At 35.3% G+C, this 288,358-nt stretch overlaps 1 protein-coding gene and 1 pseudogene across 1 annotated transcript; one reads left to right on the forward strand and one right to left on the reverse strand.

Moving 5' to 3' along the window:
- Positions 1-20,578: 20,578 nt before the first annotated feature.
- On the forward strand, positions 20,579-198,787 carry BAM2 (beta-amylase 2). The gene is made up of 9 exons (XM_089797081.1): positions 20,579-21,028; positions 34,235-34,312; positions 34,449-34,652; positions 68,899-69,093; positions 69,687-69,851; positions 197,220-197,480; positions 197,580-197,798; positions 197,879-198,098; positions 198,410-198,787. The coding sequence occupies exons 1-9, from the start codon at positions 20,786-20,788 to the stop codon at positions 198,436-198,438; spliced, it is 1,614 nt and encodes a 537-aa protein (XP_089653207.1). The 5' UTR covers positions 20,579-20,785; the 3' UTR covers positions 198,439-198,787.
- Positions 171,297-181,099, reverse strand: LOC149542047 (uncharacterized; annotated as a pseudogene).
- Positions 198,788-288,358: the final 89,571 nt, after the last annotated feature.

Consider the following 288,358-nt stretch of genomic DNA (forward strand, 5'->3'; position numbering starts at 1 on the left):
TAACACAATATCTGATAGTCTCAAAAAAATGCTACTAACCATCAACATAAAACTAGTCTAACAGAGTTCACCCATGAGAGCAACAATTTATCTAGAAAAAATGTGAACGAGGGCAGGCACTACATCCACCCCCCCTAGGATTAGGCTTACTCCTGGAAGCCTGCAAACAAGTAGGGATATAACTCCTGTAATCTAGCTACATCCTCCCATGTAGCTGAAGAGTCATCAGTAGGGTCCCATTGAACCCTTACCTGCTCTATGGTTCGACCCTTGAGGGTCAATTCCCGCTGCTCTAGAATACGAACCGACTCCAAAGCCAGCTGCCCATCCTCTACCTACAACACATTCCAATCAAGAACATGTACAACATTAGAGATATACTGCCTAAGTACTGAAACATGAAAAACATCATGAATGCGAGCTAGGCTAGGCAGTAAAGCAAGGCAATAAGCAAGTAGGCTAATCCTCTCAAGAATCTCGAATGGTCCCACAAAGCGAGGTGCTTGCTTTGAACCCTTTTCGTAATGGATCGGACTCTTCCATGGACGTACTCTCAAGAATACCTAGCCACACAATCAGCAATGTCTTGCTTCATCCGGGACCAATAGAATAAGCGTTACAAATCAGCATGCATCTTCTTGACACCTAAATGTGACGAGTAAGGTGCACGATGGGCCTCTGCTAGAATCAAGGTGCGAAGCTCATCCTGTAGCGGTACATAAATCCTTCTTGAATGTCTCAAAAGACCATCTGACTCTAGGACATAGCCTGCAAACTTACCCTCCAAAGGTCTTCCTGAATCTATTTCTCTACACACCTCTTGATACCAAGAATCTGTAGGAAATGCCTAAAAAATCTGACTCCTCAAATCAACACTAAGAGTCATAGATGATATCACATGTCTCCTGTGACTCAAAGCATCTGCCACCACATTCTCCTTTCCTTGAATGTACTTTACCTCGAAGTCATACTCACATAGAAATTCCATCCATCGCCTTTGGCGAGCATTCAAATTAGGCTAAGTGAAAATGTACTGAAGACTACGATGATCACTATGTAGCTCAAATATATGCCCCAACAAGAAATGTCTCCACCTTGTTAAAGCATGAACTACTGTTGCTAACTCAAGATCATGTGTAGGATAATTTAGCTTGTGATTCTTGAGCTTGCGTGATTCATATGCAATCACCCATCCATTCTGCATCAAAACCACTCCAATCCCTTCAAGGGAAGCATCTGTACATACCATGAAATCACCTTCTAGATCGGGTACTGATAAGATTGGTGTACTAGTCAAAAGCTCCTTGAGCTTCCGAAATGCTTCCTCGCATTTCTCCATCCATATAAACTTCTTTCCTTTCCTCTAAAGGAAAGTGATAGGATGTGCTATTCTGGAGAATTTTTGGACAAATCTATGATAATAACCAGCTAGACCCATGAAACTATGAATCTCTGACACATTAGTCGGTGTAGGCCAATCTACGATTGCTTGGATCTTTGCAGGGTCTACAGAAATACCATCAACTAAAATGACATACCCTAAATACTCAATCTCTAATTTGAAGAATTCACACTTAACTGCATTGGCATAAAGTTGATTGTCTCTCAAGCACTGTAAAACCAATCGCAACTGTTCCTCATGCTCCTTCTAAGACTTAGAATATATCAATATATCATCAAGAAACACAAGTACAAACCTATCAAGATAAGATCGAAACACCCCATTCATCAAACTCATGAAAATTGATGGAGCATTTGTCAGCCCAAAAGGTACCACTGTGAACTCATAGTGCCCATTGTGAGTTCGAAAGGCGGTCTTGTGAATGTTGGCTTCCTTAATGCGAAGCTGGTGGTATCCTGACTTAAGGTCAATCTTGGAGAATACTGTAGCTCCCTTGATCTGATCAAATAAGTCATTGATCCTTGGTAGAGGATACCTGTTCTTTATTGTCACCTTATTCAACTGTCTATAATCAATACAAAGGCACAAAGAACCATCTTTCTTTTTCACAAAGAGCATTGGAGCTCCCCATGGTGACACACTAGGTTGAATGCTCCCTTTGGCCAAGAGTTCCTCTAGCTAAAGATGCAACTCACCCAATTCCTGTGTAGTCATATGATAAGGAGCTTTAGAGATAGGCTTCGCTCTTGGAATGAGGTCAATGCTGAAATCGATGTCCCTTTTCGGAGGCATGCCCAAAATCTCACTTGGAAAAACATCTGCATACTCCTGTAAAGTCAGGTGATCTAAAATCTTTTCACTAGGATCTTCCTCATCAATCTCATCTACCATGACAACAAATATCTGACATCCCTTATGGAAACTCTGCTTGAGTTGCATAGTAGAAATCATCCGTAGAGATATAGGCCTCGATATCCCAACATTCTTCACATTATTCCCTTGGTCATCCTGGCACATAATAATATTCTTCCTGTAGTGTATACTAGCTCTATGAGATCCAAGCCACTCCATACCCAAAACCACATCGTAGGAACCAAGAGGTATAACTCGAAGGTCAACTACAGTATCAAATCCTCCTATGCTAAGCCCACACTTATTTACTATAGAATTTGTGGAGACCTTAATGTTTGAGGCTAGTTGCACTTGCCAACCATGATCTTGCTTCACCGCATCTAGCTTACACTTAGCAACTAGAGATGGAGAAATAAATGAATCTATAGCACCTGAATCAAACAACATTGAAAGAGGTGTACCTCGAATAGCTTCTGTGGTTTCAAACACTATTCCTTGATGGTCTACTTGATAGTGATCTATCGCTGCAAACACTCTATGAGCTCTACGTACATCTCCAACTATAGGCTCTAATGTTGTTGGCCTAGGTATTGAATACTAAGGTGCTCGATGTGGACAGTGGGCTGCAAAATGTCCAACCTGCCGACATGTAAAACATCCTGTACTTCTACTAGATCCTCTCCCTATAGGTGGTGCATTTGACTGCTGACAACTATCCCTGCTAACAAAAGACTGACTACTTTGAGATGGTTTATTTTGTTTATTGCATCGAGCATTGCGGTTGTTCTTGGAATTAGAACCTCTGCCACCACCTTGAACCTGAGGGTACGATCCCTTCTGCTACTATGTCTGTTGAGACTGCTGCTAATATTGTTTCCCCTTAGAAAAAGGAGGCTTCCTGTTTCCACCTAAGTTGTAGTTGCCCTTAGATCCTGATGCTCTAGGCACTCCCACAAAACCTCCCTATCCAAGGTTGACACTTTGTTCTACAAGGATGGCTCATCGTACCGCATCCTTGAGGGTTTTAGGCTCAAATACCTTGACAACCCCAATTATACGGTTGTTCAACCCTCTAATAAAGTGTTGAGTTAACTAAGTTGAGTTGTCACTAAATCTTGAAAAGGACATGAGCTCGTAGAATTTGCAATCATACTCTGTCACAGTCATAGAATACTAACTGAGGTTATGGAACTCGTCTGCTCTTTGCTACTTCCATTCCTCTGGTAGGAATCGCTCGAGAAAACTCTCTAAGAATAGCTCCTAAGTGACACTATTCATATCTATGCCCAGCTTTTTTTCCTCAATTATCCACCAAGTGGCCCCAAAATTCTCTAGATTGGTAATGGAAAATCTTGCCTTAACATTACTATCAAAGTCCTACATGGAAAAAATCCTGTCAAGGGCAATAAGCCATTGTTCGGCCACATATCCAAAACCCTGCCCATTAAAGGGCTTGACCTTGGATCTTGAAAGGTCCTTCATTTGAGTAGATACAATGGATCTTTGACTATCCATCTAAGGGCTCCTAAACCTAGATCTATGCTCATGCTATGTCTGATGTGCTCTACGCTAATCATGAATAGGAGGTAGGTGATCAAGGATGGTCTGCATCATCTATCTCAAGTTAACCTCTTCAGACTCAGCTTGGTCCCCTCTACGGCTCTCTTCCTGCTACTCACTAATGTGCTCTCCCTCGCTCTCTTCTTGAGTAGGCCCTCCACAGACAGACTCATGGACACTGATAGCTCTGCCATGTCCACAGCCTCTAATAGAAGACCTTGTCCCAGATACCATCTTACAACAATATCCAAGATACAAAATACTATCACAAACATAATGCATGCTACTGTATAGCATAAAAGGCACATGTTCTACAAAAGACTAATTTCAATCTAAGTTTGCCTATGTTAAGGTTTAAGTAGAATTTTTTCAATTTTGAAAGCTAAGTGTTGCATATGCAAGTAACCGTTTAAGTTCTATTTTAGTTCACCTAGTTTCAGGTTTGAAAGAGTTACACATAATAGTTCAAAGTCCTAGTTTTGTTCCAAAATACCCAGAGCTTCCAATGTAGAAACTCGGGCTCTGATACCAAATTTAATGCCTCGCCAAGGGATCCAAAGAATTAACCTAAAGTTTCACTAAGTTTGGTAGCATATTTTTTTTTTTGAAACCTGAAAGTTAAACCATTCACAACATATACACAATAGCGGAAGTAATAACAAGAATTCAACTGAAAGTATACAAATCAGGTTACATTCCTTAAGGATCCCTTAACGTTGAATCACATCTAAATTAACTAATATTGATTCTATCTAATTCCATCTAACATCACATCCTCATGAAGTAATAATGATAAATCCAACATTCTCAAAATAATATGCTTTGTTCCAAATGTCCCTTTAGTAAATTACATTTCAGGATGGTCATTCATCCACTGTACATGCCACAGGGTATGAAAGACATAAAAGAATATACATATGTGAAATAAAGTACATCATCATCCTATTCTAATCCATGATGCAATAAAACCACATGTCATACATGATACATCATCATAGAAGATATAACCATCCATCATAAAAGATAACTAAAAATCACAACACATAATTATCTAAGTGCATGGTTCCTCCCAACCGTAAATAGCATCATTAGACCATCATGGGCCCTAGCCATCCCTCCGTGCATAACATTCCAAATCACCGAAGAGGTCATCGATATTATCATAGTAGGAATGTCACTCCTAAAAATACTACATCATATGCAAAAAGAAATCTTAACATGCTACAACATATACATAAGAAATCTAATCATGCAAAATAAAGCATAAGATAAGTAAACAACATCATCTATCATATGCTAATCATCAATATAAGGATACATGTCCACCATCATAATCCATGAACAGAATGAAGATAGATGCCAACAAAGAATGCTTCAGCCACGGTGTCCTAGATGGATCTCAAATGGTAAGAGTGAAAAAGCACTACCACTCGACTGTATGGAACCTAAACGGTCCACTCCCACCGTGGTGAGGAGATAATCTCAAGTCCCAAACAGGCTATCAAATCACATAGCACAAATACTCTCTCAGTCCAGGAATCCTAAAAGTATACTAACTCAAAGGTTCTAATCACAAACCGACATCTAATCCCAGAGGCACACAAAGACATGTAGGCAACCTACTATGCAAGCGAGAAAGTGTCATCACACGGATCACGCTAGAGTTACCCTAGTAGTCTCTCAACAGACCCTGGCCCCCTAGTGATCCCTATGCGGCCACTAGTATCCTCTCATACTGACGAGGCATACTACAGAATGCAAGATTGCAACCAAGCGTTCTCTCTACTCCCATCCTAGTCTGTACTAGCACTCAAGGCATGGGCGAGAACAAACAATTATCTTATTAGGTTCATTTAAGTCAGTATTAAGTGTAATGTTTTCACTTATTAAACAACTTACAATGAGTTACCTTGGCAACCACTTAGGGCCCCGACCCCCATTGCAAGCCACTTCTCGACACTACAAGTAGATAACCCACCCTAGGCTCATGAAATCATAAATAACAAAATCACCACAGTCCTATACAAGCGACTGTAAGAATACCAAAAGATAATCCACAATAAGAACATCAAATCTCCATGAGCAACTAAGATACATCCATAGATAATCATGACCACAACAGTTCTCTATTGGCAACTGAAGGTATCAATGAAAATCACAATATCCTTTGGTTCTCAACAAGCAACCAAAAGGCATATCAAGCAAATAATAATACTAATCAAAGACTCCAAAATGGTCGAGTCAAAACATGTCACAACATGACATCATCAAGATCAGATAAACAATTCAGTCCCATCAAGGTGACTGGAAAGTAATCCAAATACAATTGATCGATACTCATAAATGGTTACATATGTCACAGCTTACACAAGAAGACCAAAAACAATATCAATTAGTAACTCAATCAATAACACACACACCATAGAGCACGCCATCACATAACCATGGTTGGGTTTAAAAAGATCGAGATCAAATAACATCAACATGCCATCACATTCGCATAACTCCCAAGCCTCTGGTAGATGTCCTATAACTGGTCAACAAACTAGTCAACCCAAAAACCCAAAATAGATAGCATAGAGAAAAACACAAAATACAAGCACATGTTTGGGTTTGTTAGAATTACATAGTTGAATTAAGTATAGAGTTCCAGTTTTCATTTCAGATTTAGAAATCAAGTGAGGGAACATTTATACGTTTTTTCTCTAACTCATATATTCGTAAAAGTTTTCCTCCATAGCTCTTTAAAACAATTTTTCTAAAATGTCTTAAGAATATTTCTTTTTAAAAACATAACCACTTGTTGGAAATGACCCCTCCTCCCAAATTTTAAATCAATATCTCTATACTTCTTTGGAGAAAAAATTATTCTTTTTAAATCATATATATATATCCTTTTCAAATAACTCAATTTACAATTTTGTGAAACTCAAAATAATTGGTAACTTCAATATTTCAATTATAACATTTCATTAACCTTATTTAAACTCATTCTAATTAAATAAATTTATTAAAACATTATCACTTTTTAAGATTTTATTGACTTGAATAGTTACTTAAATAAAATTTTGTTATCATGTCCTTTGTGCCAATAATATGTCTTGTGTTTTGATAACATCTCTGGTATGACTTAACTATTTCTACTGCTAAATTAATGTGATTTTCCAGCAATGACAACCTTAACAAAATCTTCCTTAGTAACCTATAGAGGATTTTGTCAAGTAACAAATAATATGTATATGTATAGTTATCCATCTGTGTGTTTGTGTGTGTGTGTGTGTATACACAAACACACATGGATAACTATACATATACATATGTATGCATATATACATCTTTGATATGACTTAACTATTTCTCTAGCTAACTTAATGTTATTTGCCAACGATGACAACCTTAGCAAAATCTTCCTTAATAGCTTGTAGAGGATTTTGTAAATTAACAAACAATATGTATTTGTATAATTGTATCTATGTGTGTGTGTGTAGACACACACACACACAACTATTTCTCTAGCTAATTTAATGTGATTTGCAAGAAATAACAACCTTAGAAAAATCTTATTTAGTATCATGTATAGAATTTTTTCAAGTAACAAATAATATGTATTTGTATAACTATCCATGTGTGTGTATACACATACATATTCATTTTGTATAACATTTAAAATAAATCATTTGAATAAAGCCAATTTCACAATTGAATGAAACCAAATATATCTACATGTATGTATGTATCTATATCTATATCTATGCCACATACCCATTAAATATAATTATTATAAACCATGGGTAGAAAATAAAGGTGGAAATGTAAGAGGTAAAGAGGTAACTATAATATAGTTTAAAATATATATATTTATGTTGTTATTATATTTGATGTGTGAAGTTTGAAAGCTTGACATGAATGATAAGATATAGGTGATATAGATGTAATTGGGTGATACACATGCAACCAATATATAAGGCTATTATGAGTACATATGTACTTTTAAGCCACTTGCATAGAGTGGTAAATGGAAACATATCAGATTTTTAAAGATGATTAATTGACTCATCACATACAACTAGCTTTGTATGAAATTACATGAGTATCAATAGTGGTTCATTTATTTTTATTTCTTTGGTGGATAAGTACACATTCAGTAATGAACATGTATTGGCGGTCAAACAAATATTTTTTGGTTAAATTAGAAGTGTGTAATGGCTAAAATATAATTTGTCTTTGGAGAACCACTATGACAACAAGAGCTGCAGGGCAGCCAAGTTCCTGCCATAGATGGTAGAAGAAGGTTCATGATTCATGCTTGACTGCAAATTTTCCAGGACTAAGTATAGTTGAACTGGAATGATGGGTCAAGCCTCTATTTGACATTTCAAGTTTCAGCTTCTCCACCTGTATTTATGAGCTTGTTGAAGGCATGGGAGATGGGAGAAGGTCCAGAGCAAGATCCAAAGTGTTGGTGCTTTAAAAAATGAGTCTACCTCTCTATATCTATCTGGTTGAACCTGGAACACAATAGAAAACCCCCTGTGCTGCTACAAGGTTTTTCTTAAAAAAATGTCTAATAAAATAAAGACATTAAGATCTTTAATGAAGAAATGGTCTAATAAAACAAAGCCATTAAGATCTTAAATGATATTCTTCAGAATGGAATGGTAAATGAAGATGCTTTGAGTGAAACTCACAAACTTATACTACAGTGCTATTGGAATGAAAAAAAACAAAAAGAAAAGTCTGAGCCCGTCATTCCTTGCTTACTATTAGCCTGATTAATATTAGCAAACACATTATTCTATTCCTCATAGCTTAAAAAGCTATCAACTTCACGATACTATACATGATACTATATTTTAAGCTATCAACTTCACGATACTATATGTTCCTTTTACATTTTAATTGAAGCTCTTTATTTTAGAAGATAACTTAATACTATAGGTTTCTTTTTCAATTTAATTGAAGCTCTTTATTTTAGAAGAATGGAAGGATTCTATGGTGATTTAGTTCCTGAAAGAAAGGAGTTCAATCCAAATGTGTTTGAATTTGTAATTGAATTCATTAGTACAAATCAGCTTCTAGGGATTGATTTTGCAACTATTAACTATTAATGCCTACCCTGACTCACAGTACCCATCCTTCATACTCTCAATCTTATATTTTTTCTAACTTGGTATACTCTCAATCTTATATTTTTTCTAACTTGGTATTGTTTCTTCAAAGTTGACCTAGTGTTTACAATTTTAAACTACAATCCGGCTGGCTGGTTCAGATGACAAGTTACAACTCTTATTTTTTTAGGAAATGGATGAAAGTACATACAAAAGATGCAATCAAAGTGCTCAAGAAACCACCTATCAGATAAAAGTGCTCAAGAAACCAATAATGTTTGCTGAATTTGGAAAATCTCATAAAGACCCAAGGTATAGCATTTCTAAGACTATTTAACAGAACATTTACAAGGCTGCAAAAAATGAAAGGGTAGGTGGAGGTGGGTAATTCTGGCAATTGGTAGTAAAAAGGATGGAACACTTGCAGATGAGTATGAGATAGTCTTATCTCAAAGTCCATCAACAACAGCCTTTATTTCTTTTCAATCCCAACCCTTGATCTCTAATTTTTCTGTTTTAAATTCGTGCAATAGTATATTTGGATCACAAAATTTAGCAAAACCCATGACAGGACATTGAAGAACATGATACTCTATCTTTGGAAGATGCTTTCAATGTAAATGTAAGGAAAACTTGAAGACATGAAGAGGGAGAAATCTCTCACTAAGGGAAGTTAGTTAAAAGAATGTCTAAAACGGACTCGGAGGTTACCTTTCATGAGGGATCATGAAAGTATATTTTATTGCATCAAGAGGAAATATTTTTTGGCATATTTCTAAGGTACTAAAAATTGCAAGGGAATGTTGTTTGAGAAGATCACCATGTAATGTACAGTCAATGTTACCTTTTTGCCTTTGCAGGGAGCACAACAAAATGTGGTGGCATATAGGCTGGGCGGACTTGCTGCAATATGTGCAATCCACAGAGTTGATATCAATAGAAATATCAAACAGTTAGACAGATCCTGAAACTCAAGCTCATATTGAGTTGTTAGGAATGTTGGAAACCCGCCTTCCGTGTTACATGAACTTAATCCCAGAGTTTGCAAAGAGAATTTTGGAATCCATGTTGGACTCAACTTTACAGCTAAAAGGTTATTGGAAATGTCTAGAACGTGAAGTTGGGTGAGATTATGAAGGTAAGAAATTGAAAAATCCTCGCTTAACCAGCCAGCTGGAACTTATAGGTAAAGGCTGGCCAATCTAGAAAGACTAAAAATGTTGAGGAGGATGGAACCATCTAATATATTGTTTCTTAGATCAAGCACATATAGAGATGAGAGTTGAGCTCTGTTAGGTACTGAAGTTTAGTGGCAGTGGATGGAATGTTACCCCTTGAGTTGATTATTACTGAAATCAATATTTTGGAGATTTGGAAATGTAGTCAACAACAATGTGAGAATGGGACCATCCAAATTATTATGGGAAAGATCAATATAGACTTAAGGGAAAAGTCTTCCAACTAAACCTAGCGTATGAAAACTTGAAGCTGAGATCGAGGTGCTCCAGGTGTTTCAGATTAAGCAAACAAATGGGGGAAGAAAATCCCCAAATAGATTACTCAGAGACATACCATCAAAGGAACTGTGAAGATCGAGGAGAATGGCCTCAAGTGTGTGAGGATGGAATTGATTACATTCCACTCACAATAGTACAACTACTCCCATATTTTGGATGGGACTAGCAGCCAACGTATTTGGCCAGAAAAAACAGAGAGCAACAGGGTAAATGCCTAACTTGTCAAAAGCTTTTCTTTCCGTGTTCATGGCGTGCAGAAGGGGAATAGATTGTGTACACACCGCTTTATGAATGCATGATCCACTTATAAAATATTGTACCAAGAACACTTGCTTTCAGAATTACCAATTTTAGACCCTTCACCAATTTTAGACTCTGTTGAACCTGTTGATTAATATTTAAAATTATATTATTATTATTCGCATTAAATAATATAAAGATCAATGAAGCCAGAAACAAAATTAATTTCGTTAGGCCACACATGTTGTCTTAAAAAAAAAATTATAATAAGAATACTATCAAGTCACTATACATGCTTCTGCAATCCAGTAAATGATAAAAGATCAACATGTGGAAATTATTAATGTTTTTGACAATCTGGAAAGTTGTAATTACGCAAGGGCATCTTTCACAAAACCTAAGAAATCACATGAACCCCATATATCTTTTCTTCAGACAAATCATTTCAGTTCATGAAAAAGGAACAACATCAACAAATTGTTCTATTATACAATTTTTATGGGCAAAAGCCCTATCATCCAAAAGTAAACAGTCCTGAACATTGCCACTCAAATGGAAAAAACCAAACATACAATTTTCAAAATCAGAGTCCTATTGAACATTGCTGCTCAAATGGAAAAAAACCAAACATGAGATTTTCAAAATCAGTGTCCTATTATCTAAAGCTAAACACGCGTGAACATTATCACTCGAATGGAAAAGAAAACATACAATTTTCAGGATAAGAATCCCATCATATAAAATACATGACAGTAATGATGAAGACCCTAAAAGTACCCGTAAGAAGTTTGTTAGTCCAGTTAATTCAATTTTGTAAATTCAGTTTGATATGAAAGGTAAGGAGTTTTGTCCTATATTTCCAACTTATTTCCTAAAACACTGACGTTTTGCTCTTCCTTACCAGGAGATTTGTCTTCTTATTCTACAAATCATTGCTGGAGTACATTGATTCTCTAACAATATAAAGCCTCTGCATTAAAAACCATGCTTTTGCCACAACTTTCCCCACAATGAATTCTGGTGCAATGAAGCCAGCAACACATACATGTGCTTCCATGAAAAAGTAATTGATTTCACAATTGAAGAACAGATTGGTTTAGAACATTTTGATCTAGCCCCAAGTGTCTTCTCTGGTTCAATCATACTAAACCGTAAATGCCACGTCTCCTTTGCATACATGCAGATATGCTCTACACTTGTCAATCAAACTGACCACTAGATGTGATGGAATTACATAATAATTTGTCAACACAGCATATCTTTTTTTATTGGTTTCATCTATAAAAATTCTGCAGAACAAGGACTTCAACTATTTATTTGAGGAAGATCAAGTGAAGAGAACAACGGATTTGATTATCAAAATTCAGAGAAGAAGAGACAAGTTAACCAAAATTTTGCAACTGACTAGTTTGGCTCCTGACTCGAGAGGGCGATTGCATGGGTCCCATAGACTACTTTAGTCTCGTGAACGTCATTAAAATCTATCATATCATATCATATCCAATTCTGCCAACTACCTATAGGGTTAAAAAGCCACGTTCCAACCCATAAGCCTGATTTGTCCTAGGATGAAATAAAAAATTATAGTTAAATCTTTTTGACGGATATCAAACTTTGTAAAGTTGCTGATACCATTCATTTGAAATTTGGAAACTCAGGCCTTCTCTTGCATCGAAAGACTCCCACTTTCCTATACAAGCCAATAAATAGCAAACAGTTTTCGTTTCAGTTAATTAGTGAGCACCTTTATGTATCCAATCTTTGTAATTCGTATTAATTAAATGAAAACTAAGGTTTGATTGGAAAAAGAAATAGATTTTAATCACGCTTTAAGGCAGACCCCTCGGCCATTGTTCTCTGCCTTTGGCATGAACTAATAATTGAGTTGTTATTGAACTTTGGGCGATAATTGGTGCTTTCCCCCTATTGTCTATCAAATCTGCTTTGCCTTCTCATGCGATGCAAATTTCAGCATTTAGAAACTATGAGATGAGCACTAATTTGAATTCGTTCTAGTTTGTTTTTATTTTAATAGTATATGGCCATAAAATTAAAATTATTAGAATTTTTGTTTATGTGCAATCTTTCTACCATGGTATAGTTATAAGAACGTATCTCAGCGTAATTATAATTCAAGAAAGGTCCATACGTGTGCATGGTTGTATAATCGATGATGTGGGCGTTGATTGAAATATTTGATCTTTGTTGGAACATTAGTTATATTAGTTTGATGAAATTTGATATAAAGAGTGATGTCGATTTTTTTTATATATCATGATATCACAACACACTGTATGAAAATTATATTAGACTACTAAATTATGATTATTTAATTGTGGTGATAACACACTTGAAATAGTATTTTGATTATTACGATATGTCTTATACATCTAAATCTATATAGATGCTCTATAACTCTAATATGATTATAATAATAAATCTAGATTAGAATATAATAATTTTTTCACTTCCACCATATCTAGAAAGAAATTTCTTCTCATTTCTAAAATTCAAAATTCTACTATATAAGAATTCTAAACAATTAAATTATTAAATTTATCATTTTAAATGAAACTAATAGTAGTATGTTGAAAAATATAATAATAATCTTTAAAAAATTAGACATATTAAAATATAATAGTTAATAGGAAATAACTTACACCACAATAATAAATTGTGAGCCTCTTATCAAAGAGGTCTTGGGTTCAAATCTACTAAATTTTAATAAATGATAATAATAATCCATCACAACACATAATAATTAATCTTGGCTTCGGTCTCTTACAGATCAAAAAATAATAATTAGTTTCTCAAATAATTAATCTTGGCTTCGGCCTCTTACAGATCAAAAAATAAAATATGTGTCTCAACTTTATCTTTGTAATCTTTAACAATTATAATAAAGACATATAGAATAAACTAATTTACAAATTTTATCTTTCAATTGTTAATTTTTCTAAAAAAAAATTTAATCTTTCAATTGTTAATTATTATTATTATTATTTTTAAAATTTAGATCTTACCTAAAGTGACAAAATACCACTTTGGAATTATCATTTCATCTTCCAGACATAGGTGATTTACTTTAATTCCATTCAATGAAAATCGAATCACAAGTAGTCTCGATTCGAGTAATACAAACAAGATCACAATAGAACTGAAGAAAGTTTCTAAGAAAGTGTACGTAACTAAAATTATTCAAAGATAGTAATGGTATTGTCTAAGTTGGTGAGTTCAAAATATTACAGAAGGTTGGGGCAAAAACAATGTCTCAAGAATATGGATTTATTGCGCCCCTCCCTCTTATTTAATAAAGCTAATGTCCATTAATGGGGGGAAAGGTTGGTCTTCCCTATTAATCCTCAAGAGAATGTGGAATGGAAAAGTCAGAATATGGAAAGATAAAGATGAACTTTGGTGGGGCCTTAAGTGGAAACCTTGGACATGTAGAACTAGATGTCTAGCTAAACAAGCCAAAGATCATAATAGAAGAATTTTGTGTTAAAAAGTAGAACATGTAGGGATCGATACTAATAATGAAACTTTATTTCATGTGATAATACTATGTTGAAAATGTAAGATAGAGGAGGTGCAAAATAATCGCTTAGAAGGTGACTCTCTGCTCATAGTTAACATGTCGAGATAAAACTTCGTCCCAAATTGAAAGTCAAAAAAATGGTTAAGGCCATTTTAATTTTTCATCAAAAGATTTAAATATTTCAAAGTTTCTCTCATATTAGAAACACAACTAGGAAGTACATTTTCAAGTTCCAAGAAGGTTATTGACATGGATGGAGAATCTGGATGAGGTGGTATAGTTAATAATGTTCAGGATGAGGGGGTGAGGTCACCCTTCATCATTTACAATTAGGATCGATGCAATAGAAGACAATGCTTGAGGTGTTCATTAAGTAAAGTGGATGAATACAACAATGATCTCTTGGTGGTATTGGTAGGGTGGTGGACAATGGGGTGTTGGAAAGAGAAGTTGATAACAATTTTGGTTAAATGAGTTTCCTTCGCATTGGCCATGTCAAGTTGTTCTAAAAAGGAATTCTTTAGTTTATGAGGGTTGGCACTATACCATGTGTGTGATAACACACACTCCACAATTATGAAACATTCATGACCAAATGTGGGGAGCGACTTATTTTTTGCATTTATTTCTTATTGTTGGGCTTTCATGTATGGCTACCCCTATTAGATTGTGGTATAGAAAGAGGTAGATATTATTTCTAGGCAACATTTTAGAGAAGTGATTGAAGCAAGTCTTCAATTCTAAAGATGGTTTGGTGTTTCATGAGATTTGGAAGGTTTTAGATGAGAAGTTCAAGCTATATGGACATCTCTATAGAGTTAATAAATATATATGGACAAATTTTGTAGCAAGTTTGATAGACGTTGGTGAAGGGAAATATAGAATGAAAGCTCCATCCAGGAAGCTAGTGAAAAAGTGTATTTTTCAAGAACTAGAAGATGTGTTTGATAGCATTAATGAGAGCAGATCTTTAGTAGTGGCTTCATAAGATCTTCTGTGGTATATGGTCAACTATCTACTGTAAATACAAAGAAATCTCCCAGTACGGAGAATGGCGTCATTCCACCATTGAATCCACCCAACCTAGGTGTGGGGTTGAGGCTCGAGATTCCACACTCGAAGAATGTGGGCAATAGTTGGTGGATGGGACAACAAGGAGGTATTGAGATAAAACTGAGTTTTGCAAGGACAAGGCTAAGCAGTGTGCCAGGTGATAGAAAAGAGGATGGGGTAATGATCTGACAAGGTCACATCTTGCAAAGGGGTGACAGGTAAAGCATGCTTGTGTGAGAAGAAAAAAAGGATTGAGTTGAAAGCATAGCCCTATCAAGTCTCTTTAACACTCTGTCTGACCCATCTTGAAAGTTGGACCAAGTATGATAGCATTAATGCTTCTAGCAACAAGTTGCAGACGTCTATGCTACCAGGGGAGCTCAAATCAAAGCCCATCTCCATTGGCTGGAGGTTAGCAATCAGGCTTCCAAAGAATTTTTCAATGTCATGCGGGTTTGCCATTCTACGGTGGACATCAAACACATAAAGGAAGACCAATAGGTTCCTTCTAACCTGCCTAACATCCTTTAGGCTTTTGTGTGTCACTATGAGAAGGTCTTCACTGCTCAGGGACCCTCTACAACGCGTGACCAGGCACTTCAAGCTTGCCTTACTGTTACTTTGTGAGCAAAAGATCACGCTTGCTGACCTCAAGGAAGCTGTCATCTCCATGGTGGATATAAAGCCCTTGGGTTGTGATGGTTTCCCATGTGAATTTTACAAAATCCTATGGGACAATATTGGTTCGGATCTGCATTGAGTGTATCAAGAACCTTACAACTCTCATTTCCTAGGCAACATTGTTAATAAGGGTAATCAAATTCATGTCTAAAGCCAGTGATCTTGAGGAAATCTACAATTGGAGGCCTATCACTTTGTTGAATGTCTCTTACAAAATTATTGCCAAGGCTCTCTCCCTCAAAATTCAACATCTGCTCCCTTAGGTTGTTTGTCTTGAACAAACTGGTTTCATTAAATCCAAATACATTATGGACAATATTAGTGTTGTTTGGGAAGGTATGGAGTGGGCTTGACAGTTCAATCAGTAGACCTTATTTCTTAAGATTGATTTTGCTAAAGCTTATGACTGGATTGAATGGCCTTTCATTTTGGCCATGCATCAAGCATTGGGGTTTGGCCCAGTCCTCTTGCAATCAGTTCAGATGCTCTTTGGCAATGCCTCTACTTGTATTACCATAAATGGTTGGCAATATGAAGCCTTTGGGCTCTATAGATCTATCCATCAAGGCTTCCCTTTAATGCCTTTTCTTTATGTGTTGGCGGCTAAAGGATTTGGCTATCTTCTTGCTAACACTATCTCTCGGGGTATGGTGCATGGCATTGCTCTTCCAGATTCCACTAATGGCCATTTTGCTGATGACTCTTTTCTTACCCTTTTGGAGGATGAAGATAATATTGCCAACACCTTACAATTCTTGGATACTTTTTGCCTTGCCTTTGGGTTTACTATTCAATGGCACAAGACCCTTTGTTATAGACAATCCTTGCGAGGCCCTCAATGGTTGCAGTGCTATGGGTGGAAATCGTTTCAACATGACAAAATATTTAAGTTTTTGGGCATTCCATTTTCTTTTCAAGCTTCTCTTGCGGAGCTGCGGAATGTTGTCCTAGCACGTGGATTGAGAAGAAATTGGACTATTGGATCACCAAGCCCCTCTCCCTTGTAGACAAGTTTTAGATTTGTTCTAAAGTGCTGGCTGCTATACATGTCTACTACTCCTCATGTTGGGATCCTTCCAAGGCTTCATACCTTAAGCTTGAGCATCTCTTAAGGGATTTCCTTTGGGCATTTGATGTTGTGCATCATGACTTTCACAGAGCTGCCTGGGATTTTTGTTGTTTTCCCAAAGACTCTGGTGGTCTTGGATTGCTTTCCACTCGCAAAAAGAAGATTTCCCTTTATGCTAAGTGGGTCATTCGATCTCTCATTGGTGATGAAGCCTGGAAAATCTTATTTTGACATTGCATATCTTTAGGCTTTCTGATTAATCAGCTTGCCTAGAAGGGGATTGGCTTTCAAACCCTTCTTGTGACCACTAAACCTATGTAGATTCAGGGTACTTTTGTTGCCAAAAGAATTTGGAAAGCTTGTGAAGCCATCAAGCTGTGGCTTTGCTAGACTGACAATGGGTTCAGAGATGTGCTCTCTATGAACCAACAAAGCTTGTGCTGGTCTCCCTTGTTTGTTGTTCAATGCGTTCCACTAGTTAAAGTTCAAGGAGCTAGTGCACTGTGCTTATTTCGAAGGGAAATCAAGACACCCAAAGATTTGTTTTCCATGGTTACTATGAGCCTTCGCTCATGGGAGGACCTGCAGGTGCAATTCAAGCTTATCCATCTAGATCGACAGACAATTGATCTTCTAGTTTCTATGGTGCCTCCTCATCTGTTACACAAGTTTGGAATTCACCCATCTCACCCATGATGGAAAGGTTGGAAGTTGTATCCTGCCACTCTTATGACTAGTTACAAACCTTGGTTGGGCTATTGGTGGCTAGTTCCCCACCTTTAGATGTTTGATACTCTCAATCAGCATTGGCATTTGCAATCCTCTCACAAGACTTGGAGTCTTAGATTTGCCATAGTTTGGAACACCATCATGGAGCCAAAAATTGCTCGCTTTGCCTTGTGCCTCCTTTTCCAGGGGCTATCTTTGGGGCCTTGACTCCGACATCTAGGAATTTTAGACCCTAGATGTCCTTTTTGTGGTTAGCCAGAAAGCTTCCTACATATTTTTTGGTTATGTAGGCAAGCCCAAAAACTATTGGCTCTAGATCCATGATTTTTTAAAGCCTTTTTGCCTAGAGACTTTTACATGGCATATGGTTGTGCTGGGAGATTTGCCTAGGCTTCCTTTCAAGTACTCCTAGATATGGCATGCTTTCAAAATGGAGATTTTATTTACTGGTTAAAAGCATAAACTTGTGTCACCCTTTTGTGAAGGAAAAGATTAACAAAAGTATAACTGTTCACCTTCGGTGACATAAAATTGATATTATTATTTAGAATATGAAAATGAAGTAAACTAATAAAATGTGTAGAAATGAATTAAGTTTAGGATTATAATTTTTAATAATTATTTAGAATAAGAATTGATATATTTTCTTAATTTTTATATATAAATTTTTATTTATTGGAAAACACTAAAAATTAGGAGTCAAGTTCCCACCACAAAACTATATGGAAATAAACTTATTTCCCTTTGATCTTAGACTATGTTATAGATAACATATATAGGTAGAGTAATCAAAAATAAAAATTGTCTTAAGACCTATATTTTCTCTTTTATAATGATTCAAATTTCACCTCACCTTAAATTGATAGTTTTCATCTCCCACCACATTTTTCAAGACAAATCTATTATAACAAGAAGGAACATTATATGTTTTGGAAGAGGACTCTCTCCTCTAGAACGTCATATAATTTTAATTTTTTTTTTGATATAATTTAGTATTTTTTTCTTTGTGAGCAATGTTTCTGGATTAGATTGTGTGAGTTTTTTTAACATCAACGTTTCGGATCATACTACATGATCCATCATCAGGACGAGAGAACATCAGAATATGGAATGTAGTATGATGTTCTCTCGTCCTGATGATGGATCATGTAGTATGATCCGAAACGTTGATGCTAAAAAAACTCACACAATCTAATCCAGAAACATTGCTCACATACTAATGGATTGTGGAAATCTGATTATGTTAATTTTTTTCTTTCTCAAAATTGACATATTTTCGAGTGTTAAAATATGTGGTTGTAGAATTTTTTAATTACAATATACTATATCTAATTAAAATATTATAAACTCTATATGAGAATATTCTTGACTTTGAGCTCTATAAAATGGTGTTTATATGTTATTAAAACAATATCATAAAAACTAGTGAGAGTTATGGAAACGTCAATTTTCTGAAATAATTTTATTTCTTTAGTAATTGGATATAAACTAGTATAAAACATGCATTTAATAGACATTTTCAATTGAAAATTGTGAAACCTTATATAACTTAGCTAGAATTAATTTATCTAAAACATATGTTTGACCAAAATTGGTTTTTTGATAGAAATATTCAAATTCAGTCATTCTAATAAGTTAGCCTAAAAGTTGACACAACTTTGTACTTTTACCCTACTATTTGGAAGGACTATAATGCTATTTTATTCTCTCACAACTTTCTTGATATACATGTTGCTATGTACTCTAAAGCACACATTTGTAATATTGTCATGATGCAGATTCAGGTACAGACATATAAGGTCATTTTGGAGGTTGCTCACTTGTAGGAGGTTTTAGCACATTGGGGAAATGCCCCTTTACGGTTGTCTGGGTACCACCAGATGCCTTATCCAGTGATCGTACTCCTTGTGGTCGCTAGAGAGGTCGAAGCAGTTCTGGGCGCCGTTTGCATACTCCCAAGTTGCAACCTCATCGCCACTTTACTAGTGGCGGTTGAGGTGGTTGCCGCTGCTCGGCCTCACCTTCGTGGAGGTTAGGTTCAGGTTGGTCCCCTATGGCTCCTCCTGCTACCCCTGATGCGGGTTGGCCTTCTGCTCATAGAGACTCCAAGTGGGCTTTCGCTCGACTGGACTTAGTTATTTCTCTGCCCAAGTCGAAGGGATACAAAGAACTTGATGATGCTACTGCTGCCTTTGCTGATGGTTGGGCTCCCCCTAAGCCAACTTGCAACCCCAAGGACTGCTGAGGTTCTGATGATAAAGATCCTCCCTCGGTTGGCACTGCTCTTGTAGCTTGAGGGCTTTATATATTCTGTTAATATTTTTTTTTGTGATGAATACTTGTCTTTTCCGGCTTGGTGCCAAGTGAACTCACAGATTATCTTGTATCCCTTGATCACTTTTTTTGTGTGGATATGTATCTTTAATAATTAATTAATAGAAAATGTCTATTGATAAAAAAAAACTAATTAAAAAATTGAACTCCTACAAACTAATGATAAAAGCTTGAGTGCCAAAATATTTAAAAATATCTATGTTAATTATATTTTATAAACATATGGAAATCTTTAACTCAACATAATCTATATTAAAATTAATTTCTTTGTTTCTCAATAAAGGTATTAGCCAGCTGTTGGTAACACTTTATTAATTAATATGAAAGGTCTATTGATAAAAAATAAACTAATTAAAAAATTAAACTCCTTCAAATTAATGATAAAAGCTTGAGCCAAAAATATTAAAAAATATCTATGTTAATTATATTTTATAAACGAATGAAAATTTTAACCCAACATAATCTATATAAAAAAAATTAGTTTCTCTCTTCCTCAATGAAGGTATTTGCCAGCTGTTGGTAACACTTTACCCGCGGGGGTAAAGCAGAGTCACATGCGCGCGCTTCACGAAGACGGCAGAGGAGTTTAAAAAAGTAACCGTGGATTGCCATACCAGTTGAGTCACACCTGAGAATTCGATCCCGATATCTCCTTCCACACTAACAAATACGATGATCTGTTGAGAGCTCCTCTTTGTCACAATGGCTGCTTCCTACTCCTTAAATCTAATTGGGTCTCTACATTCTGTTCCTTCACTCAGTAAATACAATAAAGCTTTCCCTGAACTAAAATTTGGTTCAATCAACAATCCAGCCAGGTTGAAGTTGAGGCCACAAAATGAGCGCTCAATTTGGAGATGCAAATCAATTGTTTCCGTGTTGGGGGGCGAGAACAAGGAAGATGAGAACAAGGAGGATGATCCAAGTTTGGAAGAGCCTGATAAGGTAATAGTTCATTGTTAATTTTGCGTACTAAAGCACTAGTTATCTATGCCCAGGGCACCTGCCCTGCTTCTAATTACACTTAACTTCTTGCAAGAAGCCACTTCGCAACTAAAGCTAGCCAGTGCCTTTGTACAATTACAGGAATCTGGTTTCACTTGATTTCTTAAGTAGGTTGCACATACCACTATAACATATTGGTTGACTATGGGCTGTAAACTTTTATTCTCCGGTAGCATGTACAATTTCAGCTGACGTACAAACAGTGGATCTATCTAGAAAGAAAGAACTCGTATATGAATAAAGAAAAATTTCAGAACAAGAATGAGATGAAAGAAATATTTCTTAATCATTACTATATATTCTTCCTCAAAGAAAAAAAAGGAGGAAAAATATGAATAAAATTTTAAAAATTATAAACATTTCTTAGCTTAAAAACTAAGCAACAACAACTTTTTGTAAATCAAGGATAAAACAAGATGCAAAAGCAACTTTTCTTCAAAGTAGGGATAAAACAAAAAAAGCTTACTAATTGTAATGCGCTAACTCCCCCTCTTAAGCCTAAGGAGACAAAAGCATAAGAAAAGAGGAAAGAGGGAAAACCCACTACCCCCCACCCTCAAAATATGCATTGGGAAAACATCTTGTGAGACATACGAAAAGTATGGACAACTATTGAATGATAATTGCCATAGTGTTGAATGAAGTGTTAGAGTAAAAGTTAATTATGTTAATCTACACTTAAGGTTTCACTAATTAGATCACTATTCAGTCACTATTGAAGTTTGACTTTTGTCTCTTCATGTGGATGATATTCAAAGTGAATCATGTGGGTGACATTGAATTAATAAAAGTTTCATTTTATTAAATGTCATATTATCCCTTTAGGGTTAGGTCAACTTTAAGGTTTCCTAAAGTGGTTTGGTTGATTTCCTTTATAAGGAGATCACTCCTCTTCTTTTTGTAACTTGCATTCCAACATCTTGAGATGCTTTATCTCTCACTCTGAGAGGTTTGTTTCAATTGGTTGATTAATGTGAATACTTTCTTTTAGTTGCAAAGTTCCCTTCTCTTCTTTTGGTTCTCTCTTCCTTGTGATAGGTTATTTGCTTGCAAGTGTTTCCATGGCTCCTGTGAAGTAGGGTTTTGCATATATCTTGCACACCAACTCCTATATGGTATCAGAGCTTTTCCTACAACTTCTTGTTCTTGTTTGAAGTGCATTTTTGAAGCTTTCAATTTGAAGGGTTTCAGATACCCTTTTTCTGGGTTCTGAAGGGGGTCATTTTTTTTGGCACTTTGAGTCCAAACGAACCTCACCATTGGATTCATAGAGCCCAAAAATCCCCATTTCTCATATAAAGTTTGTCCATTTTGGACAAAATTGTAGTTGGAGGCCTTTTTTTCTTTCTCGTTTTGCATGTTTTTTGTGGATCGCGGGGGTCATATTTTCAGAGCACTTTGAGCCCAAATAGACCTCATCGTTGGATTCAAAGTGCCCAAAAACTCCCATTTTCATATAAAATACGTTTGGTTGGCTTCGGAGGCCTCAACACACCTTACGAGGCAAGGAAAAAAACCAAAAAAGAAATAATTTTTTTTGGGTAGACCATCGACATGCCGCCAAGTGGTAGCTTGAGAGTGGCTTGCACGTGCCACCAACAGATAGCCATGACACTAGCCGCGCCGCCAACAGTAGTGCAACCTGTGCTGACCACCACTCCGTGGCCCCATCAACTCTCGACAGTGGTGCCCCCACCGCCTGGCCAGCCCATCACCTTCGTCGCTTGCGACCACTTGCTCTGCCGACCACGTGGCCGCTCCTGGTGCCGCCACGTGGCACCCTTGGGTTCCAGCCACATGGCTTTAGCTACTACGTCCCCTGCACGCATGGCATCTCCATATTAGCCTGCCACGTGGCATCGCCACGTCATCTGCATACATGGCACTGCTACGTCAGCCTGCCACGTGACATTGCCACATCAACCTACCATGTAGCACTGCCATGTCAACCTGCCACGTGGCATTGCCACATCAACACTGACGTGACAGTCTTTTTTTTCTTGATGGGACGACTGTCAAATTTAATGGAATAGAATGCTGATGTCAGTATTGCATCACCCTCTTGCATGCCCTTCAAGCCCTTTTTGAGCAGTGTTCGGTTTTTTGCTCATAACTTGAGCATACGGACTCCGTTTTTGGCGAACGAGATATCGCCAGAAAGCTAGTTTCGAGCCGGTTTTAATCATGCAGGAATTTTGGGATTTTGATGCAGTTTAGTTGCCTATTTTGGCAGTCAAATATCGAGGTTCTGTTTTTCACTCCGGAGGACGTATCTTGAGCATCCGAACTTCGTTTTTTCGAAAACTTTATATTTCTGGAAAGATCGTTCAATTCTCTTTCCAATAATGCTGGTTTTTCTTCCAGATTTTGCTCCAAACTCTTTCTATTCTATTTTTTGCTCTGTTGCACTATGGTGGATATCTTGGTTGTTTCAGGTCCAGGGATCATTTTCGTGGCATGGGATGTCTTCTTTTGGGCTGTACTATCTGTTGTAATAGCTCTCTACCTCTTCCGATCATTGTTGATATCATTTGTAAGCATTTTTATGCAAATGCACTGAGATAACGTGCCACTCTATTGTATTCTTGGGATTTCTCTTCTTGTGCCTTATTGTACATGCACTGATGATAAAGTGCCGTGGGGGGGTAGTTGTTTGCCTTTTAGTGTCATCTACTTATGTCAAGTGAGTGTTCCTTCCACGACATTATTCTCATGTTTCATGTCCAAAGCATGCACTTCTCGACACTTTTATGTATGTTCTGTGCATCTTGATTGGTCTTGGTTCCTTGATCCATAGTCCTATTGGCCCACTTTTTCAGTTGTTTGTCACCTCACCCTTGTCTACATTAGGGGGGGGATTTCACTGTTGGCTTCTTATGCTTCCTTGGTTCGTTTGAGTGAACTATGTATTTAGTATTTGTTTCTATGTACTAGGCGGATGCAGTGGCTGGGTACCTATGCATTCCAATGAGATGGATCACTTACCATATGGACACTCTTTTTTTCGTTCCTATTTTGGATTCAGCCTTTCATGTTCAATTGATCAACTCTTCAGGCTTTGGTGTTTTATGCCATCTATATCTTCAAGTTCAGTTGTTTGCCTTTGTATGTCTCTTGATTCAAGTAGTGTCTTTAGAGAGCACTCATGCAGATTATAGTCTTCTCTACTTGGTTAGGTTTTATTGCTATGGAGGTCCTTCACATCAGTAGTTGTTTTGACAATGTTTGTGCCTTCTTCATGCTTCAGTGATCACTCATTGTTCCTATTTTCTGGAGTAATTCTCTAGTTTGGAGGCTTTTGCAGTCCTTCACTAGTTTCTTTTCAGCTATCTCTTTTTGAAGTAGAGTTTTTCCCATGAAGTTTCCTCTATTTCTCCGCTTTACAAAGATTTGGTTGTGATTGGGTACCTAATCAGGCCTTGTTGCCAGGACCCAAGTTTGCATTGTAGTTGCCTTGCTTTTTCTGCATTGTCACTCATCTTAAGGGGGGGTGTTAGAGTAAAGGTTAATTACCTTAATCTACACTTAAGATTTCACTAGTTAGATCACTATTCAGTCACTATTGAAGTTTGACTTTTGTCTCTTCATGTGGATGACATTCAAAGTGAATCACGTGGGTGACATTTAATAAAAGTTTCCTTTTATTAAATGTCATATTATCCCTTTAGGGTTAGGTCAACTTTAAGGTTTCCTAAAGTGGTTTGGTTGATTTCCTTTATAAGGAGATCACTCCTCTTCCTTTTGTAACTTGCATTCCAACATCTTGAGATGCTTGATCTCTCACTCTGAGAGGTTTGCTCTCTTGTTTCAGTTGGCTAATTAATGTGAATACTTTCTTTCACTTGCAAAGTTCCCTTCTCTTCTTTTGCTTCTCTCTTCCTTGTGATAGGTTATTTGCTTGCAAGTGTTTCTAGTGGCTCCTGTGAAGTTGGGTTTTGCATATATCTTGCACACCAACGCCTACATGAAGAATCTCCTTAGAAGCTCATCACATCAATCTGCACGAGTGCCCCAAACAACACTACTCGAGTAATGAGCAAATGACAAACAAAGACAAAACATCTGTCAATCAAAGATACAGAGAATAATCTACATAGACACCCCCAAACAATGAAGAGATGACAATCAAAAGCAAAACATCTATTAGTCAAGGATGCAGGTAACACATGAATCTCTATAAGTGACCCTAATATCACTACTCAACCATGCAAGAACAAATTGCTAGTTGAAAGACAGGTGCCAAGTGTCTATAAAAGTGATCAACTGTGGAACCAAGGAAGCATCAACATGAATAGTAGAAACCCCTCCATAATGTTGAAAGATAGGTATGACAGGTCTACTAAAATGGTGTGTCACTAAGAAGAAGATGAAGGCAAGACACATGCAAAAAGAGCATGGTCTTGGCCTATTTGTGATGTACCAACAGAATTTGGATCAACCTTTGTTATCATTACTATTCAGTGCGAGCTTCTACTCCTGAGTTGAAGTAGTATCTCTGGCTTCTATTTGAAATAGTAATACAACATCATATTTGTAGAGGCTGGAAACTTAATTCGTTATAAACTCTAAATTTTTTCAATGCCTGCAATTTTTTTAAGTCTTTTTTCTAGCAGCTATGTACTCCGATACCGTGAAAATTTTTGTGCATTGGCAGCATGTAAATTTTTAGCTAGCATACAAACATTGGATCTAGCTTAAAAAAAGAACTTGTAGACACAAAAAAAATTCAGAACAAGAATGAGATGAAAAAAGTTTTTCTCATTCATTACAAATAGATAGAATTACAATATATAAATTTCCTCAAAGCAAGAAGTGAAGGAAAAAGAGAAATAAAACTGGGAAAAATAGAGATATTCCTTAGTTACCTTAAAAACTAAGCAACATCAACTTTATCCATAAATCAATGATATAACAAGATACAAAAGCAACCATACTTGAAAGTAGGAATAAAAAACAAAGCTTGCTAATTTTTTTGCAGTAACATGGGCAAGAGATTGTTCTAGAAGCCTCGGGTTTTGATTTAAATAATTGGACTTACCTTAAAATAGCATATAGACTCTGAGTATTTATCCTTTGTTGATCTAAATCCAATGATGAACCCATGAATTGTTGCTTATTATTAGTCCTTTTTGAACTATCTTATATCCCTGCTTACTCTCGTTGCCCCTGAGTAGTTTGTATTGTTTTATTCTGAGGAAGTTTTGAACTAGGAGGAGTTCCTTTTCAGTTGTTGGTCTTAGATGCAATTTAATTAATGTATAAATCTGCATTGAAACCCCAAAATACAACATGTGAATGAGTTATGAAGACCTTTGGAAAGTATTTCAACTTTGCAAGTCGTCTCCTAATAATGAAAGGAATTTGTCCTTCACAACAGATCTGAAAATTTCCTCTCCAAACAGTTTCTGCTGTCCAACTTTGACAACACAAAATGAATCAAAAGAATGCTCAATATGCTTTTTAAATTCCCTTTAAACTCTACACGTCTACTTTTAGGGTTTCTCTCTATTTCCTTAGATTGAAATGAAACTTTTTATTTATTTATTAAATCCCTTACATTGGACATCCATTTTATGCCTCTTTTAATTTATTTATTAAGTTATTTTATAAACAGCTCGAGTCTCCTAGGTATCATGTAAGAATATTAAAGCCATTACTTTAATAGGCTTTTTTATTCCTAAAACTCATCACCTGAACTTTGCTTAGAAAACTAAATGTTGCTATGAGTCGAAGTGTGATGTCTAAATTGTATCAAGGCCACTGTCAACCCACTCCTAAAAAATAGGAACCCTCCTAAGATTTCGGAAATTGTGTCAAACCATGTGAAATGTCTGAGAATGCATCATTGGCCATCTCCTAGACTCCTAAAATATAGGAGACTACCTCAGAATGTTTAGAATGACTTGCAAAGTCCCCTGCTAGTCTTGACAACCCTTGGTTGGGACCCCTAATCACAATCTTGACCTATGGAAACCCCTAATTGTAGGGTAACCTCTATTGTAGTTTGAATTGCCTAAGAAGGGGACATTAGATAGAGCATAGGTGAAATGAGGCCTATAGCTTTTTAAGGGTGGCAATTGATCCTATATCGCTCTAGAAGAGTTTGGTAGGTGTGTGTAGAGCCAACAACAAAAAAATATAAAAATCTAATTTTTTGGTATTTTTTTTGTTTTGGTAAATTGCATTTTCGGAGGCCTAAGGATTGTCATCAATCCTTTGGAATGGATTTTAAGGCATTCTTTTCAAGGAACTGAAACTGGTTCTCTTGGACCGCTTTCTAGTGAGTGGGCTAGAAGTTTTGACTTGGTCAAGTTGGGGTGACCAAAACAAACAAGTTTTTTTAATATTTTATTCAGTTAGTTTGTTTTCCACATTCGCCTTATTTCAAATACCAAATTGATGCAAGAGCATCTTGGGTTCTTTGGCAATCTTGCACTAACCAAAAATATTTCCTGTTTTCCTATGCCCGTTTGTTGTTTGTGGGACAGCCCTTGCTGTTTGTGTTCCATGCAGCTGGTTACTTGATGTAGACCTATCGTGGATCCTTTCCCTGTGATCGCAGAACTTAATTCCATCTCGCTGAAGAGTTATCCTTCTTCCTTGATCGAGGTGTGTTCCTTCTTGGCATATCGAGTAACATGTGTTAATTGGGCTTCTGTGTGGTTTTTGTGATTTCAAGGCTTTCTGTGGCCTTGGGTACATCTTCTTAGGTCACGCATGGACCTATATTTGTTCTTAGTTTTCTTAATTGTGTGGTTGGTTATTTTCCCTTTAGGGCAGGACTTATATTTTGTAATAATTATATCTGTCAGGCCATCTTGTAGTCTTGATGGCTACATATTTGAGATCTTGGATGAGATTAGGTAGTAGCAAGATAGTAAGAAGAAAGATAGAAGTCTCTTGGATCTGTAAGCACTAGCTTCTAAGCTTGCTGATTGTAATTCAGTTGTATATGGCTGCAACTAGGTAGGCCTTATGCCTGGCACATTGTAATAATTGTCTTAGCATATCTGCATTGGAATAAAGATATTTGTTTGCTCTTCCATCATTTGGTTGTGCTTCCGTGTGTGACTCTAGCAGGGTGGTTGGTAAGTGCTTCCTTGGAATCATTCTATCCATCATCCCTTGTGTCACAAGTGATGTGGTGACTATTGGAATTCTCTACAAATGTTTAAACTTTTAGGTAGTTTTTGAACATCATACATGACTTTATGAGTTTGCAGTTCTGTGTTCTTTTGCAAAAGTCTATACAATATTGAAGGTTGTACGATAGATATTGCCCATGAATTGTAAATTAGGATGAGTGGGCAAGCTGGTTGAGGTTAGCCCTTAGACGGTTTCTTTGATCCTTTCTTGGAAAGAGAATGGACTTTTTCTTTTAGTCTGTTACCCACCATATTGGCATGCTCTTAATTTATGATAAAATCCCATTATTTGTTGTTTTGACAATCTTTTTTATTTGGCTTTTAGAAAAACTCTTATTCTGAAGCTGGTTATAGTTCATAAGTGAGCTTTCCCTTGACTATATAAAGTCTTATACTCATTCCTACATTGACAAATGTGTGGTAAACCAAGAAGGCATTGGCTTGACATTTTATTTTGCTACTTGATTGATCCCTATCATTTGTTGATGTTTGGTAGCTTTTGTCAGATAAACCTATATAAAATTATATATGAGATATAATTTATATATACAAGTTTATTGTTATACGAGAGAAATTAATATATATATATATATATATATATATATATATATATATATATATAACAATGATTGATTTTTTTATTATATTAATTATCTAATTAACGAATAGACATATACCATGTCTCTTCATGGCTTATTCTCAATTTAAATAAGAGGTCACTGCCATTTGGAAAACACATACCAAATATAATGGCAGTGCTTACTACATTTGCAGCAGATCCAGGAAAACTAACATAGTATTAGAGCCATGTTCAAATGTAAGAAAACAACAAATATAGATACCACAGGACCCTTGTCATCGGTACTTTATCCACAAGAAACATCAATCCTTGCCATGCTTGCAATCTGTGATCAAGTTGACAAAGGTGAAAAGAATGGACTAAGGTGTTTAAGACAAAATACATACATGCTGGAAATGCACTTGGGGATGTCATCTACTTCTTCTGTGAAATGAGACGTTCAATCTATTATTCCAATGCTTTTCTTTTGAGAGTTTGTGGAATGATCAAAAAGTATTATCTGATGGCTCTTTGTGAAATCATGTTAGGAAAAAGTAATAGATACAATCAAAAGGATCTTCAAATAAGCTTCAAGGCAATATCAAAGATTTGTGATTCTTGTTATTAGACATTGTGAAGTTGGCCAGGAAGGATTGATTGGAAATAAGAGTGAGTGACTGAAGCTAAAATTTGTACGTACTGAACTATTGGTAATAATCTGCAATTTCTATAAGTCTGGGACTGTTGGATCTACTAGGAACCTTTGTGTGAAGTGTGGAACCTGTTTGGAGGAGCTGTGCAGACCTAGGGCAGGCCATTCAAGATAAAGAGGATCAAATGCACTTAGAACAACTTTGTTACATGCCTGAGATTATCTAGAACTTAGCCATACTATATAAAGAGTGATTAAGAAGGGTGTTGCTCTCATTTTTAGTGGATATTAGCTGCCAGGCTTGACATGTCACATATCAAACTGTGAGTTAACAGAAGCAACTTAAATCAACTCATATATCTCTTAATGTGCGTTAGAAGAAATACAGAGGTCCTATTTGATGAGATGCATGAGGTTGAAGAGATTGATGATGCCGGGAATGCATTAGTGAACAGTATTGAAGTTGGAGCAATGAAATCATTGATTATTTATAATTGTATTTGAAGAATAACAGTCAGTTAGATTGGTTGGTATACTTACATCTTGAGGTGCTAATGATGATAATTATTGACACTACCCAACATGGCACACATAGATATATTATGGGGAGAATAATGTGATTTGGTGCAAGGAGTAAAAGGAAACGATTATGTGGGAGATATGTACGTTGTTTAATGACCCACATTCCACGTGGGTAAAGGTGGACACACTATAGAGTAATAAAGGTGGGGTATGGTGATGTTAGCTAGCTAGGTAAGTAAACTTACACGAGTATAATTTCGTAGGTATATGTGTGTGTGTGTGTGTATATATATATATATTCATTATACTATTATTGAGACGAGGAAATGAAATCTTAGTAATATTCATATATATTTTCTCTCAATTTATAATTATAAATATTGGGGATTGTAAATGTTAGTCTCTCTTATTATTATTTATTTCAATAAGAATTATTTGCCTTGATCTTTTCCGAGGATGTTTCTTGTAGGAAAAGGAAGATTGATATTAGACTCAGAGGGAGATTGAGATTGAGAGGGAGTCTGACACTTTGCTAAAGGCATGTTTAGATAAGAAGCTTAGAAGATTGATGTTCAGAGGGAGTTTGACACATTCGTCTGAAGGAGGTGATAGAGGATATGTTTTAGTTGATCCTTGAAGATCTTGATCATATCAGAATTAGAGGGAGTTTTGACTTCATGTAAACATTTTGGTATCACATGTATGACTGCATGACTTTATGGGCCTACCCCCTGTGTACATCACGAGGAAGTGGTGACTTCCAAATGATCCTCACTCGTATTTGCAGAAGTTATTGAAAGATGTCGATCTTACAATAACTTAATTTTCTTTTATGATGGATATCTTACGATGTCTATGCAGATCATGATAGATTATACTTTGCATGGTAGATGTTTATATGGTAAGCATTATGAGAATGTGTGTGCACATACCTTATAAACATTTTTTTTTGAGTACATGGTGAATGTAATGCAAATTGATGTTCCATAGGCCATTACACGGAGTACTTGGTGAATATCATCCAACTTGATGTTCAGGAGATCATTATTCACACTACTTGGTGAATATCTTGCATCTCGACATGTTGGAGGCCATTACTCAAGAGTATTTGGTGAATATTATATGCTGATATTCTGTAGACCAATACTCAAATGTGATATCAAAATGGTGAATATCATATGTTGATATTCTACAAACCATTATCTTATTGAGTACATGGTGAATATCAAGTGTTGATATTCTAGAGACCATTACTCAAAGTATTCGGTGAACATCATATGTTGATATTTTGAAGGCCAATGCTCATGATATCAAAATGGTGGATATCTTTGATCAAAGATATCTTTAAAATTGTCATTCCTAATATTACCAATGGTGTAATATATGTCTTGTGTTTATCCTCCTTAGCTAAGAGGTAGTGAACCTATATAAAACTATATATGAGATATAATTTATATATACAAGTTTATTGTTATATGAGAGAAATTAATATAATGATGTATAAATATATGTAACAATGATTAATTTTTTTATTATATTAATTATCTAATTAACGAATAGACATGTCCCATTCATGGGGCATGTCTCTTTATGGCTTATTCTTAATTTAAATAAGAGGTCGCTGCCATTTGGAAAACACATACCAAATATAATGGCAGTGCTTAGTACATTTGCAGCAGATCCGGGAAAACTAACATCATCGTGTGATCTAATGCTTTATCACCATGTTAATTTAGTTGTGTGTCTAAAAAAAGTTCAACATGTACTCTTGTTATTAAAAGCAGTTCAATTTTAGTTGTTTGCATCTTTGTACATGATGCTATTTATTTGATTTTTTTAGAATCAATTTATAATGAAGTATGCAAATATATTTTGTTATAGACCCAGGCATGCAAAGATTTTTAATAACTTTAGTTGGAGGAGAAAGTACTAGAGACAATGCTAGAAGATGGCGATTTTTGGAATGACCATAACAACATGGTTATCGCACGTTCATGTGACTTAATAAACATCCTCATTATCTACTTACTTTGCATAAACAAGGCCTGTACAAAACTTTTGTGTTTGTACAAAAAATGTAGGAAGATAATTACAACTATAAATGAATTCATAAAGATGAGAGATACTAATAAGAACACATGCACATACAAGGAGAAAGTGACAAAAGTCTCCTTCCAAAATTCAACCATTTATGTACATATGTGCCAATAAATTCAGAACAAAGATTTTAAAATTTGCTCTGAAGAAAAAATTACTGATCCATGTCAAGTCAATATATTTGGTCTATTGGGATGGTGGCCCTGGCTAAATGAAGTGAACTATGATGAAATAAAAGAATGAGCGAATAAAATGAAACAAATTTATGTTATGACTTATTTTTCTATTATTATTTGATATGTTTTTGATTAAGGAAAACAGGTTTTAATGGGGCCCTGAAACCTTACACTTCTAAAAGTAAAACATAGATAAAATGCTTAAAGTATCAGACAAACTAAAAGCAACATTCTAAAACAGCCCCCCACAGGGAAACAAGATATAAACTAGACAAAAAACAGGGGGCAGAACAAAAAACTAGGAGAGGCCCAAAAGCCAGGAAGGCTGCTCAGGTTATTTCTCTGAGTATTTCTGCAACACGAATTTCCAGCTCTGACATTCTTCTAGCTGCCTCTTTCATGTTAGACAAATCTTTATCAGGTTCCTGGATATCTTTCTTCTTTGTGCTAGATCTGGTTCTCTCCCTCGATCCATCCTCAGGAGACCTATCTTTGGTGTTGTTAGGATAATGATCATCCTCTTTGCTCACCGTGTGTTCTTCAGTTTTGTTGATGAGCACCTTTATGTTCTCATTAGCCTCTTTGAGGATGTTGTAGCTTTGCTCAGCAATATTTTGCATAGAGCTCTCCATGGTTTGAACCCTACTCTTCACTTCCTCCACTCTATTATCCATGACCTTTTCCTCCTCTATTTTCCTGTTCTACAAGCTGTAATTTTCCCTCTCCAAACTGCCCACTTTTTATTTGAGCTCCTAAATTTCATGGAAAATCCATTTAGTGGTTCGATAGCTATCCACCGCATTGTTTTTTGCGTTGTTGAGCACGTCCATTTGAGGGTTTCCCTTTGTGATATCACTTAAAATCACAAGGGCCGGGTCGATCAGCTCCTCCATTTGAATTTCATCCTCTTTATTCTCCTTGACCATAATTCTAATCATTTCTCTATTGATCCCCATCTTTGCAGAAACAATATCAAAATTCCTCCACATCACATTCCTATCTTTGCCCGTAAATTGTAATCATGCATTTGTAATGGCTGGATCCCAATTCCTCATAATCCTACTCGTGCTCTTCCCCACACCCCTGTTTCTTATCATCCTCATCATTATCCTTCCCCACCTCCTAGTTTTCCTGATTATTATTTGATATGTTAACTGGTTGGGTCTATAAGAATAAGCTGGAATGATTTCTAAATTCATTATGGCAATGTGTGATAAATGTCAAGAGATGCTTGTCTACTAGATATGACTTGATGTTGGTTGCTGCCAATGGCAGAATTAATGTCTCTTCCAGAGTTGTGGTGACTATATGAACATTTACTCTAGTTGTTTGCCTTGTCTCTTGTTGGATGCAGGTGTAAGTGGGATGAATGTTAACATAGATAAGCACCGCAATCAATGTCTTTAGTTTATATCCAAAACATAAAACTAATTGTGTCGATAACCGAAATGATATCCTTAGTGGTAGAGTTTAAATATGCACACAGTTTACAATGCCCTTTCTATCTACCCGTCTCTTCAATATTTGTATGAAAGTTTCAGCCCGAGGCTCATAAATATTTGCAGACAACTATAAATCCTCTCATATATCACAATCTTCAAATAGTTTTTATTTGTATTCTTGGGTAGGGCTTGTTAATGAGAGCATTAAACATCACTCATTCATGAAGCACATACTCATGGAGACTTGTGTGCATACGTATGATCCTTAAAAGACTTTTGATTTTATGATGTTCAACAAGATCCATTTGTATTTAGATCTAGCTCAAAGTTGGTTGTCTAAGGTATACATTTTATTTGCAGTTGGTAGCATTTAATGATTATACATGGGCCTAATTCACAGTATTTGAAGTAAAAAGGTACATGTTTTAAATAAAGTATTTAGTTTGAGCCTTTTGACGTGTAAATTGGAGTTAAGTTCAATAGGAGTATTTGAATTTTTTATGACCTATTGGTGTGCATACATTAATGCTTCTAATGGAATACCACATTATAGGTGCAAAAAATAATCCCAAAAGAGCCAGAAAGGGATTTTGCTGGAACACCATATATTCCAGTATATGTAATGCTCCCTGTAAGTTTCTTAACTCACTTTGATATAAAATTAATAGTCGGCCTAGCAAAAGTCATGTTGATTTTGTGATTTGTTTGTGGTTTTTTGGAAACGACGATCATGGCAATATATTTATTTGTCAATCTTTTCATAACAGCTTGGGACTATCAATCAACAATGTCAATTGGAAGACCCACAGAGTTTGCGAAAACACTTGGCGACTTTGAAATCTGCCAATGTTGATGGTGTTATGGTGGATTGTTGGTGGGGTATAGTGGAGGGTGAGAATCCGCGAAATTATAACTGGTCTGGCTATAGAGAACTTTTTAATATTGTATGCGAACTAAAGCTCAAGTTGCAGGTGAACATTAATATTTTCTCAACATAAGCTTCTTGTCCTATATTTCATTAGGTTCAAGTAAATACTTTGTTATATGACATCACAATCTTGTTAGTTAATGCTGTATATTGAAGTGGATAGTTAAAGAAAATTTGAGTGGAATCTAAGCTCAGGAATCATCTTAAATGTTGACACAGAAGATTGTTTCTTGCAAGTTGTTCAGTAGAAATCTGTAAAAGATTATACTGTTTTTTCAAAAGTTCTGTCTGCAATGCATTTACTCTTTCATTGAATTTGAATACATTGCTTGTTTACAACTACAGGGGCTCTGTAGCATCCACATACTATCAGGCTTAACTGCCTTTTGTGGTAGTTTTGCTTATACCTTCTTATGACAGTTTGTTTGCCACAAGCATGCAATGAATCACATGTAGTTATTGACTATGTGACTTATTATTGAATTTAGTAGTGAATTTGTAGCTATATTATTTTACATCATGAGTTAGGCGGAAAATAGTACTTTGAAGCATGCCGTCAAAAACGTTTCATGGAATTGACTCACTAACCAAACTATTAATTAGAATTCAATTAACTGGAAATAAAAAATGCTGAGAAATTCATAAAAAAATTATTTGTCAAGTAAATGACATAGAGACAGTGAAACTGTGAAACAAAAGAAGTGAAAAGTGGTTTTTGCTTAGTAATTTTGAGGTTGCTTATTTCAATGTATATTTGAGGTTCAAATCTAGAAATCAGTTATAAATTACAAAATACAGAGCAACAAAATGTAGAGTGAGCCTATGAAGCTATGGTCCACTAAAGGGCTGTAAATTGTTGTGTTGAAGATCTAGTGTCCAAGATCACATGCAATTTATTGTGCTCATGTTCAACATATAGCTCATTCAAGATGGCTAGGTTCTCATCATCAAACAATGTTTCTTATCTTTTGCAATCCATTTTGAATTTGGATCAATCTTCTTAAGGTCATGATGTGGGATCCTCTCCCTTTAAGAATTGACACAAAACTGATTTTGCAACAGAAAATGCATTGCTAAAAGCTCACAACAATATGCAAGAAAAATAGAGATATTTCTATTCAAATTTGGGAATATAAACTGAATACAATGCAATAAGTCTATTGGCTTTCCCTGATAGATCCCTTTCCAATGCTGTTCTGATTTTTCTGAGTTACAACTTGTTGCTTGGAGGGTTTTTGTGAAAGTTCTGATCGTTTTTTATTACATTTTTTGTTTTCCAAAGGTTATTTAGGGTTTATGCTTGTTTCAGTGCCAATGGAAACATGATTTGAATGCAATGCAATGACATGTTTGACTGAAACAATTTCAGAATTTTAATTTGTGACAGCAAAGCAATAATTTCAAATTTGAGAGATTTATTCCACCGAAATGGCAAGTAGCATACAAAGAGTCCAACACTAAGCCTGGAAGTGAGTGTTTCATTGATGGATCTGGTAAAATCACAATAAAGGTGCCTCTAGGAAGTTTTAACACACCAATGTGGCTGATTTCCATCTACTATAATGATCAAAAACACTGATTCCGAGAATAGGCTGAACTGCTAAATATTTTGCCTCATCTGCACGCAAGATTATTGAATTTGACCACTCTTCAACAATGAATTGTTAAAAAATGCATATGCCTGTGGTATCCTGATGAAAAGCTTTTATTCACTAATTACTACTTCTGACAATGGATTCTCTACAATTACCAAACACTACCTGCTTCTGTTTGAGGAAATTGGCACCACAGGTACCTCCAATGTGGTATGGCCAGGAAGGTGAAGCCACATGGGGGCTAGAGAAAGGTACAGATGCTTTAATTGCCTCCAAAAATCTCAAAAGTCTACTATTCAAAGTCTATACCTGCTGCTATAAGCTTGAAATTGATGCACAAACAGAAATCCTGAATGAATTCCTTAGTTCAGTGAGTTGGGCTCGTGTCCAGAGCCACCTGCCTTACATAGATTTCGTTTCTCAATAATACTGCTGATCTAAATTTGCAGACCTCAATTCCCAAGAAGCTGTGAAAAATGACTTGAATAATTGCAAAATGAAGCCCCATCTTTCTTTTTATTACTTTTCTACCTCCTTGAAATGGTTTGAATCCTACTTAGGCTTTCACAACTTTATTAATGAATTTTATTTTATTAAAATTCCTCTTCCTAGGAACTTGAACATCAAGGCCTTCTTATTCATTATTAAAATTGGCCCCTTTCACTAATAACTTATTATTTTGTTATGTAGAAAAATATCCAAGCCTTATTATATTTTATTATAATAATAAAGTGACTTTATAAATTCACTTTAATATTATTTTATTTAGTCCAACTTGAAAAATATTCTAATATTTTCTGATTTATTCATAATATGCAGATCTGGAGTCAGTTATGAGATGCAACTGAAGCCCTGTAATCAGTTACAATACTTGTATCCTGCAGGTCAATTAGGAGTTTATCTTAAAAAGTAGGGATCCACCCTAAAAAGTAGGAACTTGTATACAAACTAGAGTTCCCAAGCTCAGACTCAGCAAGGCTGACTCGACTCGTGACAAGGCTATAACTCAGCAACATGCAAAAAACCCTTGAAATTATATACTTTTATAATTATAATTATACACACATACATATACATATACACATATATATATTATATGATATTCCATAACCCGGTTTTAGTCAAAAACTCAACAAGGTCTACTCAGCTCGGCGACCTGGACTACCTGCATGACTTGCGAAGAGTCATTGATCTCTGCTGCAAACACCTAAAATTGTTCAAAAAGGATCCTGTTATGCTCCATGGTCTCCCAAGTGGTCATCTAGTCAGCTCCCAGTTATTTCTAAAAATAAGAGACCCCCCTAAAATATAGGAGCTACTCTCTGAAAGTCCGAAACAACTCACAAAACCCTTGCAAAACTTCATGATCCTCTTAATGAATCCCCTAACCATACTATTGATCTATGGGAACGCAAATGATAGGTCAACCTCTACACATATGCATGTCACCGAGGAAGGGGACATTGCAGTCCTCCCTTCTTAGAGATTGCTTGTTCACAAACAATGCATTGCTGCACCGCCACAATCACAAACAAATAGTATACAAAACACTGATTGCTTCCTTTGCTCCACTCTAATATAAATGCCATGTAGCCTCAAGATTTGAAAACCCACGTAGGCTTTGAAGTGCCAATGCAACATCGAAGCTATTTCCTGGACCCCACATTTATTATTATGCTTAAGGTTCTAGATGTAATGGCCCTCCTCAAATCTGCTCTCAAAAAATGCTGATGAAAGCTCAAGGAATTTCATCAAACAATTCACATGCAAGGGACGTATGACTGATATAGTTTTTCAGCTGGCTTTAAATGACTCTTTTTTTAAATTTGCATCAATGAGAATCTTGTGCTAGAAGACTCCAAATGGACTACACAATAGCCTAACATGAGTGTGCTACTAATTTTGACAATATTCAGTGCATATATATGATCTAAGCATGAGAAATGAACACCTACAGCCAACTGACATTTTTACAAACAGTTGGTATGCAACTAACTAGCTGATAAATAATGATATTGAATTGCTTAATGACACCAGCAACTATTATCTTCTTAATTTGCAATGAAATTTCTAATACAATGCTCATGAAATATGGCCAAGACTTTTGGCATTTACATGGATTACAAAATGATAATGCTAGTACAATGCACACTTACAGCTGAAACTTATAACACCTAAAAAAAACAATACTATAAAGGAACCTGGTTGTAGATGGCTGTAATAATTTTCTTCAATGCTGCCCCTTCTGCTTTGTTTTTCTGATTTTTCTTTTCGAACTGCTTTTTCAGATCTGCTTTTTGAACGGCTTTTTCGGACTGCTTTTTCAGCCTGCTTTTTCAGTTCTGCTTTTTCGGGCTGCTTTTTCGTATCTGCTTTTTTGAACTGCTACCCTGTTGAATCTCAAGACCATATCTTTCAATGGCGTCAAGATTTCCAGCTTGAAGGGATTTCGTCCTTCAAACTATTGAGACATAATCACCAGAAAATTTTCCAATTTCTTTGATATTTCCAACCATGAATAAATGAGAGCTATCCTCTTCCTTTCAATCCCTTCCTCACTTGCTCCACGCTTCTGTCTTGCCAATGTGGGATAATACATGAGTTTTAATATCACTTCTTTTTTTCTTTTTACAAAGTCCATGTATGTACTCAAAAGGGGGACTTGATTTTTTTATAAAGTGACTTTATGAAACATTATAATATTTAATTTAAATAGTCACTTTACCGTTGTAACTTCGAACATTAAAATAATATACCAAATAAACTCGAAATCCCACATATAATAGCTCATCAGAAAGAGCCCAACAAAACACATCTCATCCTGTCACTGAAAATTGAAGGCACTGCATCCCCCTATTGGCTTACTAAAAATAGTAAGTCTTTTCGAAAACCCAACAAACGAACTCCGTTTGGCCTGTAATTAAATTTGACTAGGCCAAATAATCTCAGGATCCCTTTTGAAGTCCTGGTTAGCCCTCGGGACCATACAAGAATGGGCTAACGACAACATACCTCCAAACTGGCTAAGTGGGGGACATTACACTAGATTACTTTGTGGGGGGGGGGGGGGGGGGGGGGGTGAATCAGTAATCAACTAGATTTAAACTTTAACGAAAACTTCACAATATTGATTAACCAATATCAGACATCCCAGAGTCTCCCATATCGATCACACCCTCCAACTGAACACACAAATCAACCGCACACTTGATTTGTCTCTTGCTTAGTATAGAATTAAGTTCCCCAGTAAACAGTTCATAACCAACCTTCAAGTTGACATCAATGACAACACAATAACTGATCCAATGATTATCAAACATGCATTGTGACATCTATACAACATAATCTGCATCAATTATGCCAAAAACATCAAAGTATAGTCCTACAGAAGAGCATCCAAATAATGTGAGAATGAACCCCTTTGTGCCAAGATATCCACACAAGTAGCCTCCTTGTCTTACTGTCATAACTCAGATCAGCAAATAACACGATAAAAAATGTGTCGTACCAATGCCAATCCAAGGAAACCACCCCATATTCAGTCACTATCGAAAAGATAAACCTCTCAATATTCCCATATTGCTCAATCAATAAAGTGTCAATGCCAACTCTTGGAATGCTATATGATTCTGAGTAGGCTAGCCACTAACCCAAATGGAGTCAAGGAATATGAAGTCACCAATCAACAAATATATGACTTCCTATCTAGGGAAACAAATGATACAACCAAAGATAAGCTATGGATATCTGTAACACCCATCGTAACAACTCATGTGTGGCTGGCCCACTAGGACTGTTATCAATAAATTCACCATTATCATCAAGAAAGTGATCAACAACTAAATTATCTGAATTGGCCCACTACGATCTTTGTGAATAAAATCACCATTATCATCAAGAAAGTGATCAACAACTAAATTATCTGAATTGGCCTACTACAATTTTTGTCAATAAAATCACCATCATCATCAAAAAGTGATCAACAACTAAATTATCTGAATTGGCCATTCTATGTTCAACATCTGCAATGATTGGCGGCTGTCCTGAATATGTTGAAGATGGAACTTATCTTGATGGGCCAATAAATTGGCTTCTTGCCCCAATTCTCATTAAGTGAGCCTTCTCTCTGTCAGCTGCTCCAAAGTTTTTAAAATAAGTCCTTTAATGAGATAAGGAATTTACTATACCCAGTGCTTGCATCTTGTGTACCAATAACAACATAACCTATATTACTCACCTCCATGTGATTAGAGGCTGCAATTTCATTAAAATTTAAGGATCTATTGCTGCTGTTAGAAATCAGAAATTTAGGATTTATTTATTCACCTTTGTCCATGTTTTTTAGAGCCTCAAAGTCAAGGAAAGAAAACGTACTCTTAGCTGCCCCACTCTTAGTTTCATTCGTTAAGGGGTCATGCCTTAAGCACAATTTGTTTATCCATGTTACTAAAGTCCAAATTAATTTTGTTGAATACTTGGACATACCTTCCAAGAGATATCAACATTGCACACCAAGTACCGCATTCACACCTCCATCAATACCAACAAAAAAATGATCATCTGTGAAGGAATAATCACCCAAGTTAATAAATAATGATGGTATCCTTCTTTTGCAACCTATTTTGGAACCATCTTCTAGCATGACAAGGAATCCATCAAATTTTTTTCTTTCCAGTCCCCTATTGACAACAACAGTGTCATTGATGAAACTATGAGTAGCACCACTATCCACCATGCATAAGAGCCGTTGTTCCTTGAGAATTCCTTCCAACACGAAAAGATGATATCAAGGAGCACCAAAAGCAGTAGCAATAGCACCACATGCAACATCACGCGCCTCATCATTGTAGAATATGCTCATCCTCCACATTTGAATGAACCCTAATGAGATGCGCTTTTCCTTTACCAAGGAATCTGTCTAGTCTCCCAAGGCTCCTTACACATGAAACACAATGTCTTACTTAACTCATTGCGTGTCTCCTGATTCATCTTGGGAGGTAGTGGTGTACTCTTGGCTTGTGTAAAGGGCCTTTGAGATGGCTCTGTGCTCATGGAAGGTTTCTTATCTTGCTGGAAAGAAGTGTGTACTGGTGTAGTGTCCAACTCAAGTGTGGTTTGAATAGCCTTCTACAGGATCATGGGCTTAAAAACCATCACCAAACCTTGTAATCTCTCATGTGACCCCTCTATGAATAGCATCACAATATGCTTAGGAAGAGATCTCTGGAATTATGAGTGCAATACACTGAAACTCATTGATGTAAATCTCAATATGGCTTGTTTGTCTCATCAAAGCTAGATATTTGTAGTATAACTGTGCATCCTTCCGATTGAATCTAGCAATAAATCACTCTATGAACTCTAGGAAATAAGTGTTAATGTTTGGTAGCTTCAGTCGGTTAAATCTATGAGACTAGTATAAATATACACATATATATGTGTGTGTGATATATATATGTATATGTATATTAATTAAATATATTTAATATATGAGATATTATATATATTTGTTATTTTATAATTATAATGAATAGACATATCTCATGAGGAGACATGTCTCTTCATGTGTCATTTGCAATACATATACTAGAGAAAGGGTGCAGATACGACCTATGCTTTTGAAGCATATGCTTTTATGGCTCACCAAAATAATTTTCAGCTTTAGAGAGCTCCTCTTTGAATGGTGTTTGGAGCCTCCATGTTGAGGAAGAGACGAAATCACCATGAATACACAACTAGATGAATGGTTTCATGATTGAGAGATTAGAAATGATGAATGGACTCCAAGTCTTGTAGAAGAGATGCCGCTTGCAAGTTGAGTCACCCATTCGGGCCATATTCTATTTGTGGGTACCAGAGCAGAATAAGTGGAGTGACATCAGGTTGCGATGGTGCACGTCAGAGTCTTCAGATCCACCGCTCATCGTAATACATCGTGCATGGAAATTGCTTAAAGGTGAGTTTGGAAGTTACAACGTGCTTAGGAACTTTGAATGGTTCACTTTCTTATGTAAGACTGGACATGATCCAAGTGGCCATGTAATGCTGCTTCTAAATTTCTTATCTACTACACCACTCAGCATGCTCATAGTGGCACCCTTCATAGTAGTTGGTTGCCTCAAAATTATCAAACCTCTCCTAAACCTTGGCAGATGAAATAAAGATAATAGAACTATCGCAGGAAGCAAAGGATTGGGTAAGTTAATTATCGCTACGACACACATCACCGATGGATATGAGAAAAATGAAGATGAATTGTGCCTCACCTTGATCGCAATAAACTAATTCCACAAAAGATTGTTTGTTGCTTACTTGGATAAATAAGGAGATTAGTACATGGATAGTACAAGACCATATAATAAACACTCAAGTATGGGGCGGATCACCAAGATTTGAGCAAGAGGAACAATATGACAAATGGTGATTTCCTCAAGGACGCCAATCTTAGTCAACCCAAAAAGATAGGCTTACCTCGTACATATTAGGGTGCTCGATTTGCACATGATCCAAGATATATCCTTATCGTTAAAGTATGAGTAATATATATATATATATATATATATATATAGGGTTAAAATTAATTATGAATTAAGTATAGTATTGAGTTTTAATGTTCTTATTATCATTGGGAATAATTATTAAAGGTATTTTATTATAATTATAAGAATTATGTGCCTTGATCTTTTCCTCTGAGAATGTTATTGTAGAAAAATAAAGATTGATTCAAATTGAGAGGGAGATTGAGATTCAAAAGGAATTTGACTTTTCAATAGATGCAACCTTGAAAGAGAGGGAGCAGATAGAGGAGATGGTTTCATCAAACTTTAGTGATCTCAAACGTATTGATTAAGAGGGAGTAGGCCATGTTGAAGATGGATTCCCTAGTAATCAATACACTGTAGCAGAACTACAATTCATGAATATAACTTGTGACTATGTGTTTTTAATGGGCCTGCCCCCTGTGTACATCATGATGAAGTGACAACTTCCAAATGATTATCACTTGTATTTGCAGAAGTTATTGAAAGGTAACAATCTTTTAATAACTTAGTCTATTATGATGGATATCTTACGATGTTTATGTAGATCATGATAGATTATACTTTGCATGTGGATGTTCATAATATAAACATTATGAGAATGCATGTACACATACTTTATGAACATTTTGAGTACATGGTGAATGTTATGCAAATTGATGTTTAGGAGGCCATTACATAGAGTACTTGGTGAATATCATAGAGTACTTGGTGAATATCAAATGAGTTGACATTCTTGAGGCCATTACTCATAGTACTTGGTGAATATCTTGCTACTCAACATTCAGGAGGCCATTGCTCAAAGAGCACGTGGTGAATGTCAAACGAGTTGACATTCAGGAGGCCATTACTCCCAATATCTATATATAACATTGAGGTAATATATTTATTCTCTCTAGCTAAGAGGGAGTGTTGATGTTTGGTAGCTTCAGTTGGTTAAATCTATGAGACTAGTTTAAATATACATATATATGTGTGTGTGTGTGTGTGTGTGATATATATGTATATGTATATTAATTATATATATTTAATATATGAGATATTATATATATTTGTTGTTTTATAATTATAATGGATAGACATTTCTCATGAGGAGACATGTCTCTTCATGTGTCATTTGCAATACATATAAGAGGAGATTGATGCATTTGAAAAGCATATACCAATATGGCAATGCAATTACATCTGCAATCAATCCTTGAAAATCAACAATAAGTAGTTATTAAATATGAATACAAGCAGATTATTTGGCACCTGTATCATACCTTATAATGCAAGACACATAATATTGTTACAAGAAAATGATTATTCAACAATTAATAGAAGATACCAGTTGACATACCTTAGTGATGCCAAGAGAATAATGATTGTTCATAAAATCAAATACTAAGCATAAATAAAAGAACATGATAATCGATATGAAGTAGACATCTTATAACGCATAGGATGCGATTCACTTTAATGTACCCAATGTAATAGGTTTTAGGAGCATGGGTATGTCAGTTCATCATCGCGACCCTCGTGAGTTGACACTTAGATTTGAGGTTCTCAGTTTGTGTGACTTGCTATTTATAAAAGTCAGGTGAGCTTAATTTCTATTTTTGGCAGTGCAGTTGTGACACCCTCAATCTAGATTCTGTTAGTATTTTATTGGGATTTAATAATGAGTTGCATATTGAAAGTTGTTTATCGAGTCTAGCTTAATAGATGACTCAATAAGTTTCATGTTCTAATTTGATGGTGTGTTAAAGAAGTCTCCTTAGTGAAAAGTGTGCACAAGAAGACTGTAGCTATTGAATTATAAAATAGTTATTATATTTAAAAGTTGAATATGCTTCCAAATGTGAAATCATAATTTAAGTGAAAAGTGTGAGCATTAAGCCTTTTAAGTGAAAAGTGTGAGCATGAAGCCTTTTAAGTGAAAGGTGTGAAGGAGAAGCTTTTTGGATTGAAATGTTATAAAAGCAATGCTTTGTGAGAAAGCAATTCATTCCTTGATTGCTTTCTATTTTGTTTGAGTTTCTCTCCAAGGGTTTGGATGCAGGGTTTGAAGAAATGTTGTTGCATCCCAATTTTTGACCTAGCTTGGAATATAGACGTTGAGGTTCACATGAAGCCAGTTGGAAGTTTAGTTTGATATAATATGGCGAAATGGTAAGTTAGTTGGTCGTTATGATTTCAAGTGCAGATGACATGTTAGTTGATCCTTAATCTCAAATTCATGGAATTAGGATGAAAGGTTAATTGTTATGATTATTAATGGTTGTATAATTTATAATTTAATTACAGAGAAAATTCTTGCAGGGAGCATGCCGAAGAGGTGGAAGCATTGTTAGAAAAGAATTAGGCAGGGCATCACCATCACTGGGCAGACAAGTAGAGGACCTAGCGACTTGGAACAGAATACATCTTTAGAATCACATGAGCTATTTTAATAAATAGTTTAATTAAAATAATTGAGTTATATAATAAATAATTTAATTATTTATAAAACGTATCTTAAAGGATTTTAAATTATCTTCTGTCATAGTATTTTTAATAATTGTTTATAAATATTCATTTAAATATAATCAAATGATTTGGCACCATTATTATTTAATAATTTGATAGTTGTACATTATAATAATGTTCGGATTATAATAATTGTATTATTAATTTATTATAACCTTTGAACTTTAATCTTCCTATTCTATTCTCTTCCTTCTATTATTCTTTCTTTTAACCGATTATTGTTGGCATGTTTAATAGTATTCATGTTTTAAATTCATTTAGACTTTTGGGGAATTTGAAATGAGTCTTGTAACTGTAGGGAGTTGATGAGTCAAGTTAAAATTTTATATTAGAGTCTCACGAGTTTTTGGAATTCATTCACACATTCCTCTCTGCAAATCCATGGATTTTCTTTCACCTGTTTAACGTACTAGGAAGAAACTAAAATTGATTCATCTTCTATGATTTATCTCTTTTCGTATCCATCTAACCTTTTTGACTTCTTTAACCACGGGATCAGTTCAAGGAGAATGGAGATTATTTCCTCTAGCCACAGGAGGCTGCGTTTTCACCTGTAGTAGCATTCTGGTGTTTATAGATACCTGCAATTATTTTCTTTTGGTGGCCCACGAATGGCTTTGAAAGGCATGTGTTTCTTTTATAGAAGCCTGTGAAATGTTCAAGAGCCCTGTGTGAGAGTTTTTGACCTTTGTGATCAAGGTAGGAGGCCTTGCGTACAAATTGGGATGTGCTGGAATGGATTGGGAAGGTTGCTGAACCATTATCTTTCTTGCCCGAGTTTGTCTTTGTTCCAATAAACTTTTATTTTATGTCTTCTTCCTGATTACTTTTGGATTCCAGGTTCGTACCTTAAGCCATCTTTTTCCTTTTCAAGTTGACATTTCCTTGAGATAAGGTAACAATTATTAAATACATAAGTTTGTCATAATCCTGGTAAAGATTGTCGTCTACTTAGTAGAATCAGTTGTCTGTTTTCCTTAATGGTTACACATATAAGTCTAATGTTTTCTTTTATTTATATAAACATCCAAATTTGTTCATAACGTTGATTGTCCCTTAAACCATAAACTGTCTCAAATGATGAATGGAAAAGCTTTGAAGTTTAGAATCTAAATTCCTCCATTTATACTTAATCTGGAATGAATAAGAAATCATAAAAAAATCCAACGTTCTGGAATTAATATAATCACAGACTGAATCATATTGGACAGTAATAGATTTCTAGATAATGGAAATTGTTCTTTATCATAGATGTATCTTAATTCTTAAGAGTGTATCGAACCGTGCTTACAAGAGATTGAAATGCAATGAAAGCTGAGAGCAATTAAATCTAGTTTAGGGAGTTTACATTCTTTCATGCCATGCAAAGATGAAAATATTACCATAAAACCAAACACCAAGTAATTCACCAGGCGAAGATGCCAGAATGTGGTGAAGAAGTTGTAAAATATATTTGTGATCATCAATCTGAATATACTTGAGAATCATCGGCTTGGAGGTGTGAATAGGGTGAGGAGGTGAAGAGGTTGACATCAGTATTCATATAGTGATACATAAAACATTTCTATAGCTTTTGCATGATTCACTCAGTTAGAATGTTATCAATTTTGAGATCTTTAAAGAATTTAGTCACAAAATGTAAAATAATGAATGTATGTAATCTTCTTGAATAAATGTTAAAGCCGCCTGTTTTTGAGAATTCTGGATACTTAGGACTCACTCGACTGTGTAGCCGAGAAGATGGGTGACGCGGTGTGAGAAATGAATCATCATTAATATGAATCAGTATCAGTTATGACATTTTAATATTTATCATTTAATATGAATTAATTAATAGCTCATGCATATTCCCGTTATGATGATTTTTTGCTGCCAAGTCGTATGGCGTGTTTATATCTTGAAGTTCAATGGATGGTAAGATGTTCCTTGTCAATTCCGGGTAGGGAGGGCCTTTCTCGTTAGAGATCGTGTGGGGATAAGAATTGGTCCGAGGTTGGGTGGTTAAGCCCCTGACAATGATTCACCTCTCTCAAGATGACGGACATGCGTCAGACAGAGATAAGCTATGCATTCATTTGTTATTGGAAACAGGTAATATCACTTTATTTATGAGAAGGTAAGATTAAATTGAGTTAATTTCATTGTTACCATCATTTTACACCTAGATGTAAGGGATAGATTCATAAATTACTTTTCATTTATATGAATATCGAATATAAGTATATTTCTAATCTTGAGTTACTGTCACAGAGAAGTAATTGGAAGGAAAAGAAATCCGAAGCCCTAATTGATTGTGTGATAGCTGGAACCTTAAATGATATAGTGGTATTGGAAACCCTAACTGAATCCATGGTATTGAAAGCCCTAGTTGAATGTGGTCGCGGAAGCTCTAAGTGGTAAAACAATATCAAAAGCCCTAAATAAACCGATGGTAATTGATACCCTAATTGGTAAAATGATATGTGATGCCCTAATTTAAATTATAGTGGTATTTAGTTGTAATCACCAAATGATATTTGAGATAGCAGTTTTTAGATGATAGTCGACTTGAGAAATTGTTATAGTGTATTTGTGGACTAATCCGGGTGGTTGCAGAAGCATCCTTTGTTGATATTCAGTTTCAGTTTTTTCCGAGGTATGTGATTTTTAATTTCAGAAGTAATTTCATTTAATGGTTTTTCAAGTATTTAGTTAAGAAATTTTGTATAACTGTTTTTAATGGTAAATCTTATTCACATGAACATGAATGATGTAACTGCCTTCCTATGAAATCGAAGTTATAACTGTATTCTATGCTTATGTTGAATGATAAATTAGACCTGGAAAACCGGATGTTACAAATGTGAGTTCCTCCTTTGCACTTTGAGCTGGTAATTGATCCAATGAATTGTGTATACTGCTGAAGGTGTATGAGATCGTTTGGTGTTGAGGTATACCAATCATCTAGCATTTTCATTTTTATGAATTTGGTGAAGACTTTAAGGGATTCAATGTGGGAGATGGAGAAATCTGTTTTTTCTGCAATTGGTTGGCACTTTGAGCTGGTGAATATACAGTGAATTGTGTCTTTGTTTCTGAGATTTAATTCTGCAAATCTGTTTGATAATTTGGTGCTGAGGTATACCAAATTAATCTTCATAACTGTTGCGATTTATATCATGAAAGTGATTGGTTTGGATGTGATACCTTTGCCCTCATTTCTGTTATAAATATTGTTGCTGTGAGGCGTTTTGTGGAGCTGCAATCAAGTATTTAATTCTGCAAATGAATTTTGCCTTGGGGGGCAACCTGTTTGGAGAGGGTGACTTTAGGTTTCTTTGGAGCATCTGGGGCTGCGTTTGATCTGCTACAGCAGCGTCCATTCCTTGGGCTGCGTTTCATGGTTATTAGTCTTGGTGTGATATTTTTACTATTCAGCTGCAACACATCCAATGCCAAAGACATTCCAGGTTCTTTAATAAATTGCTATTTCTTTGAGTTTATGACTTTAATAATTGGATTGGTCAAAATTTGCAATTGAAGATTATGCTGGCAAGCTATAGTAGCTTTAATAATTGTTTCCAATAATTGTTGTTGTTTCTCAAGCATTTCTATATATTTTGAAAATTACAAAATAACATATATTCCCCCAAAACACAAAATTATAAAACTTCAAAAAATAAAAAAGATGAATTCTTTAGCATAGATTCAGAGTGAGCCAACAGGATAGATTACAGTGGTTTCAGAGCTTGCATGATAAGTGTTTCACAAAATGTCAAACTACTAGAATTGAAGTCAGAACCGGTTGGGTTAATTACAGTGGTATCAAAGCGGTTTCTTGCCATCCTATGGAGTAAGGAAGTTAAATTTATTGTGTGTATATCAGAATTATGGCCACTAATCAGAAACATGGGATGGTATTGTGAAACAGTTGAACATGTTGGTTAAAGAGTTGAATCAAAACCACAAATGAATGACAAAAATGATTTCAAATCCTAAATTTGAGCAGAACATGATATTATTTTTTCAAAGGAAGAAACGTGATGCTACAATGGACACCATTAGAGAGCAAGAAATGTTTTTAGTCAAAATTCTAATTCTGATTTTTATATCAGTAGAGGCCCACGCAAGATTACAGCTATCGACTTTGTGTAATGAACCCTACTGGCTCACTATGAACCTGCTCACTCTAAATCTAGAAGGAGGTCATTATATATTTTAAAGTTATCAACATATGCATATGTGATGATGGATATGCATACTGTAGGTATCCATAAGGCCCGGGAAGATATAAAGTCTCTCCCAAGGATTGTAAGGATGGATATACCAAGTAAAGGATATCCATAAGGCCTTAGGAGGAGAAAGTTATAATGAGATGGCAACATACTTGGAGGACCATTCTAGAATGACCATATGGCAACTTTGGCCCTAGGATGTCCTCCTCAAAGAGCTAAAGATCCTAATTACATTTTCTTGAAGTTATTGACATATGCATATGTGAGGATGGATATGCCTCGTGTGGGTATCCATAAGGCTTGGAAAGGTATAAAGTCTCTCCCCAGGATTATAAGGATGGATATACCAAGTAAAGGATATCCATAAGGTCTTAGGAGGAGAAAGTCGTAATGAGATGGCAACCTAGCTGCAGGATCATTCTAGAATGATCATACGACAACCAAAGTCCTAGGAGGTCCTCCCTAGAGAGCTAAAAGGCCTAAGCACATTCTCTCCCTAAGGATTAGGCTCAACATAGAACAAGGCAATAGTCAACATAGGATAAGGAGAGTTGCGGCAATTAAATCAAGATAAATTCTTTCTTCAGAATTGTTCTTAGAATTTTAAGTTGAATATTATAATGAAATATCTTTAAATTTGATAAATTTATGCTGTAAATATATTACAAATTCTTACCTCAATTTAAAATTATAGTTTCAGGACATAATAAAGGGAGATACCAAGAAGGGACATTTGAGCATGTCGCGCTTCATCCTTACCCTGCACATGCATCTCAAGCCATGAGCTTGTGAAGCTCAGCAGTTCGAGGAGATCATTAGTTCTTTCATTTCAGACATTTAATTAAATTCTTGTATTTTAGTATCTTAGTTTCATTCGTTTACTTTCTTCATCATATTAGTTGTCTTGTTCTCTTTCCACACTAGAGCACTAGTTGAAGTGAGGTGGCACAAGGGGTAGTTCATTGCTTGAGACTTTAACGGGTCTTTAGGTTGGTGAATCCCTTCTCCACACTTCTATTACCTCATTTTTTAGGACAATTGTTGAATCAGGAGTCTTTTTTACGTTGTCAAGTTCCTCAATCACCTCCTTGATCACCTTAGTCTATCCTTTGGTCTCCTACTCCCTATGATGATTAGTGCAACAATCTGATTTTTTTTCTTCTATAAATTTAGACTTTATTTTTTTGTATTAATTCATGGCCTCATCTACAATCTACATAGCTAAATCTTGTCATGCATCACAAGCAAATAGGATGTCTTGAATTCTTCACAACGTTCTTCATTGTTTGCAGATCAGCAAGACAAATGTTAAGCCCATCTTGACATCTTGGCACATTTAGAACTATATTTTCCATATGCCAAAATGAGCTATCCATGCTACATAAATAAAGTCATTTCAGGTTCAAGAGATACTAAGAAATGACTTTTCCAATCTTTGATCAATCGAAGATGATGACTTGTTGTTATTTTGCAAGTAGAACTGAGATTTAGTTTCCTACCTATCGATGTGAGTTTTATACCCTTACAACATAGAAGATTGAACACTTAAAGTTTTAGGATGAAACACCGAATATTGAATTCTCTCTTGAATAAAGACACAACTTATGCTAAAGATTGCAATGAGAGATTACAAAGGCGACTTCAAGGTTTCTTCTTAATGGTGGATTTCACTTAGTGATAATAATGTGATATGCTAGTATCGTGAGGGGATTTATGCTTGTTCCTTAGGACTCCGTCATCTGGACTTTGACTGAGATGGCTTCACAATGTGCAATGAAAATATATTCCAACTTCCAGCTTATGAAATAAAGTGCAATGAATTTAAAGTTACGAAGCTAAGCTACTCCTATTCCTACTTAAGGATGCTAGAAAGAGCGAATATCCTTGGACTCTATTAGATTCAGTCTTGTCATTGACTCCACCCACTTAGTGCAATCTTCTAAGATGTATTCAAATGATGTTCAAAAATACCATTTCATTAATCTCATCTATGGATGCCGATCAAAGAGCAAGTAAGGATTGAAGTTAAGTTCATAAAAGTCATTTGACCATGTATGCCATGAATTACAATCAATAAGTGATCAATGATTTGGTCTATGATCGAACCAAGCAAGGATGCATTCACAATTACTCTTATCACATTAAATTAATCGAAGCAACTTCTTATTAAATACTTGACATCAAATCTATTCAAGTGAGTATCGTAGATCACCATGAAATATTCCGAAAAAGATCACAATTATTCACTATGCAAACAACAATGAATAGTAGAGAAAACTTGGCAATATATTAGCTATAATTCTCTAACAATTTCCATTTACAATGAGAGAAGTGGGTTTATATAGGAGCCCTAATTACAATGAACAACCAAGATTAAAATAGAATCAATGACCTAGATTAATCTATTAGAAACCCTAATTAGGGCAAACAAAAATTAGCAAATGAGAATGAAGCTCCACAAAATGAACCAATGTGAAAATTCAATGGCTTGAGGACCAATAAGAAAAACGAGGCTTCTTAGTCATCGTACAACTCATCATCCAAGAGATGCACTCCCTTTTCCTTATCCCTTCTAGTAAATTCAATGAAATTAACCATAATTGCGCTAAGTTCATCCATGGTGATACTGGGAAGATTGCTATGTTGTAACTCAATGACCTCTAATTTCTCCATGCAAGTATCCAACATGCTATCCCAATCTGAAGTATGCCTATGTAAATCACTCATGGAAATCATAGAGAGAAATCCATTCAACTGACTCTTCTCAATAGAGTCTCTATCTACCAAGTAGACTGATTCCAACTTTTCTTTCAATTTCTCCTAATCCAACTCACTAAAAGCATCAAAACCAAGAGCAAGTAATTCCTTGATTGCAACAAGGATTTTTAATGTATCTCTAGGAAAGAACCCTCAATAACAAGGAAATCAGCCTATGCATGCTCAAATGCAGACTTCCTCAAGGCTAGTGAAAGATACCAATGACTAAAGTAGTATGTGCCTCCTCTATACATTACTCCTCCTTGAACTAGAACTGATGCAGGGACACTCTTCAATTCCTTAAAACAAGGAATCATCGTAGCTTTGATTGGCTGGAATTCCTTCCAAGCATCTTCCAATTCTTGGAACTTATTCATCAATACTGTGATCTTCTCATATGTTTGAACCATCCTAGCAAGAAAATCTTCAGCTTGTTTCTTGATATCACTTGCCCAGTTCTTTACCTCTCAATAAGTGTTTCTCATTACATCATAAGTACCATGTAACTTCTAAGAAGTGGGATCATATGGAACAAGTGTTGCACTCTCATGTCCTGATGGATTCATATGTCTATTTATGTATTCCTTTAACATCATATTTTTCAATTTTAGCTCATTTTTCTTCTTTTTCAGCTTATCCATTCTTTCCTCAATTACATTTGTAGTACCACTTGATTTCTAAAATTCTTTCTTCTTAGTAGCTTGCCCAGTGTCGAATGAGGTGATACGGTAGTCATTTAGAGTGATCTAACTAAAGTCTTGTCTTCAACTGGAACAACCATATACAATATGCGAGGCCCAAATGCCTCTATAGTAATATTATGGATTTTCTTTGCTTGTTTATATTTCTTAACCTTACCAATTTTGTTCAAGAATGTGTCAATGTCATCCTTTGTGAGTACTTCCTCCACTCTACTTCTTTTCTTCATACTCTCCTTTAGCCGATTAGGAACTGTTGATCAATCCATGCCATCATTTGGCTACTCATCCTCATTAAATCCCTTCAATGCCAAAATGATCTCATCATCTTCCTATGTGTTGAGACTAGTTGTCTTGTTTCATCTCCCAAATCAACTACCAATTATATAATAGGAGATGTTGGCAATATCTCTGTCCCTTGTTGGAGTGATTGTGTGTATGAAGTTGTCCCATGATCCTCTTGAGCTAAACTCTTTGTATCTCCTTCCTACTCATAACTTTGTCCCCTATTATGCATTTCCACTTCCCTTATCGATGAAGAACTAGTATCGGGAGTAGGTGTGGTGAGCTTATGCCTTTTACTTTCGAATTCCTTACAAATAGTTCTCTCACTTTTTGCTTGTGACGCCTTTGCTACATTGCCCCTTTTCTTTGAGATTTGTCCTTCATGGTGATTGCTTAATCCTGATGTATTGAGGTTTCTTTTATCTTCTTTTGAGGAATACTCCTCACTCGACATCCTTCCATAAGTGGGGGTAACAGCATGCTCCCTTAACCTATATATCTTCTTGTCAACCTATGTAAATGATTTGTTTGCCACCTCCCTCATCAAGATGCCCAAATCTATAAGCTCATCAATCTATGACCAATTAGGTGGATGGGTTGACTTGTCTTTCTCATGATCATAGTGGGGATCAATGTGGTTTCCATCATCTCTTACCTAATTATGAATAAGGAAAATGTTACACTTTTACACGAAGTCTAATGACATCCTAGACCACATCTTTCTCCTTATAGCATATTTGTCCACTAAATTTTCCTAATAGTCCTCAATATCTATCTTATGTCTACATCTCCTTATAAGTATGGATTTTCCGGAATGGATCAAACTCCTTCCTTGCCTTGTATGCTCCAAGCTGATAGAATTGTAACTCTACATTGACTCTTTTTTCTGCTTGTAGTGAAGGGCATGTTTCAAGCATCTTTCCCAATGTGATAGAGGAAGGCATTCCTTGTTTATGCTTATTCTTCTGTATATAATTAAACTCTAAGAACTGTTTGAACACCTCCAGCTTTGTAAGGTTTTGAAGCAAATCGCTTGATCCCGATGTAAGAAAAATTAGGGAACTAAATGTACCAATATCTATAATTTTTCTTGGATAACCTCATATCTAGACCGCTATGGAGTGCGTGTGTGATGTTCATAGTGAAATATCATTAACTTTCCTATAGCTAGCCTCTCAATGCAGTTGTAACTCAAGATAAAACCCATAAACCTTGAACTGCCCCTTATCATTTCCTATCCTACCCCTGCATCTAAGATCCGAGTACTTAATATTTCTTGCTAGCATATATATCACATAGGAACTCATATAAAATTTTCTTAATTTTTCTAAGTTCTTTAGTTAGATATCTAGATTGTCACTGATCATCCTGGCTCATTCATCATCATAGTTCTTGAAGCTATTACCTCAATGAAGTAAAACATCCAAGTGTCAAATAAAGCCCCTTGGAGTGTTCCCGTGATCCTATTCGACATGAAAATTATATCGCTATACTCATCTATGAAATCCTTGCTTACAAGCTTCTTAGGTGATTTGGAGTCGTGTTTTCTTGGTTCGCTAATCCAACTCTTGTTGACGATATCCATGTAAGCCTCAAGTTTTTTCTCATACAATGTTCAAGCCTCCTCCATAGTCCTTGTCTGCATCCTTGGGTAAAATGGAATCCGAAGGTCTCTCTTATAGCCTCCTCACTTAGGAATGCCAACACCCTTCCTTGAACTTTGAATGTCCTACTCTTTGAATCATAATACTTTGCACATTCCACTAGAAGTTCATTGCACATATGGGAATCCAGTTACATGGTAAAATCCACTCTTCATTATGTTAAATTTCATTTGTAGAGGTAAATAATTCTTTGCTCCAAACATCCTTTTCTTCATTCTCTCATGTATAGGATTTCCATGTCGGTATTCACAATCTTTTTCCACTTGGAGATCATCAAGGACTCAAGATAGAGCTACTTTGACAACTTCCTTATCAGTATTTTCCTCAGTGCTATCCCTCTACCTTCTGCCATATCCCTTCTCAATGCTTGAAGCCAGTATAGTTTAAGGGATTTATTGCGAGATTTTCACACCATCACCAATTGCAAATGGGGACTCCTTTTTTCTTTAGCAGCAGGATCATATGCTCTTAGGTGGTCTTAGTAGCAATTTTCAAGTTTTGAAGCCAAGGAATTGATTTTGAACAAGTTTATCCCATCGGAAAGTCAAGTCTATTGGGGATGTAATCGAAAGTTGGGCTAAGCTAGTCAAGGAGGTGGAGTTGAAGTCAAGTGGTTTGTGATAACATGAGTTAAGGCCTTTTGGAGATCATTGTCCCATCTCCAGTTTGGCCTTAGAAAACTAGGATAGGTTATGGGAGGTTAGAATGTCGAAGGAATCTTGAAATTTGACCAAGTCTATAAGTTTTTGAAAACCTTCAAATCCAGAATCTTTATTATAACTCCTATGAAGCTGAAACCTATCTTAAACATCTTGACATTATTTATATAGACATAAGTTAACGTATAAAAAGGAAATAAATGTAAATAAATAATGTGAAGTCTGAAAGAGTGTAGGAGGCAGCGGAATTCCTCTCAGCCCAAGAAATTCCACCCAAGAAATTCCTCTACTCCTATAACATCTGCCCAAGAGAAAACTCCAAATGATTGATGAGATTAAGAAATGGATGTTCAAGGCTATTGAAATGATGAATTTCTGGAGGTAAAAGAGAAGTTTTGAAGTATGACAAGGCACATGAAGTGTGGCGGGATTCTTCCAATCTTAGGAATTATGCCCTTAATCTTCCATAACTTCAAAAAACTCCGCCAATGAAAAACTTGCTTTCTTTCATGAAATCAAACACCCAAGTTAGAATGAAAGATTGAAGTTCAAAGGGGACAAAACAATGAGTTCGAGGCTATGCAAGATGAAGGTTTTGGGCATGGTAAGGTCATGTCAGAATTCCTCTGATCAGAGGAATTCTTCCTTGAGAAATCTCCTCAAATCATGAAAGTTCTATCTAGCCTAAGGCACTAAAGTTTGATGAAGATCAAAATTCCTTAGTGAAGGAGAGTAAAGATTGAGGTTCAACATGATAAAATGGAAAGATCAAGAGTGAATTTTGAGGTTATGAAAGGAAGAGTTTGAGCATTTGTAATGTTCCCGTCATAAAATAAATAATTATTTAACCCTTGTTTATGGGCCAATTGATTTAGCATATCTGGTGCAGGGCACCCTAGCAAAGGGTATGAGGAGAGGGTCATTTGGTTTAATGATCTAGGAAGATCAAATTTTGAATGTAACTGGACCAATGTTCCATTTTTGTAATTGATGTTTTGAAGATTAAAACTATAAAGGCATGTATTGAAGTTAAAGGCATATATGATTGTAAGTTGTCAAAGACAACAAATTTTCAGTTTATAACTAACTGGTAACAGTCAGATAAATGACTGTTATAGTTAGCTAGTGGTTGTTATTGTTATTTGGGTTATTTAATAAGGAGTGTGTCGAGTTTTGAGGGGGGTAGAGTTGGTGTGGTGTCAAGAAGCCCATGTAAAAATCTGAATCAATAAAACTACAAAGTTCTCTTCAAAATTTATTTCCCTGTTTTCTCAGTACAGTCTGGAGCAGTGAGTTCCTGTGATTAATTAAAACACATTTTTTTTGATTGGTTCTTAATGTGAGGATGTTATATTAGTCATTTCTTACTTTTCCCACGCATTCTTGTTACTTTCATTGTGTTTTGAATCAAGAATAATAGGCTGGTAACTTCGAGACGGTGACTGGTTAAGAATAGTCAAGAACTTTTGTTTTGAAACCCTAATGATGACAGACCTCTCCCACCCTCTGTAATCATTGTGATTGGTGGGAGAGGATACAAATGAATGATGTACTTGTATCATAACCATTTTATGCAGATAAATGCAGGTTGGAGGGAAGAACCACAACAGTTGACGGTTTGCTGTTGGGATTAAGCCCGGTTTGGGACACCAGTGTTTATGAAACTGATCTAATCCATGGAAGAGGTGATTTGGTGATGCAATGTGAAGGGGGAGATCATTTATGAAGTGTTTGTACTATTGGTTTAAGTTGGGTAAGAGATTAGTGGTCCAGAATGAAGGGATGGATGGAACATGGTTGTTAAGCCATAAGAAGATGTTTCATGAAGGTTGAGGCCTTGGAAGAAGTTATGGTGTTTGGGAAGCATTAAGTGCACTTGGTTAGCCTAGAAGGAAGGTCTTGAGGGGACATTGGAAGTGAGGAGTGTTGCAAATTTGATTAGATGTTGCTGTCTGATATGAAGAAGATGGATACCACTCACCAGCTCTGCATCAAATGGTATCAGAGCACAGAAGATTCTTTGGGAGAAGAGGAGAAGGCAAACTAAGGTTTTTTGAAGACTTAGAATCCCTTGTTGAACCTTGAAGTTGAATTATCCTTTAAGAGTATTCCAAGGTGGTGATTCAAAGTTGGATGGATCTTAGTTTGTAGAGGAAGTCGGATTGAAGGGTAAAATAAGTTGAAGCCATCATGAATACAGATTTTGAGACTCATGGATACTCACAATTCAGAACACAATGCAGATGTATGGGTAAGGTTTGCAAAATGGTCATTTCTAGCGGTTCATTTTTCAATTTTGTTTCAGTTGATATGGTTGAGAAGTTGAACCTCCAACAACTAGTGCATAGAAGACCTTACATGGTACAAGGATTGCATGATAGACACCAAGTTGAGGTTAGAAGGCAAGTATATGTTCCTTTCAGCATTGGAACCTATGAGGATTTTGTTTTATGTGATGTTATTCCATTGGTAGGATGCCATTTGATCCTTGGGAGGGCATGGCAAGTAGAGAGACATACATTATATGATGGGGCATTGAATAGTTACACCTTCAAGCATGGTGGAAGACAAGTGATCTTGAGATCCTTGAAGAAAGATGCAGATGAAGCATCATGGAGTATGCCAACTAGTTTCTTGTTTGAAAGAGTGGGGTTCCTAGGACAAAGGGAACAAGAAGAAGATAAGGTGGACAACAAGATAGCAATTGATTTGGTACATCAGGCCTATGATAAGGCACAAGCAGGTGTGGATCAGATAAAGATCCTAGAGGAGAGAGTAGTGGATGAGCAAGGTTCATGCGAAGAGCCAAGAAAGCAAGCAGAGAAGCCTATGAAGGTGAACCAAGAGCAATCGGGGTATGAAGATGATAGGACAGTGAAGATGGTGATAGGTGGGCCACAAAAGGAAGAGGCTTTGATGGATCTAGATCCATATCTACCTAGGCTTGGGTAATGACAATCGATACCTACTTTCAGCTCAACCCGATGCCAAAAGAGGAAGCAATTAAATTTCTAGCACTCCACTTGGAGGGAGTGGCACATGAATGGTGGCATCATGGTACCATTATGCTTGGACATGAGCAAGTAAATACTTATGCATAATTCATTGAAAGATTGATAGATCTGTTTGATGGTAAAGATCCAAAACTTAATTTTAAAGAGCTGGCCCAGTTAAGGCAAATAGGATTGGTTGACTAGAACATCACGAAATTTCAGAAACTCTCTGTTTTGGTTACAGACATTTATGAAAGGAGACAGATAGTACTACTCATGGACAGACTGACAAAACCATTGAGGGGTTGGGTAAGAGTTTCAATCGTACTATTATGAAGTAATTGTTAAAGTACTTGCTTGTTATTAACATAGACCGAGAGGTCTATATATACTAAAGAATAAAGCGATGTTTCCTTGGGAAAACGATCGTAAAGAATAGAAACATTCTATTTTAGCTAAAAGAAAGCTAAAAAAGCTAACAGATAACTACAACTAACTAAATATTAGAAACATTCTAATATTTACAATAGATTATCTTTAACTAATAATAGATGTTTATCTATTATTGTGATACCCTCCCTTAATGGTTAATCTATCTACAACACCAAGCTATCCTCTGAATTTGACAAACTAATGATAGGCTTGGTGAGAATGTTTGCAGTCTGATTTGTGGTAGGAACATATTGCAAATCTATTGTCCCGTCTTCAACTAGCTGTTGTATGTAGTGACAGTGAACATCCACATGCTTGGTTCGTCCATGGAAAACTAGATTTTGGGCTAACTTGATAATGCCCTCGTTATGAACAGAGTAATTGGTCCTACTAGAGACATTTGCATATCCCCAAGCATTCGACGAAGCCAAACAACTTCACATCCTTCCTTAACAGTCCCTCTGTATTTGGCCTCTATAGAGGAGAGAGAAACTACTTGCTGCGTCTTATTGGTCCATGTGACTACACCGGATCCCAAACTGAACACATATCCATAAGTTGACTTTTTATTGTCAACAGAGCCTGCCCAATCTGAATCTGTTAATCCATTGAGTCTAGGATTAGAACTTTGAGAGTAAAGAAGTCCATACTCTGAAGTACCCTTCACATAACGAAGCACACGCTTTGCTCCCATCCTATGATCAACCTTAGGAGCTGTCATAAAGTGTGAGATGTAGTTGACTTTGAAGTTGATGTTAGGCCTAGTAGCAGACAGGTAGATGATGCTACCTACTAGTTGCCTGTATGTAGTATCATCAATGGGAGGAGAATCGGACTTGGCTGATAACTTGAGACCTTTTTCCATTGGTGTAGATGTAGGCTTGCAATCCTGCATATGGAATTCGTCTAACAGAGCCTTGGCATATTTGGACTGAGAGATGAATATACTAGAAGATTGTTACCAAACCTCAACACCTGGGCAATAATGCATGAGCCCAAGATCAGTCATATCAAAAGACTGGCATAAATTCTATTTGATTCCCTGAATCAAAGATGTCGAACTGCTAGTGATGATCAAATCATCCACATAAATAACTAGAAGGATGATGTCACTGTCAGTAGTCTTGATGTACAAATTTGAGTTTGAAGAACTCCTCTTGAGGCCTTGATCACTGAGGTACTTATCAATTTTTATGTACCATGCCCGAGGGGCCTGCTTCAAGCCATAGAAAGCTTTTACCAATCTGAGAACTTGATGGTCTTTACCAGCAACCTTGAAATTAGGAGGCTGCATCATGTAGACCTCTTCATGGAGATTACAATTCAGGAAATCACTCTTGACGTCCATTTGATGGACCTTCCAGCCAAACAGTCCTCCCATGGTTAGGACTAATATGATGGTGCTCATCTTTGTAGTAGGAGAAAAGGTCTCCTCATAATCAATGCTTTGACACTGAGAAAAACCCTTTGTAACTAAACAAGCTTTGTACTTATCCAAAGTACCATCTGATTTGTATTTGATTTTGTAAACCCATTTGCAGCCAATGGGTCTCTTCCCTAGTGGAAGATCAAAAAGGACCTAGGTGTTATTCTTTAGCAAGCTCTGGTGTTCAAATGTCATGGTTTGTTGCCACTCTAGAATTCCTTTAGCCTCTGAATATGTTTAAGGTTCAAACACACTATGAATGTTGGCCATGAGAGCAAAGTCAACAGACTCTGTAGGTTTGCTCTTTTTCCGAGTAGTTCTCCCATCAATGAGCTCATCATCATGAAGAACAAGAAGTGTCTTAGCCCACCACTTAGGCCGAAGAGGAGAACGACTAACATTAGTATCAGGAGATGCTTGGTGATCAGGTTCCTCATTAGAAGAATTTGGATCAAACTTAGGTGAAGCATCTACAAATCGAGGTGATCTTGCAAGAGAAGTTGGATGTGTCTATACAAGGATCACTGGTATTACTGGAGTTGCAGGAGCTACTGAAGCCCTTCCATCAAGTGGACCTAATGGAAGCCTAACTCCCTAATCATGAGCCTTCATAGGCTGGTCTGCTAGATCAAGAAGAGAAACATGTATGAAAGGTTCTCGTTGCTCATCAAAGACTACATCATGATTGTACAGGAGACCAGATGTCTTAGTGTCGATCAAGTGGTAGGATTTGTGAAAACTACTGCATCTAGCAAGCATGAGTTTCTGACTCTTAGCATCCAACTTGGTGCGTGACGCATCAGGGATCCAAACAAAAGCAACAGAGCCAAAAACTTTTGAGTGACTGATTCTGGGCTTGTGAACTAACCAGGTCTCTTTCGGAGTTCTACCTTTGACTACCACTGTGGGTGACCGGTTCAAATGATAAATTGTAGTGTTGACTGCTTTTGCCCAGAACTTCTTCGGAACATGTCTGTGTTCAAGCATAGATCGAGCCATTTTGGTGATTGTTTTGTTCTGTCATTCAACTACACTGTTACGTTGTGGTGTGTAGGGTGTGGTTAACTAGCGTTTGTTGCCATGAGTATCCAAGAAGCTAGAGAAATCATTAGAACAAAATTCCCCCCATTGTTTGATCTAAGAGTAATAATAGATTTCCCAGACTCTTTTTCAACTTAAGGTTTTGAAATTTAGGAAATGCATCTGATTTCTTTATAAGGAAATACACTCACATGTTTCTACTGAAATCATCAACAAACAATAGAAAATACCTGGATCCAAGATCAGGAGTGGCCATAGGGTTGCAGATATCAGCATGGACAAGCTGAAGTACCTGAGAAGCTTGCCATGAATTGCCACTTGTGAAAGGTGTACGATGTTGCTTCCCAGCTTGGCATGCATTACAAACTCCAAGTTGTTGAGTCTGAATATTTGGCAATCCAAGGACAAGCTCATCCTGAGCAAGCTGAGAGATAATGCATAATTAAGTGCCCATATCGCTGATGCTAAAGTGTGCTAACAGAAGACCGCCAAATAGACCTTGCTAAGTCCTGAGAATCACTTGAATCAGTAAGTCGGAAAAGACCATGATCCTCAAGACCCGCTGCAACAGTAGATTGAGTCGCCTAATCAGAGATGGTACACTGATGTGAATTGAAGGTGACATCCAAGTGTGGAGAATGTCGCAGTAATTGACTGACAGAGAGTAGATTTAGTTCCATCCCTGGAACATAGTACACATTGAGGAAAATGAGATTCATCCCAGTAGATTGAATCTGAATGTTGCCTTTGCCGACAACAGTTTACTCTTCTCCACCACCAAAAATAACAAAATTAGAATAAGGCTGGTAGTTAGTATACCAGTCTCTGCGGTGAGTGAAATGACAAGAGGCACTTGAATCAATGTACTAGGCAGGTGACTTCACATCTTCTGCAGGTTTTTTAGCCATGAAGGCGTAAAAGGCAGATTTCATCTGCTCAATGTGTTTTGCACTGTTCTCTTTGGGTTGCGAACCTGATTCATGTGCTCAAATTTGTGGCAATAGTTGCATTGAATTTTTTTCTTCCGGAAACCGTTTGAAGCTGGAGTAGAAGACTTTTGCTGAGACGACTACTAAAACTTGCCTTTATCCTTCTCAAAGGATTTAGCAGCAAAGGCTTGCTCTGTGGAGGTGGAGCTGGAACTGCTACCGAACTGTTGTTTCCACCAATTTTGTTGAAGCAGAAGCGTGCAAAGATCAGTGAACTTCAAATCAACACCAGAAGACGTGATGTTGAGAGTCTCGATAAAATGCTTATAGGACTTTGGTAAACTCCAAAGAGTGATAACCACAATGTCTTCTTCCTCCATCTTGTGACCGATGGCAAGCAACTGATCACGGATTTCCTGAATCCTATTCAGGTGTGCCTAGAGTGAGGTTTGCTCATCCATGATAATAGAAAACAAAGTGTTCTTCAAGAAGAAAGCTTTGCTTTTGTCATAAGTCTCATGAAGACCTTTGAGATGTGTCCATATCTCGATAGTTGTCTTGCCAGATGGAATGTGAGAGAGCTGATCATCAGCCACGGATAATTTGAGAAGCATCACCACCTCTCGATTATTAAGATCCCATGTATCCTAATTAGTACTAGGAGCAGTTGGATGCTTTGTGACACCCAAAACAATTTGGTTGGTATTCCAATATTAAAAAATTGCTATGATCTGCTGCTTCCAAGTGCCATAATTTCGACCATTGAAGTTTGAGTTATGTTTGAGCAGAATGTTTGTTAGAGATGCCATGACAGGTTTTTCAATGAAAAAAGGTGAATCTGTGAAGGCATGTTCTATGAGGCAAACAAATGAAAGACCCAGAAAATCTGAAGGATAACCCAAAAGAGAGCTCGGAAAACCTAGAAAAAATATGTTGTCGGTTTTTGGATTTGTTTGCTCAAAAATTGAGGCACCTAGAAAAAAAAGACGACAACCTAATTGAGCTCTCAAAATACCCACCAACAATCTGTAATAATTTTTTTCGAGGTAAAAAATCAAGGTTTTAAAAAAAACTAGGCGGCAACCATGAAAGCTTGGATTTGCTAAAAAAGTTAATAGATAACTACAACTAAATATTAGAAACATTCTAATATTTACAATAGATTACAAATAGATTACCGTTAACTAATAATAGACGTTTATCTATTATCGCAATACGTACCACCATTTCAATGGCTATCAAAAAGGCGCGACATCTGGCATCGTCATTGACATCATTCTCTCGAGGTTACTCCCACTCCAAACTGCTATTGGTTCCAAGGGACAAAGATAACATACCTTTTCCAAAGAAGCCTTCGTTGGACGAAGCTACCAGGCAGGAATTCTGAATGAAGAAATTATGTTCACTTGGAAGGAGTTGTGGGAACCTCGGCACAAATGCCTTGGTAAAAGAAAAATACATTACATTGAGGTCGTGTCTAATGATGAGGATGATCTGGAAAATCTACCCACAGAGGACGGTCACCCACAAGAGGACTCCAAAATGGTCATCTTAAACTGTACATAGAAGATTGCTACATTGATACAACATGGAGGAAGCATTGCCTTGGCCGAGAGCTCGAGATGTATAGTGTTTTGGGTACAGGAATCCTTAAAGGACAAATGGTCATTGTGATGCTCGATTGCGGAGCCACTCTAAACTTTATATACTCATCATTGGTAAAACGAAGAGGCCTATCTACAGAGGTACACACAGGATTCCAAGTCAAGGTCGCCGAAGGAACACTCTTACCCTGTATGTACCTTGTTCCCTAATTAAGCATCACCATTGCTAATCACATAGTGACGAAAGGTTTCTTTATAGAAGACCCGGATGAAATGGTGGTCATTCTTGGCATACAATGGATGGAGTTGCTTGATGAATACACACAGAGTTTCAAACAGATGGACTTCACTTTTGTGGTCGATGGGAAGAAGGTTGTTCTTAGAGGGATGGCCAAAGAGGGACTGAAGGAAGTTTTCGCACAACGAATGGAAGTCGTTTTTCGGCATGATGACATTGCTTGGGCTGCACACTACTTTGTTTTGGTAGAACTAATAAAAGGGCAATAGGTGTCCCAACAAGATGATGAGCTACAAGCCATCTTGAATACACATGATATAGTTTTTATAGACATTCCTCCTGCCATACCTCCTCATCCTGGTTTAAAGCACACCATCGAATCGGAAGCCGATGCCAAGCCATACGCCTAGCCAGTTATCACTACACCGTACCACCATCCTAGAAAATTTGAAGATAAAATTGAGAACACAATTCAGGAGCTACTCAAGAAGGGATGGATTCGACCCAACTCTAGCCCTTTTGCATCATCAGTGGTGTTGGTTAAAAAGGACATAATGTTACACATGTGTGTGGACTTTTGTGTGTTAAACAAGAAAACAATAAAAAATAGATACCCTATTCCTAGGATTGATGAATTGTTGGATGAGTTGCATGGTGCAGTTTATTTCTCTAAAATAGATCTCCGTTCTAGATACCATCAAATCTGCATTTGGGAAAAAGATGTGGAAAAGACGACTTTCTATTGTCACTACGGGCACACTGAGTTCCTGGTCATGCCATTCGGATTGATGAATGCACCAGCTACTTTCCAGTCCTGCATGAATCACACCTTCAACAAACAGTTGCACAAGTACTTGTTGGTATTCTTTGATGATACCCTTATTTACAGTAAAACATGGGAAGAACACTTGAGGCTTTTGGATGAAGTCCTCGAGATCATGGAGGCTTAGTCCTTGTTCGTAGAGCAATCCAAATGTGAATTCAGAATGATGAAGATTATACTTAGGACATGTTAGTTAATTTGGAGTATAGGTCCACTAGGAGAAGATTCAGGCTATCCTTGATTGGCCTCTGCAAAATCACTCTCCGAGTTGCGAGGTTTTTTTTTGGGTTGTACAGTTACTGCCGAAGGTTTGTGAAAGGATTCTCTCAACTTAGTGCTCCATGAACAGATCTAACTAAGAAGGGCTCCTTCCGGTGGAATGAAGAGGCACAACACACTTTTGATAAGTTGAAAGAAGCCATGAGCATCTGCCTGGTTCTTGCCTTACCTAACTTCACTCAACCATCCATTCTGGAATGTGATGCGTTCAGAGAGGGCATTGCCACTGTATTGTTGCAGGGAAGACACCCTATAGCCTATGAGAGTTAGGAATTTACACAAGCTGAGTGTCTATATTCCATCTATGATAAATTAATCATGTTTTTTGTTTTGAGGCTAAATTTTGAAGTCTTTTTTCAACTACAAACAGAGGTTTATTGCTTGCAAATAGTGCCTAGATCTTTTTTAAGCCGAATCTCGGAAAGAGTTTTAAAGTTGTTTTTCAACAACCTTTGTAGAATGCTTGCACTATATTTGGTCAACTTAGTGAATGTTTAACTTCGTTGTGGCTTTGTTGAAAGTTAATTCCTCTCCAAGGGTTGTGGAAGTGCCATGACACAAGCCACAGTCTTGTTCTTTTGGGAAACACTAGAGGAAGATGTTCCTTCATAGGCATTCAAGAGAGTCCCTAAATTGAGCCTTGGTGTGTTGATAATATGTCAAAGCACTACAAAGACTTGCCAAATTAGGATACTAGGTCAATGAAAGTTTGTCTCTCAATGCCGACTGTAGATTCCCGGTGAACATCTGCTTGACATTACCATCAAGCAAGGACAGGGAACTTTCGTGGAGATGGACTGTTATCTTGAGATGAAATCAATTATCTTTTTGTTCGGCTTCTACTTGCAATAAACAAGATATGTGATAGTAACCTTGCAGCCCATGTTAGCTTGGAACTGAGTAAGAAAAACATCCATCAACTGATAAAAAATATTGATAGATTAGTTTGGAAGGTCCATTTTAACTAAGTTGTTGGCTATCATAGTTCCACACTTTTTCTCTTATTAATCTCAGTAGGTATTAATGTCAAGATTGTTGTTTATATATTATATGAATAGGGTATATATTACTAGTTGTATTAAATTGTTGCTTTCAAAAATAAGTTTAAATCTTTAATTAAAACTTGTTCAAATCATATATTTTTTAGGTCCTTAATTTGGGGACATTACAAGTATACACACAATTTAATTAATTCATGAAGCCTTTATGTGAATACATGTAGCATACAAAGTATCAAGTATACAACTAAATGCACTTAAATCATAAAGCATACATTTGAGTACACATACCGCACAAAACATGAAATATACACACGAATACATGTATGAATCATATCTAGAAATACATGAATACAAGGCATGAATCTTATGCATGAATACAAGCGAGAGGTGTAACAAGAATATGCCTAGGCCATGAATCGTACACATGAGTACATATGATTACATGTAAAACATGAAGCATGGAAATGCATGAAGCCATGAACATGCATGTAAGGCATGAAGTATACATACACGCCTTAGGGTTAGGGTTACATCATACCATTTAAATATCAAGCACGCATATCAATTAAAATCATACACTTAAGGCATGCATGTATATGTGTTAGGCATGAAGCGACAATTGCAACAAATTAGGGCTAGAGTTTTCATATAAATTAAATATCGCTATAATAACATACTCCATGGCCTGAACTCTCCAATCACAAACAATATATACAAATATACACATACACATCCAATCAAGGTTAGGCGAACCACATGATATTCATAGATTATCAATTAGGGTTTGGAGAGGAGATTTGATGGGTTTGCTTAAAGCCATTTCTGCAGTATGCCCCAGTGGGATGTCTACCAGAGCTCTCTTACTTGGCTGCTTGTACGTGCATTCCCCATCTCGCTTCATCTTTTGCAAGCACATACCATGTTGTAGAGTTTGTGTTGAGGTCGTAATTGGGTTCCTCGATGATTCTGCTTAAGGTCCCTCTAGTCCTAGGAGCCATTATGGTCAACTCTAGGAGGACCTACTTACTTAGCCTCTTAACCCCTTTTGTTTACACCTTAGGCCCTTTTTTTGAAGATGGGTTTCAGATAATCAGACATTTCACATATTTGACATCATTCGCAACACAATCATCAGCATTAATATTGATATATGACAATCAACATTTCTTATGTAAACTTGCATTATTCGTGCTATATAAAGACAGCATATGAGTATCTAATAATTATGATGGACAAGGATGTTCACATATTAGATATGCCAATGAATATGATTTTGATGATAGGATTTGAGATGTCTTGAGTTCTTGTTGGCTGATGTACTTCTGTATGATTTCGTTGCTGAATGCAATATCTCAGTTATAAGTTGTATTGGAAGTCTATTCAGATGCTTCTCACAAATTGATGTTCTCTTTTGCTATTTCATCAATGCTATTGTTGAGTGTTTGGGTATTGATAGAACCAGTGAAGACCGTGATGGTTGATTGGGACCTTAGACATTGATGAGAAGTTAAAATCCATGAAGGCCCATGATAGTGATAGTGAGTTTATGGAAACTCACAAGAGTTGGGTGATTTAGTATTGATTAGAATCCAGTTAGTCCTACGATAGTATTGATTGGGTATTGCTGAAATCTAATGGATGGTCCATAATAAATAAGTGAGCTTACAGTAATCAAAGCTTGTGAGAGTTGGGTTACTGGACATTGGTATAAGATCAAAGAAGGTCACAAAGGTTAAGTAACTGGCCAATGAAAAGACAAAGGCCCAAGAGATGGGTAGTTGGGTATTCGTGAAGATGTATAAAAACCAATGTTTCTTGAGTGGTTGAGTAGCTCACCATTTCATAGGGAATAGTGATCAAATCAAGTGAATTGTGATGGAATGAAAAGAATTAGAATAAAATTTAATTCTGGCATATTAATTTAGCCGCATCAACTTAGTTGGATAATGGAGAGAGTTAGTAGGCTTCCCAATTTAGTGATGCTTAATATCAATGAACTTCCAAGGATGGGCATCCATGAACATGATGGTGCTGTGGTCTACTTATACCAAATCTCCTGTTAATGATTCTAAGTTTTCCCCCTGGCTATAAGTTTATGTGCCAGTCTTTGCCCTTCTATATTGTTGTCGGATACAGGCACAGTTGTGATAGTCCATAACAGTTGTGTAGAATTAATTTGCTTTCCTTCTGCTAGTCATTTCCTTACGCTTGGTAACTAGGAGCATAAACACACTTTAGAACTCGATATTTGTTGTATGCTTGTTTTCAGTAGCAGGAGTAGTATTTTTACACTTAAAACTTGTGAAACACCAGGTTATTTAAATTGCTACTTCAAGTGCCAACCCTAAAGTTTTTCCTGCGATATTTAATGCTCTTTCATTTCTACATTCGCTGATTCTTAACTATCTAATGTAATTCAACTGATTTAGTGAATTATTCCATAGCATGACTGGTTACACATGCATTTCCCATTACTATATTTTCTTGGAACATGAATTTCCCATTACTGTATTTTCTTGGAGCAATAGTGTGAGACTGATTTCAAAATACATATGTTTGGGTTTCTCCATCTTTTTTTAACTTCATAGTTTTTGTCACCAGGTAGTAATGTCACTTCATGCATGTGGAGGAAATGTGGGTGATGATGTAAATATCAATCTACCCAAATGGATATTGGAGATTGGACAAGCTAATCCTGATATATATTTCACAGATCGAGAAGGTAGGCGAAATATGGAATGCCTTTCTTGGGGCATTGATAAGGAACGGGTCTTGAGAGGTCGAACAGGTCTTGAGGTATTAATGTAGTTTGGTCATTTTTCTTGCTATATAATTTTTCCATGCATGGTTAAGTAGCTTAATGTTCTAGACTCTTCTTGAAATTGTGATTAACAATAAGAACTCTGAACAATAATAAATCCAACAAGTAGAGATTGACAATTTAAACAATATTGCAGTTTGTCTCAGCTTTGTGCAATGCAGAAGCACGAGTTTTATGACAACGATTTACCATCCTAAGAATTTCTTTTCATGTAACTTAATTATCACATATTTCTGGATAATGATATATTTTTGTTAAATGTTGATTTTTCTTCTAATCAAGGTTTCCAAAATTGCTGAGTACCATGGGCAGTTCTATTTGTGGTTGTCCAGGAAAATGAAAAATCAAATTATCCAGATATATTGTACTAACTAATATCTATGTTTTCTCCAGATTTCTAATAACCAAATATATTATATCTTCTTTTAAAATGAATTATCCTTTAATTCTTAGACCTGGTATTTGCTTCAGTAGATTAGCATCTTCATGTTTTTTTTTTCTGACAAACAACATTCATGTTTGATTTTTTCCAAAAAGCAATATTCATTGTTTTTTCCTTTCTTTGTAGGTTTGTTTTGATTTTATGAGAAGCTTCCGAATGGAATTTGATGATTTCTTTGAAAAGGGTCTTATATCCGAGATAGAAATTGGATTGGGCCCTTGTGGAGAACTGAGGTATCCCTCCTATCCAGAAAGGCATGGTTGGAAGTATCCTGGAATTGGCCAGTTTCAGGTATCTTGTTGCTTCTTCGAATTTCTCTTTTATGTTTTTCCTTCTAGTCTCTATTAACATCTTTCATTATCTTTGTGAATTGCTAAAAGGATTTTCTGGACAGCACCTTGTACCAATTCTGAACTTGAGAAACATGAAAGCAGGGAATCTTCTAAATTTCACTTATTGTATATATTTGGCCTTATTTTTTATTACCTTTGCATGATCTTATTTTAATGTCTTCATCTTAGAGGTGAAGGAGAAAAAACAACATAGATATATAATCTTCGTAACTTGCATAAAGATTACAGCTTAGTTGGGAAGGAACAGTAAGCAATGTAATTGCAATAACACACATTAGAATATAACAGAACATATATATTCAGGTATGTCCATGAAAAATGGAAATGAATAACAGATGAATTGTTAATGTTTTCAGAACCAAAATAGTATTGACACAAATATAAGATATCTAAGAACACAACTACAAATTGACACAATTTTTTACCTGAGAAAGCCCTCCTACTTGAGGGAAAAACCCAGCCACACCCACAAAAGATTCCCTTTATTGAATATTCAGAACTGAATACAAAGCTCTCAAGATTAATTAGAGGAACAATCTACCCAGTGATTGTTAACTCTTAAACAATCTACAAATGAATGTTCTTTTTACAAATTGAGCAGTGCCTGCTCTGCATCTATAATATATATGAACTTCTTGTATCCCAGATACAATAGATAACACACTAAGAATTGATCAAGCATTGAGCATATACAAAGAATATATCAGATACAGAGATCGCTTCACTTCAATAATATCATTACATGTTAATCATATCTCAATTAGCCAAAAGAAAAACAGTGAGTAATATATCTGTGAGCATCTCCTGGTAAAGAACAATTAACAACTTTTCATATTCCATCACAGCAGTTCCCTTTCTCTTTCTGTGAGCAAATAAAGACAAGGCTTCCCATAAACTGAAAAGACACCGATGGTGACACAAAGAGTCACCCGATATACATAATGACAATTGTAAATAAAGAAACATGATGCCACCTCAACACACAATGCCACCTCAACATATGATGCCACCTCGTATCACAACCCACACGATAATAAGTCACAGTGTGAACATGATGTGAAGCTGCAGGAACATAATAAAGTTACAGCTTGAACATTCAATGAAGAAGACATACGAAGACTCTGCCTGAGCAGAATCAAAACTGAAAAAAGCCATTTTACTTCTGATAAAATACACAGCCTCTCTCAATATGAACAATAACATCTCTGAAGAAACAAATCAGCTTCTGAGAATACACAGCAGAGAACCATCCACACAAATACACTTTGGGAAAAGAGATCTCTTGCAGCTATCTAAACATTAACATGAATGTTGGTGTTTTCGGTGCTGAAATGGGTGAACATTAGCTCACAAATGGTAGGTCTGTAAACCTGACTAGTCTAAACAGAAACCTTCCTCTTTTGTCATTTCTCTTGGTATGGTCTCGAGGTTTTGCAGATTTCTTATTTGCTGTAATCTCACAGATGAATTTGTGTTTGGTAATGTTACGAAAAATGAATGCATAGGGCATGGAAAAATTTGGATGGCACACACTACATTGTATGTATGTGGCTATATGCATATATTTAGTATCATAGTGTTAAAATTTCAGGGATCACTGCAAATGTAATAGCACTGCCATTATTGTGGTATTTGTTTTCCAAATAGTAGTGTCTTTGTATTTGTATGAGGAATAAACCAAGAGAATAGACATATCTCTTCGGGACATGTCTATTCAAATATATTATAAATATAATGACACACACACACACACACACACACATATCATTGTGATTATATTAATTTCTTTTGACCTCATAGGTTTATCCTACCAAAGCTATCAAAACATCAACACATAGGAGGATACAATGTTGGTTGTTGTAAATTACATTGTAAGTTATCTTATAGCTTTTGAGGAGATTTGGATGGCACACACTTTATTGTATGTATGGAGCTATATGCCTATGTTTAGTATTATCGGAGGATGCTATGTTGGTTGTTGTAAATTACATTGTAAGTTATAACAATAACTGATCTGATGTGATGTCATTATTGACATGAACAGTGAATGCTTGTGTGAAGTACAGTTAGCATTATGTTTAAACATTTAAGCTACCCAATCCCCCCGCCACTCCTAAATCACTAAAAGAAACTCTAATTTTATCTTGAAATTTAGAAAAATAAATGTTACCAAGAGGTTTGGTCAATATCACCTATGTCAACCAAATGTAAAATGTGGTGATGATGAACCGTAGTCTGCCTTGTGCAAGCATAATAGAGTTCTTTACTAATTTCAAGACTCTTTTAGATTGTCATCGACAAGTGGAGTCTCTGTACTTTGAGGAAGTTGCTGATCAATCTAAAAGCAGCATAGCCATAGTGCCTCACAACTGGCACTAGCAGTTACATTGTACTTTGTCTTCCTAGAAGATAAAGCTACAGTTTTTTGAAGCTTAATCTGCTGGAAAAAAACTTCTAACTCAGAGAGAAAACACGGTAGTTAATCTCCCATTTGGAGTTTGTATATTTTGCCAATATGAAATCATCTACTTTTTGATTCAGACTATCTTTGACATATTGTAACATGCATTTTGTTGGTCACCAAGATCTGTAATAACCCCAACAGGTTATAACTCCTTCAAACACCAAAAATCTTTATACTTCAGTTGTTTGACATTTCGTCAAACACTTTGCAAGCAAGCTCTGATACCATTGTAATGGTCCTGCTCAAATCCGACCTTAAAATGCTGATTGAAGACTCGAAGAATTTTGTCAAACACTTTGCATACAAGGGGTCATATGACTGATATAACTTTTCAGATTGCTGCAATGACTCTTGTTTTGATTTGCATCAAAGAGAATGCTTACAAAAAGACTCCAGATTGTCTAAACAATGACCTAATATGAATGTGCAACTAATTTTGGCAATATTCAATACATATATGTGACTTAAACTACTTGCAAAATGCAGCTACAACAACTAGTAATTATGACAAATACTTTGGATGCAACCTAGGATGGCATTAATGCACTTATAACCAAGTGTCATTAATATAAACACTTAGTATGCAAAATTATAACATTATTTATGCCAAAAAGAGAACTTACAACCAATTGATATTTTGTCAAACAATTCGAATGCAAACTAATAAGCTGATCATCAACTCTAGGGTTGCAATATAGATAGTCTAAAAATTACAACGCTCTTTCAATTGCAAAATCCTAGCCTTCCTTTGATACCAATAATGCCAAATGGCAAACAAAGACAAGTACAAGGTGAAATAATGAAGTGCTGAAGCTATATTTTGTACTCAGCTGAAAACCTACATTTCTCTAAAAATATGCCAAATGAGAAGTGAAGAACCTGATTGTGGATGGCTGTAATATTTTCCTTCAATGCTGCCCCTTCTGCTTGCTTTTTTTCCGATTTGCTTTTTCCACTTGCTTTTTCCGGATTTGCTTTTTCCGTTTTACTTTTTCGAACTGCTTTTTCGGATTGCTTTTTTCAGAGCTGCTTTTTCGGACTGCCTTTTCGGCTTGCTTTTTTTTTCGGTTTTGCTTTTTCGGCCTGCTTTTTTCGGACTGCTTTTTTTTTTCGGTTTTGCTTTTTTGGCCTACTTTTTTCGGACTGCTTTTTCAGCCTGTGAACCTGCTAGAAATGACCTCCAATAAGTTCGGCCCTGCTAAAAAAAATTCCTGAAATGCTGAAATGCTGAAAATGGCCTTAGGCCCAATGATGCCCTAGCTGAAGTGACTGAAGTATCACCTCCAAATGTGCAACCCTTCAGAAGATATTCACTTCCTCAATTATGCAAATCCAAGGGAGTTTTCGTTCCCAAAGATCAACTGACTATCTGAAACCACTTGGTTCCACAATAGATTATGTGACTGAATCACAATTTGATGTCAAGAGAGAAATAAACAACTGGATGATTAGAATGAAGCCCAGGGTGCCTATTTATTCTTTTTTCTCCACTTTCTCCAGAAGCTTCTAGAACATTATTTTATTTTATCTATTAAGTGACTTTATAAAATATTTTATAATTCAAGTCACTTTATTAAATTAATTAAATATAAAGTTACCTTTTAATATTTATTTATTTGATAACTTTATAAATAATTAATTTAATACCACTTATTTATTTAATTAAAATAATTAATTAGTCATCCTCATAAAATATTCATTATTTTGGACAACCTAATTAATTAAATTAATTAAATCAAATTGCCTCCAAAATGGGGACATGACAAGATCAAACTTCAATGGGGCTAAAAACCTAGAGAGATAATTAATAGTGTTCTGTGGATGTAAGATATGTCAAACTGCCAACAAAATCTTCTTATCCACACACTGTACAACTCCTGCAGTCAACACAACTCTGCAAATCACCAGCCACTGTCTCATAACCATAACTCCCATGCACTACTGATGGTGAAAAGACATCACAAGATAAACAACAAGAAATGGAACTCAAACCAAATTTGCTTGCCATCAACTCCTCAACACAAGGATCAAATGCTAACTGATGTACATACCCTGCAGTATAATGTTGATAAAAAGAACCAACCTCAATCAACAACTCACCATGAACAAGTGATACAACCCACTGTGACTGATCACCAGCTAAGTCAGGAGATGTCATAGCCAAAGGAGTAGAATCAATAACAACAACCGCTGAAGCATCACTCCCAAACTCCTTCTCTAAGTCATGTATTATCAAGTTGTCAACCACAGAACCTATCGCCATGTCATGCCCATCACAACTCTCATGTCGTGGCGTCAAACCGTACCATAACTGATGACAAGCACTAGGAACCAAAGTACATCTCTGTATCATCATCTCATCAACATGGTCATCAAAGGTAAATTGTTGAGCATACCTCATAGTGTAATGCCGATAGAATGCGCCAATCTCAGTCAGTGGCTCAGACTGCAATCCAGATGAAACTAACTGCAATCGATCACTAACCAAGCTGGAATTGACTACTACCTTCAAAGACATCGCCAAGGGAGTAGTATCACTAGCAAGAACCATGCCATCTGCCGGCTCACCAACATCACCCATGATCTTTGATACAACATCTCTAGTCTCCGTGCCATCAGTACTAGAGGCCACCACCATGTTAGGCATACCACAACAATCTGCTATAGCACCCAACTCAACTGAACCCGACTCTAGTGGGAACGGACCTGATTTGCCAATGCTAGTATCAAGGATGGATGCATCCCTATCTCCACTGTCTCTAACAATCTCGACCATGGACATCCTCGGATTACCAGACACCACAGCCTGTGACTGTACAGAATCTGGTAAAGACTGCAGTCGCTCTAACTCCATGGTCACCTTAGCCAAATGAAACTGTGACTCCTCGAAAGCCAACTGTGTACTCTCAAGAATCTCAGAAGTCACCTCGAGCTGCTGAGTAAGCTCACTCACCTCATCTTCCTTGGCCAATAATGCATCGTATGCTGTACTCCCCCACTCCATAAGATAATCTCTGTCGGCTACCAACTGTATATAATTCTATCTTAGGATCCGAATAGCCTCCCATAAAGAGTGGATCTCTGTCAAGGAAAGATAACTGCCTCTCTGCTCATCACTAGTAGGAGAACCCCATCCATAAATTGCTAACAACTGACGAGCAGCATCGAAATGCTGGCAAGCTATAGCAATGTCTCGCTCACTAACTCTCAACTGACTAGACACATGATGGCACTAGCTAGACTGTCTCCTACCAACCTCCTCTGATGCACTGTCTAAAGGAGTATCCTCAAAGTTACTGGTCTCTAGAGTATTACCATCCATATCTTGCAAATCAACTCCAAAGCTCATATCAACATACGGAGTATCAAAAACTGTAGCACCGCTATCCAACTCCTCTGTACCAAAAGAAACTGCCAAGGAAACTAAGTCTTCAAAATTGCCCACTGCATCCTCCTAGATGTCATCAATGCCAATATGATCCTGGAACTCATCTATACACACTGCCAAATATGAAAGATCATCAACACATTCTAGCAAGAATGGTCGACTGGATATATGAACAAAGCCCAACACTGGTGTATAAAAACTAATACCAACATCGGACAAGCTGCTGGCACAAGAAAAGACAACACCGTGCAATCTGCTAATCAAATCCATGATAGCACCCAAACAATCACTGCTACCAAAAAGTGTTAAAGATCTCCAGTCAACTGAATCCCAAATGCCAATGAAATAATCTCGAGTCCATATCCGTAAACTAGAATCAGCTAGTAACTCAAGCAAACTCCTCAGCTGAGTAATATGACCAATACCAACTACACATACCTGTCTGACATTGTCCCTGTATCCTGGATGTGAATGCAAGATGAACTCACAACATTATCAACGACCACATATGATTTACGTGCCGTAGAAAGATGAGTATCAGGAGTGCAAGGTGAAACTAAACTCAACTCCATGCCATGCTTATCCCCATGTCTCTCCCAGTCTTGTAATGCCAATGGAGTATTCACCAAAGAAGCTCGAGTGTCCTCAAGCTCGCGAGAAAGCCTGTCAACTTCCTCCTCCTTCCTCCTCAAGGCATCTGAATAGTCTCTGACAAGGCTAAGAAGATGGTCACGATCTGATAGAAGATGTAAATAACTCAACTTCATCGTTCCCATTCCTTCCCTACTCACCTGTAAGTCAACACAAGAAGACTTTGCCTGAACTCCCTTATGTCTACCCTGTAACTGAATCATCCGGATGTGATCCTCTATCATATCCTGCATTCTGTCATGATGATATAATGAAGTCACAATACTGTCTTCGCTCACCTTCAGCTGGCTGGACAAATCACGTGAAGTACTACCAGCCTCAACCTCATGTGACGAAGCATCTAACTGAGCCTGGTACTCTCTCTCAGCAAAGTCATGAATGCTCAATGTCTGCTCATCTCTACCAGGTATCTCACCATCATGCACAACAACATCCTCATAATCATCATCTGAACCCACTACGCTGTAGTCACTGCTTGTTGGAACCAAACCATCCTGAGTACCTGAGACATCACCCTTTGGCAACTTGTATACAACTGTCTCAACTTGAGTATCAAGTTGACAGTTACTATCCATCAGCGTAATATCCTTCACCACTTCTTCCTGTGGCTGAATTGAAACCTCTGCCTGGTTGCAAGCTTGTTTCTCGAACTCCTCATTAAGGTTCCTGGTAACATCTCTCACTGTATCAGTCGGTGCTTTGCGAGAAGATCTGCCAAATAGAAATCCAGTCAACTTATCCACCTTAGCTGGGTCGGACAGCATGTCATTCATTATACGGTGGTGCTTAACCAACAGTTCAGACATGTTATGGCTTATTTTCCTAAGTTCATCTCGAATGTCTAAATAACCATCCTTTCTACTATTCTGACTCTGGATATTGTGTCTTTCAATTGTCCAAGATCGTTCCCTCTAAGACTCTGTACTATACCTGTTCATTCTGGATAAAGTAGAGTGCTGATCACTCATGTAATTCGGTTCTCACCCAATAGGATGGCAAGAAAACCGCTCTGATACCACTGTAATAACCCCAACAGGTTATAACTCCTTCAAACACCAAAAATCTTTATACTTCAGTTGTTTGACATTTCGTCTAACACTTTGCAAGCAAGCTCTGATACCATTGTAATGGTCCTGCTCAAATCCGACCTTAAAATGCTGATTGAAGGCTTGAAGAATTTTGTCAAATACTTTGCATAGAAGGGGTCATATGACTGATATAACTTTTCAGATTGCTGCAATGACTTTTGTTTTGATTTGCATCAAAGAGAATGCTTACAAAAAGACTCCAGATTGTCTAAACAATGACCTAATATGAATGTGCAACTAATTTTGGCAATATTCAATACATATATGTGACTTAAACTACTTGCAAAATGCAGCTACAACAACTAGTAATTATGACAAATACTTTGGATGCAACCTAGGATGGCATTAATGCACTTATAACCAAGTGTCATTAATATAAACACTTAGTATGCAAAATTATAACATTATTTATGCCAAAAAGAGAACTTACAGCCAATTGATATTTTGTCAAACAATTGGAATGCAAACTAATAAGCTGATCATCAACTCTAGGGTTGCAATATAGATAGTCTAAAAATTACAACGCTCTTTCAATTGCAAAATCCTAGCCTTCCTTTGATACCAATAATGCCAAATGGCAAACAAAGACAAGTACAAGGTGAAATAATGAAGTGCTGAAGCTATATTTTGTACTCAGCTGAAAACCTACATTTCTCTAAAAATATGCCAAATGAGAAGTGAAGAACCTGATTGTGGATGGCTGTAATATTTTCCTTCAATGCTGCCCCTTCTGCTTGCTTTTTTTCCGATCTGCTTTTTCCACTTGCTTTTTCTGGATTTGCTTTTTCCATTTTACTTTTTCGAACTGCTTTTTCGGATTGCTTTTTTCGGAGCTGCTTTTTCGGACTGCCTTTTCGGCCTGCTTTTTTTTTCGGTTTTGCTTTTTCGGCCTGCTTTTTTCGGACTACTTTTTTTTTCGGTTTTGCTCTTTCGGCCTGCTTTTTCAGCTTGCGGACCTGCTAGAAATGACCTCCAATAACTTCGGCCCTGCTAAAAAAAACCTCTTGAAATGCTGAAATGCTGAAAATGGCCTTAGGCCCAATGATGCCCTAGCTGAAGTGACTGAAGTATCACCTCCAAATGTGCAACCCTTCAGAAGATATTTCACTTCCTCAGTTATGCAAATCCAAGGGAGTTTTCGTTCCCAAAGATCAACTGACTATCTGAAACCACTTGGTTCCACAATAGACTATGTGACTGAATCACAATTTGATGTCAAGAGAGAAATAAACAACTGGATGATTAGAATGAAGCCCGAGGTGCCTATTTATTCTTTTTTCTCCACTTTCTCCAGAAAATTCTAGAACATTATTTTATTTTATCTATTAAGTGACTTTATAAAATATTTTATAATTCAAGTCACTTTATTAAATTGATTAAATATAAAGTTACCTTTTAATATTTATTTATTTGATAACTTTATAAATAATTAACTTAATACCACTTATTTATTTAATTAAAATAATTAATTAGTCATCTTCATAAAATATTCATTATTTTGGACAACCTAATTAATTAAATTAATTAAATCAAATTGCCTCCAAAATGGGGACATGACAAGATCAAACTTCAATGGGGCTAAAAACCTAGAAAGATAATTAATAGTGTTTTGTGGATGTAAGATATGTCAAACTGCCAACAAAATCTTTTTAAAATGACTCAGAGATTGGTGATGAATAATGATACATTAATAATTTTTCAATTAACCTCCATAGCTGCAGGGTGTTGTTCCCAAAATTGCAGATTTTCCAAACCCTAAGATTATGCCAAGCTCTGTGATTAGGTCTGACAATTGAATTTGGCCAGCAGACGGGATTGATCAAAATGATCAAACTCCTCTGCAGTTCTGGCTCTTCTAGACCAAGGCAGGTATACCTGTATCTTATCTCCTAGAATGATTATGAACATATTACATGACAATATGAAGGATTCCTTTAAGTGCAGTAATTCAAACTATCCTTTCGATTTATCCCAAACTGGCATGAAGATTTGAGATAATAATCATTAATCTAAATCTGTTTCCTACTTCTACAATTAAAAATGAAATGTAATTGTTTTAAAAGTTTATTCTTTCAGTTGATCAGTGCCTTCTTTGCACTTTGCACCGAGTCAATCTTTTGCCTCTTCACTGGTTTTATAACTCCATCACGCAAATTTTACATTCACACCTTGTATGGATCAGTCAATTATTTTAGTCCTTGTATGTCCAATGAGTTATCTTATTACTATGACTTATGAACATAAATTGAATCTCTCCTCGAGAGAACCAGCCTGACAAATCATACAGAGATGCTACAAATTCTTTGACCAATCTGAGATATCCTTGACATTCAATTTAATATAATAAGAATTACACAGCAAACATGAATCCTCGAATAATCTTGACTACTTTAGCCAATATGACAGGTGAAACCAAATTTGAAAGCATTGAACTGTATTTGTTGCACCAAGAAGAAAATAGATATTTTACAGAAGTCTTTAATTTTTTATTTATGATGATTCTTACCCATTGCTTTAGCCTTAGTTTCCTTCTTAAACTTGAAGGAAGCAACAAGCTTCAGGCCATGGCTTTACAAAAATTGGCTAACTACACTAAACGTGAAAAGAGTCAAAGACAGCCTTTCACTCATAAGGTATTGTTATCCTTTAATTTATCATTACAATTAATTGTAAACATTAATTTGTAGTTTTGTGAATAATATTTTATGATTAAGTATTTTGTAATACTTGATCCCGATGATGATTACCACTCCTCTTTTGTCAGCAATTTCTCCTTTCTACCTTCATATTCACTCATATGTCACCTCATGTAAAACCACTTACCATTGAATAAAATTCACTGCAAAACATGCTAATTTTAGAACCAGAATATAGATGTGAAACAAATGAAATCAAAGAATACGAAAAATAACAAGTGACACTGCACAGTTATCCTGGGAAAAACCCTCCTGCTCGAAGGAAACAACCCAACCCACAAAAGATGATACTTTTATTTAGAATCTCAAAATAATTACAAAAGCTCCTGCTTATGATTGAACTCTTCAAGGTTAGTCAATCAATAAGCCTAGTTATTCTTTTCAAAAGGCTAACTAAAATAGTAGTAATTTGAATATAAAGGTATGAAGATTGCAATTTGACAAAAGTATGAAGATTTCTGTCACAGCTACATATTTCAATACTCCCTCAGTAAGAGAGAGATCTTCAATATTTCATTACATGATGAGTTCACATTGCTACAACCAAACAAAAATGTCAATCAAAATCTCATCATAATAATGTCATCTCAACATGACAGTCACCATATCTACTCCCAAAGAGTGAAAAAAATACACTAAGTCATGGAGTCTCACACATGACTTACACCATGGCTACTCCCAGAGGGTGGATCCACCATAACTACTCTTAGAGGGTGGAACAAGGGATTGCACCTTGAACTTCTCTTGTAGTGAAGAACTCATGAACAAGGGACCACACCTCGCACTTCTATCGTAGATAAAAACTTATTAACAAGGGATTGCACCTCACACTTCTCTCATAGAGAACTCATTAGCAAGGGATTGCACCTCAAACTTCTCTCATTGAGAAGAACTCATTAACAATATGCATATATTGATACTAAGAGAATCATTCTCCATAATACCAAAGCTTATCTCGAAAGTAACAAAACTTCACTCTAGGACGTGGCTTGGTGAGAATATATTTCGCATGCTCCTCTATAGAAATATACTTGAGCTCAACTGCTTTTGTTTGAACCATATCTCTCTAGTAATGATATTTTATTTCCACATGTTTAGTTCTATTGTGAAAAACATGATTAATCGAAAGCTTCACACAACTTTGGTTATCACAAAGAACCGTTGTAGCCTTGTAGGTTCCAAAGTCTGCCCAAACAATCCTGTTAGCAATTTACGAAGCCACACATCTTTTGTGGCCACACAAGCAACACCATATTTTGTTTCAGCTGTACTATGTGCAACAAATGATTGATTCCTGCTGCACCAGGAAATCATAGCTGAACCTAGGCTGAAACAACGTCTTAAAGTGCTCTTCCTGTCAGGACACAACTTGCCCAATCTGAATTAGAGAACCCCAGCAAGTTTAGCTGCACACAAGAGGAATATTGGTTAAAGTTTGAATCTAGTTGATTACTGATTTACCTCTCCGCCCCCTCAGTAATTTAGGACCTTAAGTATATTAACATTCTCCTCTATTATTAGACCTTATAACCTTTATATTCTTGTTAAACAAATTTTCAACAAGAGCTTTAAATTCTCTAAATCTGGATAATACTTCATCAGATTCTTTAGACTTAAGAAAATAAATCCAAGACTTACGTGATAAGTCATCAATGAAATTAACATAATACCAAAAACTGCTAAGAGAAGTGATAGACATGGGACCACACAAATCAGACCGAACCTATTCTAGGATATCCTTTGCTCTACTTTCACTATTGTGAAAAGTACTTTTAATGTTTGTACATAGAGCACACCCTTTGCAGGCACCCTAATGATCTTGGTTTAGCTTTGGAAGACCAACTACCACCTTCTCCATTGAAGACAAAGTTCTGAAATTCTTTTGGACAAATATTTTAAGCCACAACTCACTTGAACTTGCACAATCATGAGCTAATGCTTGGATAGGACAAGTTGAAAGTTTGTAAGGACCATCATGATATAAAACAATCTCTTGAGTTGTCTGAATGCTGGTGTTCTTCCATGCAAAAAAATTTCCTTTAGCAAAAGCAATATGATAACTCATGCCTTCCAACGCTGAAATAGAAATTAAAAATGTCTTAATATGAGGAACAAAAAGAACATCGCTTAGATGAAGAGGAATTCCATAACCCAACTGAGAAGAAGTAGAACCAGCATCCTTCACAGAGTAACATGCATCATCACCAATGATAACTTGAAGGAGAGAAATTTTTATTTTCAAATTAGAGAGCTGTTATTCACGATAAACAATAATGACACTAGAGGCTCCACTATCAATAAGCCATGTATCACTGTTTGTAGGAATATTGCTATAAAGTGCAGAAATAAATAAGAGCCCATCTGAATTTTCACTTGACTCTCTTTGAGGAGAAGAGTTTTAATCATTTGCAACAACCACTTGATGCTTAGGTTTGGAAGTACCATCTCTAGCAAAATGACCATATTTGTCACATCAAAATCTCTAGAAAGATCCTTCTTTTTCTTGAAATCAGGGGCTGAATCAAAATTCTTATCTCTGAATCTTTTGAAGTTACTTTTCTTTCCTTTCCCTTTATATGTATTTGCAGCAACTACATGATTATCTTCATGATGAGTTTTATGTTCATTGCCTTTGGCTTCTAGTGTGTATTCTTCCTAAATGCAATCAGCTCTCAACCTATCAAACTTCGGAAGTTCATCTCTTCCATTGATTCTTTGAATGAAGGATTCTCAATAGTGGGGAAGACCATTCATGGGTAACATGACTAAATCTTTATCTTCAAAGAAGTCTCCAATTGTATTGAGTTGATCCTTCAACTCTGTGATCTTCATGAAGAATGAAACAACTGATTTTTCCTCTAGCCATCTTAACATGCAAAATTTAATATCTTAGGGCTATAGCTTTACTGGTGTTTTTGAATTCACACAGGTCCTTCAGAGTCTGAAACATCTCTTTGGTTGAATTCAACTTTGAAATAATGGGAACCAAATGATCCTTAATAGAATCAATCAAAAAAATTTCGTTGCCATAATCTTGTTCATTTTCCATTGAGCTTTCTCAGCATCTCCAGAAGGTTCTTCTAGATCAGAATTCACAGAGTCAAGAAGATCATTCTCTTCAAATGCAATCATAATTCTAAATTTCCCTGAAGAGAAATTTCAAGAACCATCCAAATTGTCCTCAACTTTCAATCTGTTCACCATCGTAAAGAGATGAGACAAACAAGTGAAAGTAGAGAAAAGAGAAAAACTGTAACTTAATACTTCTGGTTCTAGATCGTTTCCTTAGGCCCGCTCTAATACCATGTTAAATTAGAACCATAATATAGATATAAAACAAATGAAATCAAAGAACACAAAAAATAACAAATGACACTACACAGTAGATATCTTGGGAAAAACCCTCCTGCTCAAGGGAAACAACCCAACCCACAAAAGATGATCCTTTTATTCTGAATCTCAAAACGGTTACAAAAACCCCTTATGATTAAACTCCTCAAAGATAGTTAATCAATAAGCTTGGTTATTCTTTTCAAAAGAGTAACTAAAACAATAGTAATCTGGATATAAAGATGCTGACAAAATAATCAGCTCAATGATCCTGTGTTGATCATTACAGTGACAATCCTTATTACAAATATAACTCTGAACTTATAATGGACTTTGCACAAATACTCTAAAAGAGGTGATTAACTCAATGCTCTCAGAAACACTATATAAGACTAACTTCACATAGAATCATTGTTATTCTCATTGAATCAAAAAATCCATAACATGAGCACAAACTTCTCTTCATGAGTAATCTTTGCCAAATTACCGCACAAAATTGAAGTATCTTACATGGGAGGTGAAAGAACCACTGTTACAAGGCCCTGTCAAATTCCATAGAGCCAACTATTATTCTTGATGTCCTTGCGAAGCTCAATGACCTCATAAAGCCATGAACAGTAATCATCTGCGAAATTCAATGACATAATGAAAATAAAAACTGACAAACCATTAACATGGGTTCGGTTGAATTGACGTCACCTAGCTGACATGTCATACAATAACCATTTTTCGTAGTTGGGATTGCATGCATAGCATCCCACACATTGTCTAGTGTAACCCCGTTCTTCGCGGCTTCTCTCCGTACGAAAGTTTCAAGGGCTACGTGGTACAAAATGTGAAAGTTCTGCGCTGCCTTGTGCTCTCCTTCCACAATTTTTGTTTCGTCGTCCTCGTTCGTCTTCTGGTTGTTTTTTACCGTTATTCCCATTTATCTTCATCCTTCCATACTATGAATTCGAACTAGCAAGGAAGCCAAATGTTTAGCCCGTCGGTGAACATGAAAGAAAAATATAATCAATGCAAAATAATATTCATTTATCAAATGCTTTCCGTACACAACAATGATATTTCATACAATGATAATGATGCCAAAATACATAAGTGTTCACGACATTTATAATGTCCGAAATGGTGCTAATGAAATGACACAATTGTGTCTGCACCGGTAATTGTCTAACTACCCATTTTGCTCGACAACATCATCCCCCCCAAAAAAGAAAAGTTGTCTCTTGGCGACTCAAAAAAACTAACAAAAATAGGCTAAACATACAAATATAGAAACAAGATAGACTAGGGAGGAGGTTGCGTCTCTGAAGTGTTCTGCTGCTAGTGCAACTCATAAACTTGATCAGTGCAGATGCATAAATCATTTTGTGTCTATGTGTTAACCTCCATTGCCTCCTTCAGGAGAAGTGCTGCGTCCATGGCCTAGGCCTTAGCTGTCTGAAATTCTTGTTTGGTCGCCTGTAATCTTTGTTCAACCTTCTCCTTATCTTGCAATAGCACTGCGCGCTTAGCTACCCATGTTGCTTGTTGGCTAACCAATTCAACAGCTAACTTCTCTCTAGCTTCTATCTCGACTGCCGTAGACCTCTCCGCTGCAATCTTCTCTGCTTCCCTATTAGCCTTTGCACGCCTATGAGCATAATAGACACCTTTATAGCCCCCCACTATCTTGTATGCCAGCTTCTCCATAGTTGTGTTGCACGGTCCCAACTCAGGCTCTGTAGCCCAATCAACCAACATCTTTGGTGTTTTCACTGTTGGCCATCCGCTGACCTCAAAGCAGGAGTGAAAATGCTGAGGACAGACCCCTCGAATATAGGCTCGGATCAAGTGTAACTCCTTCCTACGAGTCAAAGCCTAATACGCAACGATGCGTCCTCTCTCCATCACAACCTCCATTAGCTTTGATGTATGCCTTGCATCTATCCTCATCCGACCCATAAATCTCTTTCCCCACATCGTCGATATTCCACTCCCTATCGGTATCCATCTCTGCCTCTCCTACGGTAGCCACGTCCACATCTGGTGCCGCCTCCTCTCCGAGCGCATCCTCAGACTGTGGTACTCCCACCTCTTGTGGCTCTAATATGGCAGCTACTCTTGGGGATACCTCTCCATCCCTCAGAGACTAAATGGAGGGACCGACCTTTGTAGGAATGAATCGAAACTGCTGTCACCAGAATGCACTGGCTTTGTCCATTACCTCAACCTTCGTCGATTGGGCTGCCTGTGTCATCTCAATGCTCTCGACTGGTTGTATTGGCTGTGCTGGTTGGGCCTTGGCTAACAAAGATGAAGATATGGTGACCATAGCGTCAAAGCCAATCACATCTAGTCGAACTTGTGGTTTGGGCTCTGGCACGTGCATCTCTACTAACTCTGCTGTTGGCGCTATTGGTGTAACTGGATTTGGTGAAACATTTTGTGGAGTCATAACATTTGTCATGGTTGTCAGTGGAGTCATGATAACTGGCGCATGCCTCTGGCCAAACGAAGGAATAAGTGAGGTAGTAGCTGTCAAGTGTGCCAAAGTTGGCATTTGGGGAGGGGTGAAAAATGTGGACCCTCTGATTGTCGTGTCTCTCCCAACTTTTGTCGAGGTACTCTCTTCCTCGGAATCGGCTCCACTGCTCTCTGTGGTTTCCTCCCTCCTATTGTCCGTGTCCCCGTATGCATCCAACCCCTGCAATACCCTCTTTTGACTAGCTGTGGTTCCACCTGTATCCAAATGCCTCCAGTAGAATACTGAAGGTTCTACTGATGCCAATTTCCCCCTCAGTGGAACTTCAAAGTTGTCTACTGGGATTTGATGAAGGGCTGCTTCTAGAAACAAGCCAATGGCATGATGTGGCATAAAAAATGTCTGATGTTGTAATGTCATAAACTCCTCCATCCTGTCAGCAAGGACCGTGGCCCAATCATACATGGTACCATTCATGAATGTAATTTGAGGCAGGGCGATATTTGAGGCCCTACTTGCCCCTGTCAACTTGCTTTTAATTATATCCATAATACATCTCCAATGGCCCTCCTGAATGAAATCTCTCCATAGTCCTTGGCTCTTGGCACCTTTCACCACAGACTCCATTTCCTCTGGTGTGAGATCGCGGCCCACCAATTTTACCCAATACTCCTTGCATTCTTGCGGCAACTTGTGATTCTTGGTCTCCACTTTGCAACCTCCTTGTCCAGGAATGCCAAAAACCCTATTGAAATCTCGCAGTTTGAAAGAGATTGTCATGAGGTGTTTCTTGTACAAAATTGTACTTGTTCTGCTGTTCTTGTTGCACTTTTCTATCATAGTTATTAAGATTGATTTAAATAGCCGAATGGAGAACACTGGAAGTTGTATTGCCTAGTGTACTTGCACACGGATCAGAATTTGCTTGATTAGGTCTGTATCCGTCGTCTCTTGCCACCATCTCCAACACTCATTGCCATTCAACCCTTCAAACTGAACTGTGAGATGTGACAGGTCGACCTTCACCTTCTATTTCTTGCTATTGGATGTTGTCGGCCCTACAACTCGGACTCTGGACGCCAACACTCTCGCATTCCTTTCCATACTATTTGCCTTCAACTGATTTTTCCACTGTTTTCTTGTCCCTGTTGATTCCATGATAACGGTCTCTTGTTTTGTCTTTTAATGTACCAAAAAAAAAAAGGTTAGGGTTTGGGCTCCTTTTGTTTTCTGTGGCAATGCTTCTCCGGCAGCAATGGTTCCCACGTTGAATGTCTTTGTTGTCTTTTACTTCCCTGTGGATGCTATGCTTTGAAATTTGTTTCCTTTCCCGCAGGATGTGGCTTTCCTCCTGTAGCAGAAGCTTTCTTTTCTCTTTCAGTGGAATCTTTCTTTCCTCTTTGTACACTCGCTCGTGGTGTTGTTTTTGGTTTTCCACTGCGCTTCTTCCCTCTCCGTGGACACTTCTCTGTAGAGGTTCTTGTTCTCTCTTTTCCACGGATGCTGTTGTTTTTTTTGTTTTTGGTTACTTTCTTAATTTCCCACAGCGCTCTTTTATCTTTTCCTCCACAGGGGGGTATGACACCCTCTCTGCGGACACCCCTTTCTTCTTTCCCATGGACCTGCTCTCCTTCGTCGTGGTTGTTGGTTAGTTTTTCCTTCACTGCAGTTGGTCTTTATTCACCGCAAAGGCTCGTGACTTATCCGCTTGTCCACGACAAGGGGCCCATAGGACAACATGTCCGCGGCCATGTGTCCGCAGAACCGCTGTCCAAGTTTTCTTTTTTCTAAATTTTTTAAAAATTAATTTTTTTTTTCAAAGTTTAAATTTAGCTATTAATACCCTCAACTGCGCCTTCATGGCGTTTATGATAAATTTTTAACTTAGAACCGTTGATGGCGTTAGGGATTTCTCACCCGTCGATAGTCCATAGTTTTATGGACCCATTGTTGCCGACTTCTCACTTTATATGGTCCGAGCCATTTAACTTTGAATTTCCTTGGTTTTATCTCGTTGCGGCCGTCGTACCGAAGCACAAGTTGGCTTGGCTGAAACCTTGTTCTTTTCAAAAGTTTGTTGTGCCATGCCTTTCAACGGGTCTGCGCCCCCTCTGTCACCCATTGTGTTGTTAATCTGCGTTCATCCAGTTTGTTCAATTGATATAGGCATTCACGTAAACTCTCCATATCTCGGAGTCTATTGTCAATTGCAATCCACAGACTTGGGACCATAAATTCAGCTGGTACCACGACTTCTTGGCCAAACATCAATTGGAATGACGTTTGTCCAGTTGTTACTTTGAATGTGGTACGGTAGGCCCACAATGTCGAAGGCAACTTTTCCTCCCAGTCTGCTTGTTCGACACCACATGATTTATATATGTACGAGTTCCAGTTGTCTCCAATAAGTATGTTCCTGGGATTCTCCGCGTCGCCAAGATTGGTAGCTCCCACTGACAGCACTTCGTATCTTATCTCTCTTCCCTCAAAGCAATGGGTGGGACTCTCATTGATCTATGCGTTTCCTTCTTTGTATTCCACGAACTGTGGTGGGAATACCTCCTCCTCATCCTTGGGCTCCTCGATGCCAAACATGTACGTATGGAAGAGTCCATAGTCTTCCATCTGCTAATGGAAAAGTCTATTCAGTGAACTGGTCTCATCTCCTGAACACTCCGATTTGAAAATGCCTTCCTCATTCTAATCCATTTTTCCCTCATCTGTCCGATGCTCTTTGTTTGACTCGGACTCCGATGATGATGCCATTTCTTCACTTACCATTTGAGTTTGGAGATCAATGGCAAACTTCCGCCCTTTGCTTTCCATTGACAAGATATTCTTCTTCGAGTTGTGATTTACTTTCGCGGCCACCAACCATCCTCTTCCAAGAATGGTGTCATATCCCTTTTTCTTCAAGGGAATCACTACGAAATCAACCACAAATGGTTGCGTCCCAATAGTTACTTGTTGAGCCACTAAGGTCCCTAGGGGTTTTATCCCCTGCTGGTCGGCGCCGAGTAGGTTGAATGTGGGTGGCCATAGAGTAGGCTTGCCCAATTTCTTCCACGTCTCCTTAGGAAGAGCATTAAGCTTGAACCCATTATCCATGATGGTGTCCGTTAGGATGGTTCCAAGGATTCCCATCTCGACCACTGTCGGATGACGACCGTTGCTTACTGTTAACAACATGGGATCTGCCACCGACCCTCTTGGTACTGTTGGTTGTTCCTTCGTCTTTGACGGGTTTGCGTGGGCATTCAATAATGCCGTCCTTAGTTGCGGTACCGTTTGTAATAGGTCTTGAAGTCTAACGGGCATCTCCATTTGTAGAATCTAATTGACCAAGTTGTTCTCTCCTTCCAATCATCCAGGAATAGTATCTTTCATATCTTTCGTAGCCTTCATTGCCCTTTCTACATTTTCCTGTGCCTCCTGCAGCCTTTGCTTCTCCGTGCGGGGCTTAGGATAGGTGACCTGCTTAGCTTGGTTGCGGGTGACAACCAAAACTTTCTCCTCGTCAATGTTAATGAAGTTTACATGTTTCGGGCAATTATCATCTTCGTGGTCCCTTGGACCACACCATCGACATAATTTTTGAGGAGTGTCATTCTTTGGACACTCTCTGGTGAAGTGGCCCCATTGGTTACATGCCTGGCATTGGATTATGGGCCTTCCCCTGGAATCATATTGTATCCGATTCTTGTTGTCATTCCCGCCTCGTCCTCAGCGGTTGTTCCAATAGCCGCCATATGTGGCATTATTGTTGCCCTGGGTCTCATTGTTAGTGCCAGAAGTGGATGGTTGTTCCTACGGACATTCCTTTGTAGAATGACCTAGGACTTGACAGATATCACACATTGCCTTTTTGGGGCACACTCCCTTTGAATGACCTTTCTCTTTGCAATTCGTGCACCAAATTTCTCCTTCCTCTATATGGCCACTAGTTCCCTTCATGGATTTGAATTCCTTTCTCATTCACTCTAGGTCTTTTTGGATTGCTTGTACTTTCTTGCTGGGCTCCTCCTCGCTGTTTGCACTGCTTCCTTCTTCAGAGGATTCATCACTCTCAGAGAAGGATGAGGATTTGCTTCGCTTCTTCTTTTTCTTTTCTGTTTTTCTCTCAATTTTTAGATTTAGGGCATGGCTGTATGCATCTATGTATGATGTGGGTGGAACTATCTTCATTTTACTTCTCAATGCCCTGTGGAGGCCTTCTAAAAACCAACGTTTCTTTAGCTCATCCGCGGGTTGAGTACCCATCCGGCTAAGAAGATCTTTGAGCTTTCGATTGTAGGCTCGAATAGTGTCCTTCCCTTGTTTACAGTTGTAGATTTTCGCCACAACCTCGTTTTCGTCCGGTAGCAGTCGGAATTTTGCTTGGAATTCTTTCTTTAGATTATCCCATATAGAGATTTTTGCCTTGTCCATGTTGGAGAACCAATCCACCGCCACTCCCCATAGTCTGGCTGGAAATTGGTTCAACCATTCATCTGCATCCGTGACCGAGTTGGTTGTCCATATCGTTTCACATGTACGACAATGTCGTACTGGCTCTTCCTTCCTATCACCTATGAACTTTGGGAGCTTTTGCTTTTGAGACATTGTGCTTCTTGCCCTTTGATTACTACTAGATTGTGTCGCTGAACTATTAGAAGTTGGTCCCAACAGGTTACTCTGACCACCGTGCAGTATCGCTCAAACACTTCCTTGTGCCCCGGTGTCTTTTGTTGGCCTTGCCTCCTCTCCTACTTCTTCATAGGTTCCCTCTTGTAGTGGTGTATGGGATGAATGTAAAAATTGCTCCTTTGTCTGCTCAAGCACTGCTAATCTATGTTGTGTTTCCTCGAGCAACTCTTCGTTGCTTTGTCCCCGCCATTCCAACGAACTGTGGCATCGTTGGTTCCTGTGAACTCCGCTACGACCACCACACTAGGTGATTCCTCTGGCTTCTCCATGCACCTTTTGTAATTTGTCGATTTCTTGTCTCAAATTCCTATTCTTATTTAAAAGATTGGGCATTTGACATATACAATTATAAAAGAAAACAAAATAGAACACTTTTTTATTTATTTAACCTACATACATAGACTTATGTGACAATTACAGACTTCTAAGTGCCCTTGACACCACAGTGCAACAACTAATGGTTCAGTTTTTTGACGCTGTGCGTCTCTCTCCTCATAGAATTTCTTGATGGTCTCCTGACGATGTTCCTCACGTTCTACTTCCTCCCTGTGTCTCTTCTATGCCACGTAGGCTTGTACGATCAGATAGGGGAGTTTGTCCAAAAATTTGTTTGTGGTTGGGCTTGCATGCATAGCATCCCACACATTGTTTGGCGTAATCCCATTCTCCACGACTTCTCTCTGTACAAAAGTTTCAAGGCCTACGCAATACAGAATGTGAAAGTTCTGTGCTGCCTCGTGCTCTCCTTCCACAATTTCTGTTTCGTCGTCCTCATTCGTCTTCCAATTGTCTTGTACTGTTATTCCCATTTATCTTCATCCTTCTATACTACTCCAAATCAAACTAGCAATGGCGCCAAATGTTCAGCTCGTTAGTGAACAGGAAAGAAACATATAATCAATGCAAAATAATATTCATTTATCAAATGCTTTCCGTAGACAAAAATGATATTTCATACAATGATAATGATGCCAAAATACATTAGTGTTCACGACATTTATAATGTCCGAAACGGTGCCAATGAAACGACACAACCGTGTCCGTACCGGTAACTATCTAACTACCCATTTTGCTTGACAACAACCATGAGCCACCTCAGAACATATTCAGTTACATATCATGCCGACTCAACGATGCGAACGGTAGAGAGAATACAAAGTAAGAAGCTTCCACTCATTACCACCAATAAATACAATGACCACAAAAAGGAATGGTCCCAAATTTTCAAAAGAAATAGCTTGAGCAAAAAAGATAGCAAGGCTCATATACAATAAAGTAGATCTATAGGAAACATCAATTTAAACGAAATCCAACAAGTCCATCATATCCAATTTATCTCGAAGAGCTCAAGGCAATTCAACACTGGTATGAAGATTTCTATTGCAACTACATATTTGATTAATATGTTCCCTTTGTGAGATTATTGTCGCTTGGATGAAAGTGAATTCCCCAACTACATTGTGATTATGCTCACAAAAAATAAAATTTCCATTAATACTTATCTTACTCTTACGGGTGAAATGTAATGTCCCTTGCTAGGACATTAAATTATTCGTAATAGGATTTGCCTTTCAGGCTTTTACAGACCAAAGATTTATATTTCTACCCAACTGATTGATGATTTCTCAAAGTTTCTTTATTCTATATATATACTTCTTTCATTCTAAGAGTCACAACTTTACATAAATAATAATTATATTATATATATTTGATAATATAATTATATTAATAACATTTATAATATTAGTAGTATAGATTGTATCAAATATGTTAATATCAATATTACTAATAACATATTTACTTTATATATTTAGATTATTAGTCTAAATATTTTATAATAATTAATTCTCATATTTCATATTAATATATTATGCAATGAATATAGTAAATTTAACATTATTAATATTTCATTATTATTTAATTAGATGGATTTTATTTTAACAGGGATATTAGAGTCAAAAACCATTTATACCATGAATTTTTTTAGAACCATTATACAAAGCATATAATTGGATGCAAGAAGACTTAGTATAGATCATAATGCACGAAAACACAAAGCTTACACGAAGTAGACATGGACGCATTAAAAAACGAATCAGTCCATGAATGCATGAAAACACGAATCAGACACGATGTAGACACATAATACATGCATTCTTGATTAATGCCTTACAGTTCACTAGAATCAAGATGATGATTTAAAAAATTTACTTCTTCGACAGAATCCTGCAACCACAAGTGGTCATTAATACACGTGTATAAATAAGTTTTAAAGAAAATGTGAGTCAAGATAATTTGTTCCAAGCCAATCCTATACTTCCACGCGAGGTGGCTTACTTAGGGGTATGCTCATTTTGTTTTGCACTTATTATCATTCTTTAGTCGAGAAGGACGCTTAGGATGTAAACAAATTGCTTAGGCACCAAACCCAATGGTCTTCCTCAAGGTTTCTGTGTATCCAAGCCCACAATCCCAGCTTGAAATGACCTCAAGGCATGCATATTATCGATTTAATAAAAACTGAAAATGAATAGCTACAACAAAGGTATTTCAACAAACAATTGTTGTGCAGCCTTACAACTCCTTATTTGGATTGCAAACAACTTACATATAAACTATTTGCAAATATTGAAATCTGAAACTACTAAGCACATAGTATAGAAAACCTGGTAATGGATCGCAGCTTGTGGCATTGTCTTAAATTGACTGCAGCTCTGTCTGAAAATTAATATCCACAAACTCCAATGTACAAATGAGCCAAAGACATTTAAAAACCCTCAAACATGCTCTCTAGATCACTAATGTCACCTTCTAGTGACGGATGTGACATTCTTTAAGCCCTACGGCCACCTTTTATACTCCATATGCTGGCTTCTAATGGCTGCAATTGACATTAATTGATGAGTCTCCAACCTCTTGAAATAATCCGATTTATACACATGGATTTCAAACCCTTTTAATGACTGCAATCCACTTAAATTCTCTTACAATTAAGCACAATTGATAACCCTTAAATGAGTCACCTAATTAGCAAATATTAATGTGCCTTTCAATGCCTTAGATGCTTGTAAAACTGATCTGCAGAATTTACAATTCTCCAAATTTGAAATAAGTTGAAACCATTGTTCCAAATTTCTATTCACACTACAAAGAAAATACAAAGTCATGAATGAATAAATTTTCATCAATGAAGCCTTTTATGATTCTCAATAAAAGATTGATCTAGTAGGTTCAACCTCACACGTCACATATTTAAATTATAACTTAGCTTTAAAAAAAAAATATTTGCTTTTATTGCAACTGAAATATAACATTTAATTATGGTCCCCTCTGATGCACACCTTAAAATATAAAGTATACTTTATTAAACACTTATATCTCCCTTTTAAATAACACTTTATCACTAGTGATATTGCTGTCAGGATTTAACTGTGTAGTTTTTGAGTCAAACTCATTGACCCATGTTTCATGAGTAGTGATTCACTTGAAACAATCTCTCATGAGAGTAAATGGAACATTTAGCACTCATTGGATCTAGGGTATGCTCACATAGGTGAGCAGTGACTATCCAACCACGAAATTTGTTGGCTGCATGCCCATCTCATCCCATGGCATGGCATGTCATCTGCGGACCATGCATAAATCTCGCTGCTCAGAACACAATATGTAGTACATTCCTTACAAAATAAATTTCTAAGTTAGTCAGTATTGACGTTTTTTAATTTCAATATTTAAAGGATGTAAATAATTTATTTAATAAGTTAATTTTGAAAGTTATTAATTTTTAAGAAATTAAATTTTTATAGTATTTTAAAAATAAATTAAAGTTCAAATTTTTAAAAGAATATATATATAAAAGTATATAAATTATTTTTTCATAAAACTGTAAAGTAAAAATGTGAAACATTTGTTTTCCAATCTTCTTTCAATTGATCAACATTAAGGTCTTAAATTAGTTATTTAAAATATAGTTATTACAATTTTGTTAATATTAGTGGTAGTAATAATTAAATTAAAAAAATTCAAATAGGTTTTAATTAATTTAATTAATACATGATATGCCATGTCATCATGAGTATGTACTATGCATTACACAGTTTTGCCAATTTTTTTTTAATATGAATTTATTCTAAATAAAATAAATTTCTATGTTAGAAACTAATGTATATAATTTATTTAATAAGTTTTTATTGGAAATTCTAATTTTTTAAGAAATTAAAGTTTTGTAATATATTTAAAATAAAAAATTAGAGATCATTCTTTTATGATTTTTACCTTTGAGATAGTTTATTATATGTTGATATAATATAAAAAATTCTTTTGATCAACAAAAGATATATGTAATAATAAAGAAGAAATAAATGAGAATAAAACATAGATAAAAAAGTTAATTAAATATTGAAAATGATTATAATCATAAATCTAATAGGAGTAGAAAATATTCTAAATAAAATATATATTTTAAAAAGATAAAAAAATTAATTATAAGTAAAAATTATATTTTAAGAAGAAATATTGATATAAACAGTTTGACTATTGATTTATTAATTTATTCTTTTTAATTGATTAATTTATTAAAATCACACTTATTACTTTATTATTGTTTAATTAATATAATTATTAATTATTTTAAGTTTTATTTTAAAGTTGTTATGTAAGATTAATTAATCATTATTTTTATTAAATTTCTCAACTTATTTTATTTATTCTTATCTTTATATCATGAAAACATTACTTATTTTCTTTATCTTTATCTTTATACCATTTAAAAAATTACTTAATGCGCCTCTTAAAAATTATATAATTTTAAATGATTTACTTAATAATTATTTATTTTTGACTTATTATGCTTTGGAGAGATCCAACCAAAAAATTTCAAATTATTTAAATAATGAAAGTTAAAACATTATCCAAATTAAATGAAATTGTACATAAATTTAAATATTATAAATATTTAAAAATTTAATTATTGAGAACAACTATTAAATTATAAAAAAAAACATTTTTAAAATTATATCATTTTTTATTTTTTATTTTAATAAGCAAGAGGCCGGAGCCATGTATTAATTATGAAAAAGTTTATACCCCAATTGAGGCACTGAAAGGACAGAGTTGGGTGATAGTCCTTCAGTTTTGCCTAGATTACATCTGCCCAATCATAATAATGACAATATAGTTTTAAAAATACATTAAGTATTCTTCAAAATTCTGCCTAGGAAGCTATTCCAAGATGCTTATGTCTTCTTATTGTTATATCTTGAAAAGACAACATACCATACAACAAAAACTACAAGCATTCTATAGTTTGGATATCGACACTTCATTTAATTGTTGAGTAGACTTCGTTTTGAATATATAAATATAAATATATATTTATTTTAAAAAATATTATAGAAGTTTAATTTTCAAAAAATTAATTACTTTTTATAAAATTTATTAAATAGTGTATTGTGTTGTAGGTGGCAAGATTTATGCACTCATTTATTTTTAGAAAAGTTATCAAAACTATGTATTGTGTTGTAGGTGGCAAGATTTATGCACTCCAAATAGTGTTGTTAGATCGCAGATGACATGCTATGGTATGGGATGAGATGGGCATCCAACCAACAAATTTCGTGGCTAGATAGCCACTGCCCACAAAGGAGAAGCACCAGGCTTCCCAAGAGGTTACCCATCCAAGTACTACTCCATCTTGAGTGCGCTTAACTATAGAGTTTCCTCCATGGTTAAACCTAGTCTACCTGCAACCATGGAGGGAACTCCCTAGTTAAGCACACTCAAGATGGAGTAGTATTGTGATGGGTGACCTCCCGGGAAGTCTTAGTGCTTCACCTAGATCTAATGATTGCTAAGTGTTCCAGTTATTTGTAATAACCCCAATAGGTTATAACTTCTTCAAACACCAAAAATCTTTATACTTCAGTTGTTTGACATTTCATCAAACACTTTGCAAGCAAGGGTCATCTGACTGATATAACTTTTCAGATTGCTGCAATGATTCTTGTTTGGATTTGCCTCAAAGAGAATTCTTACAAAAGATTCCAAATTGTCTAAACAATGACCTAACATAAATATGCAACTAATTTTGGCAATAGTGAATGCATATATGAGTTCTAATCATGAAAATGATCACCTACAGCCAATTGGTATTTTAACAAACAGTTGGTATGCAAGCTCACTGGCTGATAAAAAAATGATATATTAATGCTCAAAGACAACTATTAATGACCAGCAATTGTATCTCCTTGATTGAGAATGAGTATCCAATACAATATTCATACTAAGTTAGCCAAGACTTTTGGCATTTACAAAGATATCAAAATATGATGATTGCTGGTAAAGTAATATGCACCTACAGCTGCCAATGAAAACTAATGCAATACTAAATATCTAACTTCAATACTGCCCTACAACAGTACGCTATTCACATGCATGAATAAATACAACTAAAGCCATGGATTGCTGATACCATTGTGAGAAATGTAAAAATGAATGATGTATCTATTAATGAATGATAGGTCTGATATGAAATGACAGTTACAACAACACTCTATAGTGAAAGGCAACTATGAAAATACACATCAGACCTGGCATGTGAAGTCGCCTTAAAGAATAGATGTATTGCAATAACACTGAACAGAAAATAACCTCCCCAATCGCCCAAGTCGTGCCTCTCTAGTTGCCGCCCTTGATTGTAGATGGCTGCAATAAATTACTTCAATGCTGCCCCTTCTGCTTTGCTTTTTTCTGATCTGCTCTTTCCACTTGCTTTTTCGGATTTTCGTTTTTCGTTTTTCTTTTTCGAACTGCTTTTTTCAGATCCGCTTTTTTGAACTGTTTTTCGGACCCGCTTTTTCGAACTGCTTTTTTATCGGATTGCTTTTTTCGGAGCTTCTTTTTCGGATTGCTTTTTCAGCCTGCTTTTTCGGTTCTGCTTTTTCGGCCTGCTTTTTTCGGACTTCTTTTTCGGCCTGCTTTAAAATGGCTTCCTATAATTTCAGACCTGCTAGAAATGACCTTCAATAATTTCGGCCTTGCTAAAATTGCCTCCTAAAATGCTGAAATGCTAAAAATGGCCTTAGGCCCAATGATGCCCTAGCTGAAGTGACTGAAGTATCACCTCCAAATGTGCAACCCTTCAGAAGATATTTCACTTCCTCAGTTATGCTAGTCCAAGGGAGTTTTCGTTCCCAAAGATCAATTGACTCTTTGAAACCACTTGGCTCCAGAATAGACTATGTGACTGAATCACAATTTGATGTTAAGAGAGAAATAAACAACTGGATGATTAGAATGAAGCCCGGGGTGCTTATTTATTCTTTTTCTCCACTTTCTCCAGAAACTTCTAGAACATTATTTTATTTTATCTATTAGTGACTTTATAAAAAATATTTTATAATTCAAGTCACTTTATTAAATTAATTAAATATAAAGTTACCTTTTAATATTTATTTATTTGATAACTTTATAAATAATTAACTTAATATCACTTATTTATTTAATTAAAATAATTAATTAGTCATCCTCATAAAATATTCATTATTTTGGACAACTTAATTAATTAAATTAATTAAATCAAATTGCCTCCAAAATGAGGACATGACAGTCCGCCCTTCCTGAAATTGCTTGTCCCCAAGCAATCGCTGAACAATAAACCAATCAATCCGCCTGGATCCCAAATGTAGTCATGAACTATACTACTGTCAATTAACACAGGCTCCTGTAATATTCTCTGCAATATAACCAAGAGGAATCCATAATCAAACTGACAATTACAGCTCAACCAAACTCCAAAATCACAACTGCCAACATAGTAAATACCATCAACGCATCCCACTGGCCTATACGGAATGTACAATCCAATTCTGCAACAATGGTGAACGCTCCCAAATGAAACTGTACCAAGTATGGAGAATCCACACACTGTACAACTCCTGCAGTCAACACAACTCTGCAGATCACCGGCCACTGTCTCATAACCATAACTGCCATGCACTGCTGATGGTGAAAAGACATCACAAGATAAACAGCAAGAAATGGAACCAAAACCAAATTTGTCTGCCATCAACTCCTCAACACAAGGATCAAATGCTAACTGATGTACATACCCTGCAGTATAATGTTGATAAAAAGAACCAACCTCAGTCAACAACTCACCATGAACAAGTGATACAACCACTGTGACTGATCACCAGCTAAGTCAGGAGATGTCATAGCCAAAGGAGTAGAATCAATAACAACAACCGCTGAAGCATCACTCCCAAACTCCTGCTCTAAGTCATGTATTATCAAGTTGTCAACCACAGAATCTATCGCCATGTCATGCCCATCACAAATCTCATCCTGAGGCGTCAAACCGTCCCATAACTGATGACGAGCACTAGGAACCAAAGTGGTTTCCTGTATCATCATTTCATCAACATGGTCATCAAAGGTAAATTGATGAGCATACCTCATAGTGTAATGCCGATAGAATGCGCCAATCTCAGTCAGTGGCTCAGACTGCAATCCAGATGTAACTAATTGCAATCGATCACTAACCAAGGTGGAACTGACTACTACCTTCGAAGACATCGCTAAGGGAGTAGTATTACTAACAGGAACCATGCCAACTGCCGGCTCACCGATATCACACATGATCTTTGATACAACATCTCTAGTCTCCGTGCAATTAGTACTAGAGGCCACCACCATGTCAGGCATACCACAACAATCTGCTGCAGCACCCAACTCAACTAAACCTGACTCTAGTGGGAACGAACCCGATATGCCAATGTTAGTATCAAGGATGGATGCATCCCCATCTCCACTATCTTTGACAATCTTGACCATGGACATCCTCGGATCACCAGACACCATAGCTTGTGACTGTACAGAATCTGGTAAAGACTGTAGTCGCTCTAACTCCATGGTCACCTTAGCCAAATGAAATTGTGACTCCTCGAAAGCCAACTCTGTACTCTCAAGAATCTCAAAAGTCACCTCGAGCTGTTGAGTAAGCTCACTCACCTTATCTTCCTTGGCCAATAATGCATCGTATGCTGTACTCCCCCACTCCATAAGATAATCTCTGTCGGCTACCAACTACATATAATTCTATCTCAGAATCCGGATAGCCTCCCATAAAGAGTGGAACTCTGTCAAGGAAAGATAACTGCCTCCCTGCTCATCACTAGTAGGAGAACCCCATCCATAAACTGCTAACAACTGACGAGCAGCATCGAAATGTTGGCAAACGATAGCAATGTCTCGCTTACTAACTCTCAATTGAGTAGACACATGATGGCACTGGCTAGACTGTCTCCTACGAACCTCCTCTGACGCACTGTCTAAAGGAGTATCCTCAAAGTTACTAGTCTCCAGAGTATTACCGTCCATATCTTGCGAATCAACTCCAATGCTCATATCAACATACGAAGTATCAAAAACTGTAGCACCGCTATCCAATTCCTCTGTACCAAAAGAAACTACCAAGGAACCTAAGTCTTCAAAACTGCCCACTGCATTCTCTTGGATGTCATCAATGCCAATATGATCCTTGGACTCATCTGTACACACTGCCAAATATGAAAGATCATCAACACATTTTAGCAAGAATGGTCGACTGGATATATGAACAAAGCCCAACACCGGTGTATAAAAACTAATACCAACATCGAACAAGCTGCTGGCGCAAGAAAAGACAACACCGTGCAATCTGCTAATCAAATCCATGATAGCACCCAAACAATCACTTCTACCAAAAAGTGTTAATGATCTCCAATCAACTAAATTCCAAACGCCAATATAACAATCTCGAGTCCATATCCGTAAACTAGAATCAACTGGTAACTCAAGAAAACTCCTTCGCTGAGTAATATGACCAATGCCAACTAACTCCACATACCTGTCTGACATTGTCCCTGTATCTTTGATGTGAATGCAAGATGAACTCGCAACATTATCAACAACCACATATGATCCGCCTACCACAGAAAGCTGAGTATCAGGAGTGCAAGATGAAACTAAACTCAACTTCATGCCATGCTTATTCCCATGTCTCTCCCAATCCTGTAATGCCAATGGAGTATTTACCAAAGAAGCTTGAGTGTCCTCAAGCTCGCAAAAAAGCCTGTCAACTTCCTCCTCCTTCCTCCTCAAGGCATTTGAATAGTCTCTGACAAGTCTAAGAAGATGGTCACGATCTGATAGAAGATGTAAATAACTCAACTTCATCGTTCCCATTCCTTCCCTACTCACCTGTAAGTCAACACAATAAGACTTCGCTTGAACTCGCTTATGTCTACCCTGTAACTGAATCATCCGAATGTGATCCTCTATCATATCCTGCATCCTGTCATGATGAGATAATGAAGTCATAATACTGTCTTCGCTCACCTTTAGCTGGTTGGACAAATCATGTGAAGTACTACCAGCCTCAACCTCATGTGACGAAGCATCTATCTGTGCCTGGTACTCTCTCTCAGCAAAGTCATGAATGCTCAATGTCTGTTCATCTCTACCAAGTATCTCACCATCATGCACAACAACATCCTCATAATCATCATCTGAACCCACTACGTTGTAGTCACTGCCTGTTGGAACTAAACCATCCCGAGTACCTGTGACATCACCCTCTGACGACCTGTATACAATTGTCTCAACTTGAGTATCAAGTTAACTGTTACTATCAATCTGCGTAATATCCATTCCCACTACCTTCTGAAGTATTGTGTGCCCAACATCTTCCTCCAAGCTAGTCTGATTTTTGTCCTCCCTAGATTCGGCTATATGCTGGTCACCAACTGCTGCAAACTCCTTGTAGAGGTTTCTAGATACCTCACTTGTAGAGACCTCTTGTTCCTCTTTGTCTTTGTTCTGTGATGTAGTCCTCTTAAACATGGAAACCATCAATTCATTCATCCTTTTCTGACTTTCATCCAACCTTTTCAAATTTTGTTTAAGCTTCTTCATATCCTTGTCCCACTGCTTCTGGGTACTTGAAGTAAACATGATTAACTAACTGATTCAATGTCCAATCTACCCAACAGAATGGCAGGTCAATAGCTCTGATACCACTGTAATAACCCCAATAGGTTATAACTTCTTCAAACACCAAAAATCTTTATACTTCAGTTGTTTGACATTTCGTCAAACACTTTGCAAGCAAGGGTCATCTGACTGATATAACTTTTCAGATTGCTGCAGTGATTCTTGTTTGGATTTGCCTCAAAGAGAATGCTTACAAAAGACTCCAAATTGTCTAAACGATGACCTAACATAAATATGCAACTAATTTTGGCAATAGTGAATGCATATATGAGTTCTAATCATGAAAATGATCACCTACAGCCAACTGGTATTTTAACAAACAGTTGGTATGCAAGCTCACTGGCTGATAAAAAAATGATATATTAATGCTCAAAGACATCTATTAATGACTAGCAATTGTATCTCCTTGATTGAGAATGAGTATCCAATACAATATTCACACTAAGTTAGCCAAGACTCTTGGCATTTACAAAGATATCAAAATATGATGATTGCCGGTAAAGTAATATGCACTTACAGCTGCCAATGAAAACTAATGCAATACTAAATATCTAACTTCAATACTCCCCTACAACAGTACGCTATTCACATGCATGATTAAATACAACTAAAGCCATGGATTGCTGATACCATTGTGAGAAATGTAAAAATGAATGATGTATCTATTAATGAATGATAGGTCTGATATGAAATGACAGTTACAACAACACTCTATAGTGAAAGGCAACTATGAAAATACACATCAGACCTGGCATGTGAAGTCACTTTAGAGAATAGATGTATTGCAATACCACTGAACAGGAAATAACCTCCTCAAGTGCCCAAGTCGTGCCTCTCTAGCTGTCGCCCCTGATTGTAGATGGCTGCAATAAATTACTTCAATGCTGCCCCTTTTGCTTTGCTTTTTTCCGATCTGCTTTTTCCACTTGCTTTTTCCGTATTTGCTTTTTTCGTTTTTCTTTTTCGAACTGCTTTTTTCAGATCCACTTTTTGGAACTGCTTTTTCAAACTGCTTTTTTTTCGGAGCTTCTTTTCCGGACTGCTTTTTCGGCCTGCTTTTTTGGTTTTGCTTTTTCGGCCTGCTTTTATCGGATTGCTTTTTCGGCCTGCTTTAAAATGGCTTTCTATAATTTCAAACCTGCTAGAAATGACCTCCAATAATTTCGGCCCTGCTAAAATTGCCTCCTGAAATGCTGAAATGCTGAAAATGGCCTTAGGCCCAATGATGCCCTAGCTGAAGTGACTGAAGTATCACCTCCAAATGTGCAACCCTTCAGAAAATATTTCACTTCCTCAGTTATGCTAATCCAAGGGAGTTTTCGTTCCCAAAGATCAATTGACTATCTAAAACCACTTGGCTCCAGAATAGACTATGTGACTGAATCACAATTTGATGTTAAGAGAGAAATAAACAACTGGATGATTAGAATGAAGCCCGGGGTGCCTATTTATTCTTTTTCTCTACTTTCTCCAGAAACTTCTAGAACATTATTTTATTTTATCTATTAGTGACTTTATAAAAAATATTTTATAATTCAAGTCACTTTATTAAATTAATTAAATATAAAGTTACCTTTTAATATTTATTTATTTGATAACTTTATAAATAATTAACTTAATATCACTTATTTATTTAATTAAAATAATTAATTAGTCATCCTCATAAAATATTCATTATTTTGGACAACTTAATTAATTAAATTAATTAAATCAAATTGCCTCCAAAAATGGGACATGACATTATTCTCATGAGAGATGGACTCATGTGAATTACTACTCATGAAACATGGGTCAATGAGTTTGACTCAAAAATTACACAGTTAAATCCTGATAGAAATATCACAATTTGACTTGCTGTGGAAAATATCTCCTACTTATCACTTTATCAATAATTATAAAGTACACTTTTAAAACATTTAGAACTCTCTTTTTAAATGAAGTCCACTTAACTTATCAATGATATGCACTCAATTATTAATTATTATTAAAGTATTACTTTAAAGAATAATAATTATAATTATAAGCCAATTGATGAATGAGTCAATCACTGTGCATACCAAGTGCCTGGGTGCCCCTATCAAATATAGCAATCCCTCAACAATGATTTATTATAAATAGTAAGTCTATAAATAATTGCTCTAGACAACGATATTGAATTTGATCATTGCCACCAAGTTGTTCAAGTGCCTTGCTAAAGATAGAAACCCTAGCCTTCCAAAAATAGGCACTTGCTATAAATAGTACTTGTGCCAATATGACTCAAATGAAGAGCAATCTTGAACATTCTAGACCAATGGAGTGGGAATGCCTCTGATTCTGCCAACTAGACCCTCTGAACAACTCCATTAGGCTATGAGGGTCAAGAAATAGGCTAATCCTCAGAAAGTTGACTTTCATGAAAAAGGGGACATTACAGTTTGCCCTTTTTGAAATTGCTTGTACCCAAGCCATCTTAGAAACAAAAACACCCCAATCTACCCAGATCCCAAGAGTAGAATTGTGTAATGTCCCTGTGATCGCCAACTAGTTCCTTTAGCATCATCACTAATCTAATCGACAAAACCTGCCAAACTGAAATGAATCCCATAGTAGATGTCGCAAGAGTGAACCTCTCATAGGGAAGCAACTCAAAAGGATGATAAAGCTTGCTTCCTAAAACTGTGCAAGATGAGATGTCATTTTGCATTGTCTAACACATGCATAACTTAATTGTGCATCTAAAAGAGCTCATGCACATGAGAGTCTTAAGTAAAACCATATGTACTCAACACTATGCACACATTCCAAAAATCCTCTGCAAGCCCTATCTAAAATCTCGATGCACTAGAAGGATCCCAAACACTAAACAAAAACCTGAGAAGAAGAACATCCTCTGACTTCTGCTGCTCTACTTTGAACTCAACTTCACTATTTCCAAAGTGGTGAAGCCAATCAATTAGACCCAACCAAACTGCAAATCTAACCTTATCTGCACTCGGCTCCCAAGGCTAACTGTACTCACATCCATTTATATCGATGTGTTGACTCTACAAGTAATCCAACTCCCAACAATTGATCCCAACTATTGCAGATGACAAATACTCATTCCCCAAAGGATGGTACAACCTTGGAGCCAATCTACACTAATGCATCATCAAATTCTTTGTGTGTGGATAAGAAAAGTAGTGATGAGTACTCCCTATGTAGTCATGATAAAAATTTCCCACCCTGCTCGAGCACTAACTGTCAGAATACTGAATATAACCTTTTTCATTTGACTCATCCCCAACCACACCTATAGTGGATCTAACCATAGGAGAACTTGGTGCAACATGTTCTCCTCTCTGATGCCCTCTATAGATGCACTCATCTCAATTGTATCATCTGCACCTATAATTGTGATAAGTGTAGTGACATCCTCAACCTAGTCACAACAATAACCTGTGGATTTAAGACCATCACCAACTGCCCTCGTAGGAAACTAAATTGTATCTGAAGCTGGTGAAGACTGTGCCAACCTCAACTCCACGGACAATTCCTCAATCCATGTCTTAGACTCATGAAGGGCCAACTTTGCTCTCTCCAATGAATCCATAGTCATCCCAGTTCATGGGTGAGCTCATCTACCTCCCTCTTTCTCCTCAACGCATCACAAAAAATGTCAATCGCATTCAAGAAGATAGTCTCTGTCAGCCAATAACTGTAAATAGTTATGTTTCATTATTCTGCTAGCTTTTCGAAGTGTTTGAAACTTTGTAAGGGAAAATAGTGCTCATCTGTCACAGGAGTACTCCAACCATAGGTAGCCAGCATTTGTCGAGAAACATCAAAGGGCTCTATGGCTGTGGCAATCATTCTATCATCAACCTTTAGTTGCCCAACCAAATGATGTCTCTTAAATTCATGGTTCCCATGCAAGCTCTCTAAGTCAAAGTTTGCTTTGTGATTTGAAGTTGTATCCACGATGCTCACCTCATGATCAACATCATGTGTGTCATTATCAATGCACACATCATCAACCGGGTACTGCTGCTATGTACCCCAAAAGAGGGCTCAAATGGTAAAGTAGAAGCTGCTGATATAGTAGTATGTTCACACAGTTCTCCTCCCAATGCAACTACAAGTTCATCCAACTCACGATCCTTAGATTCAATGCCACTAAATGAACCCTCCAACTTATTTTCTAAGGTACGATTTGAAAAATCAGACTCATCAAGATGTGAATCCCCAAAGACAATGCATCATTAGTACCCAATTCTTGAGTACATTCATGTGATAACTCATTGATACCATCCTGCACGTGTAAAGTTTCCTTACTGCGGTCATGAAAATCAGAACTGTTCTGGGAAAAAAATTTCATGCAATGCTCATTCACGAGTTCTAATACCCAAAGTCACGCCCATAACTCCTTTTGGACTTGCCATAGCTTTCAATTTTTCTTCATGCTCAAGTGGACGATTGCTGTCATAAAAATCAGAATTATTATGGGTTGACCTTTGCATCCAATCTTCAATCTAATGCAAGATAGGAGCTAATCTAACTCATGCTCAATATTATTCAAGACTACTTATATTTCTTTCCTTTTCTTTTTGGCTTCTTACAATCCATCTACTACTTCATATAGCAGTCACAGGAAAGATCATTTCTAATATTTTGTGGAAGCGCAAGGTACTCTCTATAAGAAACCATACCATCATCTTTGAAACCAATACTGAAACAATTAATTGTGCCGGTTGCTCTAATATCAAATGTGTGATAAATTTAAGTTCTAGTTTCCAATCCTACTGGATGGTAGGCAACTGCTCTGATTTCACTATAAGAACCCCTACTAGTTCTAACTCTGACAAACACCAAATTGCTTTACTTTTGAGATGTTAGACATTTTGTCAAACTCTTTGCATGCAACCTCTATCTTGCTGGCTTTTATTTTCAAATTGGTTTTTCTGGCTTGGAATGGTCTCAAATTAAGTTTAAATTCTTGCAAATGATTATTAAGGTATCCAAACAAAGAACTAAATTGCAAATGCAAATTTTTCAATGTTTTTGAATGCATAGATATGATTTTTACATGTAAAATGTGCATCTACAGCCAATGGACATTTTCACAAACACTTGCATGTATATTATTTATTTTATATAAACTGAAAATGAATAGCTACAGAAAAGGCATTTCAACATACAATTGTTATGCAGCCTTACAATTCCTTATTTGGATTACAAACAACTTACAATAAAATTATTTGCAAATATTGAAATTTTAAACTTCTAAACACATAATACAGAAAACCTGGTAATGGATCACAACTTATGGTATTGTCTTAATTTGATTGCAGTTCTTTCTGAAAATTAATAACCACAAACTCCAATGTAGAAATGAGCCAAAGACATTCAAAAACTCTCAAACATGTCCTCTAGAATACTAATGTCGCCTTCTAGTGACTCGCATGACATTCTTTTAACCCTATGTCTGCCTTTTATACTGCACATGTTGGCTTCTAATGGCTGCAATTGATATTAATTGATGAGTCTCCAACCTCTTGAAATAATCTGATTTATACACTTGAATTTCAAACCCTTGTATGATTGCAATCTAATTAAATTCTCTTACAATTAAGCACAATTGATAATTCTGAAATGAGTTACCCAATTAGCAAATATTAGTGTGCCTTTCAACATCTCAGATGCTTGTAAAACTTTGAAGAATTCGCAATTATCTAAATCTGAAACACTGAAACCCTTGTTCCAAATTTCTCTTTACACAACGAAGCAAATACAAAGTCATGAATGAATTAATTTTCACCAATGAAGCCTTTCATAATTCTCAATTGAAGATTGACCTAGTAGGTTCATACTCACACCTCAAATACTTAAATCATAACTTAGCTTTAAAAAAAAAAATTTGCTTTTGTTACAATCGAAATATAACATTTAATTATATTACCCTCCTTTTGATGCACACCTTAAAATACTAAGTATACTTTTAAAACATGTAAAACTGCCTTTTAAATAAAGTCCACCTAAGTTATCAATGATATGCACTTAATAATTAATTATTATTAAAGTATAACTCTAATAATAATTATAATGTTATAACTCCATCATTCATCATTACTTTACAATTCTAATTGAGCTTGAGAATTAACTATTGTATCCATTGTTTAGCCAATTGCCTTAGTAAAAATTGTAAGGTCTCTATCAACCCTTGACCTTTTATAATTAGCAGATCCTTGAACACCAAATCAATAAAGAAGCTAAAGGGCCCTCAGTGCAATTGAGGCCAGTTCAGGTGCCCTACCAAATATAGAAATGCTAGATAGATTGCTTACTGTAAATAGTAAGTTCCTCAATTTGAGCCAATTGACGGAGTCAATCACAATGCATCCAAGAACCTAGCTTAGATATAGCAATCCCTCAACAATGACTAATTATCAATAGTAAGTCTTTAAATAGCCTAGACAATGATACCGAATCTTATCATTGCCACCAAGTTGTTTCGGTTCCTTGCTAAAGATTTAACTTTACTAAAATTGACGCTTACTATAAATATTAAGTGTGCCAATCTGACTCAAATGAAGAGTAGTCCTGAACATCCCAAACCAGGAGTGGGAATTGGCTTCTGGCTCTACCAACTAGCCCCTCTAAACAACTCCATCAGCCTATGAGGGTCAAGAAATAGGCTAATCCTCTGAAAGTTGATGTTCACGAAAAAAAGGGACATTACATGGAAACATGTGCAGCTATCATTTCTGAGGGATGAAAAGATTGCAAGAATAGGCCTTTGATCAATGCTATAACAGTGTTACCTAAAGGGGTGATGTTCTTGAATGCAGTGGATTGTGAGGGGCAAGTGAAAGATGCAAGTTTCATTGCGAATACCCTCATGGAATCAATTTAGATCTTTGGGGCTGCAAATGTTGTTCAAGTCCTAACAAACAATGCTAAAAATTGTAGATCAGTTGGGGTTATAATGGAGGCCACATAATCACATTTTGTGGACACCATTTACAATCCACTCACTCAATTTAATCATGCAAAATATTGACACTTCAATTGAATGGGTCAAACAAAATTTATAGGGAGGACAAGGCGATACAAATGGTTGTGACTAATCATCATATGGCACAAGCCATATTTAGGACCTTCTCTTCTTTGTAGTTGTTAAAAGTAATTTAATTTTGTTTTTATATTTAATTTTTATTTTTAAAATCTTATAGATGAACTTGATATGACATGTATGTTTTAACTTTTATGCTATCATAGGTTGCCGAAACACGATTCACATTGCACATAACCGTCTTAAGACAAGTTGTGAAGGTGGGACAGGTCTTGAGTGCTATGGTTATCAACACTTTGTGGGTTGCATGGAGGCAATCAAACACAAAAAACCCAAAAAATAAAAGTATTGATCCTTGATGATGAATGATGGGAATATGTGGTATATGTTTTGGAATTCACTAGGCCCATCATGAGCATGATTAGATTTGTAGATACTGATCACCCATGTGTGCGTGAAATTTATGTTGGCATGGATAGCATGGTGGAGCACATAAAAACTATAATAGTGGGCAAAGAACATACAAATACTTTTTTCAAAGAAGTGGAAAAGATTATTATTGAACGCTCTTGGTGTTTTCTTTGTCGCCAAGGTTTTATAGCCAAGGGATGGTTTCACAACAAAATAGGTTGGCACCATATAAAGATGTAGAGGTGTTGCTGGTTACAATGCTGTGTTTTCAAAGATGTATCATGATGATGAACAAAACATTATCCTCACTGAGTTTGCTCGATTCACATTTACTAGATATCATGACATTACTGCTTGTCATGCTCATTTTATGATGGATGCTGGTGAATGGTGGTATGCACATGGTCAATGCTTCGTTTTCTTGCAGTCTCTTGCAATTAAACTTCTCTTCTTAGTATGTATCTTTATTGTTTTTCTAATTGTTCTTTAATTTGAATTTTCATTTAATCATGATGCTATCATATTGAAAATAAATACTAAATGTTAATGTTGTCTACTAACTGAATAGGTTGCAAATTCTTCTTTAGCTAAGCAGAATTGGAGTACATACTCCATCTACCCGATTAAGCACAATCGCTTGTGTGCCAAAATAGCAGAAGATTCAGTCTTCATACACAACCCTCACCTATTGTCACATAAGAAAAAGGACTGCAATGAGGGTGTGACTAAGAATTTAGTGTCTAGTTCATGAGTGTTCTGATTTAGATGCCACGATTGCACAACTTGCCCAAGTCTCTATAGATGAACAAGAGGCAATTGTTTCACAAATAGATCAAAGTCACGTAGATAAATTGACGGTAAACTGACTTCTTGTGAGAAGTTATAGCTTGCAAGAAGATGCATAGATTTGGTACGAGAAAACAGAGCCGAGAAGTTTGAAACTTCTTGCTTAGAAACTGGCAATAGTGTTGAGAAGTTGCAAACTTCTCCTGATAAATTCCTATTTTCTCTTCCTGGATTTCCTAGTCAATAGATTCTGCATTCTGTTCTTGATTTGGAGGAGGAAATCCATCTCCACATGTGGTTCGTTTTCAGCAATTTCTATTCTGTTTTGATTCATGAAAACAATCTCCTTTATGGATGAAGTGCAAACCGAAGAATGAGCCTAACTTGATTTCATTTTCTCGTTTGCAACCTTTTTCTTCTTGATCTTAGTGAAGTTTTTGTTGTATCTTTTCTTTTATACTTCCAGCCTTCAAGTTTCTTAGCACTGTGGGTTGCTTCATGATCATTGAAGAACGTGCTTCCATGTTTCCCATTAAATAATAAGGCAATATTATTTTTCATTAGTTTGTGAATTTTCTGATCTACCCACCAATTGGTATACTTGGTAACTAGCTTCATTAGTGTTGTCAAATTTGTAAGTTTTAGAACTAGACCATTTTATTGGAGGAAGATTTTTGTCTTTCTCTTCTTCGTAGTATGGATGGGTACAATCTCCATCATCTTATAGTTGGTTAGGTTTAGGGTAAAGTTCATATGTCCTAAATTCCTAATTAAGTTTACAAATATTGTTTATTACATTCTCCTCATCTCATATTCATCTCAATTGGATTGGCCCAAAAGTCTTAAGTTATTACTTGTGCTTGTACTCTTTCCATTTACCATACCAATTTGATGATAGGGATCAAAGTTGGCTTTGGACTTGCAAAAATGAAAAGTTGGCTTTACAAAGACAATTTTCTTTTTGTAGTTTCCTTCAGAGTTCAGAGTCTCTGACTACATCGGCATTCCACCTGAGGATGCAATTTTTTTACTTATTGTATCTATGTATATCTAGATTAGCTTGTTTGGTTTGTTTACTCATTTACTAACTCATTATATATTATGCAAGAGCATCCTGGGTGTAAGGGCAATCTTGCATCACCCAAAAATATTTCTATTTCTAGTTTTACAATTTTGTGTTTTCAACAAGGGCTATTTCTGTGAAGAGTTTCTATTTGTGGGAGCTTGCTAAGTTTAGTAAGTTGGTATTATGTGCTTAGATTGTTCTAATCTCATATATAGAGGTTCATCTTAGACATATCATCCTGCCAGATGAATTTCATTGTCATATCATATATATTAATGTAGTTATTGAAGATTTTTGGTATGAATTTTGGCTATCCAAACTTTAGGTTCAGCGATGAAGGCCTAAATGGCTCCGAAATGAGGTCAAACTTTGGCTAATGTATGCTTGCACAATTACCAGCTGTAGAAATTTAGCCGAGGATTCCATAATGGGGTAATGATAGCCTAACAGGTCAACGATTTGCTAGTTATTGTTAAGAATATTAACCAAGATAAACCTACAGGTCTGACAGTACAAATCGTACTTTCTCTTAATAGTAATATATCTCTAATGTTGGCATTTAATGATATATATATCTCTCCTATAGGTTCCAAGTTAGGAAGGGTTATGTCCCTTGAGGGACATACCCTTTAGAAAGGATATATATGTAGGTTGTAAATGCATATTATAGGATACACAATTACAACAGTCTGCTCCTATAAGCATTTTATATCTTGCAATTTATATCTGAGATTCTCTATCACAATAAAAGGTTAAATATCCAGTATTGTATCTGCATTATAATAAGCACTAATTTCATCAATATTCATACTAATTAGAAGATCATTCTCAGCATATAAGATTGGATTAAAAGTCTGATTAAGAGATAAGGATTTAGCAGAAACTTTGCATGGTATCAGAGCTTTGGTAATCGAACCTAGGCTTTGCTAAATTTTAGTAATCAGACTTTGTACACATCAAGCAACAATCCTTTATCTTCCATGGCTTACACAATCAGACCCGAGGACAGGTTTGATGGGAATGAGCACTTTGAAGCCTGGAAGTTCAGAATCATAATGATTCTTGAAGAGAACAATGTAAAACAATTCATTGATGGAGCATCCAAAGATTCCAAACAACCCCCAGTTGAACCTCACAAATCTATTTGGAGCAGAGGAAATAGAAAAGCTATTCAAATCATCTTGGATGGAGTTAAAAATGATATTGTACCTATGCTTACAAAACATCAAACTGCCTTTGATATGATGAATGCATTACGAAATGCCTATGAAATAAACAATACAACCAGGATTCCTGCAGTAAAAAGGCAACTGAATCACATTCAAATAAAGAAAGGAGAATCGATAAGTTCTTACTTCTTAAGAGTTGCCGGCATTAGAGATGAACTATCAAGCATAGGAACCATCATTAGTGACATAGAATTAACACTTATGGTTATAGATGGATTGCCAGATTCATGGGAGACATTCGCACAAGGAATAAGTGCCAGAGATCAACTCCCGGACTTTAACAGACTCAAGAATGATTGTCTTCAAGAGGAATCCAGAAAACTAAAGAAAGGAGGGAAACCAAAAGTAGAAGACGAAGAACTTCACATTCTTAATACAAACTCCTATATAGGCAAGAAGAAGCATTTTAAGAAGAAAAAGGGAAATCAAAAAAGAATGGAAAGCCCAAGAAAGATCTATCTAAAATAAAGTGTTTCAAATGTGAAAAATTTGGACACTATAGATCTAATTGTCTTGAAAATTCCAAACAACAAGCAAATTGTACAAATGTCACTAGAGAAGAAGATACTTATGATCCCGAGAACCGTGTTTTGTATTCCTCTCTATCAAATGAAATTTCAAATAAAGCATGGGTAATTGATAATGGATCTTCTAGACATATAACGAGATACAAAGAAACTCTAGATTCTTTATTAGAGAAGGTTAACAGTGAAGTTACCATTGGTGATAACTCAACACACTTCGTTGAATGAATTGGAAATTGTACTCTGAAACTAAAATCAAGAAATACTCTTCTTCTTAAAGGGGTACTCTATGTACCAGGGATTAAAAGAAACCTAATCTCAATTACAACACTTGAAGATGATGGACACAATGTTGCATTCGTGGATGGCAAAGTATTAACATGGGCTAAGAACTCTTCCATCAAGAAAGCAAAGTTAATTGGTCAAAGAAAGAGATATTTGTATGAATTGAATAAAGAATCTAGTCGATCCATTCAAGCCCTAGTCCACGAAGCTGAAGATTCAAATGAAATGTGGCATAGAAGATTAGGGCATCTAAATTTCAAAACTTTATCAACTATGGAAAAGATGGTTACTGGATTACCCAAATTAAATAAAGACCACCCTAGTATTTGCAAAGGGTGTGCTCTGGGTAAAAGCACCAAAAGTCCCTTTCATGATAGTACTAGGAAAACAAATAATGTACTAGAATTAATTCATTCAAATTTATGTGGACCTATGTTTGTTCCTTCTTTTGGAGTATTCTGGTATTATATCTTGTTCATAGATGACTTTTCTAGGAAATCATAGATTTACTTTTTAAAATGCAAGGAATCAGAAGAAATCCTACAAAGATTTAAAGAATTCAAAGCATTAACTGAAAATTTTTCAGGACATAAAATTAAAGCCCTTAGAACTGATAACGGAGGAGAATATACCTTAGACTTGTTTAAAAGGTTTTGTAAAGAATTAGGGATTAAGAGGGAGTACACTGTTCCTTATAACCCAGAGCAAAACGTGGTAGCAAAAAGAAAGAATAGGACAATTATAGAAGCTGCTAGGGCTATGATTTTTGACCAAAACTTAGAATATTATCTTTGGCCAGAAGCCTCTTGTACTACTATATATATATATATTCAAAATAGAAGTCCTCACTCCTATCTTAAGGATAAAACACCTGAAGAAGTATTTACTGAAGTAAAACCCAATATAAGTCATCTTAGAATTTTTGGATGTCCTGTATATATCCATGTTCCAAAAGAAAAGAGAACCAAGTTAGAACCCTCTGGGAGGAAAGGTATTTTTGTAGGGTATAGTGAAATTTCTAAAGCATATAGGATTTTCATACCTGGACGGAAAACTATTAAACTTAGCAGAGATATAATCTTAGAAGAAGATTTTGCATTCAAAAGAGCCATAAGTTCTGATGAATGTTCTCTTTTATCTAATTCTGAAAGAAATAGTGAATCTGGGTCCCAGAGGGAGAACTTAGAAGAAATCGAAAATGAAATTCAAAATATGAACCTTGAAGAAAATTCAAAGAAAAGACCACTTTGATCATTAAAATAGTTGAAGCAGCTCAAGACTTTGCTGCACCTTCCGGAACAGTCAGAGAAAGGAAAAGACCTAAATGATTCTCTGGTTATACAGCTAACATAAGTGATTTATCCAAAACAGAGCCAACCAATCCCTCTGATCCTATTAAACATATAGCTTGGAAAGAAGCTATGACAAAAGAATACCAATCTATCGTGAAATATGATGTTCGAAAAATTGTTCCAAGACCTAAAGGAAAATTTGTTGCTTCTTCCAAGTGGATATTTAAAATAAAGCATGCTGTTGACCGTAGTATTGAGAAGTATAAAACTAGATTTGTAGCCAGAGGATTTTTCCAGAAAGAAGGGATTGATTATGAAGAAACCTTTACTCCTGTTGCCAAATATACCTTCGCATGAACAGTCTTACCATTTGCCACATCAAAGGGATGGAAGGTACATTAGATGGATGTGAAAACAACATTCCTAAATGGAAAGATTTCAGAAGAAGTATATCTAGAGCAACCTGAAGGATTTGAAACTCATGATCCTAACGCTTTTGTTTGCAGGCTCAAAAAAGCTCTCTATGGCTTAAATAGGCTCCCACGGCTTGGTACGAAAGAGTTGATAGGTATCTCACCAGCTTAGGATTCTCCAGAAATGAAGCTGATCCAAATTTATATTATAAAAGAGATAAAGATGATATGGTAATTCTGATACTGTATGTTGATGATCTACTAATAACAGGTGATGATCATCTCATAGATCAGTGCAAGAAAGATCTAACTAGAGAATTTGAGATGAAAGATTTGGGACTCCTTCATTACTTCCTAGGATTGGAAGTACAATAGAATTCTGATAGTATCATACTAAATCAAGGGAAGTATACATCAGATATTTTAAAGAAATTTGGAATGTGGAATTGCAAACTTATGTCTTCTCCAATGGAGACTAATCTACATAAACTTAAGGAAGCAGCTGCAGAATCACCATCCATAAATTCTACTGTCTATAGACAGATGATTGGATCTCTTATGTACTTAGTAAATACAAGACTTGATATTTTCTATGCAGTTAATGCCTTAAGTCAGTTTATGTGTGAACCGAAGGAGATTCACCTAGTCGCAATTAAACACATTATGAAAAACTTACAAGGCACTCTTAATCTCGGATTCGAATATGAGAAAGTTGCTTTAGACTTACATGGATTCATTGATTCAGATTGGGGTGGAAGTGTTAAAGACAGGAATAGTACTTCAGGATGCTGTTTTAGTTTGGGATCAACAATGATATCTTGGATATGTAGAAAGCTGTCTTTAGTAGCACAGAGTTCCACAGAAGCCAAATACATTGTAGCAACGATGGCCTTCCGAGAAGCAGTATGGCTGAGGAAGTTACTTGTGGGATTATTTGCGCAAGCTATGAATCCCACGATTATTCATTGTGATAATCAGAGCTCCATCAAGCTCTCAGTGAATCCAGTTTTCCATGACAGGTCCAAGCATATTGAAATTCCTTACCATTATGTAAGAGATATGGTAGATAGGAATTCTGTAAAATTGGAATACATTTGCACTACAGATCAGACATCAAACATACTCACCAAACCTCTATCTAGAGTGAAGATAGAACACTTCAAGAGGAGACTTGGTATGGTTGAGTTGTAATCCATTTGTACTTTCTTGATTATTAATAAAATAATTTTATTTTGTAAGGCTATTGACTATTATGGGCTCCACCATTTGTATTCATTATTTTAAGAGGTGACGATCTCTTAGATAATGTGCTAAACAATAGAGTTCTATGTAAGATCTAGATGAGTTCAAGATCATATTGTGATGTTGACATTGCTATGTTCATGGGTCACAAATTGGATAAAGGAAGAATTTTAGTATTCTCCGAGTTTATCCTGTATTCTGGTAGATCTTAAAACTTAGGATCATCTTGTGATATGGAAATACCAGTTTCTATGAAATCATAACTTGGATAAATGAAGAGATTACTCTTCAGATTTATCCTGTATAATATCACTAGTGGCAGTGATTTGTCATATCACAGGTTTAGTAATATGACTTTGTATCATGTGTTCTATGATAAACCTACATATTAAGAAGAGACAAATAGATATAGAGTATTAATTCTTGCTTATTCATCTGTATTGGTGTTGCTAGATATAATATCTCTTTGTAGGATTATCAGGTTAAGAGGGAGTGTTAAGAATATTAACCAAGATAATCCTATAGGTTTGACAGTATAGACCATACTTCCTCTTAATAGTAATATATCTCTAATGTTGGCATTTAATGATATATATCTCTTCTATAGGTGCCAAGTTAGGAAGGGTTATGTCCCTTGAGGGACATGTACCCTTTAGAAAGGATATATAAGTAGGTTGTAAATGCAGATTATAGGACACACAGTTACAACAGTCTGCTCCTATAAGCATTTTATATCCTGTAATTTATATCTGAGATTCTCTATCACAATCAAAGGTTAAATATTCAGTATTGTATCTGCATTATAATAAGCACTAATTTCATCAATATTCATACTACTTAGAAGATCATTCTCAGCATATAAGACTGGATTAAAAGTTTGATTAAGAGATAAGAGTTTAGCAGAAACTTTACAGTTATGGTCTTCAAAAGTTGACCCACCCAAAAATGTGATTTGTAAATTATCTTGAGCCGATCCTATGTAATAAAGTGTAATAAAATAATATAATATGAGGTTGGTTAGCCTCAAGGGTTAGGGCTTAGTGTCTAGAAGCTTCTTGAGCGGTGAAAAATGCCTATATAACGGAGACTCGTTGGTTGTATAAATCAGTAATGGTTGATAGTCGCAGCTCATCTTACAGACTATTGTAAGGAAGACGCCCATATGGGTTTGCATATTGTAATTTTGTAATTCCGCATTGGGGGCGATAATAAGAAGCCCATATTTTGTTCTCTCAATTTGTGTTATCTCTCTATTTTTGTTGTGAATTGTGGTATTAAGTGGAGCATCCTTCACAAAGTGGTATTAGAGTGGGAGTTCTTGAGTGTTTAAACATATCGCCGATTGTGAGGTAGTTTGCACCAAGGCCGTGGTTTGGGCTAGGCATGTAGATAGATCGCCGATTGTGAGGCAGTTTGCACTAGGGTTTTAGCAGAAGCACGAAAATGTGTCTACAAAGAGAGTGTGGTGCCGAAGGTGTTACACCTAAGGTTAGATCCCTCTAATGGAAAATGTAAGCATTGCAAGAAAAGATGCATAGAAGGATGAATCTTGTCATAAGAGATGAGAGTGAGAAGGACACATTGATCAAGAAGAAGAGGTTTGGAACCTAGAAGAGCGAACCTAGAAGAAGAAAAGCTCTTTAGGGCCATTTCCAAGATTGGAAAAAGACCTAAGTTTGATGTTCCCACATTTTCGAAAATTATGAACTCAGAGGAATCGATCGGTTGCATCAATGAATTAGAAGAATATTTTGAGTATGAAGATATTGAGGATGCTGATAGGGTCTGTTACATCCCAATTTTTTGGCCTAATTTAAAATGCTCATATAGTTGTTGAGGTTCACATGAAATTAGTTGACAGTTAAATTTGTTATAATCCTGTGAAATGTTAAGATGGTTAGTCGTGATAATTTCATATGAAGATAACATGCTAGTTGATTATTTATCATGAATTCATGGAATTGAAAAGGTGGTTAGCCGTTATGATTAATTATGATTAATAACTTGTTATAGTAATATGATTTAACTGCGAAGAATTTCCTTGTAGGGAGCATGTCGAAGGGGTGGAAGCATGGTCAGAAAAGAATTGGGCATAGGAGCATCACCATCACTGAAAAAATGGGTATGAATCGTGAATCACCATGGTTGAGGAACTAGTGACTACATAACAGGATACACACATTAGACATGCATGAGCTATTAAATAAACATTCAAAATATTAACTCAATTAATGCTACCTCAAATGACTTTTGGTTGACTTTTTCACCACATCTTTTTAATACATATTTATAAATTAAAGGTGGCATCATAATATTATTTTTATACAAGATTGTATCTATTTAATACGTACATTTAAATGCATGTACATGAAGATAAAATAAAATTTTCAAGATAAAACATGTATTTAGATATACATATTTAAAAGGTATGACCTTGGATAAACATTTCATATGTGCCATATTAACAAAATATGTTTATGTGTAAGTAAATAAATATGTTTATATTATTCTTTTGATTTGTAACCTTTCAAATTCTTTTTCTTATTTATTCAATTCTTTACTCGAAACCAATTGAACACTTGGCATGTTTATTTGGCATCCAAGAGCCAAGACATTTCTTTTATGTTACGGCTTCTTGGAAGCCAAAGAGACGTTTTATCTCTTTATATTATGAAGTCAAGAGAGGCAGAAGACATTCGGTTTTTCTAGCACCCGACTTCCTTGTTCTAACATCCGACTTCCTTGTTTATCACCTGACTTCTCCATACTACCCGATCACGTTATCATTGCACTCGAGATCCTTACAATTATCATTTTAATAACCATTTCATTGTTTTGCTTCCACAATTTTTTGGTTATACGGATGCCCTGCTGAAATTGTGAGCAATACTCATTTTGGAATTTAGCGTTCAAGATCTTTTTTGAGGTGCGTTGTTGAGCATCCAACAAGATTCCATTCTTTCCTTCAGATTATACCAGGTTATATGGTCAACCATAAATCCAAACATTGCAATATAATTTCTTACCAGTTGCTACAACATTCTGATTTATAGAGTGTTAAGCTACAACTCATATGATGATGCAAATTATCTTGCTTAATATCAGAGGTTAGACCTTCTCTAAGTTAGAGTTGTTTATGGCATATAAAAGCCAAGTAACCATGTTATGAAATCATGATTTATTATGCCATTGGAGATTAGAATTCAAATGATATTTTCTGCAAGTCTTAAAGAACACATTCTTCAAATCATAGATTGTGATATGCTTGAACATATATTATTCATGAAACAGTTGAGAATCAACAGAAAGAGTTGGTTGCTCTGAGATCCAAATACTTAGGACTCACCTGGTGCTATAGCCAAGGAAAAGGGTGAAGAGGTGAGAGAAAGGAATCTGCAATAATCTAAAATAGAATCAGATGTGACATAACAATGTTTATCATTTTTAAAAAGAATTATTTAATAGTTCATGCATGATCATGTTTATTGTTTTCTCCTGGTGTCAAGTCGAGTGATGTGATTAGATACCAGGATGCTCAGTGGCTGACAAGGTGTTCCATGTCTATTCCGGGTAGGGAGGGCCTTTTTAGTTAAAGAAAGTGTGGGTATAAGTTTAAGGTTTGTGGTTGGGTGGTTAAGCCCCCGACAATGTTTACCCTCTCCACAAGATATCAAGACATGCATCTGATAAAGATAAGTTGAGCATTCAAACATTTATCGGCAACATGTATTTTTACTTTTATGATATTTATACAAGTAGAATTTATGATGGATTAATTTATATCGTTGAATTCAGTTATCTCCTTTGATGTAAGCAACCTTTCTCATCAATGTAATTGGTAATCATTAGATTGGTTGACCTTCCAACTGAATATGCAATATATCTATAGGATTGATATTTTAGTCTTTCATAAGAATAATGATTATGAGCAAATTTTCTAATCTTATGTTATTGCCATAGTTAGCAATAGGAAGAAAAGGAATGATATAGGGGTATTTGATGTTCTAAATGATACAGTGGTATTTGATGCCCCAAATGATACAGTGGTATCTGACACCCCAAGTGATACAATGATATTTAATGCCCTAAATGATCCAATGGTAATTGATGCCTTAATTGATACAGTGGTATCTGATGCCCCAAATGATACAGTGGTATCTGATGTCCTAAATGATCCAATGGTAATTGATGCCCTGATTGATACAGTGGTATGTGATGCCTTAATTGATATAGTGGTATTGGACAGAATCATCATTTGATATTGATATACGTGGTATTTAATGGTAATCGTCATTTGATTTTGATATAGTGGTATTGGATGGTAATCGTCATTTGATCCTAAGTGGTATTTATGGACTAACGTGGGTGTTTGCAGAAGCATCCCTAGATTGATTTTGGTTTCGAATTGTTAGTGTAGTTTTTTATTTTTCCTATTTTGCTAGGTTTTTCCTACACTTTTAATAATCTCGCTTAGGTTAATAAAGCATGTCTTATTAGGTGAATGGTTGTGAGGTGTCACCTTCCTACATGTGAGCATCAATTAGCTATCTTGGGAAGATACTTTGCTATCTTTAGTCCGATAGATGGTTGCTCCTTATTGGTTGGTGTTGCCACCTCCTCCCTCTTCCTAGCCTATATAAGCATGCTACTTGGCTTGTATTTGTATCTCTTGTTTTTGCACCCTCTTAATGTTATTTTGCTTCCAGCATTTGCATTACTCTCTTGGAGACTAACTCTATGATGCTATTTTGATTTTGTATCATTTGCATTCATAGTTTAGATATTTACTCTTTGCACTAGTTTTCTGGGTTATTAATCTTATCAGATTCTAACATGGTATCAGAGCTTTTCTATGTGCAAGAGTAGATTTTAGTTTCCTTATTTGAGAGATTCGGGGGAGGCAAATAAACTTTATTGTAATTTTTTGAAAAACGAAGTATGCTCTTCTCTTGCATCTTTGGATGATCCTGAGAATCAGAAAAGTTTTGACAAAAACAGTTTTTCTTTGGGGTTTCAATCTCAAATCTGACAACCAACTTGCATATTTGGAGTTTTCAATTAGTTTTGCAGGTTCCAGCATGCCATTGATGGACTTAAGAAGCTGATCCAGCATTTGCATGTCATATTTTGGTTGCTGGGGTCATTTTTTGATTTTTGGAGCCATTTTTTACTGTTAAAGGCGTCTGATTTACACTACAGCAACATCTTTTGTACATCAGCAAGAAAAACGCTTTTTGAGTTTTGTTCGCAGCCCCGAAAAACCATCTGGGTATCTTTTAGATTTTGCATGCAAGCTGTATATTTTTCAGAATCGAGCATGCAAAGCTACAACCATACCCCTCTCCGTTGGCAGTCGCAGATTTGAATGTAGTTTTCAAATGTCTCGTTCTTGCTCATACGGACTCCGATTTTGATGATTCTTGTTATGAACTTGGCTATTTTTTTGTGCTCTATCCACTAGTGGAGTTGTTTTTTGATTTTCATGCATGAATTCTTCAGAAATTACAGATTCTCAGCCGTGACTGTGCACAGTTCTCATTTTGGAAACTTTGGAGGATCATAACTTTCTCATACGACCTCGTATCGAGGCGATTCTTTTTTTGAAAGTGCATGATTTTTCGAGTAGATCGCAGTGGTGCTATTTGTTTCCTTGATTATTGTGCCCAAATTTCACTTTTAGCATATGCTCTTTATGAGGGTTTGTAATGCATTGAAATCAAGACCACTAAGTATCTCTTTCTAGTGGTAGTTGTAAATGCACTAAAATAAAGTGCCAAATCATATTTCTTTGGGAGGGGTTCTTTGATTGAGTAAAAAGGGGGGGGGGGGGGCATTGTTGTGGTTAGGTTCTCTTCTTTTTTAGCATTTCTTCTCTGCATTTCTTCATCATGGATCAAACAAATATGCCCATCCTAACTCCAAACAATTACTTTGAGTGGAAATCATGCATGACAATTCACTTAAAGAAAGCTGGATTAAATAGGATAACTATGGGACTTGAAACTGAACCTACTAAAGATGGAGACAAGCCTAAGTGGTTTAACAAATGTGATGAGGCATATGGAACATTGTGTTTGTCTGTTTCTCCTGACTTGCTATTTCACATTGAGTCTTTGGATACACCAAATGAAGTATGGAAAAAGCTAGAGACACTATTTGGCACACAAGATTCAATGAGAGGTCATATGTTGGAAAATGAATTAATTAGTTTGAGTCCAGGCAATTTCAACACAATCCAAGATTTCTTCACCAAATTGAAATCACTAAGGTTGCAGTTAAAACAATGTGGAATTGAAAAGAAAGATGAACAACTGATTCTTAGTATTCTCTCTAAGCTAAGTTCAGAATATTCTGTGTTTGTCTCTACCTTCTATGCTACTAAGGGTGCACTTGGTACTCAATTCACCATGCCATCTTTAGATGATTTTGCTGTCAATCTCACTCGAGAACAGGACAAGCTAATCTAGATGGGCATTCTTAAGTCCTCTAAGTCACATGCCTTGGCTGCCAACCAAGGCACAAAAGAACAACAAGGACAAAGTAGTAACAACAATAGTAAGGACAAGAAACAAAAGAATAGCGAGGAGAAGAAGGATCAGATGTTGGTTTCTTCAAAAGCAACTATTGATACACCATCTTTCAAGGGTGATAAGCCTAAGAAAGAAAAGGTCAAATGTGCCTATTGTAAAAGACCTGGTCATGATGAACATAAATGTTTGCAGAAACAACTTGATCACTTGACATACATTCTTGAGAAGAATAATATCAGTGTTCCTGAGTCTATCAAACAAAGTTCTAATGAAGGGTCTAACAAGGAAAAAGAAAACAGCAAGGGGAAAGGAAAGGGTAAGGCCCTTTTTGCAGTTGCTTCCTCACCATCCACTTGGGTTCTTGATTCGGGTGCTTCACACCACATGGCTTCATCTAAGGAAGAACTTGCATCCTTGGAGCCGTGTACTATGCCTTCTGTTTTGATGGGTGATAACACTCTTGTTGAGATGTGTGGGAGAGGGTCTGTTGATGTAGGGGATGACACATTCCATGATGTTCCTTGTGTACCCTCATTGTCAACTAATCTCCTATCAGTACACCAGATCACTCACACAGGTTTAGGCAAGTGGGTTGAGTTCACTCCTGATTTAGTGGAGATATGTGAGTTGCACAATGATTCTACAGTTGTAGTTGGGAGAGCAGATCATCAGTCACGACTCTATATGTTTTCTCACTTTGTTCCTGATCCTCCTTTGACTGTTTCACTCACTCACTCTAATGATGTGAGCAGATTATGGCATGAGCAGTTTGGCCATCTTAACTTCCACTACTTGCATCAGCTTAACCAGCAGAGCATGGTCACAGGGTTGCCTTCTACTTTGACATTGGAGTTACTTGGAATACATGATAGATCTTCTGATGGGTCAGATTCACTTGAGCAGTCTTCTACCTCCACTTTTGATGCAGAGAGTGATTCAGAGGACTCACCTCCTTCCTCTCCTCGTCATCATTTACAGGTTGATGATTCTCCTCTAGATTCTCCATCTTCTGGTCCACTTTGGGCTAGACAGACCTTGCAGTTTGCAGGTGATTGAGTTGGGGATCCATCAGACACCAAGCAGACTCGTTCACAATTCAAGGATGCTCTACATATCTTCATTGCTACTGCCTCAAATCCACAATCCTTTCATGAGGCTTCTGGTATTTCTAAGTGGGATATAGCTATGCAGGAAGAGTATAGTTCCTTGATGAGGAACCGCACTTGGGATGTCCGTTTTCCTAAGGGAAGAAAACTTGTTCGATGTAAGTGGATCTACCGGACAAAATTTGCAAGCTTTGCTGGGGGTGTGGGATGCTTCATCTTTTGGGGGGGCCTCTTCCTCTCACTTGGAGTCCTAATTTTCTTTGGGGAGTCTCTTTTCTCTCTCTTTTGGGGGAATTTTATGTACATGGGTACCTCATTAGGCTTGACATGCCGGGACCCATTTCTACATCCACCTAAGCTTCGCTTATGGGGGGGTGTTAGTGTAATTTTTTATTTTTCCTATTTTGCTAGGTTTTTCCTACACTTTTAATAATCTCGCTTAGGTTAATAAAGCATGTCTTATTAGGTGAATAGTTGTGAGGTGTCACCTTCCTACATGTGAGCATCAATTAGCTATCTTGGAAAGATACTTTGCTATCTTTAGTTCGATAGATGGTTGCTCCTTATTGGTTGGTGTTGCCACCTCCTCCCTCTTCCTAGCCTATATAAGCATGCTACCTGGCTTGTATTTGTATCTCTTGTTTTTGCACCCTCTTAATGCTATTTTGCTTCAGCATTTGCATTACTCTCTTAGAGACTAACTCTATGATGCTATTTTGATTTTGTATCATTTGCATTCATAGTTTAGATATTTACTCTTTGCACTAGTTTTCTGGGTTATTAATCTTATCAGATTCTAACACGAATACCATGGTATGTAAATATGAATTTCCATAATAAATTCATTGATGGTGTTTCCAAATCTTAGTTATGAAATTTTGTTTAACTATTTGTAACCGTTAATCTCATTCACATGAACGTAATTGATATAACTGTCTTCCTATGAAAATGAAATCAAAACTGTATTTCTTTAATATGTTAGTTGTTAGTTAAGACCCGGGAAAAGTGGTTGTTACAGGGTCAAGTTTGCAAAGGCCAAATTGAAGGATCATGCAAAGATCTGGTGGCAAGAGATTCAATTGGAGCGAAATAGAAGAGGGAAAGATAAAATCACCAGATGAGATCAGATGATAGATAAATTGAAGCAACAATTCATTCCCACAGATTATGAGCTTGATCTACTGTAGAAAATGCAAGGGTCAAAGCAAGCGAGAGATCTATTCAACAGTATATAGAAGAGTTCTACTGAGTCCTCATAAGAATTGGCCATGCGAAAGCTAATAAGGAGAAAGTTGCCAGTTATCTTAATGGGTTTAGGCCAAGCATTCAAGAGGAGTTGAGTTTGGTTTGAATAACAGTATTGAGGAGACGTTTCAGTTTTTTTAAGAGTTGAGGAAAAGTTTAACAAAAAGTTTGATAACAAGAATAGTGGTAGAGGTCATGGTGGAAGACTTGGTGGATGGTCTTATGGAGGCTGAAATGATGATAAGAAGAAGGATAAGGCTAGTAGTAGCAATCAGAATCAGAGGGGAAACAAGTGTTTCCATGATCAAAATAATAGAGAACAGGGAGGAAGAGGGCAAGGATTTGGTAGAGGTGGTTTTTGTGGAACTTGTTTTCACTGTGGAGAAGAAGGGCATAGGGCATTTGAATGTCCTTGATTTCAAGGAAGGATTGATAGGAGAACTGAAGGCTAGGCCAGAGTCACGCATGTTGATGAAGATGTCAAATCATCACATTCTGAAGATGCTGAAAGAGGAGAAGTCTTGGTTAACAGAAGAGTCCTACTGAGTGGTGAGAATGAACTTGATCAAAGGAGGGGCTTGTTTCGCACAAGGTGGAAATGTGAAGATAAGTGTTGTGATGTGATCATTGATGGTGGTAGTACTGACAATTTGGTGTCAGAAAAGATGGTCACGAAGTTAAAGCTCAAGAGGCAGAAACATCCACACCCATAATATATTGCCTGGGTGCAGAATGACCACAAGGACATGGTCAATGAGCAGTGCCAAGTAAAGTTCATGATTGAAAGCTACCAAGATGAGGTGCTTTGTGATATCATACCGATGGACATATGTCATATGTTGTTGGGTAGGCCGTGGCAGTTTCACAGGCATGTTGTACATAATGGTCGTGCGAACACCTACACTTTGACAAAGGATGGAATGAAACATAAGCATAAGCCATTGAAGGATATAGATGAAAAGGTATGTAGTGCTACTCAAATATGTTTTGTTGTAATCATAAAAGATGGTAAAGAAGTAGAAGAGGTACTTGTAGAAGTTGCATATTTGTTGGAAGAATTTTCAGATATTGTGTTTGATAATGTGCCTGATGGATTACCACCAGTGAGGAAGATCAATCATCAGCCCAGGAGCTAGTTTTCCAAACAAGACAACAAACATAATGACACTAGTAGAAAGAGAAGAGCTGAACAAATAAGTGCATGAGGTGTTATAGAAGGGGTTGATTCGAGAGAGTCTGAGTCCATGTGTTGTACCAACAGTATTAGCACCAAAGAAGAATGGAAAATATAGGATGTGCACAAATTCTTGAGCTATCAACAAGATCACAATCAAGTATAGATTTCCATTACCGCGGATGGATGATACTATGGACTGTTTGAGTGGAGTTGTGTATTTTACAAAGATAGATTTGAAGAGTGGGTACCTTCAAATTCGCATCAGAGAAGGAGATGAGTGGAAGATTGCCTTTAAGACAAGGGAAGGATTGTACGAGTGGTTATTCATGTCTTTTGGGCTAACCAATGCATCAAACATTTTTATGCGGCTCATGAATGTGGTATTGAAGGAGTTTCTGGGTTAAGTTTGTCGTTGTTTACCTAGACGATATTTTGATATTTAGTAAGACATTAGAGGAGCATTCGATGCACATTCGTAAGGTGTTTGATAAGTTGAGGGAAGAAAAGTTGCTTATAAATTTGAATAAGTGTAGTTTTGTGAAGGAGTTGGTGTACTTGGGATTTGTAGTTTCAACAAAAGGTCTAAAAATAGACTTTGAGTAAGTGAAGGCTATCCTTAAATGGCCTACTCTAAGGAGTGCGAATGATGTAAGATATTTTCATGGATTGACTTGTTTTTATAGAAAGTTCATCAGAGGTTTTAGCAATATTTGTGGACCCTTGACTGAAACAATGAGAGGGGACAGGAAAGAATTTAAGTGGATTGTAAGAGTAGATAAGAGTTTTAATCTGGTGAAATAGAAAGTTACATAGCAGCCTGTTTTAGCACTTCCTGATTTTAATAAGGTGTTTCAAGTAAATTGTGATGTTAGTGGTATTGCAATAGGAGTTGTTTTGAGCCAAGAAGGTAGACTTGTTGCTTATTTCAGCGAGAAATTGAATGATCCCAAAAGAAAGTATTGTTTGTGATCAAGAATTTTTTGCTATAGTTCAGGCATTGAAGAAGTAGAGACACTATCTTCTTCCTACGGAGTTTGTTTTGTATACTGATCATCAAGCTTTGCAATATTTGAATAGTCAAGGAAAATTGAACTAAAGGCATTTGAAATGGGTTGAGTTTTTGTAGAGTTATACATTTGTTTTGAAACACAGGAGTGGGAAGTCTAATAGAGTTGCAAATGCTCTTAGTAGAAAACTTTTAGTGACAGAGATGCAAATTGAGGTGGTTGGGTTCAAGGAACTCAAGAATTTGTATCCAGAGGATCTTGATTTTGGTGAAGCTTGGAGAGCTTGTACAAAACCTGTTACACTTGATAGGACAAAGTGGTTGGATTTTGTCATGTCCCCAATTTCTGCCCTTCCTTAGTGACAACATTTCTTGCAGGGTTGGTCTATTATTTGGTTCCCATAGGCTTGCAAAGTGCAGAGGGAACCAACCCAGGGGCTTTGAGAGTCATGCATGAGCTTCCCAAATAGTTTGGAGCAGTAGACAATAGTTTCCTACAATTTAGGAGGGATTCCTAATTTGTAGAGATTGACTAGGAGTGGTCTAGGAGGCATTTGGACACCTCGGCGAACGTTTTGGAGACTTAAAGTGCATCTCCTATTTTTTAGGAGGCATTCCTATTTTTTAGGAGGAATTTCCAATTCAGTGACAATTCTCTCAAAGGTGCACACAGTAGGGGAGAGTCATTGGGACTCAATTTTGGTTGATTGGGGCTGTCTCCTACTTTTTAGGAGCATCCCTAGATTTTAGGGATGGACTACTAGTTGACCCATCTTGTCCAGCATCAGTCACAGACAGGTGACAAGGTTAGATTCATGTTTGATTGGTCATTTTGGGACCATTTGGGAAATATTTTAATATATTTAGATATTTTCTAAGTTGGTGATTAAATAAATTAAAATAAGGTTAATAATATAACCATTTTGGAGTAATAAGGGGATTCTGGCTTTAGTTGATTGGGTACACCTATGTGTTTTAGCTCATTGGAAAGGTCTCGAATTATTATACATGATTTTTACTATCTGTAGACTTTTTGGTGCCTTCAGCTATGGAATTTTAATAAAGTAATGGTTTTCCTATAGCATGGATGACTTTAATTGGGAAAATGTTATTTTATTATATTTTATTTAAAGGGCAAAGTGTACTTTCCCTTTACGGTTCGATTTACAGTTGGAAGGGGATATAAGGAGATGGAGACCTAATTTCTTATTATCTTTTGCATATTGAAAAACTTGTTTTTGTGAATTGGCTCTGAGAGAGCAATTCTTCATCTGGGACGCAAACCCCAGGTTCTGGATTGGTTGGGACGTAGCCCTCAACAGTTATTGGCATTGGATTCTTCAGACAGTGTGCGTTGCTATCAAGGATAGAGTACGCCATTCTTTATTGTGGATTCAGGTTGCAAATTTATGGTTTCAGCATTGCAGATTGATTCTTTCAGCTGGGACATGATTCCTTGCAGTCTTAGGGCCGCCATTTGCAACAGTTTGGCATCATTGTTGGATGTAAGCTCCTTAGAACTGCATTGGATTTATTATTTGGCTTTATAAATCAGAAATCTGCCTGGTACAATTTATAGCAATTCTGATTTGGCTCTATGCTCTTATTTATTTTTAATCTCCTCTCATGTTTATTGTTCATTATTCATTGCTATTGTGAAAACTATCAAAAAACACAAAACAAAAACAAAACCTTTTGCAACTTCTGTCTATTCTCAAAGACCATCAAAGAAATCACAGGAAAGTATAGTTTATTAATTTAAAAACTACAGCAGATCAGCAAGGACACCCATCAGGGATCTTTCAGATTTCATAATCCAGGATGGTATGTTGTTCAAAGAAAGTCAATTGTGCATTCCAAGAAGTTCTATGAGAGAGAATCTCATTAAGGAGAAGCATAGTGGAGGATTAGATGAACATTTTGGTAGAGATAAAACCATTGCTTTGGTTGCTGAGAATTATTACTGGCCACAATTGTAGCAAGATGTAAAGAAGTTTGTTCAGAGTTGGAGAGTATTTTAGATGGTAGGAGTGAAGCAAAACATGAGGTTGTATCAGCCATTATCTGTACCTGAGAAGCCATGGGAAGATGTTAACATGGATTTTGTTCTTGGTGCATGATTCTATTTTTGTGGTGGTTGACAGGTTTTTAAAGATGGTTCATTTCATTCCTTGGAAGAAGACAAGTGATGTTGTTCATGTGGCAAAGTTATTTTTTAGAGAAGTGATGAGACTACTTTGTTTGTCAAAGAGTATAGTAACTAATTGGGATACCAAGTTTGTTGGGTATTTTTGGCGTACATTGTGTAAGAAGTTAAAGATAGATTTGAAGTTCAGTTCATCACATCATCCACAGATTGATGGACAAACAAAAGTTGTGAATCGAAGTTTGGGGAATTCGTTGAGATGCTTGGTTGGAGATAAGCAAAAAGGCTGGGATTTGAGTTTACTACAGGCATAATTTACATACAATAATTCTGTAAACAGGAGAACTGGTAAATCACCATTCCAGATTGTGTATGGGAGTAGTCCCAGAAATGCTTCTGAATTGAGGTAGTTGGATAAAGGAGAGACAAGTAGTGTTGAAGTGAAGAATTTTGCTGAACATTTGAAGAGCATTCATGAGGAAGCACATCACAAGTATGCATATACAGTACAAGGCTAAGGCAGATGTGAAAAGGAAGTATAAGGAATTCTAGATTGGAGATGAAGTCATGGTTCATTTGAGGAAGGAGCGATTTCTAGTGGGTACATATAATAAGATGAGAATAAAGAAGTTTGGACCATGCAAGATACTGAAAAGGCATGATTCTGGAAATGTCTATGAAGTAGAGTTGCTTGCTGAATTGAATATTTCACGAGTATTAATATTTTAGATTTGACAAAATATTATGGAGGCGATGAAGATGAAGTTGCAGAAGCACAGTGGAAGATTCTAGCATCTACTTCAACTACAAAGGAGATTGAGGAGATATTGGACAATTGTGTTGGAAGAAGCACAAGGACATAACCTATGAAGAGTATTTGGTCAAATGGAAAGGGAGGCTAGTGGAGGATTCATCATGGCTAGCAAGGGAGGAGGTTGATTGTCTTAGTTTTCCTCTGATTGCCTGAGATGTGATAGGGTCACTCTTCAAATTACGCTAGGTGTTTGATGCAGGAGCGTCCTCGGTGTAAGGACAATCTTGCATTGCCCAAAAATATCTCTATTTCTAGTTTTGTATTTTCAGTAAGGGCTATTCTTGTGCAAAGTTTCTATTTGTGGGAGCTTACTAATTTTAGTAAGTTGGTATTATGTGCTAAGATTGTTCTAATCTCATATTGGAGGTTCATTTTAGACATATCAGCTTGCTAGATGAGTTTCATTGTCATATTATATGTATTACTGTAGTTATTGCAGATTTTCGGTATGAATTTTGGCTATCCAAACTTTAGGTCCAGCGTGAAGGCCTAAATGATTTTGAAACAAGGTCAAACCTCGACTGATGGACGCTTGTGCAATTAGACGATGTAGAACTTTAGCCAAGGATTCCAGAATGGGGTTATAATAGCCCAACAGGTCAACGATTTGCTAGTTATGGTTTCTAGAAGTGGACATATCCAAAAATGTAATTTGTAAGTTTTCTTGAGCCGATCCTATGTAATAAAGTATAATAAAATAATATATTATGAGGTTGGTCAGCCCCAAGGGTTAGGGCTTAGTGTTTAGAACCTTTCCGGGTGGTGAAAAATGCCTGTATAAGGAAGCCGTGTAGGTTGTCTAGAGCATTACTAGTTGATAGTTGTAGCTCGTCTTGCAAACCGTTGCAAAGAAGGCGCCCATGGGTATTTGCATATTGTAATTTTGTGATTCTGCATTCGCGGTGATAATAAGAAGCCCATATTTTGTTCTCTCAATTTGTGTTGTTTCTTTGTTTTTGTTGTGTGTTGTGGTATTAAGGGAAGTACCCTTCATCAAGATATGTATACTTATTGAATTTTGCAAAAAAAAATGCATTGCTAATTAAATTTAAGTCATTTTTAGTTACTGATTTATCTCTGATATTTGTTGAGATTTTTTTTCCTCGCTGATAAGTGGTAGAGAACGTGATTTTGAACTATGATTTCACATGTCATGGACATGACGTTTGCCACAACTATTGGTTCAAATGAAGTTGAGGAACCAAATGTTGACCTTGATTTCTATGAAGATAATGAAGAAGAATATGGAATTGGATATTAAATTTTAAATATGAAATCTTGCTCACAATTTAAATTTTCAACATGTAATGACATTTTGAGACTTTTGCAAACTATGATTATGATATAATGATATATTGACAATTATGGATTTACCATTTTATGAGAATCACGCTTCTAACTTATTATTATTATATGTTTGAAGTTTAAAGTTTTGAACCAATGATGAATGAACATTGACATGTTACATGTATGATTCTATGAATATATATGCATACATATACATATATATATTTTAAAATGTCTATATTATATACACACAGTACCAGAATTCGACCCAAAATATTTTTTGCCGAATCCCCAATTTAGAATCCGAATCCAAAGTAGAATTAAGATCACCTACTTAGCTATTGATATATCTAATCATGATTAACTATATGTATATTCAAATCAATACATTTTGAAACTATATATATCTATATTTTTTATATGTTTATATTTATATATATGTTAATTATGGGTTCTTGACAAAAACTTAGGATTCACAAGGTTAATTCTTAGGGTTTTCATTGATTTTTCTCGTTTAGGAAGCACTAAATTTTTTAAAAATTAGGGTCCCAATAGTCGCTGTCTGGGGATGTATGTCCCTTGCTGCCTAGCAAGAACATAGTTCCCTATGGAAGCAGACAAAGTGCCACATTTATTTGGTTCCTCAAACTATTGCTTGTTCTATTCTGAAAACTAAATCACAATTTTTACATGGTGGCCCCTGACTACCAAAAATGAAAAGCTAATTCTTTCGCTTGTCAAATATTTGATTCTAAGCTTATGATAATGTAACAAATCTGAAAACACCATTGGAAAGTGTCTACTAGCAACTTTTATCGCTCTTCTGATTTCATCATAGTCTACATGCCTTACATCCATTTATATGTCATTCATTTCTTTGGTCACTCCTGTGGATGATATCACAATCTCAGCATTATATTGTTCATCTTCATAATCTGTTATAATCCCATATTCTCTGAAAATGCTTCTTCCTTTTCATATATTGGATTTGAAAATTTTAAAAACACTACTTTTATATACAATTTCACAAAATGGTGTTTGGTGTTTTTCCAATACCTCATCATACAATAGATTCAAGAATACATGAAAATCACCTTTCAACATGCCTTGGCAGGATATACTCTGATTTACCTTTATTTTTTCATCATATAGCATATTTGAAATTTTTGGAGGCTATTTTTAGATGTACTTTATGCTGATCATGGCAAGTACTAAATCTGGTTGTAATTCTTTTATGAGGTATATTATTTATTGCAAATAAATCCTTTTCTGATTCACAATCACTGTTTTGATCATCACGATAGCAACTAACTTGATCCAAATTATGAGATGAAGTCACCAGTAGGATCACAAATAGGAGAGCTATTGTTAGAAAACCATCAGCATTTGAATGTATATAACCAACACCACTTGCTTTTTTTCCAGTTGTTGATACATGCATTATTTCACTGACATTCACATCTTCAGGCATCTCACTCGAATTGTTCTTATCACAAGGTTGTTCCTGAATTTCTGTAAATGAATTGTTGCTATAATTGGAAATTGTTCCTACCTCATCATCAATCAAATCTTGACCATATACCATAGAATCAACACTGTTTGCATCTTGTTTATAACAGGTTTGGGGTGTAATCCAATCGGTGCTAATAAAGGGTATTTGGTTAGGGACGACAAACTCACATTCACTTGGATTACCATATCTAGTCATACATAGATTAGATAATTGTTCAAATGCATCATACTGACCAAATGTAGGAGGGCATAAATGTTGTTTGAGGCACATACAATGGAACACAATTATTAACCTCCAGAATGTGTTGTTCACCTGCATAGGATATTATCCTCTCCGACTTAAGTTTTCTGGACACTCCATACTTTGAAACCTTCTCAATGTCAATAGCAATTTTGAATGTTTCATATAGATTTTCTGTATTTTAATGTCCAAGCCTATAACTCATTTTTTCATTGAAACCTGCCAAATAAATGCAATAGGCCAATGTATTCAGGGGTCTATATGTTTCAGGAAGTTTCTTTAATGTCTGCAAAAATCTAAGATTAAACTATGGAACCAATTCATCCCTTTTAATATGAATATTCATAAATCCTTTCAGTAGTGAACAGACAATCACATTTTCACCAAACTGCTCAATAAAAACTGATTTGAATTCATCCCAAGAGCTAATAGAATATGGTTGTAGATTTAAAAATCATTCTCTTGCATCAGACCTCAAGGATTTCACAAAGAGTTTCATGACTATATCCTCATGATCAACCTCATAGTCTTCCTTCAATTCACTGTACCACTGTAAATGTTTTTTGGCTGTGTCATCCTTTGAACCATTAAACACTTGTATTTTATTTCTGATATATTCAGTGGGATAGCATTTGGATAACCAGTGGTACCATTATACCTTTCAATAATGAAATTCCTTCTATTATGTAACCTTGATTGATCACACTATGTTGGTAAATATGAAACTATATAAGGATACATGTAATACATTTTTCATATTTTACAACTGGACATATTGCTTAATAAACAATTTTCAGAGTCACCACCTAATTCAAAGAGGAATGAATTTTCTTCTTCTGGTTTAGTCCAACAATGGAGTCATTTCCACTAGCTGCAACACTTCTCCAATAAAATTATCTGACTTCACCAATGATAGCCAAAGGTTCTGCACTGTTCCCCAGCAGAATTGCCAATCTGTTGGTTCCCGAAGTCACAGGTTGTGAAACCCTAAGAATATGCCAAGTCCTGTGATCAGGTTTAACAATTTTTCCCAATGAACAAAGTTGATCAAAACGATCAAAGTCCCCTGCACTTCTGGTTTTGCTAGACTAAGCCGGGTATACTTGTATCTTTTCTCCTACAATGATTATTAGGAGATTGCATGAAAATATGAAGGACTCCTTTAAGTGCATTACTTCCAGCTATACTTTTGGTTTATCCCAAATTAGCATGAATGTTCGAGATAAATTATCATTAATCTAAACCCTATTTGTACTTCTACGACTGAAAACGAAATGCATATGAATGTGATTGTTTTAAGAATTTATTCTTTCAGGTGATTAGTGCCTTCTGTCCACTTTGCAAAAGAGTCAATCTTTTGTCTCTTCACTCGTCTTATACCACTCCATTAGACAAATTTTACATTTGCACCTTGCATGAATCTATCAATTATTCGACTCCTTGTAATGATGTATCTTATTACCATGATTTATCAACGTGAGTTTAATCACTCCTTGAGAGAGCCAAGAAAACAAATTATACTAAGGTACTGTTGATGCGTGTTTTATGACCCACCAAATAGCAGAACATAATACTGAGATATCTTATTCTATCTTGAACAAAGTCTCATGTATGCTAAGATTGTGAGAAGATTATACAATGACTCCAAGATTCCTTCTGTAGGTATAGGATAGATTACTGGGGGGTGGGTGAAACAGTAATCACCAACTTATACAATAAATCAGTTACTAGCACTGAGTTAAAGTTTGGAATATGATTGAATGTTTACGAAAAGGTTTTAAAATTTTCTGATTTTTTCTTTGCTTTTTTCCAGGTATGGAGAATAAACAATTTCATGAAATAGACAAAATTAAACTAGAATTGCATTTATTGTAAAATTCAGAAATACAAAACAATAAATTGAACCCTGGGATTCATCAATTCTACCAACATTGCCTCCCAAATCAACCTCCTGTTGCTCACGACAGCCTCCCTTAATCTGATGCGAACGCAATAGATGACTGTCTCCCTTGCTGATGCCGTGGGTAATCATGTGCAAAGAGGTAAGTAAGAAGTCGGCTTCAATTATCTCAGCCAATAACAAGAACGCAGTCCCCCGTTGATTAATGTGGCCCCTCAATAGCAGCCCGCCCTCAAACGTAATCTTGTGTGTTATAATAAGTTGCCAGTGTGCTGCCGTCCACTCCACAAAAGAATCCGCCTATAGTCTCAAATCACAGCTGCTTGAACCGATTGGAATAAAATGCAGACCTTACAAGATGTAATCAGAAAAACAAAATAACTTCTCAGTAGGATTTGTCACTTCAGCTATCCAGTATCTCCAAGCCACAGTAGTCACAGTAGGAGAAATCTGAAAATTGTTCACCTCAGCACAATTATCCAGAAAGATAATAGAAATTCTTCAAACCCTCAGCCAGGCAGTATGAACAAATTCAATATATAAATTCAAGATGATCTCTTCTCAACAAGCAGCTGTATTTATAACACAAATTGAGCCATCTAGCTTCACTTTCACACCTTCCGCTTAAAAAGCAACTTTATAATATAAAGTTATAAGACTTTATAATATAAAGTACTATACTTATTAAATATGAATTAAATCATCATTAAGTCAATAAGCCATCAATTACCCATTTTTTCTTCATGAAGGAGAAATTTCCAACACTTAGCCATTTTTTTCCAAGATTTCTAGTTTTTTTGCCAGTGGAAATTTTGATTGGTTGTGGATTTTGATCATGATGGAAGAATTTTGTGACAACCATTTTTCTCCAAGGCAGGATTTTTGAGTGGTCATGGATTTTGTCCATGATGGAAGAATGATATGACAACCCTTATTGTCCAAGGCGGGATTTTTTGAGTGGTCATGGAGTTTGTCCATGATGGAAATTTTTTGTGACAACCATTTTTCTCCAAGGCAAGATATTTTAGTAGGCATGGATTTTCTCCTTGATGGAAGAATTCTGCGACAACCATTTTTCTCCAAGGCAAGATTTTTGAGTGGTCATGTATTTTGTCTATGTTGGAAGAATTCCTTGTCAATTATTTTTTCCTGATGTTTTCATGCCTTTCCAGTTTTGAATATTTCAAGGGTGATTATAGACTTAACCATTTTTTGATTGACTTCCTTGCTTGCTAATTCTTTTGGATATAGAAATAGATACCCTTTTGTCTCTTTATCAATCACAACTTGTTGCCAATAGACTTGCCAAAAATAAACTTTAAAAAAATAGTAAGTCATTCTAAAGTCAAAATAAGATCAATCTTCGCAGTGAAATTTACTAAAAATAGTGTCTCTACCACGGAGGTTGTTTCCAACTTGTCCTCCTCTGCAATGGAAATTTGGTTGTATCTGGAAAATCGATCTATAAATGAGTACATTTCGTGTCCGACAACCTCCTCTAGGATTATATTCGTAAACAAGATGGTAAACTGACCCTTTATGGTGATGACATTAAGGCACCTAAACTCTACACAAATTCTGATTTGGGTGGCCTCCTTTTTCAGAGATATCATAGTCGGGGACACCAATTCACTTGTCTACACCTTGAAAATGATCCTTGCGTCGAGCATATTGTCAATCTCCTCATTTACCCTCGTTGCATAATTTTTATTCATCCTACAAGGTCTTTTCAACACGAGTACGATTCAGGTACTAGAGTAATGTGTTGTATGCACAACTTTGGTGGTACACCCTTGACGTCTTTATAAGTCCATGCAAATACATCCTTGTGTTTTAGAAAGATCTTGAATGTCGCAACCTTCAACAAGGGATTCCAGTCATCCCCTACTAGTAGATTGCGTGGATTTGCCTCATCTTTGAGGTTGGTTATCTGCAAGGATGATTCTTTATACTTGATTGGTCTCTCAACATCAAATTTGTGGGATGGGGTTTCGTTCAAATGGGCCTCCCCCTCTTTGTTCTCTTTGTACTTCGATGGGATCAAATCTCTCTTTGGTGCTTGTTCTACTTCTTCTATAGACATATTACTATGAAATAGCTCATAGTCTTCCATCTACCAGTGGAAGTGTCCATTCATCGAGCCTATTTCATCCTCCGAACATTCCTTGAGTTTTAGAACACCTTCGGTGTTAGGCTCCATTTGGTTCCTTCCTTCGTCCATTTTGCCATGCTCTCCATCGGACTTCGACTTCGAGGAAGATGCAATCTCTTCACTCACCATCTAGGTACAGAGGTTGATGACAAACTTCTCCCCTCTTCTCTCTATCAAGAGGGTGTTTTTCTTCCAGTTATAATTAACCCTAAGTGCCACCAGCCAAGAGTGACATCATATCCCTTCTTTTTGAGTGGAATTATAACAAAGTCTAGCACGAATGACTGTGTTCCTATGGTGACCTGTTAGCCCATTAATGTCCTAAGGGGTTTGATTCCTTGTTGGTCTACACCTAGTATATTGAAAGTCGGAGGTCAAGGAGTTGGTTTCTCGAGTTTCTTCTACATCTCCTTTGGAAAGACATTTACCCCAGACCTACTTTCCATGATTGTATTCATCAGAATAGTTCTGAGGATGTCCATCTCTATGGCTGTAGGGTGTCAACCATTATTCACTGTCGGTAATATCGGATTCATTGCAAACCCCCAAGAACATCAGTTCGTTGTGTGGTGTTGGGTTGTACGCAGAAGGTACTCAATAGTTTTGTCTGCAAGTGAGGCATGGTATGAAGGTCTTAGGTAACATCTACCTTAATATATTATGCTTTGCTTTCGTCTGCCTGGATGTGCTAGCCTTCTCATGTGTCTTCTTTTGTACCTTCATTGCTTTCTCAATCTCCTCTCTAGCCTCTCATATCCTCTTCTTCTCGGTATGGGGGTTGGGATATGTGGCTTGTTTTGCTTGTGCATGAGTGACAATTAGTACCTCTTCTTGACCTATGCTTCCCTTGATGTTGAGAAGGTTAACGCCAGGCTTTGGGTAGTTAATATCTTCATTGTCTCTGGGGCCGCAACATTGGCACATCTTTTGTAGTGTGTCCTCCTTTTGACAATCTTGATTGAAGTGACCCTATTGGTTGCACGTCCCACACTAGATCATTAGTCGTCCCTTAGTATCATATTGTATCTGACCTTTGCTATTGTTGTCATTGTTTCCTCTCCCTCTCCGCTGGTTGCTTTGGAACTTGCCCGATGCTACATTGTTGTTTGTTTGTTGATGGACGGTTGTTCTTGTGTTAAAAGTACTTGTTGGATCCTCGTCTTCATGTTGTGTGGGCATTCCTTAGTGGAATGACCCATAATTTGGTATATGTCGCAAAATGCTTTTATGGGACAGGAACCCTTCGTGTGATCGTACTCCTTGCAATTAGTGCGCCACAATTCCCCTTCACCGCTTTTGCTTGCACTCCTTTTCATGGCTTTAAACTGCCTCATCATCTGTTCCATATCCTTTTGGAGAGCTTGCACCTTCTTATTTGACTCGTCGCCGCTGCTGCTCTCTTTGGATGAGTCATCACAAACTGATGAGGACTTGCTCCTCTTCTTAGAAGTTTTGTCTTTGCTTTCAATATTCATGGCTCTGTCCCAGGCATCACCGTACGACCCAGAGAGTACTATCTTTACTTTCTTCCTGAGAGAAGGCTTCAATCCCTCCACGAACCATCTCTTTATAATCTGTCAGTCGGCTAGCTCTCCATCTTCCCCAGCAGTTCCTTCAGCCTTAGGTTTTAATCTCTCACCGTTTCCTTCTTCCCCTACTTTGTACTGTAGATTTTGGCACCTATTTCATTGTCATCCTAAAGCAAGTGGAGCTTGATCTAAATTTATTTTCTTATGTTATCCCAGGTATTTATTTTTGCTTTATCCATATCAGAGTACCAATTAATTGCAACTCCATGTAGGGTTTCTGGAAACTGTTGACCCATTCATCTTTGTTGATTACTTCATTTGCTGACTAGATTGTCTCATGTACAACAATGTCTAATAGGGTCCTCCTTGTCACCAATAAGTTTTGGTTGTTTCTATTTCTGTGTCATCATCCTTCTACTTGTGTTACCTCTAGTTGGTTGCACTCCCAAATTGGGTGGGTTGGACCCTAATGAGTTCTATTGACTACTATGCCTTGGTGTCCCTCCGATGTTCTTGGCAGTACTCGTGTCCTTGACGGTCTTGTCTCTGGCCTCCTCCCTTTTGTTCCTTTGAGCTTCCCTTGCCTTTATGTGTGGTGTGAGGGTTAAATTTCCAAACTGGTTCCTAGTCTCTTCAATCAAGTCTTCCCTGTTGTACTCTCGATGGTGTTCCTCTCTGTTGTACTCTTGATGGTGTTCCTCTCTACCATACTACTGGTGGTGTTCTCCCTCCACTTTTTTGCCTTCCATAACACCAATTTTTGTTTTCGTCTAGCAACCCTTTTGTGGCAAGTTTCCTCAATTGTCTCCTTCGTTCCGACTGTTGTTGTAGTGATAAAGCCCTTTGAAGTAGCCTCACAATTGTTTATGTATTCTTTTTTGTTTGCATATTTTTTTAGTACGTTGGGCATGAATTGCTCCTTTTGTGATGAAAGTGAAACAACAAATGATATATATAAGAAAACCCAATATTTTATTAATTCACTAATTGTGCACAATACATGTCAGCATCATGACATATTTGTAACAACCCCAATGCTCTCTTTTATTCCTATTTCTCTTTGGAAAGTTTAATTATTTTGTTGCCTCCTACGAGTTTCATCCCGTTCGTCCTCTTCCCTTTGGCTATTGCTTTGGTGTCAGTTCTATTCGTAAGTTTGGAGAATTTGTTGCCTTTTGTTGTCATGGTTGGCCTCCTCACGACTCTTTTGGAGAGCAAAGAAGGTTTGCGCCAACAATCTAGGGAAATGGTACGTCAACCAGTCCACTGCTGGGTCACTCTAAGGACACTCCACACTCCACATTACACTTTTCGGCAACTCTTCCCATACGGCTTCCCTTCTGATGTGAGTTTCAATTGATGCTTGGAGCAATGCAACAAAGTCTGATGTTAATGCTCGTTCACCTTCAAATAGTTATGGGTTTTCTTCTTCGTGCTCTTGGCTGCTACTTGCATTGTAGTCTATTGGCTGGCCCATGATTTTCCCTTTGCTATCAACAATCCATCACTTTCCAAGTTTGTATCGACAACGACGCCAAATTTTAACCACTATGGGTAAAGCGAACTAATGCATAACGTAGATAGCAAGGAATGTAATACAACAGAAAACAATGTAATATCAGATAACTATCAAGTTCTTCATTAATGACAGATACGTTTACATCCTAGTGTTCCGACTCCACAAGACACTATGACTCCATGCACAAATTAACAACATACTTGACAACATTATAATTATTTCTGACAACACAAGCTTCAAGCCATAACCTTACAAAAAGTTGGCTAAGTACCCTAGTTATGAAAAGACATAAGTCTCACTCATAACATATTCTTAGCTGTGTTTTCTGGGTAGATTGTGTTACAATTTTTGCATTAACGTTTCGGATCACACTCTGTGATCCATCATCAGGATGAGAGAGCTGAAGGAAAAAAGTAGAAAGATTGCAGATCCAATGAGGATAAAAAGGTGGGGAAAGGAAGGGGGGGTAGGTGCACCACAATCAAGAAAAGTTTGAGGTTCAACAATAGGGACAAGGAGGGAAGGGGACCCCAAAAAAGAAGATAAAAATACATCCAACCACAAGAGAGAAAACAACCACCAGAAATAATGACAGATCCACTATTAAAAACCAAAGTGAAAGAAAAAATAAATCAAAAGAGGGTGACCCGAAAGGTGAATATGAAGGCTGGAAACAAAATAAAAACACAACAATAGATGAAAATGTACAAATATGCATGATATTTATTATTACATAAAATTATTATATATATAAACAACTTTAAGAAATGCTAACGAAATTCTAAATGAATAATGACCAAATAATATAATAGAAATTATTATTATATAATAATGGTCATTATTATATAATAATAATCAATATTATATACTCGTAATCATTACTATATTATAATAAAGGAAATAATAGACTAAAACGACACTAGAAGGGGACTATGAGACAATAACGACATGGATACAACATAAGAACGCTTAAGAGTGCTTGTTTAACAAGGACACATGCGTAAACACCAAAGAACAAATTTGACCCACCCACACACGAAAATAAAAAGAAATAAAATGAAAAGAAAATGAAAATAATTATTAAATGAATAAATAACTAAAGAATTTTTTTTTACAATAATAATAATAAATAAATTATGACAATAATAATAATAATAACAATAATAGTAAAATAAATAAATAGATAATATAAATTTAAAAAATATAAAAATAAATAAATAAATACAAATAAAATAAAAATAAAAATAAATAAATAATTTAGAAGCTGAAAATATGAAAAGCAAAAGATAAAATAAAACTAGAAGAATAAAAATAAGTGAAAACTGGAATGAAAAAATGGGGGGGGGGGGAGAGAGCAGGAGAGGTAGAGCGGAGGATGATGAGAGAGAGAGAGAGAGAGAGAGAGAGAGAGAGAGAGAGAGAGCATTAGGGGTGGCAAGAAAAGTTTCTGCTAGATGATAACAGGGGTTGCCATGAATGGCTAAGAAATAACCCTTCATCACGATTAAGATTCCGCGGGTGGTTGCCAATGGCAATGGCCTCTTTGATTTTTCGCCTAAAAAAATTGTCTTCTTGGCATAAGACTTGTGTCTTCTCTAGGCATATGTGGTGTTTAGTGGTTGAGGAGTGCTCAGCTAGGGCTGACTTGGCAACTCGATTAAAGGAACATGGGGCTGACATACAACACGATCGAGTTGCCAAGTCAGCCCTAGCTGAGCACTCCTCAACCACTAAACACCACATATGCCTAGAGAAGACACAAGTCTTATGCCAGGAAGACAATTTCTTTAGGCGAAAAATCAAAGAGGCCATTGCCATTGGCAACCACCCACGGAATCTTAATCGTGATGAAGGGTTATTTCTTAGCCATTCATGGCAACCCCTGTTATCATCTATCAGAAACTTTTCTTGCCACCCCTAATGCTCTCTCTCTCTCTCTCTCTCTCTCTCTCTCTCATCATCCTCCGCTCTACCTCTCCTGCTCTCTCCCCCCCCCCATTTTTCATTCCAGTTTTCACTTATTTTTATTCTTCTAGTTTTATTTTATCTTTTGCTTTTCATATTTTCAGCTTCTAAATTATTTATTTATTTTTATTTTTATTTTATTTGTATTTATTTATTTATTTTTATATTTTTTAAATTTATATTATCTATTTATTTATTTTACTATTATTGTTATTATTATTATTATTGTCATAATTTATTTATTATTATTATTGTAAAAAAAATTTCTTTAGTTATTTATTCATTTAATAATTATTTTCATTTTATTTCTTTTTATTTTTGTGTGTGTGGGTGGGTCAAATTTGTTCTTTGGTGTTTACGCATGTGTCCTTGTTAAACAAGCACTCTTAAGCGTTCTTATGTTGTATCCATGTCGTTATTGTCTCATAGTCCCCTTCTAGTGTCGTTTTAGTCTATTATTTCCTTTATTATAATATAGTAATGATTACGAGTATATAATATTGATTATTATTATATAATAATGACCATTATTATATAATAATAATTTCTATTATATTATTTGGTCATTATTCATTTAGAATTTCGTTAGCATTTCTTAAAGTTGTTTATATATATAATAATTTTATGTAATAATAAATATCATGCATATTTGTACATTTTCATCTATTGTTGTGTTTTTATTTTGTTTCCAGCCTTCATATTCACCTTTCGGGTCATCCTCTTTTGATTTATTTTTTCTTTCACTTTGGTTTTTAATAGTGGATCTGTCATTATTTCTGGTGGTTGTTTTCTCTCTTGTGGTTGGATGTATTTTTATCTTCTTTTTTGGGGTCCCCTTCCCTCCTTGTCCCTATTGTTGAACCTCAAACTTTTCTTGATTGTGGTGCACCTACCCCCCCTTCCTTTCCCCACCTTTTTATCCTCATTGGGTCTGCAATCTTTCTACTTTTTTCCTTCAGCTCTCTCATCCTGATGATGGATCACAGAGTGTGATCCGAAACGTTGATGCAAAAATTGTAACACAATCTACCCAGAAAACACAGCTAAGAATTCTAATGGATTGTGGAAAACTACTATCTACAATCATAACATATTGTTATCTTATAATTTATTGTTACAATAATTGTAACTTTTAAGCTGTAGTTTTATGAATAATATTTCATGATCAAGTATTTTTTAATACTTGATCTTGATGATGATAAGCATTCCTATTTTATCGGTACTTTCACGTTTGTACCTTTCTATTCACTCATATGTCACTTTATGTAAAAAAAATTCACCATTGAATAAAATTCACTGCAATACATTCCCTTTGTGAGATTATTTTCACTTTGATGAAAGCGAATTTGTCAACTATATTGTGATTATGCCCAAGAAAAATAAAAATCTCATTATCATTGTGTCTTACTCTTATGGGCAAGACAAATATTTAATCCGTCTTTGATTTCTTTAAAGACAAATTTTCTACTCAATGTTGGGTTTTTCGTAGTTTCTGAATCATCTCAACTGGTTGAAAATTAATTCCCCTCATCATTTCCACATTAGTCCCATGAACTTACTTTGTTTATGATAAAAAACACATTCATTGCATTTTATGTTATTGCTACCCTTGTACATGTTTTTAAGAGAAATTTAACTTTGCTTGCTGCGGCCTCATATGAATATGTTTTTTTACGAAGTATTCACTTTGTTACTGCACATATACACTCTGATTATTGAGAAAATGTATTTGCAGCACTGTTGGGATTTTTTTAAAATGTCTAGTTGTTTCTGGGCTTGCCAACACTTCATAATCATTTATGACAACAATATAATCACTCCCAAAGCATAAGAAATGGTTCGGACACTGTTTACAAGCAATAAACCTCTATTTGTAGCTGGAAAAAACTTCAAAATTTGGCCTCGAAACAAAACGTAATTAATTTTTCTTCCAGCACTGCTGCACCATTATGTCCATCATTCTTCTTCTGATGTTGTATCAGCTCCCGTTGGTTGTTCAAACACTGCCTTTGCCAGAACTACAATTGCTGGAGCACTTTCTCATTTCATATTATGATTTTCCTTCTTTTATTGTCTGCCATAAACTTGTCTAAGAGACTTTAAAAAATGTCTCTTAGATAAAAAATATATCTTGCATTAAGTTCATCTAAGAGACTTAAAGAATGTCTCTTAGATATTTTCATGTCCCTTAGATGAAAATTCTACAAAAAAATCTCTTGAATGAAATTTATCTAAGAGGCTTAAAAATCTCTTAGACGAGGCTTGTCTAAGAGACTTCTCTCATTTGAGAGATTTCAAAACTGTCTCTTAGAAATGCCATGTCTCTTAGATGAACCTTCAAAATGTCTCTTAGATGAAACTTATCTAGGAGACTTCAAAACTGTCTCTTTGATATGCCATGTCTATGAACTCTATCTAAGACACTTCAAAATGTCTCTTAAATGAAACTAATATAAGAGACTTCACTTATCTAAGTCTTCAAAAGTTCCTCTTAGATATGCCATCTCTCTTAGATGAACTCTATCTAAAATGCCTTCAAAATGTCTCTTAGATAAAGCCGTTTTAGTCCTCTTTAGAGATTTTATTGTGAACATTTCATGAGTCTTGGAGCAATGAAATCAGAGCTTCTCACATTTGAGACCAAATCACGAACTGAGTTGCTCTTAGAATTTTGAAATTTGAATTTTTTTTTGTTAAAGTTTATCTTTCACTAGTAAATTTAGGCCTAAATTTTGATGCGAATAGGTCGAAATTTCAACAAGAGTAGGTCAATGAGGCGACCAAGCTTGCTGTCGGTCTTTTTTGGTCGATTTTTCACCACATACATTCTGCGTCGAAATTTCGACTTCATAAAGGTGGACTTACTGACGTGAATTTCGTCGATTTCCCTAGTCCAACTTGAACTGTTATTTCCTCATTTGCAAGCGCCGCTGGTCAAAATTTTGACATAAACCTACACTAATTTGGCGTCTAAATTGCGACGAAAACCCCTTACTTTTCTATGCCGGTGCCATACAAGCGACATCAAAGGCGACCAGTTTGGTGTCAAAATTGCGATCAAAACACCAATTCTTATTTGCATTTGCGTCGAAATTGAGACCAAGATATGTAGAAATTTCGACAAGTTATCCCAGTTATTGTAAAAGCTTTGCTCTCATAGGAGCCTTCTAAACTGCACAAAACTTGATTCTAAAGCGTAATTGCTCGGTGCATGAGAGTCAGGGTATCGTGCACATTTCTACCTCAACACCATTGTTTCATTCGTCACATGATTTATTTCATACAAAACAATGGGAAGGAGGAAGAAATGTGCACGATATCCTGAGTCTCCACCGAGCAATTATGCTTTACAACTCAAATTTTGTGCAGTTTAAAAGGCTCCTATGAGAGCAAAGCCTTCGCAATAATTGGCACAGTGCGTCTAAATTTTGGTTCCTGCAGGGAAGAATAAAATTAGGAAAGAATTATTTATCAGGAATGAAAGCCAATAATTTCATCTATTTTTCAAAGAGATAAATGTGACAAAAAAAACTTACAGTCCCAATCACATCATCATAAGAGCACATATATAACTATAACTATAACTCTGTCTAAAACCAACATAATTTACAAATATCCACAACTCAAATATTATCCCTTGATGTTTTCTTTAATGCAAAGTTTTAAGTCAACTATGTTATCGCCCTGGATGTAATACCAAACTGTCATTAGGCTAAAGACTGCAACAAGATTTACGATTTACAAATGCAAGGAGAACTACCCAACCAAAGTAGAAAATGACATGAAAAGTTAACAATCTATCAATTAACAATCTAGATGAAATATTTCTAGCAATTGACATGTACATTATAGAAATAAAAAATTGCCTTAAAATTGACACGTCACCAGTTGTTCATTTGCGTCCGAAATGGCTTCACAAAAGTTGAAAGCTTACGATTTGTCAAGAACACAAAAGGTACTCGTAGTTTAGTTGCATCAATAAAACTAAAGTAGTTCAGTTGCACGGTGAGGGCAAGAGACTGCCAATATCGATTGTGGAGTTGCAGATAGGTAAGCGATAAACATAAAAAGGTAGTACAAGATTTTAATAGCAATTGTGACCTTCACAGTTTTTCTCAGTAGTTTTGGGTCATTAAATTGGATAGAAAATTGATAGTAAAATGTGAAAGAGAACACACATAATGTCACATCAAAATAAGTTTGCATCCTACATATGAGTACGCATCAAAACTGAATTTTTACCTCCTCAATCTATCTGTATCAATAAAGAAATAAGACGTTTTTGTAATACAAAATTCTTGAACCCTATTCCACTGTAATCTTTCAAACTTCCAAATTAAACAAAAGCCATAAGAACTAAAATAAAAGGATTTATTTCTAACAAACTATCACATATGCTTTGGATATACCTTAGGACATGATACAAGCTGTTTCACAAGCAACACTTAACATTCTAGTTTTTTTCTCGTTTACTAGAGTGATGATAAACTATATGCAAAGTAGAAATAGTGCAGCATAATAGGTGATTAGTATCTACAATTTTTAATACTGAAAATTATAAAGAATGTAATACTCACAAGTGTCGCTGCCTAAGAGAATGCAACCCAAGTTTATCATGATCTCTGCAACATTCATTGCATTGGGAATATCCTACTTATTTGCAAACACCAGTAACACTGCATCTCGTAGTTCATCTTGCAAGAACAAGAAACTTAAATGATAAAAAAAATTTACGGATAACATGAAAATAATTGTTAAAAGAATGAGGCCAATTTTACACATAATAACCAAAGTTGCCATGAGAAAGACATGAAATCTTCTTGATCCATTTTCCAATTGTGTTTATACAATCCTAAAAATTCACTTTGATAGTTCCGACTAATTATTGTTGGAAGGATTTTATTTGCTTCATCAAACGAGTGTATATTGTAGTCTTGGCTTCTTGTATTTTTCAAGATAGTATCATTACTCGTCTAGTATTGTTCAATCTGAAAGGATGATATTGATATGTTGTTTTTCTATAACAGCCAAAACAAGGGGTTGTTAACCTTTACACAAACAAGGGATGAAAGCATAAACATAGGGCATCAACAACACAACAAATAAAACCTCTTCCTATGCACTTGGACAAAAGTCTAAGCAACGCTATTGTTAGGATTGCAACAAAGGAAACCCCACTACAACCTGTCAACAAGGCCCAAGAGTGATTATTTAAGAGTCAGCATTATCAGTAGAATTTTGTTCAAAACAGAAGTGGGAGCAGTAACTTCAACAACATAGGCCACAAGGCTAGCGGGCATCACACCTGAAATACGGTCTAACATCCAAAATTGTGACAAGAATGGAAGCGATAGAATTCTAGCTCAGACCAACAGGATGAGAAGCATCAATATAATCAAAAAAAGTTTCTTCTTTATTAGAAAACAAGTCCTCAAAAGGAAAATCTAAAACAGAATCAGAAACTCTAATTGTCAAATGGTCATTTTTCACGGCCCTCCATCAAGTGACAGCACCTATCCAACACAAAATGGCAATCATTAGGCATGTATCCTATAGAGATGCAATCTCTACAACAAAATGGAAAACCCTCATATTCAATGCTTCACCCATGGCCTCTCATCAACCATGATTGAAGTGGAGAGATCTCTATTTCAACTAGAATACAAACATAGAATAGCCCAAAATTGTACTAGATCCATCCAATTTTAGGAACTAGCAAAGGGAATTTCCAATGGCCTCGGGCAAAACAACTCACAAAAGTGAAATGAAGATGAGGAAGGAAAACCCAAACATAACTCACATAGGTATAGCTCAATGTCACCAAACATTAGGGACTTCAAAGAATTAGTCACCCAATGGTGTAAACCTTAGAGGCACTAGAGACTCTAAGAATTTATAGACCATACTTTTGCACTAATAAAAGTCCATGTTATCACCACAAAATAGGACAAACTTTGCATAAGATTTGACAACCCAAGCATAGCTCCTTCAACCAAAATTTGACAGACAATTATCTAGAGCATTTAGCGGGTCTAGAACCACCAACAAGAGCAAATATCCTAGCACCTAGAAGCCTAGCTTAGCACTACACCAGGAGAGTCAAACCCCAACAAAAACCATCCAATGGATCTCTTTTGATGGGGTGTTTTACGAGTATATTAAGTTCCCCTCTTTCTCCAGAGTGGAAAACATCATGAATTTTGAGTTCAGATCTACGTTATGTAATACTGCTTTACTCATGTTTAGAGATCCTTACAGTATATTCAGAGATACTTATTATATCTACTCTATAATAAATGGCAGTGTAATAGCATACTAGCATCAGAGTTCATAACCCACATCAAAAGTGGTTAGTTACACAAGAAGAAGCATCCAACATGGGACATGAGAAACAAATTCAGATTGATTTCTCCTCTATTATTAGAGGATCATAGTAAGGCACAACACAAATTCTCAAATATAAATAATAGTCAACTGTCATTTTACTTAGATCCCTATGAAAATGTAGCATTGAAATACAATATACATTGGAGTTAGGAATTTGGTTGACAACCAAAATCAATTGAATTGAAATAAGAAACTTCACCAAAGAATCAACTAAATATGTAATTTTAAGCATATTTTGCTACTCAAAATGTTACGACTTCTTCCTTCTTGACCTTAAACTCGTGACATTTTCTAGTTTTACGGGGGGAAACACTATCTCTCCAACTGTTAGTTCTAAATGGCTTCCACCTTAGGTGCATAGAGTCTTTGAACTAGATAGATAAAATACACAACCATGCTGAAGACCATGGAAATAGAGGATAACATGGAAAATACCAAACAAAAAGTTGGATGATGATGAAGACTACAGTGAAGGTAGAAGATCCCAGACATCATCAATTAATACCAAACTACCAAATGGAGTATACAAACTTGAAAAGATAAGACACACCTTGCAACTAAATGAAACTCTAGAAGCTACCATCAAATGGGATGACATTGAATCATTACCAATAAATGAATACAACATAGAGAAGCTGCTAGATATGGTATTTCTATTCATTTTTCAAACGAAAGAGTGCAGTAGGTATGCAACCACGACTAAGGAAAGTGCAATTTCACACCATTTGCCATGTTGATGTTGAGATACAGACCTGTGCAATCCAATCTCCCAAGGAATAGACAGCACCACGTATCGCCATCTTTGCCAAAACAGGATTTGTCATAAAGCGATGTTAGAATAGTTACTAAAATGGTCATAAATTATGTTGTTATAGTAAAAGAATACTTTAACTTAAGAAAAAAAACTATACAATATTAAAACATGATATCGTGCTTTAAAAACTAAAAAGGTACCTGTAACGAAGAACTTCATTTCGACTTGCTAATTGGTTGTCACTATTAACTATAAGCTTATCTTTAAAGTTTGAGCTTCACTTGGTTTCGAGAATAGTTAAATATTCTCTACTTAACAGGGCCAACCACGTGAAGGTGGAAGCTCATTTAATAACATTCAATTATTATAATCACATGATAACATTCATTAATACATAAAATTCATAAACACACAACATTCATGAATAATTCAAGAGTAAGTCATTCATGAATAATTCATTAACACAATATTCATTAACACCCAACATTAATGAATAATATTCATTAACAATATTCAAGAGTAAGTCATTCATGAATAATTATATCTTTTTTGCTTTCTTGCCGTTTCTTTTTTTCATAAAATTTCTAAGAGGAATATCAATGTCCTCGTCATCCCCATTAACATTTAATAACATTCAATTCATCCATTTTTGAAATATAACATTCAATCATTATAATCACATGATAACATTCATTAACACATAAAATTCATAAACACACAACATTCGTGAATAATTCATTAACACAAAATACATTAATACGCAACATTCAAGAGTAAGTCATTCATGAATAATTCATTAACACAATATTCATTAACACCCAACATTAATGAATAATATTCATTAACACAATATTCATTAACAATATTCAAGAGTAAGTCATTCATAAATAATTATATCTTTTTTGCTTTCTTGCCGTTTCTTTTTTTCATAAAATTTCTAAGAGGAATATCAATGTCCTCGTCATCCCCCTCCTCTATTGGTTCTAACACATGTCTCCTCCTCATCCGTTTAGGAACATCATGAGGCCGCTGCACCAAAGGGGGGTCCACTGCAATAACAAGTACTTCATGAGTTAAATTCGCACCATTTTATATTAGTGAATTACGAGTTTTTATTTAAGTAAAAGAACTATATATCAAAAAATTAATTTAAAAGAACAAAACATAGATTTTCTTTACCTGAATGTGCGACATGATCTACCTGTTGATCAGTCTGAACATCCTTTGGCACTTGTTCAACACGACATGATTCTATATCCTCAACACAAAAAGGTTACACCAAGTTCAATTAAAGATGTTAAATTGTATTAATAATTATATAATTAGTTTTAAATAACAAATGAGTACCTCCATCGATAGTACAATGCACATCAGGGGCTTCATGATGCTGCGTATGATCTGTGTCATGATTAACAAGCTGCATTGCAATGTCATGCACATTATTATCAAATAAATTGTTGCTCAAGTATTCAATTTCTAATATATATTTTGGCATATTTACCTATGCACACGATGCAGGAGACGTTCGGTTAGGGCAATGGAAGTTTGCCGTCGGCATTTAGCCACCGCTGCATAGCCTTGCTTGAAGGCAATTTTTTTGTGTTTTTCTGTGGCCTCCAGATTAAAATCAGCGCCCTGCATTTTTTTATTAATTAACAAAATTATTTGCATTTTATAAATAATTTTTCTTTGCAATTCATTTATTGCTACTTACAACGCGTGCTTTGATTTTTGAATATCCCCCAGAGCCAAGTCTGTGCTGCCCAACCTTTTCCAGCCTCACCTTTGTTGCCTTTGATGTGTCCTACAACCTATGAAAAGTTTGAAATATGTTAGATGATATAGATATAAAGATCAGTACTAAATAGTTGATTATTATATATTGGTATGAAGGTTTTAGCATAAAGTAGCATGTTCCACCAAAAATATGAAAAAAGGGAAGAAATTATAGCATCATACCTTTAATTGACATGTGTAATCATGCTATTTATCCATGGAGTTCATGCTATTTATCCATATTCTAACATGCCTCTCCATAAAATTACACATCAATTTCAACAGTCTATATTATCCATTGTCACACAAAGTAAACGATAAGCTAAAAGTTCAAACAGCTAGTAGATTTTATAGATTAATTTTCTTTTCCATCAAAGATAAGTCAATTTAGTTGAATGGGATGTGAACATATTTGGTAAATTGGGGGGGGGCGGGGCGGGGCTTCATGGAGGAACCACTGGTTGAAACTGCAGTTTAGAGTCTATACGCTTAGTGGAAAGGCATGAGTCTAGTAGCATTACCTGTTGGTTCTTGATGTCCTGCAGAGTATCCATAGGTTCCACACTCAAATTGTTTTTATCCCCAAGGCTGCAACAAGTATAAACTTGAGGGCGAATGTCAGATTTCATATTGTTTTAGTAGCATTCCTTTTTACCTGTAGCTGAAAAGTAAGTATTTTTTTGTTTTCAATTTAAAAGACATCACCTTTGTGCATCAAGTGCTTCTTTACCCTCCACACTACATGGAACTGATTTTATAAATGGTGGTTGTAACTGAAACAAAATCCCCACTGATTTGCTAAGATAACTAGCAACTAACAGGAACTACCTAGCATTGTTCCAACAGAAGACTCACAAGTTAAGACTTGTCTTAATCTATGTTTATTTTCATTGCTTCTAGCAGTGGAGCACCATTCAGAATGTTTGAGAAGATCAAGAACGTTACATCATAGTTTGGAGGATGTTTTGTATAGTCTACATCCACAACAAACGATTTCAAAGCTGATAGTTGGATAGAAAATTGTTTAGATAAGCTTCAACTATTCTTAAAAGTCACACAATAAAAGAAGAATTAAGGATAGAAAAAAACAAAAAGTCAACTTTAACACTTTTACTGTAGAAATTAAGAAGATTAGTATGTGATCATGTTTAAATGATTCGCTTTAATAATGCCACATAATTTTGATCCTATAAATAAGGTATAAGAGTTTAAGAAACAGTAAATTTCATAGAGTGGAAAGAAATAGCAGAAATTATCAGCATTATTTATAAGAATGAAATTTGGGTTAGAGTTTTCCAAAAAAAAATTCATAACTTTAAATGCTTGCAAACAAATGCTTTCATGTAGATTAAAATAACATAAATGCTTACACTTGTAGGGGACATGGCCAATAATGGAGAATGCATGCACAAATCCTCCAAATAAGGAAAGCATTGTAGAACTTTGACATTAGCAAAATCTTCATCATCAGAACAGGTGATTTTCCTAATCGATTTCACTTTTGCAAAATGTTCCAGAAGTTGAGTGTCAGTTTCTAAATAGAGACATTTAGGTAAACAGAAGCTCACCATTATCTTACTGGGCAAATTGCAATCAATAATTCTAATGCTTTCTAAGAGTGGACAATTCGCATCTAGTGTCATATATATATCATTGACATGTCGGAGGGGTGATACAATCAAAAGATCAAAACTAAGTGCTAATCAGAGCACTATCAATATCTCAAGTCTCAAAATGATACATCAAATATACAATGAATCTCATGATCAATATAAAGATACAAAAAGGAACAAAAGATAGCATGGACCTAACTACAGCCATCGCTCTCATCACCAGGAGGAGGAGGAGGAGTAACATTTGCACGTGTAGGAGGCACTACACCATCAGAAGCTCAAGCATAATCAAAGAACCTTGAGACATGTTGAGCTAGAGGTATTGCATTTTCATATAGTACATAATAATGAGCAGCCCGAGAGGTATGATGATAGGTCCCATCTCGCTCTAACTCTATCTATCTCTTTAGCTCTATGATCTCAGACCATAGATCTACTATCTCACAGTTCCCCTCTTCTAGCTAGTCATGCATCTCTAACTATAACTTGCACCTGTAACTTGCCCACCTTCCTTTGAGAAGTCCTCAATCTCTCCCTCACATGTCATAGAGAATCTTGAGTCTGTGCTAATACATCTCCTATGGGTGAAACCTGTGGAGGCTAATTTGGCATGTCATCATCCCCTCCTCCACCCACATCCTATTGTGGTGGCTCCTCTACCCTATGTCTCTTGGCATCACCTCCTACTACACCCATGGTGCTCATCTCTCTGTGAGTTCTCACATGAGTAGGCCTATGTGCCTATTCATTGTTGCTCGATCTAAGATCCAATCTAACAGTATGAGAAGGAATTGTAACAAGAACTACCAGTGGCCATTATAATGGTCTCTCCTCCCTCAAAGGATGTTCTTGTGGTTGCTGAACATCAGGGTGTGGCGCCTGACTAACTACCCCTATAGGATCAGTTATATGAGGAAATGAATGTGTGGCCAAAAGCTCTATGTACTAGGGAGTGACACCATCATTCACTACATCTAGAAAGTAGTCCCACCTATAAATGGTAAGGCCACTAACATCTTCCATACATCTAATTGGGTCTAATCTAGGAGAACAACCTTTCTTTACCTCCTTGGTGAAGCAGGTATAACTACAGTACTCCTGTGATATACTGTATTGATAGTCGAACTGTCTCTAGACATGGGTTAGTGGAAATCTCTCTATCTTCAATGAAGAATGGCCATTCAGTGGCTAAGATACAAACATGAATCCTAGCTAGTGTTGTGAGGTTTTCACACATCGCCCCAAATCTTGGGGACCCCCCTCTTTTTAATCGCCTCGGCAAATTTTTGGATTGCCCAAAAATTTTTGAGTTTTGAAAATTTCACGCCTTGGCACCTTCAGGACATATATGGGGAGGCTTAGTTTATTTTCACTCCGTTTCAACTTGATTTTCCAGAGCTATCAATTCTATCCCTAGGCCGAATAATTTTCTAAGTTAATTTCAACTTGGCAAGATAAAATTGTGAATTTTGTACTTAAGACGTTTTCTTTTGAAAATTTGGTTTTAACTTTGTAGATTTGGATAATTTTCAAAAGAGAAATTTTAATTAGACTTAAGTTTTTGGAAAATCTCAAATTTTTCTTTGGTGAAATTTTTTAATTTTGTTGAAATGAGGAAAATTGCAAAAAATCGATTTTTGGTTCTCAATGCAATTTTATTTTTTTTTATTTTAATTTTTAGCTTGGCAAAATCGATTTGGTAGAAAATTGCAAAAATTGGCTTTAATTGGATTAATTTGCCTTGAAAACTTTTAAGTTTTTAATGGATTTAGTAATTTAATATTGAAAAAATGGCTTTTGGTTAGCCAAAATCCAAATTTAATGACGTATTAATTACTAAGCCCTCATTAAATGGAAATATTTAACACCGTCAAGGCCATTTAATTTCGTTTTGCAATATTGGAGCTAATTGGCAAATTTAAAAGTGCAATTTCCTTTTGACAAAATTAATTTTGTTGAGCAAAGCATTTAATTGAGGGCCTTAATTTGGAGTTAATTTTGTTTTTTGTTTTCTTCTAGATCGGGTCGGCCAGCTTTATGGAGAAAGAAAATTGGCTATAAAGGGAGTCTCCTCCCCATTTCATTTTCATAAATCACTTTTCTTCCCCTCCATTTGTGGGCGAATTTAGTGGAGGAGCAGATTTTTTCCAAACTTGGGCGAATTTAGTGGAGGAGCAGATTTTTTCCTGACTTGGGCGAATTTAGTGGAAGGCAGTTTTTTGCATGCTTGGGCAATTTTTGCTTGCATTTCTCCATTTTCAGACCTTGGCGATTTTTCTTGTGGGCAGATTCTTGCATATTTTGGTGGTTTTCTCCTCCATTTGTGGGCTGCGATTTGTGCCCTAGGTAGCATTTTGAGCAGATTTCAGACTTCCAGACTTGGGCGAATTTGAGGCAAAGGCAAAACTTTCCATTCTTGGCATTTTATTGAGGCAGATCTGATTCTGATTTTTGGGCAATTCATGGTGAAGGTCTGATTTTTTCCTATTTAGGATTGCATTTTTATACTGGATTTTGGTAATTTTGTTGGGAGAAGAGATACATATGAAAGTTTGATTTTTGCATAGAAGGCAAGTGTTGGATAGTTTTAGGAATGTCAACTTCTACTTTGCAAAGGGATTTGAACTACTTGAAAGTCATATCCTAGGTTCCGAAAAGTCGCTGTAAGTTTATTGGTTAAGGTGAATTTTCATCATCTAGAGTTGCAAGGAGTGCTTAAGCTGACATCCATCTTTCGTTCTAGTTTATGGATTGCTCTGCTTGGTTTTTCTTGCCTTTTGGTCCACCACTCTACCATCCCGTAATAGGGCGACGAGCATGGAGGATGATAGTGCAAGTAAGAATCCCAAGTGGGTGAACACTAAGAAAGACAAAGAGGATATGACGTCCAAAACTTCCTTCTTCTCGAAAATGAAGAGAATAACCGACACCAATATCTGTACAGTGGACATGATACGGATGAGGGACAGACTGAAGGAAGGACAATTCCCCTTGGCAAAAAGGATTTACAAGAGTGGAATTGTACACACAGCGGCCTTTCCTCACACATTGCCCTATCCAGAATTGATTATGGAATGTGCATCCAGATTTGATCTAAACAGTAATTCCATCATTTTTGATGAAGGGAAGAGAGTATTGGCCAGCATTGGCGAACAAGCAATTGAAGAAACATTTAACATTCCCCAGTACAAGGGCATGACAATTGTAATGATGGATCAAGCAACTAAGTCATTTCAAGATAACCAAGAGGCCTATTACACGCATCTGAAGTAGAATTGGATACGCAAGGGAAGGAAAGGAGTTAATAGATCATCGAGGCTCACAATGGCAGATTTCAAACCAGAATATGGTGATCTCGTTGTTCTGCTCAGTCGGATCATGGGCCTAGCTCAAGGGATGAGATTTGAAAACTGGATGTACTTCTTCATTGATGATATTGAGAAAGGGAAAAGAAGGTTCGATTGGGCCAAGATCATAAGCGAGAACTTAGAATTGCAACTCAGAACTATGCAAAACCAAAGGCAATTCTACATGAGCTCCTATCTGTTCTACCTAATTGCTAGATTGTACAAAAGTCCGAGACTTAAGGCCTTAGGAGAAGTTGGTAGCGGACCGGGGCAATATTTGGTACATGAATGCTATCCACAGCTCCATTTGCACAATAACAAAGATTACAAGATATTTTGTGATGCCTTTGCCATGAAGACAGTAAGGGTGTTACAAGTGACATGTAATGTCCCCATTTTAGCAGTTGACCAAGTGTGTGCGCGTTAGCCTTGTTCTACATGGTCCCGAGGGCTAACGAAGGGTTTAATGGGATCTTGGAGTGTTTTGGCCTAGTCATTTCCAGTTTGGGCCAAAACAAAGTTGATTTACTCAGTTTCAGGCATACTTACTATTTTTAGTAAGTCGGCAGGACACAGTGCAGGTCAATTTTGGTGATTGGATTCGATACTCCTCGGTGAGAGCTTTCCGATGAGCTATCACTCGCATTATTCGGAGTCCGATTGCTAATACATTTTAATGCCTGAAGTTTTATTAAAGTAACGTCTAATTTAATTGTAAAATATTAAAGTGTTACTTTAATATTTATTTTATGGTGATGTGTACCCAAGGGAGACATAAGGGGTATTTTAATATATGTTTTATATTACACATCTTTTATCCCACATTGCCCATATGAGTTGAGGGGACCCGTGGGAATAGAATAAAAGGAAGCATTTGTGGCTTCATTAGACAGGTTGAATATGAGAAGAAATTGGTGTGTGAGTTGTAGCTTTGATCTTGGCATTTGAGGACGTCTATCCTCTCTTGTAACATTCTAGACGTCATTCCCTTGGGGTTTGGCCTTTGGAATTCTTTCTTATTGGCTTCATTATCAAGTAGTTTAGTTGCATTTCCGGCTACAGGCAGATTTGATATTTTGCTCATATCTTCTTCACTACTTGTCCAACGCTTATGCCGCTTGGAGGGAATGGTATTATGAAGGTAGTGGACTGATTGGAGGACAAAGTATTGTAGCAGCAAGTTTGTAAGCATGGCTGGAGTATTATGACAATATTGCTGAAATAATTAGTGAGTTGATAAATCTGCCATGTATTTGGTTTTATGAATTCTGAAAATAACATTTTATTAGCAACAGTTCATTTCCACTTTGCATATTATTGTTGTTCTTTCTTGTTTATGTTGTATGATACCAATTCCATGCACGAAACACAACAAACAAACGTTTGATTTTCGGAGTTACAAGGGGTTTTAAGAAGTTGAATGCAAACTGTTTGACATAATTCCTTTCAGCAATTTGGTTTAGTTTTGTGGGACATTCAGGGGTGCCCATTACGTGACACCTGCTAAGAGACTTTCATCGGAAGCAGAGACAAGAATTAAGAAGTTTGGGAGTTGGTTCATCCAACTTCCGCAGTTTACATACATTAGAGTGGCAGGAAGTACAGTTTGTCCCAAGAGGCTTCCAAGGTACCCACCTGACAAGGTAGTTTTGTTAGAATTGGCTAGACAACTTGAACACTATGATAGAATAATGAGAAATGAAGAGAAAACGGGCATTTCATTCTCAATCATAATTGGCAATGATAGTTGCCCAAATTGGGCCTCCTTTGAAGCCGCAAAAAAGGAATTGGAATGGTATCATCTAGGATGGTACAGAGCAAGGCAAGGGTTTGACCCTAATGGTCTTATCAAGGCATCTCATGGAAACGAATTCAAGCATGTTCCCACCATAGAAGACTTTTGGGCCAACGCCTAAGATGACTTTCATGTGAGAAAGCTAGCTTTCTCAAGGCTGACGGTGAACATGATGAGGGCTATTAGATGGAGAGGCCTTGATATTCCGGATCAACTGGAGGATGATAGAAATGTGTTGAGAGAAGACTATGATACAGTAGAAGGAACAGAATTGAATCCAATAGATTGGGATGACCATCAGGATCCTTCCTTGGAAGCACTTATAAGGGTAGTGGATTTACATACCGAATCATGGTATAATGGACTAAGGAAGCTACAAAGACAAAGGATTCCCCTTACCGATGAGATGATGAAGCCAAAAGAAAGACAGACAGAATCAGTTGGGCACAGGAATGAAGGAAATGGCCGGCAACAGGAAATAATTAGAAATGGCAAGAAGAAGATTTTGGAGGTAGAGAAGGGCAAAGAACATCCAGAGCCTCCAGCCAAGAGACAGCATGTTGCGCCATCAAGAGAGAGTATAATTGAGGCTAGAGGCCAAGAGGTCAATTTGAATGATAAAGGGGCTGCGGTGGAGGTGAGCTCTGATTCGGAATCAAGTGGCTATAGTAAAAGCACCGAATACTCCCCTCTCTTGGAGAACCAGCAAGGAAATGATATGGAAGAAACTAGTAGAGAAGAAGAGGGACCAATCGACATCGAGGCAATAAGTCAGGAACCCGAGGCCGTTGATGATGCTTTGTTTGTCGAACCAAATCCAGATTTGGGGAGATGCACTGCACCACTATGGTTAAGACAAATGCTTATGCCAAGAGGTGAGGTGATAACGGCTCATACAGCTGAGGACATACAAGGGTTAATAGAAAAGGGTGATAGCGAGAACCAAAAACAAATAGCAAGAATAGTGGCAAGGGTAATTAGGAACGACAATGATGATCACCGAAAGGTTTAGATTGCTATTCCAATAGTCAACAAGGCAGTGAATGAGATTGTGGCCCAAGAATACGAGATAGTAGAACATAACTTGGGAAGAAATACAGATGATATGGAGTGTGAGGAGGTCCAAGAAGGTATAGCATCAATCAGAGAAAGGTTAAGGAAGGCAAATGAAAGGATAGTAAAGTTGGAGGCTGAGAACAAATATTGGAGAGATAGCCAGCCCATCCAACAGTTGCACCAGAGCCCTTCCTCAAGACAACGGGAGCAATTCAGGAGAGATATCAGCTTAGCTACATGAAGTCAGGGATTGGATCCATGGTACAATCGAAGATGGGCGAAATTTCTTGCCTTCATCTCGACATTCCAGTCATTAATGGCCATTAGAGACAAGTTCAGGTTATTCGAAGAAGAGTGGAAAGGTTTCCTTCCCATCAGAGATTTGGCTATTCCTAGGCTACAAGCGTTCATTGGGCTACCAGAGGCATATTTGCAAAGGGCCAGATTGGTTGATGAGAGAGGATTGAGTATAGTTGAATCTTGGTTTGTTGCATTGACTACCAGATTTAGAACACTTGAAGAGATACATAATGAGATTGCACGACACAGTCCAGGCGTCGACACTTCTATTTCAACCATGATGAGCGACGTTGGGGTGGCACTTGATTTTGAGGATATTAGAGAAGAAGATATCAATGAGACAGATTTTGGATCAAGACTAGATGAGTTAGGAAAGGTTGCTATTAAGAAAAAACATTTGGGCACCCTTTCCTCTCTCAGTGCTTTTATTGGATTTGCGAGGGAATATGAGAAGGATCATGAAAAGATACTACAAGTAGCGAACAGCATGGCGAAGACAACGGAGCTCAAGGTGAAGCACACACCTTGTCCTCCTATGGAAGAAGTTAACGAAAGGCTAGCTAAGTTCATTGCCTTAGCTAAGAAAATGAAAGAAAAGGGAAGATTTATATTAGAAGATCATTTGATGTAAGCTCAAGTGGCAAATTTCTCTTTCTTCTAGAATAGGACACATGTCTATTTCTGATTGGCCATCATTTTGGTGTCTTTTCATTGGTTGCCACTTTTTGCACTTTTTTCATTGGTCCATTGATGAGGTGGTAGTTTCTCATTGGCCGATGGGGTGGCAACCCTAATTAGGGTTTTGAGGATCCAATCTGGATCGTTGATCTTGTTTTGATCTCCACTATCTATTGTATTTCTAGCCCCTATAAAAGGCCATTTGCTCTCATTTGTAAAGGGTCGAAGAAATTGTTGCGAAGATAATACCAAAATTGCTCTCTTTTTCATTGTTGCGATTTGCATGTTGATTAAGAACATTGGGTGTTATTGCATGTTTTCTACTTCCACTTAGTTAGATTTTCTTTCAAGTTGTTGAAGCAAATTTCATTTCAAGTTGCTAAGTAGGAGTGAAGTAGATGATAGTTGTATGGTAGCATTGGTAAATGTTTGATAGGGATCAATACTAGACCAGTAGCATCCTAGCGGTTGGTTGGGAAGCTTTGTGTGGTAAGCTAGTTTATTATTCCTTTGAATCATTGCACCTGTGGAAGTGAGGCCGTTGGTCAGCTCTCATTAGGTTCGATCCCCGTCCATTTGCTAACCTTCCATTCATAGGTAGGAGTAGAATAGTGAGTAGTTGGGTAGTCGAAGCTTAGAGAAGTAAGTTAAGTGATAGAACTCATCCATTCACCTTCCACGACCATCGCTTTCCCATCAACATCATCATCGGCAGACACACCCTCCATCATCGTGACCATCAATATTATCTGCTTCCACACATTTCACAAATTGAGCCACCATCACCTTCATCCCATCAAAGTCCAAGTCATCTTCAACAATTTACGTAAGGCCGCCTACGTGATTATTAGCGAATCACATCGATAAAACTGAGCGAGTATCCAATGGTGTAAGGAACATTGAGTTATACTAATGTCTGATGAGTATTAGCTTTTCAAGAGAGGAGTTGCATGTTTGATATCCCGTATCGAATATTCAAATCCTAATATGTTATGTAAGTGGTACAAAACTCACATCAATAGCTAGGAGAAGACATCATCTTATGGCTCTATGCCTAGCCATGGTCTATAGGTAACATACATCATGTCATCCAAATGAAGTCACAAATAGTTTGTCTTACCTAGTGTAGGCTGGATCATCTCTCCACAATACCAATAAATATAAATCTACCAGGGTTGTTGTCAGTCCTCAAAGATAGGAACGTGATTGTTGTCATTAACTTGTGTTTCTGGCATTAAACATGATGCTTATTACTTTTAGGAGACTGACCATTAGTAAAATTCTTGCAAAGTTTTTCAAAAAAATTGTACTTGTCATTACATTTACTGAATATCATTTATCACCTATACCGCTAACACATATAACTATGGTACATGTAGTTGAGCATTACTATATTTTCAAGACATAATATAGCTATATGTGAAGTTATAAGCGCACTATTTATATCTTATGTAGGATTTATGCCCAGATTAAGATATATACAGTTGTGTCAGCATTGAGATTGAGATTTATAAGCAATTGTGTCAGCATATGAATTTAGGATTTATAAGCAATTGTGTCAGTTATATCTTATGTAGGATTTATGCCCAGATTGAGATTGAGATTTATAAGCAATTGCGTCAGCATATGAATTACATACCTTTCATCAATAGATATATTAAATTGAGGTAGTTGAAATTGTTGATACTGAAGTTGAACCCTAAATTTGCTCATTAATGTACTAGTAGTTAATACTATTGCATACCTTTTCGGATTTGCTGGTGTACTTTCTTTTGGACGTTCCCCTTTCTCCTTTGCATCCAAAATGAACTCATTCTAGTCCCTCACTTAAACAAAGGGAGGACACTCGTACTTCGGGTTTAGGACGAGGCTCTTTCTATATGTGTCCCTCACAACCTTAAGATGTCTGGAAGCTTTTTGTAACAATTTCTTATGATCAAAAATATTACTACCAAACTCATGCTCTATATCTTTGATGAGCTCATCTTTTAATTTTTGATCTTGGTAGTTCCACCTTTTAAGAAAAAACACAAAATTGTTAGATATAGCTAGTATAAGAAAAGACCCGAATGAAAGGAAAAATGTTGCACCAACTAATGATATGAAAAAAAACAGTGGGATAAAATTAGTTCAATTATGATGTTCCACCTTTTACGTATGGTGGGCCCGAATCTTCGCAGCATGAGGTCATAAAGCCTCCTATAAAATGTATCGTTTCCGGCAAAAAATGTCATGGGATAATTAATAGTAAGAACCATTAAAATGAATCATGCGAAGAATACTTTTCATAGTGAATAACAAATACATAAAATGAGATACATTTCATCTTTTTAGTGATCTATTTCAGGGTTGGAGGATCAACTTGACCAAAATTGACCAAAAAAGAAGTTTGGAAAAAATTTTAAAATGTCTAAAACCAATCAAACTCTACCAGGGTTCTGTTGCTGATGTTCTGAAACTAAAAAATGTACTGTGACTATATTAATCAGTATACCTTGGAAAAAAATATAGTGCATAATACATATAACTTGCATGACCTTCATTTTTTGTCATTCTTAATTGATGTTGTCACTGATCATACCTAGGATATTATGGAAAACAAATATTGCTAAAATAGACAGTGAAGCTGAAAGTGAGCACTCTAAAACTCTAACAGGCAATAGCAATGATGTGGGAAATCATTGAAAACTGAACATTGAATATGAAAGAAGACTCCCACTTTTGGTTCTCTATAGAAGAATTGGTTAGTATCTTCTATTGAAAGCATGAAATTGCAATGTACCGAATTACTAAACTAGAGAATTACTGGTATAGACAAAAGGTCATTGATAATTTAGATGATCCTACCAAACCCCTAATAAAAAGGAATTCTAGAATAATTAAACAACTTGCACAATACGACATACTAAAGAAGGTCATGAGGCATCACTCCACATCAAAAGCTCTTGCATTCACCACTTCCTATCATGTTTACGTCTTGCAAGAAAATCCTTATTACAATATAAAAATTAATTATTTAAAATACTTGGAATCTTAGGACATTTCAAAGGCATTGATTCATTATCGTCAATCAACAACGATGTCTGCATAGCTCCCGTGCTAGAAATACGGGTAGCTCCAGGAAATGACGGTGAATTATCACCAATACATGCACTATGATCCGCATTTGGCATCGTACCAGACGGTGCATCTCCTACCACAAAAAAAGCAATACACTATGTGATGCACCCAAGATTAAAGTACATATTATCAACTCATAATTAACACAAAACCAAATATAGCAAAACAAAGATTTACTAGCTAGACGTCCCCTTGTTGCTGACATTGCAGTCGGCAATCTTGTATGGGCGTCCGTCAACCTCGTAGGAGTCTCCTGCACTGGATGACTTGAACAATACATTGTTAGCAAAGACATTCTGAAATAATAAAAGTAAGAGTTAAGAAGTTTTGAATGTTTGAAATAAAAAATTCCTTCTAACTTGTCAACTAAAAAATTATTTTACCAGTGGCAATCGGAGCTCTGCTACTACTGGCCTCACCGCGTTGTCCTTAACCAAGTTGTGGATCAGTTGCCAAAAATTCCTGTATAACAAGAATTTAGTAGTTAAAGTTTCTTACAACTCTTTAAAAAAATTGCATCAATAAAGTATTTTTACACATATTACATATTTTACTTCACAACATGAAAGATTATAAAATATAAATCTTTATTGAACTTTTGTTATAACTAAATATTCATTGGAGCTTACTTCATAACAACGAGCTTGCGCTCTCAAATCTAATAGCCTCTTCATCATCTCCTCGGATTCCATATTTGCCTCATCCAAAATTTTCATTGCTTCTAAATTAATTAAAAAAAAATTTTTCTTCAACATTTTTATGAAATTGGGAGTTTCAGCAATATCCTCATCAGAAGGCGTAGCTAGTGGCTTGGTACTTACTAATGTTGCTTTACCCTTATCCTGAACATCAAATTGTGAGAGGAATATCAATAAAACTATCATAAAAACTAAAAAACCGTAAATAAAATAACGTAATAATATAACATTTTTCAACTATCTAATTTGTACAATTTCAAAAAGGTTTACCCTTGCTGAAGAAGGGGTGGGAGTAGCATCCTGGTGACCTCTATCATCTATCGGATCCATATCATCCTGTCACAAAGATTAAACATAAAAAATTCAGCTAACTGAAAGCATTAGATAGCAAAAAAAAACTTATTAACAAAATGCTAAATAGTACTTACACCGTAAATAAAATAACCTAATAATATAACATTTTTCAACTATCTAATTTGTACAATTTCAAAAAGGTTTACCCTCGTTGAAGAAGGGGTGGGAGTAGCATCATAGTGACCTCTATCATCTGTCGGATCCATATCGTCCTGTCACAAAGATTAAACATAAAAAATTCAGCTACTTGAAAACAATAGACAACCAAAAAAAAAACTTATTAACAAAATGGTAAATAGTAGTTACAGCCCTCATGATAGTAACTTTGTTTGTATCTATGTGATTTAAATGGTAATCGATTAGTAGTTCTTCCCCTGCACTTATTGATTTTATTGCACAAACAAAAATTTCATTCCCTTCATGTGCCTCAAATATGCAATTGGGTTGCTTACTAGTTGAAGAAGGTCGCGTATTATTTATAAAACCTGCAATATTACCTATTGCTTTTGATCTCCCATCCATGTACACAGCAAATCTTTTACTTTGATCATTTTCTTTCCGTTGTATATAATTAGCTGATACCCCATACCTACGCATACTTTTTTTATATTTAACAATCTGCATCCAATCATTGTAATTGTAACATGTACCGACATACTTGAACAATTCGACAACTTTGTTGTAACATACCTTTATCCCATCCATGGAAAATAGGCCCAAACCATGTAATGAGGATGGAACAATGCGATATATCCTCTCATTAACACAAAAATCTGTGTTAATTGGAGGTAGTTCATTGGGTACCCATTCTTTCTCAATGTGTAAGTACCGAAAGGGCACCTTGATGTCACTTTTGGTCTCATCATCATAAGAACATGACCCCCCATTAGCAAGGAAAAATTGCATGTGTTTATCAAATTTTTTTGTATTCTTTTGACCTCTAGTTGATCTCCTTATTTTAGCCATACTACATTTAGAGCTTTCATCTACCAGTTCCTTATTTCTCTCATTCGATGTAGATAGATCTGACAAGTACCTATTTGGTGGGTCCTGTAATCCATCAAATGGAAAGTGAAAGTGACAAATATAGAATGTAGTAAGTTGAAAGTGATTATACAATTATATTTCTATACGGACCTTCTTTGTCTATATATACATTATATGATTATATAATATGTCTATTTATAACATATGTGCTCAATGATAAACAAGAAGAATATAAGAAAATTATGTCTATTTATTGACTTATACCTGTTGATCCATGTCACTATGCACAATCCACGCCAAACGGGTCAAATTTCCTGTAGTCAATTGACTGTTTGCGAAAAGGGTGACAATCAGACACAATATAAACATTGGTAATTATAAATAACATATGTTGTAATCATTAGAAATGAACACAATAAATATGCAATCAAATTTCCTGAATATGTTAATCATTTGCCTTAAGTTAGCAAAAAATTACATGATACACGTTTGCTACAAATAACTTAGAAGACAACATGAACAATAGGCAACGTCGCAAACATGAACAAATTTCCCTTATATATGGAATGCAAGATTGTCAACAGAAGGGGTGACGATGTACCTGTAGTCAATTGACTATTTACAAAAAGGGTCATAATTAGACACAATATAAACATTGGTAACTATAAATAACATATGTTGTAATCATTAGAAATGAACACAATAAATATGTAATCAAATTTCTTGCGTATGTTAATCATTTATCTTAAGTTGGCTAAAAATTACATGATACGTGTATGCTACAAATAACTTAGAAGACAACATGAACAATATGCAACATCGTAAACATGAACAAATTTACCTTATATATGGAATGTAAGATCATCAACAGAAGGGGTGACAACGTTTGTAGTCATTGATTATCTTCTTCTTCTTCATCATCATCATCATCATCATCATCGCCATCATCACCATCATCATCGCCATCATCATCGCCATCATCACCATCGCCATCATCATCATCATCACCATCACCATCATCATCATCACCATCATCTTGATCTTCATCATCTGCTTCTTCATCATCTTCAATATCTTCTTCTTCCATAACATTATACTTTATCGGCCTTCCTCTTGGATCATGTCTAACAACAAATGACCAACCCTGTTTATGTGGAACCTCTGAGTAAAACACTTGCTCACAATGGCTTGGAAGAACATAGGGCTCATCTCCAACTGACTCAAACGACCTTGTATTGATCATTGTAAATCCATTATCATGTTGAATAACAGTTCTATCTCGATCATTTTGATTTAGTTGTAACCTGTACCATTTGACGATGAATAGAACTACTTTGAAGGTGTTAAATTCACACTCAATTATATCATCCAAGATGCCATAGTATTGATTTTGAGATTGTTGAGGATGTATGTCGTTTCTAGATGATATATTGGTGACCTCGAAAATTGCAGTTATCCCAGAATCACAAGTTTTTTTGTGTCATCCAACCTTTTTATGCGAAATTTGTGGCCATGATAGTACATAGCTTTGTGGTGCTTGACTTGCAATTTTTGAAGTGTGTGTAAATTATTTGCATCGTGAGTTGATACGAAACATACTTCGAGTTATGATCATTAATAAATTTCTACGTACCTCTTCACCTCTTAAACCCTTTACTAGATCAACTACCATTGGCATAACATTGGAATCTCCATTACGATGAGCTTCTGTAACCAATGAAGTAACACCTTCCCATGTTAATGAGCAACCATTTTGTTGACATCGTTCAATCCATTCCATCGTCCAATCAAGATTGTTCGCAATATACAAATATATTGTATCCCACTCTCGACCACCTGTTTCAAAAAAATACACCAATTAAAAATAACTTATATTGAAGATTTATAAGAATTAATTAACTACAATAACATCTTAGATTTACCTCTCACTTTCCTCGATCTACCTTTGCCCATCAAGTACTCTCTTTCGAATTTGTTAATTGAGTTGGGATTCCAAATACAATCTACATGGATCTTTGCTGCAAACTTAGGAAGATATTCACTAATGTACACCATGGTCTGGTATACCATATATCCCCCTACCATAGAACCCTCGGGATGTGCTCTCTGTCGAACCAAGCCTTTCAAAAATTTCAAGTGGCTCTCAACCATCCACATTGACCTGGTTGGTACAGGTCCACACAATTCAATCTCCTCAACTTGATGTATGAGGTAATGTTCTTGTGCATTGAAAAAACTTGGAGGTAGACACTTTTGCATTTCACACATCAGAAGAGGAATTTTTCTCTTCCAATATTTTATATCTTCTTTCTTGATTTCTTTAGATGACAACCACCTCATGTATTTTCCAAGATCATATAAAACCTGTTTGACATTGTTGGCGAAGTGCGTGGGAGAGATGGAGGTAGAACGTACTGCAATATTTGTAAAATGATATTGTCAATATTTTATAAAAGAATGCAATTGAAACTACATGCAATATATAAATATATAGTGAATACAAAATAACATGAATTACCTTAATAAATGTATGCCAATCGTGTGTTTTCAACCCTGGCCCAAATTCACTTTTATTTGATATGACATTGTTTATGTTCGCAGCAAATCCTGTGGGAAATCATATTTTTTTTATGACTTCTTTTATAGCATTGCTTTGCTGCTCTGACAATAACCAACTAAGGGCACTTGTATCAATCTAGTCTCCATAGTTATTTGATCGAATGCCATTTTTCATTGCATGGTTGGATTCTTCAATGTCACTACAAGTTTTGACAATTTGATCTTTGTCACACCTTCCATCCAAGATTTTCCATAATGTCTCTGCTACATTCTTTCCAATATGCATAGGATCAAAAAAATGCACAATTGGGAGTTGCTCATAGTACGACAACTTAGTGAGTTGCGTAGGATAAATTTTTAATCATTTTGGAAGTTGGTCATTGATGTCTTGACGACCTTCACAAGCATCAATCACATCATCAGTAAACAAAACACAATATCGAAATATAAATTTGAAACAAAAACCATCAAATGGAATGACATTACCTTGACGATTTATTTTATTGTATGCCAACTTCCATAGGCGAGGTGTCATTCTCTGTGGCTTTGACGTAGTCTCTTCTAGACCATTGAAAAGATGTTTTTCGGTAATTCGATACTTATGATTTCTGTGCAGAAAGTGTCTATTCTCATCAAACACCTGCTTTCTTAAACTTTTTGAATGATGAGATTTTGTCTTTGGACCACAAACTGGACATGCAAATTTACTCTTTGTCTGAAGACCTATAAGATCGTGTATAATTGGATTAAATGTGTTGACATACCAAAAAAGAGGTGTCAAGAAGAGAACATACCACAAAAATGTGTTAGCCCAGGGGCATCGTGTATTGTCCATACAAGATCGTGTATAATTGGATTAAATGTGTTGACATACCAAAAAAGAGGTGTCAAGAAGAGAACATACCACAAAAATGTGTTAGCCCAGGGGCATCGTGTATTGTCCATACAAGCATTGCATGAAATCGAAATTGTCTTTGTCCTATTGGTCTACAAATGTCATACATAGTAACCCCATTCCATAACACCACCAACTCGTCGATAAGGGGTTCAATATATACGTTGATATCTTTAACTTGGTACTTACCTAGTGGAATGAGCAAAAACATTACATAATTATTTTGACCATTTGATGGATTAGTAATAATAAATTAATTTAGATGACCACTAAATCAAAAAATACCTGGAACAATCACTGTCAACATTATGTGCTCTCTCTTTATGGACAACCAAGGAGAAATGTTATTGTTGATAACAAAAACAGGCCACACCGAGTAAGTAGATCTCATCTCTCCATAAGGATTGACATCGTCTTCTTCCAATGAAAGCTTGAGATTACGAGGTTCTTCTTTAAAGTGTGGCCATTTTTCCTCTATTTCCTTAAATGCCAAACCATCTGCAGGCATTCGCATAATGTCATCTTGACTTCTATTGCGTGCATGGTAATCCATAAATTGTGCCAAGCTATTGACCTGAATAATCGTTGCAAATGTGGAATAATGAGAATATGCCGAAGAACCTTGCGAGACACCTTTTTTTGTTAATCGATCTGATTGATATCTACTGATATGACAAGTAGGGCATTGTGTTGCAAATTCATGCTGTTTATGATATATAATATGATCATTGGGACATGCATGTATTGTTTGATACTCCATTCCAATATCTTTCATGATGGCAAATAATTCTTGGTACGAGCGAGGTAGAATGTTTGATGGTGGTAACAAACACTCACCTATCAACCTACGAGCAAAAATATAATTTCTTAATTTAAAGAATATTAATTGCTACACGAACCCAATGTTAATTGTAAGGGAACTACGAGTAAAATAATGAAAGAAGATGGCATACCTTAACATACGTGTCATTGCTACGTTGGATAAACCATTCATAACCTTCAAGTTCACCAATAGCAATACAACAACAAGAAGAGTTGTTTTGGAGCCTTCATATAGGGATTGCTGTGCCTTCTCAAGTAAAGGTACATCAAGCTCTGCATCATCTTCATCATTATCATCATCATGATCATTTTGATCATCGTGATCTTCATCATCTTGGTCTTCTTCCATGGTATCATTACCTTCTACTTCAATATTCACACCTCCATGTTCCTTCGTTTGGAAATCCACATTCTCCGAATTGTCATGGTCCATAACATGAAATTCAGGGATGTTGACCTATATGAAAATGATGACCTTATATTAATCATGACCATGATGTCATCGTCAAATCATGTCTTATGTAATTTATAAACTATTAAAATACATACCAATGGGCGATACTCGTTTCCCCCTTCAATGTGACCATGTTGCCTACAATGTTGCTCAGCTGTTGTGATTAGATATCTTCGAGTCTTTAAGCCCTTACACATTTTGCAAGGACAATAACATTTTCCATCACCTTTTCTTTTTAAGTTAGACCACAGTCTAGGAATTGTCTCCCTATTTTTTTGTGCGTTAATATCGTCAGACATGGTCTTTTTTGAATGGAATGACTCGTTGGTGGAAGAAGGATGATTTGTTTGCAACCTGCAGATGGAGTAGTAAGAGGAAGACACATATAAAAAGGAGTTAGGTCTCTGAACCAAGTAGGAGTTAGGACATGTTGGAGTGGGGTCAGCCCAAGATATTTTGGAACCTTGAAGAACCTGGTAAAGGGTATCTGGAAAGGTGAAAATAAACAAGTATATTTACAGCTACAAAGGAGGAATCGAGAGCATTATAAATAATGAAGAAGAAACTTAAATCCATACAACTTCACCTCTATTTACAATTTGGCCTTTCTGCAAGTGAAATATGACAATATACAAAATTTCCAATCACATTTTCACTTAAAAAAGAACACCAAATATACCTTTTCTACAATATCTTCTTCAAATTCTTCGCTGTCAGAGTCTTCAGAATTGCAAGCTCCTGTGCAGAAAAAAGATGAGATGTACTAAGTAATTTTTGATGGCCAATATTTAAACAAATCAACTATCAAAAAAACAATTTATGAAATTCAGTTGCTTTATTATGTACTGAAGACTTGGCAAGATGTTCCCAAGTCTATCTATAGAATGCCTATCTGCATGGTTGTTTGCAAATAGTCTAGTATGGTGCCGCTTTTGAACAACAACAAATGTCACTGGGGCTGGTAATTTGGCTCAAGAGATGCACAAGCCTGTTGACACCACAGAACTTTTAGTTCATATAGCATTCAGTTGTCTTCTTTAACAAAATCCAAAGAGAATACAAACAAACTAATGAGCTGTGTCTATCTCAATTGATTAGCAAGTACTATAGTGAGTATTAGGAAACTGACCTTGTGAATAGCATCAAGTTCATAAAGTATTAGGAAAGTGGCCTTGCTGATTAGTTTAACATAGATTGGTGAACAGAAAATTCATAATAAAAATCTGATTTTTTTCCACACTTGTTCAAACCATATAATGAAATGACAAAAAATGAATTGTATACGAGTCAATCCAAATCCTTAGCTTTTAATACGCTTCATAGATGAGATTGCATTATATGTTTTGAACAAGATGTGGAAAAAAAACAAATGACATAGATATAAGCATTCTCACACCATGGGTGAAGCAACAATTGCATAAAGCTTTATTGCAAAAAATTGTCAATATTATTTATATTGTACATACTTGTTTATATAATGCTTCAATTCCTAAACTAAGAAACTATAGCTAGTGTTCTAACCATGCATAAAAATAAAATTACAGTGCAGATGTATGAAATTATATGCATAACTACTCCTATACTAGTTTATAACTACTGTGGAAGCACAACACTACAATCACAATACCAAACCCAACTCCATAACTTAATCCCAATCCCACTGCCCACCATCGACTCTCCATTATATCTTTGCTGCTACCAACTGTAGTCTTATTCCATTCTGCTTGATGCTCTTTGCAACCTGAACCACAACCCAGTGTCGTATTTTCAAGGGGAAACCCATGAATTTGGGGTTTCCTAAAAAGGAGGAAGCCTCAAATGTTGTGAATTGTTTTCCCTGAGGTATTAATCCTGACAACATGTTGTTTGAAAGATTCAATACTTCGAGGAAGGTTAGATTTGAAAATTCGAAAGGAATTTTTCCTGACAACTTGTTTTCTGAAAGATCTAGAGACTCTAAATGAGCCATGTTTGCCAAGGATTCAGGAATTGAACCACATAGCTGATTATTTGAGAAGTTGAGAGAAATTAAACCTTGGAGGACTCCCAATGCTGGAGGAATATTGCCTGAGAGGTTGTTATGTGAGAGATCCATGAACTTGTCTGCATAGATTATCTTCTCGTATGTTTGAACCCTTCCTTTTATCCAAATTGTTACTTCATCCTCGAACTTTGATTCATAAGGAGAGTCCAGATTTAAATCAGTAAAATCAGAGAAGGTAAGTCGTTCATCAATAATTCGAGATTGGTTGACCATAGCATATAGATTACTTAGATCTTGAGGGATATATTCAGATAAACAATTACTCGATAAATCTAGAATTTGGAGATTCTGCAACCTCATAAGTTGGGATGGAATTTTACCTTCGAAATTATTAGAGGTTAAGCTCAAAATTTTCAAATCTTTCAGCTTTTCAATCCAAACAGGAATTTTACCTTCAAATTTATTATTTCCCAAATCAAATATTTTGAGACCTGTGCAATTTGAAAGGGACGGAGGAATATTACCTTGAAACCTATTGCCATTGAGATTTAGTGCATGAAGAGCTGTGAGATTTCCCAACTCCTTTGGAATCTCCCCTTCCAAATCATTGTGAGCCAATTTTAAAACCACTAATTGAGAACACGACCTGATAGTTGCAGGGATCTTGCCTGTCAACTTGTTATTTGACAAGTCCAAAATGCCCACTCTATCTGAATTTGTGCAAGTAGAACTTGGAATTTCTCCGGAGAGGTTATTTCCTGACAATGACAGAAAGATCGATGCCCAAGTATCTAATGGAGGTCTAATGTTTGGAATCGAGCCGTTAAACATATTATCTAACAGATCTAATAGGAATGAAACAAAATCCAGAGTAGGAAGTGTGCCATACAATCTATTCCCTTGCAAATCCACCGCAGAAAACCGATGGGATATCTGCCAGGGTAGAGAACCTTCCAGATTGTTATCTGAAAGAATGAGCATATCAAGATTAGGAAGATCCCACAACCACGAAGGAATATTTCCCACAATGTTGTTACTTGAAAGATCTAGTTCCTTCAATTGATATTGTTGGGACAAAAATGTAGGGAAAGCACCTTCTATATTGCAAGACCTCAATGCCAAGTACTCCAAATGGTCAAACTGTGGAATCCAACTTGCAAATATAGTAATAGATAATTGATTTTCAGAAAGGTCCAATCCTCATAAGCGAGTCAGATTTTCGAGCATCCGAAATGAAATGTTGCCTCTTAATCTGTTGGAAGCAAGCACCAACACTTTTAAACTGGCCATCTTCAAAAGAGAATCTAGAATTGTTCCTGACAGCTGGTTATCGCCCAGATGCAACTCACTTAATGTTGAAAGCTCAAATAGAGAGGGTGGAATCTGGCCAGTCAGATGATTATAGTTGAGTAACAATACTCTTAAACTTGCCAGCTTTGAATTGGAGTATGGGATTCTTCCTGACAGCTGGTTGTTATTGAGGTCCAGATGTGTAAGGGATAAAAGGCTGTCAAAAGAGGACGGCATAGTTCCCTCCAAATTATTATGGGACAGATCCATGGTCTCAAGTTTTGAATAGTTTGCAGCAGAGTGGGGAAACTCTCCACTTAAATTGCAGCCAGAAAGAGATAGAGCAACAAGTGAGTTGGAATGGCCTAAAATGAAAGAAAGGTTGCCTTCAAGTCATTATTACCACTAAGGTCAAGATTTCTCAATTTCGAACGGGGCATGAAATTGGAAGGGATGGAGCCATTTAGATTACTGTAGCTGAGATCAAGTGAAACCAATGAAGATGCATTCTCAATCCAAGAGGGTAGTTCGGACGGGAATGAATTTCATGATAAATGCAGATGGGACAAAGAGGTCAGATTTGATAGATCTGGAATATTACCTGACAGCCCACAACTAGATAGTTGAATCTGGGTGAGATTGTGAAGACTGTTGAGGGCCTCACCCCAGCGCTCCGAGCCCATTGTTAGGTTCACTTCATTCATTCCCAAGAATTCAAGGCTTCTTAGACCTTTGGCCCATACATCAAACTTACCACCCTTAAATTCCCAATTATATGAAAGATCCAAATGTTGCAAGCTTGACATATTTCCCAACACTAGAGGAACCTCACCGCCAAATCCAGCATTTGACAAGCTAAGAAATGAAAGCCTTTGTAGTTTTGAGAACTGTGGAGGAATAGAAATACCTTGAAAGTAATTCCAGCTGAAATCCAAGTGCTGCAGGTGTTGCAAATCAAACAACGATGGATGAATTTCACCACTCAATTGATTGCTTAGATAAAGGGTAATCACATGCGATGTATGATAATCGCAGCCAACGCCCTCCCACTCGCAACAATTCAATCCATGCCAAGAGGATAACTGACCCGAGGAAAGATAAAGGCCACCCTTGAAATCTAACTGAGAACTTCTCTCATCTTCGATACATGCTGTTGAAATTGAAATATTAAGTTATGGAGTTGGATTTGGTATTGTGATTGCAGTGTTGTGCTTCCACATTTCTGAAAATTACAGTGCAGATGTATGAAATTATATACATAACTACTCCTATACTAGTTTATAACTCCTATATTGTGATTGTTTAACTCCATCACCCAAGAGGATGCCAAACAAGATTAAGTTTTACCAGAGATGTCAAAAAATTACATTCAAAAAAATCTAATTTATAGAAATAACTACAGCAGGTAAAGCACATTTGAAAGATAAAAATAGAAAACTTATGTATATAAATCCTAGAATCGTTATGATTCAAAATATTACTTGACTTATAATTAATAATTATGGAAGGTTTTGTTTTCACTGCAGTCAAAATCCGTTAACAGAATGGGTGAAAGTAAGGTAGGGATATACCAAACTCGCACTGTAACGTGGTTCCACATTTATAAGACACAACAAAAATTGGTTCCACATTTATATGACACTTTTGAAATATTAAAAATGTATAAGTAGTTCACCATAGTTTTTAACTCTCAAAATATTAAAGAAATGATATTCTATGATCCCAGTGTTTTTCCTAAATGCTAGACAAACTACATTAGAGATGTATAGTATTTCATATACTACTACTCAAGAGTTCTAATCATTTCAAATTGTAATAGAATAATTACTATATATTAAATGTACATTTATCTCACATGGCCTTTACCTTATTGTTCACTTGTTGTAATGCTTATTAATGGATCATGTACAAATGTGTTATGAGTTTTGGAAGATATTACCTTATCTCATAGACATCCTTGGTATCAAGACTAGCTTAGTTGTATATATGCAAAGCATATTTTCAACATTTCCATTTAAAAGGATACTTCTACATTTTCCATTAGCTCCTCACTAAAACACAAAACAGTAATTCTGAGCCATAAGTTTCCATCAATAAAATACAGATGTATTGATAAGACACAGATCAATGCAAAAGCAAAGAAGAAAAGCTTGGTGAGATAAGGCCACATAATAGAAGGAAAGAAGTATAGGAGAAAATTGTTAAGTAGGCACACTAAATTGCTCATGGAGAACATTAAAATAAAGTCAATGAATTGAACTTCTATGATGACCCCAATCTAGCCGGTCAATGCACCACTACAAGTGATAAACGTGACATTTTTAATTACCCTTACAAATACCCATAACTAGTTGAAAAAGCTAAGATTTGTGCATCTCAAATGCAACTAGAAATTTTTTGCTAACACTATTTTGTAACCCTGCGAATAACATGCAATTAGCGAAAGCACCAAACTTCCATTAAGTTTCAAGAAGATTCCATTTAATGTAGAAGAAAAGAAATCTCAAACCAGTCAGCATATTAGTTTCCTAATTTCCACCAGTTTTGGAGGGCCTATAAGCAAATGAGAGGGAAATTCCCTTAGTGATGTAACATAAACAATTATTGTTCTTAGCTCTCAGTTGAAGAGGTTTCAGTACAAGGCTCGCACTCCCATACCAAGTAACAAAGACGATTGGTGTTCTTCACTACCAATTAAGAATATCCCAATCTAAGGTTTGTGCTCTCATATCAAGTAACAAAAACAATTATGGTTCTTGGTTCTTATCAAAGAGATTTTTCAAGCTAGGTCGCAGGCTTCCATACCAAGTAGCGAAAATAAATATTGTCCTTAGCACTCAACTGAAAAGGTATCAGTGTAAGGCTCTTGCTCCCATACAGACTAGAATAAAAACAATTATTGCTCTTAGCTTACAATTGAAGAAGCTCTAATCTAAGACTCATGCTCTCATATAAAACAATAAAAAATTATTATTATTCTTGATTATTTGTCCAAGAAATATTAATCTAGAACTCATACTCTTATGTCCAATAACAAAAATATATCATTCTCAACTGTCAATCCAAAAAGTTTCACTCTAAGAATTCTACTTCCATATCAAATAACAAATATAATTACTGTGTTGCTCCCAATATAAAAAGTTCCAATCTAAAGCTCATGATCCTATATAAAATATTATTAAACAAGCTAAGATTTCTTCAATCCATAATAACTTCTCCAAATATAGAATATTATTCATCAGTTTTACCAATAACCAAAGTAATTGGTAGACAAAAGGTCATAGGCTGCAGATTCAAACCATTGGAGTGTCTAAAAGAAATTGCATTGTACAGCTGACACAAATTTTATATATTACAACCCTACACAATGCCGTGGTAAAGAAAACCATATAGCACTAAATTCTTACCTGTTACAGTGGTCCCTACACAATGCCGAGTCCTCTCTTCCGGAACCCGCTCTTGAAAATCTATGCCCTCCTACGAGCAAAATGCTGGAAGTGAAGGAGTTGAAGTGGTGGGTCAATGGAGGTCGACCACTAGCACATCAAGAAGCATTCCAGTGATTGCCATACAATTCTATGCGTAAAATTATATGGCAATTGCAAACCATCAAAAGCCCGCCCTTATGTTCTGTTCTCCGGACTTGCAGCAACCCTCGCGCCAAATGAAATGTGTTATATTTTTGCCCCTTTTTTTGTTTTATGCTGCGGTGTGTGTCGCAATTGCGACAAAAATAATTTGTCGCAATTGCAACCAAGACGAGCATGTTATGAAAAAAAAAACAAAAATTTGCTTTATAACTTGACCAACCAACCCATTTAAAATACTTGGTTGCAATTTTTGGTCGCAATTTAGGGTAAAATGCACTAGTGTTTGTAGTATCTGTAATCAGCTTTGAAAACTGATCTAACTTTGTTGTAAAACCCTACAACCTTGACCATTGTGTAGATATTTGACCCAAGAATGTACAAAAAAAATGGCTTTGAAAAATTCATTTCGAGACGTAAAATTTTGACTGTTGGAGTTGGCCACAAGCTGTTTTGGCAAAGCACTGTTTTGAAAACATTTTGAACTATGAAAAATTGAAGCTCTGAAAACATATCTAATGATCTCCAATGGTCACAAAAACTTGTGAGATTGTATATGAAGGCGGCATCTGTATGTTTGGAAAGTGGTTTTGCATGACGATTAACATGTGTCAAGAAATTAATTTCCTAAGATGGCTTTCTGAGATTCACATTTTGCAGAATTGAGAGAATCATTTGCTTGAGTTTTAATAAAAATGTCAAATGGAATGATGGGGCTTTGAAAGCTTGCACAAGGGTTCATTGTGGCATAGGCAACATAATGGATGAGTCAGTTTGATTTAAGAATCATCTGGCTGAGAAATATCAATATCAACAGAGGGCATCTTTAACAAGTTTGATAGCCAACAGTGACAAAACTCCATAATTTTCATTTTCTGGGAATTGAAAAATTATCAAGCAAGGTATTGGTATTCTGAAAATGGGCATAAGAGTTTCATTATCATGTACACAAGAGTGAAGAACAATTGATTTGGTGATATGTTTACTTGTCACTGAGATATCGAGCTTGGAAAATGTTGTACTATAATGATTTTCAATATGCAAACCTGAAATTGGTGCTTCAAAAGCATATTTTTTAATTTGAGATGGAGGTGGGCATATGCTTTTATTTGTAAGAGGTGAACATGATCCCAAAGCAAATTCTCTTGTCAGACTAAGGATTTGTTGGTTCCCAAAACCACAGATTGGAAATCCAAGAGCTTACCAATTCTCCAACAAGACTGTACAATCAGTTCTGGCCAACGAACGAGAATCACCTTGATTCCCCTGCACTTTAGGCTTTGCTACACCTAGGTGGGTAAACCTTCACCTCAAATGCTGACTATTTCGTTCAAGGTTTTTCTATTGCGAATTTAAGCCTTGTGAGTTCTCTGGATGGCAAGGTCCTCAAACTTGATCAATCTGAAATTGAATGCTTGCTTGAAATAATTGAATGTTTTGTATATGGTTCTTAACAATTGGTTTGATGCTTGTAAGAAGGAAGATATAGATTTTATGACTTCAAATATAAACCCAATAATAATACTTCAATGATTTAAAAGACTGGTGCCTTTGCTTATTCCGGCGAGTCAACTACAATGAAGATTTTCATGTACAAGTTATAAAGTTCTATGCATGTATATTGTCAATAATTTAATAATCAAGATGCGACAGATCAAATAAATATGCAATCTTAAATTAGTCCAGATTGAACTTTAACTCCTATGGTAGGGAGACAAACTGGACACAAATACAAAAACAATTCGACATTTCACTATATCTATGATGATCACATTTCACATGTTAAATGACCGTGTCCACTTATCTGACATTTAAATTGTTTACAGAATTTAATGATGATTATAAAGGACAAATCAATTGCAGTTTAAATCTCCATGCCTTTTAAATAATCAAAAAGCAAAAGACATTTATTTTTCATTAAAATATAATAAATAGATTTACATTAAAAATTCATCTTTTCACTCCTTATTCCTCCTTACAAGTAAAAATAAAATATTTCTTCTCCAAATACTTTTTTTTTGTATCTGTCTTGTTTTTTCTTATGTCTACTCAAGATTTCCAACTTTATTTATATATCAACATTTTAAATGAATGTAACTTTTAAATTAAAAAGTTATACTCCCTCAAATATTAATTGCATCTTTTCAAATGAATTGCAATAATAACAGTTATAATCATACCCTTATATTATGGATTGTGATAAGTAATTTTTGAAATACTATATGAATTACTTTAGACTTTAGATGCCATCGTGTAAAATGATTTGGAAGGGATTTGTCCACATCTCCTTCCGAAGATTTATCAAACTACTCCCATTTGTAACATCCGCTTTTCCTTGGGTCTTAACTAACAACTAACCTATCAAAGAAATACAATTATTACTTCATATTCATAGAAAGATAGTTATATCAGTTATGTTCATGTGAATGAGATTAATGGTTACAATTACTTAAAACGAAAATCTCATAACTAACAATTGAAGATACCATTAATGAATTTACCAAAGAATTTAAAATCTACATACCGTAGAATTCAAAACTAAAAACCATCTAGGGATGCTTCTGCAAAAACCCAGGTTAGTCCATAAAATACCTCTTAAGAAACAAATAGCTATACTATTTTATCGTATTGACAATTACCAATATATCATCTAGGGCATCAAATACCACTGTATCAATTAGGGTATCAATTACCATTGGATCATTTAGGGCATCACATACCACTGTATCAATTAGGGCAATAACATTCAGTTAGGAAAATACACTCATATTCATTAATAAATAAATGAAGACAAAGATAACAATCCATCAAATAAACCTATCTCTTGCATATAGATATATTCCATGTCTAGTTGGAAAATCAACCGATCTAACTGGTTGCCAATTATATTGATGATAAGAGTTGCTCTCATTTAAAGAAATAATTGAAACGATTATGTAACTCAATCCATCTTATCTTCTACTTGAATAAACATTATAAAAGTAAAATACTTGTTACCTATAAATGTTTGAATGCTTAACTTATCTTTGTCTGATGCACATTCTGACATTTTGTGAAGAGGGGAAAATTGCGAGAGGCTTAACCTCCCAACCATGGACCTTAAACTTATCCCCACACTTTCTCTAACTAGAAAGGCCCTCCTTACAAGGAAACTCTCCATAGTTAAAACATACTATCATAACAAGTTATTATTCATAAATGATCGTAATGGCTAATCGCCTTTTCAATTCCCATGAATTCATGATAAATAACCAACTATCTGCAATAGCTTTAAAATATTATCATAACAGTTAACTAGCATGTCATCTTCATATGAAATTATAACGATTAACCATCTTACCATTTCACATAATTATAACAAATTTCAATTGTCAATTGACTTCACGTGAAACCTTAATGGCTATATGAACATTTTAGATTGGGTCAAAAATTGGGATGTAACACCGATACCATATATGGAACCTGTGAATTATATAGCCGCCTGTCGCATAAATCTTTATCTTCATCTCATCTATGTATTTTTGTGATTATTGTATGCCTTGTTAGCACACATGCCAAAACTGGTTGAAGTTTTGCGTTAATGAATATAATCATCTACGCTCTGAATATTAAAATCCTTCATTTGTTTCCATTGCTCCACATCACTATTTATCGCTGAGTATTTTCATTTCATGGTTTGTATCTCTGACACGGATGCATCTTATACAAATTGCCATAAGACCTTTGCCATTGTTTCAATTTTTTTTATTTCCAGCCATGTTAAAATCATGTTGGGTACAAATAAAAAGAATTTGTGGACTTAATATTGCTCCTCCTTGTTATGAGGCATACTCCTGTTTCGTCACCATATTTGACGTTCTGTGGAGATTGTGAATAGCATTAGTTTTTCTCATGGTAATAAGAATATCAACAGTACTTGGAGGAATAGAGTGAAACTTCACACTGAGAGGTGGAACATCTTCTCTGTATGCCTCTCCCAAACTGTTCAACACTCCTCTTGATGACTGGACAAAACCATTCAGCATTGATATGTAAAGTCATTTTTGAACTTTGTTCTCTGTAGCATATCCAAGCAACTTCTATGGTAGGTTTATACTCAAGCCTGCATCAACAATATTCCTGTGGCTTCCTTAATTGCTTAGCTGCATATATATTGGCACTGTGGTGGAAATGTTGAAGCTAATCATTACCAGCTGAAGACATCACTAGGCCTGTATTATAGAAAACTGATGCCAAATATTGACGGCATTAACAATGGCTGTATAAATGTATTCACAATAAATATTTCCCAGCAAACCTTATTCAAATATTTGATTATAAAGTTTCATCTCTCAAATCTGCCAGTAGATATGGACCCTATGCACCGTCTGCAAACTATAAGTAAGCAATATACTGAAATTGACTTCATACTTTTGCCTAATGAATCAGATTCACTTCCAGTTTGTTTCCAGATTATGTATAGCAAAGGATCATGCTGAAAGTCTCGATGTCTCCCATTTCTGTCTGTGAGGTAATTCATATTTATAGTATTTGATGGAAAGCATCCTTTTAATCATATTCATAGTATATAATGTCTTTATGGCACTCAGCCAAATAGTTCACGGTGGGATTTCTTTATGTCATTATGTCAAATACTTAGTATGCATCTTCAAATGAATATCTGTTGAGGTCATTTATTTTTAACAATCCATGCAACCTTAGGAGAAAAACAAGATCTGTTGTATCCTACTCCAGCCCCATCTTGCATTTTATTTTCAGTGGTACGATATTGCTGCTATATTTTGCATGTTGACATTAACTCTCCACCTTTGCTTACGCTTCATAATAAAAATTGGAGACTAAAATTTGGGCTCCATCAGGATTCACAAAGGTAATTTTTAGGGTTTTGACTGATTTTTTCTCATTAGGAAAAACTAAATTTTGCAAAAAATTAGGGCTTTAGTGTAGGGGAAGCATAGTAGCAAAAACATATCCTGGGAATAACCTGGCAAATCAAAAGATAAGGAACTTCTCTACTAGAATTTAATTAGGCAAATGTCAAAAATTAGAAAAAGAAAAAAATTAAAAAAATAGAGCAAAAAAACCGTTAGTTTTTAATTTCCTTCCATATGAACTGCAAGGAGACAAAAACTGAAACAAAATAAGAGTTTGCACCATGAATTATGGACTTTCTTCAAAATTTGTTGATTACATGAGTAGTATATTGTTGCTTGGATTTCCTTCAAGGTTTGAACTGAGAAATCAATTATAAACTACAAAATATAAAGTCAACCTACAAAGGAACAAATTAGGGAGGGAGCCTATGAGACTAGTTGCTATGTTCAACTAGTGAGATATAGATTACAGTGCTAACTCTTTAGGGTCTATGATCCAATATTGGTACGGCCTCATCAACCAAAATTGGCTCATCATTGGTGATCCACTTTGAATTTTTATTGATCTCATTAGGGTTAATCAACTAGTTGTCCTCAATGCTTCTTGATATAATCATATTAAATGCATAAGTTCAGGTGATCCACTTTGAATTTTTATTGATCTCATTAAGGTTAATGAACTAATTGTCCTCAACGCTTCTTGATATAATCATATTAAATGCATAAGTTCATAAGACATACAATAAATATAGAATTGTAAATTAGAAAAATAAGTGGAGTCTAGGAGTGAAATTGCCTTCTAGGACACAAACATTGAATTTTCCTTGTTTATTTATATAAGGGGAGCTTATCATAGCTACTTGCGAATCCTTTAACAAAGGAGATAGCCTCTTGATCCATTGAAGAGCCCTTTTGTCACCTTTGCATCATTATGAAAATAGTTAAGAGGATTTAGGTTCAGGTAGACGTGCAAGTATTTAGGGAGACAAGGTGAACCTATTCCTTGTTTATTAATATAAGGGGAGCTTATCATAGCTACTTGCGAATCCTTTAACAAAGGAGATAGCCTCTTGATCCATTGAAGAGCCCTTTTGTCACCTTTGCATCATTATGAAAATAGTTAAGAGGATTTAGGTTCAGGTAGACGTGCAAGTAGTTAGGGAGACAAGGTGAACCTAGGCTAGAGCCTTAGGACCTAGGTACCCAATGAGTTTGGCAAATGAATAGACTTGCCGAACCTAGGTAGTCTTGCTGTTTGAGCCTTGAAAGTCTAAGTAAGGTGGAAAAAATAGAAGCAAAGAATATTTAAGTTTTTTTTTTCTCAAACATAACACACTAAAATGACTTCTAACACACAAAATACATTCATTTCATTTGCAAGCATAAGGAAGAGAAAATAAGTTTTTTTTTAAACCTCAAATGTAACACTTTAAAATGAACTCTAATGCTCTCAAAATACATTCATTTATTTGCAAGCATAGGGCAGACAAAATATCATGCCCTTGAAACAAAAATCAACACACAATATGAGCAACAATGGTTGATTGAATAAAATTTGGGTAGGTTTTTTGTAGTCTTTGGTGCATCTAAAGGAGTCTTTGGATTGTTCGTTGATTTGGAGCAGCTCACCATCAAGTTGATGTATGTTTTATTAGATTCCTTTCCTTTGATGTTTTTTCCTTTAATCATTTTTATGAACAAATTGTTAGAGCAGTCTAGTACTCTAGTGCTTAAGCTTAGGTTATGTGTCATGATCAAGTTCTATCCTCAACTAGGGTTTTCTTAGGGTTTCTTTTTGGTTTTTCTTTATAAGGATTAATTGGATTATTATTCCTCAATTCAAGGTGCTCGTATTGTTAAGAATATTAGCTTCATGGAAATTGAAGCAAATTATGTATATGTGGTATTATATATCTAATCAGTATATTAAACCTGATTACACACACACACACACACACACACACACACACTCCTTATCCTTCTAAATGCCGATCAAATACATTACATTCAGTATGCCGATCATGTTCTGAATATTGCTCAAGTAATAAAGTTTGTTATGTGCTCATTACTTATCATTAAACATGAACCAATACATTATTGGGTGCAAGACTTAGTCAAGACTATTGCATTAGATATGAATCGATATGCATCTGTTTGGTAATATTAAGGAAGTAATAATATTATTATTATGTATTGAGGTATGGTTACGTAGGGTCACAACCCTACGTAAACATATCTCAATGCATATATATATTGTATGCATTTGTGAATACTGAAAATATATCAATAACAAGGCAATACCTTCTCAGGCATATTCAGATCTGCATATATATATATATATATATATATATACACTTGAATAAATCTGAACATAGTTATTTAAGAAGAACTGAAATCTTAACATAGTCACAACCCTACGTAAACATATCTCAATGCATATATATATTGTATGCATTTGTGAATACTGAAAATATATTAATAACAAGGCAATACCTTCTCAGGCATATTCAGATATGCACATATATATATATATATATATATATATATATATATATATATATATATATATATATATATATATTTACTTGAATAAATCTGAACATAGTTATTAAAGAAGAACTGAAATCTTAACATAACCTTCATTGTTTTTCAGTTCAAGTCTCCGCCAATAAACGATCATAATACTTTACATGGTATTAGAGCCAAATTGGTAGAGAGAATTTCAAATTCAAAATCTTGAAACAAAAGTAACAATATGTCAAACAATGTGAGAGTAGAGGATAGGCTTGAAGGAGCAGCAAATTTCTTCTCATGAAAAACACAAATTATTACAATTCTCGAAGAATTAGAACTAGAATCCTTCATTGAATCAGATATATCTATGCTTGAAGATGAGGCAAAAAAGTCACTTGGAAAAGGCAAAATAATAAAGCTAGGAAAATCATTGTTGATTCAGTTTAAGATCATATTCTTCCATCCATTTTAAATCTCAAAAAGGCATTCAAACTATTCAAAACAATTAAGGATACATTTGAAATCAACAACTCAAGTAGATTGATTATATTAAAAAATCAACTGATGAATACAAAAATGAATAAAGGAGAATCAATTTCATCCTACTTTGGAAAAGTTTCTGAAATAAAAAATCATCTATCTTCTATTGGAAGCAAAGTAGAAGATCAAGAACTATCCATAATAACACTTAGAGGATTACCTATCTCTTGGGAAGCATTCATCCAAGTTGTAAGCAAACCTTCAATACCAACTTTTGACCAACTAAAAAATGATTGCACATAAGAAGAATCAAGACTAATTTCTAGAGGGATCATTTCAAATCAAGAGGGAGAAAATCAAGCTCTTTTCTCAGTCTCTAACAATAGGGGGAAAAAGAGGAAATTCAAAGGAAAGAAATATGACAAAAGAGAAGGGAATAATAATTTTAAAAGAAATGATTTCTCCAAAGTTCAATGTTATAAGTGTGAGAAATTTGGACATACTTTTAGAAATTTTCCAGAAAGGGAAGAAATCCTAGCTTCCTTAGCTGAAACAAAAAAGGATGAAAATTTGTTATTTTATATAGCTCTATCAAGTGAGATGAATTTCAATGAAAATGTGTAGATAATAGATAACGGTGCTTCCCAACACAATAGGATTCAGAGATAAGTTTGAAACTTTTGGAAATTATATCATTGAAGGAGTCACCATTGGAGACAATTCCACATGTCTAGTAAAAGGAATTGGGACCCAATACAACTAAGAACTGGGATTACACTAAAACTGAAAAATGTTCTTTTTGTACCAGGCATAAAAAATAAATCTAGTATTGATCTCTGGACTTGCTGATGAAGGTTTCCAAGTCATCTTCAATGAAGACTAAGTATTGTACTGCCCTAAAAACACTAATCTCAAGAATGCTATCACCATAGGGACTAGAGACGGGACTCTATATAAACCATGGAACATCCAAAAGCAAGCTCTAAGCCATGAAGTGACAAATTCTAATGAAATATGGCATAGAAGACTCAGACATATCGGATTTAGTTCACTTCTAAATATAGAAAAAATCACAACTGGAACCCCTTGCCTAAATTCAAATCATATAGGCACGTGTAAAGGATGTGCCCTACGAAAGAATATAAAAAAACCTTTTCCTCCTAGTGAACACAAGTCAAAATCAGTTCTGGAATTAGTTCAATCTGATTTATGTGGACCTATGCCAACTCTTTCTCTAGGAGGATTATCTTATTACATAATATTCATTGATGACTTCTCCAGGAAAACCTGGATTTATTTCTTAAAGGTCAAAGAATCATATGAGGTCTTGTCAAAATTTAAAGAGTTCAAAGAAATAGTGGAAAATCAAATGTCAAAAAGAATTATAACATAAGGATCAGACAATGGAGGATAATATACCTCTGAAAAATTCAAAGCTTTTTGTACCTCTGTTGGGATTAAGAGGGAGTATACACTACCTTATAATCCTCAACAAAATGGGGTAGTAGAGAGAAAAAAATAGAACCATTATTGAAGCAGAAAAAGCTATGCCTCATGATCAAAATTTACATTTCTCATTTTGGGTAGAGGCCACCAATACAACTGTATACATTCAAAACAGATGTCTACACTATATACTAGAAAAAAAACTACTGAAGAAGTTTTTATAGGATCTAAACCTAACTTAAGTCATCTTAGAATATTTGGTTGTCCTGTTTACATTCACATACCTAAAGAAAAAAGAACCAAGTTAGAACCATCCGGGAAGAAAGGAGTATTTGTTGGGTACAATGAAAACTCCAAAGGGTATAGAGTTAATGTACTTGGACAAAGATCAGTTGAAGTAAGTAGAGATGTCATATTTGAAGAAAATATTGCTTTAAAACTGTCTACAAGTACAAAAGATGAGCCCATCACAGACTTAGATGAAAATCTACAAACTAAAATTCAGAGGGAGAACATATTAGAAGAGAATGAATCATTATCAAATACAGAGAATAGAGACACCACTAATATCAAGAAAAGGCCATTATGGGCAAGGAAAATGATTGAAGAAAGTAATGTTGAGCCAGATGAAATTTCCAGGGAAAGCAAGAAAACCAGAAACAAATCTTGCTACACTGTGTTAGTAACTGGGCTTACTAAATCTGAAACATCAACTGTTAAAGAAGCCCTAACTTGTCAAGCTTGGAAAGATGCTATGGTTGAGGAGTATCAATCCATATTACAAAATGATGTTTGAGATATTGTATCTAGACCAAAAGACAAATCAATTGTTTCATCAAAATGGTTATACAAAATCAAATATGCTTCTGACAACAGTATTGAAAAGTATAAAGCAAGGTTTGTTGCTCGAGATTTTTCTCAGAAGGCAAGTATTGACTATGAGGAAACTTTTGCTCCAGTTACTCGCTATACTTCCGTAAGAACAGTTATTGCAATTACAGCATCCAAAGGATGAAAGATACGTTAAATGGATGTCAAGACCGCATTCCTAAATGGTGTCATAAATGAAGAAGTATATATTGAACAACCTAAAGGTTTTGCTAGAAAAGATAAGGATAAATATGTATGTAAACTCAAGAAAGTTCTCTATGGCCTCAACTAAGCACCCCGAGCTTGGTATGAAAGGATAGATAGCTATCTCACCAAACTAGGATACTTAAAAAATGAAGCTGATCCAAACATATACTTCAAAATTTCTAATAATGACATGTTAATACTTGTTTTATATGTCGATGATCTATTGATAACAGGTAATGATCACTTGATTGAAAAATGCAAACAAGATCTTATAGCTGAATTTGAAATGAAGGATCTAGGCCTTCTACACTATTTCTTGGGCCTAGAAGTCTGTCAAAAGAAAGATCATATTTTTCTAAATCAAGGGAAGTACACTCAGGACATCTTGACTAGATTTGGAATGATGGACAAAAAACCTCTAACAATTCCGATGGAAACCAATCTACACAAACTAAAGGAAGAAGCTGTGAATTCAGAATCTATTGATCCCACTCTTTATAGACAGATCATTGGATCACTTATGTATCTTGTAAATACTAGGCCTGATATAAGCTATGCTACAAATGTTTTAAATCATTTTCTGTGAACCAAAGAAGATTCATTTGATGATTGCTAAACATATCTTGAGATATCTACGTGTCACTATTGATCTTGGTTTGAAGTACAACAATGTAGATATCAAACTTGAAGGATATGTTGATTCTAATTGGGCTAGTTGTTCCATAAACTGCAAAAGTACTATAGGTTGTTTCAGTCTTAGATCAGCAATGATATCTAGGTGCAGTAGAAAACAACGTACACTCTCCTTGAGTTCCATTGAAGTTGAGTATAGCAGCCTCCATGGGAGGACACAAAGCAGTATGGCTGAGAAAGCTATTATTTGGACTCTTCAGAAAACAACTAAGTCCTACAGTGATTCATTGTGATGACCAGAGTTGCATCGGACTTTTTGCAAATCTTGTTCTCCACAATTGATTGAAGCACATCAAGACTCCTTATCATTACATAAGAGACATGGTTGAAAGAAATGTTATCAAGCTGATTTATATCAGCACAAATGAGCAAAATTCTAATATTTTCACCAAGCCTCTTGCAAAGTTGAAAATAGTGTACTTCAGAGGTAAACTTGGTATGACAAATTTGTAAATGCAATCATAAATTATTATATTCATGAATAAAATTAGATGTTTTCCAACATGTGTTATGAAAGGTGACGACCTTATTTATAGTTGATCTATCTTCTAACACCAGAAGTGTTGAAGTATGCATTATTATTGTTCTTCAAGCCGGAATTTGTTGGACACATTGATGACCATCATGGTTCTTTGGGCCAGATTTTGCTGAACACCATGAAAATATATTGTTATGGTTCTTCGGGTTGGATTTTGTTGGACACCATAATTTGATTAAACCATTTTTTCAAAAAATGGTGCATAATCTTGTATTATATTTCTTTCAATTCCCTCATTGCCAAAGAGGGAGTGTTAAGAAGATTAGCTTCATGGAAATTGAAGCAAATTATGTATATGTGTTGTTATATATCTAATCAGTATATAAAACTTGATTATACACACACACACAAAAAAAAACACACACACATATATGTACAGATTTATATATATATTATTCACTTGTGCTTTCTTACTTAAACTCATTCACACACACACACACACACACACACACACTTTTCTTATCCTTCTAAATGCCGATCAAATACATTACATTCAGTATGCCGATCGTGTTCTGAATATCGCTGAAGTAATAACGTTTGTTATGTGCTCGTTACTTATCATTAAACATGAACCGATACATTATCAGGTGCAAGTCTTAGTCAAGACCATTCCATTAGATATGAATCGATATGCATCTGTTTGGTAATATTAAGGAAGTAATAATATTATTATTATGTATTGAGGTATGGTTACGTAGGGTCACAACCCTACGTAAACATATCTTAATGCATATATATATTGTATGCATTTGTGAATATTGAAAATATATCAATAACAAGGTAATACATTCTCAGGCATATTCAGATCTGCTTACATATATATATTTACTTGAATAAATCTAAACATAATTATTAAATAAGAACTGAAATCTTCACATAAGCTTCATTATTTTTCAGTTCGAGTCTCCACCAATAAACGATCATACAACTTTACATGTATAATCAATATGATTCATCCTTATGGATCAAGGTTTTGGCCTCCATAGTGTAGTTTTCATTGTTTGATGAGCGTTTGATCGTAGGCGAGAGTCAAGAGTTGTGGGGTTTGGGAGATCAACTCCAACATTGTATCAAAGCTCTAGATTGCAATTCTTTGTCCCTTTTTTGATAGATCTAGACTTGGACAAATTTTTAGTGAACCCTAGAGAAAAGTAGACATTAGAACATCCAACAAAAGCAATAGATCATTTATTCAAATGTTGGAATTGGAGCATTTGGAAAATTTTCCAATTTTTTATAGGTTTGCATGCTTTCAAAGATCAACATCCATATGTTGTATGAATTCTATATCCTTTTGTATGCAAGTAGTGTGTCTACAAAATTCGTTAACTTGTTGGTTAGTTTGTTTTAGTTTTTTGTGCAATTTGGATTTCCTAGTGTGATTGTTTGCATTTTTTACTACTGTTTTAGAGTTTTCAATTGATTTATGCATTTGTTAACGAATAATTCTAGGTATCCATAGGGTTTTTGATCTACATTCTCTTTGTTGGTTGTCTTTTTTATGCCTATGAAGTTTTTAATCGGTGAGATTTGATTTGGATCATAATGTTTTCGCCACCATCATCTTGAGTTACCCGAACTCCATCCTGTGGCTGAATTTTTTTTTAGATAATGTGTTTTGGGGATTTTCAGTGACTCTTGAGGTGATGGAGTTGATTGGTTGGCATCGTCTTTTGTGCATGTAGGATTTCACAAGTTTTTTTTGTTGGGCTTTCTTTCCCCATCCATTTGGTTCTTTGTGGTGTTGACTCCATTCAATGTAGAGAAAAATAGTTTACCGATCTCTGTTTGAAAATCTCAATAAGTGCCTTTTGTCCTTTTGTCCCTTGCCATCCATTTGGTACTTATTTGCAAACTCCCTTGGTTTAAATTACAAACCTATTCTTTCAGGTTGCATGTGATGATCATATATTCCCTCATTGGTGGATCATCTAAGGGTTTTAACCAAGTTCAATGATGGCCATTTTTCTATATGTGTCATTTCAAGAATCTTTATACAATGATGTCTTTTTTGTTCACACCTATGGTTCATTCCTAATAGCTCAAATATTTTTAATCATTTTGCCTGTTTGAGATTTTTTTTGTTTGATTGGTTTTAATTGTAGATATCAATCTTTATATTGCACAACTTCTTGCTAGCATTTTCCTTGGTTGGGATGTTGTTGGCCTTGTTTCTTTATAGGGTATTAGGGTTTTGGACTGTTGCTCTCTCATACCTAATGGCAATTTTTTAATTCGTAGTGGGTTTCCACCATTTATGACTAGGTTCGAACATTTTAATATAGCGCAGGTTGGCAACTTTTGTATCTTGTGTACATAGTACACTTTGTTGGCTTACGAACCAACAAATTTTTGCGTCATTCTTTAGTAGAATCTAGGTAGTTTTCTTCCTATAGTGGTGAGTTTTCCAAGGTTTGCTAGTGCTTATTTTGACCAGCTTTTTATGTTTTGACTGACATTTTTCAATTTATGTGGTTGTCTTTCCGCTATACTAAACTCTATATTCAATGATCCTGTGCATGCAACATCATATTGCACATAGAAAAAAATTCAGCGTTCTAAAACAATTGTCACTTTTTTGAGCATTTTTTATGCTTTTAGTTAGCATTGACATTGCAATCACCACCCAATAATATTTCCCTTTTTTTTGGATTATCCTACTTGTTTTTGTTAAGTTTACACTCTCTAGCAATCAAGCATTTTCTCGTCACGTGCAAGAAATATTTCGTTGCAAGCAATATGTTTCTTTTGAAGATGTTAGCATGACATCATGTTGACATCAACAATACAAATGAACACATCACTTGCCTGCCTGGCTCACATTTAGCTTAAAGGGGGCTTTTTAATTCTTACAACATGGATATGTGGTATTGAGAATCAACAAATGAGATATTTTTGGAAAGTTGGTTCTAAGTAGCTTCTAGTGGTGCAAGATTTTCTATCAGTTTTTGTTGTTGGTACATTCTATCACCTATAAAAGTCAAATGTGCTTTTTTAGCCCTCAAACTTGTATATCTATGCCATTCCCTTTGCTTTTCATGAATCTTTTAATGGTCAGAAGGTCTTTTAGAGCTCTTAGCTATCCATGCGCTTTTTTTGGATTTTGTAGCCAATGCATTATTCTTTTAGTGAATTTGCATTTTGATTGATTACTTGGACATTTTTCTACAAGGAAATTTTAAATATTCATATGATAACAGTGATAAGGCATTCAAACATATTGACATATATAATTAAGCCCATAGACTTTTCATTGTGGGCATCACCCACTGACAGAAAATTGTCATGCACCGATAATTTGTCTTATGTCTTATGTTGTTAAAAAATTATATCGTCCAAATCTTCCCTGCCAAAGTTGCTCTCTGGGCACTGCCCAAAATACACTCCAGAGAGTTGGTTATCGGCCCACAAAGCTGTCGGTCGAGTCACAATGAAATACAATGAACTGCCACACATTGCCAACATGCTTGCCAAAGAGCCGCGTGCCAGACTATGTTGGGATGACTACGCAGAGCACAAACTTGTTCTTTGTTGTGAGTACATCGTGTTACAATTTTGTTGGGAGAATTTTGAATCTGAGGAGTTTGGAAGCAAGAGGATGCGATAAATGAAGGAGAAAGCAAGGAGAGAGGAGGATGAGTGGGGAGGTGAAGGGGAGGGAGAAGAGGACGAGAAAGCTTGCAAAGGGCGGATGAGGATGATGATGAAAATGGGTTGTGAGAGCTAGAAATTGGGCAACTGTTGGTGGCTAAGACATGGTTGCACGAGGGGGACGATGAGAGGTAGACGGACAAGTGGGCGACGATGCGCATTTTCTCAAAGGTGTAGCTCAGGCGCCACTGAAGGCTTTTGTGCCGACACAATCGTGATTGAGGCCTGGTCCACGGTCTTCCTATTGTTGTCCAAGCACTTCCACAAAATAGCTTCACTTGATCTGCATGATCGATTTATGGTAACCCTTTTATGATTTTGGAGCATCGTTTGTGCGTAAGACAATGGTGGGAAGGGGGAAGATGAAATGTAAGCAAAAGTTGAAAAAATATATATTTGACTCTCTGTAACACGTATAGTAACACTAAAAATGACAAATGTCTAGGATAGATGCGTCTACTTGCCATTCCCAACAAGATCCCTCAGATATATTTGTGCCAACAATGCCCGGGATATGATTTATGTTTTTTACCAGGGATATGATTTATGGCATTCCATATGGGAAATGAATGTTGCAGCTGAAAGACTTCGTTGCCCAAAAACTATAGATCTTTTGTTGGCATGGTAACTTTGGATTTCTGCCTTTGAATTTGGACAGATAAATTTTATAAATCACAATGTAATAACTGTACGTAGAATCAATATCATTCATTTTATACTTTTCCCACCAGTACTAGGGTCACGAGACAATCAATAGAAGGCTTGTGAGACTATCAACTAATAGGCACTAAAGTTTAAATATTGATTATCACGTCTATCCACGAAATAGGGTATTTTATGCCATTCAAATTTGTATATGGTTTTTCTTTATGTGGGGTTCTTATGGCATTTCTCCTCCATCTTATTTTATTGTGCTTTCTGCAGTATGTCTTCGCCTTTCTACTATTTTTTCTAAACACCTTAGAAAACATGTCTCTTATAACTAAACAACTTCATGTTGACTTTGCTATTGCTCATGGTAATTAAGCTTGTTTGACAGTTCTTTTTGCAAGATTGTCTGGACTGATATAAAACTTATGCTTGCTGATTTGCATGTTGACGTACGAAGCAGATCATTTAACTTACTAATAAAATAAATGATAGATATTAACATTTGGGATAGTAAGATTTTTAACATTTGTAAAGAATTGATAAATTAAACAATGGAATCAATCATGTACAAATGTTAAATATCTTATTATCTCATGACAAATCTGCATATTATTAACCATTTTACATACTTATGAAGCAAATGATTTAACTCATTGATTTTCTAATAACATCTAAGACTATGTCAGTTTTTTTAATTCAATTTATTAACTTAAAAATATCATTAATGTTTGATTATTTAAAATAAATAAAGATTTTAAAACTTAGAATAATCTAATTTTTTTATAAACATCTATTTATATTTATGAATTCATATTTAATATTTTTCTTAATTCTATATATCTAAATAGTCATAAAAAATTATGTCAAATTTTATATATTTTTACTAATCTAAAAATATTATTATTGTTTGATTATTTAAAATAAATAAAGATTTTAATTCCAAGTAATCTAAATTTTTTCAGGAACATATATTAATATTTATGAATTCATATATATAAATTTTCTTAATTCTATAAATCTAAGAAAAGTGTTTATAATTGGAAGTTTTAAATTTTTTTTACAAACATATACACAATATTAATTACTTAAAAATGCATGTTAATGAATTGCACATTTCTTTTCATTTCATTGAAATGGTCCAATTTATTTATGAACAAGTATTTTGCTCCATTATTCTTTTCTCATCTTATACAAGTTTGCAAGTCCATTATTACATTTCTTTATATTTATAAAGAATGGTTAGATTTGGAATTCCTAGTCATTATTTTGATTGACTATATTTTAAATTAATATATTTAATTATGTACAAGATTTCAATTTAAAGCTACCTTGGCACTGGGAGTATCAAAATTCATACGAAAATTAATTTTAACAGAAGAGATGATATTTAGCCATTGGCGTAACCCTTGGACAAACAAGTACTAGTTATAGAATCCTTAGTACACAACATTTGAGTTCACATGACAGTTCAACAAATTAATATTAAAAAATATCAACTTAAAATTTAATTGCTTCCATAATCAATTATCAATGTGTATATGTATTATGATATAAAATACAAAAAAAATAGTAATGTAACAAAATGCTTAAAGGTACAAGTTAGGATTACAAATGTCAAAATGAAAAAGTCAAACTTAGTGATAGAAAGTATGAGTCTGCCGCTACCTGACATCTTCTGACTCTGCATTAAAAATCAGACACAAACTTTGAGTCACTATCACTATGATGGATTGTTTGATCTAATGGAACTCCAACCAATTCCTCTTGTGTCTCTTCATCATCAATCTGGGTGGTGTTTTTTGGATCAACATCCCACAATAAATTTGGATCTTGCCAATATTTTGAAGTTTGCTAGAGTTGCAAAGGACTATGGCAATGAGTTCTTTGTTTGTGTAGAGGTTAGCCTATTCCTCTTGATAAAGTGAATGATGTTGTATGTGGACCAATTCCTCTCTCTCGCAGAGGAATCAACAACTTGTGAAAGGAGGTGCATAGCCAACATTCTCAACTTTGGTGTATTTTTGCCATAACATGTCCACTATCTAATAGGATTAGTTTTAATTAATGTAGCTCTCTCTATTGTTTCCTTTGGTTTGTTGAACGATGGACTACAAATATTAGTAATGATAAGCTTTACGTGTGAAAAGTACTACTCAACTGAATGCATCTTTTGAAAATTTGAAGGGTCTTCTTTAGGCTTGCTTTCACCTCTTCCTAAGGTTGCAAGATAGGTGAGTCTTATGGTATGCATACTAGCGTACATGATATGTATGCAGGTACGACATGACCCAAAGACAACTTGAAATCATACCATCCTATGCCTAGAAGTAGGTCAATTTTAGAGCAACACTAGATAGATTCAGATTGGATGTTTTGAAAATTTTGTAGTTTCTAGGTAAAGGTTAGCTTGGTTTCTTTACAAATGATTTTTTTTCTTGTTCACAAATACCTAGGTAGCTTTGTAGATCCATTGCTAGCAATAATTTTGAATCTTGTAGTTTGTGAAGTCAAAGAATGGTTGGTCGATGGTAGAAGTGATTGAATGAAAAGCTTGATGTAGTTTATTTTATATGAAGTGAAAAGTTAGGAGAGCTTATGCGAAAGAATTACTATATAATTGTTTAAGCTAATTGTAACATAAATATTTATTTAGTTTTCAATATTTTAAAATAGTTACATAATTTCACATGTAAACTTAAATGAAAAATAAAATAAATATAATTAACTTTCAATAATATATAAAAATTAAATATTTAAACATGAAATAAAACATAAAAATAAATAAATATGATTTAAATATATATAAACATTTAAATATTAATAATAAATAATAGGTAAGTGTACGTGTGTGTGTAGAGAGAGAGAGAGTTATTGTATCTAGTGATATCCATATTCAAACTTGCCACTGTATTTTTGTCCATACAACTTTGCATCTTCATGATCACAAGGAGACAACATATTCAACTTTGTTGCATATTATTTGGGATACAACGAAAAGGATACCATATGAAGTAGGGTGCTTATTGTGTTCCATTGCCACACCACAATGGGCTTAATGTGTTGCTTGTTTCATACCAAATGAGGACCCCTTGTTACAAATTGCCTACTTCATTTTCCCAAGCTTGATATTAAATGTCTTATAAATATCTTCAAGATTAGTAGTTTGTATTAGCATATTTAATGACATCTACAGTAGATGATGTAATATCTCTTGCCCAAACTGATTGATTTTAGCTCAAGGAATATTGTCAAACGCTTGTATGCTGTCTCTTTTTTTATTTTTTTAATGTTTTAGATTGTTTGATATAGTTTGAATGATGCTAAGAAATTTAGAATGTTTGCAAATGATATTATAGTGCCTCTTACAATGAACTAATATGCAAGTGCAATTTTTTTTGGTATTTTTTAATGCATATACATGGAAACTAGATATGGAATGCATACTTATAGCGAATTGACATTTTTACAAACAATTGACATACAACTATTATGCTGATCATATATGCTATTAGATGGACATTTTGTCAAACAAATGGTATGCAACATATATCTCCTTTATTGAATTCATTTTTATGTACAATGTTGCTGTGAGTTTGCCAAGACAAATGGGCTTACAATAATGACTACAACAATGTCAAATCTGATTCTAAATTATCACTTACAACAACAAAATTATATTCCTAAAATTACAATGCTAACTACTAATAGTTGCTAGAGAAACCTGATAATAGTGATGCCCAAGGATGGAGATGAAAGTTGCAATCGGAATCAAGCATAAATATTGTAGCACAACACTGTTCACGCATATTGTAGTAGCCAACAATAAATATATTCTCTAATTTAAGCACAAACAGAACTCCAAAATGAAACTCTCCTGGATATTTCACCACCTCAAATGGTTGCAACACTGAAGAATTGATGCTCTCCAATGACTAACTAAAATCAGAAACTCTTAGTTTCTTCTCCCAAGTTTATATCAAATGCAATTGACAATAATCAAATGCCCAACAATAAAACTTTCGCCTCTATTTATTCTTTTCTCTCACCCTTCTAGAAAGAAATAAAATATTATTTAATTGCACTCTCTAGAAGATTCCCCCTTTCCAAGGCAATAATTATTTGTACTTCTAGAAAATGCACCCTCTAGAAGCTTCTCCCTTTCCAATACAATAATTAGTTGTGCTTCTAAAAATTTAAATTAATTAAATATAAAGTCATTTTTTAATTTTAATTTATTTAATGACTGTATAAGAAATTAATTTAATCAATTTCTCCAACTAGCCTTCAGAGAGTGTAAAGCCTAAGAACTCCACTGAAATGCTAAAAAGATGGGGACATTATAGATGAAGTAGAGGAGTAAATATATATTGCATACGAAATTTTCAAAGATAAGTTAGAAAATCAGTATAATTTTAATTATCGAATCAGCAATCAATTATAATTTTTTAAATAAAACTGGAAAGCTATTAATAATCAGCAATTTCTTACCTTCCAATGGACCACCAAGCATCATCATGGGTTTTCTATGAAATACTTTTTCCTTCCGCAATGTTTGTAGTTGACTATCTACCCAACTCTGAATTGACTATTATCAATTGCAGAGCCTCTTCCACCTCAAGCATCCTCTCTAACAAAATAAAATATGTGCATTTGTCTTTAGAAATTTTATCAAGATGTATATGTGCGTAATACAAGCCTTTATGGTTCTTATACAGTGTTATGATAAATATCTTCAAAAGAGTTTGAGGAAAGCAGCTGAAGCACGAGGACATGCTTTCTGGGCTAGAGGACCTGATAACGCAGGGAATTATAATTCAAAGCCTCAAGAAACTGGATTTTTTCGTGATGGAGGGGACTATGACAGTTACTATGGTCGTTTCTTCCTTCGCTGGTATTCACAGGTTTTATTAGATCACGGCGATCGTGTGCTTTCTCTTGCAAATCTGGCATATGAAGGGACAACATTATCTGCTAAGGTAAGAACGTTACACGTGTACATTTTACAACTTTTTAGCAACTTTGTGAACTCTTTTTTAAATAGTGACATTTTGGGAATCATTTTGGGTTGTTAGTAGGTTTCAGGAATACATTGGTGGTATAAGACTGCTAGTCATGCTGCAGAACTTGCAGCAGGTTTCTATAATCCTTCAAATCGTGATGGTTATGAACCAATTGCGCATATGCTTAAGAAACAAGGTGCTACATTCAACTTCACATGTGTTGAACTCCGTACTTTGGCACATGAAGAAGGATTTCCCGAGGCCATGGCAGATCCGGAGGGTCTGGTTTGGCAGGTAAAAGAGTACTTCCTTATTCCAACTCCCATATAGAGTGAAAATGCATTATAATTTGTTTTGTACCTTTGTTGTTTCAGGTTCTGAATGCGGCTTGGGATGCTGGCATTCCTGTAGCTAGCGAAAATGCTTTACCATGTTTTGATAGAGATGGATACAATAAGATCCTAGAAAATGCAAAGCCAAGGAATGATCCTGATGGACGATGCTTGGCAGGTTTCACATATCTAAGACTCAGCCCTGCTTTGATGGAGACAGCTAATTTTATCGAGTTTGAACGTTTTGTAAAACGTATGCATGGTAAGAAATCTGCCAGTTTTGTTCTTTCATGCAGATGATGCTTAATTTCATTGATTGATTGTACTTTCATCTTGCTGCAAAAGCAGTAGATATAACATCGTAGGCAAATAGGACAAAATACATGTAATGATAACACCAATTGCACTCATTCTTCTTTTGCTTATATAATAAAAGTTCACGTCAGCAACTAAAGGAAAGTGATAAGATCTGACTGCTTTTTGAAACAAGATAAATACAGATGTTAGGTATGAGAACTACTCAGCTACAGTCAACTTCATTGTGGGCTGAAATTGGATTTGTTTGTTAACCAGGAGAAGCAGTTTCTGACCTTCAAGCCTGATTGTAGTTACAGGGCATTTTAGAACAAAGAAAAGGAAAGTGACAGGGTGGCATTGCTACCATTATCCGCTAAGCGTGCATAAAGATTGGGGGTAATGCAATATGTCCAATTGTTTTTGCATGTGACAAAGGCCAAATTGTAACTTATGTACATAATGTTTTAAATATTGAATGTTCAAGTAGAGTTACGCTCAGTATGTCAATTATATTAGTATATTCCCTTTGCCTGATGATTCTATGCCATTGATATAGTTATTGTTTTCTGGACTGTTTTTTGTATTGGTCCCATGCAATTGTAGTAAACAATTTGACATAAAATTGAAAATTTAGTAGGAAATACAGTTTTCTAATGGTACAATGTTACCATAGTTGTATGGGTAGTGAGTATGTGAGTAAATTTAGAATGTGCGAAATTGATAGTTGTATTGTGACAATTAGGCTGGAATTTACCAAGACTGATGCTTTTCCATGGCAGTTAATATTCTCATTTGCTCTCACTTCAAATTTCTGCTTGTATGAATAGCATGTGAAGATTTCTTGTTTGGGGTTTCCCTCATAAGAAGACATCTGAGAAAAAAAGGGTGGTTCCTTATCTGACTATTCACTAGATAGACATTTACTTCTCTATGACTTCGGTGCAATTGGAGTAGCCAAACCAATATACTGTTTCTCAATTCCCGTTAAACTTGACACCGGAACAACTACTGTGCAAAACTACTATTTGAATGCTCCTTATTAGGTTCCGAAAATGCGGGTCTGCAATCCTATAGCTGTTTTCCACATTTAAGGTGAAGGGTTTGTATTTAGGAAGGGCAAGAGAGGCTCATCGACTTCAAGATAGGGAAACTTCATACACGAGATTGGTTACCCGCTCTCAACTTAAGAGTGTGGTATAGGTGACCTACACATGGTAACATTCAAGTACACCCAAAAAATTTTATTAAGAGAGTGCCAATTGCTATGATATTTTATGGTTTATTTTATATTCTATATAATGTATTTTTAAATGATAACAATTTCACATTCCATGATCTTGGATTTATTTTTTATACATTTTATTTATTGTAATACTCCTAAATTGGCACATTCCCATTCTGAACCAATTTTGGTCTATTGATATTACCTAAAGTCCTATTGTACTAGGCAATTCTGATTTTGATAATTGCTACTTGACCTAAGTGTCAAATGCAGAAAATCATTAATCTGCATTAATCATATACTTTATTTAATTCCTAAACACTAATTGAATTGGCTAAATTAAACCTATTAATTGAGTTTAATTTAATTATAAGTTTTAGTGCTTTGATTAAGTTAAAGTCACCCTTTTAGCTAATATACATGGGAATTAAATATATTTGATTTAATAAATATCCTCATTCTAATTATTCAATTAATTAGATTATTCATTTATGAGGTCATATTTAACCTTTTAAATCAAATGTCTCTTATTATTCTTTCTCTTCAGTTCAGAATTGGAAATTTTGAGTGGATTGGAATTAGAAAAGAAATTAAGCCAGTTAACTCCTTATCAAACTCAGAAATGATCAGTTAACTCCCTTTTCACAAATGAATTTCCTATTCTAACTACTTCTCATCTTCAATCTCTACGATTCATTCTATTTGATCTTGACCATTGATCAAATTTTTGGATTCTATTTAAGAAACCCTCAACTCCTCATTTTGGAGGATGCACATCAAAAATATCGAACTAATGTCAAATTGTTGACTCAATCATTTGCATTTATAGCTTATTGCTTTCACTTTTACAATTTCATATAGGTTAAAATGCATACATCTAGATTAATTGGCTTATTTTATTTTTAGATTAATATGCTCATCTAGTTTAATCTTGCATCTCATATAGATTAAAATCCTTCGTACTAGTGGTCTAGTTGCTGATCTCTCAAATCTGAGAGTGGACAACAAAATCCAATTAGTTAGAAGGCAACAGATCAATTTGTTGGATCATTTTAGATGAACAATCTTATGTTCATTCCTGGATGTTTCTAGCATTTAAGGATCATGTTAAAGTGTGTGGTTAATTCAGAGGCCCACAATTAGCACATACATTTCTAGTGCCCACCGTGGGGCCGAAAATATCAATTTTATGGCCTCAACTTTTGATAAATTTTTTATTTTTTGATTTTTTCTAATGTTCTGTCCATACAATTCAGTGGTTTCTCGCATAATAAGATCAATTCTCACGCGAAAAAACAAAATCCTCACTTGTAGTTCTCCATTTTCTCTCACAAACAAGTGTATTCTTGCGCAGTTTTTCGTGCGATGCACGACATATCCTTGCGCAGGTCAATGTAGAATCTCGTGCAAAACTCAACACTAGTAAAGGCAAAATTCAATTTTTAGATTTTGTTTTCTGTTTTCTGATTTTTGACAGCCTAACAGTGGTGTGCAGATCGTTTGTCAAAGACACCTTATCATGAACTCACAAACATTATTGATAGTTTGATTTTAGGACGCTCAGTCAAAGATTTGCTAGTCAAAGAATGAATTCAAACCCACTCAAACGTTGTGTCTTCTTTAATGCTTTCTTACACAGTTTAATAAGGCTTGTGAACTTCGTAGGGCTCAAGACAAAGGAATAGGGGGGTATGCTTTTTGCTACTTGGAATTGATGCCCAAGAGTAAATCAGAAACCTAGGCGCCTTTGGAAGATCCTACCCGAGGGAGGCAAGAAAGTTAGCGGTTCTCCCATACAAATCTTTTTTATGAAGAGAAGATAACTTCCTTTTAGGAAAATCAAAATCTTGAGAAAAGATGCGTTGGGATTTATAAACTAACTCGGTGATGAACATGTTCTGTGTGTTTGGGTAAGGTGACGAGGTAGAAGAGTATGCTCTTTTCCCTTTAGGAAAATCAGAAACTTTGACCCTTGAATCTGAGCCCCCAGTCCAAGTCAACCTTTAGAGGGCCTGCCAGAGCGATCCAACCTTCGGGAACGACCCAAGTGGGCACACACCTTTCGCCGATGATTCCAACTCACTATAATAAAGAAGCTTTGTAGAACGAAAGACTCCAAAGCCATGTTAATTTCTTCTTCTTGATTCTAATATTGCATATCAAGAAGCTTTGTCTGTTGCAATAGGCGGCACCACCAGTCTTGCTAGTCAAGTGTGCGCACTTAACAGATGCTAGTGTGGTTGTTGGCCTCAACTTTGTTTGCAAAGCCATTGGGGATTAATGTGAATGAAAGCCATGTAAAAACTTTTAGATAGTTGCTACCCGATTCACCTCCGAAAGGGGGCATAATCTTTGTGCAAGGAGGGGGAAGAATCTCTTCTGTAGATACTCACCATAAGCATGTACCTGGACGTTGGAAGGTGGTATACGCCCTTGACCCCTGTCAGAAGGGTGCTCATTGAGCGTATATGTTATTGAGTCCTTGGAATACACCAAAAACACAGGCGCCCTCTAGTGGGGTGACACGGCTGTGTGAGGTGAACGCATGCACATAAGTTACGAGACAAAGGTTTTGCTTCCTCTACCATTTTTGGTTATAGGGATAAAGAGTGTCTTTTTCAAGTCTATAAACTGCCCAAGTCATCCAAACAAATAAAAGGTCAAGAATCACCCATCCTTCTGAGTTGCTTTGTCCTCGGTTGGATTGTTTGAGACTACTGCTTGCATCCCTTGTCTAGAAAACAAGTGTCTACTTGCAAATTAAAACTATGTCCAAAATCTGAAAACGATGTCCATATCTACCTGAAATTTGCAAAAACTGTCAGGTCCTTGTTTGGAAACTGCTAAAACCATTGAAAATCTTTTCAAGTACAGTCTAAACTTGTCAATTTTGTCCTTTTCTCGTTTGCAGTTCTGCAAAATTTCGTGCAAGAAAACTGTGAGTTTTTGTTTCCTTGCAGGGTTCTCTGCATTTCCTCACATCCTTTGCTGTGAATCTTCGTGCGAAAGATTGCCAAAACACTAAATTTTTTAGTCAATAAGCTGTCTTTTTTGTCAAATTGTCCTTTCCTTGTATGGCTTTGTGTAAATTCTTGCGCGAGAAAACAAGTCCAAAATTGTTGTTATGAATTATTTCTTGGTTCATTGTACTTCCTTGCGTAGCTCTGTGTGAATCTTCGTGCGAGCTTTTGTCCTTAAATTGTCCGAATTGCTCTGCCAGGGTCATTTTCTCGCGTATTTGTCTATATTTCCTTGCCTTGGAGTCATTTCTTTGCGTGAGTCTGTCCAAATTTGTCCCAAACAGTGAGCTATTCTAAACTCCCTCGTCAAAACTCGATAAGTCTGATCTATATATGTCTGAAACGTTTGGTCATTTCCCTATATGCGACAGTGTCAAACTCTGATTTCTTGCTTAGTTGATAACTTGTGATTTACACATGAGCTAGTCTCCTCACTTGGCTATCCTATTCTGTTCTCTTGTGTTCGTTATACCTTGCATCACGGTAGTCACAACATTTGGCTGTTCTAGCCATTTCTTAGACTATCCATACCAAATATACAACGCACTTACTCACTTTGAGACAACGTTCTAGTGTGATCCTTGTTTAAACTTTGTTTTCAATCATTGTTTATGACTGTTGCCACAAGGAGTGGAAACTTGTTTGCTCCCTACAGACCATGATGTGGTAGCGCTAGAGGTTGAAATTGCAGTAGAGGTCGCTCCTGAGTTTACACACAGTTTGAATCTGGTGAAGAATCCTCACAATCTCTTTCACTTGTTAGTCTACCTAATCCTCGAAGAACATTTTTCATAAACTTTCAGTAGACTAGGAATCCCTTGTATCAAGAGAATTCTGAAATTAACAGAATAGCTATGTCTTTAAATGAAACGGTTGAATTCTCATTCAGAACACCTTTGCAACCAACATATGTTGAAACCTTCTACACTCCTAAAATGGCCTATCAAGATCAAGAAACAGGAGACCATAGTAGAAGACAAGACTACCAAAGAAATGAAAGATTGAAAGAACCTTACAACTACACGAACGAGTATGAGGAAACTAAAGAGGTACCTCCCAAAGACATAGAGAAGTGTCGTAAGGATAAAAACTTTCAAAAAGTAATGGAGATCTTGCTCAATGAAGAAAAAGAGAAATATTTTCTCAAGCTTGCTCAAGAAGGAGCAAAACTACCTCAACATTTTAATGTTAAAACAATTATCACACAAGAAGAAGAAACTGAAACATCCAAGTTACAAAAACAATTGAAGGCCATGCAAGAACAATTGGCCCAAATGATGTATGACAAGGATAAACCAACGAAAACATACGCTTTAGACACCATTTATCCATTTCCTTTCGACAAAAGTTTGGACATGCCTCCTTTTCCAAGAGGAGTTGAGCTACCCAAATATGACAAATACTTTGGAACATCTGAACCCCAAGATCACTTGAGGGAATTTGGTGCTTTGTCTATGGAATTCATGCACAATCAGACATATCTTATGCAATTATTCCCATGGAGTTGAGGTGGTTAGGCTATGGAATGGTTTCAAGGTTGCCTACTGGTATTAAAACATTTGATGAGATTGCTAACATGTTTGTTTAGCAATACTCACACAACATACAACATCTGGTTAACATACACTATCTGTGTAACCTCAAAAAAAAGGTTGGAGAATCCTTTCCTCACATTTCTTCAAAGGTGGCGACAATTGTATACCAAGCATTCACAAAAAATTCCCTAAACAGAAAAACTTGATATCTTCATGGATAATCTTTTGCCCAATTTTGGGTATAAAGTACAACTCCAAGGTCCACACACCTTTGAAGATATGATTACACAAGCTATCCAAATAGAGGAGTTCATGGTCAAAAAGGGTGAAATAGCCCTTCAAAAGGACATTAAGCAAGGATCTACCTCTAGCAAGGACAAATCCAAGTATGTGAATAAGAATCGAGAGGTCGTACACGATGGAATAGTTGATAACATTACTCCTAAACTTGCTAAAGCAACTTTCAATCTCATAGACAACATCAAAGCATCTAAGACTGCTAACAAATCTCCTCCCAGTAACAAGACATTTGGGAACAAAACAAAGAACTCATCTTGGGTTACACGACAAAAATGAGAGTACACACCCCTTGGTGAACCTCTGGATGTGGTCTATAAGACCTTGCTGCAAAACAATATCATTTCTCCATTAGATAATTATCTTCCTTATGATCCACAACCACGACCCACATGATGGAATGAGAGCCCATTTTGTGAATACCATCAACATAGGGTCACAAAACAAGGAATTGCATCAACCTATGTCATAAAGTTAAAGACTTAATTGACAATGGTGAAATCGTTGTGGATGAACATAATAAGAATTTGGATCACAAGCTTTTAAGGAACTATTTCCACCCTATGAGAAAGGAGAAAACTCTAAACAAAAATCCGATAACAATGTCAACTATACATACACCTATGACGATGATGTGATCAACATGGTTGAACCTATGGACTTTGAACATTGTGATGTTATCACGATTAAAGGAAAACATGATAATATGAAACATAAGACTCCATTTGTCTTAAGAGGTGCTACATCTCCTACAACTAATCAAGAATCATCACAATCTTGTGCCAATGCTATCACGCATTCTCATGCCAAGATAGTACTTAAAGGCCCTAGGCCTTCTGCTCCCAAGTTAGATCAACACAAAGACAAATCTATTGCTAGTTCATTTGGTGAAGGTATGAAAATGGAAACATCTTTTGTAGTTACCAACTATAGTATCCTTGACCAACTACAACAGACAGGTGCTCAAATAACAATCTTTGAATTACTCAAAATCTCACCTACTCATAGGCAAATCCTCGACAAAGCCCTCAATGAGGCAAATGTACCTCAAGATATTGATCTTGACAAGTTTCAGTCTATGGTGGGTCACCTCACCTCACCTCACTACTTGTCCTTCTCTGAAGAGGACAATAATTCATTGAGTCATCCTCATAACCAACTGTTGCACATTAAAGTTATGATACATCAAGAACATGTCCATCGTGTGCTCATTGATAATGGAGCTGGTCTAAAAATCTTTTCTACTACTTTGCTTAAGTAATTGGATTATTCTAAAGAGTCTATTGATCCTCGTCGCAAAATAAGCATCAAGGCATATGATGAAGATGAGCGTAAATCCCTAGGTCTTGTTGCGTTGCCTCTTTGAGTTGGGCTAGTAGAAAGAGATGTTACTTGTCAAGTCCTTGATATTCCATTAGCATACAATATCTTGTTAGGGAGACCATGGATACATGAAATGCAAGTTGTGCCTTCAACATACCATCAATGCGTCAAGTTTCCATTCCAGGGCTCTGATGTTACCATACCTGCTAATACTAGTTATACCTGTAACATGCTGAAATATACTAAAAGCTTTGTACTTGCTAATAGGGAATCTACGGATTATCATGATAAGCTAAAACAAATGGAGAAGTCACTCAAGTTGACAGAAACTAGGATGGGTGAATATCACATTGAACCTATTTATCCTTGACATATCTTCCTGAGTCTCCCTGTCATTATGGGAGACCATTTGAAATGAAGAGACCTTTTGTGTTATCGCCTCAAACTAAGTTCAATGATACCTTTGTCAAAGCTAATACACCTCTTGAAGAGGAAGATGAAGAGAAAGCCATTGTTGCATGGATTATAGAGAGGAAAATCCAGTGAACCTCACAAAATAGTCTCGTGAGATCACTCCTGAAAAGTATGGTCCAGATCTTAAGCTCATGAAACACTTTGGTTACAAAGGAAATGGTCCAATTGGATGTAACAACAATGGCTTGATTGATCCTATCAAAGCAATAGCTAGAAGGTCTCGGGATATAATAGGTCTAAGTTTCAAGAAGATCCCCTTTCATCTAGGGATTAACAAATTCATACCAGAATTTGAAAGTTCATTAGAACAGGAGTCACAAATCAAGTCTAATAGTCATGAGGACATCTTAGATGATGAGGATACTTATCCTTATCCAATTCATTTTGATCTTGCTAAATTCTTTGCAGAACCAAATGACTTCATGCCAGGTGTCAGTACTGTGGATGTTGATAGTGATTCCTCTTAGAACACTACTAATTCTCCTCGTATTCAACAGGAAAAAGGATATTCTAGTCATACTATAGTTGTTAAACGACTTTGTAAAAATCAAGATGATAATGAAAGTGGAGAATGGGTTCCCATCACTATTTGGGAATTCTATAGTCTGACTACATGTAGCACGGATTCTCGAGAATACAAATTTGATTCTTTCTCCGAGGCAACTACAGGCAAGGATGTGGATCAAGTTTGCATATATGAAAATTAACTTGAAATAGGTGAACAATCTAGGGTTAGGTCGGAACTAGTGTCAATGAGTCTTCGATTAATGTCATTGGAACTCAAAGGCATTTAAACACACCTTTGGATGAAATTGCTTTAGGTCTAGAATTACTTGTCCAAGCATTTGATGACTACACTATGAACGCCATCGAACTTGCCACATCTCTTTCACTCACATATCCAAAGCTCATAGACTGGAATTCCAATACATCTAGTGGAGTCCCTATATTCCAGAATGACTATGTTCTTGCCTGCTACTTAAACATTGTCGAACCAGTAATGTCCTCCACCAGTGAACAAAGTGTCAATATGACTGAAGCGAACATCAAATATCTCAATCACACAATTAAAAGAAAAGAAATAGAAGGTCCAATGGCGAAAACCACATTGTGCCAGTATCCGAACCTAAAATAGTAAAAATAAAAGATGTATCCAAAGGTGAAAACCTCTCTGAGGTGCCTAAGGATGAGATATTTGATGCACTTCCTAGTTATTTCCAAGAGAGATCATCAGTGTTGATAAAGCCAACACAAAAAATCAACTTGGGAACAGAGGAACAACCTCATATGATACACATTGCACAATCTTTATCTGTAGAAGAAAAAGAGGAACTTATTGCCTTCTTTCAAGAGAAAAAGATAAATTTTGCATGGACCTACTTAGACATGCCAAGCTTGGATCCTGGTCTCATAATGCACCATTTGTCTATTGCACCAGGAGTAAAATCGATCAAACAAAAGCTCAAGAAAATGCATCCTCATGTTGCATTACTTGTTAAAGTTGAACTGGAAAAGCTTCTAAACGTTGGATTCATCTATGTTGTCAACTATGTTGAATGGATTTCAAACATTGTTCCAATCTCCAAGCATGAAAAATCTATCCGAGTTTGTATAGATTTTCAAGATCTAAACTTAGCATGTCCGAAGGATGACTTTACACTTCCCAACATTGATATGATAGTAGATATGACAGTAGGATATGAAATGTATTTACTCATGGACAGTTTTTCTAGTTATAATCAGATTAAAACTGCACCAGAAGACCAGGAGAAAACTGCTTTCACATGTGCATGGGGTACCTTTTGTTGGAATGTGATGCCATTCAGTCTTAAAAATGCTGGTGCTACATATCAAAGGGCAGTTACAACAATCTTCCGTGATATGATGCATAAGATGATGGAGGACTATGTCAATGACACCTTGGTCAAAAGTATACAACACAACACTCATCTTCAAGATTTGGGACCAATCCTAGATCATGTGGAGAAGTTTAGTCTTAGACTAAACCCTAAAAAATATGCATTTGGTGTAACTTTGAGGAAATTACTTGGCTACATTGTCTTTGCAAAAGAATTGAGGTGGATCTAGAAAAAGTTCAAGCAATCATGGAAATGCCTCCACCCTATAATATCAATCAAATGAGGGGCTTGCAAGGAAAACTTCAATCCAATCATAGATTCATTTCATAGTTGGCGGATAAGTCACAACCTTTCACTAAGACTTTGCATAAAGGTGTGAAATATGACTGGAACAAAGATTGTGATCAGAGTTTAACATAGATAAATCAATACCTTGCTAATCCACCAATATTGATGCCTCTTATCTATGGGAAGCCTCTCATTTTGTATATCTCAACAACATAGTCATCTCTTGGTATCTTGCTTGCTCTGGAGGACAATGATAACAAGGAATGAGCTATCTATTATCTCAGTCGCACATTGATTTCTTATGAAATGAACTATAGCATCATTGAAAGAGCTTGTTTGGCAGTTGTCTTTGTTTCTCAAAAGTTGAGACACTACATGCTTGCTCACATTATGTGACTGATTGCCAAAATTGATCCACTGAAATACTTACTTAGCAAGGTAGCTCTAAACAAGAGGCTAGCTAATGGGGTCATGATACTAAGTGAGTTTGATATCATATATGTTGAAAGAAAGGCTATCAAAGGGCATGCAATTATTGATCAATTAGCAAAAGCACCAATGCAAAGTCTTTTTCCATTGAACATTGACTTTCCTGATGAATCTATTTTAACACTAACACATCAAACCCGGGTGATGTTCTTTGAAGGTTCCTTCACACCACAAGGATCTAGTGCTAGGTTCTTATTCATAACACCACAAAAGTATTCATTGCCTAAGGCATACAAGATTTTATTTCCTTGTACAAATAATATTGTAGAATACAAAGCCCTAATCAACACCATGAAGATTGCAGTTGAATAGAGGGTAGATGAATTGAATATCTTTGGCAATTCACAACTCGTAATCAATCAGGTCAATGATGTGTATCAGACAAAGGATGAGAAGTTGATACCTTATAAACAAATGGTTAATGATCTAAAGAAATACTTTGTTCATGTCACTTTTCAACAAATTCCTCAAGTAGACAACAAGGTGGCTGATGCAATAGCTACTCTTGCTTCCATGCTACAGATGCCTGAGAATGATTTTCGACACGAATTCCTGGTGGAGACATTACTCTACCCTACTTATAATTCACTTGAATTACGAATGATTTGTTCTATTGTAGGACATGACTCATCCCTCTACCATCATATCTACTCTTACCTTCGTGACCAAACAATTCTAGGCAATCTAACCTGGAATGAAAAACGTCACATTATCCATAGTGCTTCCTGATATGTTATTATTGTTGACAACTTGTTGAGGAGAGATCTTGATAGAACACTCTTGAGGTGTCTAGAACCTGATGAGTTCAAAAGTGCATTAATTGATGTACATGAGGGCATTTGCAGATCTCATTCTAACGGCTTGACACTAGCTCATAAACTTATCAGATCTGGTTACTATTGGCCGAATATGGAGCAAGAGGCAATTAAATACTCAAAGTTCTGCAAACAGTGCCAACTCCACAGAAATCTGATCCATGCTCCAACCAGAGAGCTAATTCCATCTATTACGCTTTGGCCATTTCAACAATGGCCCTTTGATCTAGTGGGTCAAATTTATCTGTCTTCTTCAAATGGACACAAGTTCATCCTTACAACTACAAACTACTTCACTAAATGGGTGGAAGCAATTCCTTTTTCTGCAAAAAATGGCCAAATTGTAGCTCTGCTCATTTTGAATTACATCATATGTAGGTATGGTGTACCATCCTCCATCATTATTGACAATGGGGGACATTTCAAGAACAAGGATCTTAAAGAGTTGTGCTCAAAATTCAGAATCAAGCAACATTGGTCTTCTATTTATTGCCCCCAAGGTAATGGCCAAGTGGAAGTATCCAACAAGTCTATCCTTAAGATCCTACATTGCACAGTCAACAAATTTGGAAGGGGTTGGCACCTTCAGATTAATCCTTCTTTATGGTCTTATAGAACAAATATCAGAACTCCAACAGGAACAACGCCCTTTGCTTTGGTGTATGGAGCAAATGTTGTGCTTCTAATTGAGGTTGAGATCCCTACTTTGAGAATCTCTATGAAAGGCCTCATTACTGATGATGACTATAGAATATCTTAGCTTCAAGAGCTAGAATTGTTTGATGAAGGTGGTGTGTGATCATCTCCGAACTTACCAAAAGCGTATGTCTAAGAGCTACAACAAGAAATTTAAGCCACGTGAATTCCAAGTGGGTGACCTCGTTATGAGGGAAAACCCTAAGAATCAACAAAAAAAAATACAAAAAGGGAAGTTTGAACCCAATTGGCTTGGTCCATACATAGTTACTACAGTATTTGGATCTGGCGCTTACCAACTTTCAACAATAGAGAGAGAATCGCTCAAGGAGCCGATCAACACTCTTCATCTAAAGAGATTCTACAGCTGACGTGCTTTCAAAATCTCTTTGTACATACTTAAAAGTCCTAAAAAAATCATTAGCTTGGTGAAAACCTAGCAATAGGCACCTTGACTATACAAAAAAAAAGGTCAAAAGTCAAAAAATACAAAAAGAAAAGAAAAGAGAAAAAGAACAAAAAAATAGAAAAATAGAAAAAGTGCCATTGATAAAAACCTAGCAAACAGGCATCATGGTAGCAAAAAAAGAATCTCTGCCAAGAAGGTGAAAACTCGGTAAACAAACACCTCTTGTTTCAAATGCTACATCTCACAACGCATCTTCTAACTCTTGTATAGTTTCTTTCTTGCTTTAGTTTGTTGTTTTCGTTTATGTATCCATGGATTTAATCTTGTCATAGTCTTGGGGGCAACACCCTACGGTGTCATAGGAATCTCTTTTGCATTAGTCACTAGTTGTTCTAACTATGTCTACCTATTATCCCTTGCTTTACTACAGAGATGCCTCTCAAAGAAGATATCTTTCGCATCAATCACCAATTGTTCTAATTGTGTCTGTCTACTATCACTTAGTTTCCTACTGAGGTTCTTGTCAATGAAGACTTCTCTCTGACATTAGTCACTAGTTGTCCTAATTGAGTCTGTCTATTGTTGTCACCCGACTGAATAGATTTCTTTTACATATGATTTTGAACATCAACACTTGACATCAATCCATTGAAACATAAACTGAACTGAAAATGTTGAACTTGTTTGAGATATGTTGAGTTTTTCTTTGTTTGTTTTTCTTTCACTTTATCATTCCCCTGTGAGCAACTCAAGGATGTCACTTTTGCCTAGAGAAGCGAGGACTAGGGGGCATGATCTTTTCTTTACTTTCTGTTTGTTGGTTTAGTTCCAATGATTTGAAACATCCATACAAAAGGGGTGTCCACTATAAGAGTCTCCATCTCGTATTGGATGGTCGCGTTTACCTCGACTCATTTTATACAAATACTTCAGTGAGGTTAGTTCTTTTCTTTGCTTGTTTGAGTGAATTATTTATGCTATAGCAAATATTGATACTCATCTTGCTAAGTGAATGTATGGGTCACTATGAGTATATTGTCTTAGGTTAGGAATGCAAGGGTCATTGTGGACATTATCTTTACTAAATATGTAGCATAAGAAGGATCTCTTGTGTGTTTGGTGTGTTTTCAGGCAAGAAACATTCTAGTCATCCTAATGTTTATGCTTTGATGTTTATCTTATCTTGCTACATTAAAGGGGACAAATGTTGTAGTCATTTTGTCTTCTCATGCGTTAATGCTTACATTTAATCCCAACAAAACTAAGACACATGTCATATTCATATTCTCATGATTGCAATGTCAGTGTGGATTGTATGACATTTGTGGGTCTAACTAAACACTCGGTGATGATAATTCTATGAGTTCAGTAACCAGACCTAGGGTTGCATTACATACTCCGCTTGCATAAGAGCATTATTTGATCACTACTTTACTTGCATCTTTCAACATGAGAGGTTGTTGGTTTCTTCAAAGTATCATGTTTCTTCACGATTGCACAAGCATTCTGCTCCTTGGTTTGTCCTTTTGACTTTCACGGGATACCTGTCATTAACAACAAAATTGAAATCTGCATGAGATGTTAGTTCATTCAATTTTACATTTCATCTACATATTTTCATATTCATCTCATCTACACTACATTCATACATTATATCAATATGCATTCAATCAATCATATCATTAGCATCTCATGTACGACAAACTATAAGTGAAAAGATGACACATGCAAAGATACTTGAATTGAAGATCTCATATATATATGGAGTCAAGTGTACATCAATACAACAATGAGTACTACTTGAGCACTTTCGATCTCAAAATGATACAAAATGGTGCTGGCACACCAATCAATACATTGACAAAACCAAAATTAGATGAAGAGAATGCTAATTGTTTCCTTCTCCCTCATCCTTGGGTGGAGGAGGAGGAGAAGCATCTACTCTCATAGGGTGGCGTACACCATTTGATGCTCTAGCATACTTTGAAAAATTGGGCTCTGAAGCCTCATGCATTATTGCAATGCAACTTGCATAGTAGTAGGCCACTCTAGCACTTTGTAATCGAGCCTCCTCTCATTGTTGCTCTAACTGCTCACACAACTCCTAGATCTCCCGCTCTTTTTCACCTAATCACATGTCACAAACAATCAGCTGGATCTGCATCTCACTCAGCTGCCGCTATATTGCTCTCAATCTCTCCCTGGTCCTCCTAAGTGCATTCAGGTCTAGCTCAAGAGCAGGTTGATCCTGCATCTCCTCATCAACCACTTCATGCTCTGCCTACTCTGCAGGTCGATCCTCCACCTGTTGCCTTTGGGCATCATCATCAATGGCACCTAAGGTGCCCATCTCACCCCGCAGATGCCTATGTCCTATCCCACTCCCACTACCACTTGGATCCTCTACCATCTGACGAGGAGGGGTATGCACCTGTGTTGTGTGTAGCCTAGGTCTCTATTGATGTTGTGGTGGCTTTTGTTGATGTTGTTGTGATGCCTGCATTGGTTGTATAGGCACTACCATCCCCTTTGTTTCTATAAACCAAGGGAAGGGATGACTCACAAAATTCTCTCTCTATATGTAGGATTCATCCCCCCATCTGCAACTATGGCCATATAATCCCATCGCGTCAAGGCGAGGGAACACACATCCATCATAGACCTCCCAGGGTCTAATCAAATAGACCACCCCTCTTCCATCTCTAAGGTGAAGTGGGCATAGATGCAGTACTCCTGTGAGATATCTTGTGGCTGGCCGTATTGCCGCCACACACGTGTCAATGGGAATCTCTTAGTCACCTAGATTGAGCGACCAATTAGTGGTCAAGAAGCAAACATATGGTCAAGCTCCACTCGGGTGTCATCCCATGCCTCCATCTCTCTCTATGGCTTCCATACTACCGCTATCAAATCATAGAGCTAATCTCGCCATTGCTTGGTCTTACCCAGAGCTATCTGGGTCATCTATCCCCAGTATCTGCATATGTAAGGTTCATTGTCCTGCCTCATGTCAACGCATATAGGCCTCGTGATGGGCAAGTCCTGCCATGCCATACCTGAAGAATGTACACTTCGACTGCCATGCTCTTCTTTTCCTAGTACACCACCTTGTGCATCTCATGGTATATGTCGGCTAGCATACACTGACCCCATCCAAACTGTGTTGGCTCTACCAACATCCGCCCCCATCCACACTCTAATCCATACTGACCTCTGTCAGGCATCAGGAAGAAGCTAATGAATATGCCAAGTATTGTTGCCAATCTATAAGTGGGACCATATACCTGCACCAACTCCTCCCATGTATTGGCTTTGCCCATGATGAGATCCTCCTAGAAGATGGTCCTTAGTGCCAATGTACTTGGTCTCGGCTGAGTATCGTACTCAACTTGTGGCCCGTGGAAGGGTATCTGTAGTATTCGTAAGATGTCCTTTGGTGTGATGGTAATCTCTCCTAGGGGCAAGTGGAAAGTGTTTGTTTCTGAATGGGAACACTCAACAAGTGTTGTGAGTAATTCATGATTCACCCATAGATTAGGGATATCACACGGATGGGAAAGACCAAGAGAATCAATATCCAGTACCTCTGTGGCATCTAGCTGATGAATTAGCACCCTAATGGGGGATAGTGCAATCTAAATGAGACGTCGGGAAAGATAACCTGCAAACACAAAAACAACATGAACTTGATCAATAAATGCTATCTAAAACATTATACTATCCGTAAATGTGCTACAACATATTGAAAACATGCAAAACCGACTGACGCAAGTGTGAAACGACGGCTAAAACAATCAAGTTTTTGCAAACAACACCAGATTTTGGCGTGAGATTTCACTTTCTCATGTGAGATTTCAAATCTTTATGCAAGAAAAGTCAATAAAGAAAGTGAAAAACAAATAGTTTTGAAAGTCTCTCACACGAGAGATGGGCACCTCCCGTGCGAGGAAACCCAACACCCTACATGAAGAAGTACCCTTTTGGTACTTCCTCGCATGAGGAATCCTATAGGATCACGCGAAAAAAGAAGTTTCTGAACAAGATCTAATGACAGACAATTTTTAAAACACTCAAAAATCTCAAAAAATTGACCAAAATTCAAGAAATTTCAATACAAAGGATGTTAATTGATTACTCATAGGAGGCTTGTAATCCTTTTGCCAACTATGTCGCTTCAAATGCTCAAATCGATGAGTATGCATGGGGACCACCAGTTTGCTTCAGAGTTCCTTCTTCACAAAAGATAAAAAGCACAAAAGATTTGAAATGACCCTTCGGGCCCTTATATAGGTTTTGACCTATTTTTTCAAATTGCTTCAATTGATGTGAAAATCACCCCCTAGCTAATTTGGCTTCTCTAAACTCAATTTCGGGATCGAATTGGAAATCTGACACACTTAAACAACTCAAATTCACACTTTTAAATTTTGGGACCGATGCGATCGAACGCTTGTGCAGTCCATTTTTTCAAATACTTTGCGAATCTTGGAATATTTTCAACTCTTATTTCTTTAAAAAAAATTCAACTTTTTTGGAAATCAACTCTGGTCAACTTTGCTCAAGGAAAGTCAAACTTGGTCTTCTGGACCTCGAAATCACTCTGAATCGATTCCAAATTTTCTTCCCGCTCTTCAAATCTATTCTACATTCTTCTAAATCTTAGATCACTATCTTCCAATCTGTGGCTCCACATCGCTATTCTAGTGTGTCATCTTTCAATTTTGCTCCCAAGGGGGCAGGATGATTTTATCATTGGATCTTTCAAAACTAGTTTTAGCTCAATCTAAACATAATGTCCTAATTTCTAGGGGCATCTCATCACTCGTGGCATCTATGTTCCCTTTATCTAGCATCATATCTCATCTATCTCATCTTTTGATCAACTAATCACACTCATAACAGTCCTTGTCATAGTTTGATGGACAGGTATCAGGGCATTCTAACCCCGACTCTTGAGAATTAAGCCTCATTTTGGGGATGATTCTACGACTCATGATTAGGTCTTGTTATCTTTTATGGACTAGCATTTAGGTGTTCTATCTAGACTCTAGAGGATTAAGTTTCGTTCTGGAGATAATCCTAACTCTTACTGAGAATTAAGCTCCGTTTTGGAGATAATTCTAAACTCTCACTTTCAATCACTATTTAATGGAAAGGTATTGGGCCAATTTAACCTTGACTCCTAAGGATTAAGCCTTGTTCTGGGAATAATTCTATGAATCGTGATTGATCTTGTCAGCTTCTAATGGACAGTTATCGAGGCAATCTACCCTTGACTCCCGAGAGTTGAGTCTCATTCTGGGGACAATAATATGAAGTTTGATAATCTTTGTTCTTTCATATTAGTATCTAGGTGTTCTATCTGGATTCCCTAAGGCTAAGCTTTGTTTTGGAGATAGCCTTAAAAAGCCTATCAATTGGTCTCTATGTCATGAATCTCGGAACCAATCTCACTTCTTGGTCTATATTCTTAGATTTCTGATTTCTTTGAATCAACGCGTTACTCACACATTCATTCAAATAGGGGCAAATGTAATACCCCTAAATTGGCACATTGCCATTCTAAACCAATTTCCGTCTATTAATCTTACTTAAAGTCCTATTGTACTAGGCAATTCTGATTTTGATAATCGCCACTTGACCTAAGTGTCGAATGTAGAAAATCATTAATCTTCATTAATCATATACTTTATTTAATTCCTAAACACTAATTGAATTGGCTAAATTAAACCTGTTATTCAAGTTTAATTTAATTATAAGTCTTAGTGCTTTGATTAAGTTAAAGCCACCCTTTTAGCTAATATACATGGGAATTAAATATATTTGATTTAATAAATATCGTCATCCTAATTATTGAATTTAATTATTTAATTAATTAGATTATTCATTTATGAGGTCATATTTAACCTTTTAAATTGAATATCTCTTATTATTCTTTCTCTTCAGTTCAGAATTGGAAATTTTGAGTGGACTGGAACTAGAAAAGGAATTAATCCAGTTAACTCCTTATCACACTCAAAAATGATCAGTTAACTCCCTTTTCACAAAGGAATTTCCTATTCTAACTACTTCTCATCTTCAATCTTGACCGTTCATTCTATTTGATCTTGACCATTGATCAAATTCTTGGATTCTATTTAAGAAACCCTCAAATCCTCATTTTGGAGGATGCACATGAAAAGTATTAAAGTAATGTCAATTGTTGACTCAATCATTTGCATTCATAGCTTATTGCTTTCACTTTTACAATTTCATTTAGGTTAAAATACATACATCTAGATTAATTGGCTTATTTTATTCTTAGATTAATATGCTCATCTAGTTTAATCTTGCATCTCATATAGATTAAAATCCTCCATACTAGTGGTTTGGTTGCTGGACAACAAAATCCAATTAGTTAGAAGGAAACAGATCGGTTTGTTGGATCATTTCGGATGGACAATCCCATGTTCATTCTGGGATGTTTCTAGCATATAAGGATCATGTTGAAGTGTGTGGTAAATTTGAAGGCCCACAATTACCACATACACTTATAAGAGATACACATGCTAGGCACGATTCTTCAAACATTTGATAGTTCAATTTTACTTAATATCTATGTTAGTCTAAATTTTTGGGATGGGGAATGAAGGAACACATTTCCTTCTCCCTTGTTTTTCAAACCATTTTTGCGGTCGTTAAAGGTGAATATTTATGATAACATGAATAAAATATGCATATATACAATATGGAATCTTAACATATAAAATTTGTGATGAAAACTAAAATTGAGAGTTCGCATAAATTCAAAATCAAAGTATTAAAACTCAAACTTTAACATTATATGATGACATCGTTAAGACATCCCCACATTCTCAGGAAGGCCTCATTTCCAAGATGGGTCAAATAGGATCAATAATGTGTCCTCAAGTGAGGTTGCTTGTTATCAATCTTCAATGACATAGACAATGTACATATTTCCAACTTTTATTTCGATAAGATTTGGTATAAATATTTTATGTTTTCATGAATAAGCTTGCTTAATATCAATCTTTGGTTATTCTATCAAATCATGAATAATGTGCATGATTCCAACTTCTGATTTTATAAGATTTGGCAAAACATTTTATGTATGAATGTGGAAGTTTGAGGTTTTCGTAGCCTTGTGCTATATTGGGTACAAAAAATAATGAATAAGGAACGAAGATATCGTATAACATAAAAAATTATGCTTATGCATCCATAATTGAAAAAGATTATCATATATATCAAATTTAATAGATTAAAATGTCATATTATCTAGTGTTGTAATTTCATAGATTAATAAAAGATTTGAGGATCTAAGACAATAAACTAAAGACAAATGTTTTTTTATCATGTTTATAATTAATAAAAAAAATGTTGTAGGAATTTTAAATTGCTTAATATAGTTGCATCAACAAATGTAATATAAGAAAGTTTATAAGGAGAAGAGGACTTGGTAAGCCAAGTAGACAAGTGTTATAAACACATGTTGCAATAGCTACCTCTTAACAACCTCAAGAGTATTGTTAATCATAGACTCTAGTAGAAATTGAAACCCTAGATTGTTTACAATTAAAGAAAACATACATACATATGGATCCTAAGCATCAAAAATCATGTTGTATAAAGAAGGCTTGTACCATTTGTACCATATAATGGTAAATTACAAATGGTACAATGGAAATTGAGAAAATAAAAAAATGCTCAATTACAAACAATTTCAAAATTAAAACTTAGGGTTGCTCTTATTGAAGCAATTGATATGGCGAGATTCATAAGATATCTAAAATGAATTGCACGAATGGAAGAGGGATGATAACCTAATTTTGTCTTCAATGACAAATTGTGCAAAGAATAATAAAGATGTGACAAAATAACAAATGGTTAAGAAATAAAATATTTACTTGAACATGTGCCGCATAAATAGTAAAAAGAAAAAGGTCGTTATGGATAAGTTCAACAAGCATTTTAGGAAAAATGACTACTGAGGAAGAAAATGTATTACATTGAAGAGTTTGTTCCCACTCAAAATCATCATAAAAAATCATACATAGGGATCAATATCTCTTGAAGAGCTAAAATTATTATTTTTCAATTAAGAACTAAATCTTGTCAATTTTATTGTGGAATGATGCATTAGAAAAGACCAAAAGAAGCATGGAAAGAAATAGTATACTTTTAGCTCTTTTGGTAAAATGGAAACATTAAAATATTAACAACTAACTCATGGGTTGATCTATTCAATGAGGGAACAATTGAGTAGTTAGGAGCACTCATCACTAAGTTAGATAAGAAGAATGGACAAAATGCAACAATAAAGTTAGTGAGTTTGTCTATCCCATATGCTATCTTTAGCCTTGTGGACATTACAATGATTTCTTCTTCTTCCTTTTAACTTGACACATTGCTTCTACTAGTCTTCTTAAAATTCATACACAATGCAAATTTTTTTTATGGTTCTTGATCCAATCATGGTTGGTGGTTGTTAAGGATGCCATTGAATATTAATAGAAATTTAGGTTGTTTTTATCATTACTTGAAGAAAAGTGTAAAAAGGTTACTACAAGGGCTTAGTCCCTTTAAGTGATTTATGTGTGGCTATAGCATCCATTTCTTTTGGATTTGTAAGGATGAATAATTTTAAGTAGATGGAAGGCCATATCATCTTATAGATGAAACTTGTTGGGTGGGTATTTTGCAACTGACAGTTTTGTGAAACTCTAGTCACAAAATAGGATGACCAACCACAATGTATGAGACATAGTCTCTCCTTCCTTAAAGGGAAGGCTCTCCCTTCTCACTATTCCTTGGATCAACTCAAGGTAAGCAAGAAGTTAAGAGATTCTAAAAGGGGTATTACCAATATTCTTTCTTCTTAACTTTTAGGAAAGAAACCACTTACTTGGTGAGTGAGTAATGAGCAAGATGAAATCTCAGACTACACTTCTATTTGAAGTTGGAAATAGTGATATCGATAAATCAACACTAACTCAAAGGCTAGTTGAAAGCATACCGGTTTGTCTCTAAGTCTAGTTTTAACCTATTCTATAAGAATAATTTTTATTATTGGGGCTCAAAGACATCCAGAACGAAAGAGTTCTAACTATTTTTTTGATTTAAGAAGGTAATACAAGCTACTGTCAAAGATCCTAGTCTATGTATTATCACAATCGCTTTCAGTCAAAGCTTTGAATTTGAATTTTTCTTATCTCTTTATACTAAATTATTTAAATCAAACAAAAAAAGCATGAATTAAAGAAGATAAACACAAATTACAGTCAAAGCTTCCAATTTGCACTAATCACAATTGCACTCAATCAAAGTTTAGCTCCAATTGTTTCTTTGTATTCACTTTTTATCCAAAATAGTACCACATAATAAAAGTGTTAATCTTAGATTGGTTTTGACAAGTGAGTGTTTATACACTTAAGTCATTTACTTAGTTCATGTCAAACAAGTAACATATGCTGAGCACAACATATAAGTTAGAGCATGTTGAGTTAACAGTGAGTGTCGAGTCACTCATGTGCTGAGTCATTCAAGTGTCAACTAGATAGTATGTGCCAAGTGATTCAAGTGTTGAGCAAGCAGTGCATGCTGAGTCATTCAGATGTCGAGTGACAACATTGAAGTCACAGTTAATGTCAAGCACCAGGGATTTCAGATGTTGAGAAATACAGTTTTGACATAGTTGTTTGTATTGGCACAAACTACTGTGTAAACCATTTTTAAGTCGATTAAGGATTGATTTACGATATTTTGTTGATAAGGAAAAATATTAAGTGTGAATCCCTATGTATTACATGCATCCAATCAAAAAAAAGGAAGGTTTAAGCAACAATATCGGTGAATCACAGCTTTTGATTCATACATAATAAATAATCCTAAGTCACCTAGGTCTTCTTAAGGAGGACAAACCCTAAATGTTTTAAGGAGAGAGAAGAGTAGACAAGGAGATTTTGCATGCACAAAAATGACATTCATGGTGTCCAAGGTATTATGATTTGAGTTTCATTGCAGAATCAGTTAAAGGAGAATAGAGGAAAGGAAATAGTGGACAATAGAGAGACATCTGATCAGAAAGGATCAAGTATACATCAGTATAGAGGTGATATGACATGAAGAAACAAAGTTCTAATCATAGGATCATTGCTAAGACATTCTAATAGGTGAATCAATTAAATCTCTTAACAGAGTAGTCCTAACAGGTTGTACTGAAATCCTCTAACAAGGTGCTTACTTAATTGTTGCAAATCTAATGGAAAATAACATAACCCTAGCTGAAGAGATCATAAATCTAAGAAAAAATCACAAGACATATTTCTATGTGAGGTGACTTAATAGAAAAATAAAGCTATGGAAGAAAAAATCATGATTGAAGATGACAAAAGAGTTTTGACTAGTAGACTAGAAGAGAAATCATTAGAGATAAATAGGATCACTCGCATGCAATTGGAAATAATGAATCAAGTCATGATTGCTAATCATGAAATAAATAGTAAAGCCATTGAGATCACAACACTGAAGTTGCAGAATGAATAGTTGAAAGTTTCAATAAACCTAGTGAAGCCATCAAGTACTTTGAACAATTGATGAGATCCCCTAGATCTAACAATGATACTTTTGGATTGGGATACACTAGTACTTAAGAAGGAGAATCATCAAAAAGTGGTGAAGAAAGAATTAACAAAGGTAAGAACTCCAAACCTACTTGTCATAATTATGGTAAGATAGGTCATAATGCTAATGTTTGTAGGAGCAAGAGTGTCAATCTGAATGTTAAGCAAAAGAACATGGGTCACTGCCACAAGTATAAAAAACAAGGTCATCAAGCACATGAATGCATAACCAAGACCATGCAAGCTCAAAGATTTGAAAGATACTGCTATAACTATTAGAAGTATGGACATAGAGCTTTTGAATGTAGATCCAAACCCAAGTGGTCATCAAACAAGTAGGCAAAGGTAAAGAGCATTAGAAACTCTTATAATTGGGATTATAATACAAGATATAGTTGTCACTGCTATCAAGAGTATGGACATATTCTTAAGAATTGTATTAGACCACATTTCATAAGTGATTACAAAAGGTGGTTTAGTCAAACCACATGTTTTAGCTATTTGAAGATTGGTCACATAAGCAGAAATTATCCAACAAGGTCAAAGGCACCAAGTTGTGAGTTTAACAAAGGAAAAGGAAAGGCAGATATTGAGAATGTCAGAGATGAGATGAACAAAACATGGAGGAGAAAGGAAGATTGTAGCACATCAAGTATAGATGAGATCACTTCACCCAATGGTCAGGTGATCACACCTCCTCAAATTAAGCAATCAAGAGGTATGTGGGACTGATACTTAAAAGGATATACTATACATCAGTTCCAAGGATTTAGTTTTTGAAAAGATTACATATGCATGAATAAAGATGCAAAGTATTGTTTAGAAATCAAGAATTAAATCTTCAAGTTTTGTCAATTGTCATGTTACTGCCGAGTACGAAAAGTTTCACTATTGTTTTCGAGTGAAATGTAAGTGGATGCCGAGCTAGAAAAATTGTTAGTGAAGGCCAAGCTCGTAGTGTTTGCCAAGCATATGGAAAAACACATGGATTCCAAGTGAGCCAATAAATTCAATTGAAGCCAATCTTACAACTGTGTAAACACTTAGCATTAAATGTAGTATTTTAAGGGCAATTTGATCGATTTCTATTCATGTGACATCATTCAAATTTGAAGTAGAGCATGAAGAGATAAATACAATCTAGAGAAATTAATCTAAGCATTTGGAAGAGATTTAAAAGGTTGTTTGACACCATTCCAACAAGATTCACAAGGTATTTATCATGTGTTGAGCTACACAGTTTTAAATTTTGCAAACCCTAGTTTCATGTAATGGCATCTTGTTCTTTAGAAGCCAAGGTTGTAGAGGGAAAAGAGGTTTTAAATGTGCAATTGATAAGTAATGAAATCAAACAACCTACTTTTAGGGCTATCCCAGATATAGCTTACAAACAGGATTCCTCCAGTGCATTATCCATGATACCACTGCAAGTTTTGATGATACAAGATGTTAGAAACTGTTATACATGCAATATTGGAAGTATATTTGATATGGAAATCAGCGAGACGTATGGAAAACTATGTAAGATTGAAGTATTGAATGGGGAATTTAAAATTGTTGAGAAGAAAGGGTTAACTCGTGCCCTAGATTTCCCCAACGTATTCAAGACAAAGTGGATAAAAATTGTTTTGAGTAGAATTCATGACAACTTTGTATGGCTAGAGAGTGGACCAATAAAAATAACCAAGAAGATTGTACATATTCACAAGGTATCCAACCCTAGATCAGCCCAATAAAATAAGAAGTGAAGATAAGGAAATAATTGAAAGAAACATAGCGGATGTGTGGGATAAAAGAGGGATGACAATTGATACAATCACAAATCCCCTAATAGCTTTTGCAGTGAGGGTTATAGTACACAAGTTCTATCAATCCAATAGATTAAACAATGTACCTTTTATTATAGTCGATGTGGCTTACAAAATAGTGAAGAAGGATCATACTTATGATCTTGTCGAGTTGCAGTTGCAAAAATTGATTGCAAATTTGTGAGCTATAAGGAAAACCAAAAGTGCATAATATAAATTTGGATCTATTCTTTTATGTACATAATACATTTCCCACATTTGGTAAAGTTGCATGGAATGTAAACAGACTTATTGCAGTTCAAATAGGTGAATTTATTGAGCAACTACGTGATAACTTTGAATCTGTAATGACAAGTTATTTTGAATATTTCAAACAATCAATGAAGAAAAGACCGAGGATACCAGTCTCACTAGTGGAGAAACATTTGATGATGTTTGCTTCCTAGTTGACACTGATTTCACATATGCTTAACTAGTAATTCCCAGAGTGAGATGGCTAAGGCCATTAGGATATGAAATAAATGTTGATGAGGCCTCTGCAACAATCACAACATTTCTTGCAGAAGAAGTGGACAAAGAAGCCACAACATTTGGAAATTATGACTTGGCCAAGTCAAAGATTACAATGAAATTGAAGATTGCTTCAGTGATTAGGAAGAAGAATAAACTAGTTAAGAAATTTAAGGAAAGATTTGGTGAAGGAGTTGAGGAAGAAGAAGAGGAAGAAAAAGAAGAAGAGGAAACACAAGTTCAAGAACTATTGGCATTAAGACAAGATCAAGGAGAAGACCAACAAGAAGAGGAAGTAGAAATTGAAGAAGGTACCAAGGAAGAAGAAGCCAATGAAGCACCATTAGCTATTGAGAAAAAGAGAAAAGCAAAGACACAAGTAATGAACAAACTAAAGAAGGTTGCTAAACCTAATCAACCGAAGCTTACAACACCTACCACAAGGGCTAGCACTAGAGTCACTGCACAAAAGGCTAAAGAAGTAGCCAAGCCTAAGGAGAAGATAGCTGAAGCTCAGAAGAGACTAAGGATGAAGTATGTTGTTCAATCTTAATCTAATGAAGAGAAGACTGAATCAAATGAAAAAAACCAATTTCAAGTGGTGAGTCAGAGTCCCTCTTTAGATTTAGACAATCTATGTGAGAATATTAGGAATAATGTTGATTTTTCAAGATTCTCTCATATTGAGTTTGACAATCTTGGGAAGATTGAAAAGAACCAAGTTGAAGAGGCGGTATATTGCATGATGGCAATATTAAAAAAGACTCCTTTAGAACTTGCCAACTCCGTACCTAAAAGTTTGTATATAGAGTTGAGCAAAAGTAGCATTTTATGTTTAGACACTGAAAAATAGATTAGGGAGACATCTCTTTCTCAAGTTATGCCAAAACTTAATAAGGCTAACATATTTAAAGCCATTAAGAAGTATGCTACAAGATTTGTGCCAAAATATAGGGCATTCAACATACTGCAAAACAACATAGAAGATGTTGTACAAAAGTCCAAGCAAATGTGGAACATAACATATGGACTATCAACATCTAGGGAAGCTGAGAAGGCACCTATTGAGGTATGTGAGGATGAAGAAGATGTCACTAAACAAGGTATAGTTGAGGGAGGTATAGATATGAACATTGACACCCAGGTATCAGCTGAAAAAGAGAAGCAAATAGGATAAAGTGTACAAGATACACAAGTGTCAAATGCCAGCGCTCCATAGGAGATAAGTGCAGATATTAAAATTATCAAAGTTAAGGATGTCTCTAAGACTATTGCTCAGAACATCAATCCCCTCATAGGGGATGTTTTAAAAGGATACTTGTTAAGACCACTCTCCAGGCTAAGCTATGTGACAATCCTGTATTGGTGAGTGATGAAATTCAAAAAAAAGATACAACAACTGCAGGGGAGGAAGTGCAAACACTAGACACACCTTTAATCACTCCTCAAGTCACAAGTGTTCAACCTTCACAACCTATAGTGGTATATCAAAGAAAGGAGACAATAAGTTTCACTATCAATACACCTATGCAAGACACTCCATTCTTAATGAATGTGCAAGAACCTGAAAAACATAAGGATGAGATAGTTGGAGAAGACAAGGTAAAGACACCAGAGAATGAAGGTACTCAAAGCCAAATAGGTTAGGTAGATACGCCTGCACCTCTAGCACAAGATCAAGGTGCAACTGTAACTATAGAAGAAGAAAAGGACAAGACTGAAGAGTTAAGATTAACATCCAAGCCAAAAGAGCAACTAGCAATGCAAGCACTAGTGACATTACCAAAATTTGCTACTCCTCCTAGTCAAGCTCTTCAGAGGCTGAGCATAGATGCTACACCATTGCAATTCTCAAGACCAAGTCCTAGCTCATCTAAGGTAGAAGAGATAACTACATATGGTGATGTTAGCCTAGATGAAGAGATTGTATTGCCTAAATCTGAATTGGCAACAATCATAATTGAGTAGATGGGCATATTACAAGAGGCCCTAGCAAAGAAGATAAATGAAGAACTACTCAAAAGGGAGCATAGGCAGAAGCAAGATTTGATTGATATCAAATAAATTTTCCTAGATGCATTTAGTTTGCCGACTCTAGATGAAAACAAGCCCATCATTGAACAATTAACCAATATAGTGGAAAGGGTTACTGACGTAGACCTGGATGCAAATGTAAAACTACTCGAATGGTCTGAAAGGAAGTTTCAAAATAAGGTGAATGAGAGGATATCAAGTGCTATTGCACTAACACAGGTTGAGCTACCAACCAAGATAGAGAGTGTGAAGAAGGTACTAGAGAACATTTTCTCTTCACACACGAAGTAAGGAATCACATCCTAAGTTTGGAGAGCCATCTACAGTCATCTGGTGCTACTTTTCCCAAGTCTCTAGCTCAAAGTGAGAAAAACTTTAGGTATCTCTTTCAATTCCAAAGTCAGTCAGCATCATTACAAGTAGATGAAGCCACCATCAAGGATAAACTGATTAGCATCCATTCAACATTGACTCTACACATGGAGATATTGCACAAGGAACTAGGCTATGCTGAAACTCTTATGTAGAAAAATCCTCATCTTTCTACACTAGAAGGCTTAGTCCACCTTGTCGTCGAGTTGGCCATCCAAGTCAAGTCTTTGGAGGTAGCTTGTGATAATTGGGATGCAACTCTAAAGATTATACTTGAGGTCTATAAATCTTTTTTGTACAAATACATTATTAGTGTATAACCCATTGACACAAGTGTCAAAAAGGGGGAGTGAGAGTAATGGGGGAGCAAGCAAAGAAAGTAGAGTAAAGAGGGAGTAAGTGAACATAGTAACAAAATGAACAATATTAGCTCAGAGAAAAACAAAGAAAGAGTATCAATTTATGCAAATCTTCTCATTAGGAGAACCATTTTGATACAAAATACAGAACAAAACTCACCAATAAACTCAAGGGGAGTTATGAAATTCTGAGGTATGACTAATAAGTCACGTGTTGTTAAAATTTTGATATTTTGAAATATTGTATAGAAGTCGAATAGATATATATGTTATGCTCATAAGGATAAGGTCATTAATGCATGACCAAGTGTTTTTGACACTCATGTCAAAGGGGGAGATTGTTAATCTCAAATTGGTTTTGACAAGTGAGTGTCTACACACTTAAGTCATTTACTTAGTTCATGCTGAACAAGTAAGATATGTTGAGCACAACATATAAGTTAGAGCATGTTGAGTTAATAGTGAGTGTCAAGTCACTCATGTGTCAAGTCATTCAAGTGTCGAACAAATAGTATGTGCTAAGTGATTCAGGTGTCGAGAAAGTAGTGCATGTCGAGTGATTTAGATGTTGAGTGACAACATTGAAGTCATAGTTAGTGTCAAGCACCAAAGGCTTCAGATGCCAAGTATTACAGTTTTGACATAGTTATTTTTATTGGCACAAACTACTATGTAAACCATTTTAAAGCTAAATTAAGGATTGATTTACGATCTTTTGTTGATAAGGACGAATCTGAAGTGTGAATCCCTATGTATTACATGCATCCAATCAAAAAAAAGGAAGTTTTAAGCAGAAATATGGGTGAATCATAGGATTTGATTCATACCTAATCTTAAGTCACCTAGGTCTTCTTAAGGAGGACAAACCCTAAATGTTTAGAGGAGAGAGAAGAGTAGAGAAGGATAGTTTGCATGTGCAAACAGGACATTCATGGTGACCAAGGTATTATGATTTGAGTTTCATTGCAAAATTAGTTAAAGGAGAATAGAGGAAAGGAAACAATAGACAATAGAGTATAGAGGTGATCTAACATCAAGCAATAGAGTGCTAATCATAGGATTATTGCTAAGACATTCTAACAAGTGAACCGGTTAAATATCTTAATCAAGTAGTCCTAACAGGATGTATTGAAATCCTCTAACAAGGTGCTTACTTAATTGTGAGTTAAAGTCCTTTAATCAGACATACTTCTAACAGGGTGTTGAAATACTTTAGCAAGGTAAGACCTAACAGTCTTTGTAATCTTTTAATGGAGTAGACCTTTCACAAGGTAGATCATGTTTCATGATCAAAAATTGTAACCTTCATTGGATACACTTTATTACTGCAATAGTGAATATTTGTGGGTGTCATCCCCACCCCAGTTTTACCTTCTCACTGGAGGGTTTCTAGGTAATCATATCTTATGTTATACATGTGTGAATGCTTACTTGTTTAACATAATTTAGATGTATATGCTTTAAATGGTATTTTAGTTGACTTGTTGAATTATGAGATGGATGTATAGTGAATATTTTTATGGGTAAAAGTATGAAGCACTGATTCACCCCCCTTGTCTCAAAGTTTACCTTTCCTATTGTAATTCTAACATAAAAGATGATTTTTACATTGAGAGGAAACTCCTTTATAGAGGAAAAGTATTTGAAAAAAAAGTGGAGGAAAAAGTGGGAGCAACTCAACCAACTTTGACCCAATCAAACTAAGTGAGAGAAATTATTGGATTACATGTCACAAGGATATGCAATTGAATTGCAAGTAATTACATATTTTAACACAATACATTCTCTTGAACTAAAAACATGAAAACTAAAGAAAGAAGAAGAGAGAAGAAGGTTGAAACAATCGTAGGGATAATTTTGAAGGGCCTTGTACTCGGTGATGCAATCACATGTTGTAGGAAGATTTGAGATTTCCATTGTCTTTGACATGTCTTCAATTTTGACTAATTTTACAACGTTTTAAAATAGGCATTTTTCTATTGATTTGTATGTAGAAAACTTGTTCATCGCGCACAATCCAAATTCCTAAGAATCAAGATCAGCATTCACTTTGTTTGTATACTCTAAAGTCATCTCCTCCTTTCTGACTAGGTTGTCATGTTGTATAAGGAAATTACATCTCATTTTCTCTAAATTACACATGATCTATGTTTCTACTAATTGATAGTCTTTTAAGGCCACCTACAACTTTATTAGAATTTTTCCCAGTGTCTCTTCTTTGTGACCCATGAGTGCTTGACATTTGTAGAATATATTTGAAGAGGAACAACTTCATATGCAATCAAACAATCTAATTCAACATTAGCCATTTGATTCCAATCACGTAGGATTTCTTTCAAGGTATTAGCTTCTTTATTCAAAGAAACAATTAGGTCATGTAACATCTCTTCAATGCCTCAAATATGCTCAAGAGCTTTGACTAAATCTTTAATGGCCTAAACTCCTTCAAAGACAACCTCTCCAAATTATCTTCTTCAAAAAAAAATTCTTGAGGTGTTTGAGATGTGGTGAGAGCGTGTCGTGAAGACTATTGGCGAATGACCTCATTAAGACAAGAAACTTCTTTCTTAAGTTGATTATTCTTCTCTCATAGCTCATGGTTTCTTTTTTACACATCAGCAAGTGCATAATGATCATATTTCAAACAACCTAGTCATGAGTGTTTACCAAGTTCAGTTTTGGTGAATTTATAATCTAAATGCTTAAGATCTTCAGTTGGTTTTTCTACCAAAGGTTCAACAATATTTGTACACATAGTCTTTTCAAAATCCACTACAATCCTCAAAACAATCTCATCTTTCAAAGATTTAGACTTATTTTTCTTGATAGGAAGATTGTTTGGTGGTACAAAACCTTTTTTATTTTCATAGTATTTTACCTAACCATGCAGGCAAACTATAATCCTCATCCACAGAAACAAAAATACTAGAGATCACAAGCATTGATCCTGATTGTATTTCCATTGTGACTATACGTGCTTCAATTTGCATGGCTAAATTCATGGGTTCCTAATGAGAAGATTCTTTCATGAACAAATCAAAACTAGCCGTTGAAGTATCAAGTTGGTAAACTTCACCTTCCATGAGAGTTGAGAATTTTTTTTTTTTAATTCCTAAATTCTCATACTACTTAGCCATGAGAATAGGAGGGGTCACCGAAGAGATAAGGAATTCCAACATGTTCACCTTTGAAGTGGGGATGATAGATGTAACAATTATGGAGAATGAATCCACACCATTGTCTATATAATCTAAAAAGGGTGTTTCCTGAATGGACGGACCTTGAGTGTTTCTCGACTGTGGAGGAGAAATGATCATTATCTCTCCTTCTTCCTCTTCATCTTCCTCATCAAACTATTCTTTATATTCCTCCTCAAATTCTTGAGCCTATATAGGTGCTTTAGAAGATTCTTGAATTGATTTTGATCCCTTTCTACCTTTAAGCTTGAACTTGAGAGATTTAGCTAGAACTAAGGAGGATGCACCATCTTTTCTTGAAATATCTACTCGAGTTGTCTTTCCAACTAGTATGAAATGATCATAATCTATGTTGAGCTTACAATACATTCTCTTGAGGCGATTGATTTTCAACCACTTGTTAGTTTTTTCCAAGATGGATTGAAATCTATCAAAGATAGAAGTACTTTCTTTCTATTGCCACTGTATGGAAAAATGATACTTCTTGTCAAAACTAGCTTGATGATATTATGGATCAAGAATGTTGCCATCATCTTTACCATAAAAAATTGGTGGGATCTCAATCATGTTAAGATCTATGATTTGTTACGACATGAGCTTGCAATAATCCATCTTCATGATATCTGTCTCAATGTGCAAGTCATTCCACATGTCCTCTATACAATGAATATGGGCAAGTGGTCCTTTGATCTTTGAATACATCCCTTGCTAATTGAAATCATACCTAGCTTTGAACTTCTTTAATGTGATAAGTTGAAGTTCTGCCTCCATATTTTTTGCCTTGTTGACTGAATTGATCATATACTGACCAATCGCCAAGGGCTTAGTTTTATGGATACTAAACCTTGGCCTGTGTGGAGTATTCTGATATGTCTGCACCTCCACACATTGTCTGACTAACTCCATCAGAATGATCTTAGCAGTATCATATCTTGGAAAGGTATAGGGTTCTTCTTTGAAATAACCAAATCTCAAATAAGTGAAAGTTGGAAATCGCAAAAAGATGGCACCGTATTAATTCACCATATCTAAAGCTTCATTTGATACTCTCTTGATTACTAGTTGTTTATCAAATTGACAACTGAAATGTCCAAAAAAAGTATCTTGGACTCTCCTATAGTGATACTTTCTCTATGATAATGTGATTTAATCATAATAGCTCTAAATTAGAACTTGAATTTGATCTCCTATAGTTGAAATTCTTGAGAAAGATACAATAGATGCAACAATGTAAAATAGGTATGAGTTCATATAAAATGGCACTGATATCCCCACATTGAGACACTACTTGCATAGGGGTGCACTGATAAGTTCTCCCCAAAGGATAGGTTCATCATTATCAAAGATTTGAAACATGAACTTGTACATTCATGGTTCATCTTGATCCCTAAGGTGTTTTGTGTATTATTGTCAAAAACTTAGTTGTTTATTTGGCAGAGTTGGTCGGTCATCACTGTCAAGGCATTCTACTAAGGCCAAGCTATGTATATAGATTTTTTCATATTTTAGTTGAAGTCGAGCAGTTTGTTGTTGCCAAGAAAGTCTATGGTTGTTGAGTACTTCTATGCATGTCAAGTGAGACAAAGACAATATAATCTGAGCTATATAAAGTCAGTTCATGCAAAGTCATACAATATGAGCTAAGCATATAGAAGCCAAGGGATAACATGAAGATTAGTTATGACCAAGCACCAAGGTATTCATGTGCCTGGTATTATAGGCCTTAGGTATTAAGTTTCAGGTGATTAGACTACCTCAAACTAAGCAATAAAGGTATGTGAGGAACTGTATTTCAGATGATTTATCATACATTAGTTCCTAACATGTGATGTAGTAAAGTCCATATCTACATAAGATGAGATGCATTAGGATGGTTTTGAAGTGTGAACTAAGTAAAGAACACATATACCAAGTTGGAGCATAATTGATGTCGAGCATCAATATCAATGTGTATAGTGATTGAGTCACTGTGTTGACCCAGATCTCACGTTGACTGAGTAGATATGTTTGATCAAGATGTGATTGAGAATATGAATGTTGTTGTGCCTAAGCTCTTGTTGTGACCAAGCTAGTGGATGGAAGTATGGATGACAAGTTGTCTTATGTGTGTTGAGACAACTATCATGCATTATAAATTTACCTACTCTATGTATAGAACATTGAATGCAAGGGCATTTTGACCATTTGAAGGTATTTAGTAAATTTTGAGATCATTTCTTCATTCACCCAGTAATTTGAGAATTTGCAGAGTGATATTAAGGTGATTCAGAGCTACTTGTGTAGATTTTAGAAGATTCTAGTGCATGCCAATAGCAAAATTAAGTAAGTTTAAAAAGTTTATTTGAACCGAGTTTTATTTTTTAGAAAAATCATTTGAAGTTCAAAAACCCTAGTTTACAATGGCTTCATCCAAGTCAAGAAGTGGAAAGAACAATGCATTGAAGGACAAGAAGGCCCAAATTGTTCATAATGATGTGTGCTCTTTGCCAAAATTCAAGGCTTATCTAGAGATCACGATGACTGGAGACACATATGGAGTGTTGTCATCTATTCCACCCAGTTTCATTATGGTGCATGATGTAAGATCATTTTAGATGTGCAAGATTGGTAAAATTGGTGATTTAGAGTTGAGGAACACATATGACAAGCTATGCAAGAATGGATTACTGAAAGAGGAAAATACAGTAGTTGCTGAGAAAGGGCTAACTCATGCCCTAGCTTTTCCCAAGGTTTTCAAGGTAGAGTACATTAAGATAGTTTTGAGAAAGTTACACAACATGAAATTATCTCTAGAGAACTAGCCAGTGAAGATTACTAAATCAATCATTTGTCAAGTCACTGGCTACCCTACCCTTGACTGGGTGAAGATAATTTGATGCCAAGCTAGGAATGTAATTGAAGAACTTACCAAGGCAAATTGGAATGGCCAAGGAATGTCCATCGATGCAATTAATGATTTAGTCATTGAGTTTGTAGTTTGATTGATTGCACATATATTCTATTAGTCAAGCCGATTGAATAGTGTACCTTTCATAGCAGTAGATTTGGGATACAAGATAGTCGAGAAGGATCGTAGCTATGACTTGGTTGAGTTGCAGTTGATTTAGCTAGTAGAGAATTCATCATGTAAGTTTGATTCACTTATTTTATGTATATTATTTTATGTATAGAATTCATTTCCAACCATGGAGATATAGTGTGGGACAAGGATAGATTAGTAACCGATTAAATCAATGGTTATATTGAGAAATTAGGTGAAAATTTTAAAACAATTTTGGATGGATATTTTAATGAGTTTTAGAGGAAAATAAAGAATATGATGAGAATCCCTAAGTAAATGGTTGATCAATATTATGATCACATTTATTTCATGTTGGATATTGACTACACCTATAATCGAGAAGTCATACCAAGGGTTACATGGTTAAGGCCAATGCAAAATGAAGTGTCTCTAGCAATAACAACATTATTATCAAAAGAGATTTGACAAAGCTGCCAAGCCGTTTAGTACATATGAAAATGCAAAGATTTAGATGATGATGCAAAAAAAGGTTCCAAAGATGGATAAGAAGAGAAAGAAAATGATTCAAGATTTGGAAGGGAAACTTGGAGAAAAACCCTAGCAAATCAATGAAGGAAAAGGGGAAGATTAAGATAGTGATGATGATGATGATGATGATGAAGATGAATCCAAAGGCAAAGAACTTGTGGTTGGTGAGCCTTGAGCACCAAAAGACAAGAAGGTTTTGAATTTTGATCCTCAGGTCAAAAAGAGTCTGAAGAAAGTGGTGACACCACCCTCCTTCACATAAAGACAAGTAACTAGGCAAGTGATGCAGGAGCAACTTAGGTGTAAGAGCAATCTTGCATCAGTCAAAAATATTTTTGTTTTCAGCCTTTTCTATTTTAATAAGGACTAGTAGACAAGGGGGTTTCTATTTCTAGGAACTTGCTATGTTTAGTAAGTTTGTCATAAGAGCTCAAAATGTTCTCATTTTCTACATGAAGGTTCATTTTAGAATTATAATCCTACCATAACAAGCACATTTCTCCAACTTAAGTATCAAATAAGTTATCATGGATTCTCAGTGGAAACATTTGGAGAAAAATCTTTAGGATCATCGTTGGAGGCCTTAGAGTGCCCGGATGAGGTCTGAAAACTTGACAAAAAGGCACCTATGTAGTTTCAAGCCTATAGATCAGGAGCTGGCAACTTTGAAAAGTGGTTATAATAGCCAATCGGAGCAACGATTTGAGAGTTATGGCCTTCCAATGTTGGGCTACCCAAAAATTCTAAAATAATTGTCAAAGATGTATTTGGCCAACTCTATATGTTTTGTTAGGGTCTGTCCGCCCTAGGCATTAAGTTTGAATGTCTAGAACCTTCATGGGTGGCATAAAATTGCCTATTTAAGAAAGGCCAAACAATGTCTAGAATAACTCTAGGTGGTAGTTCACAACTTAGTCTTGCATATTACTATAATGAAGGCGCTTATGTGGGTTAGCATATTGTACTTTTGAATTATGTAATTCTACATTTGCAGTGATAATAAGAAGTCCATATTTTGTTGTCGTACTTGTTGTTGTTTCTTTGTTTTTGTATATGTTATGGTATTAAGGGGAGCACCCTTCATCAAGTGGTATCAAAGCTAGAGTTCTTGAGTGTGTGGAAAAATTGTTGACTATGAGGCAATTCACACTAGGACTATGGTTTGGGCTGAGCATGTAGATAGATTGCCAATTGTGAGGCAATTTACACTAGGATTTCAGCGAAAGTGCAAAAATGCCTCCACAAAGAGAGTGTGGCAGGAGAGTTGTATGTGTTATACTTGAGGGTTTTAGAGACCTCCAAAGACAAATGAAAGCATTGGAATAAAAAATGCACAAAGGAATACATCTTCCCATAAGAGATGAAAGTGAGGATGAGGATGAAGTAGGAGAAAATGTCGAACTAGAGGAAATTCTAAAGCCAGAGGAAGAGAGACTTTTTAAGGCCATCTTTAAGTTTGGAAATATACCTAAGTTTGAAGTTCCCACATTTTTGGGAAATCTTAACCTAGAGGAGTTGATTGATTAGATTAATGAATTGGAGGAGTACTTTGAGTATGAAGATATTGAGGATCCAGATAGGGTCAAGTTTGCAAAGTCAAAACTGAAGGGACATGAAAAGATTTGGTGGCAGGAGGTTTAGTTGGAGCAAAATAGAAAGGGAAAGGGAAAAATCACTAGATAGGATCGAATGATAGCTAAATTAAAGTGACAATTCATTCTTATGGATTATGAGCTTGATTTGTTGAACAAAATGCAAGGGTTGAAGCAAGCAAAAAAATTTGTTCAAGAGTATACTGAAGAGTTCTACCAAGTTCTCATTAGAATTGGCCATGCAAAAGCTGATAAGGAGAAAGTAGCCTGTTATCTAAATGGGTTAAGGCCAAGTATTTAGGATGAGTCGAGTCTAGTTTGAATGAACAATATTAAGGAGGCATACTAGTTTTGCCTAAGAGTTGAGGAGAATCTGAGCAAGAAGTTTGACAACAAGAATAGCAAAAGAGGTCATAGTGGAAGATCTGGTAGATGATCTTATGGTGGTTGTAATGATGATTAGAAGAAAATGGATGAGGCTTGAACTAGCAATCATAAAAAATTCCAATCATTTCCATGATCAGAACAATAGATATCAGAGAGGAAGAGATAGAGGACAAGGATTTAGAAGTGGAGGCTTCCTTGGGAAATGTTTTCACTATGGAGAAGAAGGGCATAGAGCATTTGAATGTTCTCAACACCAAGGAAGGAAAGATCAAAGAATAGAAGGCTAGGCCAGAGTTGCACATGTTGATGAAGATGCCAGATCCTCATATTCTAAAGATGCTAAAAGAGGAGAAGTCCTAGTTGTATATGAGCAATGTTAGTATGCTAATAGAAACCAAATTTAAATAAAGCTTCTACAAACTAAACAAAATTCATAAACTTCAAGATAGACTAAGATGAGCTCTCAATTGAGAATATGAGCCATTAATGGACTCTCTCAATAAGAAGCTCTCTTGTTGAGTAGCTTTGTCAAAATAGATAGGATGTATACTCAAGCTTTATGTTTCAAATGGAGTTGAAATTTGGGTGTGAGTGTATGGTTTTGATGTAAAATGGCTTCTCAAAATGGCATTATGACTTTACTTCATGGATTGTGGTATTTTGCAAAGGGGAAGGATCCAATTTATAGGCAAGAGGCTTGAGGGATTGAGGGCTAAGATGCAAGGATGGGAAAGAGCTCATGGAGGGCTCAGATTGCATGAGAAGAGAGCACATGGATTGTGCTTCCTTACAGCCAATCAAGGAGTGACACATGTCACATGGTGAGAGGATGGAGGAAAGGGGAAGGATGAGTCAACAAAAGAGGCTCAAGGGATAAAATCTTCATAAAGACCCTTCATAAGTGCTTTGTAAGAACATTTATGACTTTGTGGGCTTTATAAAGTTTTATGGTTGAGATATTTTGAGGGTGATGAGAGCAATTTCGACTTGGACTTGATTAGGAGGGTTTAAAGCTTGCTTAGGCTTGTGCAAATGATTAGAGGATGGATTAAGATGGTTTAGGATTAGCTTAGGGATAGGCAAGTGGATGGCATTTAATGAAGGTGGGTGAAAGATGAGATATTTGTTAACTTTGGCTTGGGTTAGTAAGTCTTAACCCATTTTTAGGGAATGTGACAAGGTTATGAGGGGATTAAGATTAGGTTTAAAGACATCTTCTAGAAGAGTCTAGACTTTGGATGAGGATAAAGACTTTCTCGAATAGTCTAGAATTTCCTAGGATGAGGATGAAGACTTTCTAGAAGAGTCTAGAACTTCTTAGGATGAGGATAAATTAGATTTATAGGAAATAAATAAAGTTTTATTTATTTCAAGGGTTTGGGTTGAGGAGATATTTATTAAAACTTTTTAAATAAACATGAGGATTAATATTTAATCTTAGTTAAATATTTTGAGTTGGGATTAGGGGTAGGAAATGATGGGATTAGCCTTTAATCAAAATTAAAGAAGGATTAGAAGATTTTGGAAGAGGTTAGTGGTCTTAAGGAAATTGGCTAAGTTTTGGGAAAAAAATAAATTTTTTATTTATTTTGGGCTTTTTGGTCAATTTATTAATTAAATAATTAATAAATAAGGAAATAATTTTTAAATAAGATTTAAACATTTTTGGGAGGGATTCCCTAATTAAATATTTTTAATTAAGATAAAGGGATTTAATGGCATAAAAATAAATTAATTAATTAAATAATTAATTAATTAATAAATGATGATGTCATCAATAATTTTTCAGAAAATAAAAATACTTTATTTTCTAAAAGTTTTTAAGTGTCTACATTTTTCCCCTCTTTGATGTGATGCCGCAAGTGGCATGGCATCAAAGATAAGAAAATAAGATGCCCAAGGCTAGAGCAGAAGAGGAGAGAATGGACTATGAGATGCCCCCTCAAGAAGGTGGCGGGGAGAGAAAGTGAGGCTCGACGACTTCTTGAAAAGTACAAGAATCCAAGATGAGCAAGAAGACTCAGATTGGCTTTAAGAGAAGAGGTTTAGTTAGCTCAAACTCTCACTACGGGAGAATGATAAAGGAGAATCAAATGCACAAGAGGAAGCAAGCTTAAGACTTTAGGGAAGGCGCCTTCGCTATAAAAAGGAATCCAGGATAGGGAGATGGATGAAGGGATTAAAAAACTAATGCAACAGGATTTCAAAGAGTTAGATTGGTGGAAGATGGGTTTCAGAGATCCCTAGGACTAGGATTGTGGATCCCTAAGCTAAAGGTGAGGAGTGATTCAAAGAGATACTGATGCATAAGCTAGGGTAGGAGAGACAGATGCTGGATATGGATAGGGGACAATGGAGATGAAGGAAAACCATTGAAGCTTTTTGAGCAGGGGGATACTTCAAAGAGAAGTACCACCATGTAGTTGAGCACTAGATTTGCTATAGGACTATTGGTTAATTTCCAAGGTTACCAAGAACATCAAGGCCTTTTCACCAACCGTCCAGAGGACTGACGAACTGACTCAAAACAAACACGCAAGGATTGCCCCAGCATCACACATGAATCCTAGAGGAAGCAATGTGGAAACGACACTGGAGAACCCACAAGTAGAAAAGAAAAACAAATGAAAGACCTGATCAAGACCTTACGCTCTAATTGCCCCATTCGTAGCATACCATGATATGGAAGATCGTGGCAACCTTGAGGAGGGAACAAGGAGATTGCTTGAAAAAGATATTTCAAGACCCAACAGGGAAGAGTCCAAATCAAAAGAAAGCAAAAATCCAAAAGAGAACCATTTGCCAATGAGATGGGTAGGACGAGGTACTAACGGACCAAGATCAGACATGAGGAAAGCTATATCTTGGAAGGACCTATCAGAGAGCACCTAAGCTGGTGGATTTGGATGAGTGATGCATCTGGCAAGCTGAACTAAGAAAGATAACACTTTGGTGATAGGAAATCTAGCTAAAGGATGCATTGGAATAGCTAACCAAGATGTGCGATGGGTGCAAGATGCTGATCAAGGATGAACTGACATGAACGCTGGATAGATACAATGGTACTAAGCTAAAGAGGATGTACAAGCTGACGGACCAAGATATTTACAAGCAGGCTAATTAAGATATGGTACAAGCTAATGGACCAATGATAGGTATGATATAGATGGATAAAAAGCTCAGGATGAGAGGATAGCGGGATGGCTCAAGTTGGTGCAAGCTGCAGAAGCTAAGGATGAGTTGATAATGTAAGATATGGATGTGCAAGGATGCATCCAATGATGATGATAGATCTACGACCAAGGATAGCTAGAGGAGCAGGATGAGATGGCTAGATAGGATGGTAGATAGCTAGGATTATGATGGATATAAAGAGATGACATTGGGTTTGCATGAGGATAGCCTAGAGCTAGATACCAATGACAAGGGAGGATGGACAAGACAAGATCTCAAAGGAATATAGTGCCCCCAATCAGAAGATAACATGCGGAAGGAGGTCTTATGATGGATGTGATAGGATTGAAGCTAGGATGGAAAAGTTGAAGGAACTAGGGAGATGGATGATAGCTGGGATGATGGGGTGAGGTTACAGAAGATAAGTAGATAGTGATAGATAAAAGATGGAGGATGAAAGATAGGTGGATAAATTGGAAGATGGAGCTGGATGGCAAGATGTGACCAAAAACATGAGGATGATAGGCTAAGCTAGGGATGGCTGGATTACGCATGACGCTTGTTTGCCAAGTTTTCATCATTGTACTTGTCCAAGGTGCTTGAATTGCCAAGTTTTCACCAGTGGATGCTTTATTTTTCTTTATCTTTGTTTTTTGACTTTTTGACTTTGGACTTAGCTAGAATGATTTTGGCTTTCTTCAGCTATTTTTGGCTCATAGATGTTGGTAGGATGGATGAAAAAGGATTGGATTTGAACAAGTGGAATGGTGGGTGGGAGTTTGACAGATAATGGATGCGAAGACATAAGGCTTGTGGGTAAATGGATGAGGAAAATGGAAAGATCATCATTGGCACACACCTTGAGAGGTGATAAAGTAGTGGGAAAGATGGTTTTGAGTGAGGTTGAGGAGAAAATGGAGGAAGAAAAAGATAAGGACTAAAAGTAGAGTTGGAAGATGGAGGATGGGAAATTTAGGATAAGAAGCATATGGACTAAAAGTGGATTGGGGGGATGAAGGATGCTTATATGGGGATTTGGATGAAGGATGGATGGATGAGGCTTTTTGAGTAGCATGAATGGATGCCAATTGAGATTTTTCTTTGAGATGCATTTCTTTTATGAGCATCTTGGGTATCCACATGATTTTTGACTTTTTTAGCTTGGGCTTTTGTGGCCTCTTGACTTTTTCTTTGATTGGGATTAAATGTTTCTTGTTTTGAACATGTATTTTAGAAGGGACATGTTGAGACTTGGATTTTTGTGGATTTTTGGATTTATGCTTTTGTATTTTCGCATCCAATATACTTCTATTAGCCATGGGATGGGAACAAGAGCATGGAGGAGATGGAGGGATAATTGATGGAGTGATAGGGTTTAAAGGTTGGAAGGGATTCAAGGGTGAGTGCCTTTGATGATCTAGCTGGTGGATTTGAGGGGGTGGAAGGATAGATTGGAACATAGGATATGGATGGATATAATTGCCCAAAATGGATGGAGGGAAGGAAGGATATGGGCCCAAAATAGATGGAAACAGGGAAGGTGTAGGTCCCAAAATAGATGGAGGGGATAAAGGATTCATATTAGGTATGTAAGGACCCAAAATGGATGGAAAGGGTGTGGGATTTAGATAAGGGATATATGGACCCAAAATGGAGGGTTGGAGATAAGGAGTAGGATGAGGGCCCAAAATAGATGCAGAATAAGATGTATGGGAACTTTGGGGTGGAGATGGAAGGACTTGGGACCATGCAGGAATAGCGGGGATACCAACATCTAGAAATACATTTTCATTTCTTTTTTCAATATGATGTTCATTATTTGGAACACAAGATGTGAGTCCATTACTAGCTGAAGGAGTTGGAGCTTCGGATATGATAATTAGTTCTTTTTCAATGGATCTATCATCATGGATTATGGGAGATGTATGATCATGAAGCAGAGGAGATGGGAGGATAGGATCTTGAGTTGGGTGGGCTGAGGGAAAGGGATCTTGAGATGGAGTAAGTAAGATGGTAGGATTTAGATATGGAGGGGATGGTAAAAGTGGATCATGTAGGGGAATAAGTGGGATGGCGGGATCTACTGTTCTGTCGGAGGATATTTCAACATGCTTTTGGACAAGATCTTGACAAGAATGGATGGGAGTGGATGCATGAGGTTCATTATATGGGATTTGGATAATGCTCGGAGGAGGAGATGTGGATGGGATTTGGAGAAATTCGATGGGTGGTATGGGGATGATAGCTATGGGAGATGGAGGTGATATTATAGATGGGGAAGCTTCATTACTGACTACTTCACATGGTTGGATTAGATGACATGGCTTATCGACTGTTGGAGGCGACTTTTCTTGTATTTCCTCTAGGAGATTCCTTCGAGACTCATGTGTCGGAGGTGGAGGTGGTGAATTGATAGGAATAGTTGGTGTAATGAGGGTGGAAGATTGGAAGCTTGGTTGATTGGGTGATGGAGGAGAAGCTGGGATATCAGATGGCATGACTAGATAGTTTGGAATAACTCTTGGATTTTGGGGGATGCTTGGGGGAATGTTTCTAAGGCTTTCAATATACTCGTCATAGTCAACAAGATTTTCATCATCATTGGAATAGGAGGTGGCGGGAGCAAGGACAATACGACTGAACACATGATGATAGGTTTTCGATTTCATGTTTTGATGATGAGTCGGATGGGGATGGGGTCTTGCATATGGATGAACATGGAAGCTCATGGTTGGATTTGGATTAAGTGCATATTTTGGATTGGTTGATGAAGGATTTCCTAGGGAGAGTCAAAGCTGTATGACAGACCTAAGGAGGATTGGCTAGAGATTTTTGGCTTTCCTATGGATGGAAGACTTCAAGGGCATGCTGTCAAAAAGTGAGTTTTGCTTTCCTATGCGCTGGATTGGTGGAGATTGTGTCAACTTAAGGATAGACTAATGATCCTATGGGCATGACACGAGATTGACCACTTGTGGATCCCAACCTTTAGCTCAAGGTGATAAGGGATAACAAGTGACAAAGCTAGATTACCCTAAACAAAGCTCTGTTAAAGAGATAACCTTGGTGAGGCTGGTGGATTGGTCAGATTGATTGGATAGCAAATTCTAGCAGAATGACAACAACTCTCTAAAGGCTTGGGTGTGATTTTGGATTGGGTTGCTAGCTGGATAGGGGGGATGATTTGGAGAGACTTTGGATTTGGGATTTTTCTAAAGCAAGGAACTAGATAGATTCGGTTGCAGCGGGGGAGCTTGGATGATTTTTTGATGAGGCAATGACTATGCTAAGTATGCCTTGCGTTGGGAGATTTTTGCTTTTTTGGGATTTTGATCAAAGTTGGCAAACATTCATTCAAAAGCTATGAACAAACAAGCAAACAAAATTTTGGAGCAAGCACGTCAAACACACCAACATCCTAGGAAGCTTTCTACAAGGATGAAATTTGGTTTAGCTAGGGAGTCCTCGATATACATAAGGTACGTGAGGCCCATATCCATAGATGAAACCAAAAAGATGTCACACAACCGAGAGGAGCGGTAACCCACTTCTCCTCTTTCACTTCTCAAGGGTATAAAGTTCCTTGAGGCTTAGCTTGAGTGACAAAATCTTGATTCCAAGAGAGGTGTCTTTAGATTCACCTCCCGATTTTTATACTCTGTCGGAATGCTGGAGTTGAGGTCATCCCAAGGGGTGATGAAATCCCCAAGAAGGCCTCCTAAAAAGTGTAAAACAAGACCACATACATGATCTTGGGCTTTAAAAGACACGCATTCATTCCAATTGATGATTTAGATTTTGTAAGCTATGATTGAAGACACTTGTGATTATGGCATACAATGTTCGTTCCAATTTGACAGCATCGTCAGCATAATGAAAGTCGAGAGATCGTCAACATAAGAAATGCGAGCGTCATTGAAAATGCGTCAAAACCATGTGATGTTCATTGATTGTTAGGCATTCAAGATTGAGTGTGAGTTTATTTTAAGCCCAAAACAAAGATATGTGAAACTCGATTTGTCAAGCGCGCACCCGGAGGCCCTCCACGTCAAGAGTTTGTTCAATTTTAATGTCCAAATGAAGTGTTAGCGAGCCTAATGTGCATTCAAGGAATTTTCTAAGTTAGAAAAACTAATAAAAACACAAGTAAGTGAAATTTGATCTTTGTGGAGCACTTAACACCCTCTTAGGTGGACCCATCCCCATAGATGGCGTTGAGATTGCAACCAATGGCTAAATTGATGGGTGATTAAAGAGGGTGAGTCCAACTACAAACTCACTTAAAGCATCTTTATTTGGTTTTTATAATTTAGGAAATTTCTAGAATGTAGATTCTTTTTATGCCCCAAAAGATGATTATTTGATCTATGGAATTCAAGATTGGATTTGTTGTTTTAATCATGCATTCATAAAAAAAACAAACTTGATTTTAATCCATGGCACTCAAGAGTGATTTTAGCAACATGCATTCAAAGACAAGTGATTAAACATTCAAATTTTTTCCTTTGAGCATTCAAGATTGAGATTTTGTGTGTTGTTTTAAGAACTTTGAAGTGCTTTGTTTTAACCTTAGATCATTCAAGATTGTTTTGGACTCAAAAGTGAAAATGACTCTTTGGACTTTGGTTTTCATTCAAGATTTTGTGTTCTAGTTTGCATATTTTAAACCCAAAAAATGATATTCCTAGATTGTTTTGATGCATGAAAAATCTAAGAAACATTCAAGATTTTGCAACAAGACATTTGTTTGGAACACATAACAAAGCTTTTAGGACAATTTTTGGCAACCATTTAGGACTCTTAGTTTTCATGAGATTTTTAAAAGAACTTTAAAATATTTGCAAATGAGGTTCATTTTATCCTTGATTGATGCTTTGAGTTTGATTTAGATTTTAGTGTGAACTTAGTGTTGATTTTGAACCTTTTGAAATGGAAACTTGAAGTTCTTTTTAAATTTCCAAAAATGAAGTGTTCCTAACTTTGCATGAATGCATCTAAAACCTTGATGTTGCAAGGATGCAAATGATTGGATTGGTTTAGTTTCACTTGTTAAAAGATTTTTTCTTTTTAGCAAATTTTTAATATTTAATGGATTTAAGTATGATTTGGGGGTTCATTTTAAGCACTAAAAAGAAGTGTGTATGATTTTGCGTCCTTAAAAAAAAATAGCCAAGATCTCCCACAAGAAGAAGAAGAAAAAGTAGATGGAATAAGAAGAATATAGACAAGAAGGGGAAGAAGAAATCCAAGTGCTTTGTCCACCTATAAGCTTGAAAAATCTACAAACACTATGAGATAGACTATGAGTTCTTTTGTCTTCTTCATGCTCATGTGGACTTACAAAACCAATTTATACAATCCTACCAATCACAAAAATAAGCAAAATTAGCCAAAATCAGCAAATGACATACAAAACTTGACTAAAAAAGCTAATGAAGATGACCCATGCGAGGTCCCACCGGGCGTGCCAAAATGTATATGAGCAATGTTAGTCTGCTAATAGAAACCAAATTTAAATAAAACTTCTACAAACTAAACAAAATTCATAAACTTCAAGATAGACTAAGATGAGCTCTCAATTGAGAATATGAGCCATTAATGGACTCTCTCAATAAGAAGCTCTCTTGTTGAGTAGCTTTGTCTAAATAGATAGGATGTATACTCAAGCTTTATGCTTCAAATGGAGTTGGAATTTGGGTGTGAGTGTATGGTTTTGATGTAAAATGGCTTCTCAAAATGGCATTATGACTTTACTTCATGGATTGTGTTATTTTGCAAAGGGGAAGGATCCAATTTATAGGCAAGAGGCTTGAGGGATTGAGGGCTAAGATGCAAGGATGGAAAAAAGCTCATGGAGGGCTCAGATTGCATGAGAAGAGAGCACATGGATTGTGCTTCCTTACAGCCAATCAAGAAATGACACATGTCACATGGTGAGAGGATGGAGGAAAGGGGAAGGATGAGTCAACAAAAGAGGCTCAAGGGATAAAATCTTCATAAAGACCCTTCATAAGTGCTTTGTAAGAACATTTATGACTTTGTGGGCTTTATAAAGTTTTATGGTTGAGATATTTTGAGGGTGATGAGAGCAATTTTGACTTGGACTTGATTAGGAGGGTTTTAAGCTTGCTTAGGCTTTTGCAAATGATTAGAGGATGGATTAGGATGGTTTAGGATTAGCTTAGGGATAGGCAAGTGGATGGCATTTAATGAGGGTGGGTGAAGGAGGAGATATTTGTTAACTTTGGCTTGGGTTAGTAAGTCTTAACCCATTTTTAGGGAATGTGACAAGGTTATGAGGGGATTAAGATTAGGTTTAAAGACATCTTCTAGAAGAGTCTAGACTTTGGATGAGGATAAAGACTTTCTATAATAGTCTAGAATTTTCTAGGATGAGGATGAAGACTTTCTAAAAGAGTCTAGAACTTCTTAGGATGAGGATAAATTAGATTTTTAGGAAATAAATAAAGTTTTATTTATTTCAAGGGTTTGGGTTGAGGAGATATTTATTAAAACTTTTTAAATAAACATGAGGATTAATATTTAATCTTAATTAAATATTTTGAGTTGGGATTAGGGGTAGGAAATGATGGGATTAGCCTTTAATCAAAATTAAAGAAGGATTAGAAGATTTTGGAAGAGGTTAGTGGTCTTAAGGAAATTGGCTAAGTTTTGGGAAAAAAATAAATTTTTTATTTATTTTGGATTTTTTGGTCAATTTATTAATTAAATAATTAATAAATAAGGAAATAATTTTTAAATAAGATTTAAACATTTTTGGGAGGGATTCCCTAATTAAATATTTTTAATTAAGATAAAGGGATTTAATGGCATAAAAATAAATTAATTAATTAAATAATTAATTAATTAATAAATGATGATGTCATCAATAATTTTTCAGAAAATAAAAATACTTTATTTTCTAAAAGTTTTTAGGTGTCTACACTAGTTAATAGAAGAGTTTCGTTGAGTGGTGAGAATGAACCTGATCAAATAAGGAGTTTGTTTTGCACAAGGTGCAAATGTGAAGATAAGTTTTGTGATGTAATCATTGATGGTGAGTGTACTAGCAATTTGGTGTCAGAAATGATGGTCACAAGGTTGAAGCTAAAGAGAAAGAAACACCCACATCCATATTGTATTGCTTGGGTGCAAGATGGCCACAAGGTCATGGTCAATGAGAAATGCTCAGTGAAGTTCAAGATTGGAAGCTACCAAGATGAAGTACTTTGTGATATCATAACTATGGATATATGTCATATGTTGCTAGGTAGGCCATGGTAGTTTGACAGGCATGTTGTACATGATGGGGGAGAAAATACCTACACTCTAACGGAGGATGGAGTGAAGCATAAGTTGAAGCCATTGAAGGATAAAGAAGAAAAGGTATGTAGTGTTGCTAGAATATGTTTTGTTTATGGAAAAGAGTTTCTTAAAGGTATGAAGTGTGAGCATATATGTTTTGCTATATTATTAAAAGATAGTATAGAAGAAGTAGAGGAGGTACTTGCAGAAGTTGTAGATATGTTGGGAGACTTTTGTGATATTGTAGCAGATAATGTACTTGATGGATTTCCCCCAATGAGGAAGATCAATCACCAAATGGATTTGGTTCTAGGAGCCAATTTTCCAAACAAGGAAGCACACAGAATGACACCAATAGAAAGTGAAGAGTTGAACAAAAAAGTTCATGAGTTGTTACAGAAGGGGTTGATTCGAGAGTTTGAGTCCATGTGTTGTACCAATCGTATTTGCACCAAAGAGGAATGGAGAATAGAGGATGTGCACATATTCTTGTGCTATCAACAAGATCACAATCAAGTAGTGGAGCTAAGTATTTCACAAAGATAGATCTAAAGAGTGGGTACCATCATATTTTTATATGAGAAGGTAATGAGTGGAAGACTACTTTCAAGACAAAAGAAGGACTATACAAGTGGTTAGTCATGCCTTTTGAGCTAACCAATACACTGAGCACTTTCATGTGGCTCATGAATGAGGTACTGAAGAAGTTTTTGGGTAAGTTTGTCATTGTTTATCTAGATGATATTTTGATCTTTAATAAGACATTAGAGGAGCATTTGATCCATATTCACAAGGTGTTTGATAAGTTAAGGAAAGAAAAGTTATTGATAAACCTAAAGAAGTGCAGTTGTGTAAATAAGAAGTTGGTGTACCTAGGATTTGTAGTCTTAGGAGAAGGCCTAGAAATGGACCCAAAGAAAGTGAAGGCTATTCTTGAATGGCCTACTCCAAGGAGTGTGACTAAGGTAACATCTTTTCATGGATTGGCTAGTTTTTTCAAAAAGTTCATAAGAGGTTTCACAGTATTTGTGGACCTTTGATTGAAACAATGAAATGAGATAGGAAAAAATTTAAGTGGACTATAGGAGTAGATAAGAGTTTTAATCTATTGAAATAGAAACTTACTGAGCAACTTGTTTTAGCACTCCCAAATTTTAACAAGGTGTTTCAAAAAAATTGTGATGCTAGTGGTACTGCAATAGGAGTTGTTTTGAGCCAAGAAGGTAGACTTGTTGCTTATTTTAGCGAGAAGTTGAATGATGCAAAAATAAAATATCCTATTTATGATCAGGAATTTTATGCTATAGTTCAAACATTGAAGAAGTGGAGACACTATCTTCTTCCTAAGGAGTTTTTTTTTGTATACTTATCATCAAGCTTTGCAATATTTGAGTAGTCAAGGAAAATTAAATCAAAGGCATTTGAAGTGGGTTGAGTTTTTTCAGAGTTATACATTTGTTTTGAAACATAGGAGTGAAAAGTCTAACAAAGTTGTAGATGCTCTTAGTAGAAGACAAATTTTGCTAATAGAAATGTAAATTGAGGTGGTTGGGCTCAAGGAACTCAGTACTTTTTATCCAGATGATCCTAATTTTGGTGAGGCATGGAAGGCTTGTACAGAACCTGTTACACTTGATAGGATGAAGTGGTTGAATTTCATGATCCAAGATAGTATGTCATTCAAATGAAGCCAGTTATGCATTCCAAGAAGTTCAATGAGAGATAATCTCATCAAGGAGAAGCATAGTGGAGGATTGGCTGGACATTTTGGCAAAGATAAAACCATAGCTTTGCTTGCTGAGAATTATTACTGGCCATAGTTGTAGCAAGATGTGAAGAAGTTTGTATAGAGTTGCAAAGTATGTCAGATGGCAAAAGGAGTGAAGTAGAATATATGATTTTATCAACCATTACCTATACTAGAGAAGCCATTGGAGGATGTCAGCATGGATTTTGTTCTTGGGTTACTGAGGACACAGTGTGGGCATGATTCTATTGTTGTGGTAGTTGATAGGTTCTCAAAGATGACACATTTTATTCCTTGCAAGATGACTAGTGATGTTGTTCATGTGGAAGAGTTATTTTTCAAAGAAGTGGTGAGACTACATGGTTTGCCAAAGAGTATAGTTTCAGATCGAGATACCAAATTTGTTGGGTATTTTAGATGGAGTTGAAGTTTAGTTCATCACATCATCCACAAAATGATGGAAAAATAGAAGTGGTGAATAGGAGTTTGGGAAATTTTCTGAGATGTTTAGTTGAAGACAAACCAAAAGGATGTGATTTGATTTTACCACAGGCAGAATTTATATATAATAATTTTATCAATAGGAGTACTAGTAAATCACCATTCCAGATTGTATATGGGAGTAGTCCTAGAAATGCCTCTAGATTATGGAAATTGGATAAAGGAGAGATAAGTAGTGCTGAAGTAGAAGAATTTGCTAAACATTTGAAGAATATCCATGAGGAGGTGAGGAAGCACATCATAAAGATGAATACACAATACATGGCTAAGGCAGATGTGAAAAGGTATAAGAAATTTCAAATTGGAGATGAAGTCAAGGTTCATTTGAGAAATGAGCATTTTCAAGTGGGTACATATAATAAGCCGAAGATGAAGAAGTTTGGACCATGCAAGATAGTGAAAAGGCATGATTTTGGAAATGCTTATGAAATGGAGTTGCTTGCTAAATTGAATATTTCACCAGTATTTAATATTTCAGATTTGATAGAGCATTACAAAGGAGATTGAGGAGGTACTAGACAGTCATATTGAAAAAAGTACAAGGAACAAAACTTATGAGGAATACCTGGTCAAATGGAAAGGAAGACCAATAGAGGATTCATCATGGCTAGCAAGGGAGGAGGTTAACCGTCTTGGTTTTCCTCTAAACACCTAAGACATGTTGGAGTCACTTCTCAAATTACCCCAAGTGTCTGATGTAGGAGCACCCTGGGTGTAAGAGAAATATTGTATCCCCCAAAAATATATTTTTTTTCAGCCTTTTCTATTTTAATAAGGACTAGTAGAGAAGTTGGTTGCTATTTCTAGGAACTTTCTATTTTTAGTAAGTTTGTCATACAAGCTCAAAATGTTCTCATTTTCTACATGAAGGTTCATTTTAGAATTATAAGCCTACCATAAAGATCTCATTGCTCTAGCTTAAGTATTAGAGAAGTTATTACAGATTTTTGGTGGAAAATTTTGGAGAAAAATCTTTAGGCTCACCATCGAAAGCCTTAGAGTGCTCGGATGAGGTCCAAAAACTCGATGGAAGGGTGTTTGCGTAGTGTTGAGCTTGTAAATTAGGAGCTGGCATTTCCTAAAATTGGTTATAATGGCCAATCAAAGCAATGGTTTGAGAGTTGTGGCCTTCCAAAGTTGGGCTACCCAAAATTTCTAAAATAATTGTCAAAGATACATTTGGCGAACTCTATATGTTTTGTTAGGGTCTTTTGGCCCTAGGTATTAAGCTTGAATGTCTAGAAACTTACTAGGCGGCATAAAATTTCCTACTTAAGAAAGGCTTGAACATTGTCTAGAAAAGCTCTAGGTGGTAGTTTGCAGCTTAGTCTTGCATATTATTGTAATGAAACCACCCATGTGGGTTAGCATATTTTACTTTTGAATTCTATAATTTTGTATTTGCGGTGATAATAAGAAGTCCATATTTTCTCTCAACCTTCATCAACAAGGATCATAAGCATCAAGCCCTATAGTTGTTGAGGCAAAGAAAGGAACAATGAAAATAAATAGGCTAGCAAAGGGAAAGAAGATGTCATTTGAGGCCAAGGGGACCGAGCAAGGTCAGAAGAAGAGGTTGAGGAGGAAACTTATTGTTAAACTTGATGAAGAGGAGGATGATGAGGTCGAGAGGACTGATTCAGATGATCTAAGAAAGTTTTAGATATTTCCTAAGAGAGCTCCTAAGGATATAGAATAGGTATGTGAGAACATTAGAAGTCAACATACCTAACAAGATTCAAACATGTAAAATATGATTCTTTAGATAGAGGTGATAAAGAAAAGGTAGAGTAGGTAGTTTTGGATATGATGGCTAATTTCAAATATACTCCCATTGAGTTAGGTAAAAAATTGCCAGAGGAATTATATAATAAAATGGATGTAAAGTGGGAATGAGCATTAAGTACAGAAAGACAAATAAGGGAAACAACTTTATCCCAGACTATGCTTGATTTAGGCAAGACTCGTGTGTCTATAAAAATGAGATATTTTGCAAATAAATTTGTAGCTAAGACTAGAGCTTACAAAATTTTTGAAAATAGATTTGAGGATGTAGTACAAGTAAGAAAACTTGTATGGAAGAAATCTTTTGGGCTAATGTCAACCCCAATGGAACAAGAAGAAAAGGAAGATGAGAGAGTGGAATTGGATAACATAGAGGCTTTTTATAATGATGTAGAACAATTAGTGGAAACTATGGAGAAAATGGCTCAAGACAAGAAAAAATAGACATAGATAGTCATCATTGAGGATGAAACCCCTACAAATACTATTCCGAATGTGATTCTAGTGTCAAATGAGCCAAAGAAAATATTGTCTACTGAGAAAGAACAAGGGGAGAAAGCTCCTAAATTCATCAAAGACACTCTGATGGATACATCCAATCCAGTTATCATTGAAATTATAGAATATCTAAAGATTGGAGAGCAAGGAATGGTAACTGAAACACATATTATTACTATTGATTACAATGCTCAACTAAAACAAAAGATACTTGTTGTAGATGCCAAGGAACAACATGGATCAATAGTTGAAGAGAAGAGAGATGAAGAACCTACTAAGGAAGATCAGGCTACAAAAGGTCATGCTAATGTGTAGAATGCTCAAGTAGAAAAATATACTATAGGTGAAGAAAGGGAACCAATCTTAGGACCTCACATAGAGGGAGTTAAGGAGACAAAGATGCCAAGTGATGCAAGGACCGAGGAACAGGGTCAGCAACATAAGGAAACAAAGATAGGATAGAGTGTAAGACCTCCTACACAATTTAAAGCTCAGATAAGTGCTACACATGAACAATAGGTGAATACAACTCAAAAGGGGTCAGCTTCAGTAAGAATTGATGCTAGTGGAGCACAAGAGCAGAAAAGACCGAGTGTAGATGTTTCATCACGCTCACTACAACTAGCATTATTGAGTAGAAACACCCCATAGAAGAAAATGTTGAAGAAGATGACTAGATCACTTGGCAAGCCAGTAATGTTGGAAAAAGTTATAGGGATTCTGAAGTTTGATACTAATCACTTAACTTATGAGTAGATGTAAATTTTTCAAGACTTATTGGCCAGGAAGATGAGATAGAAAGAAGTGAGAAGGGAACATTAAAAAAAAGTAGGTACTTCAAGAAATAAAGGATATCTTTGTTGATGCATGTGATATCAAAGATGCTGATGAGAAAACCCCAATAATGGACTAATTAGTGCATATTGTTGAAAATATAAATAATGATGATATAGATGAAAATGAGAAGTTATTGCAATGGTCCAAGAAGAAATTTGAGAAGAAAGTTTTTGAGGAAGTGTTAACTGAAATTACTATAAGGCAAGTTGAACTTTCCAATCTTGTAAATAATGTAGAAGGTGTAGTGAAGAATATTCAAATTTTGTATAAGACATCATGTGATGTACCTAGATTCGCTTAGGACATTCAAGATTAAATTGAGAAGTTGCAATTTATTTGAAGTCTACAAGATGTTCTTTGAACATGGACACAAGTTCAAGTTTCATTTATTATAACAGATTTATTTTTTCTCAAGGGAGATTGGTTGAATTGCAAGCCACAGTTTTGGAATTTGTCAGATTGAGTTGAGATAATGCATTAGAAATGATTATACAGATTCACAAACCATCTTTAGACATGTATGGTTTGACCCCTTCACCCCACCTGCCATGAGTGACAAAAACAAGGGGAATGCATACCAAAGGTGAAATGTCTATCAAGGGGGAATCTAGATGGATATCAAAGGTGTGATTCTTTGATAATTTTGTAATGAATACTCATTAGTCTAAGGGGGAATATAATTTTTTTGTTTTGGATGTAATGTTGAATCATGACAAAGTGATTTTCCACCAATGTCAAAGGGGGAGATTGTTGATCCCTAATGGGTGTTTTCTATTAGTGTCTAACATTTAGTAATTTTATTTGGTAGAGTTGGTCAGCCATCACTATGACCGAGCCATTCTAGTAAGGTTAAACTATGTATATAGACTTGTTCATATTTCAGTTGAAGTCGATAAATTTTTTGTTTCTAAGAAAGTATATTGATGTTGAGTACTCCTATGCATGTCAAGTGGGACAAAGACAATATAAGTTAAGGGACAACATGAAGATCAGTTATGACCAAGTATCATGGAATATATTTGTTTAGAATGGCACAAATACTGAGGTAAACCATTTTTGGTTGAGTTAATGCATGTTTTAATGATCTAGGAGTAATTTAAGGAGATGATTACATGTTTTGTTATGGATCATTAGTCCCTATGTAAGGTATTTAACCAAACAGAAAAATGGAAGGTTTGACCAAAAAAAGGGAGAAATATGGATCATTGATCTTGATCTAGAACCTTCACTAGTTGGTTATAAAAGAAGGATCCACACCCTATTTTCAATATGGCGTATGCATATGTGTATTTGAATGCTTGAAGCAAAGTTTCAAGGAGAATTATATAAAGCAACTAGGCAAAGCAGTGAAGTGCAAAGTAGAGTTATATCATATTAGAGAGAGGATCAAACATTAGAAAGAGGAGATCCGTTATCAAGCATTAGAGTTCTAACTAAAGGATCAGGTACTGATACCATTTATCAAAGTGAATAAGGGTAAATCTCTTAACAAAGTAGTCGTAATAGGCCTATGTAAATCTTCTAATAGAGTGCTTACTTAGTTGTAAGTTTTAAACCCTTTAATCAAGGTAGAATTAATAAGTCTTGTAAGCTCTTAATAGGCTATGCCCCTCACAAGGTAGATCATTAGAAGTGATCAAATGTGTAGCCCTATTATGTGAACTTGATTGTTGTTATATTGAAGATTTGTGGATGTCATCCCCACCCCAGTTTTACCTTCACCTTAGAGGGTTTATGTGTTACCAAATCTTTGTTTTATGTGTTGATCATTTACTTTGATTTGATTTAAGATTTAAGGTAAAAGATATTTGATTTGATAATTGTTTCAAGGGTTAAAAATTTTATAGGTATTGATTCATCCCCCTTCTCAATATCTAACTTTCCCAATAGACTTTCAATGGGCTCAATGTCACTAGACTCTTTGAGACCACATATCCTAGTAAGGAGAGTAATCAAATCTTTACATTTTGGCTAGAAATTAGATCTATGAAAATCAAATCTTTGGACCATCTTGTAAATTTATTTCTTTTGACATCAAACTAATATGAATTCATCTACCTTTTCTAATCTGATGTCTTCTCATTCCATAACTCCAAAGATGTCTCTTTTGACAAATCTACACACTCTGCACTCTAAGGAACTCAAAAGGTTTGTTCAATAACTTTTGGATCTAGGCCAATTATGACATTACCATCTATAGCCTTAATTATTTTACACATAGGACTGAAATTCCGAGCATATCCTAAGATAAATTATGATTCTATTGCAGCTATAGGGAAAGTAGACACCAAATGGATGTTACTTCTCTTGATGTGTCTCATCTCTTTGTTTGAAGGAACTTCAACCCTTTGTAAGAAATCATTCATGTTAACATGTCCAATATTTGTGTAAGAAACTTGATCTAGAGGAGATGAAACCTAAGATCTAATTACATAAGCTAACTTCTTGTCATATTGGTACTTCACCTTTCCTTTAGACTTCATAGATGTAGGCATGTCTTGCGCTACAACATGAAAATTCCAAAAGGTGAATACATCATTAGAAGATATGAACTCCATGAAGATATAAAAAAAGATGGATCTCTGAAGAACAATGAGTTCAGAGTATTGATTAAATACTCATGGAATTTATGCAATGACTTGAAAGAGATATGGAAAGTACATGCAGTGAGCAAAAATGAGAATTAGTAAGATAGAATACACATGGGTATGAATGATATTTACATTAATGCTTCAAGGATGTAATATAGATGAGTGAAGTAACATGCAAATGATGACTTTGATATTTAAAGAGTGACCTTCCACCAAAGTCAGATTCTCCTAATGCAATTACATGCAATCATGACTTGATGTAAACATATAATTAGCTTTAGAGAATGCAATTACATGGAAGTGGGTACAAAGGTAGTTACATGTAAATGTGAATGGAGAATGAGATTACATGTAAATATGAATGGATGTATTTTCATATATTGGAAAAACATGCAATGTGCTTTGGCATGTGTTGGTGGAATATGAAATGGTATGATGCACTGGCATGGAAAAGTGGGAAGGGGAATGGTGAAGAACACTCTTGGTCTTGGGAAAGAACCTTATCTTTTTTAAAAGAGGAAAATAAAATAGCAACCAACCAACAAACAAAAACATACCTTTGGTTTTTGACTCAAACAAGACAAATACTAAGTTGCTTTCCTATGAAGATTCAAAATTGGAATTTGGGAAATCCCAAGCACTTTAAAATCAAAATTTTCATCTTATTTAAAGAATATTTTATAGATACATAGCATATCTTTGAACACATGTACAAAGGATGAACCAAAACATGCAATGACATAACAAAGGATTGAAAACTTCAATTTACTTGGTGATCAAAGAGCCAAATGTGGAAGATTAATAGGTTTAAATGATTGCTTTCCTCCAAATTTGAATCTTCAAAAAAATCTCTTGACCTTATAAATGTTTTAAAATGATGGCTTTGTATATATAAATGCCCAACAATGTGGTCTCAAAACTCCAATGTGCAAAATGTTTTTAGCAAATACTTTTTTTTGGATTTTTTAAAGCAAAAATGCGATCTCTAGATGCAATAACATGGTTTGTTTTTTTGCAAGAGAATGAAAAAAAATTATTTCCAATAAAAATAACATGGATCACAACTCCAAAATGCCTCCTATTGAGCTCAAAATGTGAGCTAGAAACACCAAATCTAGACATTTTTTACTAAAACGTGTCCTTCAAATGCAATGAAAAGTAACATTTTTGTATGGAAAGGAAACACCTAATGCATGGAAAGGAATATAAATTTAAAAAAAACCTATTTTCACATGGATTTAATGCCATGAAATAAGCATACATTATTGGCAAAAACCTGGTCTTGAAGAGAAAAAACATGGACATTTTTTTCTCTTGGAAGCAAAATCGTGGATTCAAAGTAAAAATGCATGTGATGGAATGAAAAATCACATTGTATTGGAGGATTTACATGTTTTAAAATCCATCTATTTGGATCCAAGAGAAAATTGCACTCTATGAGAGTCTATGCATATTTTAAAATACATCTTTTTGAGAAACCATGCAAATCACACTCTCCAACCCTCGTTACATATTTCAAAAATATGCAATATGTAATATGCATTTGACAATTTCAGCCTTGAAAGAAAATTTTCTTTCTCCCCATGCATTTACATGTGACATTTAACATGTAAAAGACCAAATTCATGCAAATTACATTCTTAGAGGTCTATTACTTGTTTTAAATAACACATTTTAAGTGTGTAAAGTGTCTTTCTAGTGCAAATGACACTCTTGGAGGCTCTTTGCATGTAAACATGTTAATGGGTTGAAAGTTGTATTTGCACAACTTAAACGATCAATTAAGCACATGTTTAATTGATTTTTGAGGAAATGTCACTTAATTGGGTAAAAAATAACATTTACATAATATAATAAATATATCATGTGCAAATATTATAACTCAAAAATAAATCAAACTATATAGTTTAATAAGGTCACTTAAGTGAAAAATAAAAAAAGAACTCAACATGAAAATATAATAAAAAGTACTCTATAGTCACTTAAGTGATAAAGTAACTTAAAAACATAACAAAGAGTGAATTTATGTTATATTTTTTCAAAAGTGAATGCCAACATTAAACTATAACATGATATTTTAAATTATGCAATTGCATCTGGAGAGTCCGCCTTTTGGGCACTTAAATGATCATATCTTTAGACTATCAAGCCTGATAAATCCCTAATATATATTGAATTGAAGGGAAAATCAAATGCAAGGGTTTAAACAAAACCAAAAAACCAAGAACAAACAAACAAAAACTCAATAATGAGAAAAATAACGTTGAAGGCTTCAAAAATCAAGCATACACTTATGAAAATGGAAAATGAAAAAGACTTGAGGAAAGCCTTCAATAAAATAGTTCATTACGTGAGTTGGGGTCCATTCATTGATCAATGTCAGTTAATTAAATAACGAACTATTTAAGAGAAATGTGAAACTAAGTTTAAAAGTTTCATACTGTTACCTACATTTGGAAGTGATAAAATTCAGGACAACAAAACTTTAACCACTTTCCTTTGTAAATTGAAAATAAAAATGTGACATAACAAACAACACCTTTTCAACATAATTGGATCGTGTCTAGCACATGTGGATCTTCTTGAAAACTCCAAAAAAGGTTGGAAGACATTGAAAAATAGAAAAGAGTATTAAACTTTTAAGGTTTGAGGAGAATCAATAACTCTTACCTTTGGTTAGGTTGTCAAGAATTAGAGATGAGCTCATTCTATCATGACACTTGGAATAGATGAATTTCAAATAGATTTCAAAGTGTTGGGGATCAGCATAAAGAGATTAGTGGAATCTCAAAGAGTCAAGGGAGGAATGAAAGGAATAAAAAGTTCAAAAATCCAAAAAATATATTTTGGATTCTTTTAAAGGATGGAAGTTTGATATTGATAATGGTGTGGAAAAGACACTTATGTAAAATGAAGCCTACAACTTTGAATTTGATGAAGTACTAAGTTCAAGGTTGGGATATTGAGAGGAAAAAATGAGGCATGTTGGTTACATATGGTTTGACTTCTTAGTCCAAAATACTAAAACAAATTTTCAATAACAAAGACTTGGATGATGAGGGATAGGGAAAAATGGAGTACTTAGGTAAAGGTAATCTTGACGACTAGGCAAAAAGGAAAGCTTAGACATTTTAGTGGCAATTTTTTAGGATCAAGTATTTGAGATGCTAATGAAATGATATTGAGGAATAGTTGAGTTCAAATATTTTTCAATAAACTTTCAAAGCATTTGTCAAGATATAGGAGAGTGATAAAAGAATTTGACATTAAAAGAAACTCCAAAATTTTGGACCATCAATAAAACATAGAAAATACCCCCAAAAAATCACATGCTTTAGAGTTTTCATTGACTTGTGTACATTACAGAAGATTATAGTTAGAAAAAGCACAAGATTGAAGCCCCATACAAAAAAAATTCATATTAGTTATAGGGGGAAATGAACCCTAAGTGGGCAAACAAATAAGGATCAGAAATTTTTTTGGCACTATAAGAGTGAGTCCTAACACTCACAATCCTTATTTGGAAATGGAGAAAAATATTGAAAAATTTGTGAGGACCATCAAGTTAATTTACTCAACGATTGATCTTGTGGCACTTGGGATGTGATGATGTTCTCAGAAAACATTTAGTGATGAATAAAACTACCTTAATTATTAATTTCTTAAAGGAATGGGAATCATTGCTTGATGACATATATTTTCTTGACCAATGTCACAATCTATAATTGATGTCAAAGGAAACACCTCCTTGGTATTGGGAGAGTTGTATGTTTGAAACTAGATCACACAAATAATACAAATTCAAGATTTCAATATTTCCAACAATGCATTAAGATATCATGAGCTTCTATGTTTACCATTTTTGACACCATATTCTATGAAACTTAAAAACTTATAAAAACTTATAGGACATACACTTAGAGCTAACAATTTTATTCTTGATGTAAAAATATGAAAAAATAAAAAATAAAAAGGGTCCATCAAATGCTAAATTCCATTATTTTAAATGAATGGTGAATCTTAGATACTTACATTCTTGAATTGCTATATTAAGATTGTGATAGCCCTTTGATTACAAATGGATTGAATGGTTGACACAAAATAAAGGAGGCAAGAGTTAACAATATTTGAATTGTGGTGTCTATTATTTAAAATAAGGTCAATGATCCCTATGCTAGCTATAACACATTTCTTTGTAATACAAATGATTTTTGTGATTTTTTAGTGGGAAAATATAAGCAATGAATGTGTTAACATAAACCTTGATGATATGAGTTCATAGTCAAACATCTTCACCCTAAGTCATTCAATACAAGAGAAAGAAGGGATTTGAAATATAGCCCTCAATATAAATCTAGTTGGACTAGAAAAATCAAGTAGGATAAAGGGATACAAATATTAAACTCAAATTACACCAAGGAATTATGCAAGTCCTATTTCATGCAATGTTCATTAACATTAATATTTGAGATGTTATTAAAGAGAATCAATTGATTAAGAATTTGATTTATTTTGAATTATTTAAATGAAATAAACATGTATACAACCCAAATAAAGTAAGAAATCAAATCTAAGGGATAAAAGCAAGAGAGATAAAGTGACTCACCTTCTAGATGAGAGAGGCAAAACACTTTATTTATCATAAAACTATTGATTCGAAACTGTGATAGAAAAACTTATTGTGGATATGGAACCAAAATAGTAAACCCCGAAAAGCTTGAAATTATAAAATCTTTAGGTACAAGTCAACCTAGTTGACTTGTACTAGTATATGTTCCACTTGAAAATTGTATTCCTAGAGGGTAGAAGTAGAACCAAGCTCAAATCTCTCTGAAGCTTCCGACTATAGGTTTCTAATTTTGAAATCACAATTTTGTTAACCTATTCCTACACACACAAAAAAAAAAAAAAAAAAATTTGCTAGGGGCAAGGGATTTACTTGGTCAAACCCCCATTTAGAAATTAAACTTTGAAAGATAAAATTATGAAAAAATATGTAAAGAAGTAAGAAAAATGCAATTATTTACATTACTTGATGAAATCCTTGGTAGGAAGAGTTTCATTATTGACAGACATTGTTGATGATGATTCGTCAATGGGAATGTAGGAAATATCCATAAATTCAATGGATCTAATACCAAATAACAAATCCATGGATGTAGATGTGCACATAGGAAGAAGAAGATGAATTCCACAATGTAGATCTCTTCCCTTGGTGGAAACCAAAATGTTAGATCTTGAAAATGAAATGCTTGCAATAGATCCTTGAATCTTGGGAATGCTTTGAATTCTTGATGAATGCCTTGAATATATTTTCTTTTTATATAAATTCTTCTATTCGCATGTATAAGCCTTGAGATATCATTTTTATTTTCTTGTGATTGCTATTGGATGTCAAAATGAAGTGCCCAAGCTTCCTTATATACTAGTTTTTAGGATAAAAAATAAAGCAAGCCAATGGGTTCACCACATTTTAAAATTTGAATACTTGAGAAAAAATTGGTCCCAATACTATAATAGGTCAGAGTATAGGTTAACCTAGTTGACCTATACCAAGATTATCTTGAGGAGAGATAATATTAGGGTCTCAGAAACTACACAAATAAAATTAGGAGAAAAGAAAAAGAGAGGGAGAAAGAGTTGTTTGAGCACAAATGCATCCATGGACCATAAAATCACTCAAGGGTGCAAGTTAAAAGGTCTTAAATGATGGGTGCTTCCATTTTAAGATAGTGCAATGAAACACTTAGGAAAATAATATATATGAGTATCCCATATGAATAAAAGTTTTTGATAAGGTAAACAGGTTTTAAGGGATCCTGAAACCCATAAGTTTAACAACAAGAAAGGCTGAAAATAAGCGAAAAAATGCCCAGCCAAAACATAAGCCTTACGGCTGAAAATAAGCCCAAAGGCCCAGCCCGAAACAACTGCCCACTAAAAAGGCCAGAGAACCAACTAGAAAAATAGAGACCAGACAAAAAGCCAAAGCCAGGAGAAACAAAAACCAAAGGACAGAGACCCAACCTAGCAGACTACTTCTCCATCTCGAGCATGGTCTGGGCAGCTTCGGCGCACTCTTGTTGCTCTTCTGCCTTATGATCCTAGGCGTTCGTCAAATCCTGCTCCATAGTGTTGTCCTTGGCTTTATCCACAAATAAAATTAGGAGAAAAGAAAAAGAGAGGGAGAAAGAGTTGTTTGAGCACAAATGCATCCATGGACCATAAAATCACTCAAGGGTGCAAGTTAAAAGGTCTTAAATGATGGGTGCTTCCATTTTAAGATAGTGCAATGAAACACTTAGGAAAATAATATATATGAGTATCCATATGAATAAAAGTTAACATTACCAATAAAATGATAATTTTCCATTAAAAATTAATTTTGAATTAAAAAAATGTAGGATTAAATATATTATTCTTAAAGGCTTCTATGGTGATCTTCATGTTGGGAAAAATAAACATTTAGTCTTTACTTTCTCTTTGGCTATAAACCTTCAACAAAACTTCAAAATTGTAATATTTTGGAAGATGCCCTTAAACAAATTATGAAATTATAAGATTTCTAAGGGATCTTGGAGTGACTTTACTCATCCTTAACCAATATCTCCTTAAATTCCTTAAGACTTTGTCTAATTGAATAGTATCTTTCTAAGAGATATATTGTAGCTTTTACATAATGATCTTTGCACATGCCTCATGTTGTTTCAAACTTGAAAATTGCTTGCACTCCTTAATGGAAGGACATTTAGGACCAATTCTAAAAGGATGATTATTCTATATACCTTTTAAGTAGTTACATAAAGTCATGATTTTAAATTACTCTATTATTTGACAATGCCCTATCATTGCATCTAAGGATGATGAATAGACCCCTATTGTACAAGTATCGTGATATGTGATCTCATGTTTTGGAAAATTTGGCTTGATGATAAAAAATGGATGTTCTCTTTTGAGTTGTATTTTCCTTGAAAAAAATATCACAATTTTAATGATCATGGATCTTATATCTTCAATATCTAATTGCTAACATATTTTCAAGCTGGTCATAATTTTTTTTGAACACACATTTTGGGGCTTGCATCTTCAAAGCTAGTGCTCTCAATTTAACACTCAATATCTATACTAAGTCACTAAAGTGTGGACTATAATATTTTTCAAGGATTAGAGATATATTTAACAATATGAGGCACACTTATAAGAAATTTAAGTAGCGATAAAACTTTCTACATTAACCTTGAGGAGCTGATAAGGTAAAATAAAATCTTGATCTTTATAGTAGTTACATAAACTAAATAAAAATAGCATAAATACCACAACAAGTGATTTACATGGGAAAAAACCTTTGAGGATAAAAAACCACATTAAAAAAGTCATCCAACATGTTTTTTTTATTAAGGATAAAATTAATTTTGAAGGGACTTGAAATCCTTTACAAGAGTATCACATAAGATATTCCATAAAAGTTCACAACAAGGAACAAAAGAAGACCAAGTTGAGTGTTTTACCAAAATACAATCTACATGAAAAACTACCATACAAAAAAAAAACAAAGAAAGGACCAAATAAAATTCCATCCCCAACATCCAAAAATAGAAACCGTTTAGATTTCAAACCCTTTATATCAAACGTCATGTCAAAGAGGGTGTAGATGTCTAGGATTTCTTTCCCTTTACCATTGTCCAACACTTATTGACGTTAGAAGTTTCATCCTTCTAAGATGATGATTCCACCACTATAATCCCAAGACTATGGGAGAGAAGACCATCAACACCCACAAATGAACCAAAGACAGGTCCAACATCTTGAGAGATAGTGCTTGTAGAAACTTGGGAGACAACACCAACATTTCTCTCAATAGTTAAAGCACAACCTCTAGCTAAAATCCCTATTATACACAATGACATTATAAGGCACAATAGGTTCATCAAAAAGAGGCACAAACACAATTCTATCCCCATCAACCCCTCCAATAAAAACAAGCATCATGGGAAGAGGCCACAAGATGTAAAGAGAAATCCTTGACAACCTTGTTGGCAATTGAGTGATAGATGACTAGTCATGTATTTTCATTGATGGAATCATATCTCAAATGCATGATCACTTGAGTTAATAATTGATTTTATTATGATAATTACATGAAAAGTATCTAACTCTAGATTGGAAATATAGAATACAATCAGACAACTTTGGTCAATGATGATTATAGATAAGTTATCACACAAGGCTATAATTTTAGGAATATGGTATATAAAATGTATATAAGCTACTAGTATGGTTTCTTATGTTCCTATGATATATAAAATGTACTTTTGTGATGTAAATAAAAGTGGGTCCTATATGACAAAGTTTAAGGAAATTTTATGTGACTAAATATTTTAGCTTAGCAAATTGAATTTCCTTGTCAATTAAATTGATTAGAAATATAGGGATGAGATCCAAGGACTTAACTCTTGGATAATGTGGTCCAATTTTTTACATTGGTAATTGAATGGGCGTGTTATATAAAGGGTTGGTTTTGCCAATTGAATTAGTAAATCATAACGATATAAGGGAAGATCTTTTGACATGCAAAATTTTGTGGATGTACTATGATGTGACATTGATGAAATATATGAACCTTGATGTAGAATTAAATATTAGAGGAGATGTGAAATTCAATGGAACTAATCAACATTGTGATTTTATGTAATAGTTTTATTTTGATGTAATTATTTCATTATATTTGGACAACAAGTCCAAAAGGTGGACATGACCTTCATTCTTGAGTATTGAGCTCTCTTTTTATTCTCAAGTCTTAAAAGGGTTGCAAGCCTCTAACAAGGTCTTGTCTTTGAAAAAGGTCTAATGTTATGTGTTATGCTTCTAGATGAGATTGATGATAAAGAAACTACACAATCTCATCCAAAAGCATAACAGATAAGAACATGGATTGTGGAAATATGTTATTGTTAAGGACTAACATTTTAAATGCTATAAAATGACCCCTAATAGGGTCAAATTTCCTAATAGAGATTTTTTTTATTAGTACATAATCTTGTGTGATCAATCCCAATTGAGGTTTTCCCTTGGCGAAGGTTTCCTCAAGAAAAAATCATGGTGCTATGAATACTTCTCTGATGTATGGTTTAATTTTATGTATTATGGTTTATGGTTACATATGGTTAAGTTATAAATTGTAGAATTAGTTTAGAAGTGTTATGACACTAATTCACCCCATCCTTTGGTGTTACTTGATTCTAACAAGTGCCCCCACCCCTTGCCCAAAAAAATAAAAAAAATAAATCTAAAGTAGTATGAGAAGAAATAATAGGACATCAATTTTTTATTCAACAATCCCCCAAAAAAATCTGACTAGCATGAGAAGAAACCATAGGATACTAAGAGTCTATTACAATCACCTGTGATAAATTACTTTGAGTTTAAGATTTCTTAGATCTGTATATTGTCATATTATAAAACTATTCCACCATGAAATGTTCTTTTTATTTTTATCTAAAGTACATAGAGTAGTCATATGACTAGTTTTGAAACACCTAAATAAAATCTCGTCATATTCTAGTTATTGAACCCAACTTCCATTTAATGAGTTGAGAAAATTCTACGTAAGAAAACCCTTAGAATGATTCATATCCACTAGGATATGAGCGGACAAAAAAATCATATTATATTAGATGACTCATTATCAACTGAATCCTTGAGAGCTTCTTCCACTTTGTCTAAAATAAAATCCACCTATAGATGAATGAGGAGGTAAGGAAGAAAAACTTGTATCAAAATCTTGTTAAACATTTAGGAAGATGGGTTGAAATCAAGTTCTCATGATTTAATCATTAACATACATCTATCCTCCCAACTAAAGAAATAATCAAACAAAATTTTATTTTTGTCCTTAGCAAAATCAAATTTTGCAATAAAAAAAAATGTCATAGGGAATATATTTTTTGATACTAGAAAGAAGTGGCCCTCAATGTTGAGAGGTCCAAGCATGAAGTTGAGGGAGACGATGCTCAAAAATCCCTAAAATGACATATCACTCTATGAGAGGAGAAATATTATGGTCTATTTTCTTTACCATCTCCCCATTTAGATCAATGGAAATGCCCTTAGAAACAAGAGCACTGTCTCTTATCTCCAAATGATCTCCTAGTGCATAGACAAACATCATTGTAAGAACTTAAAGAAATACCATTACTAGCTACAAGAACACCATCACTAGAGGAAACCCTAGAAAAAGACATCCTACCAAAAGAAACCATAGAACCTAAAGCTAATTTAGCAAAAGATTCCATTTCATGATTTTCTAAATAAATTACAGGATGAGCAGAAGAACCACTTTGCATAACATAGATTAATATTAGAGTAGTATAAAAAACTGAATATAATAAGTTCGATTGAACTATTTGGCATAGAGTGACTTTCTAAATCAAGTAATTTAAAGTCTAGGAGCAAAACTAAACATTCCTTACAAGGCAAAAAAAGAGGTATCCCATTTTACCAAGCTAGGAAAGGTAGCTAGAGAGCTATAATATTTACAAAGCTATCAAAAAAGTATGTCTAGTTATCAATTTCAAAACATGTTAATCCTTTCTAGTTGGGCCCCATCAATTATTGGATTCTAGTGCTTGTAGGAAAGCTATATAAAATAGTTCATAATTACATCCTACTAGAACATGCTCATTCAAATTATAATCATTATTCATTTTATTCTCTTCACTAGCACTGATAACATGAGTGGATTGCTGAGTATTATTGGAGATGTGTAAATCCTCCATCATTCTTTCAAGTTTACTAATATCATTCATATCCACCATATCTTTGAATTGATTGAGATATTTAAAGGTCTTGACCTCATATTTGTGAATAAGAAATACACCATCTCAAACTAGCATCATAAACTAAGCCAAAGAGAGTGACACCTGGGACATAATGAGAAAATGTGTGAGTTTATAAGTAAACCTAGTAGCCTTCTATCTTTCTACTAAAAAACCTTTGAATTTCTTGCCTTCTAAAGGAACCATAGAATCTCACAAGAAAGAACAAACCAAAAAGAATTAATTTTAGTGTCAAAATCTACAACATATCCAACTAAAATTTCACTCCACGAAAGACCTAGTTTTGAATTCCAAACAATGGGGTTACCTAGAAAATTGGACCAAATCATCCTAGGAAAATCACCTTGAAAAAAAACATGCTCAAAATATTCAATTAAATCACAAATATTGCAATGTCTAGGAGTAAGACCCAAGGATTCCATATTAGATCATAGGGCAAGTTTTTTAAGTAACAGTAACTCTCTAAAACATAGTTTTTTGGGTCCCACTCTTGACTACCAAAAATACTAAAAAAAGAAACACCAATCTAAAAGGAGAAGCACAAATCCCATCCTTAGATCACTCTTTGGTAGATATTTGGATCTAAGACAAGCATATTGTATATTTTCTTTGAAGATACCTCATTAATCGTTGTTCCATCACACCACATTAATTGTTTGAGGAAGCTATCACATTCAATAACCTTTGAAAGATTATAGTTTCCAATTGCCTTACTAATAGTGTATATGTTTTTTTCTAAGTCTATAGGATGCAATACTTATTTATAATTTCATCCCATCTACCCAACCGATTATCTATCATTAGATCACTGATTAATAAAACACCTAGCACATTCCAATGTCTTGCTAAGAAACTTTGTGTAAGTGCCAAAGGTTTTCCATTTAAATATAATTCCCTCCAAATTGATCTCTCTAAAAAAATATAAGACAAGGAAGAACCAACAACAATTATGGATGGTAGGAATATATGTGACTAGGTCCAAGCCTTCCATAGGGTAGAAAATACATTAGATCCATAAATCTTGATTTTAAAGTCACCTAATAGCAAGTGAAAAAATAGAATATTTCTCCAGTTATTACCTTTGGAGATGGTAGAACATTGAATTTTATGTCTAATTAGAACTTTCCAAGGTTCATTTCCATATATATCCTTTAAAATCCACTTAGAAGCAAGAGAAATATCATATTTTTAAAGATGTTTCAATCCCAATGCACCATATTGTTTGGGTTTACAACATCACTATCAATTCACACAATTGTATTTTTTGTTAGCCATCCTATCAAACCACAAAAAATATCTCAATGTCTTTTCAATCTTATCCATTTGATGATTTTTCATCAACCAAGTAGAAGCAAAGTAGAGATGATGGGAAGATAGAACTTTTTGCACAACTTGCACCCTCCCAACTAAAGAGAGATAATGAGTTTTCCATTTAATATATTTCTTTTTATATTTTATCAAATTCCTACTACCCCATATCTTTCATTGAAGGATTAATGACAAAGGGGATACCAAGGTACTTGAAAAAATCATTAGGGCCTTTCCATTGCCAACACATTGACCGTATCCAGTTAGGGGGAGAGTTAGACCAACCTAGAACTGAAGATTTATTTGGAGCAACTTTGGCACCTAAGGCTAAGGAAAAGAATTCAAGTCTATCCAAGGTATTAATAAATTTCCTTTCCTTAAGTCCTAAGAATAATGTAGTGTCATCAGCAAACTAGAAGTTTAGTAAAGTTTCTTCATTAGGAAGGGTGAGACCTTTAACAGGAGGACCAAGGGAGGGGGCTCTAAGTATATAAAATAAAGCATTGTCTACAATCACAAAGAGGGAAGGGGCAACAAGAAAACCTTATCTAATTGATCTCCCAAGGGGAATAGAGCTAGTAAGATTTCCATTAACATGTATGACTATGGAAGAATCTTTAAAAAACACCTCTATCCATCTACAAAAATATCTAGGAAATCCAAAAAAAATGAGAATTCCATTAACAAAAGGCCACTCAATTCTATCATAGGATTTTTTGAAATCAATAAGGATCATAGCCACATTTTGATTGTTCTTCTTAGCCCAATGCATTACTTCCCAACATTTTATTGAATTCTTCAGTATATATCTACCCTTAATGAAACATGTTTGTATGATAGATATAAACCTTTCAAGCATGTCCTCAATTATTTTAGCTAACAATTTTGCAATGATCTTATAGGAAATATCCAATAATGTTATTGGTCTCCAGTTCTTGATTTTAGATTTATCACCATTCTTTGGGATCAACTTGATCATGCCTTTATTGATGTTCCCACCTAGAGATCCTCTATTGAGTGAATCCTTATAGAGTGCCAAAAAATCATTGGAAATCCATTCTATATTCATTTTGCAAAACTCGAGAGGAAAACCATTAATTCCTTGAGATTTATTATTGGCTAAAGAGTTAATAGTTCACTTAATTTCATCTAGAGTGATAAGATTGTTGAGTCTAATACTATCTTCATATGGAACTATTTTAGGAATTAATTTAAGACATTTATCAAGAGCCTCATAGTTAACATCATTCATCTCAGAAGAAAGAAGCTGAGAATGGTATTCAAAGAAAGTTGATTTTATTATATCTAGATCTGAAGAATGTTCATCATTGATATGAATATTCTCAATTAGCTCCCTTTTATTTTTATCCCTAATAATAATAATAAAGTACTTAGACCATCTATCTCCTTAAAGAATCCAATTCAATTTGGATCTAGTTCTCTGCCCTTGGATCTTATAATTTTGAATCTTCCTTAAAGAGTTTTTAGTCTTAATCAGAGAAGATTCTAGCTCTAAATCTTGGATTTTGACCTCAAGTTCCTTCTCTAGAAAATTAAGGTTAGCTTGTGACCTAGTCTCTTTTGCATTCATATCTATGCTTTTTTTTCCCAATAATCTAAAATATTTTTTTTCCAGGATTCAACCAGTCCTTCCCATACTTCTCTTGGTTGAATATTACCACTAACCATCTTAGATAGAAAAGTCACCTACTGAAGTGCACCAATTTTGTCTAGATCTTTGATGAGGGAAAGATTTATCTTAAAGTGCTTATTAGTAGTATTTCTAAGATATTTTTCCCCATCTTGAAAACAATCTTTGCGGAGATTGGAGAATTATCTGAAAGAGAAGCAATAATTGAAATGGGCAAGTGGTTAGGTTCAGTTTGAAAACAAAAGAAGATAGAGTCTACATAAACTCTATCAATCCTACAATAGACCCTTTTAGGGAATTAATGAGTAATACATCAAGTATACCAAATGTATTGAAATTCATATTTTCTTCTTTCTATAGGGTCTAGCACATTAAACTTTCTCTTGAGTTTGTGCCTGGAGAATAGTTCATTTTGTTTCCAGCTAAAATAATTGCCTCCTACTTTGTCCTCTCTATATTCAACTATATTAAAGTCTCTAGCAAAGATCCAGTGGGTACTAAGAAGATTAGATGTTGCCAGTTCGCATAGTGATTTTCTATCTCTATAATTATTGGGTGCATAGAAATTGCAAATATCCACAAAGCTCTATGACAATGAGAGACCCCTATATTCAAAATATAATCATCCCAGTTAGGCCCCACAAGGATAGCAACTCTGCCTCCCCTTCTTTCATGATTGGAATGCAGTGTCTTGATCCAAAAGCATTTTTAAAATAGCATGGCTTGAAATCCAACTACTTTAATCTCTTGTAGACATATAAAATTCTTTTGCATAATCTTACTACACCATGTTCTTGCAATGTATTTTTTGTCATTCATCTCCAAACCTCTAACATTATAGCTACGGATGTTGATCATGTTCCTAGTTTTTGGAGGTATTTTTCCCATTATTATACAGTTTATTAAAGAAATTAGAGATATACCCCTACTTATTACTTTTATATCCATTAGAGTTAGTTAAACTCTTATTATCATTTCCTTTTCTTTTCTTGCTTCTTTTATTGGTGACTTCAACAAAGGGGACTCTATTTTTTTCTCGGGAGATATCTCCATCCTTGTAGGCTTTGATCCATTCAACTACATATTCTTACCAATTAGTGACTGTTTGATAATCTTAACCATCTTTTTCCTATTAGCCAGAGTATTAAGGGCTAGTTGTTGGGCATTTAGTTTGGTGGGGGTTTGACAAACCAAAGGCACTGGGTCTACATTTTCCTTTTGACAAGTAATAGATTTTAACTGGTTAGGCCCAACCAAGATGAGTTTAGAGCTATGGAGGTCACCATTAATAAGATCATCCTTGGATTCAAATAAAGGGTTGGCAACTATATCAAATTCTTCCTCAAGGAGGGAATGAAAACTCGTATTTTTATCAACCTCCTCAAGTTTAAAAAACCTTGGGTTAATTTCAAAGTTACCAAAATATGGCTCTGTGGATTTTCCTTTTTCAAAACTAGCCACTTTAATACCATTATCTTTAGAAATCTCAAAATTAGTTGTTTGTACTCTAGATAGATTCAGATTTTATTTTCTTGCATGTACATATTTTTTATAATAAAAACAAGCACCTAAGTTACCAAGTCAGGAGACTTTCCATGAAAAAACTTTAGAATCAATAGTAAGAGAAATATTATAAGGGAATACGATTCTTAGTTCAAGAGAACCCAAAACCCTAGCATTCAAACATGGAAGGGTAGCTTTAGACTACTCAATATGAAAAACCAAGCCAATAGGCTTCAATAACTTATGAATAAATGGACAAAACTCAACATTCAAATTCTTAATTTCTACCCAATTATGTGAATCCCTAGTAGATATTTCTTCAACATTTCTAGTCGGAGATCATGGGAAGGCTCAAAAAAGGAATTTACCCACATTCCATTTTTTTTTGCTAAGGATTCTTTCTTGCATATTGTGGGGTTTGAAAAATAGAACAAAAAGTTGTTTTTGAACAATTCTTCAAAATGAAACATGAATTCCAAGTTTATTACCCCATACATTAACAATCCATTCAAAAAACTTATAGGAAGACAAGAAATATTTATCCAAGCAAGCAAAGAAAATTGCAATATTTTCTGACTTAGCTTGTTCTATCCTAATATCTCTTACGATATCCTCATTTGATGAGAGAGAGAGAGGTTCATCAACTCATGTGATGAAGGATTACCTTTTTCCTCTCCTCCAGAGCTACCAGACATAGCATTTCCTGCATCTCTAAGTCCATCTCGATTGGTTGGGATCTATCATTCCAGTTTCCATCTGCAACACCTTTGCAAACTTTCCAAGAAAAAACAAGCCAATGGTGGGAAAGATGTTATAAGTTCCTTGGAAATAATTGCTTTGTAAGATGGGCTCTCATGCAAAACCATTTCCTTATTCTGTGAAATTCCTTGGTCATGAATACTATTTATACCCTTATCTTCTTTCATCATTTCAATAGAGTTACCTTCTTCTCCACTACCATTCATGATTGTATCCCTTTGTTCTCCTACAAGTTATCTAGGTTGAGGCAATAATGGCAGGGTAGGGTTTGATATTATCAATAAAACACACAAGTTGAAATGAAATAAAAATCATTAAAACCAATGGAAACAAAAAGCATAAGGATAAAAGAGAGAAAAGGAAAGGTGCCAAATTTCAAGGTACAGGAGCCAAGGCACTTATGTGTGCCTTTATTACAGAGCTCTCGTCTTTCAATTTCTCAATATTTCCTCTATATAACATAGATAACCAAATATGTACTAAAAAATCATCCTTTCTCCTACCCAAAGAGGTCCTAGAAATGAGATTGACAAAACCCCTACAATAGTAATGGATGAAGGGGTCATTGAACTGTCTACCAATAGAGAATCACAGCTAGAAGGAGAAGATAGAGTGACACAGACACAAGAAAAAACCATAATAGAGATAGGTGAAGGGTCCAACAAATAACCCACAAGAGCAATTAGATTCACACAAGCTCCAAAAATACATGTGTTAGTGACAAATGATACGGATGAAAAACCACCTGCCAATGAGCAAGAGCCTACAATGGAAGAAACAACACCAAGTAGGAAATTTTCCAAAAGAGGAAGAAGAATGCATGGGATCCATAAAACCACCAAATATTTTATTCAAAAATATATAAATAATACTATTTACTTACAAAAAAGCCTTTCTTAGGAAATGAAAATAAGAGTCCAACACACACATACTCCATCTCATGTGCATACATGGGAGATACAAAAAATGGTAATACAAAACCATAGACTAAAACCCACTTATAAAGTGGTGCTCCTCTCATCTTCAATAAAATACTCCCTATGATGTGTAAATACACACACACACACACACACACACACACACACACCAAAAGGTTTAGCTCCACTTTACAACTCATTTATGTATTTATCACATTTTTTATATTTCCTACTTTGGAGACCCAACTTTGGGACAACCATATTTTTGAACAAGGTGTTTTATTGACAAATTATTTCAAGTGTAAGAAATCTTGCAACATGATTTATCACCTTCTAAACTTGTACATTGATTACTCACATATTTGACCCATTTCAAAGCATCTAATGCGTCCAAAGTCAAATTCATTTTTTTCACAAAATTTCAAAAAGAAAAACTTTAATATCTTCAAAACTAAGCATGGTCTTACAATTATAACATATTGGTATTCCTATATTTCCCATCCATACCTTTACATTAAGAATAGTGAAAATTCATGGTCAAACCAAAAGTAACTTACTAAAAATAGTAACCGCATGAAAATGTAAGATTAAGAAAAAATTTCCTAACAATATCCCACTTGTTGAACACTTTTCAAGAGAAAAGGGAGTATTTACACCATAATTTAATTGTTTGAGGTGATGAGGTCCATACATTGTAAGCATCATCTCAAATGCTCTACTTACAATCTTAGTCAATGAATCTACAACATTTATTAATGTATCCATCTTAACCAACATTAAACTATCCTCAATCTCATTTTTGAAAAAAAATATACTAAACATCAGTGTGCTTGGTCCTGACATGAAAATTGGGGTTCTATGCTAGACAAATTGCACTCTCATCACTACCAATAAAATTTTATTTTTCTATTTCAATATCTAAACAAAGTCTCATAAGACATATGGCTTCTTTACAAGCATGAGTAACTTCCCTATATTTACCTACAATAATGGAGAAAGAAACCATATCATGTTACTTACTCATTTGACCAATAATGTAAATACATAAGCATTGGTGGATCTATTGCCATCAATATGACCTATGAAATCTAAATATACCTAACCATAAATATCAAGGAAATTTGTTCCTTCTATCATACCACCATGATAACACAAAGAATTATCTAAGGTAGATTCAAATATTTGAATACTCTTTCAACATAATCACAATGTACTCTACCAAGATTAGACATATAACTAGAAAGAACTCCCACTTCTTGGGAAAGGTCTAGCCTAGTACAAACCATAGCATACATAAAAAATTCATTGGCACTCTAGCAGGTAATTTTTTCAATGTATTCTATCTATAATTACAATGTAGGATAATGTGAATTTTTTTTTTTCCCAATTGTAAAAAGGGACAAAATATGGTCTAAAATATTTCACGTAAAAATGTCTATAAAACTAAGTTTACATATTTACTCTAGCCTATACATAACATTATGTTCACTCTATCTCTAATAATTTTCATCCCAAGATTATGCTTTATTGTAAAAATATCTTTTATTTCAAACTTAGCATCAAAATGAGACTTAAGCTCTATATTTATAACTTTCACTTTACTAGTGAACAATATTATTGGAGATTTATTGGGAAACTGAGATACTGAGTGGGGGGGGGGGGGAAGGGTGAATCGAGGCCTAATAATTTTTTTCCTTCAAAACAATTTGACTGTATTCACCATATCAACCATATCATATCAAGATTATGCATAACATAACTTGAAATATCAAATGCTGAAATAAATCTATGTATCACATCCATAAAATGTAAACACATAACACAAAATATTTTGATTAACTAGATTCCCTCCAAGGTGAAGGTAAAATTGGGATGGAGATGAGACCCACAAATCTTCACTACTGAAGTAACAAAGTTAGCCTATTAGGACTACAAATTTGATCACTTCTAATGATCTACCCTATGAGGGGTCTTCCCTATTAGGATATTTACAAGACTGTTAGGTCTACCTTCATTAAAGGATTCAACACTTACACTAAACTAAGGAATTTATTAAGAGATTTACAAAGCCCTATTAGGACCACTCTATTAAGAGATTGACCCTTATTCAATCTATCAAAATTGATTTAGTACCTAATCCTTTGGTTTGCACTTACAATGTTGATTACAAATTTCCTCCTTCCAATCTATGATCTAATCTCTTATCCGATATATCTTTATTCTATCATCCACGACTTCATTAGGTTTATAACCCTATCACTTCAAAAATTTAGCTTGCAGCATCCAAAACTAGCTCCTTCGTATAACACTTCACTTCCTTATTCTTCTTACGTACACACTTCACATCTAGCATCTCATCTTATAAAATATGGTTTAAATTTGTCCTTTTTAAAGACATTTTTTGAGTCTTCTAGAATAAGATCAACAATCTAGATGTTTCCCTTTTTTGCCTCTTCATCTGATTGGTTGTCCTCTCTACATAGGGATCAGTGATCCATGTCAAAATGCATAACAAACTTTTTAACAAACTCTACACTCATTAAATATAGTTTACATGTCAGCTTGAAATGATTTATCTCAAATTTTGTACCATTTCAGACATTTTGTTCACTCTGTGTTACTCAGCACATATTGTCTCAACGCTCAATCATAACTATTCTACTTGTTCTTGCTTGGCCTTAACTACCTTAGCTCCTTTTATATGACTTGACATCTATGTGATCTATTTGCTTGACATAAATTATACTCATCTTATATGGAAGTACTTGACAACCAAAGACTTGCTTAGCTCCCATAGAGCTCGACTTATACCTGATTATTTACAAGCCTTTACATGACTCAGCCTATATAGAGTAACCCAGTCAAAATGATGATTGATTGACTCTACCTTATATATGACTGAGTTTTTGTCACTAATAGAAAACAAAACTTAGAGAGATTAAAAAATTGCCCCTTTGACATCAGTGGCAAAAACACTTTGTCATGATTTCATCTTTACATTACAAAAATAATAGTACCCCCCCTATGCCTCTTTTAGAACTTCAAAATTTTCTTTTACAATACAATATTTAATACATACTTTGCATGACTCAAAATAGTCTGATATAGCTTGTCATACTTTTGTTCTAACTTTTTCATTTGATTCCCACTTGATTATATCTTGCACATCTATCCCCCTTTATGTTTATTTATTTCTTCCTTATCTATCCCCCTTGATTTTGACACTTATGTTTTTTGTTGGGGTTGAGTAGATGGAATCAAGTCATATTTATCAATGAATGGTTTATGAGTTTGAATGCTCATGGAAAGAGCATGATCTCATGTGGTTCTTACTTATTCCAAAACTTGAATCTTTATCTCCAAATTGGTAGCTAAATCAATTAACCTATCAACAATAGAAAGATTATGATCTCTTTGAACTATATCCTTTGTTGAAGCCAACTCTCGTTGCATAACCTCCAAGTGAGGTATCAACATTGATTATATAGAGATAAGCTTGACCCTCATTCTTCTATTTGTTATATGTAGCTTATCCAACCTCCCTTGTACAAACAATAATATGTTATAATGCATTGAGATTGATCTAGCTGATTGAGAGATATAATTTTCTAATAATGTCATGTCATCTTTAATCCTCTAAATGTTTGCATGAAACTAATTTTTAAATCCTAGTATGTCACAAAGAATATTGTACTGATTAAATGTAATTTCTGAACAAGTTCTTCAATATTCTATACAAGTTTTTTCAATTCAACCTTTCTTACTACAATCATAGTAGAAACTTTCTCTAATACTTTCTTTTCAAACTTTTTCTCAGACCAGGTCATTAGCTTATCATTTGCTTCAATATCTTCAGTGTTGATTTTTTTAACTATTTGCACTAACTAAGAGATAATGGGGGTCTATTCATCAATCTTCTATATATCAAAAGCATCAACAAATATATCCTTGATATCATGAAACACTTGTTTTTATTGTTGTTCTCTCTTCATTTCTTCTTGCATTGTCTTTCTTTATAGAATGTCTTGCAAGATGATAGTCTGTTCAAATGTGAGATTATTTAAATCCCAATTTAGCATTTCATAACTTCAGCTAGAGTAGCAATAGTACTTGGAAAAATTTCATTCTTCTTCTTTTATTTGGCCTTCTTTGGAGTGTTTTGCTTGACACAGCTAGATCTAGAGTAAGTGATGGATTTTCACCACTTAGTCTAACTTTTATGTCAATACTAGAGACAACAATAGTAGCACTCTACATGGGTTTATCTAAAGGGTCATGCACCTATTGTGCAGATGTAGAATCTATCAATGTAGGGATTTGAGTGTGAACTGGTACAATTGGCAATGTCTATGAACCTATATTTTATTTTTCTTTCTCCTTTTCTTTCTATACAATCTCTTTGTTTCCCTCTATTGGAGGTCTTGAGACATGTGGTCCTTCTTGACTTATTGTAGACTATTCTACATTTGATTCATTTTCTTATTCCTTCTCCTCTTTAGTCTCCTTGGTGTCTATAACCAATGTCTTTATTTTTTGGATTATTAGATTTGTTGCTCAATCTATTTTATTTGTTCATTAAAATCAACAACTTGTACTTGTGTTTCTCCCATTTTAAGATAGTTCTTCACCTATTGTATTATAGGATTGTCTGGTGTAGTAGTATCATTAGGAGATACATTTACCTTTAGTCTTAGCACACCTAAATATTCTTCATCACTATAATCATCTTCAACCATTATGGTGTCCACTACCTTTTTTTTATGTCCTCCTTTTGCTAGTCCAAAAATGATTTTCCATAATAATTAATTTTGTTGTACAATAGCCTCAACTTTGTTTTTTAAAATCATGAATGTTTTAAATTTAGGAACAAATCTATTCTTATAATTCTCCAAATTTTTTGTCTTTTTCTTATTTGTTAGCTTAGGGATAATTTTGGCTAATGTGCCTTCTCTTATTTCTCTTTCAATATTAACAATTGCATGTTTCCACTTACCATCAATTCTACTATACAAATCACTGGGAATTTTGCTTCCTATCTTTGAAGGTGTCAATTTGAACTTATCCATCATGTTTAGTATGGCTTCCTCTACTCTAGACTTGTTAGCATCACTCAATGTATCATACTTTACAAACTTAAAACTTGATAAGTTTGATGAGTTCTTGATATTATCACATACCTCATGAATAGTTTTGGGCTTTATATGCACAATGAATCGATGGTGACTAGGTTCATCAGATTTAGTTCTTTCTTCATCTTCCTCTTTAGTGTCTTTCAAATTTCTTCTCTTTGGCTAACTTTTAGTGGCTAGCATTTTCCTCTTAACTACACTTGTGCCACTTGAACTTTTAGTCAATTTTGTAATCTTTACCACACCTTTCTTTTTCTATGGCTCGACACTGACTGCTATTATTTCCCTAGTTTTCAATCTTAGTGGTGTAGGCTCGGAGAGAGGGGCTTAGATGTTACCTTATTTTCATCCTCCCTCACCTTATGCTCAATGATTTTTACTATTCTATTCTTCTTTTCTAGTGGGGTGATAAGTACTAGGGCTTTGCCCTATTTCTCTATAGTCTTTTCCTCTTCCTTTGCATCACTTTCATTGTCTTGATCCTCTCCAAGACCTTGTGTCAGCATTAAAGGTTCTTTACCTTTAGTCGATGTATCTAGTTTTGGTTCTAGATCTTCAATCATTTTCTTTCTCTTCTTTTTAGTAGAAACAATCTTAATGTCTACTATTATTCTATCTTTTCTTCTTCATATTTTCCAAAGGGCTCAACGTTTGCATCAATTTCTTCATTGAGTAATGCAGTAATGGCTACACTCATATAATCAATATCAAATTCATAACAAAAAGGTTTAAGATAGGCTACCCTTGTCTTAACTCCATGTGTATATGTGTAATCAATATTAATTAGAAAATACACATCATTATAATGCTTTTCAACTAAAGATGTTGGAATCCTTAATCTCTTTCTCATTTTTTGCTTGAATTCTCCAAAATATCCATCTAGAAAATTCACAAAAATTTCTCCCAGATTTTTAATATACTCATTGATCTTCATAGTAGCAGGTTTTCCTCACTCCCATAGAATATTTCCAATTGTTGGAAAATAACTCTAAGTATAAAATAAAATACACATGATCAATGATCAATGATCCAAACTTACACATTGAATTCTTTTCTTTCCTGATTGATGTCAAGTTCTCTTCTAGTTACAAGCATTGTAGCTTGGCAAGATCATGTTCATGATCTTTCATCACAATCTTCCATGCCTGATCAACAATCGTACACATCACACTATTCATTTGTCTTGACTGATAAAATTTATGAGAGATCACTCTCACTACAAACTCAATCAATGGATTAGTGATGTTTGAAATAGACAGGCCACGTCCATTCTACTTTACTTTTGTATTTGCCTCAATTTCTTCTTTTCTTTGGCAATACATTATCTTTATCTTGTCAAATGTTGGGTATCTAGTCTTTGACTAATGTGTGATCGATTCGGGAACACATGTAGTCAAAGAAAGAAATTGAAGTGTGAGGTCAATTTGGGATCACAAAACAACCCAGATGTGTGGTTGACTCGAGAACACATCAGGACAAAGAATACAAATAAATTTTAACTTGAAAAAGTCGAGGATAAAATTGATAAAACTGAATCAAGGATTGAAATTGATAATTATTGCCCCCTCATGATCGAAATCGAAATGAGATAGAGGAGAAACAACAAATTGATAAATTTGATCAAATCGAACAAAAGATAAGGTTCTTGATGTAAGATGAAAGATATAAGAATCATAGAACCAAGGTAGATCATCAAGCATGAAATATTATGCCCCAAAGGTGATTTAGAAGAAAAGAAGTGGGGAAAAGGAAAATGGAAGATAGAAGTTTGAAAGATATGGAAAGAAATAGAAATAAGAAAAGAAAATGCTCCAAAAATCAATCAACTGTTTAAGATAGAAATTTCGATTGAGGTCATGAAAGAAAATAAGGAAATGAAGATCAAAATGTGACCACAATTGATTAAATGTCCACAATAAAGATGAAAGGAGAACCCTCTCAAACTCATAATGCAGCCTAAAAATGCAAACTAACATGAAGTCTAATAATGCAAGCTACATGAAATGCAATGGTGTACTTGCAAAAGAGCAACTGTAACATAGGATTTTGTGTTCATCATTCATTAGAGAATGTAAAAAAACTTATTTTCATCATTGGGCCATTATTAACGGACATCAAAAAATCACACAATCATCACTAGTTACAAATGCAACTATGAAGATATGAATGCGATCTATATTGGATTGAAATGTGGAAAGATTCTAACATAAGCATCAAAGACATAAAGGTCAAGATGACTTCGATGTTAGCTTACCCAATTTAATATAGAAAAACTATGCTCGCATCAAGGCATAGATGCCAAGATGACTATAAGAATGCTTGTGCAAAAACAATCAAGGATGATGTCTCAAATCTCCTAAGTGTTTCAAGGGGACAACAAAAGACACTCTAGAGTTCAAGACCACACCCACAAGCAAAATAAAATAAAAATAAAAAAATAAAAACATGTCTCATGCCCCAAGTCTTCTAGAAATGCATCATGGAGAGACTTATCAGACAAAGACACTCAACAAAAATCAATAACAGTTAGTACACAGAGAAAAAAAAATCATGACATAAGTCAAGCATTAAGTGTTGCGTTTAAAAATTTAAGTGTGTTAACTGATACTGAGTTCTGAGGACAAGGATCAAATGCTTGCAGGAAGGTAAGATCACATGATGATACTGGGTAAGACCAAACCAATAAGTGTTGAAAAACACTCGATGTCAATGGGTGTTGAAAAACACCATTTGCGAGGTGTCCTAAAGACTCACACATCTAAGAAACCAAAGCTAACATAGTTATGCCCCCTAGACAAAGACCAATTCCAAACCAAGGTAACAAGGACAAGGCATGGTGGAGAAAGGCTAAGTGTCGAGGAAATTTGCTAAGAAACAGGGGTGCAAAGGCCTCAAGTAGCGCTCGTTTCCAGGTTTTCACCACTTGGATTTTTTATTTTTTTTTCCAGGACTTTTTATAATTTTTTTTTTTTTTTCTTTTTTTTTTTTTTTTTTTAGGACTTTTTATAATTTATTTTTTTTTTTGTATTTTTGCTACCAAGGCACCTGTTTCCAGGTTTTCACCAAGGCACTTTTTCTATTTTTTTTGAATTTTTTTTTTTTTTTTTTTTTTTTGTATTTTTGGAATATATAATTTTTTTGAAGATACATCAAAGTGCCTTTTGCTAGGTTGTCACTAAGATGATCATTTTTTCAGGACATTTTTCAATTTTTAGAATTTTTACAATATATCATTTTTTTGAATTTTTTAAAATATATCAATTTTTTTGGATTTTTTTCAGGATCAATAAATATGTACAAAGATACCCCTAGACAGAATGGGCATTAAACTCTTAAGCAAGATCACATCGTGTAGTCCCAATGTCTAACAAGGTGGAGGACATGATGAAGCAATAAGCTAATGGATATTATGGATAAGCAAGGAGTGTATGAAGCAAGTGAAAGTGATCTTCAAAGGTTGACTCCGCAAGAGTACCCAAGCTAGGGAAAATTTGTCATGTAAAGAACATTTGGACAAGAAATGAAAGGCCAGTATAGGATAATTCAAGAAAGCATAATGTAAAAGTGGGAAAGATGCAATCCAAAGAAGTAGACATGTCAAGAGACTTTATAGCATCATATTTTACTCTATTTTATTAGATCAAGACCAAAGGGGTAAACAAAAGACTAGAATGAATGGAGGAAAATAGATATGAAGGCTAAACATGAAAGGAATGAAAACAAGAGCATCATAAGATATCTCACAAGATAGCCAAATGTTTGTCTATAGGTCAACATTGTCAAGATCAAAGAGAGAAGACGAAATGAATGAAAGATGTAGAAAACTACACATGATGCCTATTTGTTAGGTTTTCATCATGGTACTTATCCAAGGCACCACAAGGGAGTGGTTTTCACCATAGGATGAATTTATGTCTCTTTACTTTTGCTACCAAGGTGCCTGATTACCAAGTTTTCACCGAGGCACATTTTCAAATTTTTTATTTTTTTCTTTCTTTTTTTTCAATCTTTTTCAATTTTTTTTGGAAGAAGTCAAGCTTTTGAGATAATGCTCTTTGAATGTTTAAACCACGATATACAAAGGAATTCAAATGATATGCTCAAAGATGCTAATAGGGAAAGGAAGATGGGAGACAAAAATGGAGGATATGGCTTTATGCGAAGTGAGTGAGATTGAAAAATGGAAATGAAGGCAAGATCAACGTCAACACACACCTTGAAGGGTAGCGAAAGGATGGAGAAAATGTGAATGAAGGAATATGGGGAGTGGATAGAAAAGGTTGCAGTTTAGGCACATGGAATGGAAGAATGCTTTTGGAAGAAGATGAAGCGGAATTCTTTGGAAGCTTGAATGTCAAATTTAATTGTTGTTCAACATTAGACTCTCTCAAGAGAGATTTTGGAATCCATATAGCCTTAGGCTTCTTTTCATTTCTTTTTGATGATTTATAGATAATATCTTCAATGATGGATCTTGGAACCCATACTTGTCTTATAATTTTTTTCTTAGATATCTCTTTTGACTTTATGCCCCCATGTTGATTAGATGAGACATGGTGGTCTACCTTTTTATATGGCTTCTTGAATTGCTAAAATGTGTGCTAAAATGTTGTCACACTTCTATGAATCATTACATATAAGAAAACTCAAGAATGAGCCCTCACAAATCGATCCATAGCTCTCTACTCATAGAGTGCAAGGGTTTGCAATGGAGGCCCTCAGTTTGACCTATTTTTGTGCCCATGCAAGTACACCATGAGATGAGAGATTCAAAGAGGAAAAGCAAGAATGCTAGTCTCCATGATCTTCAAATATGCATGAAAATAAGATCTAATCTATGAAAGCAAAATCTAATCTATAAATGCAAGATCTAAGCTAAAAGCCCATGATGGGTGCAAGAGAGAAAAAGACAAGAAAATAGAAGTTCTCCACAAAAAGCTTTTGTATTCAAACTCCTTCAAAAATTGGTCTTCAAACCTATAGCATAACGATAGCATAATCATGGGTGTCTAACATGAGGAGAGGGCTCTCCCTTATAAAGGAAATTATGGAGGTGAGAGGCTTCTCACAACCAATATGGGATAATAGAGCTTAATCCATGTGAGACAAAATTCCACCAATGAGAAAAGAGGAGTGGTTGAGAAGAAAGTGGTGATCCATGTGAGACAAGATTCCACCAATTAGAAAAGAGGAGTGGATGAGGAGAAAGTGGAAAGATAAATCCCACTTAGATCACATTTTTAAGTGTAGAGAAATTAAATAAAAAGAATTTATTTTATTTCCTTTTTTCATCAAAAGAGATATTTAAGTGGGATTTTTATTTAATTAAAAGGGAGCAAGTTCTTTTTAATTAAATAGAAGATATTAAATTAAATTAAAAGAGAGGTTTTTCTCTTAATTAATTAAATGTGGATGAACTGTTTAATTAAAAGAGAGGTTTTCTTTTAATTAAATGGGGATTTTATTTTATTTAATTAAAAGAGAAGATTTTCTTTTAATTAAATAAGACTTGGAATAAAATGATCAATCTTAGAAATGAAATAAATCGAATTTGATCAAGGAAATTGATTTGAATTGATTTAATAAAATATTACAAACTATTGATTTAGAAAATTTGATAAATTGATAAATTGAATAATGGGGGCCCATAGTCTAGGCGACCATTTTTGGGTGCATGCATCTAGTGACAACATGAATCATCTTCTTTATAATATTGATCAGCCCATTCTTTAGCCATAACTCCATATCATGAATTTGGCTTAGTATACCCTTGATCCATTCAATTTTGAAATTTTTCAAAAAATCTATGGCATGAGTTAACTCTTTCCTATCAACAATCTTGAACTCATCCTTTAGTACTCCTTCATCACACAATTTCTCATGCGCTAATCTTATTTCATAGTCTCCCACTTCACCAATTTTACACATATAAAAACTATGTGTATTTTGAATCATAATAACCTTAGGTGGTATCGATGATAGCACACCCATCAAATCTCCTTTTATATCAATTTTAGGAATAACATTGTATTTAGGTGGAGGATAAGTGTCACTCTTCACCAATTGAACATTTGTTACTACCTTTTTTCCTTGATTCTTTGTTGTTGATGATGAAGATGTCATTTTTTCATGTTTAGGGTTTTGAAAATTTTATTTCTAAACAACTCAACACCATTGAAAATTAATACTTGATTACACTTCCACTACTGACCCACTTTTAATCACCTTAAAATTGCTTCACAAATTGCTCAAATTGCTCTATGCTCTTGAAATATGAATGCAAGGTGTGTAAAATGCCTTCAAATTATTGATATATACCTTCATTCACTCAAGTTGGGGCTTCCATAAATGTTGTGTCCTCATTTAGTTGGAATCTAGTTGTCTTGGTTGTCATTAAATTTTTGAAATCGATCTTTATTACATAACTCAGTCAATACCATCTAACTCGGCCTATACATTAGTTTGGTCATTGAGGGTACTCAGTCAATACAGATAGTGTTATTGATGCTCAACACCCAAAATTTAAATGATTCCATTGCACTATCTTTTATAAATCTATTCTAATGCACCTTTTCTCATGTATATATGAACTTTTGGCACATTTTATGTTAGGAACTAATGTAAAATAAGTCATTAAATATACAGTTCTTTACATACCTTTCTTAACCAGTTTGAGGTGATGTGATCACCTTCTCCATTAGATTGGGCGATCTTAACTTTGTTTGATTCGTTGCTTCTAGCTTCTTCCTTTTTCTTCTAGGTTTGATTCATATCCTTATTTTCTCAACATCCACTTTACCTTTGACATGCTCATTGTTTGGTGTTAGTGCTTGGATCTTGAAATTACTTCTCACATGTCCAACCTAGTGACAACTAAAAAAAAATTTCATAGGTGCATTGTTCTGCCTTTTGGTTATCCAATTAGATTTTTCATGTGATCTGCATTCATATACTTTATCTCCACATCTTTAACAATTCTAGAAATATCCCTCAAATTTAGGTGTGGTAGGTGTATTTATTATATTTTATCTACGTTCATGTGCTAGATGACCTTGCTTCTTGCAATAAAAATAATTAGTAGTAAACTTAGGTTTAGGATTTTGCATACCATTCTTACTTCTACAAATGTTTATAGTATGTCCAAGTTTACCACAATGATCTAGCATGTAGGTTTGCATTTTGATTTTGCATTCCTTAGTTCTCCACTCTTTGATGATTCTCCTTCTTTAGTAGATAAATATTTATTTATATGCCCTAATCCAGAGGTGTTACTAGATGACCTAGGTGATCTCATCAGTTCTTGAAAATATCTTATTGTTTCACTAGGCTTATTCATCCTTTCCACAAGTTCTTTCTTAGATCTTAATTGATTTCTTAGTTGGGCACTCTGTGATCTCATATTTTCTATCTCCATGTCTTTCATATTCTATTCTTGATTTGCAAGTATCCATTGATTCATTGTGTCTAGATGAGTGTTTGTAAGCTTTTGTATATCAAATGTCCTTTCTTTAAGTCTGATAGTCATTTGTCTTTTGTCTTCTTCAGACATAACTTTATCTTCTTCAACTTTCTTCTTTTGTTTAGTCACTAGACATAGCCTTACTGACTGGATTTCATGTTCTCTTTTCAATCTTCTAACTTCTTCATTCAAAATATCATTCTTCTCCAATAGATCTACAATGGTTGCATTACTTTCACTGGAATTTTCATCATTAAGCAATCCTTGAGTATCAACTTCTTGATAAAGTTTGTGATTTTTTTGAATAGCCATATCTTTTCTCTTTCTTAGGGATTTCCTTGGTTCCTCTCTTGCTACTTCAAGTTTCTACAGTATGAGATGGATGTCAATCATTTGATTATCAATAATCTTTCCCAGTTTGTAAGCCTCTATCTCCAAGATCTAAACTCTTAATTGTTAAACTCCTTTGAAGAGAACTAGGCTATGATAATAATTGTTTGAAGTTTATTGCAAAACTAAGATACCAGGGGGGTGAATAAGGATCTATACAACTTTTTTCCTTTAAAACAACTTGACTGTATTTACCATATCAACCATCTCATATCTAGATTATGCATAACATAAATTGAAATATCAAATGCTGAGATAAATATAACTATTTATCACATCCATGAAATGTAAACACATAACACAAAATATTTTGGTTACCTAGAAACCCTCCAAGGTAAAGGTAAAACTAGGGTGGGGATGACACCCACAAATCTTCACTATTGTAGTAATAAAGTTAGCCTATTAAGGACTATAAATTTGATCACTTCTTATGATCTACCCTATGAGGGGTCTTCCCTATTAAGAGCTTTAAAAGACTATTAGGTCTACCTTTATTAAAGGATTTAACACTTACAATGAAGTAAGGACTCTATTAAGAGATTTAGAAAGGCCTATTAGGACCACTTTGTTAAGAGATTTACCTAGATTCAATCTATCAAAACTAATTTAGTACCTAATCCTTTGGTGTACACTTATAATGTTGATTACAAATCTCCTCCTTCTAATCTTTGATCTAATCTCTTATATGATATATCTTAATTCTATCCTTTACTGCTTCATTAGGTTGCTAACTATGTTGCTTCTAAAATCATGTTGCCTCTAAAACTTAACTCCTTTACATAATAATTCACTTCCTTGTTTTTCATACACACACACTTCACATCCAGTGTCTCATATTATAAAATAGGGTGTGGATCTTCCCCTTTTAAAGACATCTATAGAGTCTTTCAAAATAAGATCAACAGTCTAGATGTTTCCCTTTTTGCCTCTTTATTTTATTGGTCATCCTCTCTACATAGGGATTGGTGATCCATTTCAAAATGTGTAAGAACCTTTGTAAAAAACTCTACAATCATTAAATCTTGTTTACATGTCAACTTTAAATGTTTTACCTCAAAGTTTGTACCATTTCATATATTTTGTTCATTCTATATTACTCAATACATACTTTTTTTGACACTCGATCGTAATTGTTCTCACTTAGCTTTAACTGAACCAACTCCTTTTGTATGACTCAACATCTATGTGTTTGATCTTATCAAAATTAACTACACTCAACTTATATGAAAGTACTTATTGACCAAATTCTTGCTCGGCTCCTATAGAGCTTAGCTTAGACATGATTATTTACAAGACTTTACATGACTTAGCCTTTATAGAGTAACTCAGTTGTAGTGATGACCCACTGACTCTACCTTATATATGACTAACTATTTGTCACTAATAGACAAAAAAACTTGGAGAGACCAACATAATATATCATCAATATATCATCAATATATAATGAAATGTGAAAGAAATTATCACCACAAAACTTATAGTAAACACACTGATATGGTTTGGAATATTCAAATTCCAAACTCAACACATATGTATCAAATTATTAGTACCATAAGCTAGGAATTTTCTTGAGGCAATACAATGATTTAATTAATTTATATACCAAATTACTTTTACCTTTTAAAATGTAATAATCTAGTTGTTCCATGTAAAAATCCTCCTTCAAATTACTATTAAGGAAATCCACCCCCATTTTCTTAACCTCTATATCATAAGAGGAAACACTAAAAAAAATCCTAGTGAATCTTGTTTTTGCAACAAGAGAGAATACCTCACCACAATCAACACACTCCACCCAAGAGTAGTCTTTTACAACCAACCTTTCTTTATACTTCTCAATGCTTCCACATAAACCAATCTTTTTCTCAAAAACCAATTTTCAACAAATATGTTTGCGTCCTTCATGAAAGGGTATAATATCCCATGTATCATTCTTTTTCAAGTATTTCATTTTTTTATTCATAGAAATCTTCCAAGATTCTACATATTGCCTAGGTTCATCCATGCTAGTAGTCAAAGAAAAAATACATCTCCAATCATTAGGAGAATACATTTCAAGTAATTAACTCTACCTTGAAGACATTTGAACAAGTTAAGTTGGAGGTTCTTCCTTCTCTTCTGAATATTTTGAGCTAGATGAGATATCATATTCTTGCTTATTTAGGGGCCTTAATTCAAATATATTAGGTGTATAATGTATTTTTATTTTTTTTTAAATAGTTTTTCCAATTTGTAAGTGACAAAAAAATTATTATCTTCTCTAACAATAACACTTCTACTACATATTAACTTTTATGCACCAGGGCCCCAAATCTTGTATCCTTTCACATCATGACTTTAACCAATGAATTATAACCATATTTTTCAACTATATTTTCTTCTCCTTTAGCAAATGTGTATATGCCTCATAACCAAAAACTCTAAGATGTGTCAATAAAGGGTTATAACTTGAATGCCTCCATAGGAATTTAATCAATAATAGACAATATAGAAAATGTATTAATTAGGTACCATGGATTTGTAACAAATTCTAACCTAAACCCTTTTTTTTAGTCCAACACCACTCAAAACGCTCCTATCCTTCTCCATCAACATTTTGTTTGACTATTCTATTAAGAGCACTATGAATTTTGAGAGTCAGTGCGGTGGTTAATCAACATGAACTAAAATTTTATATCTCACTTAAATAATCTCCACATAAAGAAACAAGAAATTAATGAGTAGGACCATCAACACATAAACACTTAGATTTTATCTATGGAAAACCCAAACTAAGAAAAAAACATGGTGAGATCATTCTAACAAGGAATAAGTCACTGATGTATGAATCTATTATGAAAAATGGGAAGATCTCATTTCTATGGACTAACAAACAAAGTCTCACTTACCAAGTAGAAAGATACAACAAAAATATTATGTACCTAAGAGTTCATATCACAATAACATACAACTCTTTCCAACAATATATAAATATTCTCTACACACTACAGGTTATTTGCACATGTTATCAATTTAGCAACACATTATCACTTCCTTTTCTTTCCTACATCTACCATTGTACTCTGCTACTAGTTGTAGACCTCCATTGTCTGACACTCTATTCACTTGCTTTATACCATGCAATGTTTCCAAAGCATAAACTGTTTGAAACTACAATTGGAGCAATTATTATGTTGTCATTGATGTCAAACCTATTGGTAAGATAGGGTGTCAAACCTATTGGAGATACATTTTACTAATAATGTAGAGTTCCATATCATTTGATTGATAAAGAGGATATAAAAAGAAGAGATCATGAGATGACCTAGTGAAAGGTTGAGTTGAGATGTGCTAAGCATCATAAGAATACAATGGGCACTTGATAAGTTAGTCCTTGACAAGATAATATGTTGTTTAATCAATATGAAGAAGATAGTTGGATGAAGCTAAGAGTTAAACAATTCAAAAGGAAAATCTTGATTGAGTATCAATATTCAATGGTCAATGAAGGAGCTAAAGCATAAGATTAAGGAGCTTATATGGAAGCTAAACAAACTACTTCAAGTAGAGAATTAGTTATTGTCAAGCAAATTTATGAACAAGTGTAGTAGTGACTGAGCATAGTAATTACTAAGAAAGCCTATTGATGTCAAGTGAGAAAGTATAGTTTGTGTTGAGATATACAATGATGACTGAGCTCAAGAACGCAATGATTATTGACTGACAAAGAAAGTTGCAATTTGAGAAAGACTTGAATCTAAGGCCAACATATTTGGAATTTTGAATTAGTCAAAGTGTATGGAAGATAAGGATTGATGAGCTAACATATTTAATGCATGAGGAGAGTTTGTTAAGTGATCAAAGGCAAGGATTTGATGAAAAGTTTCTAGAAGATGAAGGAGAACAAAAATATGGAAGGATTCAATGAATCTAACCTAACCGTAAGATCAATGATGATGTTTATGAAGAAAAAGATCAAAATTACCTATTTAAGGAGACATAAGGAATGGATTTTAAGGTTGGTTTGTGGTTTATTGGTGATCTTAAGGAGAAGTTGTGAAGAGGAGAACAATAGAGGTGAAGTATGATTTCTTGAGGAGATGCCAAGAATATCAACGATGGAAATATGAATGGAGGCTAGTCAATGAACCAACAAATAAGTGAATGAAGATATGAATTTGCAAAGTGAGTTGTACTTTATAGATCAAACCTACTATAAGATTCTAACAATTATATCAGTCCAAAATCCTTTAATCAAGTTTGACCTAGAAATCATTTTGTAAATCCTTTAATCAAGGTGAAAATCTAAAGAAATGTTCTAAAGTCCTCTAACAAGGCCACTCCTAAAAGGGTGATTAAATCCTTTAATAGGGTCAAATTTAATAGTGTGTTGTATAACTTTAACAAGTTTGTCTCTTAACCGAGCTCACTTTAGAAGAGTGAAAAATTGGTAGCATGTTACTAAGTGGTTTTTCCCAAATTGGGTTTCCACATTAAATCCTAGTGTCAAAGTGTTATTTTCATATGTGGACGTTGTTGTTTTGCATGTTATATTTTATAGTAGTTTATTTACTAGCAATCAACACTTATATATAAATAGAGACTTAAGAAAATGCATAGAATGTTAAATTGATGATGATATTCTATAGAGATTGAGTGGGTATTTGAGATTGATTAATCTGTTTGAAATGTTTAAATTTTTAGTTGGTACATCTGGACCTAAGGATAACTAATTCACCCTACCCTTCTCAGTTATTCTAAATCATTATAACAATTGGTATCAAAGCACTAGTGCTTGTCAAGAAAGTTTGAAGGGACTCAAGCAAAAGATCAAGATGTACAAGAGAGAGATACCTAAGCTGAACATTGAGAACTTCCTAGCATGGAAAGTCTAATGAGATTGCACTTAACTAGTGTTAGAGATTCCACATCTTACTACTTGGATAATAAATACATTGAGGTGCCTAGACCTATGAAAATCAAACAAATGAAAGAGAAG

This window comes from Cupressus sempervirens, chromosome 8 (genome assembly GCF_028749045.1).
Source record: "Cupressus sempervirens isolate cs-2001-9-10 chromosome 8, ASM2874904v1, whole genome shotgun sequence".
NCBI classification, from domain to species: domain Eukaryota; kingdom Viridiplantae; phylum Streptophyta; class Pinopsida; order Cupressales; family Cupressaceae; genus Cupressus; species Cupressus sempervirens.

Excerpts from the sequence above, each read along its gene's own strand:
- BAM2 (XM_089797081.1), top strand. The coding sequence starts at position 20,786 with ATGGCTGCTTCCTACTCCTTAAATCTAATTGGGTCTCTACATTCTGTT. Across the intron at positions 69,852-197,219 it reads CTGGAATTGGCCAGTTTCAG|TGTTATGATAAATATCTTCA; the intron begins GTATCTTGTTGC and ends GTTCTTATACAG. Across the intron at positions 198,099-198,409 it reads TTTTGTAAAACGTATGCATG|GAGAAGCAGTTTCTGACCTT; the intron begins GTAAGAAATCTG and ends TTTGTTAACCAG.